Source organism: Alligator mississippiensis, chromosome 4 (assembly GCF_030867095.1).
Source record: "Alligator mississippiensis isolate rAllMis1 chromosome 4, rAllMis1, whole genome shotgun sequence".
NCBI classification, from domain to species: domain Eukaryota; kingdom Metazoa; phylum Chordata; order Crocodylia; family Alligatoridae; genus Alligator; species Alligator mississippiensis.
Window position 1 is genome coordinate 251,678,791 of NC_081827.1, and position 243,793 is coordinate 251,922,583.

At 49.9% G+C, this 243,793-nt stretch overlaps 1 protein-coding gene across 6 annotated transcripts; it reads right to left on the reverse strand.

The window, feature by feature from the left end:
* Positions 1-107,787: 107,787 nt before the first annotated feature.
* BIN1 (bridging integrator 1) lies at positions 107,788-227,928 on the reverse strand. Of its 6 annotated transcripts, XM_019480258.2 has the most exons (18): positions 227,713-227,928; positions 173,639-173,719; positions 167,038-167,092; positions 166,481-166,575; positions 159,765-159,860; positions 154,607-154,714; positions 151,546-151,638; positions 147,505-147,590; positions 146,963-147,038; positions 145,406-145,488; positions 137,216-137,366; positions 132,345-132,473; positions 128,648-128,755; positions 127,398-127,421; positions 122,490-122,591; positions 121,575-121,685; positions 118,461-118,562; positions 107,788-114,991 (listed from the first exon to the last, which is right to left on the reverse strand). In XM_019480258.2, exons 1-18 carry the CDS (start codon positions 227,791-227,793, stop codon positions 114,884-114,886), a joined length of 1,689 nt encoding a protein of 562 aa, XP_019335803.1. In that variant the 5' UTR covers positions 227,794-227,928; the 3' UTR covers positions 107,788-114,883. The 6 variants fall into 6 exon arrangements, with proteins under 6 accessions (XP_019335803.1, XP_019335804.1, XP_019335805.1 ...); XM_019480259.2 differs by lacking the exon at positions 127,398-127,421; XM_019480260.2 differs by lacking the exon at positions 151,546-151,638 and having other exon boundaries at positions 227,713-227,927.
* Between the last annotated feature and the right edge of the window lie 15,865 nt (positions 227,929-243,793).

A 243,793-nucleotide genomic window follows, 5' to 3' on the forward strand; every position in this document is an offset into this window, starting at 1 on the left:
GGCGCTATTAGCAACGTTTTAAAAATAGCTGAACTTAATAATGACCTTGCATACTAAGTACTTGTTTATGGAGAACTCCAGTACAGATAATCGATGGAGGCCTCCCCGATGGCTTTAGCGCTGCTCTATAATGTACAAACGCTGCCCGGTGCCTGGTTATGGGCTGGCTGCAGACCGGCGGCAAAGGGAACAGTTGCATCGCTGGAGTTTGAGAAGACGATAGTGTTGCTCTGGGGGTTCCCCACACAAACTTCTGTTATTTTTAGGGGAAAAGGAGGCTTTTTCCAGAACGGAAGTCCCTGGGCAATAAGGAAATGTTACTCTTTAGGACACTAAAACTTGCCCAGATACAGCATTAGAAAATATACCATAATGGTCAATGCATTGTCTTGCTGGTCTGACAGCTAGGAAGTGACTTTTTTTTCTGTGATTTCATCTAAATTTGCTTTTCTGCCATGTAAACCATTGCTTTATACCTTGCCCCCTGTGGCATGGGACAATAGTTGTTCTCCCTCTTCTCTGGGGGAGCCTTTTCAGATATTTAAAAACTTCCCTTAAACTCCTTTTCTCCAAACTGAGAATCCCAAAACGTCTCGCCCTTTGCTAAACCTCGCGCCTTTTCCCCATACAGCTTGCAAATTGCTTGCACTAATGCGTCTAGGCAGCAAACGAACAGAACGATGAGAGGAAGATGGCAAAATGCTATCGTTGACAACTGAAGGGACTCTGCTTGTTTCCAGACTCCTATCGTTTCCCTTCACGGGCTGCCCGCCAGCATACAGCGGAGAATGGCATGTGTCAGGGAGTATTTCCATTCCCGACGTGGAGGAGATGGTGGAGGAAAGGCAAGTCTGGTCTGCTCTCTGCGTATGAAAGTCAGTAGCAAACATGGCAGCTTGTAGCACCATCTTCAAGTGACTCCTTACATAACCATAAAATATCTATTTCCACGAGCCGCATCCCTGCTGGCCGCCCACTCCATCCCAGCCCCCCCATTCTTGATGGGCAATTGGCGTGTGCGTGTGTGTGCACGCATGTGCATGGTGGTCCAGGAGGTCCCTTCCCGCTACGTTCCTAACTGCTTTGAGACGTTCTCATGGGAAGCGATGCATAAGCACTAGATATTATTGAAGTTTCTTTATTACTGGATTAGGACCTTTCCCCAGCAGAAGTCCATTGGCAAGGCTACGGGAATCTGGCCCTGGACAATTATACTTTAATATTTGCTTTATAATCATTCTAATTAGGTGCGCTGATTAGACTCGCTTTTATGTTACACTAGAGTTTTCCTTTCAATGTGGCCTGCTGGCTGCCTGTCTATCTCCATTCCCATCTCCTTTCCCTCCCTGTCTCTTAATAAAAGCCTTTTTCATAATAACAACAAAGGAAGAGTGAGCAAAATGAGAGTGATGACTGAAAATTAAAAATCTCAGCAAGGCGTGCAGAGGAGAGCTGCTTTCCCTTTGCCAATCCAAAGAACATCCTTAAAAAGAAGCCTAATCGCCTACCTTTGCTGCTGTCTCTATAGACACAGAAGGGAGCCTTTCCTTCGTTATAATTGTCCTGATCTTTTTTAATTACACCCTCGCTCTGCACTGTTCGGTGCCACTGCAGGCGGGAAGATGATGCTGGATGCCGTCCCAACACGCTCCAGCTCAATCCCACTCCTGAATTCAAATTGTTTTCCTTTCTCCCAAACTTACTTGCTAATGAAGTTTTGTCTGGAGCTTCTTGCAATATTTACAATGGTTCATTTGCATGATACATTTGCGTGAGCGCTCGCATGTGCGGCTGTGCTATTTCAAGTGGCTCTGTGCACATTGCTTTGTAAGAAGTGAAGCCCAAGTCTTCTGGCTAATTTGAGATGAAAACGAGTTGCTCGGATTGAAATGCACATTCTGCTTATTGCAGCTTGATCAACTGGCAGGGAAATTACAGCTGCTCCGGGGGTAAAGGGACTTTAAAAATGGTCCAGATGTCTCAGAGCATTTCGGGTCTGGGATTAGAAATGGAAACCAAGGTGAAATTCTTCAACTGTGTTAAACAGGAGGTGAGGCCGGGTGATCCAAATGGTGATTTCTGGCCTTAATCTGCAAATCGAGTAGGTCTGTTAGATAGTTTGTCTGTATCAGAATTAATAATACCGATCTTGGTCTGAAGCAGAAAGCTTTTGTTGAGATTGAAGGGGGCGGGCGGATGTCATGCTTTCCCCCGCTGCCTTTGTCCTTTGTGTTTGGCTCTAGCCATGCTTATTGGAAATGTCTTGAACGCTAACATGAAGGGAGTTGCAGACATTCAAACAAAGCGGAAAGTAAATTTTCTATAAGGATGGGGACTTTCAATCTGCATCCTGCATGTACTCCAGACTCTTATTTCTTGTTTTACACTTGAATTTTCCACCCCCAAAAAAAATAATCCAAAGAAATGAGGATTAAATCCCACTGCACTCCCTTCCGGCCCTCCAAATTCCAGCAGTATTGAACAAAACACAAAGTCATAGCCCCCTTTTCACTCTTTAGACCGTTTTGTTTCTATAATAAAGGTAAAAGGACACAACCCAGCAAGGGATTGGGCATGAAATCATTCATCAGTCATAACAACTGTGGTAACCAAGGCTTGAAACTCCTTCCCTCCTGCCTACACACCCTTCCTGCAGTCCCGTAGAGGTGGAGGACATCGTCAGAGCTGGCCCCCGCAAACCCCTCGCAGTCGTCATCTTGGCCCGGCCCAGGAGGAAATCAGCCAAGGCAACGTGTACTGGAGGAGAAGCAGTGCAAGGTTGCAAATAAACAGTAAAAAAATACACAAGGAGGAGGAAAAATAGGTAACAACCATAGAAAATCCCAACTTAAAGGAAACAGGAGCGATTGAGGGGAGGCAAGAGGCTGCCTTACATTGGCTCGTTAGGTGGGGAGGGAAGGGCACTCTGAAACCTAAAAGGGAGGAGAAACAAGAAACCATAAGAAAGAATGAAACTCAGGAGGAGTTCAGACAGCTAGACAGTGCAAAGGGCTGCTGGATGGGAGGGAGCCAAGTGCGTTGTCTTAGTGAAGTACCTACCACATCTAGGCAGAAAGAAACGCATGATGCATCTTGGTCATGTCACTTAACACCCGCCTGGAGACACTCAGGCGGAGTCACAGAAAGGAAGGGCTGCCCACGACCTGAGCTAGGATCCAATATACCACCTCTCCTCAGGGCCAGCAGTTTTTATGCCTGCTCCTTGCAAGCACAGAAAGGATCTGTAATGTTATCTTGCAAGGATCATTAGAAGATCTGTAATGACACAACTTCCACTCAAGCCATCGGGTTCAGAGGGAGAAAATTTTGCCAGAAGGTAATTAGATCAGCATCGTCCTTCATCCTCTTTCTGTTTGCATCGGAGAGAGGATACTTGTGCATGGGAGTGAGTGGTACAGCCCTGTCTCATTTACTGGGGGTCCTTTCAGAGACACCCCCACTCCCAATGGATTGTCACGTTCCCAAGTCGGTTCATCAAACCTCAGCGAGAGCTCCTCCTGCAGGGTCCACCCGCCTGGAGGTATTTAGCAAAGTAGTTAACATTGCTCAACAAAAGTAAATAATTATATCAGTTAAAGTTACTCAACAAAAGTAAATAATTATAGTTAATAAAGTATCATACTGGTGTAGAGGAACACTCCCACAGGAAGAGCGTCGTTGATTTGTACTCAAGGCTGTCCAGCGTATTTCCTTCCAACACTACCATTGCAAACTGAGGACGCTGGTTTTTAAGGTGACACTTCGTATATAAAGTCAACCTAAAGCAAACTCAATGAATGTGATTTACCTCCCAAGCACTGTAACAATTTGCTCCTTGCCACGGGAGCCGTGGCTGGGATGGTCTGGGTTTATTTTTTCTTGTTGAGCAGTGCTTGTTTTCTATAGAGAAGATATTCTGGCACGAATAAGCAGCTTTCTCCGTTTCCAGCAACATGGTTTCATCTGCACACCCAGCCCATAAGTCCTCTCTCCAGTTCTTGGGAGTGCGTAGCTATGAAGATGCTGTGTATGTCACAACTTGAGTTGCTGGTCTCAAAGAGGCAATGAATTTCAGGCTGTGAGAGAGTACATGACACGACAGAAGCCGCCCCTGCTGTGGCCAGCTGCTTATTGACTGCTCTCTGGGATCCTCTTCCACAGTCATATCCAAAGCAAAATAGACTTTGCTCCTTCCTTAAAAGATCACGTTCCAGCAAGAAGCCTCAGGACATTTTCTGTTTGGTAGCAGCCAAGGTATTCTCATGCTGTGAGTGCACACCTGTTTGTTAGCAGCGAAGTGTAGCCTATGCAGAGCATTAAAGCACCAAGCCAGTATTTGTTGTGCAGACTACTTTTCCAGTGATGGAGCAAAAGTGCCAAAGCAGCGAATCCAGATGGAGGGCCAAGAACTTGGATATTTTAGATGCCAAATCTCTATGATTGTATGACTTTCTACAAGTCATACAATCATATAAAATGAGGGTTGAAGGCACCTCAGGACGTCACATCTAGTCCAACCCCCTGCTCCAAGCAGAACCAGCCCCAACTACAGCATCCCAGCCAAGGCTTTGTCTACCTGGGTCTTACTCCAAGGATGGAGACCCCACCATCTCTCTGGGTAACCTGTTCAAGTAGTTCACCACCCTCCTCATGAGAAAGTTTTTCCTGATATCTCAACCTCAACTCCCCTTGCTGCATCATGAGCCCATTGCTCCTTGTGCTGTCGTCTGCCCCCGCTGAGACCAGCCCAGCTCCATCCTCTTTGCACCCCCCTGCAGGGAGGTGAAGGCTGCTATTCAATCCCCCTCGGTCTTCTCTTCTCCAGACTCAATCAGCCCATTTCCCTCAGCCTCTCCTCACCAGTCATGTCTCCAACCCCCCAACTATTTTTGTTGCCCTCCACTGGACTCTCTCCAATGTGTCCACATCCTTTCTGTAGTGGGGGCCACAGCTGGACAAAGGACTCCAGATGTGGCCTCCCCAGTGCTGAATCGAGGGGAAGAATCACTGCCCTCGATCTGCTGGCAACGCTCCTATCAATGCAGCCCAGGATGCCATTACCCTTCTCGGCACCGAGGGCACACTGCTGGCTCCTGTCCAGCTTCTTGTACCCTGTCCCCCCAGGTCCTTTTCTGCAGAGCTGCTGCTTATCCAGGTAGTCTGTACAAGTTATACAACACCAGAGCCCTTGGCATGGGCAAGAAGGTGCAAGAGGTATTTTCCGTGATTCAGTTTGCTCCCAATGAAAGGGCCCAGCCAAAGCAAAGGAAGCGGAGGGGTGTCAGCCTGAATTTCTACATACCGCGTTGCAAAAAAAATGTATCTCAGAAGCAGCATGGCAAAGGGCTAAGGTCGGAAATGCTGCTCAGGTTCAGGCTCTGCTCTCAGCGCTCTCTCGCTCTTTAATTTGCTGTGCAACCTTCTGCAATTCAGTGAAGCTCTGTGCCTCAGTCTCCAACTTTGAATGGGGATCTGACTCAGCCCACAGGAGAGCTCTGTTTGTAAAGGTATACGTGGGCCAGATTCCCTGCAGCGCCACGAGGAGCTGGAGAGGGGTCAGTGATCTCTGGGATGCCTGTACTGGAGACTTCCTAAACTCGCCTCCCCTTTGCACCGGCTGTGAACTGGTGGGATGCTGCACACCTGCCCTGATACAACTGCCCCCCTCCCTCGTGCCAAGTTGGTGCCAGCTAAGTGCTCTGTGCCCTGTTGAAATTATTACCTGAATCCTGTAACCAGATCCCAGCTGCTGTGCACTCCCTGAGCAATGGAGACGTGTTGGGATCTAGCCCTCTTGGTGCTGGGCGTTCATTATTGCTCTCCTCCGTGAGCCTCCCCGTCCTTGTGAGAAGGCTCTGAACCAAACATTTTGCATTTTGACAAAGACTAGGAAGTTTGCAGCACTTCTTTCCTGCTGCTAAATAAACTTTTGTAGGCACAAGGCCCTTGTTGGCAATCAGATATAGGTTTCCCAGGCTTTTGCTGAGTGCTGACACCCTTGCCAGAACAGCTGTGGGTTTCTCAAGATGACTCTCTTCCATGGCAAACTAATGAATGGTTGCTTTCTAAGTAGCAGCATCCATTGGTTTTATCTTCCTAATTATTATTGTTGCAAATGCACTGATTGATGGCTCGATTAGTCTCGGAGAAACAATGACTTCCTTGCCTAGTGCAAGAAGCCTTTTCAGATGTCTCAATGTTGGCTTCTGTTCTCCATGGCTAAATGCTCTGAATCTGCCTTATTGTTGTTCAAATGAATCCTTTAGCTTCCTTGCCCAAATGTGCTAAGGGAAATGAAATTACAGCACATTTTGGAGGAGGTGCTCCCAACCAGAGCTGGGAATTTCACTGCTTAAGGGATGCAAGCAAACATAAGGGACAGAAGAGTGCGGTGTCCAACAGTTTCCATTGTGATTTTCAAACCAAATGCACCCACGATCCATCCAAGATGCTGAGCTCTTTTGAGCATCCAGCCACTTGAGCATGCAAGTGAGAGCTGAACTTTTGAAGATCTGGCAGCAAGTAAGTAACACAGATGAATCAAGTCGTACATGTTTCCGGTCAGAATGGAAAAGGAGATCACGGAGGGCAATGCGATGGACAAGGAGATCACTTCATACACGACAGGCTATGGGGTTTATCCCAATCATTGGCCTTTAGCTGAGGCATACAGAAGCAGAGAGAAGTAAGGCTGGAAGGGACCTCTGGAGGTCATCTAGTCCAACCCCGCATTCGAGGCAGGATCACCTGTTTCTAAACTGTCCCGTACAGGTTTGCATCTAGCCTATTCTTAAATGCACACAATCAACCCTACTGCACAACTACAAGGGCCTCACAAGAGTCAAGGACTCTCTCCACCCTCCCCAACTTGATTGCAATATCATTGCATATCCTTTGATAGGAATATTTCAATAGATATGGGGAAAAAAACCCTCTACACTTCAAGTCAATGTAGAACACCAGGCATGAAATAAGCCCGCGTCCTACGTCCTCCTGTTTTAGTGATTTATTTGTTACTCTTTTGTTACCTGTGTTTTCGGCTGACATTTGCCCGTGTTGCAGTGCAGGCGGGTTCTTAAACACAGAGCGCTGACTTCACCTCCCACCATCTTCAGGGATGCTCCACCCAACCTACAATTATTGAGCTTGGTCCAAGCCTGGAGAGCTCACGTGTGCTCCAAGCAATGGATTCAGCAAAAGTGCATTCAGCAAAAATGCACAGTTGGACCATAGGTGAGAACCTGACCTTCATGACATAGGCCCATGCTTTCAAATGGACTCCTGAAGTTGGGATCTTCAGCCCAGGGGTTTCAGCTGAATTTGTTGGGGCATGGAATTATTTCCGGACTAGGCTCCCGACCTGCCGGGAGAACTGAAACGTGCAACCGAGTCTGGTAGTACGAGACTCAAAAGCAAATTATTAAGGAGCATGAGGTGCTCTGCAGCCATCCTTGAAAACCACAGAAATGAACTCCTGACAGAGCGATCTAGTTCTCTAACACACAGCGCAGACGTAACAGCCAGACCTCGCCGCTGCATCACTCGCTCGATAAAGAGGCAGGTGACGACTGATGCTAAATGAGAGCTCAAATGATGCCGGTGTGATAATTTGATCTCCCTACTGTCATTTCCGATCTCTGTTCCCTGCCGGTAGCTGATTTGATTACAGCGCGGGTTGCATTTTATGCATGTTCCCTGACGCTTGGCAAGAAGAGAAAATTAAGGAGAGATACCATCATTGCCAACCTCTGCTTTGAGGTGTGTGGTTCGTATCCAGCTTGGAAATATTGCATGTGGTTTCTCTGGATTTATTCCGCCATGTCCAGCAGCACTGAGTATGATCTATCCAATATTGCAAAAATCACACTTTACCCTTAAGGTGCACTTTTTTTCCCTCAATTTAATATAAATGTCATTTGAATACAAAGCTTGACCCTTAATTACTATTTTGAGTGCATTTGGTTAAAATGACCTCCTTGCTCTTCTTGGGGTGGCATAACAAGAAGAAACACCGTGATATGCAATGCTGCAGTTCTGGAGTCATTTCCTACCGTTCGTGAACTCTGTGAGGCCTTTTCCAATTGCATTTGTAGCTTGCTAATGTTTGGGGATTTTCCAGAATAAATTACGTTAATTGTGTTCCTTGGAATCTGTTTTCCACAAAAAGCCCAATAAACAGCAAGAAGAGGAGGGGAGAAATTAAGTGACACAGTTAATTAGATTAGGTTTGGGCTGTAGTGATGCAGGAAGATTCCACTAAATCCTATAATAGGCCCTAATGAGGATTTTATCATGCTTGTTAAGCAGGTCATTTAGTTGTGTGACGGGGCCATTGAGTGCAATGTGAAAACTGGTTAATAAAAAAAAAAATCTTTTAATGGCATTCACAGGCGCTGCGCTATCAAAAGAGTCCAGCTGAATGGAGTAGCCTCAAACCAAGCACAGTAAAAGCTTTGCAGATCCTGTAACAGTGAACATGTCATGTGATTAAGCCAATTAATTTTCCCTGACTGGCATAAAAATTAATGTAGCGGACATGATTCAACACTGGGGAGTTTTAATTATTCAAATCGATCAAGGTAAAAATTGCTAATTTTTTTTGCAGTGTGGGGAGGGGCGCAGAAAGAAGAAACAATCTTTCTTTCTTTTTTAATTTTTACCCCCTATTCTTTAATTACAGCTGATAGGGAATCTGCTAGCTAGAAGTATTGCCAAACCTAGCGGTTGGCATGGGTCTGTAGCCCAGCTGCTAAGTGAAATCTTCCTTCTAGCCTGGCCCCGGGGTACTCGCCACCAAAGAAATCACTGCCCTTGTGAAAATGTAAAGGCCCCATGGCTCCTAGCATGGTTAGGACATGCCAACTTCTGTAGCAAATGGCTCACAAAGCAGTGGGGTGCCCAGAAGGAGCTTTTGTGCCATGCAAAGTCCATCACAAACAAGCTGCCCCTGCCCTGCTCATGGACGAGCTGTTTGCTACCTACTTTGGTACGTCCTTTCTCTGCAACATCTGCAGAGGCAAAGGGGAGAAACCTGCTTCCCGACCTCCTAATTCCTTTCCTCTGTGGAGTCCCCTCTGCCTTGTGATTTGGACTTTTAATTAACAATATCGCACTTGGCTGTGCAAGGAATCGCCATAGATTGGAGCTGACCCATGACATGGCAACTGTGGATCAGCTGACCTGATCGGTAGCATTGCTCTGTGTGTCCATGCAGCATAACAAAACTAAACTGGATGGTGATTTTTTGGGGGGGTAAAGTCAGGAACAAAAAAAAAAGGAGAAGACCACCTTCCTGTTTGGAAAGCAGCATGGCCTAGTGTGTATATTCACAAATGCTTATGGCCATAAGTCACCATCCAGTATGACTTCCTATATAACACAGGCCAGAGAAAATCCCCTCTCCTTTCTGTATTCCAGCATGCGCTGCGGCATTAGACTGGGATACAGAAGATGTAGATCCCTTGTACTGTTCTTTGACATTTATATTATGGTAGCACCTAGTGCGCAAGGGGCATGTCTACACATACCTCTTTTAAGCGGGCTTAGCCTAAAATTTCAATTTTTAAGGTGCGTTAAAGGCATGTGTCTACACATGCATGCCTTTAATGCACCTAAAAAAAGGTGATTTAAGGCTGCGTGCACCTAAATTTGATACCTGCATAAAGTAAGTATCAAATTTAGGTGCAAATAGCTAAGTCGCATTAGTGCACATGTAGATGCTTAATGCGCATTAATGTGGTGTGCGGCAATGGATACACACTGCGTTAATGTGCATTAGTGCGTCTGCACATGCACTAATGCGACTTAGCTCCTCGTACCTAAATGTAATGCACCTTAATGCGCATTAGCACATCCACGTGTAGATGCATGCCTAAATCGCCTTAATGCACCTTAAGCAAAAATGCATTAAGTTTAGACGTGCATAAATATACATGGAGACGTGCCCATGCAATCGGGAGCCCCTGTGTGCTACCTGCTGTCCAAACACGTAGTAAGCGTATTGTCCTAAGTGCCACTCACAATGAGGGGCACTACCCATCCCAAAGAGGTTGTCCTTTCAAGCGGTCTTCAGCAGCATTACTTTAGCGCTAAGCGGCTCCCTGTATAACAGGAAGTAGGACCTTTAGATGTGAAAGGATGCGGCTTCACTGAGGGTTTCCCATTGCTTCCTAGAATCTACCATTTAACGATGGACGGGTATTTCCATCCAAAGCCGCACAGCATCTGTGATAGTAGACAACAGAGAACAATGATTTCCACTGGCATTTTTAAGACCCTTCAGAAAGGGGGTTTCCTGCAAGAACAGACCAGACTCCATTACAAGTTGGCCATGTAGAAAGCAAATTTTCCAGAGATGTGTGCCTGGCTGTCCTTTAACGTGCAAACTTCAGAGGTAGACTGTTTTCACTTGGGTGCTAAATTCGAAGGTGGAAATATGAAAGCTACCTCATTCCCCTTCCTCAAGTCCCTCCTTAGCTCTCCCCGCTGCTGTGATGCATGCAAAACTAATTGACAAGAAGTTGGCCATTCTGTGTTTTGATCACCGTTGGCATGTTAACCCATGTTTTTGTCTTCTCCTCTCCATCTTTCTGTATCTCCCTCTTGTCTTCTGACTCACAGTTACATTGAAAGCCCTTGTTGGAAGTATGTATCTTTGCTCTGTGTTTATACAGCACCTAACACAATACTGCTCTAGGCCGCGGCTGGGCCTCTGAGACCATTGCATATCATACATCATAAATATCATTTGAACATGGCCTTTTATCTATTGCATGGTGGTTCCTAGCCAAAGGCAATGGCAGAGGATATTTTAGACACAAGTGTGCAGGTGAGTTAACTACACCATTATCACAGCTTAGCTGCTTCTGTCCCGTTCACTTTAGGTTTGCCAGTGTGCATCACAGAAGTGCGTTTTAACTTTTGCCAGGGTCAGTGCGATAGTTGGAGATTTACAGCATCAGATGTGCGAAGGGGATATTTATTACCAGCCACTGTCATAAACAAATCCAGTGAGGCTTGATGGATTCAGGGCATAAATTGACGTGAGTTCACTTATAAGCATCGCAGTCAGGTGGGAGCACCGTTACGGTCATTTTGAACCAGGTGTCTGCGTGCTCTCAAAGTGCCACTAGAAGTCAAATGAAGTTCAGAGCTTGGTTTGGCAGGATCACAAAATGTGCAGCATCGGCCTGCTCGTCAACTGGTTTCAGCCAAGGACCTCAGTGCAATTGGATCCGTGCACATCCCATCTCTGTGGACCTGAGGATCCTGTTGAGCTAATGGACTAAGAGATGAAAGGCAAACACTGTCAGTGATACCAGTGATTTGAAGAGGATTTTGCATATCAGATCCTTTAATGACAGTACAGGAATTAAATCGGCTGAGTAGCTGGCAGGAGACCACATTATCCTTTATGCCAAAGCCATGACACCCAATACTGGCAAAGATGGGAGCAAATGCATTGTGTTTGTAGATCTATTGTGACCTCAGGTGCCTTTCCCCACCCTGCTCATCACAAGGCTTTTTCGATCCAACCCAACGAAGATTAGTGTCTGCAAGCCTGCTGGTCTCCCAGTCTCCATGATGTCCACCAGAGTCTCAGGACCCTCTTAAACCCAACCCAGTCCTTGGGCTTTTTCAAGCTCACAAGTAGACTCTCTAGAGCTCAGTAGCCTGCAACAGCCCAAGCAAGCTCCAATAGACGACATGCTCCACACAAGTGTCCTCAACAGCCACCCTTCTCCCCTTTTCAGCCATCCCATGCTTTGCAAGAAGTGCCTCATAACAACAGAAGAAACACCAAAGCAGTTCAAATAAGCAAAGCTACCCCAGTCAGGTGTGCCTTTCCCTAGGCCTCCTCTTCTTCACTGGCAACTACCACCATGTCTGGACTCAAGAGTTCACTTCTCAGTAGTCCTTTTCCAAGCTCCTCACTTAACACAGTCTGGGAAAGACTGACATGCTGACCTCTGGTGCTGGCTTTTACATAGTTCTGGGATCTGTCCGCTCCTGGTTATGAAAGTTCAAAAAGAGCCTGTCCTCTTTTTCCCTGCAGAAAAGGACCTGGCGGGGACAGGGGACAAGAAGCTAGATATGAGCCAGCAGTGTGCCCGTGTTGCCAAGAAGGCTACCAGCATCCTGGGCTGCATTGGAAGGAGTGTTGCCAGCAGATTGAATGGGAAGTCATTATTCCACTCTATTCAGCACTGGGGAGGCCACATCTGGAGTCCTGTGTCCAGCTGTGGGCCCCCACTACAGAAAGGATGTGGACACATTGGGGAGAGTCCAGTGATGGGCAACAAAAATGGTTCAGAGACTGAGGCACATGAATTATGAAGAGAGGCCGAGGGAACTGGACTTATTTACTCTGCACAAAAGAAGACCAAGGTGGATTTGATAGCAGCCTTCACCTCCATCCAGGAGGGTTGCAAGAGGATGGAGCTGGGCTGTTCTCAGTGGGGGCAGATACAGGACAAGGAGCAATGGGCTCAAGCTGCAGCAAGGGAAGTTGAGGTTGGATATTAGGAAAAACTTTCTCACTAGGAGGGTGGTGAAGCGCTGGAACAGGCTCCCCAGAGAGTTGGTGGACTCTCCATCCTTGGAATTTTTTAAGGCCCGGGTGGACAAAGCCTTGGCTGGGATGAAGTAGTTGGGGCTGGTCCTGCTTGGAGCAGGGGGTTGGACCAGATGTGACCTCCTGAGCTCCCTTCAACCCTCGTTTTCTATGATTCGAAGGTCAAACTGGATTTTCTACTGGTTCTCTCTGGCCTTAAAGCCAATATACACGAATCCAAGTCAATGAACAGTTTCCATGCACAGAAGCCGCAGAATTCTGTTTCCTCAACGACAATATGTTCTTTGCTTACAATTGCACCTCACTGGGCAGGGATTATGACACCACACTAAGCAATTCAACTCTGGATTGTGTTTTTAAATCACTGTCCAGTCTTTGCATGTAGGATCACTTCTCTGCGGAGAAATCTGAATTCAAGTGTTTATAAACATTAATGCAAATACTTCTGGTCATGTTAAGTCTGATGTCTGGGTTCTGGCCAGGTTGTACACCTGATCTTCAAAGACTTGCACATTCATCTCAGTCTTAATCTGAATATAATTTTTATACCTGCCCTTTTTAAATAAGTGCTTTATAACCCTGGTATGCAGAGGGATTTGCAAGTTCACAAACATATATATTATAACATGAAATACACCCTCTCATATAGTAGGTCCTTCATAAAGAAAAAAAATACAAACAAGATTGCACGTAACTCATGTTCCAGCTTTGTCGCCCTTGTTTACCGTGAACCTGTACCACATCTGGAGCTCACATATGTATCTTGCAGCTGAACAACGTACCATGAGACAGCATCTCTTTGCCCTTTATCATGCATGGGGATATTTCATGAATCTCCTTATGTCAAATTAAGGAGTTGCTATTTCAAACTGCTTTGCAGAATAAGGTCCTGTGTATTTGTTGCCTTGGTCAACTCTTTTATGTCTGGGTCTACAGAGAGGTGCTTTACAGCTGTTTCTAAATGCAAGTCAAGTAAGGATGAAATATGTGCATAGCTCCTGCCTACCTAACAAGTCAGGTTCCCTCCCGCCTCCTCCCCTATTCTTTCCACTTTGTGCCTGGGACACAAAGTGCTGAAATCAACCCTTACCGCTTTAATTGGTGTCATCCTGTCCTTTATGCTACCAGGATGTAATACAGGTCACTTCTATTGTAAGTCAGCAGTCTGGGGCAGCTCTTTGTCAGGCCCAAGACGATGCTTGTACAAGGGCCAGACAGGATACCTTCTTCATACTCTTCTATTTTTGACTTGGCCTTTTTTTCTTTTCTTACTTTCCCTTTTTCCTCTTAATGCCAGACCCTAAAAATATCCTGACTTGACAAGCTTGCTTTTTTGAAACAATTTAAACAGTACTAATTATACATTCAAGAACGGAAATATAGACCAGAACCTTCTGCGTTGATTGTACTGTATAAGCCACGTCTTACCCTACTGAATTTAATGAAGTGACTTTCAGTAAAGGAGGGGAAGATGGGGAGTTGAACATCCACTGAGATACTTGCTTTTGTAACAAGGGAATCTAAACCCCACTAAAAATCATCATCATCATCATCAATGGACTCAGATGGAAGGTGGGTAAAATGAATTCCAGGGATTTGGGGTTGACAATATTGCAGTGGCTTTTGGTACATGTTGGGGACTGTGAATGTACAGTCTAGCACAATGAAGCCTGGCTCTATGGCTGGGGCTCCCCCATGGCTGGGGATTTTATTAATAATAACAATTGATGGGGGTAAAACCTGCTTCCCACTCAAAGGTAAAGGAAATGGTGCTCCATGGAGGGGAAAGGAACTGCTTTTCTGGTGTCTTATGAAACCAAACCAGTTATGGAAGCTACCTGGTGCCGGCAGGGACCAGCTTCCCTTCTGGCACTGAAAATGCTGGTGGAATAGCAGCCGGCCTCCTGGCCTCCCTGTGCACCATTAGCATCCATTGCTGTCTTCTTCCCATCCTTGCACAGTAGCCAGAATATCGGTGGGGTTTTGTGCTTTGAGTCCTGTTGACCACAGGATTTATGCAAACGGCCTACTGAAATTGCACTTTGAATGCAACCAGACATGGGTCCCGGCTGCCATGCTCACAGCTGAGGTCAGGCTCTGAAATGCTGGGTCCTAGGGTCGCAGGTCCGGGGTGCCCCCAGGTTGGTTGACCAGCCTCTGCCACTCAGGCCTTGCCTGCCTGCGCTCTCAATATCCCGGAGGCCTAATAGTTTCTCACCCGACGTGACTCTGATGGGAAGGATTACTGAGGAGTATGCCCTCACTTCAGTCAAAAGGGGCAACCTTGGGGGACAATCCCTCTGTTGACATTAAAGAGCTCTCCCTGCTCAGACCCATACAGTATTTGGCATTAGAGGACCCCACCCCATCTCTGGACCAGCCAACAGCCCACGGCCCATAAGGCCAAAACAACCTATAAACAAATGATGTGCTCTCTCCGGAGTGCCTTCACGTCTCCCCATCCCTCTGCCCCATGCCTTGTAGTATAAGCTGCTACAGCCAGGAATCCACCTTGCACAGGTCCAAAACAGAATGAAGCACAAATCCCCCTGGGGTACCTTTTTCCAGACCTCCCCCCTCTCCTGGATGTCTACTTGGTCCTGCTGCAATTAGCCCCCCTCCCGCTTTCCTGGGCCTACCCACTGTTTGTAATCTCCGGTTCATTCTCTATGGCTTGATTTTTTTTTTATTATTAGAAAAGTATCACAACTTAAACACTTTCTTCAGTATTTCCGGAAAGGAGAACGCCAAACCAACAAAAATTATTATTTGCGTTGTTGAGAACAAAATAAAAAACCCAGACACTTCTTAAAAAAACAGAATCCAACAAATCGTACTCTTCCCCGCCTGCATTTCTTCCCCCTTTCCCCACAATATATTTAAACTTTCCCTTGGAAAAGGAAAATAACATAACACTTTGAGCAGGCCACCCCTTTACAGCTCACAGTATAGGAAGCATAACGTCTTTCATTTTAGACATCCCTCTTGGCCTACTAAAAACAAACCCCACCTCCCTCACTGTATGGCCTCCGTAATGTTTCCCAAGCTCAGCTTCTTTGCATTTTAGCTGGAAGTCCCTGACTGTCAGGATCTGACTGACTGCTCTTCCCTGGAGCTGGGCTTATATAGCCCCAGGCTCCGCCCCTTCTGGCCTCCAAGCAGTCTGCCTTAAAGATGCAGTACCTTTTTCCTACTCTTACACAAGCATTTTCTCTCACTTGATAGTAATGGGGTTAGAAGTCTCCTGTTACATCTGGGCATAAACAGCCCTCCACCTTTGAAGTTCAGCTGTGATGAGAAGTTTCTATTGATGAATGGGATAATGAATTGAGATTGTGGATAGTGGAGTCCCGCAGGGTTCGGTCCTTGGACCTGTACTCTTCAATGTCTTCTTCAGTGACTTGGATGTGGGTGTGACGTGTACTCTGTCCAAGTTTGCATATGATACTAAAATGTGGGGTGAAGTACACACTCCAGGGGGTAGGGAACAATTATAGGCAGACCTGGACAGGTTAGAAAAGTGGGCAGTACACAATAGGGTGTAGTGCAAGAAGGACAAGTGCAGAGTGCTACACCTAGGGTGCAAAAATATCCAGCACACCGACTGTCTGGGAAGTGACCCTCTCAGCAGCACAGAAGAGGAAAGGGATCTCGGAGTCATAGTGAACTCCAAGATGAACATAAGTCATCAGTGTGATAAAATCATCAGTGAAGCTAACTGCACTTTATCCTGCATCAGCAGATGCATGGCGAATAGATGCAAGGAGGTGATACTTCCCCTGTATGCGGCATTGGTCAGACTGCAGTTGGAGTACTGCCTCCAGTTGTGGGTGCCGTACTTCATGAAGGACGTTGATAGACTTGAGAAGGTCCAGAGGAGGCCACTCGTATGGTTAGGGGCCTGCAGGCAAGACCCTACAAGGCGAGACTGAGGGATGGACCTGGACCTCTTTAGCCTCCTCAAGAGAAGGCTGAGAGGGGATCTTGTGGCCGCCTACAAATTCATTAGGAGGATGCAGCAAAGGAATTGGAGATGCTCTGTTCACCAGGGCGCCTGTTGGGGTAACAAGGAGCAATGGTCACAAACTGACAGAGAGCAGATTTAGGCTAGACATCAGGAACAATATTCTTCATGGTAAGGGTGGCCAAAATTTGGAATGGGCTCCCAAAGGAGGTGGTGCTGTCCCCTACCCTGGGGGTCTTTAGGAGAAGGCTGGATAGACATCTGGCTGAGGGCAGCACCCCAGTGCTCTTTCCTGCCTATGCAGGGGGTCGGACTCGATGATCTGTTGAGGTCCCTTCCAACTCTAACATCTATGAATCTATGAACGGCTCCAGGACAGGTGGGTCTAAAGGGCCAGGACCTTGGAGTATGAGATCAGGATTTTAAATGAAAGTCAGTGGGACAGAGCATGCCCCCTCATTGATATCAATTGTTTTGCAGAGTAAGACCCCATTTATCTGTTGCCCTGGAAGATTCAAGGCCTGGAGGCTGAAGAGGCATGATGGAAAGCCCTGGGTGATGCATTGTAAAGAAAACAGGTGCAAGAGGAGAACTTAGCAGAGACACACCTCACCTTTGGTAGGATGCACACAGGTAGGCGAAGGCAGGCTTTCATGCTTTCTCCCATGCTGCCCCTAAAACATGGAAGAAGCCACACCTAAACATCTGCAAAGCAACCTCTTGATTCTCCTTCCAGCTCTTCCTTCTAATTCTCCTTTGCTGAGATGCCTACAAAACCTTTGAGAATGGGTAATTGCTGCTATGCCATGATTTCTGCCTATCCTCCTGACCTTTATTGCCTCATGGTTTCCCTGTGTGCTCAGATCTGTCTATACCCATCCATTCTCTCTCATTTTACATTCAGCTGATAAACTTTCCAGGGCAGGGACTTTTCCTGTTGTGTCTGTACAGCTCCCAAAATACTGGAGTTAGCAAGGGCTGCTAATCGATATGATATCACAGATAAATATTAACAAAAATAGCCAGCTGTGAAATGCAACTTTGAGGACAAAACATGGCATTAGCATTACGTCAACACTTGACTGATTTTTAGAACCGTGTAGTTGTAAGGAGAGCACATGTAATGATCTGGCACTGGCCGTCTCCTCCCTTCTAAAACATGATTTTGGGTGACCTGTGTGCAAACAGCATTATATTTCCTATGCGTTTAAAAATGATAATTGAGGCCCCAAAGCTATTGAGAGAGATTTTTTAAATAAATGAATGCTTGCTCCCACCGGACAGTGTAGAAGCTCACGCCCCTGGATGGCCCAGGGTCCAAAACGTGTGTCTCAATAGAGATGGTCATTGGTATCAAAGCCCATTGCTCTGATGAGTTCCACACCCGTGCCAGCTTGGCCAACCCTTGGTTCAAAAAGAGATGAGAGAAATTGTTGGGGGACAAGGCCATCAGGGACTGTAAATACAACACTCAGGGGTGTAGCTTCAAGCTTGAGATATCCATAAATTCAGGGGGATAGGTCACTCGCTCTACCTGTTTCATATGGACCCTTGGCCTGATCTAGTATTGCAGTTCTTTTGCAAATGTTCAGTTATTTTTATTTGCTTTAGGTGATCCAGCCTTCAAAAGTCATGTCTTTAAATTCCACCTTCAACAACAAAGGCAGGAAACTGCACTTACATGGTATTTTCTCACATGCAACGTGCCTGGGAATATAATAGGCACCTTGCTTTTGAAACGTAGAATGAAGAAATTATTTTTTTTCTGAGTTATGGCTGCATAGAGCAGGGACAGGGCCTGATCCTCAGCTGACTCAGCCTCCTTTTCCTGCTTAAGCAAACAGGAGCAGCTAGCAGACAGCAAAATTGCAGGAACAAAGGTTACCTTGATTAGTGGAACGTCAAAACCATTAAAAAGAAGAGATGATTGTTAACACCTGTGGAGTGAAGAACAGTGGGCCATTAAGTCACTGACTCCTTCAGCTGCCTGAATAGTAATGCTCCTTCACTGTGGAGCAGGTATCAAAGCAGGGTGCTCCTATCCAGGGCAGAAAATCAGCTTCCTCACTTAATCCATGCACTCCAAGGGGACTGATTTGGCAAGGAAAGATACATATCATATGCAAGAAAATACGCCGTACATAATGGAAGCTGAGAGTCTTGTGTAAGCCCAGGATTTCAGGAGCTGAGGTTTTAAATAAAACAGCAAACACTGTAAACACTGGTCTTATCGCCAGTCATAGCAAGGCAAGTCAGTGACAGCCAAATGTTCTTGAAAACATTGCAATATTGTGTTGCTAAAGCATTAGCCTAAGATGGGCCTACAGCAACAGACATTTGTGGCAAGACATGGGTTGACCCTAGGGTTCCCTTGTGCCCTTCAGGGGTCAGCTCCTATCTGCAGGCCCACCCACCTTCCTGGATGCCCAATTTATTTGCCTTCCACGCCTTGGTGTTACTGTTCAGGGTATAGGCCCTCAATTTGGGCAGCGGGCCGTCACTCTGTGGGTGTCCCCTCCTTCTTTCACAGGGCTTTTTGCAGTGTCCCAGTTCACCCACTAATTACTCCTGATGGCTTGTCTGGATCCTAAACAGCCCCTGCACTCTTGCAGACTCCCCTGGCAGCCTCCCTTCTCCCAGCCCTAAGGCCACTCACCATCACTGTCTCTGGGATCCAGCTTTCCAGCAAGAGCTCCTCTCCTGTCCTTCTGCCTTGCTCTTGCTGCTGATGGGTTTATCCAGCTCAGCCGAGGCCAGACTCCTGATCTGTGCCAGCAGGGTCAGAAGCCTCCCATTACACTTTGTACAGATTTCCTCTGTGCACAGCTCTGCCAATGCACTCGGTACTGGCTGCGTGTCTGTGCCATTAGTGATGACAAATTGTGTGGCGTGAACAGTTTTTTCCCGGACTGCATCCACATAAGCGTTGGCTTTTGTGACCCAAACTGGGCCTCAAGAAGTGAAAAGTTAATGAACAAATCTGTTACCACTAAGACTTACAATGACCAAAAAAAAGAAACAGAGGTTTTTCTTTAAATCAATGAACCCAAGCACATATTAAGTGTATTTTATGTCTTTCATCCTACTGGTAATGGATCCTGCTCTGGGCAAGTAAAATGCAAACCAGAGACAGAAACAGGCTAGAAAGACAGGGTAAATGGCCGCAGGGTTCAGTTGTCTGACTTGGGGCACAGAACATAAAAGTAGTTGAACGGTTTGTTGACATATGGTGAAAAGGGAGCTGCAGTCTCCTCCTTCAGGCAAAATGTCCATTGATTGCAATGAGAGTCGTGCGTGCAAAGGTTCCTGGATCCTGGACTGAACGGCTGTGAATTCCTTAGGCCAACAACATCACAAGGACTAGTGATTTTGAGGATCCAACTTGCGACCTCACAAGCAGCTGATTTTCAGAAAGTTGTAATGTAAGCCCTTGGAAAATATAACCCCTTTTAGTTGCCTTGATTTATTGGGTCTGAAAACAAGAAGGACCTACATGCGGTCTAGAAAGAGTGGAAGCATGAGAGACTGAAAGTCACGCTCTTCTGCTCCAATAACCTGCAGAGTTGGGATCTGGTGAGTGAGCAAAACCACCCCCATGCTATGCAGACCGTCTCCCTTTTCAGTGCTCTGCTCCATTGTGTCTGCATTGGGTATCCCTTGCAGATGCAGCAACATGGTTTGGAAAGAGCTGCGTGTTGAAACCAAGCCTGCGGCATGATAACCAGCAGTGCAAAATTAATTCCTCTGCATTAGGGCAACCGATGCTCTTGAACTGGATCAAAACCAAAGGGTGATCTTGCTACGTAGGTTCCCCAGGGAAAAGAATTAGGGGGGAAGGATAAAGATGTTGTGGTTGTTAGTCTGATTTGAATGGCAAATTGCTCTGGGTAGCATCTTTCTATTCCTGTGTGTATAGTGTGCCGAGCACAATTGACTATTAAATATATTGCCTAATAAAAACAAATGGCAGCATTGAATTTATCCCTACTGGGGAACATCACCAGATGCCTCTTCTGCCCCATAGACTTGAAACTCATCCTACCCCTGCTGACACGTGCAGGCGTCCTGAAACGGTGCGGCCCAGAAATGCCGTTCGGATTGATATTTGGCCCCTTGCTTCTTGGCCAGATCAGAGCTTCCCATAAGCTGAGGCCGGCACTCAAGACTTAAGTCTGTCTTCCAGCTTGCTTATCTGAAAGGAAACCAGGGGTATTTCAAGCATGCATTTCCCTTACTCACCTATGCCATTTTCTCTCCCCACTTTTTATGTTCCAGGTAATTCTTAATATGATAAAAAAGCTGCCTGGTGCAATTTCAGGTAAGGCCGGCATACTTTATTAAGGGCTGCAAAACATTTAGTGGCCGGGGGGGGGGGGGGGGGGGGTAATCAGTTGTGGCAAGCAGCTTGATTGCAATTGCTTTGGGGTCTGTTGCACACAAGCACCTGATTAGATTTCAGTGACACTGCCAGTTGTATAGGAGTGTTCAACCTAGTAATCTGAAAGGGCCTCTGGGAAATCATGCTCCTTGTTCTTCGTGCCGCCACCTGGATAGGCAGGAAACAGGAAAGGCAAGGACAACATATTATTCCCTTTTACAAACAAAATTAGCCAGCAAAGAGTCACCTTTTAATAAATCCAGCGCACTGTGCGTTCAGCGCTGCCTTTGCTCTAGCCTGCGGTCATTGCTCGCGTCCTTCTTCGGGATCAAGGCACAGAGGACGTGAGTACAGGTACAACTCAGCCTGAGAGCGTGGCTGTTTGAGTCAGGCTGTAGAGATTTGCTCCGGAGATTGCTGGCTCACTTGGAGGTTTCAGCCCCAATCTTGGCTGCTGCAATTAGATCAGGCAAGTTAAGAGGGACGGAGCATCTGGCAGCCAGAGGGACTGGATATCTGGAGCGTGGGGTTGGATACAGAGGTCTGGAAAATGAAATCGCAGTCCCGCAGGAAATCATGATTTGTCAATGTTTTTGTTTTCATCCAAAAGCAGGGAGAGAAGTCAAACTATCAGCAAGTTTTGCAAGCCTAAAACTTTAGAAAAATTTCAGCGCAGGACTATTGCAGGGAAAATGCTGATATTGCCCATTTGCACCAAACCTTGAGTTTTCACCGCTTTTTGAATGTCGGTCCAAAGCTCAGCCTTTTATTTTGATGTTTCCCAGTGAAATGTAAATGTTTGCATTTGCCCTTACTGAATTTCAGTCAGATAATCTTGGACAATTTTTCTTGTTTATCAAAATCATGCTGAATCCTGGCCCTATCCTCCCACGCGCCTGCCGGTCCACCCAGCTTGGTCTCACCGGCAGGTTTGCTAACTGCTCGCTCAATCCTATCACCCAGGACATTGAAGAAGGTATTGAGCCGAGTTCCCCAGACATCTGTCCTAGGTCCAAGCGCTCGTCTCCCAATTAGACTTCAAACCACAGATGACTATTCTTTGAGCACAATTATTTAACCGGTTACGTATCCACCTTACAGTAGTTTCATCTAAGTCGTATTTCCTTAGTGAAGAGCTCAAAAGGATTAAACGCTTAAAACCAGATGGTGTTATGATTGAATTTGCATCTTCCTTCTACCTGTTTAGACCGACAGTTTTAAAATCTTATCGGTTTGGTCCTTTTAAACCTTGTAGTAGAAACATAAATAGCATATTTGTAGTCTGCTTTGCTTGTAAGAAGAGGGGACTGTAAAAAGGGGGGTACTGGCAGCTAGATTTGGGGGCACAGAAACAACAGAAGGGGGGTGCAAAATGCCAGATAACTCTCAGCTGTCAGACCAGCAATTGAGATGGCGCGCACCTGCTCCATGCGTCGCATGGAGAATTAAGCCGGCAGCACTAATTAATAATAACGGGAGTTAAATGCTGCAGCTCACGTGTCATCGTGGAGATGGTCTCTTTCCACAACGGCACGAGGTTGTCCTACCCAGACGATCTAATTAGTGCCAGAACATTATGAGTATTGATTCTGGGAATGAACGTAATTTCAGCGAATAAATGTAATGAGGTTTCTAAAGCAGCAGCACATCCTGCACATGAACTAGAAGAGCCGTGCTAATTTGATATCTGCTGTATCCTGATGCTGGCAGGAAATTTATCCCTAAGTACAGCAGTGCCGTTTATGACGGCCTCATCAAAATAACGGCTGACTGTCTCAGCTCCTTTGAGGGCCTGGAAACAGCACGCATTTCTACCTCTGCAATTTATATTGGCTTTGTGCGTTGCTGTAAACTACACTGGGATCCAGAGGAGGCAATGTTTTCTGGGGTAGCTGCATACAGTAGGCCAGGAGACAGCACAGGCCACTGCTTACAACCAAGCCCCTGCCCCAGGCTCCACGCTTGCAGTCGCCCCGATGATCAGCAGATGCCACAAAGGGAATAGATAGAAAAAGCCATGCACTGGGTCCCCTCCAGCTAGGATAAACCAAATGTACCTGGCAAGAGGACCCTTCTCCACAGCACAGGCTGGGTCCAGTCCCGTCACACGCTGGGTCAGGTTGCTGACCCTTGCTCCTGTTATTAGAGGCATGGTATGATGCCTGCTGTGCCTGGGGCTGGTGCCCAGGTCACTCCACTTCATTACGCTACTGCTTATGATCATACTTTGCCATTAGGTGGCAAATGAGCAAGAAAGAGCTGGCTTGCCTTGGGCAAGGGACTCACCCTGGATAAGCTGCAGACATGACACCTAAGCTGATATAAGTTTCCCCCTGGCTTTTTTCCAACATCATTCTACACTCGGTTGAAGTCAATGACACCAGTGTAGATCCGAATTTGCCACGTGCCTGCTTCTTTTTTTTAACACAGGTGTAAAGACTCATTTTCCTGATGGAAACAGTCATGTGTCAAAACCCTAAGTGTACCTCCCCCTATGTTTGATGGAGTTGTAGAGAAGTCAGACTGGAGGTCACGTGTCCTAGGCACAGAAGTTATACCTAAACCAGTTTAAGTGATTAGGTGCTATCTTAAACCTGTAACAGAACAGAAGTTCACTGTACATAAACCAGTTTCAAAATGGCTGAAAGTGGTTTAAGATAAATCTGGTTGAATGTAGTATCAGACTTAACTGATTTAGGTCAAAACAGTTTATGAAATTTCTGTCCCAGACCCCTTCCTGGTCAAGTTAAATCAGAGTCCTCCAGCATCCCAGCATGCTTTGCAGCCCTGGGCTGTCTGCTCCAGAGAGTAGGGCTGGCCCCACCCCTCTACTCCCTAGCCCAGGGATGGGAAAAATGCAGCCTGAGGGCCAGATGTGGCCCGCTAGGCCATTCTATCCAGCCTGCAGGGCCCCTAAAAGATTTAGAAAATTAATACTTATCTGCCCCTGGCTGCCTGACATGCAGCCCTCAATGGCTTGCCAAAACTCATTAAGTGGCCCTCCACCCAAAACAATTGCCCAGCCCTGCCCTAGCCAGAGCAATGAGGGCTGATTCACTGGCCTCACTGGCTGGCTCACTGGCCCCCTGGGGAAACCCCACCTGGGATCTGGGGTCTGGGGCCAGGGCTTGGGGTTAAACTCACCTTCCCTGAGTGGAGCTGCCCTGCTCTGGTAAACTTAATGCTGGCTGCAACTGTGGACTACAAATCCCAGAGGCACCTAGAAGCAGGAAAAGGAAGTGATGAGCAACCTTGCAGAGTCCTACTGCTGTGATTGTGGACTGCAAATCTCAGAGACCTCAGGGGTAGCAGGAAGAAGAAGTGAACACACAGCCGAGCTGTGTTGAATGCTCACTTCACCTATTCTTGTTCAAGCTTTTATGAATTCATTGCCACTACCTTTTTCCCCACCCATACCCTCCTCAGCTTGGCAGGCACCTCCCCCTCCCCCCCGTCCCCCAAGGCAGACCCTCCAGCTCTCTTCCTTTTGGCAGTGGCTGGCAGGCATGCTCTAGCACATGCCCCCCCACCTCCTCCTGTTTTTGGCTTGAGCCACTGCAGGCACTTGGCTGAATTTCCTGAATCAAAAGTGAATGTCTGTTCAGTTGCTTATCAGTTCAAGCTCTGCAGCTTAGACTAAACTGTGAAGACTGAATCGATTCAGCCTCAGGCTTTTTGGCTGTCTGTACTTAGCCATCTAATCCAGCCCCTGCCTGAGGCAGGATCCCTATCCAAACTATCCTGTACAATCCATTATCTAACCTCTGCATTCGACTACACAGACGTAGCAGCCTAACCTGCCACAGGTAAAGCAGGGAATCATGGCAGCCAATGTCCTGCTTCTAATAAAGGTTGTCAACGTCTGCTCAAGGGGTCCCAGGTAGAGGGACACAAAAACCCCCACAGTCTGTATCAATCTGACCATGAGATAAAATTCCTTCCTGCCCCCAAATTTGCAACAAACTTTAGAGATACTGCTGGGGCTTGACCCCCAAACCAAAATCTCAGATGTAGTTACCATTGGGTAAGATCTGAACACCATTTGTGAGGTAATCATAGCACTACAGCCACTTGTTTCCTGACCCAGCCACAATATCACATACTGTATGCCAGGCTACAGTCTTCAATCACCATGTCCTCCTTGAATCCTCCTCCCACTCCACACTTCATTCATTACTTGCACTTTCTGCTGTGCTTCAAATGACCAAACTCTCCCCATACACATCTCGTTAAGACTCATCCACCTGCTGCCCTTCACTGGACAATCTCCACCCTGAAAAGAGTCAGCAGTCAAGAGATCAGTGGTGCTTTGAATTGGATCCTCTGGCACAGACCAGAAATCCACAGGATACTCCATCTAATTGTATAATGTTAGCTCCCAGCTGTCTGCAGGCTCTTTCTCTGCACCGTTGTATAGCATCCTTCTCATTGTTGGATGCTCAGCAAACCAGGTGAGTCATGCACTGAAGCCTAAATCATTGTCTACCTATGGATGCAAACAGTTGCACTGTAACAAGTTTCAAGGGCTGGAAATCTAAAAAAAATCTCATCCGGGAAAGTATTAACACCCAGGCCTCTTCCCACTAAAGCCAATGGCACAGCTCCTTTCAATTTCCATGGAAATAGGATGAAGCCCTTTGGTGGGATTCTTTGCACCTTCTTTGAGTTTGCATTCTGGTGGCAATGACTATAAAGGGGATACATCCTCAGTCCTGCCTACAGAAGTGCAAAGGAAACTTAACCCTGCTATAAGGCAGCAGCTGTGGATTTTATGGGCAACGCTGGCTGAGCTGTTGTTGGGCAGTCAGAGGACTGGTGGAAGGCATCACGCTGCATCTATTGTGTTACTCTGACTACACCTTTGGTCAGTCAGGTGGATCTGAGAGCTGGAAGTGGTCCCTGTCATGTGTAGGTGCCCACCCAGCCCTGTGTCAATTTTACAAGCTCAGCTGGTCCACTTCTTTACCCCGACCCCTCCTTACAGACACCTGCTAGGCCTTGAAGACAGAGCCATTCCTGGCTTTCAGAGACCTGGTGTTTTAAGAACAGGCAGAGTGGTACATGCCAGAAATGCTACAAGGCTCAGCTGCAGTGATCTACAACTGCAAATAACGCTTAATTAAATGCAGCTGCCAAACTGGTGCCTGCTTCTGCATTTTATTCATACAAGCCTATTCTTTGGATGGTGGTGGATTTTATTCAATACCTGAATCATAGGATTATAGGAAAGTAAGGCTGGAAGGAACTTCGCAAGATGAGATCGAGCCCAGGCCCCTGACTAAACCATCTCAGCCTACCCAACCTGCTCTTGAAAACTTCCCGGGATAGATATTATACAATGTTTCTGGGCAGTCTGTTCCAATGCTTGACCAACCTCATAGTCAGAAATTTCCTCCTCATGTCCAACCACAGTTTCCTCTGCTGCAGCTTAATGCCATTGCTCCTAGTTCTCTCCCCTATGGCCACACTGGAAAGTGCCCTTGTATACCCTAGTTATGTCTACATGTACATTTACACCACCTTAAATTTACTGCACAGTATTTACTGCACAGGAAGCAGGAATAGGATGGTGTCTAGATGTGCAGGCATTAAAGCGCATTAAAGCTGTGTGTGGTCTGACTTGAAGATAGTCCCAAGTCAGTCCACACACTCAGTGGGCACCTGTATACACCACGGGTTTTAATCCTCATAAAATTAAATAGGTTTATAAAATTTAAATTTGCTTATTTTGGAGCGTTGCATCTGTGTTTACACTCACTAGGTTTTTGAATGAATTAAGCTGGGTCCCAGACTAGTGCCACAGGAGAGTGGGATGGTTCAGCACTGCCCACCCCAGCCCGGGGCCCCCCACCCACCCCATCCCCATTCCCTGCCATGCAGCTGTGGAAGCAGGGAGCCAGTAAACCACACAAGAAAAATAAAAGCGGAAGCATTTCAAAAGTGAAAGCAATTCAAAGGGGTGAACTACAAAAAAGTCATGGTACCATCTGGTGGACAAAGAGGCTCATTACCTGCCTTTGAGTACCTTTGTGTTTGCACCCAACGAATCCATGGACATGACGCTTTAATTCCCAGTGAGCCAAACTAAACTACGTCCAAGGAATTTTAATTTAATGCACCAGAAAGACTTTTAAAGCATCCTGAAAACCCACTCATGCAAACAGTCATGCAGTTGCAGCTCAAGAAAGGGCAAAAAATGTAGCATGTACAAAGGCTCAGCGGTACTGCACAGTAAGGCATCTACATGTGCATTATTGCACAGTAACTAACTGGGTGTAAGTTTGATACCTATGTAATGCAGGTATCAAATGTATGCTCAACTTGGCATAAGTCACCATACTTATTGCACACTAGGTAGGTGCACGTGTAGACACACTCCTGTACTTCAACATAATTTCAGTTACTGCACAGTAAATGCGCACGTGTAGATGCGCCCCCTGACAAGCAAACTCCATCTATAGTTGCAATTTTAACTTAGCAACAATTGAATGAACCCTGAAGTTTCCCTGTACCTGGACTGCAGTTTGCCTTGGGTGCATTTATTGGGGGAGGGGGGTTGTTTTCTCCCTGCCATTATCTGGAAGATGTGTGCCTGCTGAATAGTATTGCATGTGGTAGTGAAGGAGAAAAATCTCTGATATTTACCCGTTAGCTCAGCTTTTTTCTGCTCCACTGAGTTTGAGTTGTCACGAAACCCGAGAGAAAACACCAGATCCAAAATCACTTTTCCTTCACATGATTTTCCCCCCCCTGTGAATTTGTGAGTTTTTCATAATTGATTTTTTATTAGAAATGTTTTACATGCAAAAAAAAAAATCAAGCTATGTTGTTTAAAAAACAATCTGTTTTACAAGCACAGCCAGATGGACATAATCCCATGGCTTGGAAAGCTGAGCACATGTATTTTTCAAACCATCCCACCCCCACCTGCCCTCTTCATTCCCAAATAATACAGAGGAAAGGGGATTCTCTAGCCCAAAAAAAACCCCAAAAAACTCTCTTTAAAAAAAATCCTTTTAGATTTTTATTTTTAATGTAGAACATAGAAATAAAGCAGAAATGCTGCTTTTATGGCAAGGTTACAGCTGAGAAGTTATGAAGACAGAAGGAGTCTAGGACTTGGAGGTAGACTATTCTCAGTGGGGGCAGGTGACAGGACAAGGAGCAATGGGCTCAAGCTTCAGCAAGGCAAGTTGAGGTTGGATATTAGGAAAAACTCTCTCACCAGGAGGATGGTGAAGCACTGGAGCAGGTTGCCTGAAGAGGTGGTGGCATCTCCATCCTTGGAGGTTTTTCAGTCCCAGGTAGACAAAGCCTTGGCTGGGATGATGCAGTTGGGGCTGGTCCTGCTTGGAGCAGGGGGTTGGACTAGACGTGACCTCCTGAGGTCCCTTCAACCCTCATTTGCTATGATTGTGTGATTCCATAAGTCAGAAAATAAACATACTTCAGGGTCACAGCCCCATAGTTGCAAGGGTACCATGGTCTGACCACAGGGTAAGGACCACTTGGAAGAAACTGCAATTTTCCTTCCCTTACCAATGGAGCAGCTGTGTCACCCTAAGTGACAGTCTCTCACACCATTCAGGAAGACACCTGCTCCAAGCTCCCAAGCGGAGCCCCTTTTTCTTTAGGGTGGATGCAAGGGCTGACTACTGAAGACTACGTGGGAAGCGGGGGGCAGTGGGAGTCTGCTTGAGCTAAGCAGGAGAGGCAGAGAGCAGACTATGGGAGCTGCCCAGTGCCCCAACTAGGATGCAGCGCCTAGCACCAGCCCCAGCTCAGCTCTGCAACCCCAGCTCTCTGCGCCAGCCCCCTACTCACTTTGCAGCTCCTGCTTCCGTGCAAGCAGAGCAGCTCACAGTCCCCAGACCCCTCCATGGGCACCAAGAGCTGCCAGAGCTACCCAGTTCAGGCTGGGCTGTCCACCAGACCTGTCCCTGTGCAAGACTGGGATAGGTCACACAGGGCCACTTCCAGGAGGCTGCACACATCCTGCAGCCCCCTTGAAAGCATGCTGTGGCGGCCTGGTTGAGAATCACTGCTCTAAAGTAACTTGCTGTGAACCAAGTTCATTTCCCCTGGCAGAAAGGGCTGTGACAGTAGTCCTATGCTGGGTCTCATTGGTGACAAGTCCATTATTAAGGATTAGGAGACCTGTGCCATCAAAAGAAGTCAGCAATAAATGCTAAGTATGACGTCCAATGCCCAAAGACTGTTGCACCAGTGTCCCATGTTGGCCGCTGCTGGTTGTTTCCCTTTCTTTTATAGATGGGGTCAATGTTTGGAGGCTTTCCTGCTCGCTCTTGGCTGCAGGGGAGATGCGGAGGAGTAGGCAGTGACTCCAGCCCTAGTGCTCCCATCCCTTTGCCAGGTCAGAGCCCCACTTGTACCCCACTCGGGGTTCACAAATCAAGAGGATGGTACCATCCATAAGTACAGCCCTTTTCAGATAAAGGGGCAAGGAAGAAAAGCAGGAAGGGGGTTATCCCAAAGGTCCAACTGGTCTCTCACAGCTGCAGAGAGAAGATGCTAAGAAAAAGACTATTTAAGCAGGACGTACCCAAAATGATCCCTCCCCTGTCCCTCTTCCCTCTGCAGCTTCCAGCATTAGGAGACTTAGGAAGTCTTCCTGTTGAGGTTGTAGCCCTAACTTTCATGTTTGATACCCACCAGTAGACCCATCCTCTATGATTTTGTCCCATTTTGAACCTTATCAGCCTTGACAACTGACCGCAGCAGTGTGTTTGGTGGACTTGGCTCTATTATAAAAAGGCAGAGCAGTGAAGACATCTTGCGGTGGATCCAGAGGCATGACACTGGACTCGCACTGAAGGCCATCGCCTGGTCCAGCTCCAAATGGGCGCTTTGTTACTAAGACTGGGGAGTGGGAGGAAGCAGGACATGACACTAGTCCCATCACACGATTGCACACTCTTGGCCTGCTGTCACCACCCCAACCTAATAAGCCACTAAGCTAGCACCAACTTTTGACCTTGCACAAAAAAAATAGCTAAGGGACAGGTCAACACTGAGGTTTACCATATTTGACGACATCCTTTTAAAAAAAAACAAACAACCTTCCCACCCCGTCCCGCACCCCAATTGTGACGAACCTAAGAATATAGGTGAGGACGGAGACCACTCTTGGAGGGGCAGAATATTTGCCACCGAGGACAGAAATATTTGCAGTGCTGGCTCCCAGAAGGAAGAGCCGTGCATTGATGGAGATGCTGAGCGGGAGACGTTTCTCACAGCTTAAAAGGCTCTCCCTGCAGAGTTGCCATTGTAAATGTTTTCATAACCTTGTGTACCAATTAGCTGCTCTCACAGAATTGGGTCTCCTGAGTGATCCGCTCGCTATCAGCCTAATGGATCTGTGTGTAGAACTGCTGTCATGAATAAAAAAAGAGGCCGCGGTCAGTTATCGGGGGAATTGGCATCCTGAACTAGAAATCTCTCCGGGGGAAGAAGAAAATCTTTATATTATTCTTAGAAGCTCTTTCGCTCACCGTGGTAAGGAGACTGTAAATGACTGAAGAAAAGGGAAAGGAGGAGGTTTGGTGGGTTGGTTAGCGTGTTGGATTTGTTTTGTTATCACTAGAGAGAGAAATGTCTAACATTTCTTTTCTAGCCTGGGAAAGTCTAGGTGTCCTTTTGCTGGTCTGGGCCACTCTCCAACGACAGCCTTCAACTATTGATGTGTCTCTTGGCCAAGACCCATCGGCGCCTATGTCTGCTGAACATCTGGGGATACAGCAAAGCCTATCCCTCGTCCTGAAGAGTGGCTGAGAAGGAAAGAAAACTGAGTTTGTTATATTAACCCTCTTTATAGCCCCAATTCTGCTCTCCTCTGTAAGCCTGTGTTCACTCCAGTGAAACGGGCAGTATGATACCCATGCATCGGCATCAATAATAGTGGGTAAGATTTGTCCCTATGCTCACTGCCCAATGGGATTTTTTGGTTTGGTTTGGTTTTCTGGCAGGGTGCGATAGCTATTTCTTCTTATTGTATAACAGATTTTGAATATCGTTCTTGAGTGAGCTACAAGAGGGTGGGGGGGTTGTTTAGCCTTAAATAAAGGACTGTAACAAATACATCCTGGAACGGGGTCTCCTTAGGGCCCAGGCCTAGACTGGGGTTGATCACTGACATCATGAGATTGGCAAAGGTGCCCACCTGCCCCCCAAAAGCTGATATCCCATTGTACAGAATCAGACCCAGGTGACCTCGGAGACGTCATCCATCCTAAACTTGAGATGAGTCCATTGCTGCTGAAGTCAAGGACAGTCCTTCCTCTAAGTTCAAAAGATTGGTTCCCAAAAGCAAGATGCCCCATTTAAACCGCCCTAAAGACCTAAAGTAGAGACTGTTTTAAGACCCTCCACGTCTTGAATATTGATGAGGGTGATTTCATCGGCTGCCTAAGTTGGAAAACTCGGGACATCTAATGCTGAATAGGGATCGATAAATCATTCTACTAGGAGTGACTTAATTAGTAATCAAGCCCTAATTTGAATGCATGAGGCTCATTATCTTGCCATGACTTGGACTCTCTCAGAGAATATTTTTTTAAATAAGATACCTGGGGAAAGATTTTTTTAATTGAAATGGGAATGATCTATTTCTTGAATAAACGTCACCTCTGCCATCCTGACACTTGTTTTTTCTAGCAGAAGAGAAGGTGACAAGCAATGGTCTTGATTAGCCAAAATACCTACTTAAGATAATGTTAACTGTGTAGCATTTCCTGCCAAATACTGACTCTAGCAAGGCTATTGCTGTATGACGCGCAGGCTCTCTTGAGGTATAAAACCATTTCTTATTATCCTCCATGGAGTCTGCACTGCACGACAGCCCAGATCCAGACAAATGCATGAGCACGTTCTTCAATTTAAGCACGTGAACAATGAACAGTCCCATTGAAATCAACAGGACGTGACTCAGGTGAAATGCTTTTGCTCGACTGGAGTTTTAGTTGACAGGTTGAGCCCCAAATCAAACAGGAGCAGCGTTACTTGTGCTGCTGTACAATCCCACCACCGTCAGAAAGACACAGGGTTTAAATTGGGGTTAAATCCTACCTTTGCCCAAAGCAGTAACTATTGCTAGGTATCCTCCAGATCGAACTGCCCACCAACGGCAGGATGCCCATTTTCCTACACCAGGAGCTGGATGGAGACCTATCTCTGTTGAGTGCCAGAAGCCCAAATTCAGCACGTTTCCAGGCAGAAAAGACAATCCCAGAGATGAGTCTGACATCCTGGGCACATCTATACGAGACACCCACTGTGCAGCTGTTACTACACTGTCATTTAATACTTGCATAACCAAGTGCTAAATGGGACAGACAACTTAATTAGTAAAGAAGAAAACATATGAATTTATAAAGAGAACTGTATATAGTGGGGACCTGTGATGGCAGGGGTTGGACTCAATGATGCCCCCAGAGTTTCCTTCCAATATGTTTTGGTTTTTACAAAATATTTCTGCAGGGCTGAATAGAAAGCTGCATGTATTCGGCTTGACCTTATAAAGCCTTCATGGGTTTCCCAAAGAGACTTGAATAAGATGTATTAAAGAGAAGGGGAGACTTATTCCATGCAGTTCACTTCACTTAATTACCCAGCATCTGAATCGCTGTGCGACAGTAGACAGCTACTCCATACTGGCAGTCATAACAGGCAATCCTGCTTTCATTAGAGTAATTGAGGAGAGCACCATGCGCTTTGCCCAGGGCTTTATTGATTAATTTATTGTTTTCTGTGTTTGCAGTTGATTTGCATTGATTTTTCAAACACTCTTTGCAAATGAACCAGCCAAAATGAGTGGAAAAGCCCTTTGTTGCCTTGACTCTCAGTCATCATCATTGCAGTGGGTTCCTCTGTCATTCTCTCTGATCCTTTCCTAATGCTATTGGATCCTTTACCCATTCCTCAGCTGTCAGTCACAGAGGCTGCTGGCAGAAATAATAAGGATTATGCCTTAGTTGTATTTTTCATGAAACCACTGTCTCCTGGAAGAGGGCTCAACACTACAAAAACAGGGTGAAGTTACAGGATTCCTGCACTACGAAATGCAAAGTCCGTGTAGTTCTGTTGCATCCCATCTGAAGTCCCTGCAATGACATACATCTGGATGGACACCTGCAAAGTCAGTGGCATGGGCACAGGTGTATCACACGGTGGAAGGGAGGCCTGGGAAGATAAGCTGTTGAGGATACAGACTGCCTTACTGCTTATATACAGAATCACACAAAATGAGGATGGGAAGGGACCGCAGGAAGTCACATCTAGTGCAACCCCCTGCTCCAAGCAGGACCAGCCCCAACTCCATCATCCCAGACAAGGCTTTGTCAAGCCAGGTCTTAAACACCTGCAAAGATGGAGAGTCCACCACCTCTCCAGGGAGCCTGTTCCAGTGTTTTACTGCCCTCCTCATGAAAAAATTCTTCCTAATATCCAACCCAAACTTTCCTTGCTGCAACTGGAGACCGTTGCTTCTTGTTCTGTCATCTGTCAGCTTAAGTCAAAGGAAGACCATGCTAACTGAGACCTGGAAATGCAACCATAAGATTGTGTTGTGTCAGGGTTGACGGTGTAGATTTGCTAAGAGGTTAGACAATGGATTTGTACAGGATGGGTCAGATAGGGCTGAACCTGCCTCTGACGGGGGTTGGACTAAATGACCTATGGAGGTCCCTTCCAGCCCTACTTCTCCATGGTTTTATGCTTGTTCTTGTTCTTACTAAGGAGAAGAAGGTGGTATAGGGGTGGAGCATTCACGGCTTGATCCAGAGGCACCTGTGACACTGGATTTGCCCCCTGACCTGTATGCAGTAGACATGGACTGTAATCTTTGCAGGAATCATATGTGCAAATGGGATTGCAGAGGATGTGTCATCATGGGAAGAGCAGGTTGGGAGTGGACCTACATCTTGCTACCAAAGAACAGCATGTTAATCCAGTGCAGTCAGCCAGCACAAGGCCTCCTCCCCAAGCACAACACAGTGGCTCTGAGTAATCCCTGTTCATCATCACAAAATCACCTTGCCAGTAACCATCTTCTGCTGGCAAGAGCAGGGGCTGCAACAGCCAGAGAAGCAGGTGTATTGGCAGGCTGCGAGGTGATCGGATAATGGAGATGAGCCAGACCCAGGGAGGTGAGAACTGAGGTGTTTTGAGAAAGTTGCACGAGGAACCTCCCAGTATGTCTATTAGTCTATAAATACCTGGGGCTCGGCACTTCACCCCGCCAGGTTGTACCAAGGGGATGTGCAAAGGACCTGTTAAACATTGCATTTGTGCATGGCTTTGATTCCTTCCCATATTTAGAGAAGGGTTAAAGGAGACTGTAAAGGACACGGGGGCATCTCCTTTTCATCTTGCAATGAAAAGGCAATGGCAACAGCTTGCACATGCCGTAACAACCCCACCCCCAACATTATATAAACCCAACATGAGATGCTTCATGATTAAAAAAGGCAATCAGATGATAGAAGTGAGATGTGTCACTACAGCTGGGATGTTAAACAAGTTTTCTGGCACAAAATGCCCTTCCTTAGATCTGGGAAAGAAGCAGGCATGCCCTAAGCTAAAAAACACATTAAAAAAAATTACTTTTATTTGACCTCATTATGCAACAGAAAATGGCCGCTCAAAAACAGGAAAGGGCGATAAATCTGTGAAGCATAGAGAAGTCATCAGAAGTAATTATAGGCCAAGTAAAAACTGTTGGAATAGATAAACCTAATTATTTAAAAGAATAAGGCCATGCAAAAGAGATGAGAAACATTAGTAGAGAAAGCAGGTAAACTGTGATGAGCATAAATCCATCATCTATGTTAACTCCATGGGTTTTAGCATCCAGGAAACGAAGTTTTATGTTTCCAGGCCCATCTTCTGAAGGTGTTGTGGAAGGAACATTTTTTACATGTTCTCTGGGCCGTCACAACCACACCAGTAGTGCAATACTGCTTCAACAAAGGTAATATTAACACTGGCAATATACTCCTGGACTCCTACTTACCCAGGCACTAAAGACCGCCCGGCCGAGAGCAGATGTCAGAAGCTCCACGGGATAATTGGACCCAAACTAGACACAAGCAGATGTCAAAGTCAACTTGCATCCTCCTAAGAAATGCCTTGTAGGACCTGAAGAACACAGCAGATCAATCCCGTTCTCTCTGCCCTTTTACCAAAATAAATTGTGCTGGGGTTAGCGGCAGGTAGCAGGTCAACCTCATAGCTGATGCAGTCCCCTGGAGCTCGCTGAAGCCAGCAGCTCTTCAGCCAGCATGCAAAAGGAAATGGTACCATCATGTGAGGGCACATTTTGCTGAGCAGAAGATGGGCCCAAGTACTTGCAATGGTGTTGTCTGGGCAGAAGGATGCTAGCTACCTAATTGAACCTCTCCCATAGCTAAAGGGACCGAGTCTGAAGAGGAAGAAAGTCCCGACCTCTGCTCTTCTGGCTGTCCTGGCTATGATATCTCCAGCATAGGTGGCTGCAGGATCCTTCTAACCACAATCTGGCAGAGGAGTCTGCAGATGAACGAGGATAGGTCTTCTGAGAGCCTGTTGAGTTCCCGCTCCGGTGAAATACAGGGGAGAAACGAGTCCAGCAATGGGAGGAATTGCATGGGGGAGGGATGGAGGAGGAAGAGCCAGGACATAGAAGGGGGAGAAGGAGGAACCACAATACATGGATGGAGCCAGGATGGAGATAGGATGTGGGGGAGACACAGGGAGACAACAGAAGCCAAAGACAATAAAATAGACTGGAGAATCAGGAGTGGGGAGTGGATCATACCCTCTCCAAGGAGGAAAACCATTGGTTTCCTTAGAAAGGCAGGAAGGACTGAAGACTGGATGGCAGGAAGTCAGAAAAGAGAAGAGGAGCCAAGAAACGTTGGGAAAATGCAATCTCGGAAGAAAGGTAAATGGGCTGGAGAGGAATAGGTTAGAAAAAATGTACAATAAAAGGAGAGGAAAGAAGAGAAAGTCGACCCAAGAGATGAGATTGTATGGCTGTTTTCCTATTATATTAGTATCCCCCCCAGGCTTGAAGATTTCAACACTAGGGATTGCTGATGATGATTATTTGAGTCATTGATTATTTGAATATTTGGTTATATGAGTAATTATTCCCCTCTTTGGCATTGGTGAGGCCACATCTGGAGTCTCGTGTCCAGTTTTGGGCCCTCACTACAGAAAGGATGGGGACAAGTTGGAGTCCAGCAGAGGTCAACAAAAATGGTTTGGGGGCTGCGGGGCATGACTGGTGAGGAGAGGCTGAGGGAAATGGGCTGACTGAGTCTGGAGAAGAGAAGACCGAGGGGGATTGAATAGCAGCCTTCACCTCCCTGCAGGGGGGCTGCAAAGAGGATGGAGCTGGGCTGTTCTCAGTGCGGGCAGATGACAGAACAAGGAGCAATGGGCTCAAGCTGCAGCAAGGGAATTTGAGGTTGGATATTAGAAAAAAACTCTCACGAGGAGGGTGCTGAAGCACTGGAACAGGTTACCCAGAGAGGTGGTGCAATCTCCATCCTTGGAGGTTTTGAAGACCCCGGTGGACAAAGCCCTGGCTGGGATGCTGTAGTTGGGGCTGGTCCTGCTTGGAGCAGGGGTTGGACTAGATGTGTCCTCTGGAGGTCCCTCCCAACCTGAATTTTCTATGAGTCGATGACAATATTAGCATATGCTAATTTATAAATCATCTCTTTCATTCTCATCCTTACTCCATTTTGCAGCAAGATGTGTATCTGGCATTTTTCAAACTCAGGGAAAAACTTGACCATGAACTTATGCCTTTCCTCCCACACGTCTGCCTCTTTCCCTGGCATAGAGTAATGCAGGCAATGGCCCTTGAGGAGGTGGTAGTGAGCGCTGACACAGAGGGAGGCATCTTCTCTTGGTCTGTAGAAGAGCTAAGCCCATGGTCCTTGGTGGATGGATGCTGCAGGACCATGCAGGGAGAGACCCTGAACCTCCTGCACGCTGATTTGCAGGTATTGGGATCAGCCTGGAAAGGAAACCTGCAGACTCCTGCATGCTGGAAACCAAGATCACTCCCTCCAGCTCGCTTGACCTCATTTCTGCAGGTTGTTTTTTCAACTGGCTTCCCCTCTTGTTGGTCTCTAATATCAATCTGTTCCTACGATGGCCCTGAATGAGCCTCTAGCTACAGGGGGAAGAGGAGAATGCCCTGCATCTTTTAACGAATGCTTCCAAAGGATAAGACGTGCTTGGATTTGTTTGGAAGAATCCTCTCTATCGCCTGCTGAATAAATAGGGCAGCTCTATTCCCTTTGGTGGATGAATGCATGAAATACAGGCTGTGCTAACGTGGAACATTTTGTGCCTCTCCGAACAGGTAGGAGCCTTTCCCAGGGCTGGGTTATTTCTTTGAGTCCCTGAAGCATGCCACAGACTCTGTCCCGTGCTAAGCTGACCTCCTTTACTGACCAGCGGCGAACATGATAGTTGAAGAGTATACCGGCATTCACATCCATGCTGGAAGCCTTTTAGAAAACTAAAAGCTGCATCTGTTGTGTCCTCAGCTTGTCTGTATTTACATTTAATTTGCTATTTGTGCGCTCAGGCTGCTAGTATCCCTGGGAGCAGGCAGGACATGAGCTGCTGCTGGCATACCGGGCTTCATTGGCTTTGTTTCCATGGCTCAGTCTTGCAGCTGTGCACGTTCCAGTCCCTTCTCAAGGCCCGTCGTGGACATGCCGAATACAGTATAGTTAGTTGGCCTGCATAAAACCCCATCTTTGTGCATCCCCATCCTCAAACTTCCTTGTTCGTCTGTGCTGGAATGATGAGCTCTCCTCCTGGCCACAGCAACCCTTTTGCAATGCCTGGACCAGTGGTCCCCAACCGTTTCAGACTCGAGGTGCCCCTCAGAAGATGCCAGCTCGTACTCTTCACTCTTTTTTGTTTCCACGGGAAAAATAATAGAGCAATGCTTTTGTTGCAAAGGACCGAGAAAGGCCACAGCAGGTGACCGTGTGTTTAACACTATGGATTCCTATTCGAAAACTCAGTGTTTATCTGGTGAATCATGTTTCCAAGCCTAACACTGCGTAGCAAGCTACAGCACCCTTCAAAAGATCTCAAGGCACCCCAGGGTGACTGCAAATCGCTGGCCTAGACAGGACCTACTACCTCTGGGTGTTCCCATATACAAATTGGTGCCGTTGATGATGATGATGTCAAATGTGATTAAAAGACCTTCTCGGATGTGTTTCATGCTTCACTGTTTGTCCAAAAACAAGGAATTGATTTGGAGAAAACCATAACTGCCAGAGATACAAACCCAAAAGACTTCAACGCTGCTTGAATTCCAGCTATGTCTCTTCTGTGTACCAGGGGCTGCCTTCGCCTAGGAGCTCCATACAACACACAGAAACAACGACCGGCTAAAAAATGCATGCAAGGAAACATCAAAAAATGTGGAAAGCCTTCCAATTTGATTCCAGTTTTAACAATCCTGGCCTGCTGGCTGTCTTCAATGCAGGGCTTATGACAATAGAAGCCATTGCAAAGAAGAAGGTGTTTAATGCAATGATTGCTCTTTTAATTTAATCAACCAGGTGACCAACGACTTGATGTGGAGTGCTTTTACTAAGAATATTGGTGCAGGGCACAATTTTCTCCCGTGCTGGGAACCAAGCAGATATCCGTGGAAGTAGAGAAAATGCATCTGATGCTGTTTTAATTTTTGTAACCTCCTTGGAAATTCAATTGGCAGAGGTTCACAAAGCACGCCGCTCCTCTACCAGATGTTAGCTAATCGAGTCGTTTTCAGAACGTTACCCCACCTCGCAGCACATTTCTAGAGAGTCAATACAGTGAAGACACAGACGGTTGACAGCCCTCGCTGCACTTTAATGGCAGGGACCTAAGTGTGAGTGATTTCATTCTGGACTTGCAAAACACGCTCTCCCACTCTCTCCCAGAAATCAGGGTTTCTAGGTTTGCCACCGAGCTGAAAACATTGCTTCATGGAGAAATGAAAAGTCAAGGCTGCTGCTCAGGCTCTTCTTAAAGTCCTATATGCTCAACACACCAGTTACTGGAAAATTGGAACCAGTCACTGTTGCATTTGGGGGAGAGGAATATATGGCTTACGTGTCAATCGGGAAATGATGGGTCATTTTAGTGGAAAACAGTTTGGGCCAACTCTGTTATGCAAAATTAAGAGCATAAAAATTTTAGAGGTTTTGCAAAATCCATATCCCGGGCAGGGATCTCAACTCAGTTTAATGGCCTTAAACATAAAGACACTGGCTGCGTCGACACGAGATGCTGGCTGTGCAATTTTTACTATATAAATAAGCACTAAGTGTCTGTATGGTAACCGGAGTTACTGTGCAGTAACATTGCCGAACGGCTTTGAGGTGACGCTGACTACATGGTAGCTCATTGCTACTGCACAGTAGAGTCCCGTCATGCTTCGCGCCACGTGACACTGTTGCATAGTAGTAACGAGCTACTGCGCAGTCAGCGTCTTGTGTAGACGCAGCTATCGTTGCCTTTATAGTTATAACCAAGCGAACCCGTTCAGATGAAAGAGCTGACACCGATCTTTACCCATTGATCAGCTGAAAACTCTCCAAGGTTCAAGAAAATTGAGCTGGTTGTTTGTAACCCCTTTCCTACACCCTTATTGCATCTCCTAGGCCAGGTTAAGAGCAGAAGGAGGAAATGGAGGAATCCATGCAAGTGCAAAGAGCGTGCAGGTGGGTCTCAGTCAGGCAGATACCAGGAAAGGTTTCTGCTTTTTTAAAGATCAATCCAGGTGACTTCAATGAGATGGTTCACGTAATTAAAGATCATGCATACGTGTTTGCACAACTGCGGCATAGGAGGCTCCATGTGAATATGGCTAGTCTGAGACAATGTCCAACATGACACAACAGTCCAGGCTGCTCAAACAGAGCACAAATGTATAGTCACCGGGAGCAAGCGCAATGTCTGGGGCAGGCTGTCTCTAAACTCAAGACGGTGACTGCCTCTGGGAGCCGGGGAAAGGATTTTTCCCCTCTGTTTTAAAGGGACAAGCCCCATCAAGCCACGTGCTCTCAAAAGTTAGGTCGACTTATACACTGAATCTGTGAAAATCCTAACTTTTTGCATCAGAAAAATGGGGCCAACTTGTACACCATGAAATATGGTACAAGGAAAGGGGCTCCAGGTGAAAGCAATGAGATTCTGGCAGATGCTTCAGCATCTATAGGTGCAAACTCCACAGCAGCCCAAGCAGCATCCAAGAGAGGGCTTGACACAGCAGGCTGGTAACGAGCTAACACAGCATCCGTAGTCCATTAACATTTGGAAACCCTAAATCCAGTAAGGCAAACTAGTGCTTGCAATTTGTATGTCCCGAGCCGGCCCTCGGGGCGAGAGAAACTAACTAGATGTAGAGAAAACACAACCAATTACGGTGTTTTTACCCAGCGGTGCTTGGCATTTAAAGAGTTTAAAGTTTAATTATGTTTTTGCTTTTGGTGCAGTGGAGAGTCGGTCACCTATGAAGTGAAACGGCGGGGAAGGTTTGCACTCATTTGCAATCCTCTAAAGCCACGAGTGCTGAGGCGTGAGGCGCTGGCTCTGGATTTTGATGGTGAGCTATAGTGCACGGGAAATATTTATACGTTCAGTGCGCGGCGTGCTCCTTTCATGCGCCCAGTTCACCTGCAGACTCTGACGGACCTCTTTGAAGACACCCTTCACCCCACCTTCGAGGAGACCCTTCCCGCCGAGTTTCTACTCTTCTGTGAAATGTGAAACATCAGAACCGGACGGAAATACGATTCAACCTCCTGCTTGCCACCGGACAACTTCGAGGTAAAAAGACTGTTCCAACTTTTCTCTGAGCCTAATCTGCATAAAATGAACTACTCCAACCAGGCCATTTTACTACACCTTCAGCTCTGCTGTGAAATACAAATGTGCATTTCTACCTAGGAGAACTTTTACAATCTTTGCTCTCTCCTATGCCTGAAGAAGGCTGCCTGTGCCCAAAAGCTTGCAAATAAAGAATTTTTTTTGCAAATATCTAGTTGGCCTAATAACAGATACCACCTCTGCCATGACTTCTGATTCCTTTTGCCTCTGGACCCATACTGCGATAACTTGGATACGCTTCAACCTGCTGCATTTTGAGACCTATATACACAGGTCTTAGTCAAAAATCTGAATTCGACCATATTCCACGGGGACATTGAGAGCATGAATACTACTAAAGAATAGTGAGAGGCTTTGGTAGTATAGTAAAATGGCCACTGAAGTGCCTAAAACAGATGTATCATGGAATCACAATTAAAAAAGCCTGGAAGGGACCTCAGGGGGTCATTTTGTCTGCTCAGGATGCAATCATCTATCTCAACCATCCTAGACAAGTGTTTGTTTAACTTGCTCTTAAAAACGTCCAAGGATGGACATTCAACAGACTCTGTAGGTAGGTAGATACATCGACATGAAGTCCATAAGGACTTTGCAAGATGTGGAGGGTTACAAGCTTATCATAATCCTACAAGGTGCTAAATAACTCCACCCTGAATAGCAGTGACAGCAGTGGTGTGGCAATCCCTCCATTCAAGGATGATCTCTACTACCCATCTCATTGATGGGTCTTGAGGTGACTCCAATCCTTGAGCCACAGATCCGTCCACAGAAGTTGCAGCTCTTCCCACAGGGGAAAGCAGGCTGCAGGTGAACTTCCTCTACTATTCCTTCCTCCGCTCTCTCTTCTCTGCTTCAAGGGCAAGACAATTTACTTCGAAACGAGCCATTGTTTGGCACCATTGGAGTTGGTTGGCAGCCAGTTCCTCCCAACTCTTGACGTCGGCATCTGTTTTCTTGATGTACATTTTCAATTTGTCTTTATAGCATTTCCTCTAGTCACCATGAGATCTCAAGCCATTACTATACAACCCAGCAAAGCATTCAAGCCATGAAGAGGCTCATTGACCTACAAACAAGAAAAGTCTACTTGGACACCGGTAGAGCTAACAGATCCATGCACCCATGGCTTTGGTATAAGCAGGTACAGCTTGATAGCTGTCAGTGGAGCGTCGTCAGGATCTGGCCAGGTTTTTATTCCAATGAGCCTGTTCTGACTTCCTGTGATCAGCCTTCCCTTAAATAGCATCTCTAACGTTCCTCTGTTTTTGGAGGGATACTGCCCCTTGTATTGAAAAGGTGCCTGCTAGAGTCAAACACCCATGACCAAAGATAAATAACACTGGCTGGAAGCCGTTTACACATCATCCCAATCAGTTAGCTCTCTAATCTTTTATTTAACCTCAAGCCCTCCACTGGATTGAGTTATCCACAAGGGGAATGTCACAGCCGGCTCGGTGAGATTGCAATAGAAGTGGGCCGAGTCAGTCTATCTAACCCCACCGCGCAGCCCTGCTGCGTAGCCCTCACCCACAGCTTGGCCACTGGAAGACAAGGGCAGGGAAGAGGCATTAGCATTTCCTGCGGCTGTTGGCGATGTCTTACGGAGACCCGGAAAACTGGCCAGATTGGGGCGTAAATCAGCATATCTCCATTGTAGGTTGCTTTACACCCACAGAAGTTCTGATCTGTTTTAGTCCATCTACCATAGTGCCTTAATATTATCAGCACTGGCCTCTTTTAATGGCTGCAGAGAGCTTTGAGCTACCCCAGGGATTTAGGGTTGTAGCCTGACTGCCTGGGGTCTAAATTGAATCCTTTGTCTCTTGTTCTTCCTGATCTAAACTCTTGCATAGGGCTACTGGTGCAGAGTGGTTGCTATTGCTCACCTCCAGAAGAGGCTGCATTTCAGTGGTGGGTGAGTTCACACTTACACACACACACACACACACACACACATACACACACGCCCCCTCTCTCTCCCAGGGTCAGTCAGCACATCAAAGGATCAGCTCAGCAGACCATAAATCAAGCTATTTCCTCTGGCTATGTCCTGGCAGGCTCTGATTGCTAATGTCTAGTAACAACAATCTGTTCCACTTCATTCCCCGGTCGTTTCCTGGGGTCCAATCTTGGCCTCGTGCTTGTAGGAACCGATGGTTGTTTGCTTTTAATCTGTTCCCCATTTATTTTCAGTTCTCTAGTTGAAAAACCTTCAATGCCCCCAAGGACTACGCATTGCTTTTGTTCTTGCCTGGGGGTTTGCTTTGCAACAGAACAGCAGGGTCTTGGGCACAGAGCCACTGCTGTGCTGCAAAAGATGGAGATTACAAAAATGGGGGAGAAAAGTATAGAAGACCCTAATGCAGCAGAGGGGAAATGTGATCAAAGGGAAGCTGTTAAAACAATGCCAAGGAGATGTTTTTACAGGTGCAGGGTGACTCTTTAAAATTGTTTCCTCTGCCATCTGCAAGATTTGATAGTAATGTTATTGCTCTTGTTCTAACCACTAATGGGGGAAAAAAACCACTCCAGTGGGCTATATCCTTCTTTCAAAGAGTGAGTTACGTGGGGTTTTGGAAATGGAAGTTTAACCCCTGTGTTGCCTCCTCCCACTCACTTGAAAGCACGCACGTCTCTTGACTCGAGCCGGCAGCAGGTGCTCCTGACCAAGAGTCGCCCACTCGAGCTGGCGTCAGAGCTCTCCTCTTAGAAATCTGCTTCATTGTAAGCCTCTCACACTCTTCTCTTCCTTTAAAACAGCCAGAGCAAAGCAGTCCACTTTTCATGGCTACTTTCAAATCCGTATCCGAAGTTCTGCGCCGGGGCAGGAACGGCAGCGCTCTCTCTTTCTAAAAAACAGAAATATTCCTTCTGCTCCCACGCTAGATGTGCTTCCTTTCTGCCACCTCTCTTCTGCCTGCCAAAGTTTGTTTCAAGTTCTCTGCAGAGAAGGTTTTGGCCATGCTAACCTCTGCCGCCAACAACTCGCAAAGCATCCACATTCAGGGGAAAAGTTTGCTTGAGTGAGAAAGTTGCTTCACTTTAACGTGCTCGCTCTCTGGTTGAATATATCCATGCGGAGTGCAATTGTGCGCTCTTCTTTTCACGTTTTCTTCCCCAGTGGAAGGAATTATTTCAGGAGCATGGTTTGAAGACAGGCTCTCATTTCCTCATCCCTGGTTCAGATCCATCCCGAGGCAGGTTGTTACCTGCTGACCGGTTTGGCAGCTTCTGTGAAATGTGCTTGGCAGTCTGCTTCCGAGCCGAGAAGCCTTCAAGAGGAGCTCAAATGGACAAAGGAGCCTGGTGATGAAATTTTACCTACGGGGACCGTACTTCCCTGTTTGCTTGGGACCGTTGGATTTCGACGGCCAGTCCCAGCTGGTTGGTGAAAATTAAAATAAGTGTCCTGGAAACGCAGGGGCATGGGGCACGGCTCGGTGGGGAGGCAGAGTGGCATCATGTGCCAGCATCCCTGCCAGACTGTGCCTGCACCTCTGCCCACCGGCCTCTGCCACTGCCTGCAGCAGTGCCGCTGATTTGGGGTGGGGGGCACGCCGTGTCCCGGATGTGCAGGATGTCCCGGATTTCCTAGTTATGGCTTGCCAGGGTGGACAATTGCAATAAAGTTTTGTCTGAGGCGTGTTGTCTTGCGCTGTGCTGTGGGGACATAGATAATTAGCTATCAACCGCTGTGAAAGACTTGCACAAACTGCCAAGTGGTTTCTTTGGCCATGAGAGGGCTTCAGCCCTGTCAGCTGAATGCCTTTCATGGCCCCTAAGCTGATTTCCAAAACCAAACTCTCTGGGTTGGGTGGGAGAGGCAGCTGTGATAACCTCATTTTTCACGTCGAGTGTCACCCTCTTGTATTTCAGAGGGGCTCGTCGAAGCTCTCCCAAGGCAAAATCAGCATCTCTGCCCGACCCGAAATCTCCACAAGCCAGTGAATCTATGGCAGGGATGGATTTGACCGTGCAGACGGCAGACCCCTCGAGTGTCAGATCCAGCGAGGTGTCTATTAATTTACACCGGTTTGGGTGGTCACTGGACAGGTGGGTAATTTATCTTCCTGACATCTCCCAACCTCCTAAGTGACACGCTGTTTTATTCTTCATCAGCTGGCGTGGGACGCCTCGAGTCAGCCACGCCGTGCTGGAGAGCCAGAGTTCTGGCTAATTACAGCCGTGCTAATTAACCCTTCATAATTGAGGTCTGATTAAAGTGTTGCTGAGGCTAAGCAGATGAACAGGAGAGATTCGAGCTGCAAAATCAGCCCTCCCGAAGCCGGTGAAAGCCCAGATTGCCGAAAGGTCAACGCTGCAGGGAGTTGCATCGGAAAAGGTTTGTACAGGTGGCTCCGTGACGGGGAAGCCTGAAATCAAGACGCATAACTGGACTGTAACAAATAGTGGCTGGTGCAAAATAACCTCTCCAGCGTTCCTTGTGGGCCATTGCCGTCTGCAAATCCAACCTCGTCCATGCAGGAGGACGCAGAAATTGTCGTGATGAGGCTTGGGGGGAGTTACTCCTGCCCCTTGGGCCTCTGGGTCTAAGAAGGAAAATTGTGACAGCCTTATTAATTTGGAGGCTGTAGTAGATGAATACACCTCTTTCATATGCACCAGCTGTTCAGGGAGAAAAAGGCCGAGTGGGCCAGCAGTCCGGTTACTGTGAGCTTGTTGGTATGGTCGAATGTACTCGTGGAAATATGTTTTCAAACCCTGGTATCTCTACAAATGCATTAGGCATGCTTCAGCCTGCCCTTCTTAGTTGGCCCTAGAAGGCGAGTGTCGTACCAGGAGCAGCCGAGACAAGAACAGCAATGAGACATCGGTCAGGCCAAGCGTGGCAGAGCTGCATGGACCGCAGGCCGAGAACGGCACGTGTCCCCAGGCCCGGCTTGGGTACCTTGCAACCACTCTGCGTGGAGCAAGAGGACGCCAGCCCCGCAGCACAGCGATGCTCCCACAGCTGCGTAACCCCATCCTGCTGCTGGCTGTTTGCACTGAATCGTCCCATACTCTTTATCCCTGAGGATACCCTTCAAGGGCAAGGCACGGTTCCCCTCCTAGGGGCAGCATCAAGTGAGGGCTCATAGTTCACCAAGGGGGAAGTACCCAGCTAGGTCCATGCAGGGGCTGCAACCCGGGCATCCTTCGTAGGCATTAATTCACCTGCAAGAGGCAGGTCTCACCATACTATTAATGTTGTTTTCCTTAACCGAAGACTGAAGGATGTTGGCGTGTGGAGGAGACGGGCAGAAATGTGAGCAGGATCTGCTGGGAGATCTCCCACCCGGGCGATCATCAAAAAGCATCCTGACACCCATCTTGCTGGGGTCGTCTCACCCCAAGCGTCTTTCCTGCCCAAGTGCGGGGGAGTCTGGACCCGATGATCTGCCAGGTCCCTTCCAGCCCCGAGCAATTAGGAAACGATGCTCAGCTCTGGAGGCTTGGCATAGATCTGTCTGAAATCCATTAGAAAAGCTGAAACAGCCATCGGCAAGACTCCCAGGAGTCACCTCTTGCATTCGGTCATCGAAAAGTAATGCTGGAAGGGACCTCTGGAGACCATCAAGTCCAGCCCCTCTACCCAAGGCCGAATCATCCCTTGTCTAAACCATCCCATACAAATCCTTGTCTAAACTATTACTAAAACTGCACACGCACAGCTACAAGGCAAAGCACCCTAGCCCTAACCATGGTCTGCTACTACAAGGGTCGTTAAAATGCACTCGAGAGGTCCAGGAAGAAGGTCATGCCCCCCACTACAGAGGAAGGCCAAGCTGTCCAGCAGTCCATACTGATCTGACCATGGGGTAAAATTCCTTCCTGGCCCCAAATGTGGCAATCACCCTGACCCTGAGCAAAAGGGCAAGACCCTCTATCCAAAAAACCTCCAGATTTACTCCCGGCAGAAACGTTGGCACACCCAGGTCAAAATCCCCAGCCTTGGCTGCAGCAGATACCCAATGCTTCCAGGAAGGCAGAAAAAATAATCCAGGACACAAGTAGCAACAGAAGGAGGAAAATATTCCTTCCAGCCCCATGTGGCCACCTGCAAAGCCCAACACCTTGGGAAGCATCCACAGTCGAGCACAGACAGTCACTCCTAGGTCCTCTCTGACCTCCCGCGATGGAGAGCCCACAACTGCCCTAGGCAGCCTATTCCTCTTCATGCAGTTTTTCCTGATACCCAATCCAAACCTACTTTGCTACAACTTCAAGCCTGCATCCTCCTCTCTGCACCAAAGCTCTCCCTTTTCTTTATGGCAGCCCTTCAGATATTTGAAATCATTGGGCCATCTCTCAACGCAGGACCAGTAATGCGGCTTCTTCTAACCCCGGCTTTATAAATTAGGACCCAGAAGTGACACAGTGAATATGAAATCCACCTTATTGTAAGCTCTTCTTGAGAGGCACTCATTCAACAGTACTCTTTTAAATACACGTCTTTAAATACACGTGTCTGCGGGTCTCTCTGATGTCGGGCTGCACAGCACAAGGCTCTGCGCTCTGCTTGGGATCTCCTGTTCATTAAACTTCACGGCAGTGCCTTCTGCTTTCTGAGGAGCATTATATACATATATCTAGTCACCTCTCAGTAATAAGGGAGGAAACCTCCATTAGGGCCATTGAGGCAGGACTTCAGATAGGGCAGGAATGGTCCTGACCCTCTAGTCTTCAATGCCTCCTGCAAGCAACTTTTAAAGGCCCATCAGGGGCACTTATGCAAATAGAAGTGCCTAATCCTCATTAAAAGGAACATTAAACTCCGAGCTCTGAAAAAAGAAAGGGGCCACCGGGCCCATTCAGGACTCTTCAAACGCCTTCCCTCCATGGAGACCAAAAATCATTTCTGCCAGCCTTTGAGGTGTCTCCTCAGGGACCATGAAGGCCAGTGACCTGGAGATGTTGAATGCGTTCGGGTTTCATCTATATTGGAAGAAGGATCAGAGGCTGGCTTCATACTTAGTCCCTCATTAGCCTCAGAGCAGAAGCCCACATCTGAACGGGAAAGGTCACACTATGGGAACGGGGGATTTGAAGCTATCCAGACACACAAAGAGTCCCCTTTACACCTGCCCAGGCAGCGAGATAGTCCGCTGCTCTCATTGCCTTAGGAGACAGGCAGGTTTTTTGCTTTCCCCTTGCCTATCAGATTTGGGATGGAGCAGCTGGCTAAGTCCTAATGTCTCCTTATATCTGGAAACAGAAGTTTCTAGATCCCAAATTAGGGAGAGAGCCAGCGGGCCCTGACACCCCCCCCAGAGCCAGCAAAACTGCTGTTCCCTTCCCCACATCCCTACAGCTTCCTTTTCCTGCCTGGCTGCGGACAGATCGCCCCCAGACAGACCCACAAAGGCCTAGTTCACAAGGAGATTAAAAAAAAGGGCTCAGCTCTTCAGCATGGCTCTTCCATCATTGCCATGCTCTTGCCAGGTTTGGCATGACATACAGCCAACCTATTTGCAAAGGTATGGTGATCACTGGAGCCAGTGGCATACACATCCAGAGCCCTTGCAGAAACAGAAGACCTATATGCACAGATAGAGAAGGAGGTGCATGGGTGCAAAAAATGTCATGTTTTTATATATGGAAGACCAGAAGTGGCAGCAACTGCCCACAAACCTCCGGTCACCGCTGCAAGAAAGAGGCTAGCCCATATACCTCCCAGACTACACAGGCTTTTCTTTTTCAGTTACAATGACATGATTTGAGACTAGACTATAAACCGGGCAAAGAACTAGTGATTGCCGATACTTTGTCTGGGGCAGTTTTCAAGACCGTTGATGATGCTGAACTGGCTACAGCAAAGGATGGCACACTGCGGGAGGTTATCAAAGCCATCACTTCTGGGTACACCAAGTCCATATTTGCAGTTTAGAGCAGAGCTCTCAGAGATTGATGCTGTTTTGCTCCAGGGTCACAGGATGCTAGTGCCCAAAGCATCATGATGAAAAGAATACAAGAGGGTCATCCGGGCATTGAAAAATGCAAAAGGAGAGTGAGGGAGGCATTATATTGCCTACTTATGAATAGTTGCATAGAAAATGCTGTACATAAATGTGACACGTGCTGGAAATACCAGCCTAAGAATAAGGCAGAACCGATGTGGATAGACAATGCCATCCAAGAGGCATGGTGCACAGTGGGAAGTGATGTGTTTGCACTAGCTGGCAAAGATTATCTGTTGGCTTTAAATTATTATTCTCACTATCCTGAATTTGCTTTATTGGACAAAATGACTTCACAGCAGATTATACTGCGCCTTAAAGCAATCTTTTCCAGACATGAAATCCCACACTGGGTTATATCTGACCATGGCACAAATGTAAAAAATTTGCTCAGGACGATGGTTTTTGGCATGTTACATCGAGCCCGAGATACCCACAGTCTAATGGGCTTGTGGAAAAGGGTGTTAAGATAATAAAGAGGTTATTAAAGAAAGCCAGTGATTCAGGTGGTGATCCATATTTAGCAATTCTGAATTACAGATGAGCTCCTCCAGCACCTGCTGAGACTTTATTGAACAGAAAGTTGAGAACTAGGTTACGCAGACTGGCAGTCACAAATCACGGGACTTGCACAGGTATAAGCAACAGGCCAAACTAAACAACACTTATACTACGGCAAAGGGTCACGGGCATTGCAGGCACTGATGCCCAGTGATGCAGTTGGTATTTATAATGGTGAAAGCTGAGGACAGAAAGCACAGGGTCTTCATAAGGTTGCTCCACGATCTTAGGTTGTGTTGACTCAGGATGGACAGTCGTTTCGAGGTAACGGGAGACACTCGCAACACTCATTTTTATCGAGACGAGGTATTTTTAACAGCACACATTGTCACACTCCAGGGATGCAGCGTCTGGACTGGGCAGGGGCTGCTCAGGCCGGGGGGAGACGAGGGCAGGGCCCTTGTGACAGCACAACTCTCTCTGTGCCACGTCCCCCTCCCCATTTGCATACCACAGTCATAGTGATGGCAGTGAGGTGGGCTATGATGTCATCCCGGTCCTTTCCTTTCCCAGCAGGATCTGCCACCCCATCCTCCCCCCCGACTGCTGGATCCTGCCTGGGATCTGCTGCAGGCGCAGCTCACTTCTTTTGCAGATCTGCCTCCTTGGCCTCGGGGGACTCTTGGCCCCTTTAGTCCCTTAACTGCTCACTCCCCCAGCACCTTGCTCAGGCTGCCTTGGCCCTAGGGACCCATCACCATGCACAAGGCAGGACCGCCTATACCTCCCCTAGCTAATGCCGCCCTGGGTCTCCTGACTCATCCGGTCCAGATCCCTGCTGCCAGAGGCACCAAGTCTGATACAAGGCACTGCTGTGAGATGCACCAGGCAGGGGGACAGAGAGCAGGACAAGACACCTCGGGGCAGTCAGTGGTCCCAAGCCCTGCAGACATTGCAACCTGCCACATCTGTGCACCCCGCAGGCAGGAGACCCGATCCCAAGGGTGTGCTCCCCGCCTTCGAGGTATTCCCCCACCCCTACTGGGTACCTGGCATGGTCCGGCCAGAGCCAAGGAGGACCGGGGTGGGCCTGATGGGGCCAGAGATGCACAGAGGAATAGTGAGATTTTCACCCCGTAATGTTCTTGTTCAAAATGAGATTTAACTTGGTGAGGGGTCACCTTCCTGTTAGCTCCCCTCCCCTTCATGGCCATTAGGATTGGCCAAGAAAGGACTTTAAAAGGGACATAAATGAGATTGCCTTTCTTGGGGGAAAATAGGTTTCAAATTTCTTTCTAAAAAGGAAAAAATCCTCACTTAGATTTTTTTTTTAATTCTGTGAATAGACCCTTCCCCCACCAAACCCTAAGAGATTTGTCCCCTTTCCAAGCCATTTTTTGGCAGGCACAATAATCCTGTCCCAACCTGCTTCAGATTCCTGTTCCTGGAAAGAAAATGAATGCAGGGAATTATGCTCATTGCCAGGGGGAGAGGACCTGGCTTTAGTGGTTAAGAAAGACTTTCAGTCAACTCTTCAGTGAACATTTTATTAGAGAGAGACCTCGTTCAATCCACCACATCCAAAGAGTCGTGCCTGGATAGTAAAGTCTGTCCAGTGCTGCAAGCTACTCAGCCTTTGGAGCAAGCTCAGAGGCTGCCTTGAGAAGCTGGAGCAGCCTTTGAAATGCGTTTCCTCCTCAGCATGGTCCTATGGGGCTGGTGACCCCTCAGCACAGTCCACTGGGCTGGTTCACCCTCAACACAATTATCCTGGCCGTGCCTGAGCCTCTTCTTGTCCGTGCATCCTCAGCTCCCCGGGCCACTGGTCCAACCTCAGCTGTTGTCCGTGCAGTCCAAGGACTGAGACACCGGCACCCACCTACACTCAGGTCCATGCAATGCAACGACCTCTGCTTGGCGCTTGGCTGGTTGTGCAGGGTTACCACCCTCGGGACAAGGATCCAGTCCACAGCCTCTCAGCAGGATGCCCCTCGTGGCTTCCACTCACCCCCTTCCAACTGCCCAATGCAGTCCACGCATCCAAAGAGCCCTGCATGGATAGCAAAGGCTCTCTAGTGCCACAGGTTATTCCGGCTTCCCTGGGGAGTCCAATGCAATGGCAGTCCCTTCTTGCGGCACAGGGAAGAGCGGCCATCGGAAGAGCAAAGAGGGTCCATGCAACCATCTCTTGGTGCTCAGCTCGTCTGCAGGAAAGGCGGAGGCTTCATTGGTCTCTTGGAGCCTGGTTGTGGAGGTTTCCTTTCCACCTTGTGTAGCTGGAACCGATGTGCAGACCCAGAGAAAATCACACCAAGTTGCGTGAAGAGAGAGGCCAGAGAGAGGAGGGAAAGGTGCAGGGGAGAGGGGTCAGAGAGCGTGCAAGTCATGTTTGGGGTGGAGCAGTGGAGTCCCATGTTCCCCGGCTGTCAGATCCACCTGCAGCGCTCTCCGGACTCTGTTGCACCTCTTGTTTCCTCCTGATGAACGTGGGAAACTGCCTGGAGGAGCCTCTGGTGCTTTTCCTCTTCAGCACGGTCCTCTCAGCACAGTCCTCTGGGCTACTTTGCCCTCAGCACAGCTATCCTGGCCGTGCCTCCCCGGGACATGCTCCCCGCTCTGTACAGGCCTCTGGGACTCTTCTTGTCTGTGCATCCTCAGCTTCCCGGGCCGCTGGCCTGACCTCAGCTGTTGTCCGTGCAGTCCCAGGACTCAGACACCGGCTCCCAGCTACACTCAGGTCCATGCAAAGCAGTGTCCTCTGCTCGGCGCTTGGCTGGCTGTGCAGGGATACCACCCTCAGGACAAGGATCCAGTCCACAGCCTCTCACCAGGATGCACCGGTGGCCTCCGCTCACCCCTTGTAGCCACTCCATGCCCCGCTGCTGATGTTCACAGCCTTTCCTTCACTCCTCTTCTCAGGGAGGAATAACAGGGGGTAGAGACCCCACGTCACAGGGTGTCGAGGGCAGGGTTAGGACCTGCGGAGGCGCCGGCCAAGTCGGGAGTGGGGACGGTTGGTGCAAGGGGGAGGATGCTGCCTGGGTCTTTGTGGAGGAGGCTGTGGGCAGAACTGGGCATCCATGGGTGGAAGGTGGGGGAGGAAGGGTGGAGTTGGAGATGAGGTAGAGAGAATGGACCCCGAGGGGCTGTCCGGGGGAGTCAAAAGGGATGGGAGGGGGCTGTGGACATTGCGCAACACCAGAGATGGAAACTGGCAGGAAGGCCAGGAGGGTTTTCTGGTGCCCATCGCGGGTTTGAAAGAAGATGGGTAAAGGGCGATGTGCGGGAGCCCGCCAGGAGGAGTCATGGGGGAGGGAGGTGTGTGTTGGGCGAGTGCCGGCAGGGTGTGCGGTGCAGGCGAGGGACCTGGGGCCGTGGGCAGGGGTGGCCAAAGGGGGAATTCGGGAGTGGTTGGAGGGGCAGCGGGTGCTGGGTAGTGGGGCCACCAGGCAGCACGGTGAGGGTGTGCAGGCGGGATGGGGGATGGTAATGGGGGAGGGGAAGAGGAGTCAGGATAGAGGGTTTTGGGGAACTCCCTTCTCCTGCGCATGTCACCAGCCGCCAAGACTCAGTGATTCAGGAGGTCGAGAGAGAAGTCCAGCTCCCAGGGATGCAGAGTCTGGACTGGGCAGGGGCTGCTCAGGCCGGGGGGAGGCGAGGGCAGGACCCTTGTGACAGCACAACTCTCTCTGTGCCACGTCTCCCTCCCCATTTGCATACCGCTGTTATAGTGATGGCAGTGAGGTAGGCTATGATGTCATCCCGGTCCTTTCCTTTCCCAGCAGGATCTGCCACGCCTGTGGACATGTGTGTGTGTGTGTGTGTGTATGTATGTATATATGTGTATATGTATACACACACACACACACACACGTATTTATATATATATGTGTGTGTGTATATACATATACACATATATATACATATATACACACATATATATACACACAGGTCCACAGGGGTGGCAGATCCTGCTAGGAAAGGAAATATATATATATGTGTGTGTGTGTGTTTGTGTCTATATATATAATGCATTATATATGTGTGTGTGTGTGTGTGTGTGTGTGTGTGTGTGTACATACACAAACACACATATATATATAAAATGAAAGGAAATGGTTTGACGACGGAATAATTCTTTCATCAAACACTTTATATGGTTTGATCAAAGAATTATTCCACTGAAGAAGCAAAAAAGCTCACGGCATGCTGCATAGAATAGAAATATATATATATTAGAGCCAACGTGTAGATTTAATTCTAATTTCTTCCCCCCTGAGCCACACTTTCATTAAAATTCCTTCCAATTAATAACAGGATGTTGAAAACAAACCCAACACCTACAAGCCGGGAACGTATTGGCAATTAAAATTTGTTGCATGTTTGAACCTGCACCGGTGCTTTTAATGGACACGGTCACAGGCCAACAATAACAGCAAAAGACAAAGGGAGAAGGAAATGGTTTTTTGTCTTTTTAAAATGTAACTATCTGGCACCTGACCCTTGGAGCAGCTTCACTTCCCCAGGATTTCGGAGGCCTCAGACCCTCTCCAGGATCTTGAAATTGCAAGCTGGTGTTTGCAGCCCTAAAGCTAGGCACCAAATAGAGCGCCAAAAGGAATGAAAGCCTGTTCAGGGCTCTGGTTCTGCTGATGGTGGTGAAAGGAAAAGGACACGTTGTCAGCAGAAATAATGACCTAGCTTCTATGAACTATCATCAGGGGGCATCAAAGCACTCGGTCGATATCATTGCGTTGTCCCCCTTCTACAGATGTGGAAACAGAGTCAGAGAGGGGGGCGGTGACTTGTCCTGCGCCTCCCATTAGGTTGGGGCAGAGCTGGAACTGAGTTCCCTGTCTCCTGAGTCCCCGCTGCATGCTCCGTTCACTTGCCATGCTGCCTGGGCAGGGCAAGCTGCTGAGAGTTGGCCGTTGTCCTTGGGAATCAGTGCCGCCGTGACGTTGAGGGCCCACGGCCAAGACCAGTCGCAGGCAGTGCCAGCTGGGATCGGTGCCACAATCCACCTAGCTGCCTCCAACCCTGGCCAATGCCAAGTGTTTCAAAGAAACGTGCAAAAAACCCAGCAGAGAGGACTTTGCTCAGAGAGAGGGAGAGCTACGTGTCACAGCCGGCCTGAAATCCCAGTGCACAAGGGCTCGTATCCCTTCCCAACTGTGAATCATGATGCATCCCACTTGTGTTCGGTGCTGTGCAAGCATCACATAAGAAGCTGTTCCTGCCCTGCCAGCCAGTCTAAACAGACACGGGGTCAGGGAAGGGATGAGAGGGAACGCAGAGGGGATACGTGCAGTGGGAAAGGCTGCAAACCATGTGATAATGCTGCCACCACTTTTTGTCCCCATTCTGCTTCCAGGGTTTGGGGGAGGATGCATTGGAAAGCATTGGCTGAAGAGGGAGAGAGAACTGGAGGGAGGAGGTTATAGAAGTTATGAGAGCATTTGAGGAGGAGGAGGAAGGATTGAAGCAGTGAGGCTGCAAAATACCAGGCATGGAGCGAGTCAAGCAAGAGGCCGGTCAGCACAGACTATCCCAAATGGTCTGAAGAGACCTGCTCATGTCCGCTGGGGCCTGTACTGAGGTGGGCAGACTCCAAGATCCAGAAGGTGAAACAGCACACGTTTGCTCCTGTAAATCATGCTGCCCCCCCAAGCAGCCCCACACCAACCTCTGATGGGTGTAGTGATCGCTGGGTTCAGTAATTGAGGCACACGATGAATGAGAAGGACTAGCGATTAACTTTATTGTGGAGCAGCAGGCAACCTCTGTAGTCCTTTGGGTCTCTCAAGCAAGTGAGCCTGACTCAGAGACCAACTCCCAATTCCCAACCTCTGTACAGTCAGTAAAGGAGCGTCTCTCAAATATAACTTCTATCGGGGACTCTGGCAGAAGGCCCTTCTCCAGTGTCGATCCCCAGAGCTATCCCTCCCAAATCCCAACTCGAGAGAAAGCAAGGAGCAGTGGAAGACGCAGGGTTTCCTGTACAGGATGACATGCAAACTGAAGCTCCATTGTGTTAAGTTATGAACAGCCCTGGCTGGCATCATTTTTTTGTTTAGATTAGGGGTAGAAGGGAAAGAAACATTTCTGCAGCTCACAGGAACGAGCTCCTTAGCGCTGGTCGAGTACCAGCACTTCAGAGACAGAAAGACTCCCTGTGTTTCATTCTCTTTCCTTTCCGCAATGTTAATATTTGCTTTAATGATCCTCTTTCATTCCTTCCCTGGGTGTTCAGTGGGAATCATCGGCATCTCGCTTTCACTAGCAGGGGTGAATGAAGCACAAGTGCATTTTGTATTCGGCATTTCAGCTTAACAGGCTGATTGACTCTAGACTAAGTTTCGCTATTCCCCATCTGACTTTCATTACCTAGCATAAGATGGTAAGTCAACCTGAACTGAAAGTAATTAAGGGAGCTTTGGAAGAAGAAAAAAGCATTCTCTCTTCAAACGCATAATTGCGCGAAAATAACACAAAATGCAAATGACTAGGAGATGCGCTGATCGGGTTCTTTTATCATCGCTTTGAAGGTGGGAGCTACAAAAGGCTAATGTTTATCATCGGCAGACACCGCCGTCCCACTAAAGGATGCATCTTCCAAAGCCACCTTCTCGGTTTGTCTAACGCTACGTGAAGGACGCTGAAATAGCCCCGGCCACTCAGACCCAAGCAAAACAACCGAGCCAGGACCGAGCCCAGTTTACATCTCCGTTTTGCATTCTGCACATGACCTGGAAACCATCTCTTTTATCAGTGTGATTGCCTCAGAGAGGAGAGAGGGAGGGCTACAGGGGCTGTGTACATGGCTGAAAATTAGAGGTGGACGTTAGAAAGCTCTTTGAGGTTTAAGGATCCAGCAGGCACCGTTGCGGTTGTATTGGATGCTTCTCTAGTGCCGCAGGGGGAGCTGGGTGGAGATGGATGGACAGACAGATGCAGGTCCTATTCTTCTGTCTATAAGCAAAAGGAAAACCTTGAGGGGAAAGTGTCCTGCAGAAACTGGAGGAACCTATGGGACATCAGGGCAGTGGTGCCACCATGCTTCTTCCACCAAATTTCTAGACCTATGGGACATACATGTGACCAAGTCCCCTCTGTGCCAGTATTGAGACATCAGAAGGATAAGTCCACTTGTCACTCTTTGCTGTAGGCTTCCAGCCTAGGCCCACTTCCTCTGGCCCAACTTCTGAGTCTCAGCCTTGTCTGGCCCATCTCAATCTACTTGGGCCCTTGGCGCTCTCAGCTGGAGCCTGCCCCTTCCCCTCTGTTGGGGCTCAGGTCTTGGCCCCGCCGGCTGACACCTGCCCCATAGGGCTAAAAATCTGAACTGCTTCCCAGGCACCTCTGTGTAGCCTCCTACCCTCCCGTCCAGCCACTATCCGATCCCCTGGTACTTAATCAGAATATAAATGCAAACCCACAGGCTGGGTAACAAAAAAACTCTCCCCATGCTGGGTCAATAACTTCCTCGCTGGCTGGAAGCCCCTTCTTAGCTTTATATCTGCATATCTTGCTGGGACTAATTGGGTGCCAATTAGTCCCTTTCTGCAGCCGTCCTACTTAGGAGCTCCTCTCCCTGCTGCCTGCAAGGCCAGACAGGCTCAGGCCCTGGGCTTATATGCTGAATCACTCCCAGGTATTTGATTTAGTCTGTGCAGTTCTCCTTTAATTCACAGCACTGCTGGACTTTTGCCATTTCCCCTTCATCCCACTCTCCTTCCACTTCCACTTGTTTTCTCTTCAATGTGATGATTAGCATGGTCACAGTGCTCATAATGTCCCTTAGATCCCTCCAGCTCTCTGATGGGAAAGGGGGGATATTGTCTGACAAACACCCGCTCCAAGCCAACGCTGTCCTTTTTTTATTTTCCAGCACGAGAACAAAATGATCCAGCTCCAAAGTACTCAATTTTACATTTTAGCGCGTGCTTTAATTTCGGTAATGGAGACATCTGAATTTTAAGTCGTTCAACCAGAAAATGTAGTCGAGGGCAGGGAGAAATAAACCATTGTGTGTTAAGTAGCATTGGGGAATGACCCAACTCTTAATTTCTGAGAGCAGAACGCAACTTTGATTTTCAAAGCACAGAGCAGGGGAGAGAGGCAAACAGGCAGCTGCATTCAGGCTGTCTCAGAGCTGTCGTTCCTTTAGCTTTAAAGGAGTTGTTTTATCTCGGCACCCCAGCAGTAGAAGAGTGGAGGAGCCATGTCAAATGAGAAATAAAAATGAGCAATGCCTATGAAAGAAAGATATCATGAGAATCTGCCATTCGGGAATAATGAAAGGCTCAAGCAGCTCGAGCCGATTGTGCCACCTACAAGAGGCCTGTCAGCTTTGATAACAATGGCAGCCATCAATTCCTGTAAAAATGGCAACAGCATGAATTGGAAATTCAGAAGCACCATTTAGGGTTGAAATGAGATTTTCTTCAGAACGCATTTGTCTGCGTGTTCCCACTCACTTGAAAAGCTCTGGACGGATCAGAAGGAAAGTGAAGTACCCAGGGTTGTGTTTTGGGAGGGTTTTATTCCCCTTCCCCCTGCACCATATCGAGCCATTTTTACATGCCAAGCACTTTCAACAAAGCAACCGCTGCTTCCAATTCACAGAGGGGCAATTGAAAACTGAAGGGTATTCGTGCTGCATTACCCTGGAAAGCATTCGGTGTTAGGAGAGGGGGTTTGCTTTTCCAGCGTGTTAGCGAGATACCAAAATCCAATTTTATTGGCCGATTACAAAAGAAAACAACATGACAAAAAAGCCGTGTCAAATAGCCCAGGCTTCTCTTTTTTACTGCTGAACGACCCTGCACGTGCCTCTGCGCCTGAAGTGTGCTGAGCCCTGTCCTGCAGTTTTCAGCCCCATGGAGACGTAATAAGTAATCATTAAAAAATCATGCAGTAGGCAAAAGAGACTAAAAACTTTTAAAAAGTGATGTCTATTGGTTTGTATGAGACTTCCCAAGTGGTGGAAGACGTCAAACCTGGGAGAGTAGAGCATGCGCGGGCAGACCCAGGAGGGGTGTGGTGGCGCAGAAGATCCCCTCTTTCATTCCTGGTACACCCAAACATTTGAAACCAACTGCCTGGCAGTGGCAGCAGCATTTCAAGTCAGGCAGCTCTAGGAGAATCAATTAACTTTATGCAAATTATAATATACTTCAAGGGGGCCTGACCTCTGCCCCACAGGCCAGATCCAGCCTATGGCACCCCTTCATCTGGTCTGCAGGGCTCCCCATGGGTCTAGAAATTTGGTGGAAGAAGCATGGTGGCACCACTGCCCTGATGCCAAATCTCCAGACCCAGGGGGAGTCCCAGGCCCTACGCTCTGAATCCAACACCCCACACAGGACATGGGAAGGGTGGTGTCAGGCCCCAGTGCCCAATACTGGCATGCACAGGCTGGGAAGGAGCATTGCCAGACCCCCCAAGACCCAGTTCCAGCATGTGGAGGGGGGAAAAGGGGTGCTGGGCCCCCAGGATCCAATCCCAGCACACAGAGGGTGGGAGGGGGTGAAGCTTGGCCACAGGACTTAATCCAGTTTACAGACAGGCCCCATGCCATTCATCTGGCCTATGGAGCCAAAAGTTTGAGTACCACTGATCTACCCAATTCCTTCTAAACCAGTGGTGGGCAAAATATGGCCCATAAGCTGGATACAACCCACCAGACCATTCAATCCAGCCTGCGGGGATCCTAAAACAATTTCTTTAACTAATATTTATCTGCCCCTGGTTGCCTGTCAAAGATGATAGGAGCCAGGGGCAGTAGGACCCCGGGGGAAGCTGCTGGCAGGAGTCACCAGAAGCAGTAGCAAGGCCTACCACAGCACACCTGCAGCTCCCGCACTTGCAGCTGGGGAAGCCCCATGGTGGAGCCTACTGCCTCCCCCCCATTCTCCACAGGTCCCCAGACTGTGCCCAGAGTGGAGGGAGACCTGTCCCCCTCTCCCCTGTGGAGTCCAGCCCCCGTGGGAGTGCAGGAGCCACAGGTGCACAGCAGGGAGCCCGTGTGATATAGGAAGCCAGGCAAGCTCCAATTCTCACCCCCAAGTGCAGCACTGCCCAGAACGCGCCTTGCTGGGCACCAGTGCCTGCACCAGGCACAAGCTCCCCAAGCCCCCCCGCCTGCTGCTGCTGCCGGCAGCAGGGGCTGCATGCCATGTGGGGGAGCATGGGGGGTCCCCACACCCCAGAAAGCTCATACTCTGCCCCCACCGACATATACACACAGCCCAACATACCCTATGCCCCACCCCACCATACACACACCCTGCAACCCTCCACACAATGTGAGTGAACCTGTTTTGAGTTATTATGCAATCCCTTCTAGATACAGTACACAAACACAAATCATGACAAATATTTTTTCTAATAAAATGAAAATATGGTACAGTAGGTGTTTCATTTCTAGTGTATGATTTGTTTTTTTCTGGTGCTAACATGGCAACTCCCCTCCCAAAAAGATTTCTGGGGGGGCAAGGGGAGGGACTTCTGGTGGCAAAGGTCAGGGGTTAGGGGGCAGGACTTCCAGTCCCAATATGGCAACTAGTGGGTGGGGCAGCTGTCAAGGGGCGGGGCTACCTATGCAGCCCCCCCCCCCCCAACAGCTCGTCCAAACTTGTTAAGCAGCCCTCGGCCTGAAATAATTGCCTGTCCCTGTTCTAAACTCTTCATTTCACAGGTGTTAATGACCCTCTTGCTTTTCAATGGTTTTTAATTGTCTTCCACTAATCAAGCTATGCTTTCTGCTGCAATTCTACTCCTGGAAATGTAGCTTCTATTTCACAGCCCTGCAGACTGTTTTAAACTCTAGCTAGAAACATTAACTCAGGTGTGAAAATGTTCATTCAGGTGAACATTAACTCAGATATAGAGATAACATTAATTGAAGTGCTGGATGCGTTAATGAAACAACATCCTTTGATTATTTTGCCTAGCTTGTTGTGTTTTTACCTATAATATATGATATAGCAAATTATACAGAGGGATGTGGGTTAATAGAGAAAAAGATAATGTGATAGATCTTTTTCTTCCCAACTTGTATTTCAGCAAATAAAACCACCACTCTTTATTCATCCTTTTTTTTTTTTTTTTGCTTATGAAAAGAACTTTTTCTTTAAGATTTTTAAACTCCTTGTCCCTTAAGAGAGAGATCCTATTGACTTAGTATCTTAATGTCACCATTTTCCTTGTAGGATAGATTATGTAGGAAATAACAGCACAGGTCAAAGAAATGACTTTGGAGCTGGAAGAAGATGCAGAGAATGTTTTCTACTCTGTGCAAAGCAGGCCGCAAGCCAGAAAAGCTGGCTCAGCCTCAGACTTTCTGCAAGAATTGACTGGGGAGGCTCTGGCCTCAGGTTTTCATCCAGTTTTTGCAACAATAAGGACAAGGTGCAAATAAGTCGTGTTTTTTCCCATCCCTATTTCTTGGGACTCATTCTCTGCTTTCAAAAAAGGTAGCATTCATGACAAAATCCCTACCAGCCCTATTTTTCTATGAGCCCATGATTATTAGGCCATTGTCATAGGATCCCAGCCAACGTGCAACCCCTTCTATAAATCATGTAGGAATTTTCTCCTTCTCTTCCAGATCTGATTGTGTGGTGGCAGCATTTTCACTGTGTTTTTTCCAGCAATCTGGGCAGTGCAGGAATCAGCAGTGGGTAGCACAGATACTTTGGTTGCAATTCACCCAGTATGACCTTCACATCATCTGTACCAATAGGGACCAACCTTTTTGGCAGGTGTGCCACAAGGTAAGCCCTGCCCCTCCCTGAGTGCCACTCCAATCCCTCTTCCTTGTCCAATCTGTTGCTCTGCTCTCCCCACTCTGCCCTATTTGCTATTGTTCTTACTGCCAGATCCATTGCTCTGCTTTCCCCTCCTTGGCTGATCCATTGCTCTGCTCGCTCCTGCCTGCCCTATCTCCTGGTGCTCCTCACCAGATCTACAACATGCCACACAAAAGTGGCTGTAGGACACTTGAGCCACTGAGTCCAGTCCCCTGCATTTGCAGCTAAACATTTACCCCAAGGTGTTCCTAAAAATAGTCTACAAAACTTCACACAAAGGCACTGAACCAGAAATATCAAGAATACCCTACAACATGTCACAGGTGGGTTATGCCATCTGATGCCAGGGATGTCAGGGCAGAGTGGGTCAGACATCTCCTATCGCTCCAGAGAGGTGAGTTTGGAGCCTTGCTTTCACTCCCGTTAAAGGCCACTCCCAAGTCACGCAGTTGCAAATGCGGACCAGTCATTTGAGCTGGAGACTCAAACAAGGGTGGATATAGTCTACATGTAGACCCTTAATCTAGATACATTACTTATGACCCATTCAGAGGATGTAAGTGTTACCCAATCCTTTTCCTCACCTTCTGCATAGAAGGGAATTTTATCAACAGTACAGACCTGCAGGCAAAAATTTGCCAAGAACGCAAAACACTTAAAGTTAATTTCTAGGAGACAACTTCAAGCTGGAGCAAAGCTGAATGGTCAAATCCTGCTCCCCTTGAAGCCCACTCTCATGACTTCAGCGGGATCAATGTTTAATGTTAATAGTTTCCATACAGTAGAGCTAGGCAGTGACACGCAAGAGCCTGGCTTTTCTAACTTTCAATCTACGCTTCTTGGAAATGAAAAGCAGTGACATTTTCCTTGCATCTTGGCCTCTGTGGACCCTAATCAAGGAATATTCCCATTGACATCTGCACAGTCTACCCTTAGACCTACACTATATCGCAGGGTTTTTTTGTCTTTTTTTAACAATGTGTACAGTTATTTGCAAGACAAGGTTCTTTGGGTAAATCCGGTATCTTTTTTAGACCACCTCAAAAAGTTGGGAAAATTCTTCTTTGCAAGCTTTCGGGTTATTTGCACAATATTTTTCAAATATATAACCTAGTTTTGAATAGAAGTAGCACATGGAACCATCAAACGGGTGTTAGAAATACTATAGGAGGAGAGAAAGAAAGAGATTGGAAATAAAAATGGAACAGACTTAAACCAGGGGGAGCCAACCAATGGTGTACATGTCACAAGTGCATTGTTTGGCAGATCTGAACGTGAGCAGGAAGAACAGTGCAGATAAGGCAGGGAGGAATGCAGAGCAATGGATCCAGCAGAGAAGAGAGAGCAGAGCAATGGATCAGGGAGGGAAGGGGATTAGTATGGGCCTCAGGGAGCAAGCAGGGCTTCCTTTATGCTACACCAGCCAAAAAAGTTGGGCCCACTGGACAAGACGTTGCTATTTTTCAAGCTGAGAGAAATGCAAAAAAAATAAATAAATAAGTAGCTAATGTAACAAGCACACACACTTGGGTTGTGTTTGGGAAAGTGTGTGCTTTTGGTGGTGTATTAGGTGGGGGGAGGGTTGTTCTTTGTGGGCAGGATGGCCCCTGTTGTTCTGGCCATGTTTTTGGCACATGGCAAGCTGTGGCCTGTATCTGGGCAAAATATGTAAAACCCCCTGCCCTCATTGGCCAAAGGAAGCAGAAGAGCATCCAGGCAGATGAGTAAGAGGCTGGAGCATGGCACTCCCTGATTGGACATGGTTTGGGTGATGTCACAACAGGTAGGTCAGGGAAGCAGACCCTACGATGACAGGCTGAGAGCTCTGGGGCTCTTTAGCCTGGAAAAGCGCAGGCTCAGGGGTGATCTGATGGCCACCTACAAGTTTATCAGGGGTAACCACCAGTATCTGGGGGAACGTTTGTTCACCAGAGCGCCCCAAGGGATGATGAAGTCGAATGGTCACAAACTACTACAAGACCGTTTCAGGCTGGACATAAGGAAGAATTTCTTCACTGTCCGAGCCCCCAAGGTCTGGAACAGCCTGCCACCGGAGGTGGTTCAAGCGCCTTCATTGAACACCTTCAAGACGAAACTGGATGCTTATCTTGCTGGGATCCTATGAACCCAGCTGACTTCCTGCCCTTTGGGCGGGGGGCTGGACTCGATGATCTTCCGAGGTCCCTTCCAGCCCTAATGTCTATGAAATCTATGAAATCTAGGTATATAAGAACTACTCGACTAAGGTTTCTAGCTTTTCTTTCCGTGGGCTGCTAAGAGCTGCAGAGGTGCACTGGGAGCCATAAAACCTGCTCCCCATGGGGGGGATCTCTTCCCCACTCCACTGGAGAGCCAAGCAGAAGCTATAGGATGGGAAAGCCTCAGTTTTCGGCCCAGCAGAAGTGGGATGGGGAAAAGAAATTTTGGGGTGTGGTATGCTGACAGAAGCTGCAGTTAATCCCTCAAAGCCACCATACTGAAGTGGAGGTCAGCACTACCACGTCTCGGGGAGGAATGGAGCCCCTTGCAATGCAGAAGGACCCACACTCTTGAGCAGCTCTCCGCGGCGCAGTGAACCCAAGGAGCAGCTCAGGACTCTCCGGTGTGGGCCCCCCTTCTCCAGCCCATTGCTGAAGGGCAGGTACAGGGGTGCAGGCCCCTGGAAGTACCTGTTGGAGAGCCCCAAGTCTCAGACTGCCTGGGCATGGGCGAAGCCTCCCCAAGAGGGTGCCACCTATAGACATTTCTCTGTAGTTAATAGTGTTTGAAAATTATATTTAAATTTTTTGTTTTGTTTCGTTTTTTGTAATAAATTTGGGGTTTTGTGTTTCTACTGCTTGCGCGAAGGGGGTTTTGTTTACACGGGATGCCCCAGCAAATTTAGTGTTCCCAGATTTTTCTGGGTGGGGGCTTTGAGCCACGGGTATGATTTATGAGGTACCGTGAAGTTTCAACCAGGCCCTTTTTGGGTTAAATACTGTTATACTTAAATGGCGACAAGTAAAGTCTGCTTTTAGTATTATTTCATTTTGAATAATGCCAGGTGCTGCTTGTTATAGAAGCTTATCTGGGTCCCTCGATTTGATCGGGGGCTCTAGGCTCTGGTTCGAAGTTGATGCAAAAAACCAGCGTCATCAGAGTTACTGTCTCTTATGCACCATTGTCAACGGCCTCCATATACCAAGGGCTGGCTGAAGTTGCATATCCCTGGCCATGTTCCTTTCCTCCTCTATCTATACCCTGCACTGAGAGCTGGAAGGAGTGGGAGAGCCCCAAACCGGGTTTGTGCCAGAAGAGTGGCCTGACCTGTGGCAACCATGGGGCCATTTTTATGATCCTCCATGTAGCAAGTGGTAAATAATGGTATTTAACCAAATGAATCTTGCCTGCAACATGCCGATTTCTCACTGGTTTCAGGCCAGCCAGCTCCTCTCCCTCCTTTCCCGGGAGGAGTTTCCACAAGTAAGGCAATGTTGATTGATTTGCTGGAAAATCTCCTGAGGGAATTTGTGAAGACACAAAACACTCAGTCCTGCATGTGCTGCCCCTTTACTTTTCATGTATTTTTTTATGGCTTGTTCTTAAAGAAGCAAAGAACTTGCAGGGACGGGATGTGTTACCTACATTCCCTGAGCCTGAATTACTGCACACCCATGTGCACGTGCGCACACTTGCCCCTACGTTCCACTCTGCTGGACCAGTAAATTTCATCCCATTTCTCTCCTCTTGGACCTCTGAGAAAAGGTCAATATTATCTTGTACAACCAATGAGGTAGCAACACCGGTAAGTAAAGCTAAGATAATGAAATCAGCAAATCAGTGACTGGAAAGATGTTCATCATTACATACACAGCAGAGACTCCCTGTGCCTGAAGAAGGGGGATTGCACCCGAAAGCTTGCAAAGAACTTTTTTCCAACTACTCAGTTGGTCTAATAAAAGATATCACATCTACCCAAAGAACCTTGCCTGCATCATTACATAGATATATATATATATATAGAGAGAGAGAGAGAGAGAGAGTCTACATATAGAAATATAATATAGGATAGCTTATAGATGTAATGATGATCATTATATCCAAAAAGTTACATTCAGGTTGCAAAATCAAGGATTTGGAAGTGAAGAAATGCCCCAATGGAGGTTATCTGTGTACACTTAATTCAGCTCCTTCCCAGTGTCTATGTATAAAGACACGGACTGGTTACACGATCACACTATTTTTTCCAAAGGATTAGAAGCATACAAATCATAGAAAACGAGGGCTGGAAGGGACCTCAGGAGGTCACATCTAGTCCAACCCCCTGCTCCAAGCAGGACCAGCCCCAACTGCATCATCCCGGACAAGGCTTTGTCTACCTGGGTCTTAAACACCTCCAAGAATACCTCTCTGGCTAACCTGCTCCAGTGCTTTACTGCTGTCCTCATGAGAAAGTTTTTCCTAATATCCAACCTCAACTTCCCTTGCTGCAGCTTGAGCCCATTGCTCCTTGTCGTGTCATCTGCCCCCACTGAGAACAGCCCAGCTCCATCCTCTTCACAGCCCCCCTGCAGGGAGGCTGCTATCAAATCCTGTCTCAGTTGTTACCAGATTTGCCTGTCATTGGGGTGTGCTCATTCATTAGGGGTACGTTTTTGGGGGTCTCTGTAGTTCTATCAGTGTGCTGCTTGTGTTACTTGTGTTTCTATACGGAGCTGTATCTCTCCCTTCTGCGAGTCCTCACCCCCAATGGAGCTACCTTGCAGGACTCAGGTTCAATGGGGCTGGGTTCCTCCAGACACCGAATCGGTCAAACACATATACACACATGCACACACAGATCAACAGGACACGCCTGAGCCAGGCCGGGTTATTCAGCATTGACAGGCTGACGCCCTCATGTGCCTTGAATGCAGTTCATCCCTTATTTCAGCAGGGCAATCATAAATGCAGTTCGACACACATACTCACATGCTAACAGAGTACACTGTCGGCGCAGGCCAGGTCCAATCAACACTTTCAGCCAATACCCTCATGCGCCTCAAAACTCAGCACATCCCAATCTCTTGTCACAATGGTCCTAGTAGTAACTCCCTTGATGAGCAGACCCCGCTATAGATTTGGGCATTACAGGGATCTTAGGTAAAAGAAGCATTGCTGCAGAGCAAATGGGAGGTCAAGGGGAAGAAAGAGTAAGCGAGGTTCAGAGAGAGAGAGTATAGCAACCAGCTTGAGCATAAGAGTTACTTATTGCCAGGTATATGAACTAATGATGATACCAGTAGTGATAGCCGTACAAGAGAAACTAATAAAACAGTTACAATCTCCCATAGTTTCAATGAGGTATTTAGGGGAGTCTAGCTCAAGTCTGATTAGCAAACGTCAGGTTTAGAAAGCAGTGCCTGGAGTAGGAAAGCAAAAGGCAGGTTCCTGGAGTTAGAGAGAGAGCTGGGGTCTCTCCACTCAGCGAAGCTTGAACCAGTCGAGGTCCCCAGGTTGTTGGAGCCAGCAGACAGGCAGGGTTGTCAGCACGATCAGTGGAGGGATCCAGGCAGAAAAGGCGTGGACCTGGTGCAGCTTTTGGATCCAAACCCCAGGACAGGACAGGAACTTGAGCTTGGGTCGGGCTGTTTGCAGCGAACTAACAATGGCTCGAGGGAGAGCACGAGGTGTGTTTATGGGGAAAGGACGGCTCGTGTGCTGGATAACAGGAACGGCTCACTCCTGGCTGTGGGTGGCATTACTCTGGGGGATTACTCTCACAATACAGACAGGCAGATTCAGTGTTTTGGGTACCAGTAGAGGGGTCATTACTAGAACTGGTCTGATAACTGCTGACCTGGGTGTGTGTAGATGTGGGTTGATTAGCATTTGGAGTAGGGCTCCCCCATCATGCAGTGCTCCCCTGCTTCTCTGGTCCCATAGTTCAGTGCGGTCCTTGCCTTGGACTCTGTTCTCCATCCTGAGTGCTAATGAAGGTGCTTTCCTGTCCCATCTCCCATGTAAATGAGTTGTCATCAGTTCCATCTCGGATGCAAATGAGACCAGGGGAGTTGCTTCACTCCTATCACCCCTGTCCGGAGGGGTTTAGGTGCATCTTCGTTGTCTTTTGTAAGTCCTTCCTCTAATCGGTTCTTGTTCAAGCAGAGGCGGGGAGGGGGAGTCCTTTGGGAGTCAGACAGGCTGTGTCCTGTGCCAGGGTTCCCCAACAACGCCGAGCTGAGAGGAAACACAGTCTTCTCCCCTCCAAACTAAATCAGCCCAGTTCCCTCAGCCTCTTCTCACAAGCTGTGTGCCCCAGCCCCCTCGCTATTTTCGTTGCCCTCCACTGGACTCTCCAGTTTGTCCACATCCTTTCTATAGAGCAGGGAGGGCCAAAACTGGACACAGGACTCCAGATGTGGCCTCCCCAGTGTGTCAAATAGAGGTGAAGAGTCACTGCCCTCGATCTGCTGCAACACTCCTACTACCCATGCAGCCCAGGATGCCGTTGGCCTTCCTGGCACCACGGGCACACTGCTGGCTCCTGTCCAGCTTCTTGTCCCCTGTCCCCCCAGGTCCTTTCCTGCAGAGCTGCTGCCCAGCCCATCACCCCCAGCCTGCACCGGTCCAGGGGATTGCTCCTCCTCAGTGCAGGACTTCGCACTTGTCCTTGTTGAACCTCAGGACATTTCTTTTGGCCCAGTCCTCCAATTTGTCTAAATGTCTCTGAATCCTAGCCCTGCCCTCCAGCATATCTACAACTCCCCCCAGGTTGGTGTCATCTGCACACTTGCTGCGGGTGCACTGCGTCCTCACTGATGAGGTCATTGGTGAAAGTATTGAACAAACCTGGCCCCAGGACCAGCCCCTGGGGCAATCCACTTCATGCTGGCTGCCAGCTAGGTATTGAGCCATTCCTGCCTCATTCAGTGCACAAGATGGACACTTCTCTCTTTATGGGTATTTATTCAATATTCCTGTCTTTAAGAGATGTGCTCCTTGGCAAACACTCTCTACGCACTGTGCTAAATGCATAATTATTCATTTCTTGGAAGGCTTTCTCTGTTTTTAACAGTGCCTTTATCAAAGGATGACAAGTCTTTTCCAAGTATTACTGGATCCATCCTGCCATCACCCCTTCAAGGCGGTATTATCATCCACTTTGCAATGTAATTCTAGAATGACTTGAAAAAAGAAAGCTTAAAAATTGAGAAAACAAAAATGGCAACTTGTAGGATCATCTTAATGCATCTCCTACCCGCTCTCTCATCCATCTTCATCTCCAAAGCCACAGTCCTCTCCCCCATGAGTTAATGCGGGCTGTTGTTTTCTGTGTGGGACCTGTTCTTAGGGGGGAGATCGACTTGGCCAGCATGTCACAACGGTTTCTTCAATAACAAACCAGCAATGGAGACACGGGAGTAACGGGTTCAGATCCGGGGGTCTGGAATACATGCTACTAATCTGATCATCTTTCCTGGCCCTGCCAGTGTCTCTCCTTCTTATCTTCACTGCACCCTTGTTGCTACTTCCTCCGCCCTTCCCATCCCCTTCCCGCTGCTGAACCCCCTGCTGCTATCAGCTTCCAGGCTTTCCACCCCACATGCACCTATTCTCCCACCTCGTTGGCTTCTGCCTCTTCCTCCATTTGATCCTTTCTGCCCCTCCAGCCCTGCAGCTCTCCTCTCTCCCACTGTGTACTTCAACCCTCTGTATTTGAAACAGGCTTTTCTTCATCTTCCTCCACACTGCCTGGTAGGAAGGGCATGGGGTGGAGTGGAGCACTGAGAGCACAGCACATACCGTCTTCTTGCCCTCCAGTGAACAGCATCAGAGTGGCCGCTTCTAGCCAGAAGGCACAATTTTAGGGAAAAACTTGCAGTCCTGGGATGGAGCATGCTCAGCCACTCCATGACATATACACAGCCCAGGCTGAGGGGTGAAGATCCGGAGCACCTGGTTTGAGTGAAATCTTTGGGAGACCACAGCTGCCACCTTCTCTAACAAGTCTATGAGCACGTATCAACAGAGACTCACCAGGACTATGGCTTTTCATAGGGTTGGGAAAAGTCACAACATCCCATCACTGGTGCTGACTCCCACCTTGCCAAGTTTCAAGTCCTGGGACACTACAGCTTCTCAGTCAACTGGCTGGAAGGATATTTTATAACATGAGCAAGATGATATCTTTTTTCCAGACTGAGTAATGGCTGCATTGCAGTAGCTTATATTGTTTGACAATGATACAGCCTGAAGCAGACATCCAACACTGTCTGCGATTTCTGCCTGAATAAGAAAGCAATTGAAAATACAGTTGTATAATAAGAAGTGTTGAGCAACATTCAGCCTCGTCACTGCCCTTAATAGTTTGGTATACTTGCATGTATACACACTCATGAGCTCATACAAGTGTGTGTGTGTGTGTGTGTGCTAAGTTATGTTGCCTCCAGCTCTTATCTCATTAGCTCTTGCCAACTAAGCAAGGTGAAGTCTGCTCAGTAATTGCAAGGTAGGATTTCACTGAGCACTCAGGCTTGTGCAGGGAAGTAACCATTGTGGTAGTGGCAATATTCCTTCTGAATCCAAGCATGGCAGCGGTGCACCTGATACCCCTATGAAAGGGGAATAACCAGACCCCAGCTTGTCTCCCCTAATCATTTCCCCATTGACAAAAGGGATAAAGATAGTGGCGCTGTCACAACACACTGATGAAAGGTTGCAAGGGTGAGGAAGAGTCTTTTCTGCCTGTGCCCTTAGACCAACATGGCTACAACCAACAACCCTGAAACAGGAAAGATATCGTATTTTGCCATTTGAAATGCAAACTTCACAACGTGAAGAAGAAAGAAGCCAAACTCAGCAGCGACACATATTTTTCAAGCCTGGACTAAATATGAATGTTGGATTTATGGCCCTCTACAATATGCCTGCCATCTGATAACCCTTGGTAACCACCCTGCTTGTCACCAGCTGTTGTCTCCCAAATTATTCTGCATTTGCATTTTCACAGAGCAGCTTTTTTACAACCTGGCTTTTTTACAAACTGGCCTCTTTTCCACCTTAGAGAAATCATAACAGCTTCATTTTCTCCTTTGCCTGATGAAGGGCATGTGGGCCCGCAAGTTTGCAAAGAACAATTTTTTTTGCAACTATTTAGTTGGTCTAAGAAAAGATATCCCCTCTACCCAAAGAGTTTTGTCTGCGTCTGTCCTTAGACCAACACGGCTGCAACAACAGCCTTTAAAGGTTGCAAAGAACTTCAATCTTTGGGTAAAGAAGAGAGGGGCAGAGAAGCATCTCATATAGGTTATGAGTCTGGTGTGAAGAGGGGAAGAGAAATCCGGTGCTGAGAAGAGCTGCCGACTCCCGGTACGGCAGGGGAGAGCAGGACCATCCTTGCTCATCTTTGCTGAGCCACTAGCATCGTCATCGTTAATAAGCAATTCATGACAAATTCATATCTTCACCCTGACGTTGGGGAATTATGCCCTTTGTAGGGCTGGGTTTTCATTTCCACACTTCATCTACCCTTGGTTGATCTGTGGTGGCTGACAACACCACTGGGATGGTACTTGCATGGCTCCCTGACCTACCGAGGCTACCCAGAGACTGACAGTTGGATATATCCTAGCCTATCTGGGAGAAGGCTGGATTTGAATCGATATTTGAACTATACCTGGATTTGAACTATACCGTATTCCTAGGTGAGTAGATACCAGAACCAAACACAGAGCGAAGCTCTGAATGAAGCAAGTGTCATAGTCAAGCTCTCTTGTGTTATTTCTCCTACCTAAAAAAGTCATTAGCCTAGCAGCAAACTGACCCACATCCTTGCTCCAGCACCCTCGAATGAAGATCGCTGTCCAGCCCTTCCCCAGGCTGGAGCTCCCCAAGTCAGGCCGGAAGATGCAGTTAGGCCGCCCCGGCTCTATTCAGGGACTCGCTGTTCAGCGCTTGCGAGCGCCTGCTAAGCAAAGGTAGACTTTGTCTAAAGGAGGACATGACAAAGTTGTGCTCAAAAGAATGGACTTGACAAGCAAGGGGGATGTGGGGGGAAGCAGCAATGGAAAAAAAAAATATTCACATGTCTATTGTGGCCTGAAAAGTCTGATGATAACTAATAAAGTCCCCCTGGTCCCCTGTCGAAAATATCTGCTTTTAGGATTAACTCAGTGCTCGGCAGCTTCTCTGCCTTCATCTCTTTTATGTTTAACACAAAATATTAAAGAAGGAAACAATGCCCTCGGCTCTTTTTCAGCAAAAGCTACAAACTAAAGTATATTATAATCTGCCCTTTTATCCTTTCTCTGAGGGAAACTTTCATTTCCTTCCTTCATAAAGCTGCCTGGCAAATTGGCAATGTTTAAGCTTTCCCAGTCTCCATTGTACTGGCTCTATGATTTCCCTCCTATCATTTTTCTCTTGCTATGGCCTTTTGCTCTGATACAAAGTCCCATAACTCCCAGCACCAACAGAATCACTTCTGCAGCATTTTCATTTTGAACTCACAGAGTGCACTTATTTCTGAAACAAAGCTCTCCACTTTTTTGCTCCACACGCTTCTTCAGAGAGGGGAATACCATATGCACGTCTGTGATGGAAAGGCAAAATGCTACAGATATGTAGGTAGGTAAATAGGATGTGGTGTGCATGAATACACCCATGCATGACCGATATACGTGCATGTTTTGTTGTGATGTACGTAGCAATGGTTGCTTGGACCTTAAGTGCAAGAAGAGGTCTAAGGTTTTTCAACTCTCTTCTCTCTGTCATTGGGACCCATGTTACCAGACCCTTCCTGTGCCAAATAAGAGGGCATAAAATCCAGCCCCAGGGTCTGACTCTGGACTTCCAGGGTCTTTAGCTCCTATCATAGCACCTAAAGTTTAATGCTCCACAGATCACATAAGTGAGGATTTGAGCTGCTCAGACCCTTACATGCTTGCAACAAGTGTCCTTAAGTTGCTAGTGGGCATGTGGCAGAAGTGGCCTCCTCAGCACTGATGGGCAGATGCTGTCTTAGACAGTGGTGAATTGAGATTCATTGGGGCCCTAGGCAAACAGAAAATTGGAGGCCCCCTGCACCCCATTAGAAACATAAAAGTATCAAAAAGCATTAATAAATAGACATGCGTTAATAAATAAAGCACGACGTGCAATGTCAGAATTAACTACTTCATTTTGCCACAGACAAAACTGAATCAAACAACTGCCTTAGCAAAATGGCTCAGATGCATGGGATCACCACAAACGTATAGCAATATAAAAGGAATGACGACTTAGTTTAGTGGTCACGTTGACATTTTTTTTTCCCCTGGGAAAGATCGTGTCTGTCCAAAAGCTTGCAAATAACAACTTTTTTTGCAACTATTCAGCTGGTCTAATAAAGCATAGTGCCTCTGCCCAATGACTCCAGCTACAAGCCAACATGCCCCTCCCTCCACCCGTGCTGCCCGCCATGCACCAGTGTCTCCCCCATTGTCGGCCACAGTTTGCATTTTCACTGACTGGCGTATTGCGTATTGGCTTCTGGGATAAGCCATCCTCAAAAAGCAACCAAACTGGGCAGGAGGCATGCTCCGTAGTCCTTGTAAGATCAGTACCTAGCAAATACAGTCAGCCAGGAAAAGCCACCACTTGTAAGCTATCTTTTATTAGACCAGCTAAAATAGTTGGAAAAATTCTTTTTTTGCAAGCTTTCAGGTAGAAACGCCCTTGTTGAGGCAAAGGGAGCATGTGCAGGTATTTGGTGCTCTTCCAAAAGAATTTTTCCAACTATTTTAGTTGCTCTGATAAAAGATGGCTTATAGTGGTGGTTTTACCAGGCTGACTGCATTTGCGGGACCCTTCTGCTGAGCACCTGTCAGCAGCAACAAGGGCCGAGTTCAGTATTGGGAATGCTAAATAGATTTTTCTGTGGCTTGAGCCCGCTCCCAGTCTGCCTGGGAAACACTACAAAGATTATTAAGGTGTCCAATAAAACCAACAACTCTTTTCTCACAAGCTCCCTGCAAAACTGTAGCACTGATCCTCACTTCTGCATGGTGGATTTGAGGGGTGAACTGCAGTTTTCATCAGCATATCGCATCCCAAAGTTTTTAGTCCTAATCCCAGCTCTGCTGGGGCAGGGAACAGCAAGAGACCTCAGAGCAAAGCCGAACAGCAAAAGGGCCTGAACTGCAACCAGCACCAACCGCGCTGCATTGGGCAGGACACGGAGCCACAAAAGCAACATGTGCCAGGCCCAAAATGTGCCTGGTCCAGACATAGAGCAAACACACGTACAGCCGGGCTCAGCAATACAGCTGTGCTGAGACACAACTGCTGTAAAACAATAAAAAGGGGACTCAGGCCTGCCCTGCACCAGGGCCTGACCATACAACGACAGAGTGCCAGATCCGCTTGGCTGCAGCCTGGACAGGCAGCCTCAGCTATCTCACCACGCTGAGACACTGCAGTCCCCAACACAGGGACTGCCAGGACCCTGTCTCCTGGGCAGTCTGCTTGAGGGAATGATACTCTCATGGCATCATCCCACTCAAGGCCGGCATGCCTGGTAGCTGCCAGGACCCCACTCCTGGGCATCCTGCATTAGGGAGGATGCACTCATGGCATCATCCCACTCAAGGTCAAAACAGCCAGCAAGACACATAGCCAGCGTTCAGTGACACCCAAAAGAGGTTGCAAAAGCAACTAAAACATGCCCAGCTCTCAGCCCTGGCCAGAGTGTGCCATCAAAACTGTCAGGTCCCAACCATAGCCCATTTGCTGCAGAGATGCATGTGGCATCATCCCACTCAAAACCCAGAAAACAAAAGGGGAAAGAAGAGGGACACAACAGTGGTCTCAAGCCCTGAGACAGACTTTCTCTCCCTCTATCTGAGACTTTCCATTCACATTGCTTCAGTTTGCTTCATCGGTGAAGAGTGGGGTATAATCCGTCCCCATGGGAAGCAGGCTTTTTCGGCTCCCAAATCAGTGTTCAGGGAGCCCAGGAGGAAGAAGAGGACCCAGACCAGGTGGCCTGTCCCTTCAGTGCAGGGTTGTTGGTTGGAGCCGTGTTGGTCTAAGGACATAGGCAGGCAGGATGATCTAGTTGGGGCTGGTCCTGCTTTGGGGAGAGGTGGTATCTTTTATTGTTCTTTGGGTAGATGTGATGTCTTTTATAAGACCAACAGAGCAACCAAGGCAGACCTTCTCAAACTATACCCGGAGGTTTTTGAAGGTTTGGGCCAATTTCCTCTTCACTATACCAGAGAATCCACCAGCACCCACAGAGGAACCTGATGGCCCCACGCACGCTAAGAGTGGACGTGTGCTGAGATTGCCTGTGCAGTACAAGGACCACAATGGGAGAGCAGGAACGCTAGACCCCACCGGTGAGCCAAGTGCTGGCAACCTCTGGCTCCACGATCCTGAACCGTTCGGAGTTAAAGTAGCACCTGCTGAACATCCGAGTAGTTCAGAGGCAGCTCCCCGAGTAACGAAGGGGGATGTGGTGTATGGAAGGTCCCTTGAAGGGGCGAGCAGTGGGATGACCCGGTCTCTCCCCCACCCCAATGCCCTGCGGGGGCGGTTTGTGGTGGAGGGTAGCTGTAGTTCTCCCTGCAAGCTATGAGCACGTGAGTTGCTGAATCCTGTTGCTAAGAAAGATCAAGCTGTTTCCCACCCCACTGGTCTCTGCTGAACGGTGACTCGAGGACAGGACCCCAAAGGATGGAGGTCTGAGTACGAGTGCCCATCCCTGGGACCCAACAGCATAGAGCAAACACTATAGCTGGGCCCATCCCTGGCCCTTGCACTCATGTGAGGAGCTCACAAGTGTCCTGGTGGCCATTTGGTTGTGCCAAAACTATAAGCATGGCCGTGCCTCCTCCCCCTTCCCCATCTGGGGTGACAGGGCCCAGCGAGTGTCCCCCTGAGCTGCACGTGGGGGCAGGGAGGGTGCAGGGGCAAGAGGAGCACCAGGAAAGCCCACTCCTAGTGAGTGCACCGCGCTGGGGAGCTGAGCTGTATCTGAGCAGGGGAAGAGGAAACCCCGCCGGGGGATCATGTGGGGGCTCCTGTGAGGGTCTCAGGAATGGGAGCTTTCTCTCTCCCACAGAAGCAGGGCTGGAGGGCTGGGAGGCCTTTGTAACTCTGGCTTTGCAGATGGGGCAGGGCGCATGTGGTTGTGTGCGCACCGGGGTGGCACTGGGGTGGGGCAGGGGGTGTGCACGTATGCATGGCTCTACATGTGTCACTGCTATGTGCAGCACAGGGCACTGTCTACGTGCTGCACCGGGCAGGGGAAGCTGCATTGGAGGGAGGTGCATGCTGACCCTTGCTCCGGGAGGCCTGTTCTTCCCGGGGTCCTGTCATCCCGCCCTGCACAGAAAGGGGCTCAGGCCGAGCTGGGCTCTGTGTTCCCAGCCCCAGGCACTGCCCTGATGTGCCCTGACCCCACAGGGCAGTGAACAGGGAGGGGCTGAGGATCCTGCCCCAGGGGCGACTGTTCAACCAGGCCCCCGGACCAGGGCTGCCGCTGTTGTGACCCTCCAGCCAGGGCTGCCACTGCTCGGTCCACACGGACAAGGAAGGACAGCGCACCCAAAGAGTTCAGGGTCAAAGGTCATCCCAGACAGGGAGCTCCCCCAGGCCAGGCCAGGCCAAAGGCGCCCACAGCCCCGCACTCAGCCCCTTGCCCATGCAGGAGGGAGACCCCTGGTTGCCATGGCAATGGTCCCGTTGTGCCCAGTGACATCACAACCCCCAGCCTCACTGTCAGGTACTGGCTCCGCCCACTGCTCTCCCGCCCTCGGCCCATACCACGCGCCCGTCCTCGTCGTTGTGCCCGAGTTCTTGTGTTGGGTAGCGTTGGCTCGTTAGTGTAGCAGCAGTTCATTATCTCATTAGTTAGGTAGTTTGTTAGTTCGTTAGGTAGTTTGTTAGTTCGTTAGGCAGTTAGTTTCTTAGTTCGTTAGGTAGTTGGTTTCTTAGTTCATTAGTTATGTGTTAGTTGGTTAGCTAGCTCACTACTTAGCAAGATATTTCATTAATTCATTAGTTAGTTAGACTGTTTGTTCTTTAGTTAGTTGATTAGTTCTTTAGATGGCTAGTTAGGTAGGTAGATACCCAGTTTCGTGTCCGGGCATCGGACGCGAGCGCTGGTTGGCGCCGTGAGCGTGGGGGCGGCACTGGGGGCACGGCGCGGGCCCGGCCCGGGGACCTTTGGGATTTGTGGCTGACCAACCTAACGGCGGGGATTGGGCCCCGAGAGGTACTGCACGAACAGGCTGGGGACGAAAAGGGCTGCAGGACCTAGTTTCCTCTCTCCTTATCTTTACTTCCGTTAATAAAACTGTCAAGAAGGAGGTGTAACAAATAAATGCTTTATTCACACTTTCGTATAGGTGGTTTCTTTTACAGCAGTTTCGAAATTAAGCTTGCCGGTAACTCGAGAGCTCTGAACAATATATTCGGTTGCGATGGGGGGTGTGCGGGGGGAAGGGATTTCGTGGACGCAGGACCTCCGGTGAGGGTGATCAGGCCTCTCCGATATCGCGCGGGTCCTCCTCCCCTCCCCTTTAGGTTTCCTTTTATATTGCTCTGGCAGCCAATAGGATTACACCATACATCCGGCGATTTTTTTTTTCTTTACTCCCGGCGCGCCAAACGGGCTGCATGAGCTGGGAACTTTGCTGCATGCGCTGATCACGCCCTGAGCACGCGGTCGCCTAGCCAATTGGATTATGTCTCTGACTTTACGTCAGAGGCTTTGTGCACGGGCCGGGACCAGCAATCGCGCGGCTATCAAGCTGCGTCCACCACCTCCCCCACGCCACGAGCACAACTTGCTCTCGTGTTTGGCGTTTGGTCACTTTTTCTTTATCACGGTGGCAAGGTGCGAGCAGGGGCTCAGGGCCCAGCACTCGGCCCCGTGCCTCGGCCCTGCTCTCGGCGGTCAGGCTGCTCTTTCCCTCCTTCGGCTCAGGACAGGCTGCCCCGCGTGCGCCTGCGCTGCAGCAACCTGGGAGAGACAAGGGCGCGTGCCCCGCACGGGAGCACCTGCAGCCCCTGAACCTCCTCCCTCTGCCCAGTCCTGGCCCTGCAGCCCCTGGCCATGCCCAGCCCGGGGAGCCTTCCCCTGGCAATGGCCCTGCTGCCCTCTGCTCCCTTGCAAGGTGGGGCCCACACGGGCTCTGGGATCCCCATCCGAAAAGTGGTGCTCAGTCCCACCCAGCCTGATGCTCGGCCCTCATGTCCCCTCAGCACCACATGCCAGCCTGGGCGCCAAAGCACTACTGCCCCCCATTAAAGGGTCCCCAGCTCTACCCTCCGTTGGGGAAGTCCAGGAGAGGGGGGACCCTGCACCCAGCAAGTTCGGGTTGGGTGTGAGCTGTGGAGGGATGTGCACAGTTGCATGGGGAGGCAGCACGCTCTCTGCATGCGGGCGCCCCGCTCTCCCTCCTCGCCTCCGTTCCCAGGGCACCGAGCTGATCCAGCCAGCAGATACCCCCCGCCCCCCCGCCCCAGCCTTACTGCCCCTCATCCCCCTGCCCCCGGCACCCATCCCCTGCCAGGGGCATTTGCGTCTCAGGCGACCCGCCACATCCCTGGGGTCTCTCCCAGACCTGCTCCCAGGAGGGCCTCCCACCCACCCCCGTGCAGGAAGGCCCTGCCCTTGCGGCACGCAGGACTCCTGGCAGGTGCCCCCACGCGTTGCGTCCCGGAGGGGCTGGTCGCCTGTGCCCGGGCAGCAGCGTGTGCCCCTTGTCTCCGCGCAGGGCTGGGAGCAGCGCTGGGGGCAAGTGTGGGCAGCAATGTGAGGAGCCAGACGTGACTGCACGCCACCCCCCCCCCCCGGTGCCATGAGTCTTTTCCGGCCCGGGGAGTGGGACAGGCGGACCTGGGGGCAGGGGTCTCTCACCAGGTGCCCCGTGCCCCTCCCAGCCCCATGCAGCACACGGGACCTCGGGGGCAGTCTCCTTCTCCCACTGACTCCATGGGCCCTCCAACAAGGAAGGAGGGTCGTGGGTTCATCCCCCGGGCAGTGGCGTGAGACCTCCCTAACCCGCATGGTCTCCCTTGCTGAAGCTGAAGGTGCTGCGGGCCCGCCTGGCAGCACAGGAGCAGGACGGGGCGATCCCCCTGTCCCAATGGCATGGGGCTGGGAGGGCGCTGGCTGTTCCCGGGCTGCGGACCAGGGCTCGGGGCTGAAGCCAGGGCCCGTCCCTGCTTCTGTGCATGTCTCTCCTTGGGGAAGGGGTGCTTTGTGAGACAGCGCCGTCAGTCTCCCCGAGCCTGCCAATGTGTGTGGTTTCCACAGTGCTCGGCAAGGGGAGGAGCAGCTCCTGGTGACTTCGTGGGGGGCCGAGGCCGGCAGGGCCATGGGGTGGAGGAGGGAGCAGGGTAAATCCCAGCAGACATGAAAGTGGGGACCAGAGTCCTGGCACCGTGCGTGTGGGGACAGGTGGGGCTGGCGGGTGCCAGGGGAGGTGGCGCTGGCAGGGGCAGAGCCCCGATGCGCTCGGTGCAGCCGCGGCCATGCTCTCGCGGGCTGGGGCGATTCTGGCGCAGGCTCCAGTGGAGGAGCTGACGCAGGAGAATCGCACCCGGGTGCTGGCCCTCACAGCCCAGAGGGAGCAGGGCCACGCCATGGAGGACAGCCCCATGGGGGTGAGCCGCTCTGCATGCCCCTGCGCGGGGAGAGGGGAGTGTGTGTGCGCCTGTGTGCGCCCAGGGCAAGGCTGGGCCCTGCTGTGCCAGGCCGGCACTCGAGGGGCTGGGAGCTGCCCCGGCTCTGTGTGTGCAGCGCTGGGTACCACGTGAGCCATGTGGATGTCACCCTGTGGGGCCGGTGGGCTGACACGTCTGTGCGGCACTGGCTGTCCCCTGCTTCGGGGGTGGCTGTCCCCTCCCCCGGCCCCCCCATACTCCGCCAGGGGCCAGCTCTGGGTTTGTCCCCTCTGCCATTTTGCTTTTTCATTTGCAACAGCCTCCCGTGGAGGGGCTGCTGGAGCAGTGCTGCCCACCCCGGAGGGCCTGTGAGGGGCGGGTGAGGTGCAGGGCCCTCCGGGGCAGCTCGCGGGCTCTGGGCTGGTGCAAGTGGTGCTTCGTGCAGGCGGAGCAGTTGTACTTCCCTAGTGCTGGAGGGGATGGATTTAGTCCAGGACGCGTTCCTTTCTGTGCGATCAGGAGCACGAGCGCCCGCCAGGACAAGGGGGCAGGGTCCCAGGAACACGCTGGCACCCAGACGATCCTGCCCCGGTGGCAGGGGCCAGCACCCAGGCAGAGGGCCCCACCAGCACCTCTGCCTGGCCCACGTGGGCACAGACACGACCACAGAGAGGGGCTCGCCGCAGGACACAGGAGGGAGAGGCACGGTGCTGGTCGCACGGTCGAGGGTGGGCGCGGGGGGGTGTCGCGCGCAGCGTTGCAGCGGCAGGGCAGGCAGGAGGGGCTGGGAGCGGGGGGTTTGCAGGGCAGGGAGGTCTTCCTTCAAAGGGCCTGTTGGCCTTGAATTCGGTCCACCATCCATCTCTGACCACTTGCTTCTTGTGCAATCAGGAGGAAACGCCCCTGCCAGGGGACTGAGGTGGGGACTTCCTCCCAGGACGGAGGCCAGCACCCAGGCAGAGGGCCCTAGACACGAGGACACCTCCACCCAGACAAGGGCCCTCCCTCTGCCTGGTAGACGTGGGCTGTGGCCCCCTGCCACGGAGGCAGTCAAGACCAATGCCTTTCCAGGTCCAAAAAAGCCAGGACGGGGCGAAAGGTCTGATGCTTTCCCTGGTCTGTTTTGTTTTGTAAAACATGGTTCCTGATCTGAGCCAAACGAGCCAGTCCAGAACCAGAAGCGGCCCCGCAGCCGGCAGACGTGATGCTTGTCCGTGTGTTTTCCGTGCGTTAGACACAGGCCTGTCTTCCCAAGGCAGCCTCACAAGGATCGCAGCTGCGACGTGATGGAGAGAGGCTTGTCTGCTATCGCCGACATCGAGAGCGACGCCGTCTGCGATCCTCTACTTCTGCCAGGGTCGCCCGTGTCGGCGAAGTGGGGAGCAGACGCCAGACATTAGCACGGGCCCCTCGTCACGGGCCTGTCCCTGTCACGGATATCCAGGGAAATGGACCCGGCAATGCAAGACAGTTGACCTCATCCATACACTTCTTACCATGGACCCCACATCTAAACCTCCTGGCTTTGCTTTACTAAGTTGAACGAGGAGGACAACTCGCTGCTTTCTAAATGAAATTTGATTAAAGACGCCCACTGGGACTGCGGTGAGATCAAACCTGTAGGGCATATCATGGAGGAACGAACTCTTTATCCTTCTAATAATTTGTATTGAACACCTGCACCGGACTTGCCGTGGATATCGTACCTAAAACTGTCACTTCAGCGCCATTGCTTCGAGCTTGTGCTGCTATTCAGTGGCTGCATCCATCTGAATAACCACGAAGCAACCAGGGGAAGCCATTGTGCCAGCATTGTGCCCTGCTCAAAGCCCTGGCCCCTGATGGACTATACCCCGGTGCACTGCACCATCCACCTCAGCCCCGCCATGCCGCCAACTGCCACTGCCAACTGCCAACTGCCACTGCCAACTGCCATAACGGCCGCACAGGCCTGCTCAGACTCGAACCATCTGCCCGTTCTGCTCAATCCCCGCCAACAGCCCTCTCAGGCGGGACATGAGAGGACGACGAGGAGAAGACCAGCCCCAAGGGTGCTGCGTACATCCTTGTTCGAGCCGCTCCACCGTCTCCATCCGTACGGCCACGCAATGATGGCAGCCAAAGCAGAGGTTCAATCTCTAGTGCTGTAAAACCCCTGCTACGAGGCATCCCCGCCAGCACTGCCTCCGAGAGACTCGTGCCGACTGCCCCGGCGCTCTCGACAGCGCTGATCCCTCGAGGAAGAGCGCGAGCTTCGAGAAAGGCATCCGGAAAGACTCGAGGCTGCTCCGCAAAGAAACCTCGGGACTGGTTCAATGGGAAGAAGCAGCCTTCAACATGGACGGAGCGCACCGTGACACCCGCTCCCACTACAAGTCCCCACATCCGTGACCTTCAGGGCAGGTCGTTCGCTGGATGGCCCCTGCCACGTGGACACATTTGCACACGCAGGGGAAGAACGCATCTCCCCCGTGTGTGTGTGTGTGTGTGTGTGTGTGTGAGAAAAGCCACCACTGAACAGGTGTGTAGTCTGTCACATGTAATAAAAGGGCAGGCGAATGTAGGAGTGCTGCAAACCCGTCTGAAATCTGCTGTCGACTCACACAAGGGCTTGAATTGGCTGATTTGGCTTGGAACAGGAACGCGTCTCTAAAAAATAACAAGTGCCTCAAAGAAGGCAAAAGCAGTTTCGCTTTCATGATCTCCCCCTCCAGATCCGAGACCAGGCTCCTATAACGAAGAAGGGGTCAGAATAAGCATCAGGCCAGTCCTTGCCTGGCCGCGTGGGAAGATGTTGAGGCTCCCTGCGATCGGATGCCCCGGTCCGGCTGGCATGCGCCGAGGTCTCTGGGATCGCAGCACGTTGGCATACTTCGGGGCAGTGAGACGGGGACGCGCCCGGCAGGTGGTGAGAAGGAAGAGCAGCATCCCCCAGGACTGCACCGTGCCGGTCCGCGGGGGCAGTGGGGGCCCAAACCCCTGGAGGTCTGAGTGAGCGCCCATCCCTGGGACGCACTGGCAGAGAGCAAACAGAGGTGACCCGGCTCTCGGTGGAGTCGCCAGGATCCTGACTAACGGGGTTACAGCTTTCATTCAAAGAAAAAAATGGAGCGTTTCAAACCTCCACCAGCATTATCCTATGTTGGGGAGACTTGGAGGAGATGGGAACCGAAGCTTCGACTACACCTTGCAGTCACAGGGGCCGAGGAAGAGGCAGAGGATGATGAAATTGCAGCCGTGCTTCCCTCCCCTGGGGTTATATAAAGCCCTAGGGATTTACTACAGCACGCGTGGGATGTTTGCAGACCCCAATTACAAACCCTGCCAGAGGTGCTTGCAGCATTCAAGAGCTACTGCGAACCCAGGACTAACCCCTGCTTTGAAAGGTCTCCGTCCTGGCAACTTCCATACAAGGAGGCTGCAGGCAGAGAGGATTTTGTTACAGAGCCCCGAAGCAGAGCACAGCACTGTGAATTTGCACTGGCTGAGGACGTTATGTTGAGGGACAAAACTGCCTTCAGCATAACTTCCTGCAAACTCAAAGACAGGCTTCTGGAAAACCCCTCCCTCACCCTACCACAGGCTGTGGATATCTGCAGAGCAAAGGCTCTCACAAGGGCTCAGGCCCGAGTTGCACGTGCTGAAGCAAGCTTGCGTCCAGTGCAGCAAAAGCCGAGCTGGCAGAGCCCGTTGCAGAAGCAAAGCAAGCCGGCAGTGACGTTTGCTCCACAGGTGGACAACGAAGCTAACAAAGGCAGAGCCTGCAGAAGGTGGGATGCGCACACAAGCCTCCGACCCGCCCAGCTGTTGTTACAAGTGCTCGGGAGTGAACCACTTTGCCATAAGGAGCAAATCTAAGGGCAAGGCTCCAAACTGTGCGAAGGGAGCCAGTGCCCTGTAGATGGGTGCAGTGTCTGCCAGGCAGCACGCTCAGACCTTTGATAACCACAGTGCCTGGCACAGCTCGGTCATGATTGCCGGCTTGCCGGTTGCTTTAAGATAGATCCTGGAGCAGAATCAAACACGATCCCAGCAGATGTAGCAAAGGCGTTGCAAGGCCAAGTAGGGCAGACTCCAGCTCGTGTTACATTGGTTGTATTGGGCGGTGCACGCATCAAGCCACAGGGTGCAATCCTTGCACACTGCAAATCTGGTGCTAATGACTCTGATTTAATGTTTTATATAACAGACGATAATGACCCACCAGTACTTGGCAGGGTGGCACGCACCACCTTAGACCTTATCCAACGTGTCCCTGGAACGGCTCTGACAGCACCTGCAACCGAGGCAGACCTTCTCAAACTATATCCGGAGGTTTTGGAAGGTTTGAGCCAATTTCCTATTCACTACAGCACGGGCAAAGACATGTTAGTGGCTAGAGCCACAACGCTCACTCCTCCTCCTGAACCTGAGCTTTTGCACTCAGAAAAGGTGATTCACGGTCTGATGGAAACGGGGCCACTCAGTGACCAGCTACTGCCTTGGTTACAGGTGCTGTCAGAGCCGTTCCAGGGACTCGTCGGACAAGGCCTAAGGCGTTGCAAGGCACCCTGCCAAGTATTGGTGGGTCACTATTGTCTGTTATATAAAACGTTAAATCAGAGTCATTAGCACCAGATTTGCAGTGTGCAAGGATTGCACCTCGTGGTTTGATGCATGCAGCGCCCAGTGCAACCAATGTAACACGAGCTGGAGTCTGCCCTACTTGGCCTTGCAACGCCTTTGCTGTGAATGCTGCCTTGCAGACATTGTGCCGACGTGTAGGTTGCTGACTCCTTTTGCAGACTCCTTTAGCCTCTCCTGTTGATACGCACGTTTCCGCACAGTGGTTCACTCCCGAACATTTGTAACAAGTTTCTCCAAAAGCTGGCCAGGACCCAGGCTGGTGTGGGCTTCCTTAGACCAACACAGTAATTGGAAAAAAGTTCTTTCAGGGGCAGTCACCCTTCTTCAGGCATTGGGAGACTGCTCTTCTGAGAGGACAAGGAAAGAGAGAAGCCGAGTGTAGCAGGATGTCAGTGAGAATGCAAATAGGTAGCGATTAGACAGACAACAGCTAAAGCAGAGACGGGTAGGGGGAGAAAACACGGAAAGGTTCAAAGGGAGACATTATAGAAATAGAAGACAAGGTTGAAAAAAGGCTGTCTGTGAAAAAGGGAATAGCTGGAGATCAGAAAAACAGGAATGAGAGAAGCTGAAAATCTACTGGATACAAAAATCATGGACTCAGTATAGACACTGGATTGATGACCCATGACCAGCTGCCGAACCCCCGACTCACCAGGGACCTGCCTGACCTGACCTCTTGCCTTCTTCCTTTCCACACCTTTCCCCCCCCCCCCTTTATTTTCCTGATTTCCACCTATTTCCCTTTTCATCAAGAGCCTCGTTTTTACCTTGTATTATTATCACAGCAGCGTTTCCTTCTGGCCTTCTCCCCCCTCCCTGCCCTGCTTTACCTGTTGCTTTCCTATCTCTACCTATTTATATTTTCACTGGCATCCGGTCACACTTTTAGGCAGCAGGCAGGCAGACTCGAGCAAACAGCATGGAACCTGCCTGTCCCGTGCACAAGTCTGGCGGGCACTTGCCCAAGGTCTTCAGTACTCCTCGGCTAGAAGGAGGTTTCTCCGTCACGCCTGCCATGTACAGCCAGGGTGGGGGTGATCCCTACCTGATGGCTCCCATCCCACACACAGTGCTCCTGGCATCTCCTTTCACTGCCTAGCAGGGCTCTCACCCCCACAACCTTCCTCCCTTTTCCCTTGCAGATAAAAATGATTTTCTTTGGGAATCCTCCTCCTGATTCATCCAAGCACTTACCTCCCATGTGCTTTGCTAAACACAAGGCAGCGTTACCCCTATGCTTGCATTGAAACTTGGGCTTTGGTATGATGCTTAGTGGGGGCCTGCAGGACATGGGTATTGCAGGCACATCCCACTGGCACACAAATGGATTTTCATTGGCAAATGGAGGACCTGGCTGTAGTATACAGATGAGTGCTTGTTATGTAGGTATGGGACATGAACTAGAATACATGCTGTTCACAACCAGGGATAATGCCCATCCTTCACATGTAACTAGTATAAGTTGGCATAAGTTGAATTTATACTGAACTTACCAAGTGAAGTGAAATAAAGTGAGCTTCAGCTCACAAAACTTGCATTATATATCCATATCTATCTCTATATCTACTTTGGTTAGTCTATAAGGTGCAAATCTAGCCGTCCTGCAGACTAGCATGGCTAATTAAGTCCCTAAATTGACGCTGCCCAAGTCACAGATCCAGTTTTCTACCTACATTTGTGTCCAGTGGCATGAATAAGAAAGGCAAGACCGAGACGCTGTAAGAGGGCTCTGCACTAATCCAGCCCTTTTGACCCAGGCCCTTGACCCCCATTTTAGCCTCAGGATACTTCCTGCGGGGCCGGGGAGGGCGCAGATCTCCGCTTTATTTTTATAGCTGAGAAAACTGCAGGCGAGGGCAGTTAAGGACAGACGGGGTCTCCCCTCTTTGGCGACGCGCAGTCTGTGCCAGGACCATGTACAGAACCTGCCTCTCAGCCCGGCGCTTTAACCGCAGGGCAATTAAGCTAATAGGCATTAGTGTAAGATTTTTCCCACGGGAGCCTTTATTTCACTGTGCGGTGAAGAGCTCCGTATTGTATTCCTCTCTGCCCTTGCTGTGCCGCCCGCGTCCTGCAGATCTGATCTGCGATTCGGTGCCCTCACCTTCTTGGAGCTTAACAAAGATGGACTGAAGAACATCTTATCTTTCATACAATAGGAGGGATGTTTTCAACGCGGGGGGGAGCGGATCTGCAGAGAGAGAAGGGCAGGAAATTGGAGGAAGCAGGGAAGCAAGAGGAACGTGAAGGCAGGGGCTCAGGCAGGGAGGGGAGGCTGAAGCGGCTGATTTGACTTTTGATGCTGCAAAGATGTTCTCAGCCATGGCTATTAAAATGAATCCTTTCCACTTTCTTTTAAATCCCAAATTTCAATAGGCACTTAAGCAAACTGCAGCCGTGAGGGTGCAGCGCAGAACTGCACCGGGAAGAAGCACTGGACAGCATCAACCACAGTCCTAGGAACCAGATAAGGGAGGGGGTTTAAACCTTGCCTGGGTTACCAATATCCAAGCCCCACTCTCCAACTCTGCCTGCCTTTTGCTTTGTCTCTTCTTTTTCTTACTGCTCCTGGCTTAAATTTTGCAGGCCCTTCTTTCAAGCAAGCAAGTCCAGAGACCCTGGGAAACACCTGCTTTGCCTCACGCTCGGGAGTTCATGCGTGCTCTGTTTTATTATAGGTGTAGGGTGATTGTACCCGAAAGCTTGCAACGAACGTTTTTCCAACTACTCAGTTGGTTTAATAAAAGATATCACGTCTACCCAAAGAACCTTGCTGTTTTATTAATGCAGTTTTACAAATGAGGTACCCCTTCCCCCGCACCAGAGAAGGAAGCTGGCTGGTTGGAGGTGTACTGGAAGTCTGCAGCGATGCAAGGGTTAAACCCCATCCTTTCCCAGCCCACGGCCCCAGGCCTTTTCAAGATGAGCTCCAGCTCCCCTGGGAAACGGGGAAAGCTCTTCCCTCCGGTGAAGGAAAGCATCGATTTCTGTCTTGACAGGAGGAAGAGAGATAAAGTCTGAAACCTGTCACAGATCCGGGCTCGAATTGTGCCCGTCCCAGTCCTGGGGCAGGGACCTGTATGTCACACCAGGGACAGGAGGAAACACTTCTTCAACGGCTTGATTTTGCATTGTAAATGTAGCTCTTTGGAGGTGCTCAGGCATTTGGAGGGTTAAGATCCATCCCGGGGAAGATGAATTTCTGGGCAGAGCTGGGAGCATGTAGATGGGGTCGGGGGAGGCCTGAGCTACCATTTGCTCAAGAGCCACCCAGTCCCCTCCTGCAGCATACACAAGGCAAGCCCCTTTCAGCAGGTCGTCCCCCGCCCCAGCAGGCCATGTCCCCTCCTGATTTTGTGCAGCATCCTGTCTGCACCCCTGAGTGCAGGGGAAACACTGAGCTCCTTCTCCCATGAGCCTGCAGGGTCAGACATGGGCACCACATCCCCCTGCACGCAGCCAGTGAAAGCGGGGGTGTGGATCACAGAATCCTAGACAATGAGGGTGGAAGGGACCTCAGGAGGTCACATCTAGTCCAACCCCTGCTCCATGCAGGAGCAGCCCCAACTACAGCATCCCAGCCAAGGCTTTGTCCACCCGGGTCTTAAACACCTCCGAGGATGGAGACTGCACCACCTCTCTGGGTGACCTGTTCCAGTGCTTCACCACCCTCCTGGTGAGAGAGATTTTCCTAATATCCAACCTCAGCTTTCCTTGCTGCAGCTTGAGCCCATTGCTCCTTGTCCTGTCATCTGCCCGCACTGAGAACAGACCAGCTCCGTCCTCTTTGCAACCCCCCTGCAGGGAGGTGAAGGCTGCTATTCAATCCCCCTCGGTCTTCTCTTCTCCACACTCAATCAGCCCATTTCCCTCTGCCTCTCCTCACCAGTCCTGTCCCTCAGCCCCAAAGCCATTTGCATTGCCCTGCACTGGACTCTCTCCAATGTGTCCACATCCTATCTGTAGTGAGGGGCCAAAACTGGACACAGGACTCCAGATGTGGCCACACCAGTGCAGATTGAGGGGAAGCATCACTTCCCTTGACCTGCTGGCAACGCTCCTACCAATGCAGCCCAGGATGCCGTTAGCCTTCATGGCAACAAGGACACACTGCTGGCTCCTGTCCGGTTTATTGTCCACTGTCACCCCTAGGTCCTTTTCCACAGAGCTGCTGCCCAGCCAGTCCACTCCCAGCCTGCACTGGTGCATGGGTTTCCTCTTTCCTAAGTGCAGGATTTTGCACTTCTCGTTATTGAACCTCATGAGATTTCTTTTGGGCCAGTCCTCCAGTTTCTTGAGGTCACTCTGAATCCTAGCTCTACCCTCCAGCATATCTATTACTCTCCCCATCTTAGTATCAGCCATGAACTTGATAGAGGCATTAGCTCCATTTCCTTGGAGGATGCTAAGTAGTGTCATGTTCTGAGACACGACCCATGCGGGGGAGGAGGGAGGTGTCCCAGGGACATGAAGGAGCCTCCTCACTGCCATACCAACCTAATGATACCCCTGAGTGCAGGTCAGCAAATAGGCCCGAGACAGAGGGAAAAACCTGCGCTCACACCTTCAACTTGAGCGGCTCGTGTGCGGGGAGTGACCACACCTCAGGGGAACAGGAGCTGAGTTGTGCAGATCAGAGATAATCCGGCCCTGGAGTGGTGAAACTTTAAGCCGCATAAAGATTGCTTTCCGCTACCTAAAGGTGTTGACATGAGGACAATCCAGCGGTTAAAAGCACCAGGAGCCACCCAAAATTACCGGGTCACAAGGCCCACGCTCTCCCTGCCAGTGTAATGGGTTAGGGCTGTCAGGTGCAATTCAAAGCTGACGCTCATAATCAGACTGACACACCCGTGTGCCAGTGGATGAGAAAAGTACGCTGCCGAATGCGGGCTGTTTCAGAGCATCCTTAATGAAACCCCAGCCAGGGTGAGACACAGCATGCTGCATCCTCCCTGCAGCTTCGTCCCAGCCCCTCTCACATGAAACCCCTGCTGCTGTGGCAGTGAGACGGGGCTCCGTGCAGCTCCGGTAGAAAGCAAATCGGCCTGGGAACCGCACAACCCGCGTGGCAACACTGCCCTCGTGAGGCACTCCCCAGTGGAGACAAGCAAGGCAAGGAGACGTCCGCAGGAAGAAAGGGATCAGTCTAAAGAGATGCATCCTTGCTGCTTCCTCCCGGAGGTCTTCACCTGCCTGCTGGCTTTGAACTGCTCTGTGGGCACGTCTGCACGACACCCTTACTGTGCATTAGCCTAATAACACTGTGCAGTGGCACTGCAGTCATTAACCGTGCGAATAGCCTCCTGTGCAGTGTTATTTGGCGAATGCACAGTAAGCGTCACTAAAAAACCGTGCGCCAGCACTACTGCGCAGTAACTCTAATCACCGCACATATAGTTAGTACCTTTAATTACTGCACATATAGTTAGTACCTCTTATTAGAGGTACTAAGCTGAATGTGCAGTAACTATGGCACATTAATGAAGATGTAGATGCACCCTACAAAATTAAAACTAAGTGAAGAAAGAGCACTTAACAGGCTGTGTTGCAGGGGAGGAAGCTGGGCCACGCATAGGGGAGACAGCTGGGAATTTTGTCATAGGCCCCAGCTTTTCAGCTGGCCTGGTCTGGCTCTTTCTTCCTACTGGGTCACAAATGGCTTTTACCTTGGATGTAATAGTGTAGCCATGAGAGGGCTGCTTTGCTTTAGCTTCAGATACAGAGACAGAAGAACCCTGCTGCAAAGGCAACCGGCTGCATGTGTGGAGTGGAAAAGCAGAGAGGGCCTTCTCCATGCCTTGAGGGAGGGGACGTGATCTGGCCCTTTATTGCTCACCCAAGTTGTAGTCCTACCCAGATAGGTTGCCCCTGAGAAGCCAATAGTCACCTCCATCCTGAAGTGTCAAGATGGCTCTTCAATTCCTTTGTTGCTGGGGGTTCATCTTCTCTTTCTGGGAACCAGCAGAGACTTATTTAACTCATCACTGGTGTTGTCTGCCCACTGCCAGCCCAGGATAGTCCCTTGTTCAGTGCAAACTGCCTCACTCCCAGGTAGCAGCAGAGCTGGTAATAGTCTGTCTTCTCTCCACTAGGGACCTTGGTATAGCTTACATCAGGGTACAAGATGGGTCCAGATTACAGTGGGGTAAAAGTGCCATGTGTCCAGTGCCCTTCATAAACTGATACACCTCCCTGGCTAAGTTATCAGCACTGCCCTCCTGTGTGACCTTGGACAAGTCCCCTCACCTTGCTGTACCTTTCTCTCCTCTCCTACCCGTCACCTTCTCTTTTTAGATCATACAGTCATAGAAAATGAGGGTTAAAGGGACTTTAGGAGGTTACATCTAGTCCAACCCCCAGGAACATCCCCAGCTAGATCATCCCAGCCAGGGTTTTGTCTAGAAACCTCCAAGGATGGAGACTCAACCACCTCTCTGGGTAAGCTGCCCCAGATCAGTGCTTTCAACCGTGTTAGACTCAACCGCACCCCCTTCAGAAAAAGGCCAGCACTTAATTTCCACTCATTTTTTAACAACAGGCGGGGCAGGGAAAGGGAAATTCTCCTGTTGCAAAAAAAGCCCACAACAGGACAGAACATTTTTAACACTATGCATTCCTATTTGAAATGTCTGGACATATATTGTGAATCATGTGTGCACACCTAACAGTGCTGTCTTTGCATGGCAACCTGCAGCACCCTTGAAAGGATCTCAGGGGCTCCAGGGGTGCTGCAGCCCCCCCCCCCCCCCCGTTTGAGAATCACTGGTTTTGAGCATAAACTCTAAGGCAAGGACAGTCTCTTGCTATGTTTCTGGCCAAACAGAGCCCTGAGGTCCTCAGTGAACATCACAGGGCGAGGAACTGTGCACCATCCCCGCTCTGTAGCATCTTCTGTCTTCACGGGGTGGAGGCGTAGCAACCAGGGGCGCCTGTACACATCACGGGGGTAACCCAGGACACTGTTTCTTTAACATCAGGATGTATTCCAGGACTAAAGCATGCAGACTTTTCAGTGCCAAGGCCTGTGCCGTGAGGCTGTCCCTTTACAAGAGCCTGGCCAGATCCAGGCCTTTTACTGCATGGCAATAACTGATTCTATGGGTTTCCCTGACCACGGGGTGTAGCAAATGGCTACTTTGGACCGATATTCTCCCCACTTTTATACTGCTGACATTTGTTTTGTCACGGGAGGGGGGGGACGGTATCACACAGCTAAGCCGCTAATTTATACCCCTGTAAAACTATATAAATCTATCAGCCTAACAGCTGTAGGCCATAGCAAACAGGCTGTGGGAATTCAGGGCGGGGGGTAGCCAGGGCTGTTAGCATCACCAGCTGGACTTTATAGTACAGTTTGCTGTTCCTCTGAAACACGGAGCAAATGGCTGGAACAGAGCAAGGCAGGATCACAGAAAGAGGAGACCTGGTGTCATTGTTCTCCACTCGGTCCCTGCTGATGCCTTTGCTCCAAGCCTCCAGTCCCAAACGTCATATGGTTGGTCCTGGCCTCCGGTACCAGACCTGTTGCCCTCCAGTAGTTAAAGGAGAAGAAAAATTCCCAGGGCTGGTTCTCCATCCCTCTTTCTTCATTCGCTTGTCGTGGGCACTGTATAGACTGACGGAGAGGATGCAGGCCAAATAGGTAAGATAAACGAACGGAGAATTATCACTTCCATTATGCTAGCAGGGAGGTGAGGTAGGGAGAGATAAAAAGCGGCTAAAGGAATGGCCTGCAGTATATCCCCAGCATCCTCAGGGAGGGTACAGCTCATTCACCTACTCCTATTTGTACCTGCTATGGCCACAAATGTGATGATAAAGCCCCCAGTAGCTTCTCAAGGAGGGTGGAGATGGACATCTCAGGAGCAGCTGCGAAGGCCCAAGCTAGACCTACCCAGTGTGTCTCAGGGTGCTTTGTTCTACGCTGCTTGGATCCCTGAAACCCAAAAGGTGCATGGGTCTTCACCAGTTTGGGGGATTTAAGTCTAAGGTGGAAGCCTGTTATAAAGAAGTGATGTGGTCTTTGGCAAGGCAGGGCAGTTCAGGCGAGATTTTCAAATGTATCCAGACTCATGAAGATGTAGGCTGCCTAATTTGATTTTCCAAAGTGTCTACACAAGTTGGGCATCAACTCTCATTGCTTCCCATGGGAATTATGCATCTAATCTGCTTAAAGTCTGAAAATCCCTCCACCTGAATCTCCAGGCACCTAAATAGGTTTGAAAATCTGTCCTGTCCAGCTGACAGCAGCTTCCCCACTACGGTATCTGCAGGCACTTCACAATCAGCAAGAAAACAAAGCGGTTTCTGTGCAATTATCCAGATGACAGCTGCTTCCGAGATAGCAGAGCTAACATTTGTATGAGTGAGTAGCAAAGTGGGACAGCTTTGGTTCATGTATATTTGGCCAGGAGAAAGCTAAGCAGCGATGCAAGCTGAGGCATGTAACAACACGGTTCACAGAAGACTGTTCCCATACATGGTAATGTGTGTGCATTAGCTAGTGTTTTAGTGGCTTTCTTCAGCCTGCCAAACAATTATCCCACACTTGAAGCCAGGGGAACTGCATGCTTTCTTCATCTTTTGTTAATGTGAAGCAAAGTGACTGCTACTGATCGCCGTGAAGACCGTTCTCGGTACTTATCCCTAGAACTGGGCCCTGTTAGCATTGACACCCACTGCACGATCGTCCTAATGCCCCATTTAGCCCTTGACCTATTTGGTCAACAAATGCAGCAAACAACGAGGACAACCAGACCCAGCTTATGGGAGGGACAGTCACCAACTGCTAGACCATCCTGAACTGGATTGAGCCCACCGAGGGTTTCCCAAAGGGCACAGCATGGCCAGTCTATGCAGGTCTGTAGACGCATCCAAAAGTCTCTATCTATCTGGCATATACCACGCGTGGGCCCAAGCTGCGCTGCTCAGGGTCAAAACTGGAGACGTAGACTCATAGAGTTGGAAAGGACCACAAGGGTTATCTGGTCCACCGGCTTCCCAAATGCAAGGAGGCTGTTCCTCAGGGATCCCTCACCAATGCTCCTGAAACCCTGCAGTGAAGTAGACTCCACAGCTTCCCGGGGCAGTCGAGTCCACTGTGTCACTGCTCTAACCATAAGGAAGTTTTCCCTGGTATCGAAACTAAATCTACTCTGCTGCCATTGGAAGCCAATCCTTTGCATCCTGCCCTCTGCAATATAGGAGAAAACCTGTTGTCCCCCTTCTTTGGGGAAGCCTTTCAAATAGCTGAAAACCCCTACCGTGTCATTGCTTTTTCTGCGCACTAAACACACTGAGTTACCTCAACCTTTCCCCATACACATGGTCTTCCCCTCACATTGAAACCAGATTCCTAAATCCAGATCCTCCAAAGCTTGGGCGTATCCAGGAGTAAGTGTGTTGTTTGGGACTCCTCTCATCACGGCTGGGCGCTGCGTAGGCAGTCAGAGAGGAGGTTTATTGTATAGCTTCGCTCCTTTCTTCACTGACAAGGTGACAGAAGTGGATTTTTAGGGCGGGATGTGAGACCTGCCTTGGCAGGCAGGTTGGCAGAGGCTCTTCCATGTATAAGCACTAGCCAGCACGGAGGCTCGAGTGGCGTTTTCCACATCTCATCTGCTATTCAAACACTACAGCCTCCATGGAGAGCAGTGTAGCCATTCCAGCTAAGGCCTTAAGGGATTCTGTGCCCATCTTGAGGGATATGATCAAGCCCATTAATGCTAATGCCATGCATTAAATGGGAAAAAAACAATCATTCCCTTTAACATACCGTTTCTTGATGGGCCCAAAATGTGGCTTAGCAGGAGCTCAACATCACTGAAGAGGCAGAAAGTTCAAGAAGGGATGTCATTACAGCTTTAACCAGCTGTGTAAAAGCCCAAAAGCTTAGAATTAAAACCTTTTAAAAAGCCTCTGTTGAACTCATTGAGTCATCAAAAATTTAAAGGCAGAATTACTCAAAAAGTAGATGTTAACCAGGCCTTTAACTCAATAATGGCTTTTAGGAGGATGAAGGTTTGCAGGGGGGGAATTAAAAAAAACCATTGGAGGAAGTAGATGGACTCAGCAGAGCTGTGTTATTGATAACAGGTTTTTTGAGCGGCTGTAAATCCTGCACTGGAGGGGAGTACCAGGAGCATGTGCTGGCAAGGGAAAGTAAATGGCAAGTGGCTGCAAAAGCCTTCGATGAGCTCCACGGCACAATGCTGATGTGTGTGCCGTGCTCTGGATCTCTGGGATTTGCCAGCTAGACATTGTGGCTCCTTCCAGTCTCAGGTGGGAGCGAGCAGGGCTTGGATGGAAGAAGCACAAGGGTGCACCGTACTTCCCTGGGTCTGTAGCTGCCCCAGTGCGGCATTAAGAGGTCCTGGGGTCCTGGAGCTACAATATGATCGTGGAGCTAGGAGATCATGCAAAATCTGGCTGGTAAACGTCTCGCAGATTTATTTTGTTGTTGTTGTTTTGCATGAGTTAAACCTCAGTGAGCCCATCAAGCGGAAAGCCAGCTCCCTAGCTTCTTCTAGAAAGATCGTATTCCAGTACCGTTCTCCATGGTACTAGACATGTGGTCAGGTCTGCCATCCTGTACCACACCAGAGACAGGCAAGCGATATGGGCATCCACATCAGGACTAGGATTCAGATAGGGGATGGGGCGTTCGGTGCATCTGAACATCCCGAGTCCATGTCTCTGGCTGGGCAGCCCCTGTGAGTGGAAACTGCTGGTATTTCCCAAGGTCACACAGAGGGAGTGCCAGGGAGAAGCAAAAGCTGCCCGCTCTGTGCTCAAAGACGGTATTATTCTCCTCTCTCTGCCTCACTTCCTGGGACATAACAATTGAACGATACTTCACCACCAGCGTAGTACGAGCCCTGCCCTAGAGACAGCATGGATGGCCCTTTCCCAGTTCAGTGGGCTCAATCCAGATGTGTCACGGCTGACCCATGCTAAGGGAAGGTCTAGCTATGGGAGCAGCATGAAGAGGATTTAGGATGGGCCATGGTTCTAGCCCATTATTTTTAATATACAGTCTCTGTCTCAAATTTATTAGAATGACTGAACTGTCCTCTTCAAACGGTGACTTTGCATAGCCCAGAAAACACTTCTGCAGATTGCATAGAAAGATAATGGCAGGGGTTCAAATAATCTACTGGCTTTTTATGGCCTGATTGGAGCTGCTAACTGCTGCATCCAGTTCTGTTTATCCTAGCCCTTTACACAAACTAGGATGATTTGGGCTCCATCAAAGTCCTGGTGAAGTCCACTGGGAAGATTCCCATTGGCTTTGGATCAGACCTGTCCTCGCAATGATGGCAGAGATGGAATGACGATTGAAACCTGAGCGTCTATTCTGGATTTAGCCTTCTTCCATGGGTTACTTGAGACATTGCATTCAGGGGAAACTGAGGGAAGTCATGGTCTTCCATGCTGAGTACACTGCTACTTCTAGGATACACGAGGGAACAAGACTATGGCGATGGCTGACTCTGACTCTCATTGACTTTCATCAGTCTCTACCTGACCTCTATGTTAGGGACAGAAATTACACATAAACCGATATCAGTGATCAGAAAGGGGTTCAGACCTGTAACAAAAAGAAGTTCAGTGCACATAAAACACTCTCAAAATGGCTGAAACCTGTTTAAAGTAAACCTGGATGAATGTAGCATCAGAATTAACTGATTTAACTTAAATCAGTTTATTGAACTTCTGTCCCAGATCCCCTCCAGATTCAAGTTAACTCAGAGTCCCCCAGCATCCCAGGATGCTTTGCACCTCCCCACAACCCCCTGCCCCCCAGAGTGGGTGCACTAGCCTTGGCCCAAGCTCTCTGCTCCAGCCCAGCAGGGAGGTTTAGTCTAGCACCCCCCAGCTTCTGGCCTGGGCCACTGCAGGCATGTGTCTGCCTTTCCAGAATCAAAAGTGAATGTCTGTTCTTCGGTTCAATCTGTGCAGCTTATACTAACCCGTGAAGATTGAATCAATTCAGCCTCGGGCGTTTTGACGGTCTCTACTTAGCCCTAATGTTATTGTAATAGAGCCCAGTAGATGTAAGAGGTCCTGCAGCCCAGAGGGAAGGAGACACCTCCTGAGGTTCAGTGCCTGCCCAGCCAGACCCACAGAGAAACGGGAACAGATACAGGCTTTAAATACAAGACCCCCAAGTATCTCCTGGGTCAGACACAGTAGGACTCATGGAAGTTAACCTTTCCTTTTCCAAACATTCGTCTCCATGCCCAAAAGCTCTGTGCTTGGTTGTTTCTTTCTCTTTGACTTGTTGAATATGGTCACATCTTATAACAATAGTCAAATTGCATTTTATTCCTGGGGGAATTCTTTACTATAACCCACAGGGCTCCCTCCAGCTGCTGAAGAGAAAAACTGCTTCAAAATGTAAGTGGCAGAAGCCAGGGCCTCAAGACCTACAAGCAACCCCAGCTACCAGGGGACTCTATCTCTCTCTCTCTGCATATAAATTATTGCTAGCTAAAATTTCCAACGGAAGTATGCCATTGGAAAATGCAGGTTCGGTTGAATCCAAACACCTTGAGGGAACATATTGATTTTATTGAATGTCTTGGCAGGAAATGATCAAAATATTTTGTTTCAACACTACCATTTTGTTTGGATGTTACATTTTTCACTAATAGCATATCATATCAATCAGATCACTTTTGCAATCGAAGTGAAACACTGGAGGTGAAACAAAAGTTCTGACAAGGGTCATTTAAAAATATTTCATTTAGCAAAAACACACTTTTTGCCCCCAACTGAGTTTTTGTCCCATTTCTAGATAAAACCAAAGTTTAACACTGCCTAAAATCCTGCAGGATGGGACTTCTCCTTTTTAGCCAGCTCTCATCTGCATTAATTTGCATATCTGCCACTTCATCTCCAAAGGCCTTTTGTGTAAGGGTCCTTCTACATCTGAGCACAGGCAAGGATCGAGTTAACGAAGAGGATGGCTGTCTCCACTGAGCCGAAGGGATATCCCCAATTCTCTTAGGCTCTTCCCAGGTCTCCAGACATTGCTGGTCGGGACAAAGGGACTAGAAGAGCTACGTATTTGCGACGATATACAGTAAGTTAGCAGGCACACGTCTTTGAATCCATTCCTACTGCCGCTACAGGCAACTCAGGTGTGTCCGTTTGCAAGTGACCTGCCAGATCCTACCAAATGTCTACGAAATACGAGTCGAGAAGAAGCCGGTCCTCAGAACGGCAGCTGATTGAAAGACACAATTCAAGGGGCTGAAAGACAGGCAAGGAGGAAACCAACCTAGCTCAGCCCCAGCCACGCCGGCCTTTCCAGCTGGCCGCGAACAGCAGTGAGAGCCCATTTCCTTTTCCATTATTATTATTTATGACAAGCGACATGCACTGTAAAGGCAGGGATGGAAGAGGCTGCACAGATGGAATAAGATGCTCCTCAGATGGCTGCTCTGGGGAGAGTGAAATGTTTTCACAGATCTAATTGCCTCATAAATTGGTTTTATTCTCCTGGCTGAGGCGACCCTCCCTATTTAAAGTTAATAAAAGGATTCAATTTGTTGGTTGTACTGGACTTGGCACTCGCAGAAGGAGCTGCTCCGAGGGTCCGCAGGGGACAGCCTGACGACTTCTCAAGGGCATAGTAGGGCATAGGCCTCATGACAGCAAGCAGGCTGTCCCTCTGCCATCCAGGCCAAATGAAACAGGAGATGAGAGCTGTCATTTACTGCATCAGCCCATGGGCCCAACTTGCCCCGTCTTCTGCGTCACACGGGGCAGAGAGTGGACGCCGAGAGGGAGAGTGAATGGCCAAGGGAATCAGAACTCGTGGCGGAGGTGATATCTTGTATTAAACCAACTAGATATTTGCAAAAAAAAATGTCTTTATATGCAAGCTTTTGGGCCCAATCACCCTTCCTCAGGCATAGGAGAATGCAAAAATTCTAAAACTGCTCCTCGGTGGAAATGAAACTTCACATTTCACAGGAGAGCTGAAGGTGTAGTAAGATCTCCTGACTGGAATACTTTGTTGTGTGCAAATTAGGCTCAGATAAAAGTGAAAACAGTCTATTTTCCTCAATGCTGCCTGGTGTCAAGTAGGATGTTGAATTAAGTTTCCTTCTAGTTATGATTTCATATTTCACAGGACTCTGGGGTGATGGAAACGTCTCCTGGGCTGGAAGTTATCTTTTTTTTTCCACTGTTCCTCTCCCACTTATATATGTATGTCTGATGTGGGCCACATAAGACATACACGTATATGGCCCCCCGCTACAGAAACAATGTGGACAAGTTGGAGGAAGTCCAGTGGAGGGCAATGAAAATGGTTGTGGGGCTGGGGGACAGGACTGGTGAGGAGAGGCTGAGGGAAATGGGCTGATTTAGTCTGCAGAAGAGAAGACCGAGGGAGGATTTGATAGCAGCCTTCACCTCCCTGCAGGGGGGCTGCAAAGAGGACAGAGCTGGGCTGTTCTCAGTGGTGCAGATGACAGGACAAGGAGCAATGGGCTCAAGCTGCAGCAAGGAAAGTTGAGGTTGAATAGTAGGAAAAACTCTCACAAGAAGCACTGAAACAGAGGGGATGCAGTCTCCATCCCTGGAGGTGTTCAAGACCTGGGTAGACAAAGCCCTGGCTGGGATGCTGTAGTTGGGGCTGGTCCTGCTTGGAGCAGGGGTTGGACTAGATGTGACCTCCTGAGCTCCCTGCCAACCTTCATTGTCTGTGATTTTATATATATATATATATATATATATATATATATAAAATACAAGTATACACACAGCGTATTATATAGAATATAGAATATATATTATGTACTATATTAGTACATAATATATATAGTATATAATATATACTATATATTATAGTATTATAGTATAGTATTATACTATATACTATAGTATATAATATAGTACAGCTGATAAGTGATTGAGTTTCCTTGATACAGATATATCCTCTATATTAATTAAATCAGCTTTATATTTGGGTAAAGGCTGCTAGGCTTCTGATATAGGTTCCTTTCATACAGATGTATCTATATCATTTATCAGCTGTATTATAGCTGTATTATTATCAGCACATCACTTATCAGCTGTATTATAGCATATGGGTATAATATTTTATATCACATATTATAGTATACCAAGGAGACCAAATCACTTTTCAGCTCAGAAGACTAGCAGCTTTTCCGCAAATATAGAGCCAAATTAATTTTTCCCTTTCTGGCCAAACTGAACAAAGAGCAGTTATTTCAAGTGAATCCGCAAATGAAAACATTTCAATTTTCTTAGTAAAGCAAACGAACAAAAGAAAAAGAAATTCTTTGGGGATGTATGAAGGCTTTCAGATTCATTTGTAGGTTATTTATCCACATTTAACTCTTTTTTATTATTACATGTTGGCAATTGTCTATTTGAAACTTGTCTTAAAAGGCAAATGAAAATGTTCCTATAAAAATGTCAAAGGACGTGTTTTGAATTTCTGATTTTTTTTTTTTAAGGTTTTCAACCAAAATAATTCTGTAAAAAATTGCATGTTGTTTGCTCCCCCCCCTTCCTTAAAAACTATTCATAAAAATAATCCCCCAACTCTACTCAAACAGCTTTCACTTGACCCAATGCCTGCTGTGTCTTGCCACTGGCACAGGAGATGGTTTCAATCTCTTAATACACCCTATTTATTTCTGGCCTTTCCTGTCCTTTCAGCTGCAGTGACGTGGTTGGGACGCAGCAGGCTCTGTTACCGCAGCAGTGGGCACAGAATAAATTAGGTAGGAGGAGAGAGGGGCTGGCCGCTGGTCATCACAGCATCCATGGGTAATGACGGGTGAGGAATGAGTTCAGAAGTGCATCTGTCTAGACATATGTCAGATCCCCCTGAAAACGAGGTGCCCATCATCACACAATCCTCGTCCTGTGTGCAAGTCTCATAATGCAGCACTCGTTGCTTCTGTTGCTGGCTATATCTCATGCTAATTAGGAATTAAGAATAGGCTACATAGGGCAAGAAGTAGGACAAAGCACTCCGGTGTCAGGGCATGGGAAACGCACCCAACCCACCCACAGATGTTATTGCCGTGCACCCCACCCCTGGTACTTGAGCCTCTCCCTATGCAGGATCCTCTCTCTTGCATTATAGTAGTAGGGGAGTCATGGCTTCAGAGGGACCATTGATGGATAGTCTGAGGAAAGTAGGGGTGTCTCAACGCCATGAATTGTCTCGACTGTATGTGGATCTGGTTAAAAAAAACCCTGGCAGATGTCAAAGAAGATGGTTGGAGATGACCTCCTCCTCCCAGCTGTGTGTTTAAAGGTTCAAGTCATCTCCTGCCTTTGAATCCCAGCAAACTCTGCCCTGATGTTGGGCTTAATTAAAGAGAAATATGAGGCAAGTAAGTACAGATAATTAGATGGAAATGCAGCGCTACAGGATGTGAATGCTGATTAAACTAATAATAGACAATAAGGCAGTGTAGGGGAGTTAAGCGGTTTGTTTAATGGATGGAATGGTCTAAAGTATATCATATATAAAGTACTTAACAATAAACATTTAATTACCAGCTTCACTTCTGTTTTTCTTCACTGTGCAGAGCAAAGTGTTTCATAAAAAAGTCACCGAATTGGAGTAATTTACGGGTCTGTAAAAAGCAATCTCCACATCGTGTCGGCAGCAGCAACACAACGCCTGCTCCTGCGAGGTTCTGGGAGACACGAGAAGATCTCGTGGACACCTGCACAATCCTTTCAAGTGAGCCTGCCAGCCAAAACAGACACACATAGGAGCTGCTGAACACGTGGGGCAGCTGAACTACCGTTCCGTCTCTCATCTAATCCGTTACCCCGTCTTCAAAAGCCACCAGATAGGCAATTAGGATGGTCAACCTTTTCTGGAGCGTTTCAAACTAAGGCACAAGCCACACCAATAGGTATCCCTGGGTGCATCTACATGTGCATCAACGTGCTTTAGTTAATGCGCATTAAATCTAGTACAGAGGGTGCATCTACACATGCAAGAAGGATTGTGCAGCGCTGACCGAAGGACAGCAGCCTGCGTAGTTCAGCGTTAATAGCTTGCGTGCCTCACTTTCCCGCAATGATCACCTGGCAACGAAGCACAAAGCAGAGTCGCACACATCCCCGCTCAGCAGACACATCCAGATGGGCACAAAAAAAAAACCCATCTGGGGGTTGTTCCAATAAAGGGGGGGAAAAACCAACTTCCTCTCAATGTTTGTCCTTGGTTCCCTTCCAAGTGTGTACTCCTGAGCGTCTCAGAGGGTGAATGGGTTTGATGTAACACCATAGCGCAACGCAGCGTTATCGAACCTCCTGGGAATCGCATGGCTGTGCTGAGCCTGGTTGCACCCCCACATGCCGCATGGGACCTGGCGGGGGGTGAACGTATGTGCCGAGCCAGGCATGGGCAGCAGGGGTGTAAGACGGAGTGGGTGTACCCGGGGCAGGCCTCTTGCACCCGCCCCACAGCAAGCAGCCTCTGCGCAATGTACATCTTGAAGTGCAAGGCATGCTGGGAATTGTCCATCTCAAGAGGGTGGTGACATCCACCGCTCCCGGGGGGAACTTTGATCCCATTTTTTTCCCACCAAAGTCCATGTTGAGAGGCAAAACAATGCTGATTTCAGGGGCAAAAAAAATGGGGTCAACTCTTCCACCCTGCAGCAGCAGCAGCAAACTCCACCACTGCTCTACAGAACAATAATTTCCCAGAATGCCTTGGGCTCTGACACACACTGCCTGTGCCGGCTGCTTCCTGCAGCCAGGAAGTGCAGGTGGAGCGAGGGATGGGATCCCTTCCCCGTCTTTTGTACCCACCCCGCTGGGCCGTAGGGCAGGGTTGCAGGCATATCTGGAAGCCCCGTTATACTACAGAGGGAATAAGACGGCCCGACAGGATCTGCCATAGGCTGGACCCAGGCCTCAGCCGCCCGCCCGTTAAACCCACGGCATCAGAGCTTGAGAACATGCAGCTGTCTGGGCAGCATTTACGCTGGGAAAAACCATCTGCAGCAACCCTGCTCCTGGTGTGAAGTGCATACAGGGTCCTGGCAGCAGGGACCGGACCCCAGGACTGCCCTCTGTATGGCAGCCCTGTAACCACTAGGCTACAGAACCAGGTCCTCTCTTTGCTTGTGCTTTTTCTGGCCCCAGGACTGCTGGCTGCCCAGTGGCCCAGCTTCACCAGGAGTGCGGGGAAGATGCCCTCATTGAGATTTTTTCATAGCCTGGTGGGTCGGGGCAGTCCCCGACAGGAGTGGGTATGGTAAGCATGACCCCTCAGGGCAAGCAAACTGGAGTCTCCTGCTCCCTGGTTGAGTGATTTTGCTGTGACCGCCCCTGGCAGGCGTTATATTTGTTGTGCAGTATATGTGAGTATCGTATGACAAATTACATCATGCGAACTGGCCACATGTTCAAATGCTCATGGGATCCTTCTGTGCCACAGAGAAATTCCTCTTTCAACAAGCAGCTTCTTTGTGGCTGATCCACCATTTTTATCCAGGGAGAAACTTGGCTTGATGCTCGGCACGTTACAATTTGTCGCATGGTACTGGTGTGCAACATGCAACAAATGCAATGTCTGTCGGGGCCTCCGGCAAAAGGTAGCCATCACCACCAACATTTCTGAGCCAAGTTCAATGTTGCTGATGCGAGTTGGGCATGTCTAATAGACTGGTACTTCCCAGGTCTTACGCACCTGGGCAACACCAAACTGGATCGCAACAGCCCATAGGATTGAATTGGATTGCTTCTGGGTAGGTTTGCCAAGCCATGCGTAATTCAAGCTGCCTAAGCTTTCAGAGCTGGCTACGTTCCTACAGTCCAGCTTGTTTGGTCCCCACAAGCCAAGAGCCTCAGTCCCATTCAACCCCTTTGAGACCAAAGTAAACCAGGCCTTTGGGCACCCTCGAAATTCCCACCAGGCACCTCTGGAAGTCTGGCTGCCTGCTTCTGGCCAGCCAGGATCCTGCCCGGGGGACTCTCCAGCACCGAAGCACAAAGTGCTGCCAGACGCCCACTTCGTAACAGAGCGACAAGTAATATGCAGTCGGTAACTAGCACTGATGGGCTGAGGAGAGCAGGCTGGCCATTAGCTGCCCATGATGAGGCAATTAATCATGGGCACTTGCCCGCTGTGTCGTTATTTATGACTCTGCGAACTAGACAGCACGGTACGTGGGGCAAAGTGATCACCCCCAGGTCGGTGGTTTTACTCAGGCCATAATGGAAGAAGATGGGGTGTTGCATTGTGGGGAAACCATCGCGCATTTGGCTTTGGACATACGTCATGAGACGAAGCTGTCAGCCTGCCTTCTGCAGCATCCCCAATTTATAACTTCGTGGAAGGCCTGCTGCACAAACTCAATGCAGGGAGCACACTGAAAGAGGTAGATATTTATCGGTCAGTCAGACGTGGCTATTTCCCCTTCCCCTGCATTAAATATTGGCAGACAGTTACTGAGATACAGCATCCAGCCCATCAACCCTGCAGCGTCACACAGGGCCAGTGGTTGGGGTGTTGGCTCGGAGCTGGGACACTTGGGTTCACCCCCTGCTTCAGCACCGGCTCTGGGTAGGTTGCTTTGGGCCAAACGTAGTAAAAGACGCAGATGCTGTAATGCCAACTTAGAGGATATGTCTGGGCTAGAAAATTATGGTCATCCGTAAACTCAGACCTGCTGTCCACTGCCCTTGACCCTGGCAGCAGTCCCACCTAGCTCTGGACTCTTTGCTCAACTTAAGTAGGATGAATTCAAACCCACTGCTGCTCACTTTCTAGCCAGCCCCTTTCTATAATGTGTCTGGAGCCCACCCTCACAATCCCACAATTCCCTGTTCCCAACGTCTAGCCCTTCTGCACTGCTATTCCTCGCTCGACTGTTCATAAGTGGAGACAAGCCTGGTGGGAGAGACCAGCTGTCTGCAAACCAAGGCCTAGAAGGGTCCTGGCTGTCTTGGTGCAAGGCAACCTGGGACAGTGCTGCACTTGAGGAGCAGGACGTGCAGGATGGACTGCATAAGCTGCTCGTTACCACGTGCATGGAGAAAGGGCAGCCTGGATGGCTCAGCCTGGATGAGGGCAACCTCTAGGAGGTCACTGCTGAACATCATGTAGACATGCCCAGGGGTTCCTACAGCTAGGGACAGGGAAGCATGGAGGGCACGATGGTGAACTTTAAAACACTGTCCCAGGTAGCAGTGCCCCAAACTACCAGGCTATCAGCTATTCCATGTGGGGGGCAACTTCCCCCCCAGCCTGGTGAAACTGGGCCCCAGGGAGAGGAGACTTCAAGGCTCGCTGAGCCAGAGAGCAGCAAGCAGGACTCCACAGCCGAGCCGCTGGAGCTGCCTGAGCCGGCGCTTGGTCTCTGCCCCCAGGATGAAGCGCCAGTGCACTTCATGCAGTGACTTTAAACGAGGTTGAATCCTGGACAGGGGGCTTGAATGTGGTCTGGGCACTCAGCACCCTGCTCCATCCATGAGTCTTGATTGCTTTTTTGTTTGTGGAGCTCGATTCTGCTGGCACGGGCCAAGTCCCTGCTGGATCCTCAAGGATCTTTGGTTGAATCCCGGTCATGGTTCGGCACCAGCTGAGCCCTGAACTGCCCGGTCCTGTTGGGACTGCGTCAGTGCTGGATGTTGCAGAGGCACTGCACTACTTGTGTGTGTGTGTGTGTGGTTGAGAGGGGGGATCCTGGATTACAACTAGACTAAGATCCACCCAGGTCCCATGAGAAGCGTTAGATCTACCTTTGGATCTAGTCCTTTGGATGCTCGTTCCCCTCTGTATAATGGAGACAATAGCATAGCCCTGTCTCCCAGGGGTGTTATAAGGAGAAATATATTAAAGATGGCAAGGAGTCTGGTGACAACAGTAATGAGGGGGTGGGTGGGGGGGGTCACCACCTAGTTATAGGGTGCACAGATCGCTGTGGGCTGCACTAGGCTTCACAGGGGCAGGGGGGGATCCCCTCAGCGAAGCACTTTTCAAGCATTCGTTAAGCCTCATGAGTCCTGTGTGAAGTCATTATCAGGCTCCCCATTTCACAGATAGGAACACTGAGGCAGCTTGAATGAACAGAGCTGCAGCCCTACCGGGGGCCTGCCCCGTGACTGCCTTCAAGGAGTCAGTCCCAAGATTTGTTGCTTGAGCAAACACGACAAGAAAGGGGCTACTCTTGCAGAGCCGGCAGTCGGAGGAGGGTGCTGAGCACTCGGGGTGACCCCGGCACTTCTATTTTAGGTCTCAGGAGAAGGTTTTGTAATTCCAAAAGGGAGGGAGGCACACACACCATGATTTCCAATCCCAAGCGTTCAAAAATCATAGCCTGGGCATCAGGCAAAGAAAAGAAGAAAAAAAAAATCACATGATCAGATGAAAAAAAAATGATGAGAGTATTTTAAAAATCCCTGTTTGACTTTCTCTCAGTTTTAGAGCGAGCAGCTTTCATTTGAGAGAGAAAAAGAGAGAGATGTTTTTCTTTACGGCTATACGGAAACTAGAAAGCAGTCCCTGCTCACCAGGAGCGTGCACTTTCATAGAGATACAACAAGTGTGAGAGTCACAGTAAATGCTTAGCAGATGTTGAACCATGCTCTGTGTGTGTGTGTGTGACAGCTTGGCACGCGCACGTGTACAAAGTGATGTATGGATGAACGTGGGGGTTTAGCACCCATTGATTTTCCCTCCCCTGGTCTGATTGCACCTTATCCTTGGGCTGTGGGAGGTCAGACCTCATTGCATGGAGGAAGGGGAGCGTATGGGGCAGTGACGGGGGAAAGGAAAGGGAGGATGACGGAGGGAGCGGGGAGCAAGTGAGCGTAACGCTGGCACCAAAGCCCTGCTTTCTCTCGCCTCGGCACTGACGGTGTCTAAATGCGGCAGGCATACACATGGCCCTGAACCCTGCTGTGTAGTGGGGCTCCCCCCAGCCCCTTCTCCCCTCTGCCATCCTTTGCTTCTGCCCTCTGCAGCTTGCAGCCCCGTAGCTGCAGAACAGCCCCCTCCACAACACACCCCAGAGCCCCCTTGATATCTGGACAGTCTTGCAAAAGCAGCACTGAGGCTGCTGTCTGAGACCCGTCCCTTGGGGACTGCGAATCTGGATGCTGGACCATCTTACGAGCATGAGCCGAGAGGGATGGTGTGTGGGGGTAGGGGTTCAAGGGCAGTCTCTGTAGCCAGCTGGCATCATGGATGATGCACTAGGCAGCTGAGCGAGCAAATGACATATAAAAGCTTTTCCCCAGACCTTCCTGGGTGATTGACGTGTATACAGAGACGCTGAAGGCCTCTCCATCCTGACCTGCAGCTCCCAAGCCAAGCTCAGAGGGACTGCGAGCACTACCTATGCCACACTAAGGCAGAGGTGCTTGGAGAGCATCGCTGAGGTGCTCCCTGCAGCAGGACCGGGCTGACAGAGGTACACGCAGGACACAGCCCGGCTTCTCCCACCACCCGCCATAGGATGTGTGTCAGGCAGGTTTGAGTCCAGGCTGGGGGAGGTGAAAAGCCAATGCACTTATCCTTGGCACTGGGTGAGAGCAAAGGCACCCTGCAACCACGTGCTGGCCTGCTCTGCCCTTGGCTCCCAGGCGTGCACGCCCTCATTAGAGCACAATCCATCACTCCATTAATCACAGCACTAATTGGCACCTGCATGCAGGCAGCAGGGCATGGCAGGCGATTCAGCTTTAAACATGGCTATTCCCCATTCGTTCTCTGTGCTCCGGCTTCCCAACGCGGACAAGCTTACATGGGGTTAAGGACCCGTGTCCGCCCCAGGGCCTGGCTAGCAGGGACCCCTCCGGGTCACACCCCGCATGGCTACGATACCTTCCAGCCAGTGGTCCCCAAGCCTAGGGGCTGTAGGTGTATCACACCACTATGAAGGCAATCAGTGCTATTTGCCTCGTCTTACTGCTGGGGAAACCGAGTCACAGAGCAGGACAGACATGCCCAACCATTGAGGGACTGACAAAGCCTGCTTCACCCATGACACGGACGTGCTGCTGCTGGCCAGGTCTGGATACGGTGACTGGATCTGGCATCGCATCCTGCAACGCTGTGTAGACGTAGGCTTTTCCCAGGTCTGGATGCGGTGACTGGATCTAGCAACGCATCCTGCATCGCTGTGTAGACACAGGCTTTTCCCGCACACTGAAGGGGCAGGTTTGTAGCCCTGGATGGGAATGCCCCTGGCCTTGCAGGGCACACACAGCTCCCAGGCCCATTGCACAGGTAATGAAAAGGCAGCCGTGTAATTCCCAGTTACCTCAAACCATCTCTGGAGGCATCTAAGATGCATGGCGGCTCCGACTCCTGTTTCCCTCTGATCTCGAGACCCGTGCATCTTGGCAGAGCTGGAGCTGGACTTTGACAGGGGTGGCACAAAGCTCCTTCTCCTCCAAGAGCCCAGCACATGGGAGCTGTGGGCTCCTTTCAGCCTCCTATCTCCTGGCAAAGCATCCCAACCTCCTAGCTCTGGGGCAGCCATGGCTGGGAGGACCTGCCAGCTGCCCAGCTTCAAGCAGGTGGGTAAGGGGGGGAAGTCATGGGGCCAGAAAAGGAGGAAGGAGCGCACCTGGGATCTGGCAGCTGGTCTCCAATGCTGCTGATGTGCTTTACCCTGTACTCACGCGCGCTCCTTTTTCTGACGGGAAATCAGATACCTCGAGCTTTTCCTCGCTCAGACGCCAGCCCGCTGCCTCCAGGTCGAGATCTGGGTCCGTCCCTTCTCCTGCCGGCTACAGCGAGGACGCCCACGTGGAGGCTTTCCGGAGAATGCAGCTGCTCCGGCATTGGGGACAGGGTGTTGCAAGCAAGGGAAGACGCTTGCTCCCTGCCCCAGGTCTGCCCGGCAAAGCGTACATTGGAAACACTGGAAACAAGGTCCTGCTACCCTACCCCCAGGGCAACATCCCTGCCCACCCCCAGGAGCCTTATCCCACCACGCAGGTGCTCTCAGCAGCTGCCTTGTGATGATGGAGATCAGAGTTCAAGGCCCTTCAGGGGGAGGTGAGCCTTGGATCTGGGTCTTCACTGTCCTGAGACCACCTTGCTGCTAGGCAAAAGGACAACACGCATGTTGAACCGCTGCTAGCTGCGGTTTCTGGTTGCTTGGTAAGGTGTTTAGCTGGGTAGGTGAGATTCAGACTGTCACGTGAGAAATTGCAGAACATCTTTGGGCAACCTAAAAATAATGCCACGGCCACATAGGTGTCTTCGTGGTGAACCAGAATCTGGCCCTATGCATCAAGGCCAAGAACAGGCCCAACACCTCGCACCCCCACGTATGTGTAAACCTCCAATATTAATTGCTACCCGTGCAAACACAGGCCATGCTTGGCCTCTCTGAGGAGGAAGGCAGGCAGCTGGCCCTTCCCTAGAAAGAGAAAAGAATGACACAGGGTGCAGGATGACACAAATTATATTTCTGAACATTGCCAAGAAACAAATGGGACAAATCCATCGAGTACATGTCACCGGAACTGGGAGTCACAGCTCTGAATACAATGGGGATTGCTTCTGTTTTGTATAACAAAACAAAAATTCAAATTAAAAAAAAAAAATGAAACATCCAAAAACCAAACATTTCTCGGGTCGTTGCAATTAAACTCAGAGACTGAATTAACAGAAGGAAAAGAGATAGCCAATACATCGTCAAAGTCATGGCCAGGGGTTCAGTTAAAGAGGAGAAATAAGAAACCGAGGGTTGCATCTGGCAAACCTCAAGTCGTGAAGCACAGGCTAGGAGACAGCGTCAGCGGTAGATGCTCAAGGAACAGGTGACAGCTCGTGTAGCCAGAGGACGTATCCATATACAAGCCAATGCGGGACAATCTTAAAAAGCCGCAGCATCCCCAGTTAGATTTGCAGCCAGGAGGTTGCAATGACCCTCTCACAATCATTTCATTCACAACGGCCGGGGTGTCCCTGCCAGCGAGCAGCACGGTACGGACACGCCGCTCTGAACGGGACACGTGAAGGGCCTGTTTTGCAGGTCACATTTCCATTTGCTTTCTGCGCGAGGTGCCCCATCACCAAGCATCTGCCTCCATGCTACAGGAAAGACCCCCTGGCATGGGCATTTGCTGCTTGGGACCCAAGCTCCAAGAGGACCTATGGAGTGAAGCGTTTTCCAGCCATGCTACACAGAGTCTCTATGGCAAGAAGAGGCCTCTGCCAGCCCTAATAAGCAATCCCTAGGTTGGCTTTTCTGATAGCAGCTGTGATCTAACTGCAGTGCATGTTGCTTGCTGAGTGACAGGAGCTACACAGACCTACAGGGTGGGAAGGGGCTTCGGGGGTCATCTAGTCCGGGTCCCTGCACGGAGACAGGCTTTGTGGTTCCTAAACCATCCCAGACGCCCAGCCACTGATGGGCACGTGCCCCGTCACAGCAGCGGTGGCAGCACAGGAGTGACTGGAAAACATGAAGAGTCTGGCCCAGCACTGCCACCCATCTGCTTCCGAGTGGGACGGAGAAGAGACAGGGTGTCCTTTCCCTGCCAGACAGGCACTCAATCCCCTGGAAGTGGCAGTGGAGATTCAGGGGCCTGAGCTGCCCCCCTGGAGTGTGCACATCCTGTGGACGCCTCGTGCGTCCAAGGGAAGTTGGGGAATGCAGCAGTGGGGAACAGCCAGGCAGGGCCAAAGGGGGCAATACACCCAGGGGCCAACCCCTGCTGGGGAAAGGCAAGGCCGCGGGTGCTGTCAGCGAGCAGCACGGGTGCAACATGGTTATGGCAGTATTGCACACAGACAGCTACATCCATGTTGGCCAACCCCCATGGGGAGAAGACTGACGGGGCCATCATCATCTGGGACGCTCTGCCCCTGCAGACTCCCCTGCACGCGCAACAGCAAGGTGCGGGAAGACTCAGCCGACCCTTACACTGACTCGGGGCTTGACTTTGCTTCTGGCTGTGGGCTCTGCAGGGCTTTCCCTGCCTCTTTTCCCCTCCTCTGTCCCAGCACCACTGGAGACAGGCCATTTAGCACAGAAGAGGAGGGGAACTTTATAGCCCGTGGGTCAAACCGCACCCAGGTGTCACTCCAGTTGGGTGACGGATGCACAGGTGGGGTGGAATTGATGCTGGATGCGGCCCACAGGCCCCAGGGCAGCACAGTCCATATCCGGGGGCATGCGTGTCACTGAGTCATATGGCACTTCAGAATGGGCAGCTTCATTGTGCTGATCTGGGACCAAAATGGGACAGATCCAAGGAGGTGCCGAGCACCTGCCACTGCCCTGAGGAGGGCTGTGGGTGCTCTGCACCTTTCAGGATTAGGCTCTCATGACACAGAAGATGAAAGGTGAAAGGGGCCGTCAGTCTGCTCAGATGAGATCAGTGCGAGTCGGATCCTCTAGGAAAGGGAGGGCAATATTTGGCAATATTTGCTCTGGGGGAAGAGCTGATCCACAGCCCTCACCCTGCACTGGGACCGGGGTGGAAATGGTAGCACACAGGTCCTGAGTCTGGATGAGCCCAAGCCCTTCCTGCAAGGGGCCAAGGCACCTCAGTGATGTCAAGGAGAGTCGAGGGCATTTGGCCCCCTATAGAAGAGGCTTGGGCACCTTGCTGGAGGGACCCTGCTGTGCCCAAAATACCCATGCTAGTGACAAGAGAAGTGAGCTCTGAGAATAGAAAAAGAAAAGGTATAAAAGAGAGAGGAAATGCTCAGGCAGGGAGAAGAGAAGCTCCAGCACTCTGCCCTGCAGCCCTCTCCTTAGCCCCAGCCATTGTCACCGCTCGGAGGATTCACCCTCAGTCCTGACGGAAGAGACACTTTGCCCCCCCAGACACCAGGATGCAGCCAGCACACCACACAGAAATGGCCAGGGGATGATCTACCTCTTTCCCTGTGCACCCAAGGCCTCTCTCTCAGTCCCTCGCTTTCTCCTCAAAACTTCCAATTTTAAGCGGAAGCCGTGAAACTAAATGAGCGCGATAGACAGAATCCACCTCGAGCCGTAGCCCTCAGGACTTGATTCAAAGCCCACTGAAAACCCCCGACTTCAAAGGGCAGCACATCCAGCTCTGAGAGAAGCGAGGCAGCAAAGACGATCATTGCCTAGGAGCCAGATGAAAGTCCTGCTCTCAAGTGAAAAGGCAGGCTGAGTGATTTTCAGGCATTTGGTTTGAGTTACTGCCTTTGGGCGCCTGTACACACCACAGGGTTTAATCCTCATTAAATTAAATAGGTTTATAACATTTAAAACATGTTTATTTTGGAGCATCACATCAGTGTTTGCATGTACTAGGTTTTCAAACGATTTAAGTCCAGTCCCTGGCCGGAACCACAGGAGCGTGAGATGGTCCAGCTCTGCCCCTCCGCCCCCTCTAGTCCAGGGCCCCCCACCCCGTGTCCTGCCACACACAGCTGGGGGCAGGGAGCTGGCAAATGGCACAAGAAAAAAAAAAAAGAAAGAAACGGAAGCAATTCTAAGGGGTGAACTACAAAAGAGTTGCAGTGCCATCTGGTAGAAAAAAAGGCTCATTACATGTCTTTGAATGCCTCTGTTTGCACGCAATGAATCCATGGATGCAACATTTTAAGTTGCAGCGAGCCAAGCTAAACTGCGCCCAAGAAGTTTTACTTTAATGCACTAGAAAGACTTCAAAAGCGTCCGGAAAACCCGGTCATGCAAACAGTCATGCCGCTGCAGCACAAGAAAGGGCAAAAAAATGGCGTGTACAAACGGCCTTTGGATACAAGGGATGACTAGCATGGAGTGCTTGGAATAGCTCAATGGTCCTCCTAGCCAAGAAATGCACCCGCCATCGTTAGCAGGCAGGTGAGAGAAGCCACCCCAGGGTGAACCTGACAAGGTGGGAGCCACGCATCCTCCAAGTGACATCCTGGCCTGTAACCTCGACCTCCACATAATAAACTCATACTGCTGGTATTAACAAGGAAGCTGGAAGCAGAAGGAAGGCGAACAATGTTTGCCTCCTTCATTATCATAGAAACGTGTGATCTTTGCCCTCTGGGACACTGCGAGGCAATTCCAGGGGAGCACAGAGCTAGGATAAAAGTAGAAGAGCAAGAGGTCCTTCCTTATTCTGCCTACCACACTATTTGGGGATGAGGGATGAGAAACACTCGTATATTCATCCAGTGAAACTCTCCAACAGCAACTTCTCAGCCAGCGAAAATGTAGCTTACCTGGAGCCCTCAGACCAGAAATGTGCCTGCTGTGGCAGCTAGCGGGGCGGGGATGAACTGGGTGACCTTTTTCAGATGAATCGGTCATTCACAGAACGCGGTTTGGGGGAGGATCAAGACTACTGGCCATGCTGAATAACACTGAAGCATTGTGACTTTTTGCAAAATGTTCCTTTTTTTTTTTTTTTTTTTAAGCAACGTTTTAGCTTTTTCAAAACAAGCCTCAAAACCAAACATGCGGAAAACGACTCCCAAAAGTGAAAAGGCTCCCCCCAAGAACACGCCGCAGTGTTTTGTTTGGGGCTGAACGGCTCGACTCCGAGCTGCGCTGCTGGGTAAGCCGACCGTTCCTTATCTTTCAGTTCAGCCAGCGAACTGAGCAAGCATCGACGCGGCCAGCTCTGCTTGGGAGTTTGCTGTCTCACGTCGTACTAAACCAGCACAGCACAGACTGGGGGCTCGTCTCACTGGGGAGGATCAAATACAGCCATGGGGCAAAGCAGGTGTAACAGCGGTGAAATCAATGGAGCTCTCTGGTGAGCTACACCAGGGCTTCAACCGGGCTCGTTTGCTGCACTACACTACATGCAATATCCAGCAGCCTCTTACTAAGCTGCAGCTCCTATGAAAACCCTGGGTCCAATCCTGCACTCCTCAGCTACCCTACGGTCCCACCGAGTAATGCAGGACCCGGACTTGTGGGATGCACGTTGTGCGGCTGGAACATGCGTTCTACTCCGAGCCATTTTATTCTGGAGCAATACTTCCCTCTAGCAGTGCCTAGGCGCATTTAAATACACCTGAAAGCTACATCCCCGTCATGCAGATGCTCAGTGCCACTTCTGCGAGGGACAATACAGTACTGGATAGATGCTTTGCAAGCTCCATACAATGAAAAGTCCTAAGAAAGGGTTTTTCTTGTGACATGCTGGTTTTTAAAAGAGAAGACAAAAAAGAAATCCACAATAAATTAGAAGTCGGCACAGCTTCTTACGGTGCTCCTCACCACGAAAATGAATACTTGAGAAACAAACTGGAGCTCTGGGTCTTATAATCTTGTCATATTTAAAAAAAAAAAAAAAAAGAAGATAGAATAATTCACTGGTTTTGCATAAAAATAAACACATTTAAGCCAAGAGTTTGATGGTAAACTGGATAAACCCACTATGCTATATTTTTATATATATATCTATATATATTTCTATATAAATTTATAACTTTTTTCTAACATTATTCTTTGAAGGAGTAACTGGGTTCATATAAATGCATAAAAATAGAGCTTTGAAAGGACGGTGGGATGATCAAGACAACCTTGATTTAAAAAAATAGGAGAATATGCTATAGCAGCGGCTCACAGCACCATCACCCGCTGCGTCCAGGGCTGCGGTGTTGTGAGCGTGTGCTCTAAAATGCTGTCGTTTTTATATGGGCGTGCGGCAGAGGGGAAAGAAGAAAGGACTATCCATTGCAGCAAGTGTTTTTCCCCCCCAAAACACAAACAAGAAAACAAAGAGAATCTGGAAAGGAGACGGGGCCAAAGGGCCAAGTCTGATCTCGCTTACGCCGATGCAGGATTCAGAAATCGGCCCACTGGACTTAGCTATAATACTTAAAAGAGATACAACGCCAGCACTCCTTAACGCACAGGAGTGTAACCGAGATCAAAATCTGACCCTTGAAGAGAAGAAAAGTCCACTTTTGACCTATAATAGAAAGATGGTTTTCCTGTTATCCTACAAGCAAATCCGAGCGTGTCGGAGAAGGGGGGGTCAGTAGTGTCACTGGGCCAACATCCTGGGCGTGCTCAGGTAATGCCAGCAGGTATTAAATAGCAGGGTCGTTTCATACAGTGATCTTGTCCCAGGAGAGCAAGAGGTAGCCTCACCCCTAAGGGTCCCTTTAAAGGAAAAAAAAAAAAGGAGTCGGGGCAGAAGGGAACGACCTAACAAAAGATCTGATCTGCTTGCCCAGCGGCATCCGTGTTCAAGTATAAATTTAAAGTACCGTTGTGGGACGTGCGGGTCTCGGAGGATCGAACCTGTTGATTTTGCCAAGCACGATGCGCCCCTTGTAAACACCGTGCAGCCTGGTTGCTTAAAAGAAAACCAAGTCCAGAAAACTAACCGGGAGCTAAAAATGGTGGGGAAGATTCCTGTCAGTACTAGAACATGGCATGTTGTTATCCCCTCCTTTTCTAACTCATGGGGATAGGATAAAGTCATGCAGCTCTTACGTAAAGATTAAAATGGCTTGCTTTTCTCTGTCTTTGACTTATTCCCCAGCACAGCAGTGGAGGAGGCAGGTCTAACAGGCTTCTTCAAAGCCAGAAATAAGCATCCCACAATCAGAAACACAGAGAGCAGATTGGTTTTCTCAGCTACGCTTTTGTAAACTTTCCTGTTCACACCCCTGCCCTTAAAAGTGCACTTGCTAAACCGCAAGCCTCAGGGACCACCACTCTCTCTCCGTATAGCTACGAATCTACTTCGGGTTTCTTTTTCTTTTCCATTTCACAACTTGTGCCAACCAATCCAGAGTTTCAGCTTTTTTTAATGTCTTAATTTCCAGGATCTGCCTGAAGTAACATTTCACAGGAAGGCAACGACCGCTGCGATGCTCCACCTCCCGCGTCTTGGGGAGTTTGGGATCGAGCGCTGCCTCCCGAGTGTCGCTCTCCCAGGTAACATAGGTGGTTTGTTCTTTAAATGTATAAAATCACAGTTCGTGTTACGTTTTCAAAGGAAGCAAATAAAACACACACACGCACACACGCACACACATCATATTGGTGAACACTGTACACTAAATATGTCTTTTCAACAGCATAACGGGATGTTTGGCCTACCAAAGGTCCTAACATATGGGGAGTCTGAATCGTCAGGGATGCGGATGCCATGCCAGCAGCCACAAGCACAAGCCAGCTGAACCCACCCACCCGGGAGTCATCGGCGCGTCCCGTCTCCGGGACAGTCGCCTTTCCCAGGTACCCAACCGTCATCCCCCAAATCCAGCCAACACAGTACATACTGGAACCACACTGCGTCACTTCTGAATCAGCCCTCTGAATTCAAATGCTGTTAAATCAAAGGGGGGAAGGGGTATTTGTCTTGCCTTATTATTATTATTATTATTATTAATATGTATATATTTGAATAACACTTTGAATTCAATTTTACTTCTAAAACCTTGCCCTTTGAGAAGAACCCACCCATTAAGTTGACACTTCTTAGGTTTATGTTCCTTTAAAAATTCTCTCTTTTTTTTTTTTTCCTCCTAAACCATCTCCCAGAAAACTTGCTTTCTTCCTGCAGAAGAACCAGCTGGTACCCGGGCTCTCACTGCACGCGCTCCGTGAAGTTCTCCGGGAAAACCCCCCGGCATTGGTCAAGTTCCTTATGCTGGAGCCAATCAGCTTCTTTCACCCCCATCAGCCATCCTTCATCCTGGCAGGGAAAGAAAAAGGCATCAGGTACGGGGGCAGGTCGGGAGACGTCCAGCTCGATGCGCGGACGGAGCCTCATCGGACTCCAGCCGGGGAAGCAAAAGGAGCTCCCGGTCCTTCTTCCCCAGCCGGTGCCCTCCAGAGTCCACGGGAAACCTCCCACCAGCCTGGAGGGGGCACGTAACAGGGACAATGCTCGAGGCAACAGTGATGATGCCTTTCACAAGCCCGGAGCCCGCTCCCACGTCTGCTCCGTGTCAAACACAAGAAACCCTGGAAGTCCGAGATCACAACCACAGCTGATGCGCTCCTCGGGAGCCTCTAGGTCAGGGGCAGGCAGCCCCCGGCACAGGTGCCGAAGCGTGGCACATGAGGGCATTTTGCTTGTCACATGCACCTTGGGGCGGATGATGGGGAAGGGGCCGGGGCTGTGCTGCCACAAGGATCAGGCCCCTTGCAACCCCACCACCGTCCGCCCCCGGCACGCCAACATCTTCCAAGTCAAGGTTGGGGGTGTTTTTGGCATCTGCCCAAACACATCGCCAACCCCTGCTCCAGGTCAACCACAAGTGGCTGGGCTTGGCGTGAGAGATGTGGGGTGACGTGCTAGGCTTGCACTATGCACGGGGACAGATTAGGAGCTCAGGCTGGACCCTATGGAGCCGCGCCCACGCATCGCCAGTGGAGGAGACTCGGGGCCCTCACAAACATCCTCTCCTGTGTTTTTCCCTCTGCAGAAATGCCAGGGGAGGCTTTGGGCGTGCATGAGGAACAGGGAGGAGGAGCGGCGAGGAGCCTGCACTGCTGCTCATAAGCACGCAGAGGAGATGCCAGACTGGGTCAAGCCACAGGTCCGTCCAGCCCGGAGACCTGCACCTCACAGATCCTCCCTCTGCACCTGGCAGGGGAAGGATGCCAAGGGAGGGGGCGTTTATGCAAGGCTTATCCAGACTTCTCTCGCCCTCTGCAGCTTCCAGTATTCACAGGCCTAACGGAGAAGTTGCAGCTCTCGCTACCGTGTTTAATACCAACAGAGGGACCCATCCTCGGTGCATCTGTCCCACCCTCTTTGGTTAAATGATCAGCCTCCACAACATCTCGTGGCAACGGGAGTCATCTTGGGCAGGCAGCTGCGTGCACTGTGCTGCTTTCTGCCTAGTCTGATGCTGCCGTTAGGCTTCCCTTCAGCTACCGACATGCAAGGGCCCCGGGCAGCCTTGGGGGCCTCCTATGGCTTGGGGTCCCTGCTCCAAAGACGCCTCGGACTTGTGCACTTTGAAGCCATCGCAGGAGACAGCACACAATACTCACACGTGTACGCAACTCAAACGGAGCAGCCAAGCAAAGGCAAGGGGGGTGCCATAAAATCCATGGCCATCAGTATGCCACAGCACAGCAAGACGAAGGGCTGGGTGAAAGGCAAGAAGCCCAGGGGTCTTTACCGCAGCGTCCGGCTTGCAGGGAGCCAAATGCTAGGGATCAGCCTTCTGCAGCCTGCACGTGTTACAGAGAAGCGCGACATGCAGGTCTCCCATCCACCCCAAGCAGATGATGATGTGGGACGACCCTAGTCCTACGCACCGCCAAGTCCAAGGGACAGGAAAGTCTGTCGCACTCCTGCTCTGACATCTGAGCTGCTGGTCAAGCCCCTGCGACCGGTCAGGACCCCGAGACTGCAGGCATTTGTACCAAGTTAGACAGGCTGCCTGTTAGTCCAAGCTTCCTTTCTCGCATGCATGGCCCACGTCAGAGATGCACGGTTGAAAGGCCACGGCTGCTCGCCTGGGGGCTGCCAGGCAGGGACAAGTGGGGAGCTGGAGCAAGGGGCACATTCCACGTGGACGGCAGAGTTAGAGTTAGAGGGCTCGATGCTGCTGCACTGCCGGGTTAGAAACACTCAGAGCATCACCTTGTGCAGCCGGACCAGTCGTGACTTCTTAGCTCTGACAGCTGCATCCAGCTAAAGTGCACACATAGATCATTGAGAACCTCTGCTCTGCTCTGCTCTGCACACACCACCTCCTACCGCTTATGCTAGGCAAAGCTCTCCCGTGGCTTTCCACAGAGCCAGGGCTTATACTTGAGAAGCTACTAAATGATGACGTGCTCAACCAGGTCGGTCCCATCCAGAGCGCAATGTGGCCTGTTCCACCCACAACTCACCCAGTCCCTCCCAAGACCATCTCGAATTGCAGCGAGCAACTAGCAGTAGGTCTGAGTGCTTTACACAGAGATGCATCAGCACTAGCTCTCCCTTTTACGGATGGAGAAGTGACTTGCTTAAGGAGACCCAAGAAGTCAGTGGAGGAGCTGATGGATCCTGACTACCGAGCTATGCGGCCTCCCAGGAAACAGTATCCGAGGGACCAGGTTTATCGGTCCTGCCCGGAGGTGAATCAAACCTAAGGGCCTTTAGAGCATCATGCAGGCCAGGAAGGAGGAGTCTCATCGAAACTGCTTCCCTTCTGCACTGTCCAGACACTCCACATGCCAAGACCCCCCACAGACCCCGGGAACCACAAGTAGCGCAGTGCAGCCAGCTGCGTGCAGTGGGGCAAGCAGGCAGATCGGTGTAGCGGGGGAGTCTGCAAGCCTGTGCTCACACTGCGTCGCCAGGGCACATCTGTGCTGTCTCACAAGCAGACGCCGCACCACGCAACCTGGCGGGAGCACGCACGGGGAGAGGGAGGGAAGGTTTCATCCACTTGGCAGCAATTCTCTAAATCTGGGACAAAACCTTGCAATTCAGGGACTCGCCTAGAAAATGCAAGCTGGCTGGTTGCATTAGCAGCGAGCCCCGAGCCTCGGCAAGCTGAGGAAGTCTCAGCCGAAGCTTTTACGGACAGTTCATAATAAACAGCCGGTGCAGCTGGGGGTTGCAGCGGAGAGTCAGAAACCTCTCATCTGAGGCTGTGCGTGACATGGAGCATCTCGGTTTAGCCTGGGAGGACATTGCCGCCTGCTGGCCAGCTGCATTAGAGCATCCCCGAATAAAGCTGCCGTCCGGCGGGACAAGATGTAGCCAGGGCACAGCGCGACTGACAGCGTCACGTCCACATACAGGAGGATTTGCCAGTGGATCCAAAACTGCAGGCTGTGCCTTGCTACATCAAAAGCTGGGGACAGTGGATGGGATTCAAAATTAAGGGGAGAGGAGGGTCGATCTTGCAATCGGTTGTGCCTCCTTGCTGGCTGTACAATCGGTTCCTGCGGCTCTGCCAGGGGGAGGAAACCCTGCATACACAAAGGCCGTTGGAGGGAGGAAGAAAGGGATCTTCTTGTTGAGGTCCCCACCCTGCACCCCACTTTCCACGCCATTAGCTAGTCTCACCCCTCCGCCTTCTGCATGCACGCCGGGCCCCCTCCCACCATCACGAAACAGCTCGAGACAGCACGGCTCCCCAGCCCGCGGGGCTGCAGAGGGGGAAGCAGAAGCAGCGGGTGCCCGCCCTGCCCCGCTCGCCCCTCACCTGCTCCTCGGGGTTCTCGAAGGGAATCACTAGCACGACGTCGCCTGCCTTCAACTGCAGCTCGTCGCTGTCCGTGGCCGTGTAGTCGTGCATGGCCTGGACCTGCGGAGAGACGACGGGTCTGGTGAGCAGGAGGTGCCAGCATCTGCCTGGGTCTCCAAGACCTGATGAAATCCCGTTGAACCCCTAAACCCCTATGGTTCCAGTTCGTTCTGGCTGGCTGCATCCAAAGGGCTGGCCCCCTCTCCTGTCTATCCCTCTTGGAGATCTTCGCCTGCAAGCTGTTCTGCTTCCCCTGGAAGGAGGTGCCTCGACTCAGCAGCTCATCAGCAAGCAGGCTTTGGTCTCTGGACTCGGGTGTCCGGCTGAGCTCTCCAGGTGAGGCATGAGTGTGAACTGGGCCACACGCATCCAAGCCTCTGAGCAGCTGTTCTTGCTCCCAAATCACAGAGGCTGAGGGTTTGTGGAGCCTGCCGGCACCCGTCTAGGGCACACACACTGCCCTGCAGTTCCCATGCTAGCTCAGGGCACTGACACTTTACCCCAAGCTGTGTCTGAACCAAACCCCCGTCCCAAAGACCTTCCAACTCAGAGGCACGTGCCATCTGCACCAAGCTCCTCTCCTCCCAGCGGGGTCCTGTTATGGCACCATCTCCAGCCCCCAGATCTGCCCTCTGAGGAGTGCAAAATCCAGCTCTGCTTTTTGCAAGCCAGAGGCTGCCTTATTCTCCCAAGTCCTGGCTTTCCAATGGGCTGCACTGTGTTTCTCAAGACATTCACTAAATCAGGGGGAAATGAGATTCACCCATTCCAGGAAACGCGGCCAGGGTCAGGTGGAGCACCCCGCTGAGCACAGGGGTGCTGTGCTTCACCAAGCAGGTGCACCAAGCCGGTAGCCCTGTCCGGTGGGCACCTGCTGAATCAGCGGGCTCAGTGCAAGGCAAAACTTTCTCTTTTGCAGACACCTGCATACTCTTCTGCTCAGTGACCAAGAGCAATAGCTGCCATCTGGATCAGACAGCCAGGCGGCTGCACTCTGGCATGGCTTGTGTAGGGGTGACCCCACTCTGAGCTGGGGGTTGGACTAGACAGCCTCCTGAGGTCCCTTCCTCTACTGTCTCCAAGCCACGCATACGCCCATCACCAAGAAGTTCCTGGAGATAAGGCAAAGCAGACCCTGCAGAGCGGTGCTGAGCACACACCAATCAGCACACCCAACAGAGCGAGCCTGAACACAACGCTCGGTTTTCAGGAGTTAGGGCACAATGCCACAGCACTTTGCACACCCTAACAGCTGGCCGCGACACTTGCACGCAGCTTGTGATCCTGCTTCACATGTAGTGTGGCTATCCAAGTGTCCACGCAGGCATGGAGCACGTGCAGGAGGCTGCATATTCACCAGGCAGGTACGTGGCTCTGTACCCATGCACCTGCCCTCCTTTTGAAGCTGGCCTCCTGTGCAGCCAAGAAGAGGAGATATACAAGGCCAGGAGGAAGACCACAAACAAGCTGGAGGGTGTGCACCTGTGTGACGGGGACAAGCCCAGGGTCCCAGCACGCTCCTTGCTCTCAAACTTCCCCCTGGCACTGCTCTCCACCCATTTGATCTAACGAACAGGAAATGCAAGGGCCAATGCTCAGCTTCAAAGGCAGCCTTGATCTTCAACATGCTACATCTGTGCAGAAAGATCTTCACAGTCTGGCTGCTGGTTTCCGCACTTCAGATCTACTGTCCTCTCCCAACCACAGTCTCTCCCACAGCACCCACTTCCTTCCTCCCTCTTCCTAGCTGGGTTCGCCACTGCTGTTCTCCACAGTTTGCATTATTTCTCCCCAGAGGGCTTTTGCTTTTTGCTGCCCTGGTTTCTAATCTCTTCAGGTCCCATGGCTTCCCATCCTTCTTAGTGTTCCCACTGCTTCCTCGTTCACCGTCACTTGCCAAAATTATCTGCATGTTGCCTTGAAGGGTTTAGCTTTTCTAAGAGCAAAGACAGGTTCTGGGTCTTGTGTCCTATCCAGCGTGTGAAGCTGGCAGAGACCGTAGCCAACCATGACCACTGCTAATGCAGGAGGAAGAAGAGAACCCAGCTCACACTCGCAGAAAATTCAGGTTGAAGGGACCTGCAGAGATCACATCTAGTCCAACCCCTGCTCCAAGCAGGACCAGCCCCAACTGCATCATCCCAGTCAAGGCTTTGTCAAGTTGGGTCTTAAATACCTCCAAGGATGGAGACTACACCACCACTCTGGGTAACCTGTCCCAGTACTTCACCATCCTCCTCGTGAGAAAATTCTTCCTTAAATCAAACCTCAACTTCCCTTGCTGCAGCTTGAGCCCATTGCTCCTTGTCCTGTCATCTGCCCCCACTGAGACCAGCCCAGCTCCATGCTCTTTGCAGCCCCCCTGCAGGGAGGTGAAGGCTGCTATTCAATCCCCCTCAGTCTTTCCTTCTCCAGACTAAATCAGCCCATTTCCCCCAGCCTCTCCTCACCAGTCCTGTCCCCCAGCCCCACAACCATTTTCACTGCCCTCCACTGGACTCTCTCCAATGTGCCCACATCCTTTCTGTAGTGGGGGGCCCACAGCTGGACACAGCACTCCAGATGTGGCCTTCCCCGTGCCGAATAGAGGGGAAGAGTCACTGCCCTCCATCTGCTGTCAGCGCTCCTACCGATGCAGCCCTGGATGCCATTAAGCTCATTCTCCTAGGGCAGTACAGGCCGTCAGGCTGACAGGAGCTACTACAGAAAGTACAGGAGATATTGGAGCAGAGACAGCAGAGAGCAGGTGCTGTACTTCACTGTATTCTCTTTTTATCCCTCCAGGGTCGTATGTAAGTGGGGCCCTTCCTGCTGAAGCCCTAGACATGGACCGTTCCTCAAGGCACGTTCCTGGACTAGCTGCAATCCAGTTCCTAGGACTGCCTACAATATTGGTGGCTTCTCCTTCCCCTCAGCCTCCACCTGCAAGCTGCAACACGGCTGCTGCACGGCCGTGAATACCGCAGCACGAATGCCTCCTGCGATGCGCCCTGGGGCACGTGCTCAGCGTCCAAGAGCAGCCTCTGCCTCACCCTCCTGGGCACCCTGCTACCTCCACACACAGGTGCTCACCTTGAAAAGGAAGCCCGGTGGCATGTCGGCCCTTTCGGAGGCACCGCTGCTTTCCACGGTCCCGTTGACAGTGGCTGGGAAAGTTTCCACAACTACAGCAGGCAGAGAGCCCTGCAGGGAGCAAAGCCACATTGAGAAAGGAACAAACACATGTTTACAAGCATTTATCCCTGCCCTGGGCACCCACTGTAGATTCAACCAGCCCCTGGCAGCGTGCTACAGATTGGCAGCGGGGTTGCCCAGGCTGCGAGTCAAAGGCAGCTGATAGCCATAACTCACCGCACCGGAATAAAAGGGAAAGCAGAGAAACGGGCAGAAACCAAGGGTTTGCAATGAGCGGTTATTCTGGGGGCAGCGACTGTCTCTAGTCTGAGGAAGGGAGAAGGTCCTGACTTCTTCCGGGCGACACGGCTGATGCATTCAGCCAGGTGATGTATTTTCTGGGGGAGCAATACTCCCCACCTGCCCGGCAATCACTGCAGCAGCCCCGGGCAAGTCGCATGGTGCCCAAGTTGAGGCAGAAGTTAAAAGACTTTCTCAAGGCCATAAAGGAAATCAGTGTCAGAGCAGGAGTCTGGTGTGGGGGCAGCATTCGACCCTAAATTAAGCTGAGCATGATTTCCACAGGGAGAGGGTCAAAGGAGCAGGATGTTTTTTGGTCTGGATCTTCTCACCAAGGTGGGGGTAGGACAAGAAGACGTCCGGAGGACCCTTCCAGCCCTGCTTCTCTAGGACTCCCTGAGGATCACCAAAGTCTTGGGTTGAGCGTGCAAAGCAAGCACAGGGCAAACCTGCGTAACGCCTTCGGGGACGGGGACCACCACGGACACCGTCGGCATGCAGCGGGTCCAGACCTGATCACTTTGCCCAGGAAAGGGGGCCTGGGGGAGGGGACCTGCCCCCCCGGGGTCTTACAGAGCCAGATCCTGAGTCAGCTTCGGTTTTAGGTGCTTCGGCTCCAGCTGCCGCTGCTGCTGTCCCAGCTGCTTCGGATCCGCCGGAAGCGGCGTCTGCAGGCTGCAACACAAGAGCCGCCCCCGGGCAGAGAGTTAGCGAGCAGAGGGAGCGGGAGTGCGTGCACACACCTTTGCATGTGCATGGGCTTAGATTGCTAAGACATTATAAAAGCTCAGGGCCCAAGGGAGCACTGGGCCAGGGGCTCAGCTAGACTGACACAGCTACCATGCCTTCCTCAGACCGCGGTTGATTTACACCAGCTCCTGGCTGGCCCAGGAGGAACGAGACTCCTGTTTAATCTTCCAGATAGAGAAAAACTACCAGGGAAGCCTCTGATTAAACAAGAGCTTATTTGGTTTGCGGCTGGGCCAAGGAAGGAGGTTTGCTTGGGCTGTAATTTCTGAAAGTTTTTTCCAAAGGGTATCATCTACTAACAGCAGTTCCCAAGGATTGCTACGACTGCTTCGTGCACTAAAAAAATGCCACTTTGAAACCTGACAAGCGCTCCTTGCAACCCACCAAAACTACACCGGGTCCTGCTGAACTAGAAACCTCCCAGACAGCGTCTCTCGACTCTCCATTCCCACACCCCTCGCCCCTTAAAAACCACAACCATCAGCCCACTGCCTGGCCCTCCGTGCTGCTAGGGAGAGAGAGAAAGAGAGAAATCGTGAGAGCGGAGACCCGCTCAGACGTGCTTCACGGCGTGCAGCTCGGGTCTACGTCAAGGCGAGGCCTCTTAATGCAAGAAACCGCCGCGGATGAAGAAGGATCTCGAGTGCCACGACCCAGGAGCATGCGAACAGGACAGTCACCAGGAAAACACCTTCGGCAGATGGTCACTACGGACAGCACACAGCAGGATGTGTGTACGTACGTCTGCACCATCCGTACACAACATCTCACATAGCCATATGAACAGAGTACGTGTCTATGAATATTCACACGCATTTCCTAGGTTTATTGACTGGCACGCTGCGTCTGTACAGTCTCTATACAGACGAGCGTATATAACCCCTACTAAACAACACAGGCATTTTCATTCGAGTCTCTCAGGCCCCGATCCTGCCTGTGCTCCGTGTAGACAGACCCTTGCAGGGGCTTCAGGAAACAGGGTGAGGTCCTGAACGGCCACCACGGGATCAGGGCCCTGGCAGGGGCTGGTTTTGCAGCCACCAGGCTCTCCCTAAATGCCATTTAGCATTTAAAGGAAGGCGGGCGGTTCAAGACCCGTCGGGCTTCCAGTGCCCTCGACTCTGGTGAACATTGCATTCGGGATAGACTGGGACTCGAATTGCACTTACTTGGGCAGGCTCGGTCTCCGTGGGCTGGCTGGGCCAGTCCACAGCAAAGGCGCTATCGCACTGATCCACAGACTGCATGCTGCTAGAGGAAGTCTTTTCAGGCTGGCGGGTGGAATTGGGAAAGAGGGAAGGGGAAGGAGGAAGATGGCAGCGGATGGGAACGTGAGAAGATAAAAATGAGAGGTGTGGGGTAAACGGGGAGGGAAAAAGAGTAGAAAAATGAGACACACACAGAGGTACAGATATTCTGGGAGGACATCTGCAATTCATCTGCAAATGCATGAGCATGTCGTGGTAATCAGTGCCATTACTTGGAAAAAAAAAAAAATCAAGCACACCAAGAGGTGGGTTGGTTTAGAGACATTACTTTCAGGCAGTTTAGGGCAACGATGGTGAGTCTGGGGCGGGGAGAGAGGACATCTGACTGCGCAGGAGAGCAATTTGGGTTTGGGGTATTTTTATGTTCATGTGGTGGTGAACATGAGAAGCAGCTGCATTCAAAAGCAGATGTGAGGAACACACGGGCTGTCTCCTTGGGGTCCGCAAATAGCCAGGATGCATCTGTTACAAGGAACCTCCTCACGGCTTTCAAACACATGGATTTAGTCTGCAGGGACTACATCCGGTCAGTCCTATTGAAAACCAGTGACTTCCAGCAGGCACTAACTTCAAGATGGTCCCTTTCCTTATCCTCATCAACGTACCTTGCTTCTAGCATGCAGCACCCTCCTGCCGCACCACGCTCCCCTGTTCCAGTCCCGGGACGTCACAGCTCAGCAAATGCAAGCACTGTCCATCGTCACAGCCACGCACCTTTCTTCAGCAGAAACTACCAGCGCTGCACACTGAGGGCAAGCCTATACCACTTCCAACGCGAGTCCACCATAAACGAAAAGAGGGCTAATGAACTTATGGCCAAGCCGGCAAGCTTCTCCCACAGCATCCCACTTCGTTCACTACTCTTCTAGGTGGAAGCAAGGCATGGTTGCGTTTTGCTTCCTTGCAAGATCTCCTATATTGTTACCATCCCTAAGCCCATCCTCAGTCCTACCTAGATGGGTAATGAACTCAAAGTATACACCAAGTAAAGCACGTGGCAGAAGTCTCCACCAACAAGGGAAGGGGACAGAGCTGGGCCAGGGTTGAGATGCATCCACAGACTCCCTCATCCAGGTCTGGAAGGGCAAAGTCCCCCCCTCAGGTCAGAGATAGTTTCCATACTGAAGCAGACCCAAGCCACTAAGCTGGCCCTGTCCCTCTCCTGATGCACTCCGAATTCATTTATAAGCCAAGCTGCAATGTAGATGGCTTTCCACAACAAAACAGCAATGCACCTGCAAGCCCAGCTGACTGCCAGCCTTAAACTAACACGATCCTGCAAGAAGTCTGCTAACAACAGTAGCAGTAACATGGAGATGAATACCCCAGGTCGACAATCATTGCTTACCCCCACTGATGCCCTTTAACATGCACTTTGTACCCTTTCACTTCCCTCTTCATCTCTCAGACTCACCATATCCATGGGCTTACGGGGCCCACAGATATCCTGAATCTCTCGCACTACCACCATCCCGCTGCTGATTCCCACAGCAGCCCTGGGGAGCGCCGCGTTCAACACAAACCCATGAAATGCTACACAGGTCTCTCCTGTTTAATTAGATGCACTCCCAGGATGCTTATTATTTGGATTGAATGAGCTTGGAACTGGGCTCGATGCCAGCCAACATGCGTTTGGCCGCGTGTGCTTGTATTTGGGTAAGTGGAAAGAAGCCGCGTTGAGCAAGGCAGCTCATTTACAGAAACTGCATTTTAATAAGTGAGGGGTGGAATGCAATGAATCTCCTGGATTTCAGCAAAAAGCATGTTGGTGTCATCCACTTACTCTATTTTAGCTACTGCATAGCATCCCGGTGTCTGGACACCACGCTACATGCGCATCCCGGTGTCTGGACGCCACGCTACATGCGCATCCCGGTGTCTGGACGCCACGCTACATGCGCATCCCGGTGTCTGGACACCACTCCACATCCATAGGGAGCTGGGGAAAAACACTTGTTTTTCCTGGATCAGAAAGCCTTGCTTTTCTGCCTTGTTTTATTAAGTCAGCAGCTTTACATATCCCAGATGCAAGTGTACCAGATTGCACCTTGGATGTGCAGGAGGAAGTCCCACGCAGGTGGGAATCACAGGTTCTGGGGAGATGTCTGACTACCACCGTTTTTCAAGTTATGAGCAAACCAAAAATGACGGAGATGCTTCCTCTGGCGATTCCTGTGTGATGCCAAACACTACAGCTGGCTCCAAATTGCCCTTTCTCTGGGACCCTCCCGCATCAGGGTGGGTCAGGATCAATGGATGGGTTGACAAAACTGTCTTTAGGGGTGGCTACCATCAGCTTAGCCCTGGGCCCTTTGGGGGAGGGCAACACAGACATCTAATAAGTAAGCAAAGGTATTGTTAGGTGGATTTTCAAGTGTGTAGCAAGAACACACACTTCCTTCCGCAGCAGCCTCCTCTACACATAAATGGGGGAGAGGGGTTTCCACCTTCTGAAGCCCCGCTGTTGTTGCACCGGCTGCAAGGACATGAAAGAGGAAGAACGTGCGTCAGTCCTTCCCACGATGCAAGAGCAATACCCCAAAACAGCAAAGAAACCACAACTTAACAAACCAGCCCTGCACTGTTTTGGGGAAGGAACAATTCGGCTGATTCACGAAGACCGAGGTTGGGCCACGTGACCAAATGCTTCTCAAAGGGGCAATCGTGGAGACGGACCGAAGTAACCCAAAGGGGCTCTGCTTTTAAGGCAGGAACCGTTACCCTGTAAAGACATGACTTTTCTTCTTTTTTTTTTTTTGTTTAAAAGAAGGGAAAACACAGATAGAGCACGACATGGGGAATGACATGGATGAACGCGATCAGCGGGGGGAGCCGCCTTCTCAACATGCCCTGGGTGTGCACAGGCTCCTTCACCTGGGGGCTAGCTAATTAGCAGTCACTCTAATTAGCCTGCACTACCTCCTGGGGCGGTGAGCAGGAGCATTTGCACTGCCCGCCTGGAGCGCAGCAGCTTGTGCGAGCGGCCTGCCCCCAGGGAGGGTGAACTTACCGCCCATCTCTCCGAATGCAGATTTGCTGCTACAAGCAAGCTTAGCAAATGAGCTCCAATTTACAGAGATGGGGGTAAACCAAGGGGCAGTTGAGAGGCAGGTACACCGCGTTAGGCAAGAGAGGGCAGGAAGGGAATAAGAGGCCAGTGGGGGTATGGAGAGGCGCAGACGCGGCTATACAGCAATAGCAGGATTAGGGACACGGACAGCAATGCCAAACACCATGGAGATGATGAGAAAGCTCGCGGCACGGGCGACGGGGCGCTCTTCCGGGAACACCGGGCGCGAGGCCCGAATGCATGGCTGCCGTCGAGGCCGGTCCACACCACAGAAGGCGGAAGCGGGTTCGAGACGCGGCGTGATGGGAGCGATGGGGTGGGGGGGACAGCGCCTGCACATGCCAGGGGAGATGGCAGGAGTTCACCGAGAGGAGAACGGGGGGCGATTCTTACCTCCCATAAATCCCAGGGGATAGACTAAGCATGTCAAAGGGCAACAAGAACAAAAAACAGGTTGAGACTCAATTATTGCAGCAGTACAAATGTCGTTCATACGCATTCAACGGCACTTACCTCAGCATCTTTCTATTTCCCTTAATGGTTTGAGACGTGAAACTCAGTCTCTTATAGAAGAGTGGTTAGCTGCACCGTGACCTTTATGCCAAGGAGCTCTGCCAACCCACAAGCTGTGCGGACGACCGGCCTAATTAACATGATGGCATCACCAAAATATTGGAAATATCCCAGTTGTGGATTATACTGGCAGCTGCTGTCCAAGAGAGCAGGCTGAGATTAGGGAAAACGTCCCTTTCCTTCATACTGGAAGCAAAAGGCCGAGGCAGAGGGCACTGTCTGAACCCAAGAAGGGCTTCAAACACTCAATTTAGCAAGAGTATAAACCAGGGCTGATGCCAAATTTGCATTACACCGAGGGCAGGATGAATGTGAATTTTGTGTCTTTAGGAACAGCCCGTATTTGCCAATCTTTCCTCTCCGCACAATAAGCCTTGACCCCATTTCTTAACTGGGAGTCAAATGCTCGTGAAGGTAGGAAGCTCCAGGCCGCTCCCCCGTGACGGTCCGTCAAGGCCAGGCTCCTGTTTCTACGAGAGGCCAGGGCCAGCAGTCCTCAGGAAAGCGCACCACCTCCAGAACAGCGACTTGTGCAACAACGTGCTGTTGAAGGAAGCTTCTCCTTAGCCCCAGGTGGAGGTTGCATCCAGAACCAAAGGATGCCATTTCCCTCCCAAAGTCCTTCCTGTCTAAGACAACGGCAGATTGCTAAAGCTCCCTGCTGCTCGCTAAACTGACGGTCACTTATGGACAGACCGTAACAGCGAGGGTGCAATTCCCACCCACACAACCAGGGCAATCTCCACGTGGTACGTGGAAGATGCTAGGGATGCACGTGCTGGCTGAGCTTTCAGATCTCGAGAAGAGGGTCCGCGGGGTGCTCCCCCGAACATCCGTGCGTGAGGGTGCAGATCCGATTGCTGCACGTGCAAAGCCAGGGGCACAATTACCCGACTCAGATGCATGCGTGCCCAGCGGAGCACGCAAATGTGCCGGCAGGCAAGTACTCGTGCCTGCTGCGTGCCTCTGAAAGCTCAGCCAACGTGAGACTATACAAGGTGGGCACAGGCGGCCCCCAGTCGTCAACAGTTCATTCAGGCAAGAAAGAGGGAATGGTGACGTGAACAAACCTGGGAGACGGGTGTGGGTGCCTTCCCCACACCGGCATCTGGTTTAATGGGATCAAAATCCAGATCCAACAGGCTGGCTCCCTCCTGGAAGGGCCCAGGGGCATCAAACTTGGCAGCGGTAAGGAAGAAAAGCAGTGTGAGCATTAGACAAGTGCTGGAGACAGACTGTGTGGCAGCTGATAACCAAGACTTGGGTTGCAGATGGCGTATTGCCTGCTCCCTACAACCTGCTTACCGCCTACAAGCGTGGGCAAGGCACTTGTGCAAACAAACCTGACCCTTTTACATAAAAAACTCCACCCTAACTCACCCTACATGTCTCAACAGCTGGCACGGCCAACTCAAGATAGCAGGGCCTATTAGGGCCAAAGTGCCAGCTTGGAAGAGGTCCTTTTCTCCTCCCAACTATCCTTTGCGTCTCTTCTGCATCAGGACCAGCTACACTGCGCTCAAGATTAACTTTCCCAGCCTCCTCGACAGAAGCCATCACCTTCAGGACTGAGCAACGGCAATCGCTTCGCTCCCAGAGTCTAGACCAGCCGTCTTCAGGGCCTCGAGCCGTGCACGGGAACGCATGCCCGACGGCGGTCTCAGCACTAACCCCTGCAGCAGCTAACCTGTCTTCCCTCTTTGCCGAATCCCAAATACCACCTGTGGTCGGATGTGCCATAAGTGACCATTCGCCTGTAACCGGCGATAATCAACGCACCCGATTTCCAGTCCGGCCAGCACAGGTTTCCGTGCTCTCCGCGTGGGCAGTCGGAAACACAACAGCTCATTTTCCAGGACATGCACAGATGCAGGAGATGTCACTGCCACCTTCTCAGCCAGCAAAGTGAGTCCCTTCATTTCTGATTAACTCGCTAGCTAGAGGCACTATCAGCGCGTTCACCCACAGCATTGAATGCAGCACAGTCGCATCCAGGGAATGAATCATTAACTTTCCAGACTGACCTGTGACATTTCACTCTCCGGTGCTGCAGGACCATTATGCGCCTCGCCCTTTCTGTCTAGCTCTTCCTTTAAAGGAACAATCCTGCCCAGAGTCCCCCAAGGCCCGTGCTATCAAGCAGATTTCCTCAGCTCTGCTCTTTTCAAACCCCTTTCAGGAATACCCACGGTTTGTGCTCCGTTTTCCTTCCCCAATTCCACCAAGGTCCAATACTGAAACGACTCCTGGGATTTCCTAACACACACCAGGTTATCTAGAGACAAGCTTCACATCACATTCACTGGTGAAGAAGGCCACGACATTTAACAGCGCGGCAAAACCAACACAGCGATCCACAGACCTATGGAAAGAGGACCGCACACAAGATCCACGTTCCCATCATGTTCCACCTCGGTGTAACTTCTGCCCATTTTTTACCTTCTTTTGTGTTGTTTAACACCCACAGGAATGAGTTTAGTCAGCTGAAACAGGGAAAGGAGCTGCAGACTTCTAGCCCTTGAAGCCCAAGTGACAAGCATGAACCCGAGTCCTCAGCGTCTAAAGCCCGCTGTATTCCCGTAATGTTTCTCCAGTAAAGTCTTTAACAAGCTTCCAGATCCCAGACTTTACGCCTTCCCTTAGTGCACCAAGATAGAAAGCGCCAGCTATACCACCGGCATCTTACCTGCTGTTCAAGAGTTATGTGCACGTATACCTGCATCAGATCTGCACCCTTTGCCTCTCTCCCCCAGTTCATTAGCTTACTCAAACTCCAGTATCAAACTAATATGGCCTTGGAGAAGGCACCAAACAGCAACAGCCACCAGGTGCTCCAGTGGAGAAGCCAGATTATCCCTCAGAGATCACGTCCAGGGGGATGGCGCAGCAGATCCGTCCTGGGCCACGTGCACTGAGCAGATGCGGACTGGAGTCTCTGGTTACAGGTAAGCATTCACACAAACACATGAGACCAACGATGGAGCAGACATGGCGGTCACTTAGAAACACATGCTACAACCTACACGGGGAGGACAGACATCGCCCAGTGACCTGTGGCTTGCTTGGTCGCACACGCCCACACAGAGCACACGTTTGGCTGTCCAGAGGTGAATCCAACTGGAGCCGGAGGACCGTTCGGTACCATCGACTGCTCCGAGATGCTGCCGGTGTCCTCCAAAGTCCTTGGCTAAGTGCTCCCTTTTCCCTGCTCTACAAAGCTCTGTCTTGCATGGGCTCTCTTCTCTTCCCTCCTGCCCCTCATTTCTTACCGTTCTGCAATCCCCCCTTTCTCCTGGAAGTGCCTCAGCAATTTGGGGATCTCCCGATAAAACAAGGTCCTCACACTTGCACGCACCGTCTCCACGAACACACCTGTCACAGCTGCATTTCTTTAATCTCCTTGTAGCAAGGACCTTGCCTGTGTGGAGAGCTGCATGCACTTCCAAGGCTCTGCTAACTACCCAGCTCTCACCGCTGCTGCTCAGCCCAGGTGGTGAAGCTTGAACCCTGACACCAAAGGAACAACTTTCCCATATCCCTTTGGGTTTGTACTGCTCTAGGGTTAGCTATGAGCCTAGAAACGTGGCTTCAGAGCTGGCAGACACAGTCCTTTGGGTAAATCTGATATCTTTTAGTAGACCAACTCAAATAGTTGGAAAAATGAGCTTATGGGCATAAATACCCATCGTTAGGCTCATATCTGCACCCAATTACTAGAACTAAAAATACAAAGCAATTATCCTCTGCAGACTACTTCTAATCTAAGACCATCCGGGCTTTTTTTCTTTGCCACATGCATCTTTGCAGTCTAAGTCAGCTCTCCCTTTGATAAACCTGCTCCAATCCTTGCCATCTGCATGAAATGGGAAGGACCCTTTCTCCGCAGCCGGGTGGGAGGTAGGAAGCCACAGGTCACTGGTCTGAGTTACAGATGGAAGAAAGGGGAAGCGAGTTGCACCGAGCCTTGTTAGAGGTGTCACTTGTTCAAAGGGATCATTCAAAACAATTAAACAAAAGAAAAATGAGTCTTATGATGCAGCCAGAAAACTGGTCAGGCTCTTTCCTGCCTAGGGGTTACCCAGATAGGCTGGACATTAAATCATTCCCTCTGCACCCCGTTCCTAGCTCCAGCAGCAAACTATTAACATGGGAGGGAAGAGGGACGTCATCCCTTCGTGGCTGCGTCCGACTTTCAGGACTCCGGAGACATTGGAAGAAAACTAACCCTTTTAAATGGAGCTGCTTGCTAGCAAAAGCAGCCAGCCGGAGGAGGACAAAGAATTGGAGAATACCGAGTCCTCGCTGCTCCGAGAAGCAAATCCACTGAACTAACATCAGTGACGCACTCCCGGATGACAGGAGAAATAGGGCTTGAAGGCATCCAAACTGGAGGCAACCCTGCCCAGGAGTGTCTGGGGAACTTGGCCCACCCACTCTTTGGCCCGTTTGCTTGATGCAAATCCTGCTGATTGCAAAGGCGCTGCAGAGCCTTTCAGCCTCTGGAGATCAGCAAGCCTTAGCTTGGAATAACCCTAATTCATGGATATCCAATGGCTTTTTTTATCACAGTCTGGTGAGGATGAATTAGGAGGACTCTGGGACCAGCCAAGACCAAAAGACCAGTGCTGCAATCTCAGGGCTGCATCCCCCCGTGCCCTGCCCTGCCCTCCTGACCAGGTTTCTTGGCGTGACACCTCTAACGGAGAAGGAGGCAGCAAGGAGGTGAGAGGCAGACAGACGGAGATAAGGCAGGGCGTAGCGGCTGACCTGCGAGGGGGTGGTCACACTTATCTCAGGGACAAAATTGTCATCAAACAGACTGATGATGTTCTCCTGCTTGATCTCCTTGGACGGGGTGAGTTTTGGAGGTGGCGGCACGGGAGGACCTTTCCTCAACTGCATGCAAGCGAGCACACGGCGACAGCACACATGGCGACACCCAGAAAAACCAGAGACAGGAACCAGGTTAGCAAAATAAAACCAAGGGGTGAGGGACACGGGGAAGGGGCGAATAAATAAACCTGGAGGGGAGGGAGGGAGGGAAAACAATCACACGCCTCCAAGAAGGTTCGGCATCATTAGTTACACTTCAGCCGTGGGCCGGGCTCCCTCTGCAGAGGAGAAGCGTAACACAATTAATATGCATCAACTGGGCATGCATACGTAATTAGGACATGTGCAACCTTCCAGAAAAACCGCCGGGAGGCACAGATCGGTTACCTGGCACAGCTTGGGAGAGAAATCCAGTGCATTTGCCACCTGGCCCAATACCTACCTGGATGATGTAGGCCCCTGGGGGCAGGGCTGGACCCCAGAGCCGATCCTGGATGGCCAGCAGGCCAGATTCTGACCTCGAGGACACTGCTCCAGTCTGTGGGTGTCAGTGGATTTACTCCAGCACAAGTGAGATCAGAGGGGGCCCCTTGGGCGAGGAACGTGGACAGGGCTCAGAGCCATCAAACTACATGGGAAGCGATAACTGCGGGCCTGATTCTGCTCTCCGTTTCATCAGCGTGCAAGACTAGGGACACCGCTGCAATCAGAGTTTCCCTCGCATACATCCAGGGAACGAGGCTGAGGGTTTCAGCTGCGTGGATCCCATATGCTAACACCTTCTTCACTGCGAGAGACCTGGAGTCATTGCTAGGCGCTGGGGGAACGCTCACTAGGGACATGCAACCCAGTTTGGCATTTCCCTGGGTTGCAGGGATCCCTCTCGCCTAGGAAAATGGGTCATCGTTATTCCCCTCAGACTGAGGGTCCCGAGGTAGACTGACAAAGGCCGTATGCCATATCAGCATCAGGCCCAGGGTCATTCCTGGCTCTCAGGCCTGTGCTCACTCCGCTAGACCGCATCCCCTCCCCATGCTGCATCGGCATGCACTTTGCTGAGCTAGCAACTGGCAATGCCGGCTTTCTAAACTGCGAATCCAGCCAGCCGTGGCCAAGACGCCAGCCAGATTTCAGACACGTGTCTCCCGAGGTGCAGCTGGCTGGAGACCCTTGCAGAGGCTGTACGTAATAACGAAAGTGGCATTTTCACTTCCAGTTTTCAGGTGGCTCTAGAAGCAGAAGTGCCCAGAAAGCCTCTCTGGCATTATCCCCAACCAGATGCCGATTGCAGAAGCCTCCTGGGAAAGTGTCATCTCGGAAGAGTGAAGCAATCGGTGCAGACACCGGGGGCTGTGAATCCCAAACCAAAGCAGACCCTTTTGAAGTCTGCCCCTCTTGTCCTCCTAGGCATTTGCGTGGCTGGCGGAAATTGTTAGCAGCTGTCCCAGCAAGTCGTACTCATCCACACTGCACTTTACCTGCATGTAACCCTACCGCTGTGTCCCAACAACGAATGGAAAGAAAGCACTTAGGACTCTGCAAGGAAATTAAATACCCCCCAGCCCGGCTTCTGGTTCCAGCCAAAACTGCATCACCAGTTTCTGCTACTCTGGGGGTACAGGGATAAAACCTTGCTCAAAATGCACATGGCTGGAGAAGAGATTCAGCTGCCTAAAATTGCACCGACCCATTCCTGCAGATCCTGCAGCGCACTCGGTCATTGCAACAAAACAGTCACTGTGGCTCCGTTGACTGCAGCGGCGTCAGTGGTGTAACCGAGAGCACAATTCTGGCCCCTGAAGGCTCACGGTTTATGAAGACCAGGTCATCACCATGGACTAATTATCCAGGGTGGAAGCACGCTGCAGTCCCAGAATGGGAGGAGGCAACTTTTCAAAAGAAAGAACAAAATCGGGAGCAAAACAGCTGGTGCATGGGAACGGCAACTAGTTGAGACCTTGGTGGGATGAGTCTCCATTTTTACCCCACACCTTTTGCACAAAATATTCCCATAGGAGTCTTACTATTAGCATCGGCCTGCTGGGATGGAGCGAAGAGCTAAGCAGAGCATTTCTAGTGCTTGATGCTTTCTTTCCTGGCACTCTGCACCCCAGACTGAGTCACTTGCCTACAGGTACAAGCTGACACTGTCCATGTTCACCTCTTATACAGCGTTACGAGCAGTTCAGTATTAAGTGACCAAGTAGTTTTGTGCTGTGTGGTTACGTGCTCCAGGTTTTGACCCCTGGTTAGATCTGGGGACAGGAGAAGACCGAGCCCACTTGTGTGTCCTCCCACCTGCCGGGTGCTTGCAAAACCTTTCATTACCATCCATCTTCCCAGATCCAGCCCCGCTTCTCAGGCTTGATGCACCAGCGGAGAAGGTCACGTTAACCGACTCCGACTAGGCATGCAATGGAAAATAAGTGCCCGCAGGTGGCAGCATTAGCTGCACATTTCACTTCGGGCTGGGTCTTGGCTCCCGCTGGCAGAAGTCACGGCCAGGACTGCCTCAATAGCCTGCTTGCTTAGCGGGGTCTGATTTGCCCACGTCAGCCCGCGAGCGAGCGAGCAAACGCCCACAGCGTGGCGAGAGGAAGGATAATACGTGCTATTCAAGGGAAAGGGAAGGAGGAGTGGAAAACGTCTGCCTCAGCAGGACGGGTTTGCACAGCAGCTGAGCAAACCTTGCAACAGCAGGACTCGAGATTGCAGACAACGCACTTTCGAGGCGAACAGCTGGAGGAAGGGCAGCGGGAACCCAGCTGGACGAAGGCTTGGCTGGGATGATGTAGTTGGGGCTGGTCCTGCTTGGAGCAGGGGGTTGGACTCGATGTGACCTCCTGAGGTCCCTTCCAGCCTCATTTTCTATGATTTCTGTGAATGAGGATCCCCAGTCAGAGACGGCCGGGTAGAGCGTGGGCTTGCGGGGCGAGCAGAGAGCATGGAGGCGGTTACTCCACAATGAGCATGAGCTGTAAAGCCTGCATCCGTGCTCAGCCCCTCTCTCCCCCCGGCCCCACGCTGAAGTTCAGGCACGAGCTGAAGTCAATGCTGCCCGAGTGACCCGCAGCAGCTGGGCAGGAGGGCGAGCCCAGGATGGAGGGCTGGGAACCCACCTGCCCTGGAAACTAGTCACTTCCTGAGGTTGGCACAGGCCCCCCCTCTGCCACCATGTCCCAAGTCCGTCTGGCGACTAGTGCACCCAGGGTCCTGCGATCCCCATGGGTAGATGCTCCACAGCAATGGCCGTAGAGGAGCAACCATCGTCCTGTCCCAGGAGGAGCACTTTCTGGATGCTGGCATCCAGCAAGCACATGCTCAATGCAACTCTCCCCATTTATACATATCATATTAATGATTCAGGGCTGCAACCATTCGCTACCCCCAGCCAAGGCATTCACCACAGCCAAAGGCACTGGTTTTGCTTGAAGATCTCTCTCATCCTACCCTATCTCCAGCTATGCTTTCCCCAAAGCGTGCAAGCCCAGAGCCATCAGATTTCACATCCCCTTCAAGGTGGATGCCACTGAGGTCACACGCAGTCCAGGGACCGTGGCTGAATCTCTGGCCGGCAGTTATACATATGGATGGACGTGGTGGCAAGAGGGAATAGGTCACTGCAAGTAAAAGAAACCAACTGCAACACTAGCAACAGTAGAGTATGAGCAATGAAGAGTGCTGCCAGGCACGTTCATCTCTCAGACAGACCCTTTCACAAGTCCCTGCCATCCCCACTTCCTACCAAGGACAACAATTTTGTGCAAAGCAGAATGAGGTACAGAGCCAAACTGTGGCCAGAGCACGCCGCTTCACTTAAAGGCTGGGAAAGGCCCAGTCTGCATCCACCTGGGCTTAGACGTGACTGGATGTTTCCTCTCCTTCTGTTTGGGATGCTCATCCCCAGTGCAACCACCAACAAAATCCCAGGACTTGCTCCAGACATGAATGTACTCTGCATGCTCCCCACCTCAAAAAGTCTCCTATCAGTGATGCCGTGTACGGCCGTGGGTACTGGACTGCCACTTGGCAATTCACACACGAAGAAAGGGCTAATGAATAAAAAAGCATCCGCTTAAATTAGCTCAGTATGTGAGCGTTGTGCTGCAGTTCATTAAAGTGCAGGGACTTTAAGATAAGCCCTTAGTTGCATTTCTACTTAAATAAGATCAGACCCATGGTGCATCTCGTCCTGGATTTTGTCTCCAAGACTGGGCAGTCTCGGACGTTTCAGTGGACAGGACGAGTTTCCCCATAACAGGCCGGGGTTAATAGAGATGCCTTATTTGTGGAAGTGCAAGGGTTTGCCTTTGTTATTTTTAAAATCCCAACTCATGTCATTGTGAATGGTTTCTGCATCCATGTCAGCGCTGGCTCCCTCTTTGGCCCTGAGAAACAATCGACTGCGGTGGTATCCTCTGACGAGGAGTTCTCCCGGTTCGTTATGCGTTGTGACAAATGTCATGTCTTGTCTTATAACTCACCCTTTCAGACAGGCCCTACACTCCTGGTTAGACAACACGAAGTACGTGCTTCTGTACGAGGTATGTGTGTTACTCAAGTGAAAAGGTATTTTTAGGGACGCTTAGCATTGTCCCTACAACGGAGAATATAACCAGGAGCAGAGCGCCTGCCCCTGCAGGGGTCTGGCCCATTGCACCGGATGGAAAGCAGACCGCCTCTCGTGTTCGTGCTCTCGGCAGCAACACGAGACCCGACTAGGAAAGGGGTGTCTTTTTGCGACCACCGAGCCCACGGCAGCAGAGTCGCACCGCCGGGCCAAGTTTAGCCCCCGAGGATACTACCTGAGATGGCGACTTTGGGATGCCTGCCCCAGGCGTCTCCAAGGAGGACGGCTCCGGCTCGTGGTTGACAGTCTTGGTCTCGGGGCTGGTGATCGGGGACCCGTCCGGTGGAGGCGAAGGGCTTTTGTTTGCTTTTGCAGGGGCACTGTCGCTGGAGGAAAGAAAGGACAGGAGAGTCTGAGCTGGGGGCTGGTCAGACAGATTTACCCGGACAAGCCGGTTTCAATGCCCTCTCTATTCACTGCCCAGACACGGGATCAGAGATGCAAAGCCAAAAATCAGCTGAGGCTTAGACGCTTGCCGAATCACTCACAGCCCAGTGCCTTGTCCTAACGCACCCGGGCTGGTGTTGACAGCGCAGGTTTGTATGCTCGTGGGTGCATTTAAGGCAGGCCTATCTCTATGCCGCCATGCAGGAGGCCCAAACTCTGCCAGTCGCCGCGACGTTGCAAACTAATGTTCTTTTAACATGGCTAAAAAATATCTAGGAAACTGCACACACAAAACTAACTGAAAAGCCCAGGACTTCTTTGGCACCGATCCCTCATGGACCATCCGCTGGCAGGGGGGCCTGCAGAGCTGCTGCACGGGGCTTTAATACCAACCAGTTGCAGAAGCTGATAGCATTGACTGGGTATCTTCCAAGTGGACCAGCAATAGAAAGGTTGGGGATGCATATGTTAGCAGGGGTTAACGATATCCCCCCTGCTTCACCCACTGGCTCCCAATTCCCCTTTTCCCTCTTGGCTCCACTAAGCATGATGATGTGCAACCTGGATGTTTCCGCCCCCCCTGCAAAACGCTTGTAGCTTGGCCAGATTTTATTAAGCATGTTAAAAGGCACAAACTGGCAATCCTCTGCCAAATTTCAAGCCCTCTGCATCTCTAGAATATGGCTTGTTAGAGCTTCTCCTAGAGCAGGTGATGACTTTTAACAGGGGCAAAATGATGCACGCTTTCCTGCCTCGTACTTGGAAAGGGTTCATTTCCATTTGAGCTCAAATTCTCCAGGCCACTGTCTGCCTCAGCCCGATTTCTTTTCTTTTTTTTAATTTTGGCCGAAGTGGTCCAAAATTATAAGCAACTGATTAAAAGGGCTTGTAACGAGAAGTTCTAGCCAACCTGACTAATAGGCAACATTACCAGCCCTTCTTATACAAGAGGTGAAAGTTTATATGAAGCTCATATCTGGCACCATGAAGACCCTGTCCTCGGGCAGGACTGCGGGGGGACGACCGCTTTGCTGCCATATAAAACTATACCCCGAAGACCCCTGCCCAGGCCATAAAGCAACATCCTCCTCAGCACGATGCACAGCGTGGATCAGCTGGTCCTGATGATACCCAGGACTTGCTCCTCTGGAGGAGTTTCTTCCTCTTCACATACATGCAACCTGCCCTGTATTCGTACGCGGTTGAAAGAGGTCCGAACTCTGCCGCTCCGTGTTCCCACGCCGGCATTTTGGCTCTCCTGCCAGCGGAGATCTCGGAGCCAGACTGAAGCAGGGGTCACAGGCATTTGAATTCAGACAAGCACCTGACCCTAGCCCAATTCCAGCCTCGATCTCCCGTTCCCCACACCCCTGCGCGCAGAGCTGCCTCTCGAGAAGCCGTCGGTCTCCGCAGTCTCATGCACATCAGAAGTTTCCAGCGGTGCCGGGGCGGCAGCACAACAACAAGATGCAAGAAACCTCCCAGCAGCAGCTCTCAGCCTGGAGGTTGCATGAATTTGGGGGAGACTGGAAGACACCGGGGTGGTCAAGGGCACCCTGGCACTTCCGTTGGACTCGGTTTGCTCACCGGACTGGGTCCTCCTTAGATGCCTCACGAGCGACTGCTGTGCAGCTGGTCTGCAAAGGATCTGGGACACCCTGAGGAGACGCCGGCGGCTAACCGAGGTGGCGTGGGAAAGGAAGAGGCTCTACATGGGAGTCACCAGGGAACAGCAGCTTCCATGCAACTGGTGTGCAGCAAGCCAGTTAGTAACCTGCCTTGTCAGCAGCAAGCAGGACAGCATCGCTCCCCGCCCCGCCGCTCTGAACTTCATTCCTGGGGGCAGGGAGAAGGGAATAGGCCTGGCTCTCTTCCCCTCCAGACCCTCCCCGCACCTCCCATCCCATCCCATCCCAGTCCCTCACCTCCTTCCCAGCAATGCGGCCAGAGCATCCCCACTGAGGACAACCCAGCGACTCTGAGGGCTTAATCTAACTGCCTCAGAAACGCAGGTATGAAACCTGAACTGCGGGGAGAAATTTGGGATCCAATGGACACTGCTATTCCCTACCCCTGGGGATACAAGGATGCTTGCAGGGGTCTAATTAAGCAACGCCTCGTTGCTACAGGAGAAACGTTTCCTTAGTTCAGTTCTAATGGGCCCAAACACTCAGGGCTTCACCTAGATGGGTGGTCCATGGTCCCCTGCAGTCCGTGAAAGAGGGCAATGATCAATCAAAAGTCTGTGAATATACCCACCCTTACCATTCGCAAGGGGTCTGCACCTCCACTGGAAATTTTTGAGGGGTCCGCAAATGACGGAAAGGTTCGAGTCACTGACCTAGCCCTTTGGATGTGGATAGCAATGCTAAGCAGACGTCCAAGGGCGAATGCAGAAACCCAGGAATACCCGTAAAGCCCAATTGGGCTGCTATACTGGATATTTCCATGCTGGAGAGAGAAGCAGGCAGAGGGTTAAATTACAAGCCAGACCCTGAGGGGTATGAATGAGTAATGCTCCATGTTCAGAAAGGGAAGGGAAACGATCCCTGTGCAAACACAGGTCAGACATACAGCACCGCACCCCTTCTTGTACCTTGCTCCTCCTATTACAAGCACAATCCCTGGAGACACATTTGGCCCCGGAGCACCATGGGTCTACCTGGCCCACATCTTGGGACAAACTCCTCTCCTAGGTTGTGCTAGGAAGGAGCAGAGCAAGGAAGTCCCGTTTCAGCTCCCCGGCATGACAAGCACGCCCGTGGGTGCAAGGGGGGTCGTTTGCCTGAAGACAGCTCTTCTCGCCTTACCCAGCTCCCGCTGCAAGTCAGAGCCTGCACTGCCCAGGGGCTGCGCCCAGCTCCCAAACCAGGCGCCAAGAGGGACCAGAGACATTCAGGTGACGCGAATCACCGATTCGGCGACATGGCCACCAGCTGGGGTGCAAACACCTGTCCCTCCGGGGACCACCGAACTGCCTCGGACTGCAGTTTGCTACCAGGCCTGGAGGTGATACGTCCCACCTCCCACGCCTTGACATCTCCCCCAATTCCCTCCACAGCTCCTGCCAGGCCTCCTACCAAGGTCACTGCTATTCACAGCCAGCTTCAGCTTTCATGTCTGCCTTGGCTGCTCCAGTAGGAAAATGCCAGCGCTAATTTTGACTGAGCCTGGGCTTTTTCCAAACACCCAGGATGGCATTTTTAGTCCAACGTTTACTGCATTAGATGCAATGCTCATTAAATCTTGTCCGACAGCCACCGAGTCAGCCCGCTTGTGGGACTCTGCGGTGCACAGGCTGCCCGAGGTAGCGTGCACGGTCCAGGAAGCCTTTCCAAGACCCTCCCTGAACAAAACAGGCCTCTGAATTGCGTGCCCCGGTGCTGATGGAGGAAGTAGGTGGGTGCCCCGTTTGGAAGCTGAGAAGAGAAAGGAGACTTCCCTGCTCACCTAAAGGGCTCCTCAGTCACGCTTTACAGGGGCACCTGCACCATGCCTTCCTCCTGCTCTCCTCCGCTGCGACAGTGGGGACGTGGCCAAGCTTGGGGGCAACTTGCCTTTGTTTTTCTGAACTAGGGGCTTGATCTAGTGCAATTAGATTAACAGTGTGGTGGGGAGGGATCTCACGGTCCTACGAGATTTTGAAGTCCCTGCAGCCCCCAGCCACAGTGCATTGCACTAACATCTCCCAGCACCTGTGCCAGGGTGTCACTGCACTGTCCCCCATTTGTTTCCCACAAGCTAAGGCAGCCTAGCCCCCATCCTGCAAAATCCTACATTAAATACGACTCCAAATCTCAGCTTGGGGGGGGTGCAGGCTCAAATGGGGGCTTTCAGCCACGAGTAATTCATTCTTCAGCACTAAATTACCTGGATCTCAGGGGAATGTTATGGGAGGCTGCACAAACCCATCCAGACAGGCAACCAAACTATAACATGAGTATTAATGGTGAGGACTGGATCAAGGGCAGAACAGCCCCGTCTCGATGCAACCTCCCCCTTCATGCCAGCGCTCACGTATTTCCAGCATCGCACTAACGCTGCCCTGGTGCAGTCAAGACTCTGGTACTTTAAAGGCTGTAACATCCAGACAGGCTCAAAACATAGCAAGGTGACCTGGTAGCTTGAACTCGACCGGCTGAGATGTTACAGGTCTCCTTGCTGACCTTGGCAGGGCTGCTGCAATGTTACCACCTGAAGGGAAAGGCTAGAGAAATTCCCAGGAAAGCGGAGCTAGGAAATGCTCCTCCATCTGCTCCAGTGCCCCTGTGCACTCAGCTCCAGTCTGCTTTCATGCATTTTTCGGGAGTCTCCCAGAGCTCCTGCAGGTACGATGTGCATCGGAGCTCCTGGAGGTCCGGCCAGCCTCCGTACAGACACCGGCAATGGTGTTAATAGTCCAGTTTGCATTGCACATTTAGGCTACAAACAGACGTTGCATGTGTCCCAGGAGAAGCCATTTTATCCCGGGGCAAAGTGCAATCGCTTGGACATCCATGCCCGTGGCGATGGGACAAACCCTAGAAAGAGTCACAGGATAAGTGCTAGCAGTTTGTCTCGGGACACTGCGAAGTTCACCTGAACGGTTGTCCTCAGGCCCAATTACTGAATCAACGGCAGAAAACGTGGCACTGCATTCGGCCACCCGCTAAATCCCGCCTGGAAGGGTGATGCATGCACATGCCAATCCCGGGACATTTCTGCACCAGAACAAACACAAGCACAACTTGTCCTGGGACAAATGCAATGTCTGTTCCTAACCTTAGTTGCACCTGAACGCACACAGAGCCCAAGGTTTTGAATGCGCCTGCTTGGTCGGGAAAGGGAGCAAGGGTCCAAACAAGAAACGCAAGTGGTTAATTCACACGCATCTCCAGACACACGGCGACGCAACCAACTCCAAGGGACGAGAAGCACATGGCATCATGCGAGGAACCACTCCAGGCACCGCGCTACCACACGCCAGGCGGTTAGGACACTCTAACCAGACACGTCTCAAAACACCGCTCTCCGCACTGGTACCTGCTCATCTTTTTCCTCAGCCTCGAGAACAGCTTAGCTTTCTTTCTGTTGAGGATGGCACACAAATGATTTCCATTACTGGATGGCCCGGGGAGGAAAAGTAAAGCTAATTCCACGCCTCGTTGTAATCGGTGACGGAAAGCTCAGCCTTTCTCTACCCCCTTCGTTCACAAAGGGGTCTGCTCTGCGCGCGAGGGCACAGATGGCAGGATCACGCTCTCTGGGCAGGGTGCTTTTTATGAGGTATGTGGCATGAGTTTTACCTTGAATGCTGCAATACATCAGGGCACAGCAATTTGCAGACTGCAAAAAAACCCCCCTCATTCGACACCTGAACCAAATTGGTGGTTGTACAGCGAGGTGGTGGTCGACTGGGATTAGAGCCCCGCTCTCTCCGCTATATACCTGCATTGAGAAAAGCGTGCCCACATCCATCGCCCAGAAGACCAGCTCCCCGCTTTGTCCATGCCATCAAGCACATGGTGCTATAAGCAGGAGTGAGCTGCTCCCCGCAGATGACCGGTCTCTGTGGCCCTTCCAAAAGGACAGCGCAGGGATGCAGCGGGGTGACTCTTTTCTTCCCTCCAGACCCATTTCCTTTCATTGTATCCACACCCCCACCCTTTCCCAGCGTGCATGAATGAGGGGAAGCATCTGCTCTAATTGCAGGCGCCGATGTGCAATGAGAAAGGCAAGGGGTGTTTCCTGCCAGAGCACAGCAAACCCCTGCCCCCCAGGGAGCAAAAGGCATCTCCCACTTCACACATTCAGGCAAGACGGGGAGGAGAGATGGAAACATCTCTCGTCATGTCAGATGTCTGATGCAAACCAGCTTCTTCCAGAGCGCCTACGTGGAACAGGTCCATGGAGACGGGTGATGAAGCAAGGCAGCGAGTTCCTACGTGCATGGCGTTTTCTCCTTTCTACAGGTGGACAGGTGGTCTCCCTGCCAGGCCCAGCGCGCCGAGCTGCAGCTGGGAGAGTCTGGAGGGCTCGCGCTGGAAGAGGAAGCTGATGCGAGCTGGGTTTGGGACAACGAGGATTTGATCGTCTTGGAAGCACTTTTTATGAGGGAGCTGGGCCTCACAGCTGGCCAGAAATGGTAAGCCGTAACAACGATAAATAAAACCTCTGCTGAGTTGTTGCTACGGTGAACAGCTGGACCAAAGCTTTGCAGGAGGGAATTGGCCGCAGCTTTCGTCCTTCCTGCTTCTTCCTCCTCCCCGTCCCCCATGGATTGACTCTCCGGGAGAGTTTCACCTGGGCAGCGTTAGGAGGGGCTGGCTCCCTCAATAAACCAGCGCTGGGCACGTTGCTGAAGGCACCAGAGCTCTTGCATTCATGACTGTGCTGTATGACCCCATTTCCAGGGGTCTTGGCATGATGGGGATGGCTGCCAGGAGACAGGGGACACGCACCTGGAATGAAACCATGGCCTCACCGAAGTCCCCTTGACGGCAGTGGGACCAGGATGTCACCCCGGTGCCCATAGGTAACAGGGAACTCGCCTGATTGCTGTAACCAGCTAGAAAAAACCAGCGTGCCAGAAACCCCCCCAAAAAGCCAGGAGGCAAGTGAGGTTTTGCAAGTCATTGGGCTCCGTGGACAATCGTGGACTCTACCTTTCTGAGCCAGCTCCTGCCTCAAAGCACCTCTCACGATCGCTGCTGTGGATCAGGGAACAGGCGCTCTTTTTAGAGGGGCAGAGACGCATGAAAGAGCCGCTCTCTATATAGCAAAGGTCCTATCTACCCTGTGTTAGGAAATGCCTGGTTGGGGCCCTATTGTGTTAGATCATCGTTTGGCAGAAGCCAGAATAACCAGCTTCAGCTTCTCATTCACTAGCGCAGTGCTTGGGCTCCAGATGTTATAGGGAAAGTTGTTGGCTAGGAAGTGAAAGGAGGGAATCGTGGTTTCCACTGGAAACTTTTCCTGGTCTGAGGCTTGATGGAAACTTGTGCCCGTGCATCCAGAATTGGAAGGTAACTTTTACCTAACAGGATCCTCTTTAAAGTGGGTGACTTTGGTAAATCCTCTGGAAGTGTGTGTGTGTGTGTGTGTGTGTGTGTGTGTGTGTATGTGCATGCACATACGAGTGCACACATATGCTTACCACAAAGGGTTATATTCGGAGGGGGATTAAAAAGAGTCCACCCACAAATGATCTAACCTTTCAACCGCTTTCCTAAGTCAGTGCCCCGGACTGAAGATCTCTCTTACCTCGCCTTAAATTCCCCCTGTGATCCATCAATGTACTGACTTGGATGCACGCTGCATTACTGCTCACCCAGCACGTGGGACCGGCAGCAGCTGGGAGCCAGCATCTGCCTTGCTTCATCACTCACGCATATGGACGGGGGCCAGGCACAGCTTCATCCAGAGCCCGAGCTCTCCCTCCCTCCGGACTGGAAGAGCTAGAGGCCGTGCAGATTTGCAGTTAACCAGTGAAGGGTTGACTGCTGAGAAAGAGAGCTGCTGTGGACGCTAGCCCTCTGCAAAGGCTACGGGGATATAACTGGATTCTGACAAGCGTGGGGAGCAAGGTCAGACTCCAGCCACCCCCGCAGCATTTGCACGTGTAGTGCACAAGAGCCTCCAAACTGGAGATTTGGGTCTGGTAACCTGGGGTTGCAGACCGGGGGGAGACAGGGTGAGGGGCTCTTGTATCGTGGGTTCAGGGAAGATTCACTCTTCAATGCACTTTCACAAGGGTGAGACCCGCGACCTAGAAGTGGGCTTGTCCCATTGAGGGACCCGATCCAAAACGATAGTCGACGCTGCGCCTCAGGCTGGTGGGATAAATGGCGGAGCCATTAAATATGTTTGCATGCTAAGTGACAGCAGTATGAAAGAGGGGGAAAAAAATCACTTTGTTGTTACCCATGACGGATACATTCCCACCTCCCCGTCCCTCTGCTCCCTGCAGAGGAAAGGCCCCCCTCCAAGGACTACTAACCTTGGCTGAGCTTTGATAGGGAAGGCATTGCTGGAGCACTGCTTGTCTAGACTCAGCAGGACATCATGGAGGTTTTGGTTCAACTGCAGAAATGAGAGAGAGAGAGATGCTAACAAACAGGCAGAGCCTGGGGGAGGCTAGCAGCAGTGCCGGCCCAGCTTCACGACACAGACACATGCATTAGGCTGGCGAAACTGGGCTCCCATTCATTCCAGCTCCCCTTTGGCTCTACTGTTATAGCAAGAATATAATACAAGCAAAAAAAAATCATCCGTCCATAAAGAGTCCAAAAAAATGTAGAGCCAATGACACCGCAAGGCAACACCGAGCATCTTTGTAGATGACCCTGCTGAGGACTTTTCCAGTCCCTGCTTCCCTCCTCCCTCGCTTGCAGTCTCGGAAACCCAAAGACACCAGTTCAGCGATCCCGAGGAGGTGTTTGGTTGCTCATTTCCAACTAACACCATGACGCTCCTCGGCGTCCTCCCCAGCGGTTGCTATTGTGAAAAGGCTGCGTCGCAAACAAAAGGATGAGCCAAACGCACCACCGGCACTAAGGGCTACGACTCCGTGTCGGTGGCATTGCGCCCGCTGCTGCAGCCACGAACATGATGTTATAGCCCTAATGAGAAGCAGATGACTTTTCAAACAAAAAGGTCCTGGTTTCATACAGCTATCTTCAATCATACCAAAGACAAAAAAAAATCTAGGAAAGAGAAATATGAAACATATGACATAAGGGGATTCACTCCAAATGCAGAGGTCTGCACGTTTTCCCTTGTAAAAAGCTACAGCATCCATGAAAACCAGACCCACTACCCACCAAAGTGTGGGAGTATACGTCATTACTGCAGACGGCTGGTTTTGCAAGAGTCCTCCTAAGTGTTAGCGGGACTCAACGCTGATGTTTTGACCCTGTCCATGATCTCCTGACTGCAAGTACTTACTGCTGGGGATTTAATGAGCGTAACATTGCTTGTTGCTTAGCTGCTGTATTGTTGCCAGGACTACAGCTGGGGGAAAAAAAAATAATAGATGTGTCTGCTTTCACTTCAGCCCCCGGTCCCCTCATAAAAGATTAGCGGGTTGTATATGGCGAGCGTATAAATCAGGTGGATAATTCATGGACCTGGAGGATTCGCGAGTTATTTAAAGATAAATGAAAATTTTTAAAAAGCATCTCTAGAGGAAAGACTCAGCCCCATGGGCCTTCCCAGGGACTACCACAAATGTCTCCTGTGCAAGTGCACAGATTAATCTACCAAAAATCTGCCACCGCTCGAATTAGGTGTATTTTAGTCGCTTAAACCCTCCAGCCCAAAGTCCGTCTCAGGTGGAGAAGAGAAGCCGCTACGTCAAGGGGATGCACTACCATCGGCGCCACCCGCCGAAACCCCAAAGCATCCTCGTGACTGTTTAAACATCCACATCACGATTGCAAAGCCCTTGGCGGCTCGCTCTTTCGGTCCTGGCCTCCTGTACAGAAGCGGGGGCATTCACCGCCCGGCGCCGTGCGAGGAGTGATGGACACGGCGCGACGAGGGCCGGCAAACTTACCTTGCTCATTTCTTTGTGGAAGTTTTCCTCCAGGCCCGCTATACTCTGGAATGTGTTGACATAGAAACCAACACGACTGCCAAAAGAAGACAAATAGCAGGAGTTAAAATGGACACGCACAGCTCTGCGGATGCGTGTCTCCCACTGGCACCCACCCACTCTTCGCGGCGACATCACGTTCCCGCGCGGTTGGAACGGCAGGTACGGAGGACTCGGGAAGCCCGCAGATGGCTCCGTGGGCTGGGACAGCTGCTGCACAGGACACATGCGTTAAGGAATAAAAGTAGGAGGCTGGATAAGGAGAAGTTGCCTACAGCCGCCCACAGCAGAGGCGCTGCTCGTGGACCGACGCAGCCTTCCTCGCTGCAAGGAGGTGCCCTGGTAACCGAAGCCTGCTTCCCCCCCGGACGCTTCCTTCCTCCCCGTCGCACGCACGTGCAAGCAGAGCGGGGAGGGTGCAAAGGAAGCAGCCGGTGCACGAGTGCCCCGTGTCCCGAGACGGCTGCGCTAACCGTGCCCAGGAAACTATCCGCCGCACCCACCTATTCCATAGTGAAGGCAGCTCCTCCTGCAGATCGACGTTCATCTCCTCAAACACCTTCTGAGCTTTTACCAGCTCTTCTTCAGCCTTAAGCACGGAGACGGGGAAAGAGTTAATACCAGCACAGCCGAGATCCCAGCCGGTCCAGGGCATTTTCTGTTCCCCTGGCTTTCTTAAGAGGCCAGGTAAGAGCACCAAACTATGACGGGACAACGGGACAGGAGGCCTGCGAGCTGCAGGGTTCGAGGCCAGCCAGTGCACAGCCCTTCTGTCACGTCTGCTGCCGTCCAGAGGACTGCATTTAAAACCAGGGCAATCCCTTGCAACAGGGTGCTCACACCTACCGAACAGGGGTGTGTTGAGATTTTAAGGGGCCTACCCTACTGACATGATGAATCTCATTTTATTTCTAAACAAGGGCTTGATACCAGTGCAAGCTTTGCACGCTGCAGGGGCTGAGGGTGCCCCGCGGCTCCTACTACACGCTGCAAATCGGCACCGATGTGTTTCCTCCCGCTCCAGTGTGGTTCCTCCTCTTTTCAAGGCCCCGTATTTAAAAAAAAGGATGAAAACTATTGCAAGGAAAATGGTCCCACCCTCTTCCTTGCCACGGTGCACAAGGCACAGGTGGATTCCCAGCGTGAACAAGCTGGAAATGGCACCCGCAGGGATGAGGGTCGGAGCAGGAGCGCTGCAAGGCTCTCCCATCTGGGCTCTTCTGCTGCAATACACAGCATGTCTCCAAAAGCGACGTGGAGCCACGCTAGGGCGAGCAGGGGCAGGGGGGAGACAGGTGTATTGGAACCCGTGGACGAGGCGATACCTTTTATTAAACCTGGATTTTTGCAAAAAAAAATTTAAAAGTCTTTAATTGCAAGCTTTCGGGCACAAGCACCCTTCTTCACACGCAGGAGAAAAGATTGTAAAAGTTCTCCTGTAAAAGTTCATATTTCGTAGGAGAGTCAAAGGTGCGGTCATTTCCTTCCCATTAACCGAGTCCTTCCTGAAGGCCACGCGTGCAGCAGCCGAGGCCACGCCACTGACCCGCCCAACCGAGCAAACCCCTGCTTGGGCAGACGCACCGTTACATACGCTCGAGGCCAGAGGATATGAGGGTACGTGGGCCCAACGGACCTGAAAACCTATCCACGAATGACTATTTCTAATTCACTTGCCATGAAAGAAAGAGAGGCAGACACAGAGAAAGAAAGGATAAAAAAAAAAAAAAGAGAAAAAGGCATTCATGTTTAAACATGTCTCATTTCACTTCTAAGCTAGGACTGAATCAGGATTAATCCAGGAGTCAGGCTACATAGGGACTAATTTAGCAAGAACTGCTGTTATTTTTCAGTAAACCAGCTGAATTCAGAGGAAAACCAAATACCCCCCACCTTCCTCAGTTCAAGAAACCCAGAAGGGACTGCAGCCAGCCCCACAAGTACTGCGACATCCTGAAACTAAGGTCAAAAAATCGGAGGCAGCGTTCACTCTAGAAATGCGACAGGGAGCGAGGGGTCCCGGGGTGCACGCAGCGACGTGGTGTCTATCGCAAATCCCTTTGATGTGCCCGGCAACGGCGCCCAATTCACTTTTCAGCTCGACACCACTCTTTCAGCTGCACGTTATTACAGGGCTTCTGCTCGAGGGGGTCTTATTTTGGTTGGACATAGCAAGTTTCCTCCTAGGCAGGGCTGGGGGCCTCCGAGACAGCTGCCCTGAACCCCAAATGCCACGGGCTCGGTCGTCGGGCGCACCGAGGAGGAGCCGGTGCAGCCCACGCAGGGTTCGAATGCAGCCGGTGGGGAAAGAAGGAAAGAAATCGGCATCTTTTAGAGACTCGCACGGCCCCCGTTGCTGTATATCTGAAAACTGTCTTCATGGCAATGCTCCTCAAGACAAGTGTTATTGCAGATGAGAAGCCGAGACCCAGATCCTCCAAGGAGGAAACTCCCGTCATTGTCTGCTAACCCCCAAAAGTGAGCTGCTCGAGTGAAGTCCAATACGTCAGCCTCCAGGTCCAAGGGACACCCAAGGCCAGAGCAGAGAGCAGGACCCTGGTCCCTCGACTAGCTCGCTAACCACTAAGCTCTCCTGACCCTCCGGGAAACCAGACGGATGCGGTGCTCGGTGCCTGGGGGGCACTGGTTTCTGGGACACGGGGGCAGAAACCCTGAGCTCTGCTAGGGATGGACGCAGCTGCTCAGACAGGAGCCAGCATTTCAGCGGCGCTCAGGAGAGGCAGGAATTTGCCGTTCTCAGCTGTTTTCCTCTTTGTTGCAAAAAATCACCATTGCCAAAACAGTGACGGGCAGCTTGATCGCACCCCCGCAAGGGACCGCTCCCCTCGGCTCGCTAGCAGGGGTCTGAAAGGCTGCTTGTTTCAGGGGTTTTTTTGTTTTTTGCATGAAAGATAGCTGACTGTATTTATCTGGGAGACCTTGGAAGACTAATGAGATTATGATATAACGAGAAGCTGAAAGCAGAGCATTTGATAAAGGTTCTGATTTATCTTTTTAGCCGATTTCTGCATTGCTAGCCGCCCCGATCTGATCACAAATCTGATTTTTATCACATATATGATCTTGCCTTTTTTTTTTTTTTTAACATGAAAATTCATTTTGTGAGGTTTTGTTTTGTTTTTTTTTAAGTCAAAGTAAATTTCTAGCTCTTCTGTTAGTGAAGAAAGTCCAGAATACCATACATGCTCGGGACAAATAAAATGGATCTGTAATTTTGCATGAGATTTTTAAACTGATCGTGATATTTGAGACCTGGCTTCATTTTCCATCAGTTGGGACTGGTGAAACTGCTCTTTAAATCAGACTCTTAAAGAAAGTCTCTAAAGAGGCGGCATGCAGTCTTTGGATCTGGGGCTAAGAAATGTCCCCTCTCCAGTTCTCTAGGCTCCAAGAAAAAGGCCTCCAGCCAAAAAATAAAATAACAAATGACAACAACAAAAAACACCCAGCAGAACATTACAAATATTTCTAAGGTAAGAAACAGCCCTGAAAGAAAAATCAAGAAACCCTTGCAGGCCTTCTCCATAGGAACTGTATGCCTTTCCTCCCTTGCAGTTCAGCATCCGAGAGACTGCAAACAGCACCAGCAGATGCACAGTTTATGAGGCCATCCACTGTTTTATTGGCCTCTGTCAAGTCAAAATAGGGCTGTGGAAACCCCAGGTCCTTTAAAGGTAAGAGCAGTGGCTTGTAACCTATGATTCACTTACCAGGCATTTGAGGAAGTGTGAGCTTTTGAACGTGAGCAGATAAGACCTCCTAGCACTGATAAGCAGGTAGTTGAGTCAGTCCCGATAATGACTCACTGCTCTTCCCATCACCGCTATTTGTTTTCCTTCCTACCTAGCCCTAGCCCTAGCCCTAACCCTAACCCTAACCCCCCCTGTCAGCGCCTGCTGTTCTTCCCCAAAGACTTGCCAAGAAAGCAAGCGCCAAGGGAGATTTCCATCACGAAAACGTGTTTCTCCAAATCCAGGCACGCTTGGGCAATCCCCTAGGTTTCTACGTTGCTCCGAGCCCTCTCGGAAAGCTCGTGCCCGTTGTTCGACCAACCCAAATCGCTGGACATTTTCCCAGCAAAAAAATTTGGGACATTTGGATTTCACCCTGGGAAAGTTTTGCATTGAAGTTGCACAAATATATAAACCACGCTCATGGTGATACCCAGGTACGGCTTTGCTGAACCACGACCCATCCTCCTAAGTTTCTCACTTACGGGAATAAAACTAGGGAAGATGTGAGATGATCTGCCCTGATCTTCCCCCGCATCCTCTTTTCCCCATCGCTTTACTTAAACAGGGCAAAACATAATAGCTTTACAGCCCGGTAAAATCACCGGCCCAGACTCGGAGGCAATTTCACGTGTCCGCGGTGTTCGACCGGTCGGAGATCGGCTCCTGGACGATCGAAACACGCTTTGAAGGGGAGCTAGAGTGAACGCTGCCTGCCGATCGGCTGCACGGGACGGGATTAGAGCCGAGAAGAGCACGTGCAGGGTTAGCGCCAGGTAGGGTGGCAATCACCTGATTTCGGAGCAGATTAGTTTGAGCAACGAGATGAGCCTGTAGTTTCCCTTGGCACCACTGAGGCGCAGCTTTCTCAAGCAGCGAAACAGGCTGGGGGGAGGGAGTGGGAAAGAGAAAAACAAAGAAACGAGAGAGAGACAGACATCTTGGTTAGAAAATAAAAATCACAACAGAGAGAGCATTATGAGCTGGGTCAGCCCGACGTCACCAAGGCCAGAGAGGAACAAAACGTCGAGGGGGCAATCAGTTATAAATCCCTCCGAGCATGCCAAGTGCAGCGGTAATTAATGATCCGACGTGGTGAGAGAGGGCGCGGGGGCTGGGACACTATTTACCAGCCGTCCAGCTGCAAAGAGCAACAGGCACGAATTGTTAGTGACTTTAGCGCACAAATACCCTGGGCCGAGGGCTTGCTGTGAAGCTGCTTAAAGAGAGGCCGGGATTAATTAGATACCGTTATTATCCGCATGCAATGACGGACGGCCACGGCGCTTTCTTTTAATGGCGTGTTGTCAGCTCAGCAGTAACGGGGAGGTTGCCTGAAGGGGAAGAGGCAGCCGCACACGGGCTGTGCAAAGGGGGAAAGGAGCTGCACGCCTGCAGAAGGATTTATGCTGCTGTTGGTGTTGTCCTAAGACGGGATCTGCCTCCGTGCGTGGGGGTTGGACTGCATGACCCGCCGGGGCCCTTCCTTCCCTGGGATGTTCAGAAGACATTAAATAGCAATACACCTTTGCAATTTAATAACCACCCATTGGGTTTCTATGGTTCCTTCCACCCAGAGATCTCAGAGCACTTTGCAAGGGCAGGCAAGTAGCCTCATTCCCATTTTCCAGATAGGGTAAACTGAGGCACAGCACGGTGACCATTGGAAAGGCACTGTCGGATCTGTTGAACACTCGAGCCTGGAACAAAACCTGCTCTCCTGGCTACTAACTTCAGTCTTTATATCATATTCCTTATCAGACTGCATATTAACAGGCAATATTAATATGAATATTGAAATATTAACGTGCACGGAGGAACGGTCAATCCATGGAGCCGCTCGACTAAAACCTCCTTGCGTGTGGGATACTGGCTTTCTCCATGATTCAAGGACTCGGGAGCATCCACGGTTCAGCTGCTTGCACCCTGTTGCTGTCAGGTTATCCTCATTGCATGACAAAAAACCCCCAGAAGACTGAAGACCAACTGTTTAAAACAAAGTGCTGCCAACTGATCACCTAAGCACAAAACTGCCACCTGGATGGAAATCAGTCCAGCAGTCCCCAGACACACCAGGCACGTCTACACGGGATGCTTAATGCCCGCTGGACTCATTCTGGTACACATTAGCACGGCTGGCAAAAAATGTGCTAATGAGCTAATGTGCAGTAGATTAGTCCAATGAGCATTAAGCGTCACACAAAAAAGTGTTCGTTTGCACCAATGCACAGTAGCGCCGGTTATGGTGCATTAACTTAGTATCTGTCATAACAGGTATTAAACTTAATGCGCTGTAATTAAGGCGCATTATTGCACATGTAGACATGCCCGCAGACTACTTCTTACTGCTCCAAGGTTTGTCTGAGCAATCACATGGGCCAGGTAGGTGGAAAAAACATTTAGGTGTGAACCAGAAGCCTCTAACAACTGTCAATCCAATTCTCCGTATCTCTCTCACACCCTCTTTCCCTTCCCACTAAGTCCACACAGAACAGGGACGGGCAATTATTTTGGGTGGAGGGTCGCTTACTGAGTTTTGGCAAGCCATCAAGGGCTGCATGACAGGCAGCCAGGGGCAGATAATTAATTTTCTGAATTTTTTAGGGGCCCCACGGGCCACATCCAACCTGCAGACCGCATTTTGCCCACCCCGACATAGAACCAATACCCCTAGCCCTCGTATAGCCCATCCCTCCCCTACGTCCTCGCCTGGACTAGGCTGAAAAAATGCATCAGCTAAAATGTCCAACACATCTAGTGTAGACGAGGCTCACGGCCAAATTCCCCTTTGAGATCTGTGGGATCGGGGTTTCTCCAGCTACCTTTACAACACGTAAGCCGATTGCAAGGGGCAACCTAGCATTCTTCTCAAAAAGCTTAGCGCATCCAAATCTATGCTGCCTCAAACACACTGGGCTTGTCGAACCCACGAGCTAACACATGCTAACGACGTGTCTCAAACACTAGTCTCAGAGGGGTGAAAGGGAAGCGTGGGGATGGAGGATAAACCTGGTTTTATTTTCCGGAGCTGGCCACGTCACCTCCCAGTCGGAAAAAGCAGCACCATTCACCAGAAGATTTATGGCCAGCAGCAAACAGGCTGCGAACGAACCATGACTGCGCTGCGCCCGCTCTGATCGAGGGCAAATGCAATCAAATTCAGGTCATTTGGGTTGCATTGACAGCGGGGTGCTGAACGTGGCGGAGTGTCTCAGTGGTCCCGCACAGCTGTTTCCTGTGTCTGGCTGTATGCAACACCCCAGCTGGTCTGTAAACCCTCGTCTTCACCGGGCTACAAAACCTATCTGAGCTCTGCCATAATACTTCCACTTGCACTGCTGTGCGTTTCTTCACCAGGGCATCCCACAGCACTAGGCAAATATTCACAGACTCCAATGCACAGCACCCAAACTGCAAATCTCATCCCTGTTTTAAAGCTGGGACGACTGAGGCACACCAGCATCCCGTGTCAGAGCAGGAACTGGAATCCAGATTTCCTCCTCGGAGGTCTGGGCAGTCCCCAGAAAACCCTCCCTTCCTTTTCCCATTTGGCCGTCTGTGGTCACCATCTCCCGGCCGTGTGTCCTGGACAGCTTCACTTTGTACCCTGCAGAGAAGACCCCCGCTAAACACTGCAGAGCCTTCTCCTACGGAGAGGAAGAAGGAGCCGATGGGCAGCACCCGGCCAAACAAAGCTGTCCGGTGGCTCTATCGTTGCCCACCATTTCTTTAAACAAAAACAGCATCCGGGGACACTTTGCAAAATGTGTTTGAAAACCTCCTCCCAAAGTTATCGCAGACTGCAAGAAATGACAAGACGCCCGAGCCTCGTCCCCGCGGAACGGGGCTTTACCTTGGCGATTTTGGTTTCGTCCTTCTTCTTCGCGGTTTGTAGGGCTTCAAAATGGTGTCTGGCACTGTCATAATCCACGAGCTTCCTTCCCCGCTTGGCGATGCGAGACTGAGGGAGAGAGGAAGACCAGAGCACATCAACTGAAGCCCTCAGCATTTACACCCCTGCTCTGCCCGCGCCGCGTCAGCCTACCCTGCCAACCTAAGGTTTGGGCAGAATTACATACAATATTTTCCAGGTGCTTACGGCACGGCTGTCAAAGATACGGCCAGATCCGGCTCCTGGAGCCCTATTATCCGGCCCCAGCGGGGCCCGTGGGTTGCAAAGGCAGGATGCAGGGCATGCCGGAGAGCCCAGCAAGCTGCTGCGGGATTGAATTGCAGGTAGCGGCCACGCCAGCGCTCGGAGGCGGGGGTCTGTGAAGCACTCCAGGGCACCTGTATCCAAAACACGGATCCCGTCTGTGGGCCTGATGCAGCCTGCAGACTGGCCCTGCACCCCTCATTTGGCTGAGTGCAACACCCCTGCTTCCAGGGTTCAGCCTCACTCCCTTTGGGAGGTCGATGGCGGCAATTGCAATCCCCACGTCTCGCAAGGAAACACTGGCATATCGTCCTGCACCTCCGCTGTCACTTCTGGAGCACCAGGCATGGCTGGGACACGGTGCCTGCCCCGAAGTGCATAGGCATATGGTCTGGTCCTGGGATCAGGTTTGTTGGCACAGAGACCTGAACCCTTGCAGAGCCATGCGGGTTTATCGCAGAACTCTTCCTACCTTAGGTACCTGCGAGGTGACCCTTACCGCCCCATCTTAGCACCCCAGCGTCTTTAATGCATTTGCCCCCGCAGCTTCCCTTGGGCAGCGCTCACCCATGTTTTGCACGTGGGGAAGGGAGTAAGGAGAAGCGAGCGCGAAAGGGATTCTCCCAAGCAGATGGCACCCACGTCCACCTTGCAGGCACTGATCTTTTCAAAACCATAGCTCGCGTGCTGCCCAGCGCCCATAAGACTAAGCGGGGGGACACAATCAAGCAGGATGCTTTCAGCAGGTAGGGACCAGCTTCCTCAGCAGCTGTCCTAACTAACTCCTGGGGAGGGTTTGCAGCTGAGGACGCCAAGCAAGGGGAAGCATCAGTCTCCGGCCCATGAATCGGGCGCACCGGATCAGCCCCGTGAGCCCCTCTCATCTCCCCAGCACATCCGGCAGCTCCCTATTCAGCTGGCAGCTTCTGAAAATAACCTCCTTAGGCATTTAACTCTCCCGACAGGAGTGCGTAGCCTGCCCTGAGCTGCCTCCACGCGGGGCTGGGAAGCGACCGAGACGGCCACCCAGGGTCAGGCTCTGCTCTGTTGTGCTCCGCCAAAAGCGGGCTTAGCTTTGCAAGTGGCGGCTCTGCCCTGCGCTCGGGGACGGATGCAGTCTCCTCCCCGGTTCGTCCTCCGATGGTTATCGGGTGCAGACAGGCTGCTCTCCGCACTCCCCGTCTGCCAGACAGCTGTACTCTGTCCTTTCATTTCATCACCCTCTTTTGTTCTTTTAATTAAATGTCTGCTACAGCTGCCGGACGTCTGTTCAGCAGAGGGTTTGCATTCAGCCCTCTTGCAGGACAGGCCCAGCTCCCGATGGGTCAGCAAATCACACAAGGAGACACGCAGAGGTTTCTGGTCACACACATGCAGCCTGGCATTTTTGAGGCAACTTTTAAATTGCTTAAAAAGAAACCTCAGCACAGACAGATTCAGAGGCTGTTTTGATCAAAGCGTCCCTGAATGCAGCGGCACCCAGAAGAGACTCGCTCCCCTTTCACCCGCTCCATCCTTCAGAGGACTGTGTTGCCAGGAAATCAAACAAAAAACCCCACTCAGAAAACTTAAATGATGATTAAGCAACATTTCTATTAAAGGAAACCATAACCAGTGACCTGCTAGAGGAGGAAAAAAAAGTGGGGATTTTTTGTCCTCTTTTGTGGTGGTTTTGGGTTTGGTTTTTTTTAAGACGGGTGGAAGAGCGTTGGAAGGCTTTTGAAGTTTTGTAATTAGCTTCCTTTTAAGCTTTAAAAAGAATGGGAATATGAAGGTTTTCCCATGTCTGGGAGTCTGAGATGTCCAGAGAGCTGATCCTGAGCTTACTCTGCACTTAAGAGAAGGTATCTGGGCATGTCTACATGTGTGCTTTAATGCGCATTAACCTATTTTAATGCGCATTAAAGCATCACAAAAACCATGATCTTTAGCTAATGCACATTTAAATAGGCTAACATGCATTTTTCTAGTACCTCGCAATGGAAGTACTAGATTTAATGTGCATTACCTAAAGTGCATGAATGAACGTGTAGACACGTCCACCTAGCTGTTCAATATTTTAAAAAGAGCTTTCTTCCCACCTGTTCGGCAGGTATCCAGCTAAATGGGTCTTTCCTTCTTACTCAAGCACTTCCCATTTCTTTGGTTTTTGTTATGTCATATAACTCACTTTTTGTTCCCTTTTGCAAGTCACCTTTGAGGCACCTCTAAATACCTGTGCAAAAGGGAGCCATTCAGTCACACGGATGTGGTATTTGTAATACCTTTTATAATGGTTTCTAGCCCTCAAGCAAGCCAAACTTGATGGAAGTCGCTTCTTCGGGCTGTGGAAGAGGACAGTGGCATATCCCAGCTGAACAGGGCTTAAAGGCAGAACCGCCGTAAGGATTACACTTTCAAAGAAGCGCCCCGCTGACTACAAGAAACACGATGTCGTGGGTCCCGGCAGGAGGCGAGTTGTAGGAGAGGAGCAAGACGTGGGCATTGTTTTGATGAGAAAAGGGCCTTAACGAAGCCTGTGATTGGTTTCGTTTCTCTCTGTTGCAATGCTACTTGGGGACCGGGAAAGCCGTCAATAATGCAACACTTGCGGCTACATCCGGTCTCTGAAAGATGCAGAAGGGAGTTAGGTGCCTGATCCCACAGAACATGGTGGGATTTAGGTGCCTAAATGCCATCATTTTCCTTGGACGTTTCCAACCTCACACCTTAATGCTGTCCCATTCGAGTTAGGGGATTCGAAAAGCTCTAATAGTAAGCCTGCAGCAAACCTGAAACAGTAACTTTAAGAAGGTGCACGCTGCCCTTCTGCATCTCCACGGACCCCGAAGTCTAACAAGAGCAATGCGAGAGCATCCGCGCTGCTAGTCGCAACACAGGAGCATCGAATAGGGGACTGCCGCTGTCGCAGCCCCAGGGGGAGGCCGCTTGGAGGAGGACTTGACTTTCCATTTGTTCAACCTCTACGGTGCGGTGCGGGGCAGGCTGTAAGAGCACATGGGGGTAAGACGCTCCAGGAAGCCAAGCCCCCACGGGGCTTTCCATGACCGAGGCTTGTTCTGCAAGTACCTCCGAAACGGTACTTTCCTCCAGAAACAACAATGACAAATCCAACGATTTAAGGTAAAACAACAAGGGAGCAAGGGAGGGGAGGTGTTGTTTTCACTGGGAAGGAGCCAAGTCGATGCCTCCCAAATAGAGACATTGCTCCAAGCACTTCCATATGGCAAAGACACTTCCTGTGTGGCCTTCCCAAACATGAACGGGTGCTGGAGGACACGGGACCGGGAGGAGGGAAACTCACAGGATATCCTAAGATCCTGTGCTGGGAATAGAGACGTCCCCCCATCAGTACCTCCCTCCCCCATGAAGCAGCTTGCTGGGGACCGGCTCAGTCATCTCCCTGCCACGCCAGCCTGACCCTTTGAAGCACATTGGCCGGCAGCACTAGCTGCTCTGCGCTTCCAGGGAAGATATCAGCAAGGCTAAAAACTCAGACAATCAAAGGGTTGACACTGATCCTGAGCCGTCACCCAGAAGCCCTCTTCCTCCAGTCATGAACATCAGCCAAAACGCAGGAAAAAACCTAAGATGAAGCATGATCATTGGGATGACAGGTTGTATTTTACTGAATATTCTTGTTTTTCATCTTCCCGTGGGCTCTGCGCTCTGAACAATTGCAGGCCCTATTAAATTCAGCTTCGTAAAAAGCAACTCAGAGCTGCAACCTCTCAGGAAGTTTGGCCCATCCCGGCCACATTTTCCCAAGAGGATCATTGCACCGTTCGGTGCAATCCTGGCAATAGTGGAGGCTGCGCTGGGTGGACATGCAAGACAAGGAGTGTTTGGAGTGCGCTTCTTTAACGCCGACTGCCTGCTTGCAGTCGCTGTCGTGGGTCGTGTTTTCCCGGGGCTCAGCAGGCTGCACACGGCCGGGCTCTGCATGCCCCGTGCTGTTTTTGCTTATACAAGAGAAGAATCAAGACTACTGATGGTCATCAATGAAGTGATGATGGCGTGGTGCTGGCTTGGGAAAGGAATTGCACATATAGGCGCACAGATCCAGATACCCCTTATGCTGCACAAAGCAACAAAAAATCAGGCTAACCTCCCCACACCCTGGTGCACCACCAAAAAGCCCTTCGATTAAGTCAATGCATCTCTGGGACAAAAGGAGCGGAGGTAGCAGGAGGGCAAGAACGATGGCTTGTCCGGCTTGGTTTCATTTCCCTGACACGACAGGTAGACCCGGAAGCCCTCTCTTCTAAGGACACAGACACACAACAGGTCTTCTGACACAGATATGCTCTGCTAACAAGGAACTGCTGAAAGCCTGTGGATTACGAAGCGCTAAGCTAACTCCAGCTACCCCAGCCCGTTGCTTTCCACACCCTCCAAAGGATGGGAGTTGGGGGCAGGAGAAACCAGTAAATATTTATCACGCTGCGTCTAGCCAACTCTCCTAACAGCCTGGGTCATCACAGCCCATCCCACTGCTGGGCATGTTAATCCAGTCGTGACACCATCACCACGGGCATGGCTCTCTCCAGCACAACAGGGTCCCCCCTCTTCCTTCTCTAATGCACCGCCACGGATACTAGCCCCAGCTGCTAATGCAGCTATCCTCCAAGCAAAAGAGAAGAGGAGACTGCAGTTGAACCATCTCCACTGTTCAGCCAGTTGAGGCCAGAATTAATTCCCCGAAAGGCAATCCTGTACCACATCCTCTTCCCCACACCCATGATAAGAGATGATGGCATGTTAAGATGAAGACTCGTGCAAAGCTCCACTTGCAACCCGCAGGGTCCCCGCAATGCTACCGAACAGTGGAAGAGGAGTGAGGGGAGCTCCCTACTTTGATGTCCGGGAATTGGCCAAGGTAAGTGTCCATGGTTAAGAGCGCCTGATCCACAAGCTTCTGATGGAAATCTGTCCAGAGGAGGTCATTGTTCTGCAAGACAAAAAAGGAGCATCCCAATCAGTAATGACAACGGTATATATTTCCACAGCCAACGAGCACTTTCCAATAAAGTTGTTAAGACCCCCAGTGCCCCAATGAGACACTTGCCTCTTCCCTTTTGGAGGAAAGGAGGCATGCAGAGATTAACTGACCTGCCCAGGTTCGAATATGAAACACAGAAAGGGAACCCAGGAGTCCTGATTCTGCTACTTCCCTCCATCTACTAGACCATACTCCCAACTGGGTACCTGGTTGTGTGCCCTCCCCACAACATTTTCTCTCCTATCCTGGGAGGGAACTTTATCAGTAGCACCAAAGGGTCCTAAATGACCGTGCTTACAGCTGGAGCATAAGCTGGGACCGCAGTATACGCTCACTCATGCTCTCACCGAACTCGCTTCCAAAACTCCCACCAACTTCAATGATCAAGATGCTGAGAGCACAGCCCACGCAACTGGGATAGAAATGAAGATCAGGCTGCTTTACCCCCAAGCCAAAGCCGATGATCCCTTCCCAAGGGACAGCCTGAAGAACAGGACCAAAGGAAGATCTTTCTTTCTTGGCACCAGTACTCACCAGTCCTGTTGGTATGTCACACTGCAAATAGAGCTATCAGGTTATTAAAGAATCTGACCGCGATTAGTTGTCCGATTAAAAAAAATGAGTCACAATTAATCGCGATTTAATTCCACAGCTAAACACTCAAAAATATGTGCAGAAAGACTCAAAATGATGCAAAATGATGCAGGTATTTTGTATGGTTGGGAGGTAAGTGTGTGGGGGAGGGGCCTGCATGCCCTGGCAGGATGCGGGCTACCGTGGGTCTGGAGTAAGGGGCAGCAGCAGGGCTGGGGGGGCTGTGGCTTGGGAGTGAGGGGCAGGCGTACAAACAGTGCCCAGCAGCCTGTGGAGGGGAAGGGGCAGGGGTTAGATCGAGGCCCCCACAGTGAGAGAGGGTATGGGGCAGGGGCTGGGGTGAATGCAACCCCAGGGCCCAGGTGGGTCATGGAACCATGGATAGCTCATCCAGGGGTATTTTGGGGGGGGCAGCTCCCTGCCGCTGTGCACACCCTCGGGGGAGGCATGGGGGCACGTGCCCCTCCTGGATTTGTGTGCAGGGCAGAGCCAGACTGCCCGGTGTGGGCTGGGACTCTGCACCCAGCTGCCTTTGCCCAGGAGCTGCACAATGCCATGTTGTACCTCCCACCGCTGGGCAGGCAGTGGCTCCTGGGGCAAAGGCAGCAGGACACAGAGCAGCAGCCCACGGTGTGCAATTCATCTCTGCCCCACGCGCATACTCCCCTTGCCTCCCCCAGGGATGCATGCAGTGTCAGGGAGCCACACACTCCCCACGCCACTGGACAAGCCACCCATGGCTCCATCCCACTCCCAGCCCCAAGGCCCCATTCACCCCAGCCCCTGTCCCTGCCCCACTCCATCCCTCACCATGGGGGCTTCGATCTGCCCTCACCCCCGGTCCCTTCTCCTCAAACGTACCTGCTGGGCCCTGCTCTACACACCACCAGGCTGTGTTCATGGCTGCATGCAGGCTGCAGCCGCTCATGTGTGCCTGTGCACATGCTCACCCTTCCTCCCACCTTCCTGCTGCAGCAGCCTGGAGCCCACATCCAGGCTGCCCTGTGGTCCTGTGCACGGCCACTGCTGTCCCGCTGAGTGGCCCAGAGGCAGCAGTGACAGCGGCAGAGCAGAGCCCAGGTGCAGGCTCCAAAGCCACATGCTTGTGCATGTGCTCCCAAGGGAGGTGGTGCTCTCCCCTACCCTGGGGGTCTTCAAGAGGAGGTTAGATAGGCATCTAGCTGGGGTCATCTAGACCCAGCACTCTTTCCTGCTTATGCAGGGGGTCAGACTTGAGGATCTATTGAGGTCCCTTCTGACTCTAACATCTATGAATCTATGTTAAATTGGTTCTTTCATTAATTTTTTTAGTGTGTTAATTGCACATGTTAGCGATTAACTGACAGCCCTAATTGCAAAACATGTTTGCACATCTTTGTTGCAACAATTAGAAACAAAAACATAGCTGCTTTACTTTTCGTTCCACTCAGGAAGAGCACACACCAACTGCAGAAACTTCCTTAGCCTGACGAAAGGTTTTTGAACCCAAAAGCTTGCTTAATAATTGTCTTCAATTATTTAAGTTGGTCTAATAAAAGATATCAGATTCACCCAAAGAACCTTGTCTGCCTATTGTTAAAGATCTTCATTCCCGGCTCACCAACATATCCAACCCACTTGGGTACTTCTGCATTCAAGGCACACACCCAAATACATGCAAACAATATACCTTTCTGTGGCTCTTCTCTTAGGTGTCTGCCTGTGGGCTCTAAGATGCATTGAACTCCCACCCTCTCTGGATACTCCAGAAAAAAGTCTGCTTATACAAAGGCAGCTGAGTAGTGTGCACACATCCAATCAGGCACAAAGAGCTCCTGTTGAAGTTAGGATTGAGCCATGGGGACTTGGTTCGATAAACTTGAGAAGCCACTGACATAAATCAAGATTGCCCAAGCCCAGGAGGCTCCAAGGCCAAGGGTGATTAAGAAATATCAGTTTTGATAGCCACTGGCTCCCACCTGAGCTGCCACAAGTAGGAGGAAGAGCAGGGTGGCACCTCAGAGACTAATTTAAGAGTCTCCAGCTGTTGCTTCTTCACTTTGCTCAGATTTGCCTTTGTAGCATGACAGTTATCTCTGAAGCTCAGATCTGAATGTGATGGGCAGCAGAACAAAGCCTTGAATACCAAAAGTCAATTATGATATCATGAGCAGAGGAGTAGGACTGCCAGTGAGGAATAAGCAGTGGCAGCTGCCGAACAACTGAGACATGACCAAGACTCGCGGACTGCTATGACCAGCTCCAATTAAAAATAAAAAATTCACAACTCCCTTGGGCACCTTGTTCTCTTGTCCAATTTATCTTAGAATTAAGAGGATTTTCTCTAAGATTTAATCTAAATCCACTTTACTGCAAGTTAAAGCCATTGCTTCCTATCTCATCCTTTCTTGCAAGAGGGAAAAAGTTGTTCTCTCTCTTCTCTATGGCAGCTTTTCAAATATTTCCTCCAAGCGAAACACGCCCATTTCCCTCGGCCTTTCCTTGAATGGCTTGCATTCCAAAACCTTCCTCATCTTTGTCGCTCGCCTCTGGATCCAGTCCAGTTTCCCTGCGTCCTTCTTGAAGTGGGGAGCCCAAAACTGCGCTCTGTTATTCCAAGACCAAGACTTCAGTTCAGCGACTAAAGCACTTCAGGGAGGACCCAATTCAGATGCCTTGTGCCTAGACTGTCTCCTGGTATCCAGTCCAATCTGATGCACCACAGTGGCTCAGCAAGACGGGGGCTGTAGTTCGGCATTGGGCATGCTGTCCCCAAACACAAAAGCCGCCCCCCCAAAAAGGTGGCCAGGGTGAGCCACCCAAACTGCCGTTCCCCTGAAGCTCTGTGGAGCATGTCTGTGGAAGTTTAACACTTGGGTAGTCAAAGGCTTGGCCTGGGTGGTCCTACTTCGTTAACTGGGGATGGTCCTACTTTAAGCAAGGGACTAAAGATGTGACCTCCTGAGGTCCCTTCCAACCTTCATGGTCTACGATTTCAGGATAGAAATTTCCAGTTTGGTTTTCTGTGGAAAACCTACACTTCCCCACCCTGTAATTTTAGTTGACATTTTACATTGAGGGTGTTAGGAACCGCACCAGGATCTGGGACTCATGAATGTTTTCTTGTATTTATTTCACCGATGCGGCATGTGCGGTCTCACTGAAACACCCACGTTATGCTGTCTCCATTTATGTCACTGTTAATACTGTGCAGATTATGTTATGTCATCTGTATTCACATTTGCAATTCTGGACGCGGTTTACCCAAAGAGCTGAGGGATGCATACTTAAGGGAGTGGACAGAATATCTTTGCTAAATATCTCTTGGTATTGTGTCACTAGTGCAAGGAGAATTGCCACTCCCAGACAGTGGCAAAAGGAGAAGTTATTGTCTGCCTGTAATGGGGAAATCAACTCCTCTATAGCAAAGGTATCTATGAGAAATGGCCCATTAACCACAAAACGCCCGGTCTCCTGGGGGAGAAGCTCCTGGGGCAGCGTGGAGATTTGGGAGGAACAGGGACAGTGCCGATGGGGGTGCTGAGCCATAGCCATTATAAAAGCTGTCTGTAAGGTGGTCGGAGGCTTTGGATCCCTGGTTTTGGGGAGTCCAAGTCCCCCGCAGCCAGGGTTGGCAGAATCAGCTGGAAAGCTGGTTTCTGGACATACCAGCAATGCTGACAGCGGGCTCGGCGGTAACCCCCCTGTCAAGAACCTTTACTTGCCTTTTTATTCTGTTATCAAACTTCTAGAGGTCAGTTTATCTGGATGATTTTCTCCGACATCATAAATCCTTTTGTCCGTTGCCTTGCCGATTGCCTTGGGTGAAAAGTGATTTCTCAGCAAGTGCAATGGCAGGATAACACACCCCACGGAAGGGAGACCTGACATTTCTTTCACACCCCGAAAGAAAGCCACCTGGAGCTGGCAGAGATTCCCGTTGCAGCTGCGCAAGGGCAGCGGAGCTGATAAGATAAAGACTCGGTCTCGTCCTTGGGACAAGCTGCAGGCCAGGAGGAGAAGCTCAGGGCCGTGGGGGTACTCTGAAAACAAGGGGGTTGGGAGAATAACTCTTTACGTTCAGGAAGGAAAGGTCTCGCAGCAGGTATTGATCACGGTAGAGGGGTATGAAGCCTCTGCGCCGAACTTCCTAAACCTCCGAATGATGGAAGCTGCCGTGGGAGAGGAGCAGGGGTCCTGTTAACCTTCCCCCTCAGCATCGCCTCTCTGCCCTAAGGGGACCCATGCTGTGTCCAGCATCGCCTCTGGACTAACGGGACCCATGTTGTGACCCTGTAAACAGTAGGTCTACATGCATACAACCATTTGGCTCCAGGTGGCTTTGCAGCACTTCTGCATGACTCCCTTCTGCCGGTGGGGCTGGCATTGCACCATGGGCACGTGACAGAGGGCAGAAGGTATGGGTATCCCACATACCCCATCTATCACCTGCTATCTGTCAGCGAGATGGTATGGCTCTGCCAGCAGGAGCTAGAAGAGTGGGCACACTCACCAGTTTGGTCTTACATAGAGGCAGACAGCTTTATGAGCCTTTTGGCTTTGGACAGTATCATGCATAGTGGGTGCAGGAGAAATACCATGACCACAATGGTGGCAGGGGAAGTACCCTGACAGGTAATGCAATTAAAATGGCACTATTTAGTGGAGGGTTGCACCCTTGTTTGCTTGCGGACAGGACTCCCTACAAGACCCTCACAGTTAGCTTCCCACTGGCCAGCTTTCAGCGGGAGGATCTCGGCTACACGCCGACTTTATGGAAATCAGAGACTCCTCCACAGCTTGCTCCTGCAACCACTGGTGGCTCTTGCAACCACTCGGGGACATCTGAACCCCAAGTCTCCGGGCTTGGGCCTGCACATAGGATGCCAGCCACAGGATTTGGAAGCATCTAAAGCCCCAGGTCAGGGTGAAGGATGCTTGCTGGTAGCTGGGCCACATGTGGTTCTTGGATGATTCAACAGATTTGGACCTGATTTGGCTAATTTGACCTGGGACAGGAAAAATTTTCCATAAAAAAATAAATAAATAGAGGGAGAGAGAGACAGGCAGCTTCCCCCACAATCTGTAACACAGACATCACATCTCCTACCACCAGCTGGTAGGAAATATCCAACATATCCAAGGCAGCACGGTTCGTACGGTGCCTTAGACCTTGCAACCTGCCACAATAAAAGACCATAATTTGAGGGAAGAAAGAGGCTTCAATGCACCGTTTATTAGTGGTCGCACCCAGCAGCTCCAAACGTTTAAGCAGTATGCAAGTCCACGATAAAAGATCAGTACTATCCCAAAGACTTGCATCCATCTGGACTAGCTTCCTGGAAGCAGGACAAGGAAAGCTCATAGCTGAAACCTGGACCTTAAGAAACACCTCTAGCATTGTAACCAAAGGGCTATTTTATGAACAGTGGAAGAAAACTGAAGGACATGGCTGCAAGTCCCAGTATGTATCAAGGGTGGGAAAGAGAAGGCATTTATCACCTGTACGAGGCATTAGCATTTGCATGGGTCATTAGCTGATCATTAGCAGCTAGCTAGTTACCAGCCAAAAGCAGTTCCCCACTCCCTCCAATAAAGCAATCTAGCTGTAAAACATCTGAAATGAAGACAAAGGAGGTTGGCTGTGGGAGGAGAGTATAGGAAGAAGTCCATCTCCACTGACAGTATGCAATATTAAAGCGACGAGCAATACTTGATACTAACAGGTCTCCTAAAAAACACTCAGAGGAGAGAGTCAAAGTACTAAGGAGAGGAAAGAGATACAAGCCCATTTCATAAGCAGGGCAGGCAGGGTTAGACCTGGGCATCAGAAGGTGCAAGAGAAAGCCGAGCCCACGGTGAAGCCACCTCTTCTTCTCCTAGATGCTTACCCCCACAAGGACGGGTCAATGCGAGACTCCCAAGCGGAGCAGAGTTGGTAGACCTCAACCCTGCCCATCCTCTACTCCCAAGGGCTGCCTCGCACCGCGTCTCACCTCTGCTATTTTGTTCGTGTCGTCTCTCCCGGGCCACTCCGGCTCATACACTTCCTGCAGACACTCGGTCAGCTTCTTGGAGGCCTCATGCATTGCTAGGAAAGAGGAGAGGGGCATTAGACACAGAAGGGGACCGCGTGGGAGGCCCCCCCTCCTCAGCAACCCGTACTCGACGGCATGGAATAAGTAATGCTACCACGCTCCCTGCCTTGGGCAAAATACTGGCAAGAGCGACCCTTGCTAGTACAGCCCAGATTACAGCTAGCCCAGGTAAGAAACAAGAGGGAGAGGATGCCCATGCTGCAGCCATCCGCCCCCAAGGTCCACTACTGCAGCATGCAAGACAGGCAGACACCCTGCCAGCTGGATGTTTCCTCACCAAGCCGGTCTCATTACAGCCACCTCTTGCCATTCAAGGAAGCAAGACAGGAGAAACCAAGCTCCCTGCACCAGAAAACCCATTTAGGAAAGTGGGGAGCACAAGGCAGGCAGAGGCAGAGCTGGGAGACCTCTGCTTTGGGCACGTTGAGAAACATTTCCATTTGCACAGACATTACCTTTGACGGAAGTCAGGTAAGTTCGAAGGTCTTTCTGCAGCCTGCTGCCTTCTGACTGTGACGGCAAAGACAAGAGAGCGCGTTACTGCGAGATGCAAAGGAAGGGTTCGTGCAGGACTCGCCTGCACCGAGGGGCTGAGGACGAGGGGAAGGGAACACCTCCCCCCCCCCAAACTGCCCCATACAACATGATGGCAGAAGAACCAGTTTAGGACTAAGAAATGGTCCATTCAAGCTAGGACAAGACACACGAGTGCAATGGGCCCCAATCCCCAAAGAGGGAGAAAAGCTGTCAGGCTATTAAAGGAAGTCCAAAATGTAGGTTGCAGGGGATCTAGTGTATAGATTTGATATACTGATGTCAGCGGTTCCTGATAAGCTGTTATGATACTGCTGTTATGTCTGCACGACTCGGGAGCAACACGCGTGCGGCAGAGCCACTGCAACTTTCCCTCTGCCTCATCCAGGCTCACGGAGAAGTTGAGCTCACTTGTGAGCTCACTACAGGATCATGCCGACGAACAGCTGCATCGTAACAGCTGGCGCACGCTCCCGAGCGAGTGGCAGCTGCTCCTCCCCTCCGAAGCAGTTCAAGGGCACGGCTGTCCATTCCCAAAGCACATCCTTTGTTTCAGGGTTTGTTGGGAACAGCTCGAGTTTTGACGGGTTGACGATGGATACCCTAAACACAGCCGCATTGAGGACGCTGAGCAGTCTAATTTCACTTTCCCAAAGGAGAGAAGCTACCGGGAAGCAAAACAACAGCATCAAATAGGAAAAATTGATTGCTTTTCTTTAAAATTGTATTCCCTTGCTAAAACCAAGTTTCAATGTATTCAGAAGCTAAGAAACAACCAGCTTTCTGGCTTGATTTTGGGGGTATCACAGCCTGGATGCAGTATGGGAACTGAGATAAGACCAAGGTCTCAGACCCTTTTAGGCTGAAATTTAGACCAGATTTAAACATGTGGACACAGACATGGACACGTGCATGCACACACACATATACACACACACACACACACACACACACAGTTTGACTACTTAGGAAAGATCAATAATCATGCAGAGTGACATGATTTTTTCCTGACAGAGTTACGTGCTCACTTATTCTCTTCCTACCAATGTGTCATCTGCATTTATACTGTGGAGGCCTAAAAATGCAATCAAATCAGACCGGTGGCACTTGATACCACCTGGTGCAAATGTCAGCAGGAGCACTAGGCAGCAGAGAGGCAGGTCCAGCGCAGCAGAGACAGTGCGGTGATGTGAGATGGGGACCTGAGGATGTTTTCTTTGCAGGGATGGGAGCATTTGTCAAGACAACACCAGAAATCAGTACAGAAGGAAGGACGAGGCGGTGGAGAGAGACAGAGACCTTTATTGCAAGAGGAAAAGACAGAGAAGGCCCTTGGGATCTCTACATCAAATGCCTGCTTTTGATCTTTCCTAGCCCGGGGTGCAGCTGTGAAACTTCAAAGGGCAGTGCCGGAGGGAGGCTGCTAGTCCTTGCACCGTCATCATGCACTTTGTTGCGTTTAATTTCCTTTCTTCCTCCCAGTTTACACTTCCCACATGGAGGCCACAGGTTAACATAGCCCGACTCCCACTCTATGCTCAAGGAGCCCATAGGGCACCTCCAACTTCAAAGCAACTCTTTTCCATCCATCTCCTCCATCAAGGTGCTTGCTTCTTGGCCTGGACTCGCCCCCTCTCCCCTACAAAACAGGCTCTTCAGTTATAAAGTTAGACCGCCATGTTCGTCTTGGCACTGCCAAATTCAAGAGAGACTTGTGCCATAAGAGACTGCACTGAAAAAGGAAAAAAAAAAATCCCTTTCCCAAGTGGACTTTGACCGTGGGCATGGGATCCCCAGAGACCGCCTTTCCAAAAGTCATCTCTGATTTGGGCACCTCCAATTTCGGTGGTCCAATTTCAAGCCCCAAGGACCAGCAGATCATCCTCGGGGATGATTGTGCCCCAGGCACTGCGCTCAGTCGTCATAACGTCTCCAGCTGGAGAGCTATAACATGGGGGTTCCCAAAATTAGGGGCTGCACTTGAAAATGCAGCCATGTCTGCGCGAGGCCTAGCACGACCACAACAGGTAGGACACAACCTCCATCGGGTGCAGGTTTCATCACCCAGTCCCAGAGCCCCCAAAGTCAGGCATGAGTACGGGGAAGCTCTGAGAAGTTGCTTACAATAAATTTACAACCGGAGGGAAATACCTAGCAAGTGCAGCATGGGAAAGGATTCAGAAAAACCACGTGACTACTAGTGCACATGATTATATCTGTTATATGTGCACATGCAGACACACCACCGCATACCAAAGGATTAACAAATAGCAATGGGAAAATATCACCACCCTCTTTCATTCATCAATGCCCTGCGCTTCCTAGTAAGGCGCTCCTCTATACTGTATAATGCATTTGACCGATCATGCAATGCAGGATACAGGTAGGAGAGGTCTGCAGGCCCTTCCACAGGCCCTGGCTGTGTTATCCCTCTTAGCAGACAGACCTACACTTGCAATGCATGGTTACTCTTATCCAAGCCCTCTGAAAGCACCTAGCTGAGCTAGCAGACTCGATATCCCTGAACATATACCACGCACCGCATGCAGTAGTATCCCAGAGAGTGCTCCACGCTCCCCAAACTTCCCGAACTTTCAAGACTTTGGGAATCGGAGGCTCCAATCCAGCCTCACCTCTGGTATTTCCTTCATTTGTCCCATATCTATCGCTGGTTCCACGCAGAAGTGGGTTTTTGTATTTAAAAAGCAGCTCGCTCACACGTACGGAAAAGGTGCCGGTGTTTATTATCAGCACTAGCAGTTTGCCAAGGACCTTTGGTGACGGCCTTTCTTGGCTATATACATTACCTGCTTTCTGCAGGCAGCAATAATGTCTCCTCCTTTACATCTGTCTAGACAGGACGGTGCACTGACAGCTATCAAGGGGTCTGGGCAACACCCGGAAAGGGATTTTGCAGCACCCCAGTTGAAAATCACAGGCCTAGCAGTAATAGATAGGCATGCAGGGTGCCTGCTCCTTTGAAAACCTTGTTCTAATTGCTCGTTTCCTACTCCAAATGATAAGCACCAGTTTGATTTAAGAAGCCTGGCTGGTCACGCTACTCTTCCCTACCCACTGGACACATCTATGCATGCACTTTAATGAGCGTTAGCCTATTTTAATGCATATTAAAGCATCACAAAACAACCATACACTTTTGCTAATGCACATTAAAATAAACTAATGCACCTTTTTCTAGTACCTCACAATGGAGGTACTCAATTTAATGTGCATTAAGAAAAGCACATTAATGAACATGTAGATGCACCCATGCAAAGTCTCAAAGGGAAGAGCTGCAGGTGGTGAACCAAGCTGGACCTGTAAAGTAAGAACCATTGATCCACAGGAAACTTGGGCTGATCTAAGAGCAGAAAAATTGCAGAGGGAAAAGGTGCGAGCCCTGACACCAGAGGGGGTGAACTCAGACCAACCAGAGAGAGGTGCAGCTAGTTCTGCAACTACGGCAGCCTCTTCCCCAGTGCATTCCCTTAGTTGGGCCTGCAAAACCAGCAAGGGTCTCAGCTTTGTGCACATAAAACAATACGTCCCCCACTTCTGGAGGATGTCACTACATAGGTCCACTGAAAATTTGGTCCTAGAAGTCATTTCTCAGAATTTATGAGGTCTTTTCCAAGTTTTGTAGGAGATTCCCAGCCAGAGTATCCATCTACCTGACTGTGCACAAACTATAAGAGTTAGCTAGAGCTCAGCCCTGATGCAACATGTCTAGGAGAGGGTGGAGGGCTCCAAGGGACTAGTTCAGCGGTTCGAGGCCGAATTGAGCCCATCACGAGGAGAAGGTAAAACTGACCAGCGATGCTGCCCGTCAGGCCCTCGCAGACCCGGTCTGTGAGGACATCTGTGGCCCCACAGAAGCAGAACTGCGTTCAGCTCGTGTGTCACGTAGCAGAACCCATCTGTTGAAGAAGAGGGGGCTGTTACCATTCACAGACCACAGGGAGATATTCTTGTACCGCTCTGAATGGACACAGGAGGTATACAAAGCATGGTACCCCTCCCCGTGCCCACCCAGCTGCCATCTGGGGAAACCACAGGATGCCTCCAGTGAAGGAGAGAGCTCGTTTTACACTTATCCTGTATCCACAAATAGCCTGTGCATAGAACGGCAACTGATGTGACCCCTCTCGTGGGCACCACGTGCGATCAAGCGACACAAGTGCCGTCAAGTTATCTTTGGAGATCCCCTCTCCTGCCACCTGCTTCAAGACTATTCTGGACACACCCAAGCCAATTCTGGCCTCGGGGAGTGCCAGCCCGGACACCGATCTTCTGCAAGACATCAGAGGCCTGAGTTTGATGTGCAATAGGCTTATTTGCAAGGAAAGGCCACGGAAATCTCACAATATGTGTAAGAGGCAGAGTCCGTTTCCAACCCTGGCTGAGCCAGCAGAATATGAATTACTCAGCCCCAAACATTCTCCAAAAAGCTGGAAAATTGAGCACATTTATTGCTACGGCACTCCCCGTGGAACAGCCATCACCCCGCTTTACAGACGGGGAAACTAAAGTACAAAGAGATGAAGACGTGACTCTCCAGAGGCTGTATAGTAAGTCAGTGGCAGTCCCTGGTATCCAAACGTTCAACTAAATGGCACAATTCATGTTGTCCTGCCCCCACGAGCGGAGAGCTGAGACGCTCTCATCTGCAGTGAGACTGGTGCTCAAAGGGAAAGGCTTCTTTGCTCGTCTTTGATTCAACCTCCTGAAGCAGGGTGCAAAGTCTCCCTGCAACCCTTTTTAAGGGTCTGAGGTGGTTTTGGCATTTCTTTTAGGAAGGCTGAATAACTCCATGACTGCTTATGGCCGGTCTAGCTATAGAAGACAAAAGCAGGGGTAAGTCGCACCTCAGGACGTTGCGTGAGCAGCAAGGACTCGGAGAGAAACAGCTCAGCCCCCTACACTTTGCCCCAGTCGGTGAAAGCGGATTTTGTACTTCCTTCCAGAGTATCAGCTATTGCCACTGCCCAGGAAAGGACGGGGCCTCCAGGGATCGATATCTTGATTTTATAAGCTAAGTCCTAACACCTCGCCAGACTTGAGTAACCAGCAGTAAAAAAGGGATCCATTTCAGCTGACATGCAGGATGTGATGGGATCGCAACTCTGCATCTCGCTGTGCACTGGGTACAAGGCAGCAATAGTTGGCCCCAGATATATTCAGGGGCCAGTTGTCCCACACATCCTACTAGGTCCTTTCCCTGGGGGACTGGCTGCAGAAGGGTAGCCCTATGCTGACAAGGGGTGAGGAATACATGCACGCACTGGCAGCAAGGGCAGCTGTGTATGGAAATGGGCCCTCTCCACCCAGGGATCCAGGGGAGGAGGTGAAGTGGTGGAAGACAGCCCTGTGGACCTGAGAAAGGGAGCCAGACAGAGCGGCTGACGGGCGGTAGCAGGGCTTGGTCTGAAAAAGCAAAGGGATGCTATAACTACTGTCTGGCCCTTCTGTCCCCAGGATAAATTAAAGCCTTTCTGATGTCTGCGAAAACCCCAGCTGCAGACTTGTCCCATCCCAGCCTGGACTTGAAGGTGTAAATTGACAGCCCTTCACCACTGGCCTGGGATACCATCCTGCAGCCTAGCAGGAGGCCTTCATGCAAGCTTTCCCCTCCTCCAGGTAGACCCACCGCCGTCAGGCCCAGGCCCCTCTGACCCTCGCTGCAGTTCACCTGCCCCCCAATTATTGTGGGAGGAGGTTTGGGTGTCGCACTCAGCTCGATCAGCCCTTCCCCATAAACCACTCGCTTTGGGCTAGAAGTCCTCCAGCATCCCTCCAGTCTAAAATACAGAAAAAATAGTTCTAGGTCAAGGATGCACCTGGTTTGGGAGGGGATGCCTCTGCGAGCAGCTTAAATATCAAAGTGTTTTCTACTGTGTGGCACAAATAGCTTTACTTTTTTGACATACAACAACGAACCCCCCCACACACACACACGCACACACACACACAAGTTAGTTGTACTTGGCACACACATACTACACAAGGAAGAGAAAGGAAGCCATGCATTGGGCTTGATCAGCCTTGCCAGCATTTTTCCTTTTTCCCCTTTTATGCTGTTTTTTTGGTGCGTGTCACACCACTTCGGTAAGTGAAACTACCCACTGCTCAGTTTTCCTTTTCACGTCCGAGTCTCTTTCGCTTGCACTACAATAACGCTCCTGCTGTGACCTGGTTTCCAGCAGGACGCAGACTCGTACGGCAAACCCGTTTTTAATTGAAACGTACTAAGGAAAGTTTTCCGATAGGAATATTTCTAATCACGGTTGATTTTAGGAAACCTAAATTTTGGGGCGTGACCTGGTTCGTATGTGGTTATCAGCTAGGAAACCAAAAGAGAGAAGTGCAATGTGATGTATATGAGCACCAAGTGGATTGGGGTGAGTGGGTGACTTGTATAGGACTCTGGCTCCGTGTGTGCACGCCTTAATTGCCCACGTGTTTCCAACAGCCCCCTGCAATGCAAGGGCCCCGTGTGCAATTACAGATCTCTAATTAGCTTACCAGCTGTTTGTTGAAGTTCTGCACGCACTGTTCAAACTGCTCATCTTTTGTTTCGTCGGCTTTCCCGAGCTTCTGGAGGACCTGCGGGAAAGGAACAAGACAGGGCTTAAACATGGCACTCGCGTGACCACAACAAGAGGGTTAAGAGGCAGGTGCCAACCGCTGCAACGTCTTGGCTCATCAGACAGGAACACAGAAGAGAAAATCATTTCTCTTGCTTTTATTGCTCAGCATTTTGTGGTTGGATACAGGACAAAAAACTGAGTCAGGATGAACCCACTCAGCCGGGAAAGCTGCACCGGAGAGCGAGCGGCCTGGGATTCACCTTCCCGCTTCAGGAAAGGGGGAGAATGAGTCAGGAGAAACAGGCTTCCTGTTTATTAAGAGCTGTTCCCCGCTGGCGAAGGCAGGAGGATTGAGAAGGCTAACCCCCAAGTTGCAAAGTTACTGAGTGCAAAGAGGCTTTTGCACTCGCTTTGCACAAGTCCGAATGACTGTGCAAGGCGGCACGGTGCACACAATCCAGTCCAGCTCAGGGGGATTTTTTCCCCCTCTTCCCAGGACTGTGCTTGTCCCCCAAAAGGGAAGGGAAATCTGGAGACTATACAAGGAAAAGGAAGGACACGAAGGGAAAACTACTTTCCTCACCCACACGCACAAGCTTGGAAGCAATTCATCATACACATTTTAGAAATCAGAGAAACGAAGGTCTGGAAGGGACCTTGAACGATCGAGTTCAACCCCCTTGCTCTGAGCAGGGATGCCGCCGAGATCAAATGATCCCAGCAAGGTGCATGTCCAGCCTCCATCAACTTGGCTGATCATCACAGGTAAGGAGGCTCCTAGTCACACCTTTCTGTGGTGCCAGAGGTAAGAGAAAGCCTGCCAGGCCTTCGCCGCTCTACGAACACCCACCCACAATCATTACAGACGCCAGCAACCGCCTGCTTTTTCCAGACACGAGCAATGCAGCTCTCCCCAGGCTGAGTGAGCCCTTATCTGGGCACTTGTCTTATCAAGGGTTTCCTTTTAACAGGCTCTCTGCACAGGCAAGGGTTGCCCTGGGCCTCTGAACAAGCCACTTCCCACAGGAAAGGAGGGGAGACCCCGATAACAAGCGTGTCGCACGCACAGATTTCAGCCGCAGGGAAGACCAGAACTGATTCGGCACCGGTCGCAGGGCAGGTCAAAGGTCCTTGGCAGGGGTAAAAGGGGCACTAATTCAGCCAGCCCCGGTTCATTAAACAGAATCTCTTTGTTAAGCAAAAATATGATGTCTGCAAAGAGATCTGACACACGCGGCCCTCCAAGCACACTCATTCCCTGCGCGCACGACTCCACGGCGGGAGGCAGTGGCTGGCCATGGCCACAACACGCACGTTGCCAAACGGCACCGTCTGCTTCAGGATCAACCCACCGATCGCTTCCATCTGTAGTAAACACTGCTCAGGATGAGCAAGGCAGGGAGGCTCAAAGAGAGCTATTAAGGACAGAAAGCTATGCACCTTTGCTGGGGAAGGATCGACCAGACCATCAGCAGTATCACTTGGCCCTTCATCCACCCAGATGCTTGACTCCTGGATCCCTTCTGGATCTCTTTGGCCAAGGGCTGGTACTCCTCAGCCTCCAGGAAAGCTGCTTCCAGGACCCAGCAAAAAAGCAGCAGCTTTGGATCTATCCAGCTGCCTGGGTTGCATGCCTTGCTGCATCCCACCGCTAGCATGCCAGCCCAGCTCGAGCGCTAAGAGGCAGAAGCAGAGACCGCCTCTGCCTCTCCCCGACTCCAGGACAGGCCGAGGTTTCCCCATCCATAAAGGGAACAACAGCCTCAAAAACAGGTGAGCAGGGAAAGACCCCACCTGTTGCGGGTAAGCTGACATGGATGCAGCAGGGAACTGGAATAACTCTCCACCAAGACAGTGAGGACAAGGGGGACGTGCAACTGCTTTTTCCCTGCAGCAGGACTAAGATGACTTCGGTGCTGCACGAGCGGGGCAGACAAATCCTGGGAGGCATCTTTGTTTCTCCCACAACGTCTCGTGCAACAATCCTTTGCATGCTCTCTGGCTGGCCCATCTCCTTAACAGCCACGTGGATTAAATTAGCCCTCTGCTGACACAGGCCGTTGCAATGGCCTGTAACCTTCGTCTCCCCAAGGTCACAGGCAGCAGGCAGGTACGGCAACTCGGACGGGATAAATCTGCTTAGTCATTTAGCACCTGGTCTGCCTTCTCCCCTCTTCAAGCTGCGCCAAGATTATCTAGGTCAGAGTCGTGGCATTTTGCTCTCCAGCTGCTCGTAAACCTTCCCACGTGGGAGTCTCAGGGGTGTTCATGCAAAAGCAAGAGGGAGAAAAAAAAAAAGAAAAGCCACACACGACTCTGAACAGCATCTTGCTTATGACCATCGATTTAGCCAAGGACCTCCAAAAAGGTAGAAGCACGAGCTCGTATGGCTGGAGCCGCAGGAGTCACTAAAACAGGGGCAGGCAATTATTTTGGGCGGAGGACCGCCTACTGAGTTTTGGCAAGCTGTTGAGGGCCGCGTTTCCCTCTCCGCCACAGGGAAGCAGGAACGGCCTCATGGTCCCAGGCCAGAAGCCTCTGCTAGGCAGGGGTTTCTGGTTGGCGAGGCAGAGCTGGGCAGGCCTTGCTGCTGGGTCCTGCCACCAATTTCCTCTGGGCCCTACTGCCCCTGCATCCTGCCATCTTTGACAGGCAGCTAGGAGCAAATAAATATTACTTTTCTAAAATTTTTAAGGGCACTGCAGGCCGGACAGAATGGCCTGGTGGGCTGGACCTGGCCCCTGGGCCGTATTTTGCCTACCTCTGCACAAGAACCAGAAGCCCCAACATGTTTTGCAGACTGGATGTGCAGGAGGACGTGCAGTGCGCTTAAAAAGGGCTACTGGAGGCAAACTGTAGTGCTGAAGATAGAGGGCCAATGGTATGGTCCCCTTCCTGCCCTGCCCAGATCCAACAACCAAACGCAGGAGTCTAGTCTCCGTCTCTCTGCATCGGGCTGTCCTGACACTATAGGACATGGCAACAGGTCCATGAGCTGATCTTCCCATTACGGCGGTCCTGCAAAATGTGCCTGCAAAAAAGGATTTGCTCTAAGGATCTAACCCAGTCGCAAGGCAGCAGACAGCATGGCTCTCCAGGGTGCTCTGGACTCTCCCTTTCTACATATTTCAACCAGAGAGATGGACAAATTCATCTCTGGTTGTTATCCAAAGGTGTCGCACCACAGAGGAACGTGAACCAAAAACTCTCGATTGCCCATGCCAAGCAGCTAACGAAAGCCTGGGGGGCAACAGCAAGAAAAGGGATGGTGTATGGACCAAAAGGAACCGCTTCACCCTGTGTCTCGAGAGGCCCAATCTTCCGGAGATGGAGCTCTTTAAGCAGAGCAGAAGATCAGGCAGGAAGCATAGGAGTATAGTGTGAACACACTATGCTGCTTTCTGCTCCCCGCCCTATGCTTCCTGCACACCTGCCAGCAAGGTTACCCCACGCTGTACTATTTCATTCTGCACATGCCGAGAGGGAATCCAAATCCCTGAAAAAAGGGGAAAAAAATCAAGAGAAGGGCTGCTGATCCAAGAGGCCCCAGGTGGGTTATGGTGAACAGAGCCACGGTGCTTGTGGGACTGCAAGAGGAGCGGAGGCCGCTGCAAGGGTTCAAAAGGTTTGAAACAGATGTTCCCATGTGCAAAACACTCCACATACTCGTCTGGGGGAGAGATACGGAGCAGCGACGAGTGACCTTGCACCTGCACGCCGGGCATTTCCAACATGCTATGTTTCTCATGCAGAAGCCGCTAATCCAATATCAAGTCCCTCTGGTTTCCCCAGCCAGCAGCACGTTCCTGCCCCCTCTTCCCACAGGCCACTGTTCAGGTGCTGCTAGAAATCCTGCGCTCTTGATCGCTCCGGCTCATTTCCCAGGCTCTTCCTCCCCAGCACCTTGGTCCCAGGGCGAGGGCAGGAAGTGTTTGGCACTGCCCAGCAGCGACCAGGGGCCACCTCCTCTGCAAGGCATGACAGGCAGAGGAGAGGAACCTACTCAGGACACCCTAGAGAAGGAAACGGGGTCAAAAAAAAATAAAAATAAGGAGTGTTGAAGCTTAATTGCAAGAAACCAACCCTGCAAGGGGGACCACAAAAAGGAAGGATGCCATGTACTGCTCTCAAAGCCCCCCATATTCAGGGAAGAAATATTGCACAGATGCCAACAAAACGAGGGGAGATGTCGGCCACGAGCAGAAGGGAGCGCCCCGAGCGTGGAGAGGAAACCTCCCCAGGGTGGGGTAGTTTGTTTGACCTTCCCACACGAACACTCCCAATTAATCAGCTCCTTGCACGCTGCCCAGCCCAAATTCAGAATGACCGTGGCTGCAGTAAGCACATAGCTATGGGTGTAGGAAGCCAGCAACATGTGTCCAAGCCGGCCATGAATAACCAGTGAGTTCACAGTCCGACTCCCCTCCCCAGGGGACACGGGTGCTGTCATAGGGCAGGCTATTCCTGGTCAGCCACCAGCGCCGGCTCCCCACCCTCCCCTGAAGGACAGCATTAATACCTTGGCTCACCGCAAAGCCCGATCAAGTTAGAATGGAAATTTCAGGCCCTTTATAGGTATTAAAGGAGCCGTTTTGCTAGTGCAGAGACCCTAAGTTAGGATCCCAACAGACCCAGAAGGGAGGCCGGATAGCCATGCAGCGGTCAGACAGGGAGCACAGCAAGTCAGGCACCCAAAAACCCCCCAAACCCGTCCAATCTTCAACTCCCACCAACAGCAGAGGGATTTCAGAAAAGGTCGAGACGGTCGTGTCCGACTTGACCATTCCCAGATTTAAAAAACAAAACCCAAAGGCGCTCTCCGTGCCTTAGTTTTCTCTGCTGTGGAACGGGAGTAACAGACTGCTTCCCCTGCACGGGGCTCGGCCGATGTTTGGAAAGCACGTTCAGCCCCTCGGATGCAAGAGGAGAGAAAAGCAAATGTTCCTTTAATTACATGAACGAACATGCCCACAGCGTGTCAGACTGCCCGGTGGGATTATTTGCAGTAAAATCTGGTTTTATGCCTCTCTCTCCTTTTCATGGGTCCAAGTCACCTTTTCTCAGGTAAGGGAAGCAAATCTTACTTTCCAGCTGACAAACTCCTGAGTTCTGGGAGTCACTGAGCACCCACCCCTGCCCCATCAGCGCCATAAGAAAAGCCTCGCATACCAAAATGATGCCCAGAAGGATACCAACATGATTTTTTTTTCCACCCAAAGCCCCAGTGGCAACTACATAAGACATCACTTGGCTTAGAGGGTCTTTATTTCTGGTGCTGGTGTGTTAAAAGTGAAGTATTAAGATCCTGAGATGAATGCACTGGCAAGTCCTTTGCACATCTCCCTTTGTCAGTGACCTGGAAAAGATGAAAAGCCCTGCTGCAGGCCTGTGATCTTTCCCAAGAAGATGACGCCCAGAATACAGAGCGCATTTGTACCAGATCAGGACACCGCTAGTACAGGTCTCAAAAAAAACAGCTTAAATCCTACATCTGATATCCGACTTGCACCACATCTAGACTGGTGCAAACTCCCGTCCATGTTTTGAACTTGGGGAAAGCAACACCCACCCCTAAACCCTCACCTGACTTTCACAAGGACAGGGGCATCAAATGTTGCCCTCTGCACCTCAGAAAATCACCCCCTCGTTACCCTGATCATCTGTTTAGAGAACAGCTCGGTTTTCTGCATCTGAGCCCAACACAGTGAAGTCTTTCAGTGAAACAATGGAACAAAGGCACATGGATGTCGGGGACGGGGGGGGGGGGGGAGTTTTAATGCCTCCAACACTGCATTTTAAGCCCAGAATTTATTCCCAGGGCTATGCAATCAGAGAGAGTCTTTCATCGGGAGGAGGAAAAGGCAATGTCGAGCTTGGCAGAGACAAAGCATTTCCTACAGCTTCCTGTTTGCAGCCAAGGTCCATTTGAGTCCAGAGCAAAGCCCCGGGCAAAGGATGCTCCAGTGAATTGCACACTCAGAGTGAAATGCTCGGCTCCACTTCTTTTGGAGCCAAAGGCAAATCACTTAATCTCTCTGTACCTCCATGGGGGTGGGGGTGGAGGGGAGGGTTATAATGACAAATATATTACAGGTTGAGAGATCTGCCGATGTTGTTACACAGGCTGGGACCATTCATGCCTCTTGGCTAGCTAGCATGCATATGCCTCCGATGTGAGGCATCTGCCCTGACGTGCCAGTCCACTCCCAAGTTCCTTAAATAGGGATATTTGCAATCGTCACTCTTCTGGGAGCCCATCCTGGCTTCTTTGGGTGCTGAAACTGCCCAACAGATGGTATTACCGGGTTATCCAACACCGTAACAAAAGAACCGTTTAACTTCCAGCAGCATCTAGGGTCTTCATTGGATCCAGTCGCCAAGTCAGATCCAAATTTCTACAGTCCCAAAATCATACTGACTACTCGGACAGTGGGAGAGTTGCACTGCCCTGGACACGCGTCCCCTGTCCATGCAGCAGCAGTGGGGACGGCGATGCAGGGTTGTGCCCCTCGCTGCTGCCGCACGGGCAGGGGACACGTTCCCGGGGCAGCTCGCCGCAAAGCCGCCCTTCCCGCTGCAAGAGATGCACCCACAACTTCCGGCTGCGTGATGTATGGATGCGGTGCACAAATATGCCATCATGACAAGCAAGGAAGGAAGGTGTTTCATTCGCACTTCGCCACCTTCCCAAGGTGGTACTATGCAGCAAGGGGATTGCAGCAACAGGAATTACCGCCAACGCTGCAGCAAGAGTTCGCCTTTGGCTGACGGCATCTGGTACAATCACCCCACGGGGGTCTGTGCCCCGCACTTACAGAATCTGTTATTCTCGCCTGCAATGAAAAGCTATGGCTCAGCCCTATAATCACAGATGATTCAGGGTTGAAGAAAAGGAGGTGTGGGGGGAAAAGAAAAAGGTTGAGGTAGCTTTATGGAGCCCCGTGCCTATTTCAGTCCCTCCCAGGTTTCGCTCCGCAGGAGAAGGCACGTCGTCTTTCTCTGCAGTGCTCTCTAGAAAATACTCTCACGGCAGGATGGAAAGCCACCGTGCGAGCTGCAGATAACAGGGGCTAAATATCTCAGAGCCGGCACAAAACTCTTGGGTCTGCTGAGATCCGCATGTGGAAATAGGCATTAGTCGGGATAGGAAAGGACATGCTCTTAAACAACAATTTCCACGTTCCTGGTTGTCTGGGCCTATAAAACAAACAGAAGCCCCCGGTTTGGGAATGCAGCTTTCCTGCAGTCCACTTCATCTCTCTTGCAGGATAAAGGATCAGCATCATCACCATCAATAATAATAATAATAATAATAATAATAATAATAATAATATGCTCCCACTGAGCTTCGGAGATTTTAGGTGGCTTGAAAAGGGGAAGCGCAAAAAAAGACCAAATCTCTAGATCAGCTGTTGATCGGCTTCGCTCATTTTGAAAGGAGACTAGAAGTCTTGCCTTGCATGGATGACTCCCTTCATGTGCACACCCAACTCAACCGAGATCTCTCCAGGATTACAAAGAAGTGCTTTTCCCGACCAACACCCACCAGCACGGGAATGCAGTCAGGACCCGATAGCTTTTTCTTGGTGATTTTCCTCCAGGCTACATCTGAGCTTTGTTCTTTTTTTCCTGCTGCCTAGAGATCCCGTGGAGCCAAACTTCGACCCATTAAGCAGAAAAGCTGCCATCCCAAACAACAAAGGTAGCACTTTGAGATGAGCTGGCCCCAACCCCTATACAAGTGACATCTCATCTCTCCTTCCTGTTGGGATTTGGACATGCTGCCACCTCTACTGCAGCCAACAAGCTCTTTGATCAGTCAACGCTCCTGCCCTTCTGCACATGCAAGAAATAGCATGCCAACGCTGAGCTATTGTGTGGCGCTGCACGTGGTCAGGTCACCTGCCCAGCGCTCAGCACTCTGGAATTTATCATTGATACCGAGATATATGGGGAGATCCTGTTCCTGCCCGGGACAGCATGCAATCCAAACACAGCTTCAGGGCATTATGCAAGTTGCTTCCGTTCACCACCACAGAAAAGCAAATGCTCCATGTTCAGTCTGGGGTTCATATGAAAACGGTCCGGCTCACTTGCTTAGTAAATGCAGTATTGCATTCTGCAAATGAAGCCAAGGCCGTTCTGCAGGAAACAAAGCTCTTCCTTCTCAGTGCATGCACTCTCTGCCCCGCGCCTCCTTGACTCTTGCAGAACACCCCGTGCCCACAACTGCTTGGTGCCCTTTGAAATAAGATGCAATGAAGAACAAGGGCCTTTGGGAAGACCGTGTGCATCACCGTTTTGCACCTTAGACCCCAAGTTCGGGTACAACATCCCCAGCTCACTGACTCCAGATACTAAGTCTTTCCAAGATCCTTAGCTATGGTAGTCAATGGTTGTCTTTGGGACTTGGCATTTTGCATCTCTCTCTCTTTTCAAGAGACCTGACATCTCCAAAGCTCAGCAGAAGCAATCCAGGGGTAGGTATCAAGACACCGACGTGTTAACAGATCCTTCTGTGAAGGCATTTAAGCTTTCATAGAGAAGAGTGACTGTAGAGATCCCATTGCTACGTACCATCACATCCCCAGGACGACTCAGAAACACTTATTTAACTACCCTCACTGTAAAGTATTTCCCCCAGGCTTGAGAGTCTTTTCTGTACCATCTCCAGCTTTCCAACCTCCTTTTTAAAATTCCTGACACCAGCATGGGACGCAGCATCCCAATATCAGGCTTCTCCAATGTCAAAGACATCATTAAAGAAAACCTCCCTCTTCCTACATTCCTGTTTATACATTCAAGGATTTGCCTCTTGACACCTCTCCATCTCTAGCCAACCAGGACCTCTAAGTCCTTTACAGTCACTGCTCGCCAGGATGCAGTCCCCAATTCTGCAAAAAAAAAAAAAAAAAAAAAAGTCTAAAAAATGAAATGAGGTTTGATTGGCAAGATCCATTTTCCATAAAGCCAGATCGACTAATGCTAATGATATCTCTACCCTTTCTCAATCGACTCCTGTATTAGCTTTTGCATTGTATTTCCATGGACAGATGCCAAGGCCAACCAGCCTGCAGCTACCCAGGACAGGACATGGCAGGTCATTCCACCATTCATAAAATCGTAGAAACGTAGGACTGGAAGAGGTAATTTAGTCCAGGGGGACCAACCTGTGGCATGCGACAAGTGGCACAGGCAGCTTCAGTGCCTGGCACCCAGCAGATCGGGGAGGGGACAGGCAGCACGGCAGCTGATATGGCAGGAAGCAGAAAGCAGAGGAAAAGATCAGGCAGGGAGCAGAAAGCAGAGCAGCAAAATGGGTAGCGGAAGGGGATCAGCGTGGCAATTTGTGGCAAGCCTGTCCAATGACTGGCCCCCACTGATCTAGTCCACCCCTTGCACCAAAATAACAATTATACTTCTGCCATTAAAATTCAAGGCCTCTATCATATCTAATGAGATCAATATTCCCCTTATCGGGCCTGCTCATCCCCACATACGTGACTTCCCTCCCATCATTCATTTTCTCGGGAAGGGGGGCTCCGGCCTCAGCACCTGCAATGAAGCCCACTGGTCCAACTAGTTCCCACTCTCGCCTCCAGTCCCACCCCATGACGGACCCGTGAGAACAAAGCCCCGTCACTGCCGTGTTTCCTGCAATTGCTGCCCGTATTTGCCATATCTCTGCATGCAAACAGGGGGGCCAAAAGCACAGCGCTTTCACATCCCAGCCTTGTATCAAATTGCTTTTCTAAACTGGGCACTGACATTTCCCTGCACCAACATCCCTCCCTTTGGGAAGCCTCAGTTACCAGGGCTGCTCGCGCTGGGTCTAATTATAGTGACTGCTGTGCAAGGAAACGAAGGGGAGACGGTAGAGGGGAAGGAAGAAGGAGAGAACAGGATGGTGAGGGGCATCCTACCTGGCTGGCCTACATTGCCTGACACATTTCAGCACTACCCAGGCCTCTTGGAAGAGGGTGTGCGTGGACATTTGTATGATCAGACAGCTGCTGGAAAGAAGATGGTGGGATAGCTGCAACGTGCGCGCCGGCGACACTTCTCCCCGTAGAAGTACGATTCCCGTTCTCTACAAGAAGGTTTATCGCCATACACTGGAGATGGCTGTTGAATAATATGGTGGTCAAGCCACGATGGGGTTGTGCAGAAATGTTGTGACGACTCATAAAACCGTAAATGCCCGTCACCACTGAGTACAGAAAAGTCATTTAAAAATAAATAAATAAATTGCCAGTATATATTTTGTCCATCCACCACCTCCCCAGGGATTGGAGAGACTCTTATAGATCTCCAAACAGACCTCCAACCCCTGCCCTTCCCCATCGCTGTGGGTTTCGTGGAGCTGTGGGATTTTGCAAGAGGGGTTGTGCAAAGAGACGGGGGGTAATGATGGAGCGGGCTGGGGAGACCGCGCGCCACCACTGTGGGGCCAAGTTGCCTGGCTCTGCATCCATCTTTAGCATAAGGTACGGGGTCCACAGCAGAAGCAGTGATACGAATGGCCATGATTTTAGGAAGTTGGAAAACCACAGCCCTACACATACACAGCACTTCTTTTTCCCCGGAGCTCCTTTCTACCTTCCTTTTCCTTACAACTTCAGCAGGACCTTCTGTCCAACAACAGTAATGCTTGAAGAAATAAAACACCGAAAGGGAGAAGTAAATCACCGCCCTGTACTTCCCCTTTCCCCAAGGACTTGAGGACATCCTAGGCAAGGCTCTCAACAGGACTTTGGAGCCAAGACCTGATAGTGCAAATTGGAGCCGGGGGATGTCTAGGGATCCCTAAAGCACAGACCTGGTTTGCAAAGCTCATAGCTATACATGTCTCCATCGAGGCTCCAAGGAGCTACTGGGAAACCGGGATGCACCACCTACATCTCAGCCAGCCGGATGACATTTGAAACAATTTCCTGGAGATGAGAGAACCGCGAGAGAGCTCCGAAACTGAAAGCACGGGGCGTGCTCTGTGGCAGGACTCTCCCAATCCCAGCCTCGCAGACTCTTTTGGAAAGAGATGGAGATGAGGTCTTTGCAGGAGCGAAGCCCAGGGGCCCGGTCCATTGTGTGCAGCATCAGCTGGAGCGCCTGCCAAGAAGCCAGGAAAATTGCCTTCTCTTTGGGGACTGGGCAAGTTCTGCAAACACCACATTTCTAGTATTCCAGATGGTGCTTTAGAGCGAGACAAAAGTGGGCCAAAAGTTTGCAAAGATAAATTCAAGTTTTTGAGCCAAGAAAAAAGGTCAAGAGAAGCATCTCCCAGGAGGAGCTGAATAAATGTTTCCATTTAAAATCTCTTTCCCAATGAGCCCTAATTTAGATTTTTCTTTACCAAAAATAAAAAGGATTTGATATAGTTGAAGAAAAACAGCTTAGAAAGGGAACACGCAGCAGAGCGAAAGCATAACTCCAAGCCGCAGTTTTATTAAGTGCCTTGAACAAAAAAACGGTATGAGACCCTTGCACAGAGTGTTTCGAGACTGGTAACATTAAGGACTTTCTTTCCAAGGGACCCTATATGAACATCCTCTTGTGCACCACCTACAACGGTACGTTTGGGAAAGACGAGGGAGGGAGGGAGGGAGGAAGAAGCACTGAGCAGCCCACAGAAAAAGATCCTGAAGATGCACTATTTGCAGTACGAGCTGCATGGGTTAAATGTATTTGTTGCTCTTGGTAATGGCTTTTGGAGGAGGCGTTTTATAGAACCAGTCTTTCAAGGGCTAGAAAGGGTTCTTTCACTCTAATTAGGAGGGGTATCTTCTCTAATTTGTCTCTGCATTTTTTTAAACGTAACAATTCAAACACAAATTGGCTCGTCCTCCACAATCTCAATGGCTGGCACAGAGTTTGTGAGGCTCCGCTCGCTCCCGTGAACGTGCAGGCTCCAGGGCTGGGAGATCCCCAGCCGGCAGGTATTTGGACACGTAAAGTAGTAGCATCACAAATCCAGGGCTCCCTGGCTGTCACAGACGGCTGGAGATTCGTAGTAACACAGGCTAGAAGTCGGATCACCCTGCTCCAAACCAGGGGCCTGGCTGCTCGTGCCGGAGGATGCTCCGCATTACGGGCCAAGCATGCAGGACAGGGGGGCCATCCATGCACGCTACCCATTTCAATAGCGGGGGGTTTCTCTACAATGCAGAAAGCCGGTTCCCTGCAGGGAGGTACAGAAAGCAGCAATCCCACCTGCTTTGCTGCCCTGCCTACCTGCAAGAAGATGGGAACTCCTCTCTCATCGCACACGTACCCACAGATGGCAAATCTTCCTAAGGATTTGTCCTCTATTTCTTACTACAGCAAGACCTGGGGCACATTCCTGAGGGACTCTGCTGAGAAGTAACACTGCAAGTTAAGAGGCAAGAGTCCTTGTGGGTGATATTCTGTATTGGACCAACTCTGCCATTGGCATCGACATTGGAAAGCTTTGTGGTACCATAGCACCCTTCTTCCAGGAGGCTGAAAGCTCACCGATGTTGATACCAACCGTAGAGTTGGTCCAATAAAGGTATCGCCCACAAGATTTCTTGCTTCTCAGGCATCTCCCAGACTATCATAACAACATCGTCTCAATACTATTGGAGTCAAGGAAACTTTCCAAAGGCTGGGCTTAAAATCTTTCCAAATCTTGGACTTACTTGGGAAGCCTTCCACAAGGTTTAAATACGCAGAAAGACCAGATCACCGGTGCCTCTCATCTGGAAGATGGAGTTATGCTGGGTACCACCTTCATAAATACTCACACCACTTCACACACGAGCGGGACCATCTCCCAAGACCCTATCTCCACGTTAACGAGGGCGGATGCAACATGGGCCGACAGACTCGTGGTTCATACGGGGAACGGTAACTTGAAGAGGCGCTCTCCCAAGAGTCGAGTGGAACCGGTTGCTGCGTTGTGCGGAGGTGTGCATTACACAATACACCACGGCGAGTGACACCACTATCTGATCATCGCTGAACATCACGGGCACAGCGGGGCCCTCACGCCAGCTCTGACACGGACTTGCTGTGCAATTTTGGGCAGCTCATTTAACAAGTGGAGAAACCAAGGCACTCGCAGGTTAATCCCTGTGCCTCATGGAAAGGTTGTGCACAATGCAGCCTATGATGCTAAACGCTAACGAGGATTTTCCCCCCAAACTCAAGTCTCAGGGGCTTGTGTGTTTTTGCAACAGGGGCTCTGGATTTATCCCCACCATTGCCACAGGGCTCCAAGGGATGATGGTTTGCTGGAAAATTGCTGCAAAGTCCTTAGTGGACCCTTATTTGCTTCCGTATCAATAATGAACTTTGCTTTCAAGATCCAACCGAAAGCACCTGCGGTACGTTCAGCAAGTAAAGCATCACCTCCCCCTAAAATGAGAGGCTACCACAAGATTAGACACAGAAACATCACTAGTTTTTCACTGGGGCAAGCTGGCACCGGCGTGCTGATGTTTGCTAAAACCTCAGGCAAACTGGCAGAGACCCTGCAGTACCAAAGCAGCCTCCTCAATAGAAAGGCATGAGAAACAGGCACACGGAGGCATCTGCAGTCTCCCCCATTGCCTTCGGGATCTGGGAGCCACGCAGAGTCCCGGCACTTTACAAGAAAAGGCAAGTCCATGTTCCCGTCCCCTCCACCTCGTGCCTTCAAACACCAAGATGTTTTATCTTCATCCGAAATGTGAAAACTTGGGAGCGGGTGGTCAACGCAGCCCATTATCCACTCACTCGCTCCTGTCCTTCATGATGTTTCCCGGTCTCGGATAACCGGATCCAATTCGAGCTCAGCAGGTTTTATTTTTGACAGTACTCAAAGGGTTCGGTTACCAGGCTTGGAGAGGAAGGCTATTTGCTCAGTTCTGGGCTGGACGGGTGGCGACAGATGCTGAATGCGCTACATGCAAGCGGACAAGAGCCGTCGCTGCTGGAGGGGGCAGGACGGAGCCACGCTGCGCCTGCAACTCGAGAGGGCTCCTGTCCCGGTTCCCACAGCCTCGCTTTTCTTCCTGCCATTCACTGTGCACGTTCAGCAGGGTTAAAGCACAGCAGAAAACAATGCAGAGGTGATTATTTAAACCAGTGGCATAGCAGGCAGCCATAAAAGAGCCAGAGGCTCACAGATGCTTTAAGGTGACTCAAGCAATCTGTCTAATCTGAGGAGGGCTTGGAGAAAAGTGTCCCCTCTGATTAAAAAGCCCTTGCCTAGACTTGATGGATGATACAAAATGCCTCTTGTTCTGCTTGGATAAGAAAGACCTTGCTTGCCTATTTGAACTGGGGTGGATAAAAACAAAAGGGCAACACTGCCAAGCTTGCTCTTCTCCACCTGCTGCAGCCTGGAAAGGGTTAAACGATACTAAAAATCAAGATACTAAAATGTTCTCCCAGGCTTGCAAACGATTTTGCTGCTACCCTAGAAGGTGCAACCCCAAAGGGAGTTTGCCAGGGCTCTTTGTCCCTCCACGGGGGACACCGAAAGGGAGCTTTTCCCCTCCGTACGCTCTCTACGGCCAGAACCGCTCTGGACGGGGCGCATCTCGCCGACACAAATAGCAGCTCCAGATACCACTCGCCACTGCAAACCCTGGCAATATGCTGCCCCTCTCATCCCATTTAAAGTCACAGGTCAGATCTCTAGAAACAGATGACCAATATGTTCACAATGTTTCCCTAGGATTAAGTTTGGGCACCCTTCAGAGTACACGCTCGTCACGGGGTCAGGAAGAGACACGTCAATCCCCAAAGCATCCAGAGGAGAATATACAGTGTCCGCCCCTTAGGGGCACACTCGTCCGCATGCTAGGACTGAATGAGGCGTATTTCTATTTCAATTATAGGACCCACTCCCAGTCCGTCCTGGGCGAAGGAGGATCGGCGCGCAGACACGTTTGCTGTGGAGACACAGACTGAACGACCGCTCGGTGGGGGGCACGGGGCCTAGAGACCTTGGGGACGGGGTGGTATGGGATGCTAAGCCCTTTGCTTCAAGGTCGCTGATCTGAAATTGAGATAGATAGATAGATAGATAGATAGATAGATAGATAGATAGATAGATAGATAGATAGATAGATAGATAGATAGATAGATAGATAGAGGCTGTCATTTTCATAGGAGCAAGATGCACAGAGCCGGAAAGTAAGCACCACCCCTGAAGGTTAACAAGGATTCCCAAAAACAAGAGGGACAAAATCCTCCTGCAGACTCTCGTCCTCTTGCACACGCTAAACGCCATCTCCATTTGCAAGTTTGCTCCAGTTTTGATAGCTCTGGTTAAATGCACGCGCAATCCCCATCTAAAATTAGGCTGGAGAAGGTAGCTCAGCTTGTAAATGGCACAGGGTTTAAGCTGCTGCAGAAAGGACGGTGGATGTGTGTCCCCGTCAGTCAAATGTCAGGCCGAGAAGTATCGCTGTATCAAACACCATTGTCAGCTGTCTCCTTGAAAGCAAATGTGGAGTCTATTCTCAGACCTGCAGCCATTAATAACCAGAGGTTGCTGTCAGCAACCTGCAGCCTCCCCCTCCTCACCTCTGCTCCCACGCACCAGCGCCTCATGTTACAGCCCAGCGCAGAGCTGCTTAAAATAAGAAGCAGACCAATGGTACCGGGACACGACGCAGGCAAATGACGGAAAACTGCCGCATTTCCCTGGGGTGGGCCCAGCACAGCAACGCCGGCACCCTTAAGAATAGGGACAGAAGTTGCACATAAACCAGTATAAGTGATCGGAAACCGGCTCAAATCTGTAACGCGGCAGAAGTTCAGTGCACATAAGTGATTTTCAAAACGGCCGAAACTGGTTTAAAATAAACCTGGATGGAGGTAGTACCAGATTTAACTGATTTAGGTTAAAACAGTTTAGTAAACTTCTGTCCTGGTTCCCCTCCAGATTCAAGTTAACTCACAGTCCCCCAGCATCCCAGGATGCTTTGCACCTCCCCTGCAACCGCCCGCCCCTTGCAGGGTGGGCGGGCTAGCCTTAGCCCAAGCTGTCTGCTCCAGCCGAGTAGGGAGGCGTGCTCTAGCGCCCCCCGGCTTCTGGCCTGGGCCATTGCAGGCAGGAGGCTGCGTTTCTGGAATTGAGAGTGAATGTCTGTCCACTTGCTTATCGGCTCAATCCCTGCAGCTGAGACTCACCTGCGAAGATTGAATCGATTCAGCCTCGGGCTTTTTGACCGTCTCTACTCAGCCTAAGAACGAGACTGTTGAATAAAGCATGAGCTTGACCAATTCATCTTGGCTACAGATGCATCACAAAGAACTAGTATGCACCAAGCCAGAGCATTCTTGTCACAAAATCACAGAAAACGAGGGTTGAAGGGACCTCGGGAGGTCACATCTAGTCCAACCCCTGCTCCAAGCAGGACCAGCCCCAACGACATCATCCCAGACAAGGCTTTGTCTAGCCGGATCTTCAAAACCTCCCGGGATGTACCGACGGGAAGAACAGGAATACTGAACCAGGACCCCTCTGTCTTGCAAAAAGCCCCAAGGACATCAAGAATAAAACAGAGCCTTTGTAAGACGCACGGGGCTGGTCTCTGAGCCGTGACACAGGGTCCTTGCACAGAATGAACTGCAGTTGGACAAGGGTGTAAACGACAGCAGAATCTGGCCCAGACATTTCTGTCAAGCATTAAAAAAAAATGAGAGGGTTTACACTTTGCTTTACTTTACCGAGCCAAGACACCCAGGTACTTTCCAGGGCCTGCTCCTTCGTTAGAAGTGGGAGCCAGAGGGAAGGGGTAACTGCCAAGGATGCGCTCAGACAGAGCCGGGGAGCAGGAGATGAAGGGGTGCTTGCAGGTTTAGGGCCCAATATGTTCCTGCTTAGCGGGGCAGCCTGGCACAGCTGGAAGAAAAGGAGACGTGTGCTCTTCTTCTGATCTTCAAGTCGTTATGAGACACCACAAGCCCCAGCACAGGTTACCTTTAACGCAGCTATCCACGGTCCCTCTGGAGTTTATACAACCATCACAAGAGCCAGGGCATGGGATGGCCCTGCCCAGCCCATTGACATGTTGTTTCCCCTGGATTTGCACGACACAAACAGTAGAGGAACAGACCTAATGGATCACAAGATCCACGTGGATTTTGAGAACCACTGGATAGGTGAAAAGAGGGTGACGGGTCTGCTGCCTCCATAGCAGCTCGAATCATGTTCCCCCATATAGACCGGCCCTTATCTACTTGGATTCTGTCACCCCTTTCTCTGCTACACTGAATACCCCCCCACTATCAAACTCCTCTCCCTCGTAAGCATTTAGGAGACCACAATCAGGCCACCCCTTAACCTCCTCTCCCACAGTATTTGATATATTTAGAATAGGACCGAGTAACATTTTAACAGCCAGGATAGCTAAACACCCAAACACGTTTACCAAGCCTTGTGGTGGATTCTCCATCCCTGGAAACGTCATTTAAATCTCAGCTGGATTCCTAAAACTCTTGCTCTCGGCCAACTTTTCTCAACCCGTGAGTCACGACCCAAAAGCGAGTCGCGAGAATATATGAAAGGGTCACGAACAACGGTTTTTAAAAATGGATCAACGAACTTTAAAAATGGATTCTCTTTAAAAGGAAAAAAAAAACCCAAGGAAAACTGTGGCTTTTCCCTTGTAGGCTTGCGAAGTTGCAGCCTGCGAGAGGTTGCTTGGAGCCCCTGCCCCACATGCTGGGGGCAGTGGGTCAGGAGTGAGGGGTACCAGGTCAGGACTAGCCATTGATGTTTACAAATGGGCCCTGGGGCAAAAAACATTGAAATGGGTCAAATGGGAAACCGTCAAGCGAGGCTTCTGCCCCGGCAGCCAGCACAAGGCACCTGCACCCTGCAGCCGTGGCCCATTCTGCAGCTGGCACCTTCCCGGGGGGACTTTGGGACCAGAAGTACCCAAAAAGCCTTATTTGCCCCAAAACCTTCTCTGCCTACATCCTTAGACCAACACGGCTACAACCGACACCCTGGGCACGCTCGTAGCCGAGATCGCTGCCAGCCCGCCCAACTCCTAGAGGCTCCCGCTGCCCCGCCAGACATGGTGTCAACCGCAGGTGAGTCGAGAGGCAAGATGATATTTGGGCTACGATCGCTGAAGCAGAGGAACTGCAAACCCTGGCAGGATGGTAAAAGAAAAAAAAAAAAAAACCAAAAAGGGAAGGTGTGCGTTACAAATAAAGCTAATTCTTTGTCCTTAATTCCCGACGTGTCATTTTATCCCTCCGCGCATCGTTACTGAGTGAGGATCGTCCACCTCAGAACAGGCAGCTTTCTCCCATCCCCACATCACGCTGTTCGGTATGCCATACGTTAACCCGTACCATTACGTAAAAAATAGAAGGCTTTTCATATATCCACAAGGAAAAGCCCCGATACTTTCAAGCGGACACCTATGCTGAGCATCAGAGTGTGCACGGTTTTGGTCTTTGTCCCACTGTTGCCTTGAGAAAGCTCGGCGCATCCAGCTGCACCGCTTCCCCGACGCTGGAAATGAAAGAAAACTGAAAGCTGCTTTTCTGGCTGTACCATGGGGGTGAACGCTGCTGAGCACTGCAAACTCCTGGCATCTGGGAAAGCACGTGATCAGCTGGGGAAAGGGGAGGTTTCTGTTGCAACACGTGGCTTGTAGCAGGGATTTCACCGAGTATGGTGCTTCCCCTACTTATTACCTAATATAGTAAATACACAAATCCATTATATGCTACAGCAGGGCCTGTATAGCCCGGCCCCGATAAACAAACCCAAGAGAGAAGGAGCATGCAGGAGGGAGAGAGAAAATCCAGATCCGAGGGAAGCCTAATTTGGTAAAGTTTCCGAATTGAGCCGTCAGGCCGGTTGCCTTGTTGTGTCGAGAGCTGGGAAGCTGCCACATCCCACGGCGCGCTGTACTCGTGCAGAGAGGGCCAGACATCTCCCCCAGCAACGTTCAGTCACAAGAAAAAATGGTTTTCATTAAAGTCTTCTGCAGAAACTTTTTGTCCAAAACCGAGACGTGGTTTCAGGCGTCGGTTGAGACAATAAGACGAATGTGCCGCAAAGCGAACGCTTTGTGAGAACCACTGAGCGCAAAGCCTGGCTTGTCGGTCCAAAAGCAGTTTTGACAGCAAATATTTCGACCAGCCCCAACGAACAGGGATTTTCATCTTCGCACGCACGCCCTGCGGTTGATGTGCTAAGATTGTGAACGCGTGTATTTTCACATGGTAATAGTACCACCTGGTCCAATTCCTAGCTGGGTTACGGCAGTGATAAACCTGGGATGTATAGCTAGTGCAGAGGAGGAATAAGGCTGCTTTTTTACATTTGCAAAGTGACACGTGTTAGCAGTGTTAAGGGGTAAAAATCAGACGTGTATTAACTCTGGACAAAGAAGCAGCACTGGCTCTTTGCTCTTAGAGACTACAGCCAAAAAATAACTATGTCCACGTACTCCCGTTACTCATCATCCTACCAGGCACTGGAGATCTTTTCGCGATTAGTGTCAGCTGAATGAGTAGCACAGCGAACTCCAAGCAGGAGGGAGAAAGCAACAGTGCTACTGGAGGGATGCATACGTGACTCTTCCAGTGGCTAAATCAGAAATATCTTCCATCTGCAAGGAAACATTCAGGATTTGGCGAGCACCATTGTAGGCTCTTACGGCTGCAGTAAGAGAGGGCTTTGCGACAACGATTTGCACAGCCACACAGGCAAGGGTCCAATTATCCAGACATAGGAAGTGTGCACTTACGTTCAAGACAAGGCTTGGTTTTAAGTATGCCAATGCACAGCAGGCTCTCTCACTTGAGACAGCTCTGCAAGGAGCTATGCCATGCGGACTGCAGGAAGACTACTGACGTGGATTTGGGGTCAGATCCTGAAAAGGATGGTCTCCCAACAAGGGTCATCAACAGAAGCAGAACCCGGAGTCCTTAGCGCGCGCGCCCCAATACAGGGCTACGAGCACATGAGCCAGAGGACCCTTTCCTTCCCCAACCACATCCACAGCTCATCTTGCTTGCTGAGTTTCCCCTAGACAACCAGAAGCTATACACCCAACATACAGCAATATCCCTATGAAATAGGAGGGTTGGGGGCATCCAGACGCCACTGGAAGAGGACACAACATCCAGACCTAGCAAGCTGAGGCTAAAACTTTATCTATCATGAACGTCGGCAGACTCATGGATAGCCTGCCCACTAAATTCCTCCCCGTTGGGAGTGTCTATACGTGCATCTAACTGCACCAAAATTGAAAGCGCATTAGCTTAACGCGCATTAAGTGGGTTTAGGCAGGCGTCTACACGGGCAGGTGTTAAAGTGCATTAACACTGTGTGTGCCGACTGACTTGGAACTAACTTTAGTCCCAAGTCAGTCCACACACGCAGGGTAATGCGCTTTAACGCATCTACATGTGCATTAATGTGCTTTAAACTATTCGCACCTATGTTTGATACCTGCATTTTTAGGTATCAAATGTAAGCACGATTAACCCCAAATCACTATTTTTAAAAATACATTACAAGCGCACACGTGTAGACATGCGCCTTAATGCACCTTAAAATCAGGCTAATGCACCTTAAAGCACCCAGTGTAGACACGTCCATTGAGATCACTTGAGCAGGTTTGCACACTTGAAAAACTAAACTCAGAATTAAACATGCTTTCCTCCTCCATCCTCCTCCAAAAGAAGTTTCCCCTCACAAAGTACTATACACAGGGCACGGGGTAGGAAGGCATCAATTCTGGGCTGATACCAAATTGTACCTTCCAGCCTTGTGCAACACAACAGGAGCAGCCACAGAAAGCTCGCTCTCTCTCTCACTCGAATCCAAAAGGCAAGAAGGCAACAGACAATCTTCTGTGCCTTTTTCAAAGTCATCAAGATTTTTCTTTTTGGAGGATCAATTTAAGAGTGCCCCTCATTCAAGTTAATTCTGCAAGTTAACTATTACAAAACAGACTCCCTGGTTGGTACCTAACTCAGCTCGTTTAAGTATTAACCATCCATGCCTTAAGTACCAAATATTAACTCTTCGGCAAAAGAGCCTTTTAAGGGAAACATGCTCCCTAGGCAGTTTGGAGGGTTGTGGAAAAAATCCTGCCTCAATTAGGTTTAGGCATTTTAAACATGTATGGTTGTTGCTAAAATTGACTTGTTTAAATTGCTTACTGCTTTACTCTCATTAGAGTAGAATAAAGTACTCTATACTCTAAATGCAGCATAAAAAAAAAATGAGCTTTATCAGAAGACTGCTCAGCTCTTGCACTTGGTGTAATAAGTCTACCACTCGGGACCTGGCCGATGACTCAAGGCCTCCTTTTCCAGGTCACTTTACAGGATATACAGTAGTAACCTCTGTGATTCCCATTCTCAGCGTCTTCCAGAGGTCAAGAAAGGGAAGAACCAGGAAAGGAGAGCTTAGGTTTTAGCTAGGTAAAGAAAGTTTGACAGCGGGTTTTGTTCAGCTGTTCAATAAGCAAAATCCCAAGTGCCAGACCAAAAGACAAACCCAGAGTGAAAAAAGGAGAAACATCATTATGTGGTATCAGTGGTGAACCTGCAAGGAGGAACTTCTAGAGGACACCGGCCCTGCTTGGAGCAGGGCTTGGGCTAGACGTGGCCTGCTGAGCTCCCGTCCCACTCTCGGTTTCTATGATTTTTCAACACAGCGCAACCACCTCAGCAGCTGTTACAGACGCTGGAAGAGCAACTACAAGAGGAACAAGAAGTACCGAGGCATCAAGCAGCTGCAAGCTTTAACCATCAGAGAGCAAGAAAAGCAGAGGCATGAGCTGAGCAACACGGAGACGACCATCTGTACCGGGGATGTCTTCGCTGCAGAGTGAGCTCAGGTTGCTGGCACCCAGACCGACGCGCCCAGCGCCATCGGTCCTGTGCGTGAGCCACCAACCCATAAAACTCTGCACAAGTTACTATGTCCTTGCTGGTGCAACACTGCCCCGAGTAGGCACCACTAGGGCTCCAGACATCCATCCGCTCCCGTGGGTCTCTGTGCGGCGGCAGGCTGAGCCACGAGTGGGTACTTTCCCAATGAATCATGGGGTAGGAAAAAAAATAAATAAATAAAAATAAAAAATAAAATAATAAAAAAATAAAATAAAAAATAAAAATTGGTAAACATGCCACAGCGGAGGTCTCAGCCCATGGTGCCAGACAAGCCAGCTACACCAGACTCCCAGTGCCACGAAACAAAAGAGGGTTTGCAGGTGGATGGGACAACTCTTGAGTAGAGGCCGGGTTATATACACGTTCATTAATGCACAGTAGTTACTGTTAGTTGAGTGCCTGCTTAATGAAGTACGAACTAAATGTGCAGTAATACAGTTACTGCGCAGTAGCGCCAGAGCACGTTTTTTTAGTGACGCTTACTGTGCAATAGCCTAATACAACTGTGTGTTAGTGTATCAGCACAGTTTCCCCCCAGCACACTTCTGCACTTTATTAGGCTATTGCACATGGTTATTAGGCTACTGCGCGTTAAGTGTCTTGTATAAATGTGCCCGGCGCGGACATGCCCCTAGGACCCTTTATGGCTTTCCTTGTGCTCTTGGCTGCGATGCCGTGCCCTGTCCACTCCTAACCAGCAGAGAAGAGTAAATCTGTGGCCTACAGGTGAAAGGTGAAGGTGTTTCCTGCATAACCCATCCCTTTAGCCAGTCAGCAGCCTCTGTGGGGCAATTTTCAATTGATCAAGCAAGTCACGAATCCTCTTCCATGCTGCCTTGCTATGTAGGAGATATGCACGGTACATTTTAAATATAAGTGTGCCTGAACAAAGTTTGGAAGAAGAGGGAAAGATGGACCCAAAAGAGCAGTCTCCCAGGCTCTCTGACACTTCATGCATAAAGGACGGGCCAGGGCTATGATCCAAAACATTATGATCTCTCCAGGGGCAGCTCTGGCTTAAACTTTCTTTAGGCAAGGAAACCCGAGATGCACCAGGGGAAAAAGATTTCCTTCCCTCCCTAAACCAGTTAGTAAGAGGAAAAATATCCTCTGAAAGGGAGCAGCCCTGTTGAACCAGCTCTTCCCCATGCCCAGTGTTTCCCCACACTGTATGAAGTTAGCCCAAAAAACAGATAGAGACAAAACCCTGCAAACCAGCACTTTGCAGAAGCTTGGATCTGGGTTCAACCTCTGCACCTGGTCCTTAATACACATGCATTTGGACCAATAGGTCCAAGAGAGCCTTATTCAGGGACAAGTGCAAAAGAAGCATCATTGTCTTAATAGTTTTGCATGCAGCATTTGGATCACCGACACCTGCAAAGGGCTCGGCAATGTCCACCAAGACCCACATGGCAGCTTTCAGACTAAGGTCTCGTTTGGGAAAATACACCGCTGCCATTCTCGCTCAGTGCCAATGCCACCTGCTTGCAGTTGGAAAGGAGGAAGAAAACGCTGACATTGGGGAGATAAGAAGTTGGCAAAAGCACCCTCAAATGGGTGATGGGACTGGTAGAAAAGAGGAGCAGGAGGAGGCATTTGGCTGAGCTGGGCAAACCCCATGCATAATATAAAGTAACAGTATCCTGCATATGCTCTGGGAGCCATTCAGAGCCGCAGCTCACCATCTGATAACATTCAAACCATCATTTCTATTGCAAGCCACAGGGCGTTGGGTTACTGCCCTCCAAGGCAAATGAGCTCTGCTGGGAGAGACGGGGTGGAAATAGGAACAGGCGCCCAAGGAAAGGAAAGGATGGCTCATGTGCACCAGCCCCCGCGGGGTATTTAAAGAGCATTCCTGGAGACTGACGCATGGGTCACGAGCCTGAGGCTTGAAGTGGGGGATGGAGAGGACCCGTAGACACTTTGCTACAGGTGACAAGGAGAAATACAAAGCCTTTGGGTGTTTCACGCCGAATTCCTCAAAAAACAAAACAAAATTTTTTCAGCACGTCTCAGAAGCGCTAGAAACCAGGAGGAAAACCAGGGACGAAGGAGCGTTGGGGAAAGAGCTTTTGAGCTTCCTCAAACAAATCTCTCCCAGGAAAACCACAAGGTAATGGATGTGGAAGAGAGCCACGTCCCTCTCTCCGCAGCCAGGGAAGGACCGTTCCCCGAATGATACCGTGCATCCTAGTTTTCAAACAGTTTCTACTACTCCGCACCCAAAACCTTCCTTGAAAGGTTATACTGCAAGGAAGGTTATACTGCAAACCTTCCTTGCAGGTTATACTGCAAGGAAGATGAAAGGCAATGCCGTACCGAGTCAGATCCAGATCAGCCTAAGCAAAGCTGACCAAAATCCTGAACATTTGATCATATTTTTTAAAAACCACCCAGAACGAGATCGGAGGATCTAAAAAGAGGACGTGCCCGGGAAAACCTGGACATATGCTAACCCTAGCAGTGAGCCTTCTCCAACAGTGACCAGCCTCCTAACTTCGGAGGAAAGTGGAGCAACCTCACATTAAGCAGACGTGGAATAATCTGCCCCGTATTAAGTCTCCGACTAATTCTAATTTTTATTAGAGTTTAAAACCCAGTGGGAGGGCAAGGGGAACGCTGTTCATCATCGCTCAGGGAGGAGAGGGTGGTGCGTGCATGCAATCCTGCATGCTGCTCCCCATGCCGGCTCTGGAGCGCAGAAGATGCCCTTTGGGTATAGGAAGTAAGACAGAGGCACGGACGACAGCTAGGAGCAACGGAGGAGAAATGCAACTGGAGCGGCAGCTGCCCGGTTCGCGCTCTCGCTGCAACTTATGCCGAAGACGTGTTTGGCAGCGTGGAGTCTGCTGCAAAGGATCAAATGTGATCACTTAACATCTGACTGGCAGGGAAAGGCAGGGCTGGGCAATCTCTTCAACCTCCCTCTGGTGCCCCAGAATATTTCACATCCCCCTTTAAAGTAGCAGTGCAACCACAAAACAAAAGTTCCAGAAATGTGGCTGTGGGACTGTTGTGTTCCAGAAATGGGAACACAACAGTCCCACAGCCACATTGTGGAAAGCAGAAACAGAACAGCAAACATCTGCAGTTTCCCTCTGCTCGTGCCTCCGCTCCTCAGCAGGAGTACGCTACTCACCCCAGCAACGGCTGCAATTCAGCGGCAGCTGGGTGCAGCCTGCAAGGCACAAAAGGCTCCAACTGGAGCTTGGCCGGAGCCAAGTCGTGGTTAAAACTGAGTCAGGGTTTTGCAATCTGGCTGTACAGATGGAAGGAATTCCTAGTAGTAAATATAAGGAGGAGCGGGTGCGAGGTCTGCTTGTCCACATCTGGGGTCTGTTATCCACGCATCGTTCTGGCAGCCACCACCGGGTCAATGGGGCAAGCAAAAATCAGCCCTCCTCCCGAGTGTCACTTCCATTATGTAGCTGACTCAGAACTGCCCACGGCTAGCAATGCCATGTCAGAGATGGAGAGGCTCGCTCCCAAAGGGTGCCCTGGGACCAGGCAGGCATTCAGAGGCACTGGGCAGAGAAGGACGTTCGTGTGCTTTGCTGCAGCTCCCTACAAAGAGCCTTTGTCCCGGGCTGGCTTGCAGCACAATGAGGTTAGTATGACAAGGATCCAGTTTGGAAAGCTGAGCATGGGAGAGGGGAGGGAATACAGTGGATGTGCAAACGCATCTCTCACCCATGCAACGGGGGCTGCGCATTCATTGCGAAAGGAGGACCTAGGCGCTATACAACGGAGCCATCCAGGATGTGACCGAGACACCAGCTAAGGAGATGTGGAGCCTATCTTCTCTAGATTGCTCATTCACATAATGCAGCAATAAGTGATTCAATGACTTTTGATGAAGCGATGCGACCACCTCAATCCAGGGCCAGTTGTGGAGGACTCCACATCACAGACCTGCCCCAACAGCGGGGTACCAAGGACGGGTGGAGACTGCCACTTGTCCATTGCTGGGGTGGACTATGAGACGATGCACTGGTACGGAGGACCTATCTATGCACCTGGGCTCCTGCAAGGGCTTCAGTGTATGTGCCTTGCACACCCAGACATTTCCTCTGCACTAAAATTCACTTACATTTGTAAAGGAGGTGGAATCACAACTCAGTCCTTGTATACTCGAAACGCCGCCCGGTGAATGACGCTCCCTCCCAGGTTTTGTAAAACACTCTGCTGCCCCGAACGCACGCAGTTCAGCGCCACGTAAAGGTACATGGCTTTCATCTGGGGGCTACGGCAAGTCTGCCATGTTTTCTTCTAGAGAAAGCAAAACAAGCAGCACGCTGAGCTGTGGGAATAATTGAGTTTTTCAGTTCAGGGGACAATCTGAAAGAAAAGTCAAAAAGATTTTGGTGACAACTGAACTGAAACAAGCTTTTTTTTTTTTTTTGGCTGCTTTTCCTTTTTGTGTTTTTTGAACCCATGCATGGTAACAAAAAATGAAGAAATCAACTTTAGCCCCATCTGCAGAACAACAGAGGTGGAGGTGATTCCCTTTTCACCCATCTGGGGGTAAGGGCACTCACCCACTACGTAGCAGGCACCGGTTCAATTCCCTTCTCCGCCGAAGGGGACTTGGTTTCACCCTACCCATATGCCAAGACAGCATGCGAGCTACCAGGTTATAGGTCGCTCTAGGGTGGGACGCTCATCATTCACTCCTGATGAAGCCGTTGCACTTAAAGAGAAATACTGAAACGTTCAGAGAAAAAGACTCTCCACACCAGGGACTGGCAATGTCTTGGAGCAGCGAGTCATTTTAACAGAGCTTAGCTAGGAGCACGGGCCGCTTCCAACACTGCCCATGCCAGCACTACCATGGGAGCACACCCTGTGGTCCTGCCATTGCTTCTTCTCCCCACCACCCAATTGCCACGTGGGTAAAGACCCCCACTGCAGAAACACAGCTGAAGTTCCCCCCTGCCCAACTCTGTGGCTAGATAAAATAGCTCCATGCACCATACCTAGTCTGTGGGCACATCCACACGAGATGCTTACTGCGCATTAGTCCAGTAACACTGCGCAGTAGCACATCACGGCACAAGCCGTTATTAAGCTTGTTATTAGGCTAATGCACAGTAAGCGTCACTGAATAACCGTGCACCAGCGCTACTGCACAGTAACTTTAGGTACTGCACATTTAGTCAGTACGTGATTAAGCGAGTACTAAACTAAATGTGCAGCATCTACGGCTCATGAATGAATGTGTACACCAATCCCTGCTCTATTCTGGTAGTCAGAAACGTCCCATGAGACAGGAGACCTTGGTTCAATCCCTAGCCTGATGCGGGCAAAGAAGGGAACAGGACCCAGGCGTCCCAGATAAGTGCCTTGCCCCGTTGGGCTGTTGGTATGAGGGAAACCGTACCCTACTCCAAGGGGAGGTGGGGGGTGGGAAAAAAAAAAAATCAGATGAATTATTCAGCAAAAAGTAACCTAATTTCACAGGCCGTTTTGTGACATCAGATCCCATATTCTTCAGCGAATACATTATTCAGCACAGCCCCAATCCTATGGCCCTGCTATCCTGCAGCTGTCCTAGATCTCGGCGAGTTTTCTCGTAGGAGTCTCAAGTTTTGAGCAGCATGCGCGATGAACCGAAGTGAAAGGGTTGCATCCAAATCGGTGACGCTGAAGATTATCCTGTCCATCTTTCTCCCACTCAGACACGGGCTCTTATTACCACCAGTGTTTGGATAACAAACAGAACTGCACGCCGTGAGGAGCATCCTGTGTTGGTGAGCACAGCAATGTGTGCGTCATTCTGATCACGACCTGCATTAACATGGTGCCTTCCAGCCCCGGACCCCCGCAGACCGGCTGAACTAGCGAGGGTTTCATCTTGGCTGGATCTCCACCAAGAGAGGTCATTTCTGCCGGCACACGGTTGCTGGAAGGAAGTTACTGCAGTAGTCCCTGCCTTTTCAAATACTCTGTGCAATCCATCCTGCAACCCCCTTAATAATCAGTAGCATTGCTCTTGCAATTCAACACCCCTTATGCTTGTCCTGGGACAAGTGCATTCTGGGAATTTGGAAGTACCCACCTTAACAGCGAGTGTCCAATGCTTTTGCCAGGGATGGGAACTCCAAGGTAAAAAAGCATTGCAGCATTTTGGAAGTGCCCACCCTCATGCATCGTGAACCATGCCAGCTGAGGACTTGCTCCCAGATGTTGCAGTGTAGTGGTGCAATGAATCCTTTTAGCAGCAATAGCAATCGGGACTTGTGGTAGAGGTGATATCTTTTATTAGACCAACTAGGTTTTTTCTGGGTTTTTTGCAAAAAGTCTTTAATTTTTTTGCAAAAAATCTAGTTGGTCTAATAATAAAAGGTATCACCTCTGTGACGAGTCCTGATTGCTTTTTCCTCTAGGCCTTTAGCAGCAATGGGCATGCAGAGATACCAGATGTTTTACAGGCACTGCAAACTCAAAGTGCTCTACCTCCTGAGCCTTTCCCCGCCTCTTTCCATTTAATGTAGTAGGAGCCCTATGTAGTGAGTCTCCGCAGCCACAGACCATCTGGGAAAGGAAGCAAGTACCTTAAATCAAGGGAAACCTGAGCCGGGCAGAAGATGGTTAACCCAGGCAGGAATTTGGCCAGAACACCCTTGAAGGGAGCGGTGAGGTCAGAAGTCAGGAGATTGGGTTTACATCTCCTCCAGGAGAGATGAATTCGTTACCGTTCTCCATCAGCATCAGCTGGTGGAGATGACGCCGTGTTTGTCGGTCTTGGGCACCTCGATTCAATGCAAATCTCAAAGCCCCACAACTGCTTGCTAAGCAGACAGACATGCATGTCTGGAGAATTTCTGCACATCCTGCTCGTGTATCTACCTCTCCCGCAGTCTCATTAAGAAGACACAGGTCACACAGTTCCTTCAATTTAATTAAATTGAAAGGAAAAAAAAAAACCTTTAAAAAAACCACAAACCAGTGTTTTAAGCCTAACAAGACACTGAATTGAGCACTGTCCATCCACAGACTTCAATATTTACTACCCAGAGCAAATTCTTTCATAACAGAGAGGAGGATACGGTCCATACAGACACTATAAAACATGACATTTATTGCAGTCCTCTGCTCTAGAAGCCTTTTGCTTTAAAACACGCTGCCAGCATCTTGTGATAGGGAAAGACATTCAGAAGTTCAAGGTATTGTTGAGCCACCCACTGCATGGACCCTAAATTAAATGAGCTCAGGTCTCGAGGGGCTCAGGTCCTGCAATGGGGCCACAAGCACGGAGCAGCTGCCCTGGTGATCCTCCCATCCATATTTCTCAAAGGCTCTTCAAAACCCTGATGGGTCTCTACAGGGGAACACAGGTTTTCAAAAAAAGCCTCGCTCCTGACTTCACAACATTACCACTTGACGGCTAACTCAGGGAGCCTCAGTCTGGTCCAGGGGTCGGCAACGTTTTTGGGAAGAGTGCCAAAAATACCAACAAGCTCAGCTTGTAAAATGCTGGCATGCCAGGAGCAGATGGCAGGGGAGCTGCAAGGGGAGCGATCCTTGTCGTGGCAGTGCAGCCCTGGCCTCTTCCCTGCCGTCCACCCCGAGGTGCACATGCCAAGCAAAATGCCTTCACGTGCCACACTGGCACCGTGGCAGGGGTTGCCTACCCCTGGTCTGGTCTCTTTTATCAACAGACGTCCGCCGCAAAGATCACCAGCGCTGTAAATCTGTCTGCAAGCAACTGCAGGGTGAAGATCTGCTTTGATGAGCTGGGGAATGTGGCAGAAACTTGCCCGGGCCCAACCCAGGCTGCAACTATTTGGTATTCTCCACAGAGGTCAGACAGGCTGGAAAGAGGACTGAATTCCTTCTAAGATAGTATCAGGACACCTCCTGCCCCCAAATCCCTGATCCAACACTGAGCTAGAGAGTGCTGGCCTCGGGGCCAGAGCCGCGGAGCCAGAAAACACCCAAATGGAAATGCCAAGCTGATAACTAAGCTGAAAGTCAATTAGGTCCCTTTGTGCTATGCACCAAGGCAGAAAAGACAGCACAGCAGTCAACTTACTTGCAAATTCTGGCCATCTAATCACCCCCATGCTCATAAACCCGGCCTGCCACATCACCCTCGTGTCTAATGACAAGCTACGATTAGACGGGAGCCGTGTGGGAACAATGTGTTATTTCCTTACTGGTAATCAGAGCACCCTGGCACGGAAACAGCCACCAAGATAACTCCTTTTGAATTAGTTTGCAAAACCGGCATGGGCAAAAAGGTAGGAAGAAAAGGGAACGCCAGAACAGAACGCAGCCAGGAGGCCAGCGAGCAACCTCCAGCATGCTGAGCAGCCAAGAGGTGATGGGAAAAGCAGATCAGAGGCAGCTGGAAAAGGGAGACGAGGATGGAGAGTCTCTCCAGAAAGAGAGGGGAGAGAGAGAAGCACTCGGGGAAGTGGCAGCTGAAGAAGAACAGGATCCAGGCCGGCTCCTACCGCCCCGGCAAGCACAGCCTGGGAGTGCAGTGGGCTCCCCACAGATCCTGCTGGTAACTGCATGGTCGGGACCGACCTCCATCTCCTCCTGCCAAACCTCAGGACAGCTGGAGATTGCGGTGGAAAGGAGGAAGGAAGCGATGCCTCCAGATACAAGCAAGGAGGTAGGGTGTGAGGATTTGCATTTCTGCCAAGCAGAGAAAAGAGGATCTTTGCAAGTACGAGCTGTAGGTGAGACGTCAGAGATCGCTCTCCCAGACCTCGAGAGGAGGAACAGCTCATGGAGCTGCCTTCTCCCACTCTCACACATGCTTTCTCCAAATCGCGGTCGGGCAGAGGAAGCACAGGAGACGAGTCAGGAATACAGCGGCATACAACGACCGAGAGGGTGCCGCGAGGCCTCGCAGGCTGTACAGAAAACAGATGTCGCCTTCTCCTGCGCTTTGGGAAAGGAGAGCAAACGCAGCAACAAAACACTCGGTGAACGGCCAGGCACGCAGCATGCCTTTAGCAATGCAAAACATTACAGGTAACCTCGGCTCATTCCTGCTCAGGATGACAGCAGCATCTTGCTATTTGTTTCACAATAAGTAGCACGCCGCCAGGCCCCAGGCAAGATGCTGCATATTCGCGCTGTGTAGTCCGAGAGATTTTTCACCTTTGTCTATCCTCCCTGTTTCCAAATGTCAAAGCTGACACGCACTGATTAAGTATCTTGCCCAAGGCAACACAAGGAGTCTGTGGCAGAGGCTGTAGGGACTCCAGATTTGATGCTTGCCATTACAGCGCACCCTCCCCTCCCCTCCCTCTCCTCCACCAGCTCTCCTTCGTACCAGAGAAATAACCACAAGGTGAGGACTCGGGGAAGCCTGGAGTGCAAACCTGTCTCTGTGCCGCTTTGGACAAGTCTGTCTCAGTTTCCCCTTCTGTGAACGGGCGCTAACAGCGCCTCTCCACCCGTCTCCCAAGGTGTGCGGAGAGGATTAGCCGAGACCGTCGGCGCAGCGTTTGTTCTGAACACGCGAAGGGCCCCGTTCAGCCTCGGTATTATCAAGCAATCGTGTTATCAGCCTGCACATGCACGATAAGGTTTCAGAGTCGGGAGCAAACCCTGTTCTCTCCTGGGGAAACGGGAAGGGGTTGGCTCTGCTCCGGCCTCTTTCTGCGTCCTGATTTCTACTATCAGAATGGGGTTGAATGATGACAAAAAGTAGCTTACGTTGCTAGCTGAAGTCAGCTCCGCCAGCTGGTACCATCCCGTTTGCTTCCACTCCTTTCCTTAAGTGAAAGTCAATGTGGCAGCCTCAGAATATTTTTTGCAGAACACGTGCAGTGTTTCAGACAAATCGGGACTCATCCGAAAGACCCAGGATGAGAACAGAGAGCAAGTGTAACCGGGTGGTGCCCGTGGTAAATTGGCAGAGAACTAGAGGAAAGCTGGCCCACACCATACAGACTCTCCCTTCCCCTGGCTATTTCTGTTAATCACTCAATTAGGACTTGGTCCAAAGCCCACTGATGTTAATGGGAGCCCATTCATTGACTCAGTGAGCATTGAATTATAGGCTCTTAATGAGAACTAAATTCACCATAAATGTCCAGAGGGCTTTACAGACAAATAGAGAGGGGGAACTGCTGGCGATCGAACATCTGCCTTAAGCAAAGCAAGACCACTCTCAACTTCCACCTGTCTGCACAACTGCAGGGCGGCCACAACAGCCCCGACCTCGTAAGGAATGGAGACAAGCACAGAGAGGCTGCAATTTTGGTTTTTTTAACTTTTTTTTTTGCATTTTTTTAAAGAATCAAAGGAAGGGAGTAAGGAAACAGCAGAACCAGTCAGCAAAGGCAGGAGAAACTGTTCAACAAGTATTTCCAGCCTCCAGAGAGCACAACATACTGCCAGGAAAAAAATAATACAGTTTACAACCAACTTCCTCAGCTTTTCAGGCCTGCAAAGTCATTGCTCGTTATCGCCAGCGGGCATTCTTGCCAGGGCGACACGATGACTTGTTGAATACAGGGTTACTTAGGCCGGTGTATCTGCCTAAGGAAGACGGGGATAGCATCCAATGGATTGTTATAGTCACTCCTGATCTCTTAGTGTTGTTATGAAAGTTAAATAATTGCTGTAGATGGGGGTACCAAAGCCTCTTATTTTCACACCTTCCCCACTTTTTTTAAAGCTGCTATAAATACTTGCTGGGTGACATTTGTGGAAGTCCAGCCCCAAACCGACACATCACTCGCATCCCACTCAAACCCTGTTCTCATTTGGTTCTCCCTCCCACACGCTTGCGGCTGCCTCAATGCCAGGAAAGTCTGCAAAATGCTCTTTTTGCTAGAGAAAAAAAGAAGAAGAAGAAAGAAACCAGGAAGGTTTGGGAGAAGTCCTGCTTGGAGCAGGGGGCTGGATTCGATGTGACCTCCCGAGGTCGCTTCAACCCTCCTTTTCTCGGATTGCGATTCCAAGTGCTTGGCGCCCAGCACTCGTGACCAAGCCCACGTCAACTCACCAGCGCTGGGAATCAAGCGCCACGTACTCTCCGGATAATTTTAAAGATGAAGGCAACATGGAAGAGGCTACAGAAACATGGCGAGAGCTGGGAAACACAACGGGCTTGGCAGGGACGGGCCTCGTGCCAACCTGATGGCATCTGGCACGTGTCGATCACGAGAGGAAGATGATGAGGTTGGCAAATCAGGCTCAGATAAGGGCTGGTAGCTTCATGGAAAGAAGTGTTTTGCCTCCCAGCCCACCTCCAGACTGGATGGTTGAAGAGGTTCCCGCAAGCTCTCCTTACTCCCGTCAGCACAGCTTGCCTGCACATTTCACAAGCCCTGGCTCTCTTGCTGGTCTCTCAGCTCCTCGTCTACAATCTGTCCAGGTCTAAAGGGCTTTTAAACCCATAGTGCATCTGCAGCATTACTGGCCCCGGACCAACACCACCCCGGCCTGGAAACACTTACTGCGAGGTGCCTCTCCCTACATAGCCATCAGCTGTTACCTTGCCTCCACACCACTGACTAACTGGTGCTGGCACACGCCTACAGAGGGGCTCTTAAGAAGGGCGTTATTCTCAGTCCCACCATTTTCCCAACAGCCCTTGCTGCAGAGCGCTCTTTAAATCGCCGGTTCACTATAGCAAGCATTTAGTCAACCACAAAGGGAGGAAGGTGCATAAACTTAGAGGCAAAGATCTGCCTGTTAACATGCAGCACCAAGCTTGGCCTCCGGACTGACACGCAGCAAAATCTGTAGCACCTAGAGAGAGAGAGGGTGCACCGGGAACCCCCCAAATGGGATGCATATTTGGTATTTGGCTGTGGGTGACTTGCTCCCCACATCTGATGGGGAGCTAAGTGCCCATATTTCCCAGTGACTTCTGCAAAAAGTAGATTTAGAGAGAAGCCAGAGGGGGATGACTGAGATCCCATCTAGATTTCAGATCAGGCACCCTCTCTGATAACATTTTGCCTCTTGTTTCTGGGCTCAAATCAGTCCATTTTGGTCAAAGAGAAGGTTAGGGAGATGAAGTGACCAAGGAAGCTGAGTGGGAAACCCAAATGTGATAGTAATTGGCTCCTTTGCCTTGCAGACAAGTAAGGAAGGGGCTTTACCTGGGAGAAGATGACCAGCCTCTGATGGGACATGAACTCAACTGAAAGGAAAAATATTGCAGGATAAAAACGCCTCAAATTTCCCCCATCTGGAAGACTGGGATACTACTACTGCTGCTACTGCTGCTGCTACTGGGTGAGAACGGACTGGTTAAATTGTTTGCTCTGTGCTTTGACGTTATATCCAGATGCACGTGCACAGCCCTGCCAACCCAGCTGGGCGTGCACAGGCCATGTCAAGGGCAGAACTGGATGCTCACAAATGCACGCACAGGAAAGACATGAAAAGCCCTTGCCTTTGGCAGATGTCTTGCATGCATTCATCCCAGGTCCCCACTGCCTCCCCTTTCTGCCCCGCTTCAATTGCTCGCCTCAGCAGGGAACATGCATCTGCACGCTCCCTGGGATGTCCACCTTCCCGCTCACCTGGAGCCACACGGACACGATTCCCATTGCGATCTCAGCTCTTTCCTTCTGTACCCTTGCTAGCTCTGGGCCCCTTTTCCCCAATTATGTCTGCTTCTCACGTACCAACACACTCCTGTGGTGCTTCCAGCCGTATCTCAGAAAACAGCTCTGAACATGGCCAAACGCTGCTCTTCAGGCTCACTGGGACAATTGTACAATTTCTCGCAGCTGGGTGTTCCCCCGGACGTCCCCTGGATGAGACACCCCTGCCGCTGCACCAGGCTGTGCACAGTTACTCCCAATTCAGAGGGCCATGCAGCCAATCAGACAAATAAACGGGATATACCTAGGTGTTGCAGCTGCACAGGGAGCCAGGCTCAGCCGAGGACAGTGGCGGCAGCGGATGGGCTTCCTCCGCCTGTACCTGCTTCCCCGCTGGCCAGGAAGCAGGTGTCGGAAGGAGGAACCCACCCCCTGCTGCTGTCCCCACTGATGAAGGCACGAGGGGAGCCCCAGAGCCCCGCTCCAGCCGTGGGCTGCAGGGAGCAGCTGCCTGGGTGCTGGGCTCTGCTGGGGACCGAGGCAGCTCCTCCCTCCAGTGCTTGCTCCCATGGGCAAAGGGAGAGGGAAGAGGGGAATAGCAGGGAGCAGGCATGCAGGAAGGAGGATCCTGCGTGTCACCATCACTGTTGTTCCAGGCAAAGCCCAGGAGCCGCGCAGTGGCTCCCCGCAGCTGTCGCGGGGCAGAGCGGCTCTGGGGCTGTTAGCTAAGGGCAGTGGAGGAGGCACTGCCCTTTGTGCATCTGCTCCCTGCCTGGCTACCCAGTGTCCCCTACTAGTGCACAAGCCCCAGTCATGTCTCATCCCCAGCTCCCATGGTCTGGGGGGTGGTGTGCCGCACTCCCCTTTGGTAAATCCTGGATCTGCCCAGACACACAGTTATCCCTTTCGCAGAAGGTGTTCAGGGGTTGCCGGTGGGGAACACCTCACCCTGACACTATTAAACCCTGAAAGAGGATGGAACCGGAAAATGCAGATTCCTCACTGAGCCGTCCCAGAGGTTAGGGAGCAAGGGTCTGGGAGTTCACTGCAGGACTCTCAACCTGGAGGAGAGGGGGATTGAATGCCAGCCTTCAGCTCCCTGCAGGGGGGCTGCAAAGAGGACGGAGCTGGACTGTTCTCAGTGGGGGCAGATGGCAGGACAAGGAGCAATGGGCTCAGGTTGCAGCAAGGAAAAGAGGTTGGATATTAGGAAAAACTCTCTCATGAGGATGGTGGTGAAACACTGGAGCAGGTTCCCCAGGGAGGTGGTGGAGTCTCCATCCTGGGAGACCCAAACAGACCAAGTCTTTGCTGGGATGCTGTAGTTGGGGCTGGTCCCGCTTTAGGCAGGGGGTTGGACTAGATGTGACCTCCTGATGTCTCTTCCATCCCTCATTTTCTATGATTCTGTTCCAATACCCTATTTTATTGGGAATGTTTTATTGCACTTGAGTTTCCCACAAGACACAACATGCCATCACAGCTGTCACCTCTGTTTGACTGACCTTTCTTTACTGTACAACAAGCCTCTGGCTCTGCACTTCTGCAAACTTCTCTGGAAAGGATGATCCCATGTGTTGTACTTAACATTTAGTCCAGTTTTGTCCAAAGGGGACTGCAATGTTCTGCCGAGGCTCTCTGCCAAACCAAACTTGCCTCTCCACCCACAGCTTTCACCAACCATCTGTCATCAGCCATTACTCTATTGTCTCAGTGACATCAGAGTAATGTTCATTAAGCAAGATGGAACAGAGCAACTCTGGCTGACAGGGAGCTCTGTTAGAGGGCAGAGTGACCCCGCAGGTAATGGAGTTGGAAAACGCCATTACAAAGCTGCCTTAGCGTGCTGAAGAGCCCATTTATGGAAGCAACCTGGTAAAACAGGACAACAATGGAGCAGAAAGAGCATGGTTCATGGTAGCACTGTCAGCTGTACTAGTCCTTACTTCCAACCCTTGCGTTTTTATTCTGTTCTGTGTCCCTTTATGTATTTGTATGTATTTCTCCATTCCCACAATTCAGGCTGTAAAGTCTCTGGAAGAGGACACCCGATCTTTTTGGGTCTTGGACTGCTAAAGCCTAACAAAAATACGTTTGCGCAATTTCCCACTTTTATCCTCCTCTTCTCTAGTAGTTGCTATTAATCTCATCTGATACTGCTGAACTGAAGGGGCGTTTTTGCACGTCATGTTTTTTGCCCTTTCTTGCGCTCCAACAGCGTGACTGTTCACACGTTCAAAAGCCCAGTATGTGCAAACACTGACACAACACTCCAAAATAAACGCGTTTAAATTTTATAAACCTATTTAATTTAACGAGGATTAAAACTCATGATGTGTACAGGCACACAAGGTGTCAAATTCAATGAATAGCTCTGGGTACTGGATGAGGAAAGCATCCAAACAAACAGTGCCTGGTAACGTCCCAAGCGCCCTGGTTATCCATTTTAGTCATCCTTTGTCCTTTCTGAGGTTTGCCTCGTATCCAAAAAGGCTAGACCCAGACAAACTGGTATCACAAGTCTCCACCAAACGTGAATGGGCAGTAAGGCTGTATAATAATACCATATATCCTAAAAAAAATGCACATCCAGAGAGTCTGGCTCATTGGCAAGTAGTCACAAAGGGGCTAGGGAGAGTAGAATTTGAGACACAGTAACTTGGCTTTCTCCTGCAATAAAGGCACAAACCAGCAAAGCAAAGAGAAAACACAGTTACTGAGTTTGGCTCCTGAGTAGTTTAACAAGAAGAGATTCGTTCAATGGTTATCCCATCTTGCTCCAGGTGCTGAGCTGGTACTTTTACACACACTAATGGAAAACAAAGAGTGCCATTCTCTTCATCCCAGCCTTTCAAACCTCGGACACACCAGCTACACATACAGGATTAAGGAAGAGCTTGCTGCCCTCCATATTTAATCTGAAAATTAGAGCCATCAGGGCTTTTTACACTTAGTTAAAAAGCAGCTTTCAATTCCATCGCCTCTTATTTCCTGATTTACTGCAGACGTCAGGAACGCCAACAGGAAATATAATTATATTTATCTGACCCATAAAAATAATTTTAATATTTATATAGACAATAAAGCAAAAAAAGCAGGCATTAACTGTCCTTATACGACTGAAGGAGTAGTCTCATCAGTAGCTAGAGTGGAATTTACATTATTTCTGACTCCGGATGCTCAAAAATCATGAGAGGGGCTTAAAATCAAAACATTTTTATTTTAAAAACATTAATAATAATTACAACAACAACAACAATAATAATAATCTCATGATCTTTTCATTTTCCTTCCAGGTTTTCAGCTTTTAGGCGGTACAACCCCATGCCTTCCTCTGCAACTACACAGGTCAGGAAACTTGTCCAATTTGTCTTGGTCAAAGCTGAGATTCTCGTGCAATCACGTGGCTCCATGAGCTGGGACTTGAAGGAAACCGAACCCCAAACATATCCTGACACGTACAGAAAATGGCGAGACATAGAAACATGAAGTGACTGAGGTCAACGAAGAAACAGCAGCCAGAGAGTTTAGTCTTCTCCCCTATGTATTTTTTCCTAGTAGCTAAGGCAATCAGTTTACCAACAAGCTCCATAGGTGCGAATGTGGAAATAATTGCTTTTTTTGTCCGCCAAACAGAGCTGCGTTGAGCAGCCAGCAGCTTAGCACTCACGGCGGGTCAGGGAGAAAACTAAAATCCTCGACACATTGCATCCAAGTTTGCAATAACTGATTTCACGGGGCGGTTTGCACCTTCCGGGACAGCGCTGCCTGCAGTCCTACAATGACTTGGAGAAAGTCCAGAGTTACAACAGAGTTACAAATGCCTCTCTCTACTTCTGGCATTTTAATGATTAAATGAAACTGAAAGTCCCTTAGTTATTACGGCTCAAATACCCCTCAGTCTGTTAGCCTGCGTAAGCGAAGGATGTGGTTTTTCAACAGGATAAAGTAGAAACCCCACACACAACTTTTGAAGATGAAGCCACACACCAGACAGATGCTGACCGCGGCTGTAACTGCCCTGCAATAGCAATATATATCCAAGGCAGTAAAGGAAGGAAACGCAATGCAGGAGCGCAGCAAAAGAGCCTACCCATGAGTATAAGTGATGTCCCATGAATATTAGTCTGGAGGCTACAGTCCATGTCAAAACAGAACCTGGTATTCCAGTTACACAGGGTGAAACAACTTGTTCCCCGCCCCCCGACACGTTGGTCTACGGAGCTCAGCTTTCAATAGCGACACTGGAAGGCCACTCCCCACCACGGCAGCGTCCGCTGTCATCCCAGGTGGCCGTCAACACAGCAGGTCCCCGGCGTCCACCGACTGCTAATGGGATACTTTCCCTCCCATTGCGATAGCTCAGGTTTAATCCAACAATGCTAGCACATGTATCCAATCTCTTTAGGTCCGTCTGCATTAGGCTTGTCCTGAATGATGTCTGCAACGTCTGACCACAGCCTGCACCTCAGTTCACGTCTCATGCAAAAAAGGTCACCATTTGCTAGACCGAATAAAATAGTAGCCGTTCCCGTCCGAATTTCTACCATTATTATTATGCTTCCATTTCCTCTCCACATATATCTATATCTCTGTAGCTCTCTATTTTTATTTATACATACATACATACACACACACACACATATATATGCATGTATTTACATACACACACATATATGCATGTATTTACATATGCATGCATATGTGTGTATATGTATTATGCATAAATAAAAATAGATACAGAGATATAGATACAAACACATATGCATATATACATACACACACACACACGCATATACATACACACACACACACGTATGCATATATATACGCATACATACACACACATATATGCATGCATATACATACATACATACACGCATATATACACACACACACACACATATACACATACATGCACACGCGCACACACACACACACACGCATGCATGCATGCATATACATACATACATACATATACACACATATCCATATAGAGATAGCTCTCTCTCTCTCTCTCACTCTATCTAGATTTTTTTTTTTTTACATAATCAATCAAAGTCTCCCAAACACAAGCTGCACACACTGGTAGCAGATTTTGCTGTGTAAATATATGCTCTGGTCATGTTTTGAGTAAATATATTGGGAAAACAAATTAGATCCTTGTTTTGTGGGCAAACATATTAAATCCTTGCTCTGCGTGCCAAAAAGCTATCGTACGTTGTTTTTAATTTTGTCTGAAAGATTTAAACAATTTAAGAGGAAATCAGGGACTATTTTTTTTCATTTAAGACAATGCCGCTAGATTTTGCAGTGCTGGTCGCTCGTGCACAGCGAGGCAGCTGCCGTGCAGTACGACCAGAAAGAGACGGTGCCAGTTCCTCCACCTGAGGCAGAAAAAGCCTCAAAGCAAAGCCTTGGCAAAGCACACATCATTCACAATGTTGTTTTAGCTCGAATCATCTAATGCAGGCATGTCAACCATGTGGCTCACGGGCCAGCCCCAGCCGGTGGAGCCATGCCACCTCGCCTGCCGGGCTCCCCACATAGCTGGTAATTTGGGGGCAGGGCCTGCTGTTGCAGCCTGGGGTAGAGAGCCCCGCTGGGGATGAGTTTCAGTGGCGGGGGTGAGCAATGGTCGTGCTAACCACCCATAGATTCACAGACGTTAGGGTCGGAAGGGACCTCAATAGATCATCGAGTCCGACCCGCTGCATAGGCAGGAAAGAGTGCTGGGTCTAGATGACCCCAGCTAGATGCCTATCTAACCCCCTCTTGAAGACCCCCAGGGTAGGGGAGAGCACCACCTCCCTTGGGAGCCCATTCAAGAACACTTTGTCCCACCACCACATCCAGATCTACCCCCCAACGAGCCCCACAGTCTAGATCCAATGTGGTGGCCAAATGAGTTTGACACCCATCATGGACTGGTTTTATCCATCTATACATTAAGGAGACACTTTAAAATCAGACTCAACTAAAGAAGATGACAGCTTCATCTCAAAATCCACAAAGACCAAGAACTTTAAGGCTGCAAACCGAAGTTTTCAAATGCATGTAGCTAAAGTTTGTATACCAAAGTATTTGGCCCGGTTTTCATTGAACACTCCGCCATAAATTAGTGGCAATTCCAGCTATGTGTCACTTGAGTACTTTTATTTTTAAAGCTAGGGACACGTAGCTGCACATGTAATTTGTAAAGGGTAACTGGCAACTCAGACAATTGTGCGAGTGACTGATCATGGGTGTCCATTCAAAGCCATCAGGCGCACACGTACAGCATCCAACTCCTGCATATCACAGGAGCAGGCAAAATATCACCCGTGGGCCAGATCTGGCCGGCCAGGCGATTCCATCCACGGGGCCCCTCCATAAGCCAAAAGAAATATCACAGGCCTGGACCCTCGTCTGCCCCTCTGAAGGTCGGCACCTCCGTGCAGGGGGTGCAGCTCTGGTTGCAACCACCCCTCACCCCAGCCCCAAGGTCGAGGGTGCCAGAGACAAGAAACTTCTTCCCAGCAAAGGCTTTTGCCTGGCGACCCCACAGCTGTTTCCCAGGGAGAGTGGAAATTCAGGAGGGCAGGAAGTCCCGGTGGGCGTAAGGGGGCCAGCAGCACAGGGAGTCGCGTGCTATGGGGTGGGTCAGGCTGGCAGCCGGAGACTTGGGGGGGATGTGGAAGCTGTGCACTATGGGGCCAGGTGGGGCTGGTCCCGCGTGCTGCAACCACATGCAGCTCTGGGGACATGCACACTCTGAGGACCCCTCCACACACATCCCACACACCCCACCATACCCCCTACACCCACTTATACCTCCCACCCCACCATACAAACACACACCCTCCCACATACACCCCCACACCCCCAAATACCCCAACCCACTCCCCAACCACAGACAACTCCTCCCCCCACAAACACACAATATACAAGAGTAAGACTATTTTGAGCAATTATGCAATCGCCTCTATATCCACTATGCAAACACTCATAAATCAGGACAACAATTTTTTTTTTTAATAAAATTAAAATATGTTATACTAGATGTTTGATTTTTTTAGTATAAGTTTTTTTTCCAGTTCCAAGATGGCAACTCCCCCCCACCCCCTCCCCAAAATTGTCTTTCCAGAGCACGGGAAGGGACTTCAGGTAGAAAAGGTTAGTGCAGGACTTCTGGTTCCAAGATAGCAACCAGGAGGTGAGACAACCCTTGCAGCCCTCGACAGCTCACCAAAACTCATTAACCAGCCCTCCAGCCAAAATAATTGCCCACCCCTGGCATATCATCGTATGTGCCTAGTTTAAAAAAAAATCCAGCTCTGAATCTATGAAGACCTGGCAGCCTGGAGAGAGAGGAAACGACAGACGCCTCACCTAGTATTATGCTTGGAAAAAAAAAAGCCAACTACCAGTCCGACCTTGGACAACCTGAAAAGATCTCCAAAAAATGAGGTAAATTTGCATGAGGAATTCTGCTCGTCTCCTCATCTCAGCCTTGAACAGATCATTAAATTAGAGATTAAAAAAACTGTAGACACTTGTCTCTGGATCAGGGCTTTAGCTGCTTAGTAACAGTATAACCAATTGGGCCAAAAAGGCATCGCTTAATTGGCTTTGCATCAATGTCACATTCTAGGCAAGGGGACTTCACAACAACTTACATCCATGTTATTTGGACAGGCATTTACCATGGCTTAGTTAAACCCTATCTATAACTGGCTGTAACACTAGTAAAGGGGACAGACAACATAAATAGAGCCAGTTGTACAAATCCCCCTTCTCATCTCTTCTCCTCCTCCTGCCCTGTGAGGTGCCATGTAAATGCTGACCCATCTGCAAGAACTATTTTTATTCTGATGCAGACGAACGCAAAACTAAAGCACCCCAATCAGGTGAAAATTAAAAAGGAAGCATAAATTCAAAGACAGGTCTGAGCTGGAGAGCTCCTCTCCTGCATTGCTGGGGAGCAAAGACAACCAGGAAGCTGGGAAGCCAAGGGAAATCCCAGTTATGCTGCAGGGCAGCCCTTGAGTTTGGGTGTGAAGAAACTGTGGGACCAGGACCCATTTGCTGCAGGGCAGGCGTGAAGCAGGAGGTGCTGAAAACACAAGCATTGCTGCAATGCTGCAGGGCAGGTCTGGGGAGACCCGAGAAGAAAGAAGGACAGTGCCCAGAGCATAGGTTTGAGCTGAAGTTCAACATCCACCGTGTTATGCAGTGAAGCAGTCAGCCACGTGAGCCCGGATCCCGAGGGCCTAACCAAGCCACATCAAAGCTTCTCTCAAATTTTGTTTCCTTTTAGGCTTCTGTGTCACTGCACCACTTTCCGAATCCTTGGTTGCAGCTCGGGAACTTAGAATTTAAGTCTGAAGCACGGGACCCAGTTATCCTTCCTTTCACTTCGTCCAGCTAAAGCCAGGAGTAACCTCTAACTCCTGTGGATGGTGTGGAAATGGGGGGTAGGAAAGAAGAATTTCACAGACCCCCACCCCCGTGAACGAACATGAGTCTGCTCTGGGGAACGCAGCTGTGCCAACGAATTGTGTCTAGAGGATTTTAGGGCAGAGTCTATGAATTTTAAGGTTCAGTTTTGCAGAACCATATTGCTTTCAGCCCTATTCAATGCCATACGGCAATATAAGGACACAGATAGGTGACCTGCTGGCAGTGATCTACACATGCAGCGGAGAGATGTGAGCAACTCAGTGAGGTATTTCCAGGCATGGTGCAAGCCACTGGGCACATCTACATGTGCGTTAATGTGCTTTAATTAATGCACATTAAGTCTAGTACCTCCAGGCTCCTACAGATGTGCAGGGAGTCGGCTCCAACGCACTGGATGTCCAGCGTGTTGGAGCAGAGCACGGAAATTAATGCGCTCCAGCAGACTCCAGCATCACGTGCATTGGCGCCCCCGTGCTAAAAAATGGCAGCGGGGTACTTTGACCTAAAGCTCATTTGATGAGCTTTAATTCAGAGCTCCCCGCTGCCATTTTTCAGTGTGGGGAACACTGATACACGTGACGCTTGGGCACTTTTAATTGGCTCTGCTTGCTAATTAAAGTGCTCCCCACGCCTCCCGGAGCATGTGTAAAAATGCCCTCCCTTGTGAGGTACTAGAAAAATGCGCATTAGCCTGTCTTAATGCACATTAGCTAAAGGGCACAATTTTTAAGTGATGCTTAATGCGCATTAGCCTATTTTAAATGCACATTAGCTAAATAGCATGGTTTTTTGAGTGACGTTTTAATGCACATTTAAATAGGCTAAAGTGCATTAAAATGCATGTGTAGACGTACCCACTGAATATCATCCTACTTTGTGAGCACATCTACACAAGACGCTTTCCTGTGCAGTAGACTAATTTGCTGCACAGTAAAGTCTCACCATCTACACGTGCCCAGCATTAGGGCTGCAGTAGACTAATTTACTAGGCTGCTGGAAAATCCCATCAAACACAAGTGGTATCCGGCAGTGCAGTACATTACTGTGCTTAAACACACGTGTAGATGGTGACATTTGGATTAGTTTACTCCAGCTCAAATTGAGCCTGAGTTTATTCAACCGCATTAACTGCACGTATAGACATGACCTTTTTCTACTAGAACTTGAGCTTATTAAAACTCAAGTCACCCCCTCAAGGAAAAAAAATGAAGAATAGCAGCCTGTAGATCAGCAGAAGAGTAGGTACAGAAGAAACCAGACAAGGGATCCCTAAACTACCCATCCTCGTGCAGCTCCTTGCCGGAGCCGCTGAATAAAACCCTGCCCTATGTTACTAATGAAATGAAAGGAAGGAGAGAGAGCCTGAAAGAACAAGTGCAAACCTTTGGGTTCAGCCCCCATCTTTCTAAAGCAGTCCTGCAGGACTCCAGGCCTCATCACAAGATAACATTTCAGCTGAAAATATGCTGGGTTAGTTGTTTCAGTTCTGTGTTACTCTTTTACTAGAAAAAAAAAAATCCTAAAAAAAAAAAAAATGCTTGATCAAGAATGACCTAGTTAATGAATCATTTCAGAGCAGGTAATCATTTCCCTTTGCCGAAAAGGCAAACATTTCCAAATAGCACTGGAGTCTGCTTTTATTTCTTACCAGTGCACCATCAAGTGAGCAAGGATAGGCACACGTTTACTACTGGATTTGTCACTCCTGAGTAATGCTTTACTCTGAAAGAGTAAAATGCTTGGTGCTCTCTGCCCTGCCCTCCAGTCCATTTTATGGCACAGTTGCCACCTAGACTTCTCCGTTCTTCTAAAGAGAGAGGCAAAAACTGTCTGAACTCAGGAGCCGTCCATGCAAATGCAGAGAAGTGAAGCCGAAGCAGGAAAGATTATGTGAAAGCCAATTAAGCAGATAAACCACAGGTCAAAGACCTGGGCAGAAGCTCTCCTGGAAAAAGAGTCCATAGACCTTAATTAATGCAGAGTTATACAGGGCTTGTGCGGTACCCATGTGCACTTGTGCGTGTACACACACCCCACACCTCCTTCCTGCAGTTCTCCCTTCTCCGGAGTGACCCTGGCTGGCTTCTCAGGCCTGATCTGCATGATGCATATTGCAGTGGCAAAAACACTGCATTGGCTTCTAGCTTCCAAGTTTTTCCTCCACATATAGGAAACCTGTCATAATCTTCCGCAGAATTCCCGACGAAGGCGATACAAAAGAGGCCAAAGGGATTGTACGTAAAATGCATTTCTGTTTGACCTGGGTTTTTCATGTTACCGCCCGATCTTCTCCCAATTAAAAACTGTCCCAAGATTTTCAAACAACTGAAGCATTTAAATGTACACGCACGCTTTACTGTGATTGTGAGCAGACATTTACCATAACAGTGCATTCAAATCAAGTAAGTGTACGTGCAGGTTAAGCGAATACGCTTCCAAAGCACCTCATTTGCATGTAAGCAATCATGCAACTCAACATTAAATGCTCATTTTAAAAGGCAAAAAGTTTGGCTTGCTCTTCGTCGACCCTAGAGTCATCTCTCTATTTACCGGATGCACCTGCATGCGCAATTAATGGAGGCTAAATAAACTCCAATGCAGTTCACGCCAGAGTTTATTGCTCCCGGGCACCACGTTTGCACGTGCCAAGGACCACAGCATATCGAGCCAGGGCGGAGCAGACCCGGCTGGCAGAGGGCCTAGGGGGTCAGCCTGCTAGCCTAGGGCTGTTCTCACCTGGCTCAGAGTGCTGCGGAGGGGCTGGCAGGGGCACGCGGGTGCTGCAGTGCGGGGCACACCTAGCAGGCAGCCCCCACACTGAAGCACCCTTGTGCCCCCCTGCCAGCCCCGGTCACTGACTACACGTGAATTGGGGTATGCTAAAAAACACTGCTGTAGGACAGTACTTGTGTCGGGCAGGACTATCCTACAGCAGCGTGCATTATTTTATTGTGCCCTAATAGGGGCACACGTGTAGGCTCTGATGCTTTATAGCAGAGCTAATTAGTCAGCTCCACAGTAAACATCTTGTGTAGATGTGGCCACTGCGTACTAAACTATTTATAGTTTCTGGCTAGAAATGGAGGGACTGAATTCCTCCCAAAATAGCAGCCAATTTATGAATATCCAAGAGGTTGAGACATTTTCCAAAGGCAGCCAAAATACAGAGTGCTGGCCTGAGCTTCCTGAAGTCCAAACATCATCTCATGTCAGGGATTACATTTATCTAGTCTCCAATGCCAGAAACTCACATTTTTCTGCAGAGGATTTTGCTTATGGCCCGGAGTGTTTTATTTCAATGTAACTCTACTTCCAGAATCCAATGCAAAACGGGTTACCTTGTTCGTCCCAAAGATGCCATTAAAACAACAACAACAAAAGAAAGCAAACCTAAATTTCAGCTCCTCGTAGGTCAGCAGCCAATAACATTAGACTATTATAATTTCCCCTTCATCTTCCAATTTGAAGTGCTCGGATTATTCCTTAGTGAGCCCAACGTGGCAAATAAACCAGCCCCGAGACAAGGTTAAAAAGCAAACTGCCTATTGCAGCACTGCCATCAACTGCAGACATCACTGAGCGGTCCAGAAACTCAAGCTCCTTGTGTGGGCAGGGTCTGAAACCATCAGTGATCAATTTAATTCTTGTCCTTGTCATCGCATCTGTAGAAAAGGCCTGTTTGTCCTAGAGGAGATAATGCGTAGCCCACTGGTGAAATGCATCTCACAGTTGCAACAGCTTCCTGAGAGATCCCAGCATCAGGGGTATCGATGGGGTGCACTCTACGCTGGGACCACCAGCTGCACCGCCCTGAAGAAGGGGGCTGCAACCTTTTCTACGGATACAAATCACATGCACTTGAGGGTACCGGTGAGTCGCCAATGCACCTGGTAGAAGAGAAGTATGGTTGTCACTGGCTTTGCTGGTGTAACTTGGGAGTACCCCACACCCACGGGCGCTCTGGAGAAGCAGAAGCACCCTTTCTGCTGACAGCGTTACACCGCTGCCTGCCGTCCTGGCTCCTCGTGCAGCTGGGACCTCCCAGCAAAAACCTCCCAAACTTGCCAGGGTGCGTCCATGCTCTGGCAGTGGGATGGGGTAGGCACAGACAAGGTCTGTGGCTTTATATGGCACCTATGTTTTATCAAGACAGCCCACGTGGAACAGCAAAGGTCACGCCGTGGGAGGGAGCTAGGGAGATGTCTGCAATGAATATAAGTATTCGCATATCAGCCTGTTAAGCCTTCATCTTCCCTCCAGGAAAATCTGTAGCAGCTCCAAGACAACGTCGAGTCTAAACAAAGCAAACCTGAGATCTTGTTGTAGGATGGGAGCAAAGATGGGGGGAAAGAGCGCGGTATTTGTTACCAGCATCATTTGACTTGGGATCCTGCTGCGCCCCTCGGACAGGAAAACACCGCAGGGTAACGTCTCGGTCTTATCCGAGCAGAGAGGTACTTAGCACGTTAGTCTTAAATCAGACAGAAGACAGGGTCATTTGCACCTTCTAGGCCAACTAAATCAGGGCTCAACAGCACAAGTTTGCCTGAGCTCACTTCATCAGTCATCACGTCCCTCCTCACGTCCTTTCACCGCATCTGCTGAAGCGAGCTTCGGCTCACAAAAGCTTACGCTCTCTCGCTCTCTAATTTAGTCTAAAAGGTACAAATCTACCCGCCATGGTCTTATTTGTCGGCAAAGGGCTGTGCAGCTTTCTGGTGCTGGAAAAAAATGAAATGACACGGTTTTACTCTGTTAAACAATTCGAGTGACTCAAAGGAGGAAGGGACAAAAAAGAAGAAGAAGGAGAATGCTCAACTGCACTTTCGTGAGAGCACTAGCCACCGTGGGGCAACTGTAAATCCAACTCCAGATCCACGTGAGGCCAGTACTCTTCCATCAACGCTCCTCTTGCAAGTGCGACCTCAAGCCGTGCAAACCTCTGACCCCCTCCAGCCCCAAGGCACAGCTGGAGAGAGGACTCGCTAGAACAGTCAAATTACATCATGTCGCAAGAGTGCCAGCTGCACCAGGAAGAGGCCCAAGGCTTTGTATTTCTTGCAGGAAAATGCATTAACTCCAAAGTGATCTGTTTTCAGCAGTCCTAGATCATGGCTGCTGAAGGCATAAGGATTGAACGAGCAAGGAAGCTCCCTTACCAGCACTGCCCCAAAAAGAGCCTCGCTGGGCGCTATGCAGAGGGCTTGCAGCTTTGCCCTACGAGGATGCCAGGCAAAAGCGGGAAATGAAAGACTGAAAAACCATGGCAAAATAAAGATGAACTGCACCATGTTTAACAGAATAGGGAGGCCTAATCCTTCAGACCTTTCCTCCCCACTAAAGAGCCACTGGTCCCACACATTAAACAGACTTGGGCCCACACCCACAAGGTACTTGGGGGCCTGGTTCCCACTGGAAGTTGGGTACCCAAATACCAAGCAGATCTGGGCCTGGGGACTCATCTCCAGTGTCCTCGGTGGGGTAAGACGCGGGTGGCTCACAGGCTGGCCGCAGACAGCAATGCTCCAAGGGGACTTTGGAGATGAAGACGACGGGCTTGGGCTTGCTTGGTGCTGTGGAACAGGGCACAACACTGCGACCCCACTCAAGTCGGGGGTAATAGTCCCATTGAGCTGAATGGGCAAATGTCTTACCTGAGGAGTCCTCAGCTGTTGGGTCCCACCCCTGGGCCATCCCAGAAGGGAGCATTCAGAGCCCAAGTACGACCAAAACGCAAGGTCTGCCCGTCTGCTAAATCCTTCCCACACAGCGACATCCTCCTCTAAAGAAAGGACAGCAATAGAGTCCGAGATCCGAGGGAAGGTGTAGGTCCTCCTCGAACAGGATTAGTTGTATCATCATTCTCTTCTAATTCTTGTTTTCTTCCTCTCCTCCCAAGCCAACCTCCAACCCCTGGGCAGAGCCAGCACCAGACTCATGAAAGGCCTGGGCCCTTCCTTCCCTCCTCCTCCTACACACTGGACGACTTGCACTAACTTCACCTGACGGGGCTCACATTGCCCGAGACCGAGCACTGCCCCAAAACCATCCATGCCCCAGGTCTTTGATGTCCACTGAAAAGCCATCGGAGGGGTACTTGGTATGTAAAGCCCTATGCCCATGAGGAACTGAGAGCAAACTCTGCTCTTCCAGAACATTTTATTTTTAGGACACCACAGACTCTGCACAGAAATGGATGTAAGAAATGACCCCGTTCACACGGGGGGCGCGCAGGGGTGAGTTGAAGTAATGTGCCCAAGGTAACGCAGCAAGTCAGTGGCAGAATCCTGCCCTCCAGTCCTGTGGCCTAAACTACTCTCTCCTTGCACCGTATAAATCATGACCGAAACTGAGCCGGACCTGGGAGGAATGCCTCTGGGTTTTATCTTCTTTAGACTGGGACTGGAGACAGGAGAGAAAAGACAGACCGGGTGTTGGCGTGTCAGCTTCAAACAAACGAGCGCACCTCCCGTTATGTCGTAACTCCAGAAGAATGATCTCCCGTGAAGATATGAAAGGGGGATCTGGATGCAGAGGTCTTTTCATGTAATATATGAACATAGAGTAAAAAGGGGCTGATACTCTTGTCAGATCACCAAGTCCCCCAGCTCATCCGCACCCACACAGCTGGGACAGCAAGGAAGAAAATAACCTACTACTCCTCCTATGAAGAAGCAAAACCTCTTCATTTTGTATCCCTTGAATGCACTGCGCTGTTTCTCTCCTCGCCTTGCCAGCTTACCTCCAGACATCTTAAATCCTACACTACTCTCCACAGCAAATATCATTTCTAATTCTATGCTCTCACCAGCAGTGCAGGATGCTAGTTAGGACCAAGCCAGTTGTCTGTGTGACGTGTCCAGTTACGACCAGCCGAGCAACGAGGAACTGGTCATCATTTTTGTGGCCCTTAATTCAGCCTCAGCCTGCAAGAGCTGCAACCCCACAATTCATTAAAACCATTCAAACCTGGTTTTTTTATATATATTTGAGTGAATCTGTGGCTTCATGCAGACCGACGGTCAAAACACAGCAAACGCCTGGGACAAAGTTAGGATCCCACAAGTCAGAACATAAAATGGCATTTAAAAAAAAAAGTGCTGTAAAAAGTGACCTCCTTGAATAGAGAATGGAAATATTTAAACCCTAGATGAGCCACTAGATTATTATAGGCTAAAAGAAGAAAGAAAAATAGATTGTGGAGTGCTTAGTCCATGACATAAGTACACAAGCACTAGGCTGCTCCTTAAACTTGCGTCGTGTTTACGGGACAACAGTTCCCTTCAAAGGAAACGGAGAAAAATCCATGAAAGGTACAGTCATTCAAATCTCAAAATCAAAATATCCTTGTTATTTTCAAGATGGATAATAGCAGTAAACGCTTCTCCCACACCTGTAACCCCAAGATGCCTCGTCCTTAGCTACAAAGGACCACTTCAATAGTTGAGAGGTAGCTCATAGCCTGTAGCTACAGCTCGCTCAGCTGCCAAAAGCTCTGCACATCCAAGACCTGAGAGCATCCAAGCACTTCTGGTAGTTGTGTGTGGCTCTGCTCAGCTGTTGTGCCACCAGAGTACGAGGTACACCCTGACACTACCGGCCGAAGGAGCCCCGGCAGCTGGCAGAAGGCACAGGCATGCCGATATGGACCTTCTGCCAGCCTTACTCTGGAGGGCAGCAGCTTTACTCTGCCTAGCAGACGTGGTGTAACTGTAGCAGACATGGTGTAACTGTGCAGGCAGAGCCAAGTGTGCCACTTACAAGAAGTATGAGTGTGAACATACTCACAAGGCGTGTCTAGGCGCGTGCAACTACACGTGTAAACTTAACGCACCTTTAAGGAAGAGATTTAGGGGCGCATTAAGGCACACCAAATTTAGGCTGGCACAGCCAAGTAGCATTAGACCATGCATAACCACACTAATGTGCATTAACACGGTGTGCATCCATTGATGCACGCCACATTAATGCATACTAAGCGTCTACGTGTGGGCTAATGAGAGTTAGCTATGCCAGCCTAAATTTGGTACTTGCTTTAAGCAGATATCAAATTTAGGTGGGATTAGCCTTAAAAAAAAAAAAATCACTATTTTAAGGTGCATTAAGGGCATGCACGTGTGAATACATGCCCTTAATGCGCCTTAAAAATGGCAATTTCAGACTAATCCCACTTAAAAGGGCCACATGTGGACAAACCCAGTCTTGCAGCAAAACTGGAGTCCTACCAACAAAAACATTGTACTATGACTAGCTCCAAGGCCTGTTAATCACTACTTTCTCTGTTAAGACTGCAAAGAAGGGAGTGATTTAATGGTTGTTTTTGCCATGTGGATACCTGTCCACCAGTAACTAGGCTGACACTTTTTGTAGACTAATGAAAAAGCAGATGGAAATGATTTTTATTCACTATAATTCCAGGATGAATTTGATTCACTGAGTGAGAGGGAGGTTTTAGATCCCATTCCTAAATCACACGTGCAACAAGATGGTTGGCTATTTCCAATAGACCTAAGAAAGCATCTTCCAGAAATAAACCAACAGCTTTGACAACAAGTAGATACAACCCCCATCTGAAGGGACATCTTTCGTACTATACATAATAGCCATCTCAGAAGGGTACGTGTACAGTGTCCCAGTGTGAATTCTGCCCTCAAGAACAAGATATCATTCTTTGTTCAATACAAGGCTCAAATTCACCATGAAGGAAATTGCTGAGATCATAATGTCTAACAACTCAGGCTGAAGGAGGGGGGGAAAAAAAAAATCAATCTGAAGAGAGGAATGCTTATTGCAAATACAAAACCTAAAGAGGATGCTTAACAGAGACACCGCCAACTTGTTTATGCAGCAGAGTACAGAAGCCTTGAAAGGAAAGCAAAATCCCAAGCCGCATCCATTTAGGATAATTTTTTAGGGTTGACAACGGGTTGGTCAAATATTGTCAATTAGCCAGTCAACTTGACTGCCTATTTTTGGACCGGTCAAAGATTATAGCAATTTTACCAAAAAAACTACATTGTTTTAGTTTTTCTTTACAGAAATAGGATTTTTATTGTTGACATATTTCTTAATGGAAAAATTGCCCTTTTTCTGTGTATAATTTGGCCCTACTGGCAATTTTTTCTACAATTTTTGACCAATATTTGACCAGTCAATTAAGTGAACTTTATTTGATGGCTCAGATACCCAATCCTGATTTTTTTTTTTTTTTATGTTTGGGTGGCTGTGTACACAAGTGAGTCTCAGCAAACTTTTGCTCACCCTCTGGCTTTAAAATGACCTGATTCTTATTTCAGGCCACAAAGTGGCACTGCATGTTCCCATCAGACACTCAGTGAGGTTTATTATTTGAAAGGAGTCAATGCATAGAGTCTATCAGTTTATCAAGCTTGTGGCATCAAAACCACTAACTTGGCTTCCCCACATTGCCATGCTGTATATATACACTTAAAGAAATGCTGCAACTACAGCAGTATCCCTGTAGCTTTCTGCCCTGTTTTCTAAATGAAGGGGGTTCCCGCTCACTTCTGTAAGTCATTCCCCAAGAGAAAAGGAAATTCTCCTTTTCCATAATGAGACAGTCTCCATGGAAGAGACTGGACCAAGCCAGCTACAGGATGAACCACTTTATAAAGCCTGTTCACTTCGCGCACAGCCCAACGGATGTTACCTTTCTGGCGCTCTCATTTTCTTTGCATTTGGAGTTTAACAACGAAACAACTGAGTTTCTGTTACTATTTTTTGTAAAACATGCTGGTTTCTTTTTCCTTCGAGGCAGCAATCAGACATTTGACACTATAAATATGTATCGTCCCCATCGTGCAATTACACCAGACGCACAGTTAAGCTTTCTACGGTACCTCCCACCCCGAGTTATCACCATTAAGAGGAGAGTAAAATCTGAGCCTGGGCTAGCTAAACTTTCAGGATAAATCTGCAGAGCTGTCGCCCCAGGATAATGCTGTCTGTATAGTCAGGTCCGAGGCGAAGGAAAGACATAAAAGGCCAATCTCTATTCTTGGTCACCCCCTGAACCATTGCAAAGAGCTGGCACCGAGTCTTGCACCTGTAGGTCATCTGCTGAAACCACCCACGCGCAGACCAGCTAAAAATATGGTTGCCATCTGATGGCTAATACAGGATGAATTCAGTCGGTGGCGAGTTTAGAGCGGAGTCATTTGAGAAGCATCCCGTGAGTCGGCCCAAGCTGACGTTCCTCTGGGTAAAAAGGCCACAGATTTAGGTGTTAAGAATAAAGTAACCCCCCCAGCCCTGGAGGACATTTGTCCGGGGCAGAAAGGAGGGAATCCAGTTGCTGTGACGAGTCTAACCCGGCCAGGCAAACCAACGGGCCCGGCTCCAATCTCACTTGACGGGTGCAACTCGGTGGGCTCCGCAAGCCAGGGAAGAGCTGGGACCCAGGGGCTCAAATAACCGGTCCACCTGCCGGCGTTTCACACGTACTTTGCTCCGGCAGAACAGACTGAACATAGTGCAGGCGCCGCTAAATCTGACCCGCCGTCTCCCAGATTAGAGCCGGTCTAAAGATAACCCTCGGGGCCTAGGAACAGCCATGGCAGCCGAAGAGACGGAGATGACACTGCCTCCATAAGGAAGGGAGCCGCCGCAATCCCTGCCAGCCCAGATGAAAACAGCGGATCCATGCCCCTGCGTAAAATGTCTGATAATCCCTGCGCCGGGGCTGGAGCTGGCCGGGCACGCACGCTGCCCCCTGTACGCCCCTGGCACCAAGCGGGATTATAGGGGGGAATGAAAAGCGGATTCAAAACCTCTCCCTTGGCAGCAGCTGGATGCCAGGAGATGGATGAGCCCCAGCAGACTGCGGGGACGCAGGGAGGCCCGAGCCCTGGGCTGCTCGGGGGGGAGATGAGCAAGGTCGCGATGTCAACCTCTAATCCTCCGGCTCCGCTAGCCCCGCGGGGCCGAGCCTGGCTCTGCAGCGCCCGGGGCCGAGCCGAGCCGAGCCGAGCCGCGCCGGCAGGGACCCCCCAGGCCAGCAGCCCAGGCCCCCCCGGCGCAGGGCTTGCAACCGGGGCGACGTGCCCTTTGCAGCCCATGCACAGCGATGGGGACCCCTGCCCCTGCCCCTGCCCCTGCCCCTGCCCCTGCCAGGTACCTTCTCCTGCGCCCGGGTCAGCTTCTTCTGCACGTTGCTGGCGATCTTGCCCGCGGTGACCCCCTTGCCCAGCTCGGCCATGTCTTCGCCTGCCCTGCTTTTGCTTTTATAACTGTGCGGTGCACGGAACCGGAGCAGGAGGAAGGGGGAAAAACACCCGCAGGCAAACAATGGCCATCGCCGCCTCCTCTCCGCCCGGCCCGGCCCGGCCCGCCGCTGGATACAGCCTTTTAAAGACACAGTGTAGCAAAGGCGAGGAAGTGTCTTAAAGGGGCCGCGCGCCGCCCCGGGCCCGCTCCGCGGCTCCCCCGCGCGGCCGCCGCGCGCCGGCTCCTCGCCTCTCCCGGGGCAGCCTGGAGGCTGTCGCGAAGATGGCTAAGAAAACAGGCCAGCTCGTGTCATCGCCTGCCCTGCACCCCGAGCTGGCATGAGGTTGGGCGGCTTCCTTCCCACCTGGGATGAGAATGGGCTACTTCCTTCCCACCTGGCATGAGGTTGGGCTACTTCCTTCCCACCCGGGATGAGGTTGGGCGCTTCCTTCCCACCTGGGATGAGAATGGGCTACTTCCTTCCCACCCGGGATGAGGTTGGGCGCTTCCTTCCCACCTGGCATGAGGTTGGGCTACTTCCTTCCCACCTGGGATGAGGTTGGGTTGCTTCCTTCCCACCTGGCATGAGGTTGGGCTGCTTCCTTCCCACCTGGCATGAGGGTGGGCTACTTCCTTCCCACCTGGCATGAGGTTGGGCTGCTTCCTTCCCACCTGGGATGAAGTTGGGCTGCTTCCTTCCCACCTGGCATGAGGTTGGGCTACTTCCTTCCCACCTGGGATGAAGTTGGGCTGCTTCCTTCCCACCTGGCATGAGGTTGGGCTACTTCCTTCCCACCTGGGATGAAGTTGGGCTGCTTCCTTCCCACCTGGCATGAGGGTGGGCTACTTCCTTCCCACCTGGCATGAGGGTGGGCGGCTTCCTTCCCACCTGGGATGAGGATGGGCGGCTTCCTTCCCACCTGGCATGAGGTTGGGTTGCTTCCTTCCCACCTGGGATGAAGTTGGGCTGCTTCCTTCCCACCTGGCATGAGGGTGGGCTACTTCCTTCCCACCTGGCATGAGGGTGGGCTGCTTCCTTCCCACCTGGCATGAGGTCGGGTTGCTTCCTTCCCACCTGGCATGAGGTTGGGCTGCATCCTCCTAGGAGGAAGGACCGACTGCAGCCTTGGCCATCGGTTGTGCAAGCCGTCCTCGCCTCCCCGCACCGTGACCCATTCCCGGATTAGTCTCCGCAGTGCACGCGGCACGGGCGTGGGTGACCTGGGTCAGGGACAGAAAGGGGGCCTGAGAATTTCCCACTGTCTGGTTGATTATTACTGTCGTCGTTATCTCTGGCCAAGGGGAGCCAGACGCTGAGGCCCTAAGCTGCGTCCAGCTTGAGAGGCCCCGTACGATAAAAAATAACCCAAACGTATGTATATTTTTGTCATGTTAGAATGAAAATGTCTGTATTTAGAGACTCGTTTCCCTGTATTTCCTTTATTTACCTACTGATTATTATAAAACTTGACATATAGAGACTATAAAACAGGGTGGGGTTTCTTATTTGGAGGCCCCTCATATTGTGAGGCCCTAAGCTGGAGTTTAAGTAGCTTAAGCCTAAATCCAGCACTGCCTGATACTAAGAGTTTGTCCTGGGGCCGCCAGGAATCTCGCGGCAGCCCTCCACAGGGGCAGGGGACAGGGCTACCGATGACCCCCTGGGAAAGCACTGCCACCACTGGCTGGGGCTAAAAGGGAATCTCTGGTATGCAGCGGTATGAGGCCTTTGATACGTAGCTGAGTGGTTCGGAGGCTGCCCAGCAGAGAGCAGCCCGCGCACCAGCCATTTTAAGCAGAAGGATCAATTATTCTTGAACCTGAGATCTCCAGGGCCATCCAGTCCAATCCCCTGCGTAGTGTGCTGCTCCGAAACCAGCCAAGGCAGATGCCCATCCAGCCTCCCCTGAAAGCCTCCAGCCTCCAGCCCTTAGGTGGAGGTTAGATGATGGTTGATGGGAGTGGTTTGAATAGGGATCATCCTGCCTCAGGCAGAGGGTGGACTAGATGTGACCTCTGGAGGTCCCTTCTTGCCCTACTTCTCTATGAGCACATCTACATGTGCACACTTACTGTGCAGTAATTTAGGTAACCGAAAATGACTGCGCAGTACAGGTGCGCGTCTACACGTGCGTACCTGTACTGTGCAGTAACTATGGTGACTTACGCTGACTTGGGCATAAATTTGCTACCTGCCTGATGCAGGTAGCAAATTTACACCCGAGTAGTTACTGCACAGTAACACGCATGTAAACAGATTACTGTGCAGTAACGCGGCGTGTGTGGACTGACTTGGGACTAACTTTACTCCCAAGTTGGTCCACACACAGCGTTACTGCACTGTAACACCTGCGCGTGTAGACGCCAGCTTGAAAACTACTTCCTGCACAGTAAATGGATGTGTAGACATGCCCTATGACTATACCGTTCGTCGTTCCATCCTTGCTCCTACCGGGATCTCTTGAGCGTATACTGACAACATTTCATCGAAGCGGGACATTGGCTGTCGCGGTTCCCCTGATTTCCCTGGGGCAGGTTCGGGTGTTGGGTCTGTGCTGTGCCAGGGTTGACAGGAGTCTTATATAGGGTTTGGATTATGGATTGTGTAAGATGGTTTGGATAGGGGTGATCCTGCCTCGGAGGGGGTCGGACTAGATGGTACATCTGGAGGTCCCTGCCAGCCCTACTTCTCCGTGATGGTTATTTGTGTAGCGGGAGCCCTCGTCAGGGAGCAGAGCCCCATTGTGCCAGACACTGCACATAGATAGAACAGAAATACGGTCCTTGCCCCAAAGAACATGGGCCGTCTAAATACAGGACCAAGAGCAAACAGGTGAATATTGACAGATGTGGGAGGAAGCGCAAGCAAAATGAGTGGGTATAGGTCAGCCTTGTAGGCAGTAGCCTGAGCACACCACCTGACTAAAAGTATGCTAGCTACCTGAATATAACCTCAAATGACATTTCTTCAGGAACAAACTACCTACCTCCAGTACTCACCACACCACCAGGCCGTGCCACGGACCCAGATGCCAGCTCTGCTCCCTCATCAAGACGGATCACATCATCATGGGACCAAACAACACGGATTAAAACATCCATGGTTCATTCACCTGTTCCTCTACCAAGGTCACATATGCCATCGTCTGCTTACAGTGCCCCCCTGCTGTCTACACTTGAAAGACAGAGTGATCCCTATGTGAAAGATGGAGCAGACGCTATGTCCAGAAAGACATAAAAGCCCAGGACAACACCCCCGGACAGTCCACCCCTGACCTCTGAGTAGCTGTTCTTAAAGAACAAAACTTTAAAAACCGACTTGAACACAAAACTGCAGAACAAGAAATCACCCCCCGACTGCCTCGTTAAGCACAATCTCAGCAGAGATTCTGGATTCTTGTCCCATTACCTGGCCTAGCTTGTGCAGCCCCTGTCCTGTGCTCCTCGAGGGATTCATTGGCTTGTTCATCCCTATTGACATGTTCAACCCATCTTTGCCTCTCTCAGCAATGCCCCCTCTTCCTATCGACTGTATTTAAATTGCTTTCTGTTTAGGACCTGTTCTTTCTGCAAGTCCATTCCCTCGCTTTATGCAGTACATGCATTCCTGGAAAATGGCGCATAACTCAAATTTGCATAAAGGGAACCTACTTTACAAGGTAATAAATAGGGATACGTTCCAAGACCTCGACTGTACTGACCCCCAGACCCATTTCTACCACGTTTACAAGACAATTTTGGTACTCCCCAACAGCAGACAGTGTGCACAAGCACAGGGTAGTGGTGAATGTTTAGTTGGTGTGAAGAGAGGGTGGCGAAGGGTCTTCAGTGTCAGACTCCACATCACCGGTAGGAGGTAGAGGCAGGGTGACATCCACAGGAGAATCAACAACTACAGAAACACGTGTTGCAGACGACGAGCGAGGAGCACAGATCCACACAGGAGACTATACTTTGGTGCACGTCACTCCCACGATGCACCGCGCAAAGCAGCTGACTTCAGGCTTCCACCACACCGATCGCATAAGGGTGAATTTACCTCGCATATAACAAACTTTAGTATGAAAAGGGTCATTGCATAAGAGCAAATTTGCACATACAGAACCTGCATAAAGCGAGGGAAACCTGTATCTGACGAAGTAGGCTGTTGCCTAGGAAAGCTTATGCATCTCTGAACCAGTTAGTCTCTAAGGGTGTTTATACATGTGCTCCAGGTGTGGAGGGGGCTCGAATTAGCACAACTTCAAGAGCCACGCTAATTAAAAGCACCAAAAGCATCACATATACCAGCATCACTGTGCTGAAAAATGGTGGCAAGGCGCTTTAAATTAAAGCTTGTTGAATGAGCTTTAGTTCAAAGTGCCCTGCTGCCATTTTTCAGCGCGGGGATGATGGTACATGTGATGCTGGAGGCTGCTGGAGCACATTAATTGCCACACTCCAGCAGACTCAATTAACTGAGTCTGCTCCAACGTGCTGCAATTACAGCGCGTTGGAGCAGGCTCCCTGCACGCATATAGGAGCCCTGCGGTGTTACCCTGCCCTGCCTTCTGCCCGACTTCAGACTGACACCGTTAACAATCGCTCTTAGGTAACACGTAAAAACCAGGTCCCTGGCCCAAAGGGATTACAGTCCAATTGACAGACAGGACTCAGAAGTAACACGGGGACATACATATATCTACCTTAGCAGGTGAGGGGTCATGTGTCTTGTAGCCTGGAGTGAAAGGAGGTTAATCCTGAAGGCAGAAAACTTCACACATGCAGGTGATGTTGCCATCAGGAAGGAGAGGAAGGGCTGAGCTTTGGAGATATGAAGAAAGAAGTGATGGGATTTCATCACAACCAGGGTGGGAGGGAGAAAGAGGGCGGCCAAAGACCCCCAAAGCTATCTTCTTGTTTGCAAAGGAGGATGGGGTTGTTATTCACAGCAAGAGAGCATGAGAGTGGTGGATAGGATGAGCAAAGAGAGATGAAGGGCCACTGTTCAATCTGGAATAATACACAAGTTCCTCTACCAAAATTAAAGAGATTACACAGCAAAAAGAAAGAGAAATGGGCCCACGGGTTGGCTAACGTCAAACAGGTTTTATTGTCAAATGAACTGAAAGGTTGTCTATCTAGCGCGTGTCCTGTCTGTTGGTAACCATAGACCGAAACATGCTGGAGTAACACAGCACAGGTCTGTCGCCCACAGTCCCTCCTGGAAATGAAACGTTCACCCCAAAGACCACACTGGCAAACCACCAATAAAGCAACTCAGTGACAAATCAAATGTTACCTACAGACTCCTGTGGATGACTGCTCACTTTAAATTCATTTGGGAAGTGATTTATGGTTTTCGTAGACTAAAAACCAGAACAACCAACAAATACTCATGCTTAGACTCCATTGGTGATTCAGTTTTGCACATCTCTCTCAGCTTGCAATGAACTTTGTCAGTCTTATTCATTTTCAAAGGGTTATGCAATCCTGAGTGTTAATACTCATAAATCAGATATGCATCTGCTTTGCAAATTACTGCTTGACACCCAGCACTAGAAAGCAACATACGATAGAAAACTGAATTCAAATGAACCCAAAATAAAACTGACATTTTTGCAACTGACATAATTCCAGTTTATAAAAAAACTACATGGTGAGAACATGCCAGTATTAAAGGGAAAAGGCCTGATAGGACCCAACACCAGGAAGTTAAAACCAGGCAGATTAAAATGGAAAAAAAAACCCGCAAATAATTAAGTGAAAGTAATTAACCATTGGAACAAACCCCTGGGGGAAGTGGTGGATTCCTCACCTCCTGGTAGCTTCAGGCTAAGACTTTTTGGAACGTAAGTAGTCAAATGCAAGCTATCAAGTTCAGTACAACAGTGACTGGATGAATCTCCCTGGTTTGTGGTATGCAGGATTTCAGATCAGATTATCTATTGATCCCTTCCAGCTTCAAAATCTCTTGAGTTTAGCATTGAGTATCACAGACCTTTTTCATTTTCTCTTTAGGTTGCTCATTTGTATAGTAGAAATGCCTAAAAAAGGAATAAATTATCCAGCTACCGAGTGCATCTATATGTGCATTAATGCGCATTAATGTGCACTAAATCTAGTACCTCCATGCATTTATACATGTGCTCCAGGAGTGCTTTAATTAGAGCAGCTCTGAGAGCCACTTTAATTAAAGCACCTGGAGCATCACGTGTATCAGCGTTTCCACACTGAAAAACGGCAGCTGGGGCACTTTAACTAAAGCCCATTGAATGAGCTTTAGTTAAAGAGCCCCCACTGCCATTTTTCAGTGCAGGGACACTGATATATGTGACACTGGAGTCTGTTGGAGCCCGGTAATTACCACGTTCCAGCAGACTCGATTAATCAAGTCTGCTCCAACGCGCTATAATTACAGCGTGTCGCAGCAGCCTTGCCACATGTGTATAGGCACCCTCCATTGTGAGGTACTAGGAAAATGCACATTACCCTGTCTTACTGTGCATTAACTAAAGAGCAGGGTTTTTAAGTGGTGCTTAATGCTCATTAGCCTATTTCAATGCACGTTAAATAGCATGGTTTTTAATGACACTTTAATACACATAAAAAAAAAGCTAATGCACATTAAAGAGCACGTGTAGACACGCCCGTGCAAGTAACTGGTCAGCTTAACATGGAAACACAGGCAGAAGGCAAGACAGGCTGCAATTTTTTTCTGCAAGTCCATTCATAGCAGCAAAAGAAGTAGGCAGCCGCCTACTAGAGCTTGTATCTCTCAGAACAAGTCAGTGTCCAAAGTGCCACCTTACCCCGTCTTCTTCTTTAACTTTAAACTAACACAGCTAATTACCTATCTTTACTCACAGAAACACAGGACTGCACGGCTTCCTGGGCTATCGACACCCTCTGAGTCTGTGATATGATGCTTCCCATTTATGGAAACCAGATCACTGGTCCGTGGTAACTGGGAAGGTTGTGACAGCAAAAAGGACTATCGCAAAACGTTTCAGTGAGACCACATGCAGTATAATGACATCACTGAGCAGGATCTTCTTAGTGACTGCATGAAACTTCTGCGAAAGTAGAAAGATTATATCCAAAAGGAAAGACCATTGCCTGATTAGGCACTGGTGACAGTGGAAATTAGCACTACCATTAACGGAGGAAACAACTCATACTTCATCCACATATCAGAGTTCAGTTTTAAATATAAAGTAGCATGAATTCCACTGGTGCTTGGGAAGACGGGGTTGGTTCAGGTGCCTCCAACAAAGCATCTAATCTTTGGCTTCACTATTAATTATTACTGCCTGTATTGTTATTAAACATATACAGAGTGCAATAAATGTGTATGGCACTCTACACAAATTACAAAGGCCAGGCGTTGACTCTGAAGGATTTATACTCTGCATTAGACAAACAAAGAGAAAGATGATAAGAGCCCCAGGAAGAAGGCAATAAATGAAATCAGCTCCATCAGTTCATCAGTTCTGCTATAAATCAAACTGACCCAGCTTGTAAGAGATGATATCACTTGACCTGTTCCACCTTCAAGTGTCATCTCAAAACATGCATCTCCCAGGAGACATATAAAGCCAGTCTGTGCCTTGTACAACCTTGAAAATAAGCAAGCAATAAGGCACAACTGAACTTCCCCCTTGGTTATTAGTTTCTTACTATTGTATTTGCCACCTTCCATCCTTTGTCTAGTTCAGACCCTATCCAGAAATCCAACTACGTGGAGTCCGGTGGGACTACTCACGGTAGTCAGCGCTACACATAACAGTAAAAGTCTACCAGATTGGGTCCTTAGATTGTAAACTCTTTGGGGTACAGCACTTGTTTTCTCATTTCAGCAGAAGAACCTAGCACACCTTTGGCACTAGATGGACAACAATCAGTGATGTGTCTGGTATGGGAATCCTGGAAAACCTTTAAGAAGTATTAAAGCCCCAGATGTTGAGGACCTGGATCAAGACCAAAGTGGACAGATACTTGGCTGGGATGGTTTAGTCAGGGGAGATAGAGCTGGGGGAGATGTTAGACCAACTTTTGAGAATAGTTTCCAGCCACTGATTCTTGGAATACTTTTCTCTGGTAGTTTGAACAGCCCTCACTTCCCAGCATTTACTGCCTATGAAGGTGCTCACACACCAGTCAGACCACCTCTTGAACCTCTTTTTGACACATTAAGCTGAATGAACACCTTATGTTTCTAACCATATGTTTTTTTCTCATTCTTGAAGTATTTTTTGTTGTTCTTTTTGGCATCTCTTCAAGATTATATAGAGAAATTTGGACTTAATGTGAATTCCCTTTTCTTACTTTCAAACCATTGCTCCTAAATATGCCCTCCTTGGGCCATACTGCATTCTTCTTCTCCTGCATTAGTAAGAACTGGTTATCATATTCCACACTTAGCACCTGACTTGCAAACACTCAATACGAAGCATGGAGTTCACTGCTGCGCATAATGCCTACTCCTTTCCGGTTGTAAGCATGTCTGTCAGTAGGGTGCAAGTCAGTCTCTATGGGCTTGATCCTCATTTCCTGTGCTATCAATGGCAAAATTTGCACTGACATACAAAGAGCAGGATCAAGCCTTTTAGCATCATATGGCCACCTAATGTCCAGCTAGCTCTTTTAGTAAATGAGGAGTGTGGTTTCAGGGCATCACCATGGGACAGGGAGTAAAAAAGTCCAGGATTGAACTTCTGGCTCCATTACAATTCATGGCAAAATTCACTTTGATTTCAAGATCATTTGATCTCTGAAATCTATTTCTGGCTGGCTCGGCTACGGACTTGTAGTGGGACCTCAGCTAAAACCCTTCACCTCATCTTCTTCAGTTAAAAACTAAGTAAAATAATGCAATTAACCTGTGTTGTGGGGGTGTAGAAAGTTTCATTAGTGACTATTTGTACATATTTTGAACATGCCACGATAGTTGTCTTTGTTATCCATGAGCATTGAACCAAAAGTTTGGTGTCTGATGGATCTTTCCAGTAAAGAAGAGACATTGACGGTGAAGTCAGGTAGCTATGTGGATCTTGTCATGCCCGTGTCTGCTAAACTGATGAGCTATTATCAAATATCTGTTCCCGTTCTAGGGTTTTAGGAGCCTTAGTTAAGTCTCCCCTTTATCTTCTTTCTGACAAAATTAGACCAATTTAAATTAGATAAAAGTGGGGAAACTTTACCAGTGAGAATAACAGCAATGAAGCAGCTTACCAGGGTCAGTATGGCTTCTCCATCAATGATCAGATCAAAACTGGAGCACTTCTTTTTGGTTTCTAGTTAAAATAGGAACCATAGGGAAATCCTATGGTCTGTCAAACCAGAAGTCAGACTAGATAACCACCAGAGTCCTTTTTAGCTTTATAATGTATGAATCGTTGTATGTCAACACTGCAAACAGCAGCATAGTGTAGAGATCCCTGAGCTAGCTGAAAACACATTAGGCAGAAGGCAGGATACAGTTGCACCTTACAGACTAACCGAATCAGAGATGCCTAAGTTTTCATAAGCAACAGCTCACTTCCTCAGAGGTTGTTTGTGAAAGCTCACGCACATCTGATTCAGTCTATAAGGTGCAACTCTACCCCACCTTCTGCCTGACTAACAACTACCTCCCTCCCTCTGGGCACATCTACACATGCAATTACTTCAAAGTAATCAACTCTGGTGCTTATTGCACCAGAGTTTATTGCTCCCAGGCATGCTGTTTGAATGCGTGCCTGTGACCACAGCACGTTGTGCCAGGCTGGAACAGCCCTAGGTAGCATGGGGACAAGGGGGCCAGCTTGCCAGCCTGGGGCGGCTCCAACCTGGCTCAACGTGGGTGCTCCAGTGTGGGGCTAGCCAGCAGGTCACGTCAGCATCTACACGTGTGCTGCGGCAGAGTAAAAAACACCACAGCAGGATAGTACTTCTATTTACAAGTACTCCCCTGCTGCAGAGTTAATTAGTTTCCTCCGACCTAATAGGAGCACACTTGTAGATGTGACATATTTACTGTGGAGCTAATTAGTCAACTCCTATGTAAAGGTCTTCTGTAGATGTGCGCTGTGTAAATAAATTCTGCCAGATGTAGCACATGCCCTGTAGCACAAAGCTCCGTATAGGCTAATTTACCCTGCTGAGCTAGGACTAATTTATCCTAGCTCGTTTAACATTAGCTAGGCTCCAGACACAGTCATAAAGTTAGCTTGCATAGGGCTCCATCACAGCTCGTTTACCACAGAAAGCAATCTGCAGTGTAGACTTACCCTTCGATGCAATTCTGTTTATTTGCAAAACACAGGAGGAATCAAAGAGCTTAGGGCAAATTTCTCCGCTCTCCACTTTCAGCCAGCCCCCTACCAAAAAGCTCCTTCCGCACTTCACACCGGTACTTGTTCAGGCTGTGTGAGAGCTTCCTTCACTTTGTGTCATCTCACTCCTCCTCCAACTGCGCTGTTGTTCATCCCCCTTGTACACCGCTTCTCAAAACAATATCCAGCTGGAGCCCCTCAATCCAGAGCATCTGAATTTCAGAGCAGCCTTGCATTGTGGGTGGCAACATGTGCCTCGCAGTTTCAATGCCCTCTACTTGGTCTCACGTGTGCAAGAATGAGAAGACACCAGGCAGCAGATTTAGAACAACTAAAATAAAGGACTTTTTTTTTCTTCTTTTTTTTCATTACACAGTATGTCATGAGCATAGGGAACTCCTTGCCACAGGATGTTATGGACACCAATAGCATAACCTGCTTCAAAAAGGGATTGGACGAATTTATGGAAGACAGGTGCATTGGTAGCTGTTAAACCACAACGGTTAGGCACCAGTATCACCTAACTGCTGGTGACTGGGATGATAAGACAGGGAGGGAATCACACTGCATATACTCTATTTCTAATATTCTTCTTGTACAGAGTCCACTACTGGTCACGATCAGAGACACAACATTGCATTGGGCCCGGTACAGCCATCCTTGTGTCCTTATGTCGTGTCCAGGTTTGGCACATGCAGAACGAGATGGATGAGGTGTGTGTCGCAGAATCATCCCAGGAGTGCTGCAAATGCAATACAGATGCAGCACTGAAGGCAGCTGAAAACTTTAAAGGGTGATTACCAGAAGGACTATTTCCATTCTTTCGTCATATATATTTAATACATTTTGTTTCCCTTTTCTGCTCCAACTCGTCATGTAATTTCTGTTAATTCAGTAACTGCAATATAATACGGTATTCTATGTATAGGCCCAGGAAGCTGTCAACAGGAAAGCTGTCAGCACTTCTCTGCTCTGAGCTGCGATGCCTCTGCATTCATTGCCCATAACTGCAATGGCTTTTTTTTTGACAACATAGATCTTGAGTCAGCAAAGAGCTAAAACACTTGCTTAACTTGAAACATGTTAGTAATAACCCTATTTCTAATCCATGAAATAATCGTGTGTTCTATTTGTACAACTAAATGACACATTATGACATGACAATTAAGCACATATTTAAACTTAAGCATACTTATAAGTGCTTTGTTGAATCAGGGCCACACTGTACGGTCGATTCTGTTGCAATTTTAGCCAACTGTCATACCTAGGTCCTCTTTCAGAAAAACTGCTTGGCAGCTTTGCCTTGAACATCTGGATTTCCAATTATTTCTCCCTAGATGTATGATCCTGAAGTCATTCAAGATGCATCTTATTGTGCCATTTCCTGCCCTTGTTTCTAGTCTTTTTAGGACCCTTTATATTTTTTCCCTGTATTTAAAATCATCTGCAACTTTGCAGTACTATACAGCTCGGTATCATCTATGAATATAATTAGCACAAGCCTGCATGAACCCAAGATCACTTCCATAGAGCAGTGTGTTAAAAACCACAGGAAACTCTAAATGATACCATCTATCACTATATCGTCCTTCTAAATAATAACTACAAAAATCAACTAGCATCCATCTACAGAGAAGAGGTTATTAACATGTCACTCTGGAGTGAGTCTTTACCACTCGCTTTTCTATTCCTTTTCTGCAGCTCTTGAAACAAGCCTCTGTAAGTCCTTCAGGAGGATTCATTTTTTCTCATATCTCTGAAGCATCAGATCCACTTTCTGATTTGTTTTTGGTGGGAACCTTTTCCTCCAAATCTCGATAGGCTTGAGTCCTGGGATCTGGCTGACTTGCAATTTTGACATCTGTGCTGTTGCACATAGTGCCAAGTTTATTAGCCACAGATCACTGAAGCTGATTTCCTCTTTCTGCACGACGGCACCTGTATTTGTGTTGGTAGGTATATTTCTTCTCCTAAGGCCGTGATTTGCAACCAGGGTGCCGCAGCATGCATGTTAGCACTATTAAATGTGTGAAACATGATTCACAAGATAAAGCCAGAGATTTCAGATAGGAATCCATAGTCATTGGCGATGTGTAGGGGGTGCACGCGGGTGCACGTGCACCCCCTGAGATTGGCAGTGCACCCCTTAACAGAAGCACTGCCGACGCTGCTTGCGGGCAGTCGCCGTGCCCCCGCAGCCTCCAAGGGCACACGTCGTTCATGTCCATAGAGTTAAAGGCATTCGGACCTGTTGTGGTCTTCCTGAGTTCTCTGAGACAGAAAAAACTGCTCTATTATTTTTCCATAGTCAAAAAACAAATGAGAAAAAAGAAAAGCTGGCATTTTCCAAAGGGCCTAAAAAGGTTGAGAACCACTGCCATGGGACACGGTCGCTGCTTGTGTTGTGAAACAGTTGGTTGCTTCCTAAGAAGATTGTCCAGATTTGGGCTGCGATAGCAAAGAGGATCATCAGGAATCATTCCTGTTGTGTCTTCTTGCACACACTTACCGAGACTCTCACAAGCTGTCAGACCTAAAACCAGTGTCGCCTTCCTAGGGACCACAACGAATGCACTATAGGGCATTAAGGAACGTGTAGACATAGCCGGTATGTACTTGAGGTGTTTGTTTGGGATCTGGAGCACCTGGCAAAGTGGATCCTCCTGTTACAATTAAAACAGAGCTTTCCAAATGCAGCACAAGGTTTGAGGCCAACGTTGCCTTCCACAAATAATTCGAGCTCGTATCAGAGATTCTGCCCAGGTCCCAGAAGCACGGTTTAGTTTAGTAACATCCTTTGTCCCGGTGGTTGCTTGCCATACCAATCTGTGTCTTTGAAGGGTCTCATTCTTACTGAGTGTCATTTTCAAATTTGGCATACTCTTCAGCTTAATTTCACTTAATTTCATAATTTGACCTTTTTCAACGGTAAAGGTGTTATAAAAAGCCGAAACTTCCTCCCCCGCAATATTCAAGAAGATTGAGGATTTCACTATGTTATTTTTCTCTTCTCCCTCTGTGGCTGCTAGGTATCATCCAAACCTTTGTCTGAATGCCCTCAAGTTCGCTGCTATATCGTTCAACATCGGAAGGGCAGGTGGAGGTTGCAAAACGTCCATGACTAACTGTACTTAGACTATAACTGTGCAAGAAGATCACTCACAGGGACACTTGTCCTTCCACATGGCTGCGTTGCTCCACTTGCTCTCAGTTTCCAACTTCTGTTTCAGTTTGGAATTCAAATTCTTTTAAGTTTTTTTTCATTCATCACTGCTGACACCATGGAGCGATCACTGGCTTCAGTAAAAACAGGCACATATGAATGAGAAGGCCTAAACACTGAACTTTATTGTGGAACAGTAGGCAACCTCTGCAGACTCCTGGCCTCTATCTAACTAGCCAGGTCTCTAATTGAGGGAGCATCTTCCAATTCCCAACTCCCTCAGTTTCCTATTATGGAGCATCTCTAAATTATAACTTCTGTCACTAAGCAGTGTATCAAATAGAAAGAAAGAGTGATTTGAATACGAATGACAGGGAAGGGAGGCAGAGGCGGGGAATGTAAGCAGTGCTAAAAAAAGGCAAATAGGTAGTAAATCCATAGGGACAAAGGGATCACAAAAGCTAATCCAAGTAAGGGGATAAGAATATGTAGTCCCTGTTTAGACCAGATTTAACACAATCCAGTCTATGGATGATATTTTTCTTCCACAATTTCACCTTCATGTTACTGCGTATATCCATTCATTTGCTTCTCTCGCTTGGGTGCTTCCTCAAGCAGAATCGGTATCTAAGGGACCTGTGCTTGATGTGGGGCTTTAGGATAAATAACAGGATGAGATTAAAGCAGGTTAGTATATGCAAAGAAAAAAGCAAAAGTTACGAGCGTGCAAAACAAAGATGGTCAGAAAGCTACACTTGCCATAATGAAAAACGTTTCGGGCCCAGTGGTCACTTTAAAAAGTGATTTTAGCAGGGAGCATTTCTCTCCCACATGAGTCATTTCCATGTTTATTTTTGTGCATACTTTAATCAGCATAAAAGTTACTCAGACTCCCTTACTCCAGGGTGTGGCAGCAGCACATATTTCCCTAATACAGCCAATCTGTGTGACACATCATGATGATGTGCTGTCCATTTGGATGCACCTAGACAATACCGCCTTAGCAAGACGGGTGTATTATTCGGGTTCCTGCTGTGCAATGAAAGCTGTTTCCAGTCTCAGATCTACTGGGAGACTGTCATCGCTTGTACTCAGACCTTACAAATGTGTCTGCCTGTGCTGTTTCACTGATTTCAATGTAAAGGTAAATACTTGCACAAGAGCTTGCAGGTCTGAGGCTTATGCTAATATATAACTGGTCCATTGGACCTACACTACTCGAGGCTTCTAGGTACCACAACAAAATGCAGGGTTAAAATAATAAATGAATACATTCAAATGCATTTAAAGACTTCATGCCTTCACTCAGTTTTGCCAGCGCAGCTCCATTGAGGTCGTGAATTAGCTCTGCTATGATTGGTGGGGGAAAACGGCCTATTTTTATAAATACCACATCCTACAGTTATGATTCAAAATTGTGCCATGCACAAAAAGAAAGGTGCCACAATGATTTTAACTAACACTGTAGACTGCACAGTATTTTTTGAAGGATGAGTGATCTATAACAGATTGTCTTCAGGTAGGCAGCATGGGCATTAAAATGGGGTTTCTTTTATAGGTTTTATTTGTTTTTAAGATGAAAAAAACAAGGGTTTAAAGGGACAGGACTGACTTAAAATCACATTTCTCACTGAACATGTTTTGTCTGCTCTTATGGTAAGTAGCACCTAAAAATGTCTAGAACTGATAGTAAGGAAATATATTTTTTCTCTTATCGCTCACTTTTCTGTTGGTGCTCCCCTATTTTATAAGTTATTCTGTTCTCTTGCTGTAAGCCTCCCTGAGCTTTTGCTGGGAAGGGTGGCATATAAATTGCATAAATAAATACGTAAATATATAAATTGCATAAATATATTCGTTAAATATAAACTGCATAAATCTATATGTATATGCATATATTTATTTCTATATGCATCTAATATATATATATTATATATACATACATATCTATATATAGACATGCGTACCCGTGTGTGTTCATGAGTGCGCATGCATTTCTGTGTGTTTATTCTGCACATTCACCTGTGTTTTATATCTGCTGAGTTTCATGGTTTTCTCTGGACTGTCAATTTTGCAGCATCTAAAGCTGCAAGTAGTACAGTATAACTTCAAAGTGTATTGACACAAGTAACCCTCTGAAGCCAGCAGGACTACGTGTGAGTCACTCATACAAACCCCAAAGGACAGGAAAACATTTTAAAAAATAAGGAAAATGCAATGGCAAAAAGCACAAATATTTTAACAACAGGTGCCTGAAGCCATTTTTTAATTGACTGGATTTCAGGTTGATGATGGCCCTTTAGGTCCCAAAGCAGCAAAGCACTTGAAGCGTAGGCTTAGCTCTAAGAGCGTAAGCGGTGTCATTAAAGTCAATGGGACTACCGACTTGTTTAAAGTTAAGCATGCACTTAAGTGCTGTGCTGGATAGGGGTCTACATTTTGCACTCTAGAAATAACATTATCACCTCCATTATACAAATTGCTGCTGCATTTTTCTTTTTGATGTCTGTAAAGTTTTGCCCTTCTGGGAACTG

Coding starts and splice junctions, on each gene's coding strand:
- BIN1 (XM_019480258.2), bottom strand. CDS start 227,793: ATGGCCGAGCTGGGCAAGGGGGTCACCGCGGGCAAGATCGCCAGCAAC. Junction 173,720..227,712: donor TGACCCGGGCGCAGGAGAAG/GTACCTGGCAGG, acceptor CCTTTCCCGCAG/GTCCTCCAGAAGCTCGGGAA. Junction 145,489..146,962: donor TCCACAAAGAAATGAGCAAG/GTAAGTTTGCCG, acceptor TCATTTCTGCAG/TTGAACCAAAACCTCCATGA.